Consider the following 288,358-nt stretch of genomic DNA (forward strand, 5'->3'; position numbering starts at 1 on the left):
AGTAAAACCGGACATTATACATAAACCAGCTCGGTGGCCTTGGGGGTATGGCGCCCGCCCCGAGACTGGGAGGTTGTGGTTCAAGCCTCGGCCGAGTCATACCTAAGACTTAAACATTGGTACCCGTTGCCTCCCTGCTTGGCGTTCAGCATTAGGGGTTGGAATTGGGGGGTTTGGTCAACTAATGACTCCCAACACCTCAGTTGGGTTGAGCGAGGGGGCTGGGAATCCCCTCCTGTGAATTAATCTCCCAAAAAGAGTCAGAAATGACTCTAGCCACCTCCCACGAGGGGGATATGGCTGTGGTATATATATATATATAAACCGGGCATTCAGATTTCTGGTGTAGATTTTGGGAAGTGTGTTGTGAGCAGGTTAAATGATGGCTTCATTCCACGTATAGTTCTTAGTTTTTTTGAGAACATCTGTCAAACACCCACTCTGGATGGTGCAGAAACACTGATTAGTACAGGAAACAGTGATCCTTTCTCCGGGCAGTGTTCAGTATGAAGGAGGTGCAACATTCATGGTCCAAGATGCAGGTAATTGATCAATGTTCTAGTAAGAGAGGAGTTATAGATGGGAAACCAGAGTGCAGGATTGTGACAACATCAGATCTTCGTGGCTGCTGTGTGTGGCCTTATTTGACTCAAGTAGAATCTATCTTGAGTTTTAGTATATTGTTCTTCCAGTCACAAAATCAACATGAAAAGTGTGGTAATCAAAACAAACACAACTCTTTATAGACATTTATTTTTGTACCAAAATAGGCAGTTAGTGCAGGGATAAATATCAACATACAGCATATAGATAGATCATTCTGTAAAATAAGTTCTTTGCATACATGCTCAACTCTGACATTGGTGTAAACTCCTGGTTAAAACAAAAAGCCAGAATCAAGAAAAAGGGTACGGTGGTGTAAAGCAATCAACATATTATCTGCATGTAAATCAGCTCCGATTACTGTGAAACATGTCAAACAATTTAGCGATCCAAACTCATGACTTACAGAACCGGCTTCTATGTCAGTCTCTAGACCAGAGGTGGGCAACCAGGTGTTCTGAAATTCCTTTCTATCCGCACAATACTGATTGCGATTTGTGCCTTTGAAAGCGGCCGGCTGTACAGACTACAGACTATTACAGACTACAGGCTATTGTTACACCATCCTCTGATCTCAAACGTACATGTGGCAAGGAAAAACTGAAAACTTCAGCATGAGGAAATTAAGAAACCTTGAGAAGGGATCGCATATGAGGTACCGCTTCTGTTTAAGATCCCTATGGCGTCTGTGCCTCTTCAGTGACTGTTACTTCAGAAGAAGCAAAAAGTAACCATCCAAATAATTGGTCAAGTTAACTCATGTTAACATGTATATATCTTAATCACAAGAAGTATCAAAGGGCTGTACAGACTATTACAGACTACAGGCTATTGTTACACCATCCTCTGATCTCAAACGTACATGTGGGCAAGGAAAAACTGAATGAGTTTACCCTTCCTGCCTCCTGCTTCCGATCTGGTCCGGTCCCGTGACAAGTCGGAGGAGTTGTTTACCGGTTTTTGTTTTCATTTAGTCGTATTTGACTCTTTAACTTCTTCAAACTACAGTTTTTTGACGCACCTTTTAGGCCTAGCGTGTTTTTCTGTGGTAGCTTTCCAACACATGTTTGGTGACTATTGTAATCATGCATTGTACGTATGCGTGCCAACCCTTGTTTGATTTCATCAGTAAAAGCAACTATTCTGAGTTAGTGTTTACTATTCTGAGTACAGTAATGCTAATTGTGATTCACCCTGGTCAATCCTGGAAGGGGGATTACCACATGTGAGGTCCTTTCTCAAGGTTTCTCTTTTTTCCTCACACCAAGGTTTTTGAGTTGTTCCTTGCCCGCATGCTGGTTTAAGATCAGGTAATTGTGTCATTGTAATCCTGTGCAGTCCTTTGAGACATTTTCGTATATAAATAAATGTGACTTGACTTGAGTTTCAGTGTTGCTGGTTTATTTGATTATTAAGAAAACAAAATTGCCGCTGTCAGGTCAGCCTATGCTAGGGCGCCTCCAAAGGGTGGGGCAACTCGGCAGGACACCAGGTTACCAATCTCTGCTCTAGGCTCTGTTCAGCTTCGGGGTGGAAAGGTTTGAGGGTAGGTGCATATGAACAGTCGACGAGTTCCGTTGGGGGCTTTTTTTTCTAGAAACATCTCGTTCTTTCGACTCTTGAACGTGATATAAGACAGTCGCGATATTAGTTTCCCTTCATTTGCGACGGTTAGCGCTCCTACCACTAAAGTACAAAGAAACAATATGAAGGAGCTACAACGTTATCTTGCTAGTTCAGCATGTTAGATCCCCTGAGAATTCCTCTTGTAAACAAATAATAAAACGACATCAACTTTGAAAGGAATTAGCTCTTTGTGACACCATCATGGTGTATGCCACCATTTCTTGGAGGATTGATATGCATCAATATTACTTGGAAGGACACTGTCAGGTTATATTACTTATAGGGAGAGTGGTTTAAGACCAAGTACAAAGACATTTAATGTACCAAGGGGACAGTCATTTAAGCTAAGTTTCAGGTGCTCTTTCATTTAACGTATTTTTCGGACTATAAGTTGCCTTTTTTTAATATTTCGGCCAAGGCTGCGACTTAATACAGTAGACACATTAAAACATTATTATGTCATTGAGTTTTCCGGTACTGTATATGACTTCACATGTTATTTTCACACTAAAACACAAGAGGGCGCTCTAGGCCTGTGGTGATCATTCCAACCTTACCCTGTTATCTTGATTGACATTTTTCGAAAAAAGCCGTCTTATTGTCTACCTCCCCAGTCAAAGGAGTTGTTTACCGGTAAAAGTAACACCGAGGATGCATTTTTCATTGGTTTTTGTAATCTGGAGTAAAGCTGATAGTTCGGTAAGCGTGTTCTTTATGCAGGAGTTTTATCTTAATATGTTACGTCGTTACTGAGGTAGATATGCTAGTACAGGGATGGCGAACACGTGGCTCTAGGGCCGCATGCGGCTCTTGGCCAATAAGAATGCGGCTCTTTGCCTCATCATATTTTCTATGTACAGTGGAACCTCAGTTTTCGGACGCCTCTCAGTTCGAACAAATCAGTTCTCGACCAAAAATTTCGAGAAATTTTTGCTTCGCTTTTCGTTCAAAAAATTGGAGTTCGAACGCCGGTACGCTAGGGGCGATGCTGAGCGGCGTACGGGTGTAGATTGCCCCCACCCCTCGTGAAGAACTGTTGTCACGTGAGCGCGCACTTCTTTTTGCTTTCGTTTTTAATATCGGTGAACGGAGTGTTTTAACCCCTAATTATGCCTCGGAAGAAGGTCGGTGCAAGCAGCAAAGTTGCTACAGGTGAAAAAAGAAAAGTAGTGCGTACAACTATTGCATTTAAGAAAGAAATAATAGAAAAATATGAAGAAAATGTGCGAGTTTCCCCTCTTTCGAGGGAATAGAGCATGGCTTCTGCAGACCACCACAAAGGTAAGAAATCCTATTCATAAATCTTTTCTTTATCCTTTAACCGCTCACCACTTGTTGTGGAGACCCGGGTGCTAAATGACGTGTAAACGACCTGATTTTTTTATTTTTACACGTTCATGTTAGCGTAATCTTTCGTACGGAAGATTACGCTAACGCGAACGTACGAATAGCCTGGGTTAGCTTCATGTGGTTCGCGCCCCGGCCGAGTCATTCCTAAGACTTAAAAAGTGGTCGGCGGCGCCCTCTGTTGGCTGCGGCTGCATCGGCTCGCTACAACGGGTCAGGTGCAATCGACATTTCGTTCTGTGTACATTGTTACACAGAATGACAATACAAGGAAATTATTATTATTATTATTATTATGTTTACGTTCGTGGTAAACATTCAGGTTGTTGGAACGGATTAAAACGATTTTACATTACTTTTAATGGGAAAAACGATTTTCGGTGATCGACCAAATCGGTTTTCGAACAGGGTTCTGGAACGGATTATGGTCGAGAACCGAGGTTCCACTGTACTGCGGCTCTTTGCCTTGTTTCATGTTTAATTTTTTTGTGTGTATTGAGGCTGGACACTTTCCTTAAAATCAACACAAGAACAATACTTGTTGTATTGTAAGGAGAGGAGTGTATTATGGGAAATAGAGTTTTTAATTGTGTGTGTTTGTGTGTGTCTGTCTGTCATGGCAGGTCAGTGCGTGGTGTGGCTCTTTGATTCTCACAGTTAAAAATTTCGTCTCTTTGTGTCAAACTTGTTCGCCACTCCTGTGCTTGTACATTCTCTCTATTTGATTTTAATTTTCAAATGCCCTTTAAGATGACATGTAGGTTTTTAGTGTTGGATTTTGGAAAAATGCGACTTAATACTCCCGTTGCGACTTATGAATGTGATTCCCTTCTTAATTATGCATTTTTTTGGCTGGTGCGACTTATACCCCAGAGCAACTTATAGTCCGGAAAATACGGTAGTTTTTGAAGTCTGGAAACTTGCGTTTTAGCCAGATAAAATTGCGCATAAGCTAAAAAATAAAATGGACCCGAGTAACCCTTTAGAGCAGGGGTGGGCAAAAATTTTGAGTGGCTGGTTAAAAAATTCAGCAAAAGGGCTAAGAGGGAAAAAATTATCTATATATTTTTGTATCTACCGATAGTCTTAAATCTGATACCGCAACAATAAATAAAGGAAAAAATAATACAGGCCTATCCAATTTTTCTCATCTGCATTTATGAATAAATCTCCATGAAGACATGCACACGTTAAATTGAGTCTTCTATGGGTTTATGAATAGACCATGTTATCAAATTGTTTTTGAAATTCTCAGACTTGCAAATTATCATAATTTATGTCTTTCTAGGCACTAAATTCTAAATTACGCATTAACAAACTCAAAAAACCAAAGGGTCGTTCGTCGCCACCATTTCAAAAAGACACGTTATCATTTATTTTTGGTCGTCTATTAATTAACAATTTTAGGGTACATTGTGTATTATTTAGCGCCTCTTAGTGGTAAAAATCATAAACATGCATTTTTAAGTTACTCGTAGGTCAAAAAATGTGTATTCATTTGACATCACATGAGGCTCTATGCCATTTTTTCTGTAATTTTGGTAGTTTACCTTTTCTATTAAGACGATAATAGTAGAAAGAGGTTGATTTTTATCAGTTATTCTTCTGTCGATCTCTCAATGTCTCCCTATTCCTCTATTCATATGAATTCCTTATCTGTCTCTGCACTTAAAGGGACAGAGTTGATGAAAAAAAACTTATTTTGAGACCAATTTGTGACATTTTTACAAAAGAACTTTGCTTGCACCTTGTTATGAAACCATTATTTTGGACAAAAATGATGGTCAAAATGAACCTTAACACTCTTAAGTAACTTCGGGAGGGAGACACATTTCAAGTGGTCTATTTCTTTTAATACATTATTAATATATTATTTTTATTTAAATAGATTTTATCGAACCATCTAACGTCACACAGTGAAATAAAATGTGTAGAATTATTTTTTGTCTGGAGAGCAGGTCTAGCTCTCTCTAAAAAAACTATAAATATATTACTTTTATGGCTCCTTGAGTCAAAAAGGTTCCTGACCCCTGATTTAGGGGATGGCTTTTAGAGCAGCATTGTGAGGGGGGTTTTGTAGAGTCCTTTACTGTTCTTCTTGCAAGTATAAAATGTATTGATCTCTTCTCTCCTTATTTTGACTGTTTACTAAACAATCAATTAGTAGGGCTTAGGGAAGGGCCTTAAAACAGGTTGAAATTTGGAATTGTCCTCTAAAGTTGATATCTTCTCTCCTTATTTTGATTGTCATTTATAAACTTTTCGATTAGTATGTTTTCTACCATGGCCTTTCTATCCAACATGCCAGGGAACATTTAAACCCACAATTCCTATTTCAATTAGAGGCAATCTGGTAGGAAAGTAAAGGGATGAGAGTGAAAGGTAGAATAGTCAGAGATTGTTACAAAGACAGCAATTCAAATCTAAAGTGGAGCCAAGCCGTGAAACAGGACAGAGACAATGGAAAAGAGGATAGGTTTTGTTCCCATAAACATGCTCTTAAAGCTACAGCGTGCAAAGTCCGCATCTCAGTTACAGTATGACGACAAACCCATTTGTGAATGCATTAACCTCTGTTAATATGAAAACAACAACAACAATACCGACAAGAATTGAACAATATTTAAAATCAATAAATCGGCTGACGGGTGCATTGATTTGGACTACGTCTTCAAACATTAAGGAACTTGGGTGTAGGAAGATCCACTCACTAATGGGCTGCTGGAAACACTGTTAACTTGATCCCAGAGCAGTCTCAGCCTCACCCAGTATTTAGAAAGCTTATTTAGGTGTATGTATGTGTAAGGGAAACATGGAAAATCTGCACGTGTGGAGAAGAGTGAGGAAAACAAGCCTTATTGTGCTGCTGAGTTGGTGTATAAAAACGTGTAGAGTGAACCACATTTGCTCAAAGGCGATCCTTGGTCGGTATCCAGATATAAGGACCTGACTGCTCTTCGATGATCTGTTTCACTTGCGAATACACTTCCTCTAGAGTTGTGCCGTGGACGAAAGCTGTTGTGGAAAACAAACATCAACGGTTATTATCTAGGTAGCCTAAAAACATGCGATTGTCACCATTTACTTTGTACATTCCTCAAAGAAATGGGATTTTAGGACTGCGAACATGCAACGGCTCACACCGTCCTACCTGCCACATCAGCTCACAGTATTTGAAATTTTAGTTACATGAGCGTTATCGTTAAGCTCATTACCGTGCAGTGTCACAGTAATGCAGATAACTAAGTGTGCTATACACGTGTTACGCAGGCTGCTAGTGACTCACTTAAAAATTTAGGTGTCACATTTGACCCCGATCTGTCCTTTCAAACACATGTGAAGAAAATTACTAGAACCGCTTTCTTCCATCTTCGTAACATTGCTAAAATTCGTCCTATACTGTCTCAGTCGGATGCAGAGATTATAATTCACGCGTTTGTTACCTCCCGTCTCGATTACTGTAATGCACTACTCTCTGGTCTCCCGAAGTCCAGAATCAAGAGTCTTCAGCTGGTACAAAATGCCGCAGCGAGGCTTTTAACTAGGACAAAAAAGTCCGATCACATCACCCCAATTTTGGCTAACCTGCATTGGCTCCCTGTTAGCCTAAGATGTGATTTCAAGGTTCTCTTATTATTAAACAAAATCATACATGGACTTTCCCCCTCATATCTTTCAGATCTGATTTCCCCCTATGTTCCGGCCCGAAGCCTTCGTTCTGAGAGCGCCGGTCTTCTGGTGATCCCAAGAGCCAAGAAGTGTTCCGCTGGTTCGAGAGCGTTCTCCATCCGGGCACCGGTACTGTGGAATGCTCTTCCCCCTGAGATCCGATCTGCAACCTCAGTGGAAATGTTTAAATCTAAGCTTAAAACTCACTTCTACTCTATAGCATATAAATAACCTAAACTGCTCTTGTGTAATAACCTGTGAAGCCCTTTGAGACTCTTTGTGATTAAGGGCTATACAAATAAAAATGACTTGACTTGACACCGTATTTATTTGTGTATGGGGGTTTTGGGGTTTTTAAGGGTTATTGTTCTATCTTCGTTATTCATTATCCATTATCCGTTATCGGTCAGTTCATAATACGCTACAAAGCCTAGGAGCCGGGACACTTACTCTCAGCCAAAAGGCCAAGCTAAGGTCCTAGCCCTAAAGCCTTGCTGCGATCATTGCGAATGCACCGGGCCGATGCGTGGCCAGAATTTTCTGGCCGTGAAGCAGATGTTATGGCAAAGCTCCTAGACGAGGCCACCAAAGCACCTACAAGCCGTACTGATGCCCAAAACACGTGTGATGGTCCAGCAAAAACGCCAGACTGGGTGCGACTCATTTTATGACAGCCCATTTGTACAGAAAAACTAAAATGTAACTTTTTTTAATTGTATGAGTTGCTTTTTCTTTCTAGGTTTTTTTTTCCCCCAGCATTTTTTTCATCCCAGCATTTCCAGTCATGGGAAATGTAATTTCACTGTACTTTTTGGTACCTGTTTTGATTCTAATGTTATTGTAAGGGTATTTTACATGTCAGCTGGCTTTACAGATTTTTTTTTTTTTTTTTTTTTTTTTTTAATGCAATGATTAATCAGTCGAAAAATATTGCTGACCACAATCGCAAAACTTTGAATGCAATGGAAATCGACCTGGGTCGAGGCGCGCACCTGATCCTAAAAATAGACCCACAGATATACTGTCGATAACATAAGAAAAGGCATTAAATCAAATTAAAAAACAAGTTCATTTGTAAAGCACTTTTTAGGCTAAAAAATGCCCCTCAAAGTGCTGTATAACATGTAACATGTAAACATTTAGCATACAAGAAGACAGGTTTGATCTCATTATCACGGTATTTCTAGTCACAGTACTAGAGATGAATGTTAGAGAATAGTGAAAACAGAAAGTCATCCTGACGTATATAGGGACAACTAGAGAAACAACTCTTTGGTGTATCTGACGAGGAATCAGATTTTGAAGGACATTAAATACACTATAAAAATTTTGCTGGTATTGTGTAGTCAACGTTTGTCACTTACAATGCTTAGTTTGAGCTGAGTAAAAGTAAATAAAAAAAAATTGTCCTGATTTTAAATTAAAAAATAGGTGTGCGCTTTATACATGAGTGTGCATTAGACATGAATACATTCAGTACTGAAAGCCACAATTCATTGAAATGCAACTGATTTTTTTGTTTATCAGGGTGTAACGGACATTTATTAATTGTGCTTTCGTTTAGGGGGGTGATGGCCCTTGGGAGGAAGCTGTCTCTGCGGCTGTTTGTCCTAGTTTTGAGGGACCTTTAGCGCCTACCAGAGGAAAAAAGGTCAAAGAGATGGTGGCCTGGGATGGAAATGGTCTTTTGTGTCCAGTTCCAAACCCGGTTGGCGCCTTCTGGGGAAGGTGACGTACCAGATCGTGACACATCAATGCTTCTTACTCAAAGAAGTGTGATTTTACAATTCCAACTGATTTTTTATCCGTCAGGTTGTAAAAGATATCTTGTAAAATTGGTTTTTAATCCCCTCATAGGAACCAATTTACGAGGTCGAAATGTGGCTGACTTGTACACTGTGTGCTTCTCATTTAAGAGGTCCACAGTTCAATCTGCAGCATATGTTTTTCCATCACATGACCACTTACAAATATAAATGGGCATGATGTGCCATAGTTCGTTTTACGAGCGCTGACTGGACCATTGAGTTCACGAAGTTTATTTGTGACGCCCTTAATCACAAAGAGTCTCAAAGGGCTGCACAGACCACAGATTATTGCAAACCACAGACTATTATTGCACCATCCCCTGATCTAAAACCTACATGAGGCCAAGGAAAAACTCAAAAACCTCAACATTAGGAAAATGAAGAAACCTTGAGAAGGGACATTCATTTTGTTTCTTAAGATTTTGCCTCAAATTGAATTACAGTAGTTCGGGGTTTGTACACTGACTTTTTAAGGACTTTCAAAGCCAATTTTTTCTGTACCATTAGTGCGAATCAATCAATAGCCCAGTTCAGGGTTCATACACCTTTTTCATGGCCAAATCCAAGCACTTTTTAAAGACTTTCAAAGCCAAATTTTCAATTTCTCCAGTCCCTAGTGTTTGCGTGAGCATTTATCAAAACGTATGATTTTTAGATCTTGAGTAAATCGCAAATATATTTGTGGATCTGAACTATTAGTGTGTAAAATAGTTTTGAGACGTATCTCTTCCCATATACAGTAGCTGCAGGGTAAAAATGAGGGTAATATGTATCTTACATTTTCAGTTGCAGGAAGTTCTTCCCATTAACTTACCACGATTAAGTTTAATTTTGCATGGCCCATGATAAATGCCCATTATTGATACATAATCCTTACACCAATACATATTTCCATAGTGCCCTGTTTAAGGTGTATCATAAAGCTATCCTCTTGGGTGCGACAAGTAGTTGGCGATGACGCTTTACAGGACAATGCCGTATATATAAACTTATGCCAGATGCCGTTCACCACAAAGGAAGGAAGAATTGCAATAGCAAAGCAAAAGCCACCAGGGAAAAAAGTCGGCCTCATTTTAAGCAGACTTGTTAAAAAACATGGCAACAGTTTCAAGCATTTATAATCACTTCACCCAAAATTCAATCACTTTTTAATCCTTGAAAATACAACCTTGAAAGTTCAAGCCTTTTCGAGGATTTCATACACTCGTAGGAACCCTACCTGTTATTTGATGTCACTGAATATATTGCCAATATATTTGTGGATATGAACAATACGTGTGTACATTTTTTTGAGGCAAATCTCTCTCCATCTCGGTGTTGGGTAAAATTGGGTAGTTGCAGAAAGATACAATTAACCACTGGAAATGGCTACCTTAACTCTTAGGCATGATGCATAGAGGGCAATGACGCTTCATAGGACAAACCCAAATAACTAATGCCAAATTCTGTTAATCACGGGTAAGACGAAACGGAATGGCATAGCGGAGCCACAAGAGTGCAGTGTCAGTGCCATTTTCAAGCAGACTCATTTTATGTTTCTTCAATTTATGCTTGGTCTATTGTTATCGGGTTAGTGTTTGGGTACTTGTGGCCGACACTAGTGGCTGAAAACCGGGCTTGTGTTGGGGGACTTGTGGGCATAAAACCGGGCTAGTGTTTGGGGACTTAGAGGAAAAAAAAACGGGCTAGTGTTTGGGGACTTGTGGCCGACACTAGTGGCTGAAAACCGGGCTTGTGTTTGGGGACTTGTGGGCATAAAACCGGGCTAGTGTTTGGGGACTTGTGGTCCCCAAAATGCAATTTAGTCCGTTACCACAGCAACCACCAGTGGCAGCGACAGCAAAAGACGACTTTTCACATCTGTGTTGCAATCTGGCATGATTCTCCACAATATGGTTTTGCTGTCATCTAGAAATAAATATAGGTCTCACATTTTACGTGATGGGCCTTCATTCGCATTTTCTTTTGGCGCTGTAGAAAATATGTGCTCGTCTTTGTCAACGCTATGTGACTCAGTGGTAAAATCAAGTGATGTAAACAACTTGTAGTAAAGCTGAAACCAGTGCAGCTGAGAACGGCTTCAGGTATGCGAGCGGACGGTGCCATTAATGTTCTGTGGCCAAAGGTGACGATGCCAAATTCAAATACATAAACAATGCTTTCTATATACACAAGGGCACTTTGCTCGCAAAATAACATTTCATTGCAAGAACGTTGAATTTATGCATGAACAATCCATGAACTTTGCAAGAGCTTTTCAGCCCCCCATGTTTCCGGTAATGTGATCAGATGATTCGGGTTGTTATCCTGGTCGCGCACGTGCACAAAACGTCTTCCCTCTTTGCCCCATTAATGACAAAGGAAATCGAGCTTTGAATCGTTAAACTGTCTGTACTTATATCTTGCACGGCATATGGGCCGCCGATACACTGCCATACCATGTCACATCGTGGACATAAGAAACAAAACTAGGCATGAGGTGTGTTGACAAAGATCTGATCAAAGCCACCCCTGCTATCTAGTGGTGATTTATAATACTGAAATACTTTGCAGGGGCTTGATGCTTACTGATCAGCAGCGTCTAGAATAGTTTAAAAAAAGAAAAATATGTATTATTTTATGTTTTGTTAATACTTCTAAGAAACTTATTTATATCTTTTGGCACTGAATTTCCCAAAGACAGAATTTTTTCCTGCCATATTAATGACTTGGACCACTGAAGCCACTGGGACCCAAACCAGGATTCCTTCAGTGTTCATTTTACCTCTGAAAAGTGATGAGTCCCGGGGACTCGCATGCTCAAAAATCCATGGGTCCCAACAGAGATCTATGGGTCCCCAAAATTTAGTGTGCTCCATGCCCTTACAAACTGTCGTATTTTCCCTTACAAAATACAAAATAATCTTTTGTTTATTTATGTAGTTTAACATGTTATATTGTACATGTGTTTCCTTATATCATATATATTGTTAATGAGCATTTTGTTGTGAGACACTGAGTTGCTCGACATGAATGAGGTTTATTATAAAAACAGTTTAAAAATGAAGTAGCTTGGACATTCACCATAGAAGGAAAAAATACATGCAAATATAATTAACTAGAATAATACATTTTCTGCATTAAATTATTGTTGGTAATATACCGATTAAAGGGATAACCACAAACCTGTCTTTTTTTCATTTTCTCCTTTTATAATTCCCTTTTTTCTTCACTTCTTTATACAACATAATAATTCGCATTATAAAGCAAGTGAGCCGTTTGAGAGCCGGCTCTCTTTAATGAGTTGAGCCGAAAAAGCCGGTTCTCTAAAAAGAAACGGATTTTCACTACACAACTCGAGATCGGCGTGCAGACGAAAACTCGAACCGCGAGACCAAAACAACAATGGCAGATCTGCTTCACGAAAAGTTTGGAGTGTGGTAAATCTTTGTTTAAAAAAAAGTAATCGGGTAATAATGACAAGTTTGTGTCCAAAAAGTTACGTCCCGGGGACGCACGTTGATTTGACACGATGCGTCCCCAGCAAAAATAATGCGTCTAGGACGCAGGGACGCGGGCAAACGAGAACACTGTTCCTTGGACCCATCATCAGCTGCGCACTAAGGTTGTGATAGGAATTTGATTACAACACATTGTTATTTTATCGTACAGTGTATTAGATTTGGTAAACCACTTTAAGGGATTGTATTTGATTGAGTGTATGGCCTTACCGGTAAAATATTCGCTGTATTCCTGCTCCAGTTTGACAGCTCTGTCATAGAACTTTCTTGCCTGTTCTTCAGTAAAACGCCTATTCATCTCTCTGGAGAAAAACACACAAGTCAACACCAATTCTTAAGGTAGAGCATGCTTATTTTTTCCGTGTATAACACATTGAAAATCTTTGAAACTTACAGGATATTGTGAGGATTACGTGGCCGGATGAGGATGGCAATGGGGTAGAGGCCTGCCAGTTGCAGACGCTTTATAGCATTTCCTGATACATCAAGTATACAGTGTTTACCCTGAAAGGCACAAGTTGGAAAGATAATGAGTCACCTGCAACCAATGTTCCCTCTAATTTTCCACAGGTCTGAGCGTTCACACAAAGTCGGTGAGCAACGCTTGAAACAACAGTGAGCCACCATAATCCCAAGGGTGGCAAGATAATTAATTATTAAACATGTCCAAAACTTGACATTGTGCCGAGTTTCCGGCAATGCAAAATTAATTTTCTCTTTTGAATGAATCGACTCATGTACTATTGCAAAGGTTGTACGGCCTACAAACGTCGTTTGTTCTTACAATTCTTTCACAAGATATCCATTTCTTTTTATTTCCTGATATATTTTGTCGCATAATATTAACATTTTGGGGGGCTTATTGAGTCGGTTGTAAGATACAGAACAGTACTTAATCACATTTTTCAGTGGAAGTACAATGTTAGCAACAAGATTCACTTGATAGAATTGGAAATTATTTGAATGCAACACAAACTTTTTCTTCTTTTTCCCTGTTTTTTTTTTTAATTCCTTTAAAAAAATCTCATCGTGTTTATTTTTTCCGAGCTGTTACTTTTTTCTTTTTGTTCTCTATTTACTTTTTGCAGACATTTCTTTCTTTTCTTTTTTTCTGGCTTTTTTTCAAAATTTTTCCTTCTTTTTTTCTCTTCCTTTTATTTCTTTTTTTCTCAGCTTTTCACTACTTTTTCATTTTGGTATTTTTTTTTTTTGTTCTATTCCCCCCTTCCCCTTGGGGCGGCAGTAGCTCAGGAGGTAGAGCGATCGTTTTAGGATTAAGGGATCCCAGTTCGAATCCCGGCTTGTCCGTGTTACATGTCGAAGTGTCCTTGGGTAAGACACTGAACCCCTAATACCCCCAAAAAGCAGGTTAGCGCCTTACATGGCTGCACAGATCACAGCCGCTATTGGGAAATGTGAAGCACAATGTAAAGCGCTTTGGGAAGTCATTGACTTGAAAAGCGCTATATAAATGCAGATCATTTCATTTCATTTAAGTCATAATAATAATTTTACATAATATTTGGTCATGTTGGGATTAAAGAAGCAAAAACAACCTGAAGAGCCGTTTAGGACCCGAAAGAGCCGGTTCCTTTTAGTGAGCCGAGCCGAAGAAGCCGGTTTTCTACTAACTTTCCTCAACTTCGTTCTTCTTCGACTCGACTTCAAAATACCGCATTTAGGACACGACGTCAGGGGAACCCGTGTATTTTTACCTTCATGCACTGTAACTTTGACTTAAATTTTGAGCCCTGATTTTTGTGCGCTGGCTAGATTTTCTTGTGCGCTGAAAATGTGCGAGCAGTGCGCAATTGTGCCTGCAACCAACATTCCCTCTAAGCTAGTTTTTCTCAGAGTTCGGGTTGCGACCCAAAAAGTGGGTCACAGACCAGTTTTCAGTGGGTTGCGGGACTTGGCCTTTGCAAAACAATACTAAGAAAGACAATCTGAAGGTCATGTACACTCCTTAACAGTGGATACTGATAATGCCCTGAAATGTGAATTGACATCCGCCATTTACACCCCAGAAAAAGAACGTTTAAGTTTGTTTACAAATGGATGATGTGAATGTGTGGTTGAGTGTGTTCAGGTGGGAAATGTCATACTAACCGTAAAATCCGGACTATAGAGCGCACCTGATTATAAGCCGCACCCACCACATTTTAAGAGGATGACCGCTTTTGTACTTACACAAGCCGCACCTGTATATAAGCCGCATGCGGCCACATTAAAACATGTAACACTATCACAATATTAACCCTAAGCCTACTTTGAGTCCCGCGATTTTAACTGAACATAAAGTACACAGTTTAAAAACCACAGCCGGCAAAATGAACGGAAAATGACACCGGTGGTTATGATTTGATGCAGACCTTGCACAGTCCGGGTCCCGTTAAAAGTAATCCAAGGAAAAAAAGTGTATATTTCCAAAGTTAAGGGTTGGAAAAATATATATCCACCTTTGTCTGCCGTGTCCACAAACAGTCACCTTTACCGGTCCCCACTTCCCGTCATCCCCCGCGTCTGTTACGCCCCTCCTTTTTAATTGGTCAGTGCAAGACTTATCAGAATAAGTGTCCAAAATAAATACAAATAAATACATGACAAAAATATACAGTTGCAAATACATATTATACATGGTTACACATATTTACAAAGAAAGACGGTACACCGAGAGAGTTTTCAAAGCTTTAATAATAATATTATAACTTTCATCCCAAACTGTGCCTGTGAAGGGTAGCAAAACGCTACTATGAACACGCTCGCAATACGGTTAAAGTGTCTGTTAAAAAAAACATACTGTACATATAGAAATCATGGTAAAAGGTTCTCATCTTTCTCCATATAACTGTCATCATCAAAATTGCCCTCCTTTAGTATGGGAAAGAAACTTTGTCATATAAACGTCGTCCCACGCTCCCTTATTCTAAAACACGCTAGCAACACGCTCGCAAGGTAAAGTTTGCGTGAAGTAGCTCTGTTTCCTTCTTTATCGGACTGTTCGATTGCGTTTAGCATCACTGAATAAGCCGCAGGGTTGAACGTTTGGGAAAAAAGTAGCGGCTTATAGTCCGGAATTTACGGTAGATTGTTTTTCAATAGAGACCCCTGTTTTACTGTCTCCTGTAAAAAGGGAAATGTAACTCAATATTTGAAAACAAAACAAACAAAAACAAAACAGTAGATGCACTTTGCCCACAACTCTCATTGTCTGAACATAACTCTTTTATCCCTGTCTGTGCTGTGTTGCTTCTCTGATAAAATGGTTTCCTTCTTTCTCGTTTCTTACCTTTTCAGCGACTTCCCTGACAGACTGTATACTGGTTCCGTAAAGGTGGTTGTTATATTGTCCCGCCTCAATAAACTTGTGCTCTTGGATTTCTTGTTCCATGAGCTCCCTGGAGGGCATGAAGTGATAATCTCTGCCATCGGATTCGTAGTCCCGTCGTGGTCTGGTTGTGTCTAGGGAGGACGAGACAAATTCAACAAAGGGTGATTGCAGAATGAGCTACCGTTAAAGGCATTCCCAAACAGAATATTTGTTTTTGCAATTGGCAAGTGTCCCTCTCCAATATGTTGCAAAATATTCCACGTGCCGTTGTTTGCTGTGAAGCCAGCTACAAAACAGAGAGCGATTGTAATGAACAGCGATTGCATACTGTTCAGTTATGGCTGGAGGTAGGCAATTGTGGCTTTTTCTTTGTCTTTTTTTGCTGCGTGTGTCGCGGTTGGTATAATTTTGTCCGGCTACGTCGCTGAGGCTGCCGAGGGCTTTCCTGTTTTGTTTGCTCCTGGTTGGCACTCATTGTCTGTCCATCCTGTGTTGTTTGGCCAGCTAGCCTGGCGCTGATTTTGCCGTGTCACCTGATGTGTTTTGTTGCTATAGTATTTGACGCTCTTTGTTGTTGTTTCTCTGTTAGCCTGGCTGCTCACTGTGTGTTTTTGAACAGCTAGCCTGGCGTTGGCACGGGTTTTAGCGTGTCCTTTGGTTTGTTTATTCCTGTGGAGGGCATGGGGGGGTGGTGTATACTAGTAAACAGGGTTGGGTAGGGTTACTTTAACTGGATTACTTTCAATTACTTTTGGATTACTCCAATACCAAATATGCTAATAAAAGACAAAAGGAACTAAATATGAATAAAATGACTAAATTTTGTGCAGGCTTGGGGAGTAACGGAATACATGGAACGGCAAAAATGATGTTGGCAAGCTGTTTGGATTTATTTTCATTTTGTTTCTGTCGCATTTTATGTTAGTTTTGCCAGAGATCAAAGAGATCAAAGTCAGGAGAGAAAGCTTACCACATGTAGTGAGTCATAATTTTATTCATATTTAGTTTCTTTGGTCTTTTATTAGCATATTTGGTATTGGAGTCATCCAAAAGTAATTGAAAGTAATCAAGTTAAAGTAACCATCCATAAATGCTTAGCACAGTCGTTTTTACATGGTTCTGTTCCGCTGTATAACATTAATGATCATGATTTGCATGTTGTTACTGAACATAAGATCTGGGTGTCACTCTTACTTCAAACTTAAAGTTTATCACGCATATCGCCAAAATTACCAACAAAGCCAATAACATAGCATCAAACATTTACAGAAACTTTTCCAACAAGAACCCAGCACGCTTAGTTCGAATGTTTTGCGTTTATGTTAGACCCGGGTTAGAATATAACAGCGTAGTGTGGAACCCTTACTTACTCAAGGACATTAACCTACTGGAAGGAGTTCAACGACGGTATACGAAGCGGTTACCTGGGATGCACAGCTTGTCATATCCGGAAAGACTACAAAGACTGAAATTGGACTTTTTGGAGCTCCGTAGAATTCGATTTGATTTAATTTTTCTGTTCAAAGTACTGCGTGGAATGATGGATGTGCCTTTTGATCAATTTTTTGAGTTCTGTCGTGTTGATGGTTTACGTGGTCACAGATATAAGTTGTGCCTAGACCTACCAGCAACTTGCATGGAAACTTTATTTCTTTGAGGATACCAAAAATTTGGAATTTTTTGCCTGACAGGGTTATTAGTGCAAATACGGTGCAAACCTTTAAGCAAAGGTTGGCAGAAACAGATTTGTCAAATTTCCTTAGGGGAGGGGGCGTAAGGTGACCATATTTGGCCATGCTCACTCTCAGCGTTAGTTTTTCTTTTTGTGTCATGTTTTGATTAATGTATCCAACAATACCTTCAATAAACATTTCAAACATAACCCTACCCAACCCTGCTAGTAAAATAATAGCATAAAATTGTGGCTCAGCTATAGGGCTGGGGACCTTTTGGAGGCTCACAATTAAATTTAGGATATCAATACAATCGTTGTCACTCTTTTCACAGTGTCCCCTCATGTCCTTTCTATAAATATGCTGTATATCTTGTTAAACAACATATTAGCTGCACAATTAATGTGTACTGTGCCCAATGCCAACAATCATATTGTTCATGTAATAAATATTTTTTTCTGTTTTATCTTGTATTTTATTGATCTTGCATTTGTTTTATTATTATTCGTTTTTATTGTTTGCTCCTATTGTAGTCTTTTTAGTGTAAATTATCACTTTTTTCTAAGAAAGAGAGACATGAGATATTACATAGTGAGTGTTTCAAAACCAATTTAATGAAATGGTCTATAAAGCATGTCTATTTACCGATCCATCCATCCATTTTCTGCATTTATTTTCAGTAGGATCTCAGGGGTGCTGGAGCCTATCCCAGCTATCTACGGGCAGTGGGCAGGGGACACCCTGAAATGGTTGCCAGCCAGTCGCAGCGCACACAGAGACAGACGACCATTCACATTTATACTTGGGGGACGATTTAGAGTCACCAATTACCCTGCCAAGCATGTTCTTGGAATGTGGCAGGAAACGCACGCAGGCACGGGGAGAACATGCAAACTCTGCACAGGAAGGCTGGTAGCTGGATTGTAACCCATGACCTCAGACCTTTCAAGCTAATATAAAAATAAATCTAATTTTCGATGAAGTTAGATATTCATGTAAGGTTATTAAGAAATATATTGTAGGAAAATTGGATAGGCCACCAATCTTTTTCCTCATGCCTTGCTTTTAAGTTTTTAATATTGGACTCTTGCAAAGGATTGCATTGAATGCCATTTTGTTTCTTTAACTATTATTTTGCACTGTTATTTTGATTATTATGAACTGTTCACTTCATTGTCACTTTCGGCCAAATGAACTGGCTGTTCTTTGATAAACACACCATTTATGATGGATCTGCTTTTGTAAAGTTTGAGATCTAATAAAAAGGGCTCAGGGGAGAGCATTTAGAACAGGTTGGAATTTCTTGAGGTTTGGTCTACCCTGTTTTCCTTTCAATTTCAAAATACATTGATATCTTCTCTCCTTAATTTAAGTCTCTGTTGATCTTTAAACTAATTGCAAAGATGGAAACTAAGCAGATAACTAAAATCAATCAATCGATTTTTTTCCTAACCTGGTCTCCTAAAAATAATTAGTTTGCCCACCATTGATATAGATTAATGGCAGAATTAAAGTAGAATTACTGTGGGTTAAAATGTCTTCACTAATTTCCTTACATATCTAAAAATATTTGTAGCTAGATCCATGACATATGTGCACATTTTCTACAGGTTTATAACATTTAGCAACTCACGTGGAACACAGGAGCCAAATTTGTCAGGAAACTCAGAAATGAGATCATCATTGACTCGATCTTTCAGCGGTCCAAGCACAATCACGGGTCTTGTGTAATTCACTGAAAGATAGAAATGGATTACATTAGCATAAAATAATTTTAAGGACAAAAGAAAAACTTAATGAGACAGGTTCTTATTAAAATGAAACATGACCATACAGAGAGTGATCAACACAGCCCAGGAAATCATTGGCTGCTCTCTAACACGTCTGGAAGACATTGTCGGCTTTCGATAAAGCAACACTCTAGGAATCTCACTACGGCCACACCCTCTTTGATCAGTTGCCCTCTTGTAGGCGCTACAGTTCCCTCAAAACGCGGAGTAACAGGCTCAGAGAAAGCTACTTCCATTGTCGCCCTAAACAAGCACCTAAGACTGAAAATTATGTATCCTGCTAGTATTGAAAAAGTGAGGGAAAGTTGTTGGAAGCATTGAAGAGTTTTTATATGAACAGCAGAGCAGGTATAAGAGTAGGGAACAAAGTATGTGAAAAAAACAGTGTTGTGGAAAAGAGCATCTCACGGTTTTCCTCGGTGCCGCTACGAAAAAAGAAGACACGTCGCACTGAATTTAAAGCCTCAGTGTTTAAAATGTAGCAAACACGCTTGTAGTCGGGAATTTTCGGTACTAATTACTTCTACATTATATAAATTATAACCCATTATGACAAAATCCAAGTTGAAAAATGAAGAGTATAGAATTGGATTATTTTTCAAGGGTGTCTTGAGGGTGTGCCTTGAGCTTTTCCAATGGGAGGAGCTTTGCAAAGAACAATGGAAAAAGTTTCAGAAACACCGGAAGATATCATGACCAAAAAACTCTGACCCCCCCTCCTGCCAAAACACACTCATGCACATTTCGATATCCCTAAAATCTGTTACTGACCTTCCTGTTGTATTACTACTTGATAGGTTAACAAGGTCTCCTCCTGGTCAGCTAAATAGGTACAGAAAAATGAAGAGATGAGAACACAAAAATGAATATACACTTTCCACACTTTTGACTTAATAGTTTGGCACTTAAAAGTTAAGTCTTGCAGATATACATCACATGTATACACATTGAGCTGAGCCAAGTTACTCTAAAGGAACTAAAAGCGAAAGACAAGATGCATGACCACAATGAAAATATTGCAGTCGTATAATCTAAACTCTTTCTGGATCACCTTTTGAATCGACTGACACAAGAAGTCTAAAGTGTGATTAATGTTGTTGATTAGGGCTACACAAATTACCGTATTTTCCGCACTATAAGGCGCACCTAAAAGGTTTTATTTTTTTCAAAAGCTGACCATGCGCCTTATAATACAGTGGATCAATATATGGATCAATATTAAGTCGCAAAGTCTTGCAACTAAGGCAAGCAGCCGCCGACTAGATTTTCCCCCGAAGGCGAAGTAGTCCGCGGTGTATGCTGGGATTTATATACCGGCGTTTCATTTCCTAACCAATGTGTCAAACATTATTTGAATCAGTCACTATTGGCTAAAGTTATTCGGAGGTAAAGGGGGTGGATCCTTTTTATCATTTACAGGCTTGCATAGGCTAAAGGGGCGAAACAAAGCCTGCAATTGGCCGAAAAAGATGAACATGAATCACACATTGGGTTGCACTACGGCATAGAGAAAACATTTTTTACTATTCTGTATTTGTACTCTCCTGGATTTACTACACTCGCGGTTGTAAGAAGACCATGATTACGTATCATTATTGAACGTGATGGCTGCAAGAGAACTTAGGTGAGCTATGCGGCTTTATATTTTCCCGGTATCTTGTTTTAGAACGATCTTGATGTTTCTGTGATGAGTCTATTTTTAAACTAAATTCAATTCAAAGTGTTTATTGTTATATGCACAGTAAAGAACCCCGTTTCGCTGCACAATAAAATTCTTATTTTGCTGTCCACACAGTTGCCAGCAAAAAGTAAAATGGAAACTAAGAAATGGTTGGCATTTCTTGAATCCCAAGACTTTAACCTTCCGAATGATATTTGGAACGGTGCATTTGAGTGATTGGTGACATCGTACAGACACTGTTTCAGTACATGTCTGAGACACGTATTTGCTTCTTTGCAAGCTTTCGGAATTTAAGGGGGTAATAAGTTTGACTGAACTATCTGACTGTTTTGTGGACGTTCCCATAGCGCCTTATAATCCGGTGCGCCTTATGTATGGAAAATTTAGCACCAAAAACCATTTTTTGGGGGTGCGCCCTATAACCCAGTGCGCCTTATAGTGCGGAAAATACGGTAACTGAAGTCTAATCGATATCGCGATGTGACATAGAGCAATTGTGTCATCGCAAGACCCTGCGTTTTTTTTTTAAAGAATATATAGTTCCAGTTTGTTATTTAAGTGACAGAGGGTTTAGCCAACAAGAATTGTCACACTTCGGGTTTAACAGCGCGAGCCCATCAGAGGCACGTTTTAATGGTACTAGCCAATAAAAGCAAGGCAATGATTGCAAGACTGACATGTGTGCGCGACTTTGATAGGCTGGTGTAAACTGTCAGTTAAACAGCCCTTCCACAACTGGCCACCTAAACAAACGTGACAGCTTTAGCGGCTTGTTGCATTGAAAATAAATTCATTGATTGAATCGGACTCTGAGGAAAGTCAGAAGAAGGAAAATACTGAAAGAAATACTGATCACCAGCTGGTGCTCCAGGGATTGTTATCGTGTTCGAGAATCAACTGAGGCGAAGTTGGAAGAAAAAGCAGCTAGGCTAACAACTCTTGAGCCACCACCGCGGAATGTGGCTAGTCATCAACGGTGGAGCCATTACCCACGAAATGGATGACCTGGAGCAAAAATTCGTAGGAAAAAGCCAAACTCGTGACTCTTGTATTTTATATCATCGCAAAGAGCGCCAGGGACCTTGCTTGATTAAGGGCTATACAAATAAACATGACTTGACTTGAGTCACGGTTACCTGATGCTAGCATGTAGCTAGCCACTTGCTCTATAAATCGCTGTCTAACACTAAAATAATCTCTCCAATTTCAAAATACTTTTGTGAAATGACAATAAAGATAATTTATTCAACGGCAATTCAGTTGTTATTTGTAGATATATAGGCATTTTGTTGTATACTCTCAGTGGGTAATAATGTCATCTTGAGGTAAGTTTGCATGTCACTGATTAAATTCTCCTAAAAAACCAAACTAAAACAGAAAATGCGCTTTCATTTTAAAATCGAAATTTGCATCGAAATTGCAATACAGGTCTGAAAAATCATTTTGAAAAAACTGTCATGAAATGCCTAAAAATGTTAACAAGAACTTCAATTCTAAATTGAGAAATGTACATTGAGAATGTTTGGTGTGCTTTTGCTTGAATAGTCTTAAGTTCTATGAAAGTATGTACACGCAAACTCCCACTTACTAACTGGCTGATTTCTCCAAGACATTTCCGTCTATTTTCCTTCATAATGGCAAAAATGCTACCATTCATTTATAGTGGATGCCACATTTGTATCCATCAATATATAGTGTCTTTGTTTCTGGCAAGCCATTTCACTTTTTAAACACACTGGACACAGCAACGAAGCAAAGAGGAAAGAGGGAAATTACATTGCTCTTGCTTCATTTTTGTAATGGGAATACTTGCAAGCGCCATATGTACGGGGTTATTTGTTGTTGCTGTAAACGATTCATTTGGATTTCTTCAAAAGTACAACTTCTGATCAAGTCAAACTATTCACTGCCAATGATGACTTCATCTTATCATGCTTTGTAGCTGGTTGAAGGTAGAATGAAATGAAATGAAATGATCTGCCAGCTCAGTAGCCTAGATGGTAAGGCGCCCGCTTTGAGACTGGGAGGTCGCTGGTTCGCGCCTCGGCCGAGTCATACCTAAGACTTCTAACATTGGTAAAATGGCGGCGCCCTCTGTTGGCTGCGGCTGCATCGGCTCGCTACAACGGGTCAGGTGTATCGACATTTCGTTCTGTGTACATTGTTACAAAGAATGACAATACAAAGGAAATTATTATTATTATTATTATTTATATAGCGCTTTTCAAGTCAATGACTTCCCAAAGTGCTTTACAATGTTGCCCACATTTCCCAATAGCGGCCTTGCAGCCATTTAAGGCGCTAACCTGCTTATTGGGGGTGTTAGGGGTTCAGTGTCTTACCCAAGGACACTTCGACATGTAACACGGACGAGCCGGGATTCGAACTGGGATCCCTTGACCCCAAGACGAGCGCTCTACCTCCTGAGATACTTTAGCGTGATTGTCTATAATCGATGTGCATATTTCGGTTAGGAATACTAAAAGCAAAGGTATTACAGTTTTTTAAGTTAAAAAAATAATAATAATTACAACACTGTGACCGAGTTTGGTGTTGTAATCAATGACCATGCTCTTTCAAATACTGTCCTTCAGTCACTTTGATAATTGCACATTGCTGCATTAAGCAGGAACCTCATGAAGGTCAGACACTTATATAACTGGTAACACATCACTAGCCCAAAATACTAACTTAAACCAGACTACTAAATATTGTGAAGTAACGCATCACTGTGATAGTCAAAAGGTTATCAAATCTTAGTAACACATTTTTATGCGAATAAGAATTAAATAGAATACAATATATTGTTATGGCAATAAAGGTATATTGTATTCTATTTTGGGATATATTGTGACAATGAAATTGGACGTGGCACTCCAGTTCCACATTTTACAGTGAGGATATAAGGAAAACAAAGAGATAAAGAAGATGTTTGTCCTGTCCTTGTTGTATAGGCTTTGTTTTCCTCCGGAGGGGGGGGTGTATGAATGGGGTGAGGGACAGACAGATGGGCAGATCCAACTAGATGTTTGATCTTACTGTACACACGGTCCAGTGTTTTTTTCCCTAATTGCTCAGTCCACGTATTGAATGGATTTGGGAAGTACAGTCCATAAACATGTCCGATTAAAGTCGCCGGCGACGATAAAAGCTCCGTTGGAAGGATTCAATGTATTGTCAATGAGTTACAGGGAAAATTGCTCATAACCCAAATTTAGTCACTTGTGACCCAACTGTTTTCACAAGTGGTTTCATATAAATTGACAAGTGGGGTTCCACTGAAATAAGATTTACTTACCCCTTTCGTCTTGATCCTGCAGAGAAGCAGAGAAAACAGCAGACTTAATGATTGATCACAACCAAGGTTGGGAAGTAACGGAATACATTGAAAGATTTTATACATTTGACTATAAAGGATTTTATACGATTGAATACAAGTTACATTTATTGAGTTTAATGCAAGATATTCACTGACTGGGCTTTAGTTCAATGACAGGGCAGGCTGTTCCAAATGCAGAATATTTTGTCTAGGGAATTTTGATAACAGGACTCTGACAGAGGACGGCAGGCGTTGTTTTGAGAAATCTGCCCCAGTGTGAAAATGTCGGTTTTCCTGTTCCTTTTTCCCTCAAGAAACGAGCGCGCATAAATTGTTGGGTGAATGTAGGTTGTCTTTGGTCAATGGAGTCAGAAAACTAATTTGAACAATTTGGTTAATGGTACATTTCGATAATTAATTCCCAACAACATGAAAGGGCGATACGTAATCGGGACACACATTTTAAAAAAATGGTTTCCGATACAGTTACAGTAAAAAAGTACATTGAATTAAAATAAGGATTACATTTCCGGATTACAATTTTATTTCAAACTATATTTTGTATACATGAAGCCCCGATAGATGAATTGTGTGATAAATTCACTCACTGACATGAGAAAGACAGAGGGAGATTAGGTTTACACACACGCAGGGGCTATGTGCGTGAGCCAAATCTGTTGCGTGAATTTTACAGAAATCCTCCAATGCATGTTTGTTAGAGTGTGTTACAGGTTAAAGCACTTTTTTTGTCTTTATTTTATTTCTTATTCAATGTAGCCCTCATTTTTATTTAATTTGCGTGAGCCTGCAGTTTGATGAGGCTGCTAACGTGAGTATTGGGCATTTGGCAGGAAAGTTGCTTGCTGTTGATGCATTCTGGGACATTTAGTAAATTTGATAGATTATCTTCTTTTTGCAGTTAATAGTTGTCCAAATTGCGATTGGTTGGCAAACAATTCAGGTTGTCCTCTGCCCATGTCCTAGTATAAGCGGTGCGGATAATAGATGGATTGTTCAAAATCCACTATTTGATCACTTTACTAACTTAGCTTAGTAAATACTGTACTTTCAAGAAGTTTGTTATCCCCACTTCAAACAAGGAAAAGTTTGTTGGAAATTCAGAAAGTGAACAATTGGGGTGCTTAAAACAACATTGGGTTCTTAATATCCTCTAATGTAAACTAAAACAGAGCATATCTTGTCTGACATGTGAAAGAGAAAAAAATATTTTTGTTTAAAGTAATATATTATATATACCAGAGCCATATCCCCCTAGTGGGAGGTGGCTAGAGTCAAGAACACGTTCATATTTCTGACTCTTTCTGGGAGATTGGTACAGAGGAGGGGATTCCCAGCCCCCTCACTCAACCCAACTGATGTGTTGGGAGTCATTAGGTGACCAAACCCCCCAATTCCAACCCCTAATGCTGAGCGCCAAGCAGGGAGGCAATGAGTACCAATGTTGTAAGTCGGCCGAGGTTTGAACCAGCGACCTCCCAGTCTCGGGGCGGGTGCCCTACCCCCAAGGCCACCGAGCTGGTTAACTAACTATACTACGAGTTTGAAATTCGAGCACTTTTTGTAGGACTACAAGCTACTACCCAACTTTGGTTTCCTCTGATTCTTTTTTCAAGGTTACATTGCTCCTCTATGTTTAACACAAATTATTATTTCTATTTCTATAGGAATAATCCAGAATAATACCAACGTAATCCAGTTACATTACTTTAATGTTTCAGTATTCCGAATACTGATTCAATTTTTCAACAGGTAACAAGTGACTGTGTCGGATAACATTTTTAAAGTAACCCTCCAAATTCTGATCAGATGACCAAACTTTGGTAATAGTGGAATTCCCTCACAGCTCATGTATTCTTTTTTTCTAAAAAAATACATTGTGCTTCTAAAGTGTGAGGAAAACAAGCAGATGGTGTGAAAAACTGCTGTGGCCAGCGTTATTATTAGCTGGCACAAGTCTTGGTAGGAAGCAGGGGCATGCATTATCATCATATCACTCTCTTCTTTTAAAAACAGAATTAAATTAATGGAGGAGTTAGTCAGCCTTACCATTGTCATTTAAGTTTACCTCTTTGATGAATTGGTACTCACTTTTCTATCCTGAGTCTTGATTACACAAGCTGTCTTTAACCTCGATCTTTCCTTTTTCTCTGCCCTGTGAAAAAAAACAGGCGATGATGCATCAATTTTTACCAAGAACAGACTTACGACCTAACAACTTTGCATATCCTGCGGTAGAACATAACCGTACATTCTAGATGACGAGACTATTTTTCTGCTACATTTTAAACACTGCAGCTATAAATATGGTGCGGCTTATTCTTTATTTTTGTGTGGAGGCACTGAGGAAAACAGCGAGCTGCTCTTTTCTACAACATGCTCTAAAAACAAAACCCTGCGCTGCTGTCTAGAAACATTTATGACGCCCTTTTGAGGAAATTGAGTCGATGTTTTTTGCCCAAATATTTTATATGATTGTTAGAATTATATACATATATTTATCCTACAGTTGACATTAATATGTTATAAGTGTTCTCAGCCCTTTATGTATAGTTTTCAGCCGTAACTGTTCTTCAAGGCCATGAGTTGTTTTTTGTTCAGTCTGTCTCACATTCCAGTGGGTGCACCCTGACCTGGAATATGCAAAAACTCAAGTTGTTTTTAATAAGAAAGGAGGACAGAGGCCACCTGTGATCATCGGGTGGAAAGCAGGCCGTGCGAAAGAAGATTAATTAACTCCGCGTAGCAACAGTCAGAATGAAGTCTCCACCAGTAAGATAGAGCCCTTCCTTTGGAGGCGGAAACTTATGGACAATACAATAAAAGTAGGATACAGAACCGAGACGGGCTTCGCGACGGGGCCACAGAGAAGAGTGAGGAGGAGATTTGTAACAGCCCGGTCTCCGCCGCTCTCATTATAATGATTAATAAAATAACCAATTCTCAATGACCGATTCTCTACGTCTTCTTGTTTTATTAAAAATGTTGGAGACTTAAACCTAACATTTAATAGATAACAGGAGCACACTGGGAGGATTGGCAGTAATTTATTCAATATTTTCAACATACTCAAGATACTTTTTCACACACAAATCCAGTCCTCAATTTATATTTGCGAATTGAACAGCGGTGGAAGTTATCGGTCAAAAAGGCTACACCTTACGTTTCCTTTAATCCTTGAGGAAAGACACACCGCACTTGTAAGATACTGGCGAGAAGCGCGAATGACCTTTGACGTAAGTTAGGTACAGACAGAAAGAGGAAGCGGCGCATTGCTATTATGACACAAACAATAAAAATGTCTTTGGTATTAGTGATTTAGGGTTAAACTAATGGTTTGGTAAGCATGATCTCTATACTAGAGCAGGGGTCAGGAACCTTTTTGGCCCATGAGGCCATAAAAGAGAGAGAGACAAACCATACATTTAAAGACAAAATTCAACAAAAGTGCCAGGCCTGCTTTCCAGACAAAAGCTAATTGTTCAGCACATTTTATTTGACTGTGTGTCGTTAGATGATTTGATCTGATCTATAATATAATAGCCCTGCGACTGGCTGGCATCCAGTTCAGGGTGTCCCCTGCCCACTGCCAGAAGATACCTAGGATGGGCTCCAGCACTCCTGCGACCCTACTGAGGATAAGCAGTGCATATAATGGTGGATGGATGGATATAATATAATAAGAATGCCAGAGCCTCATATTTATCTTATGTGCAGAGTACACTGAGCAAGTGAGGGAGGGAGTGCAGGGTGCAAAGATCCGCCCACCTCTACCCCTCACCCAATCAAATTGCTCTGAGTGGTTTGCTGGCGTTTGTATTCATTTACAGTTTGATCAGTGGGTTTTCATCTTATGGTGTCTCAACAGTGAACATACATAGTTTATTGAAACCTACATAGTTTAGAGTCGCTTCAGCTTTGCATGTACCAAAATCGGAATGAAGTCACTTGATTACGGAACGCCAGATAGAAATGTGCAATGTTAAATTTGATCTTCGAGCCATATATACTCATGAAAAGAGCCATCTATGGCTCGCGAGCCAACCATACTCATGAAAAGAGCCATCTATGGCTCGCGAGCCAACCATACTCATGAAAAGAGCCATGTATGGCTCGCGAGCCAACCATACTCATGAAAAGAGCCATGTATGGCTCGCGAGCCAACCATACTCATCAAAAGAGCCATCTATGGCTCGCGAGCCAACCATACTCATGAAAAAAGCCATCTATGGCTCGCGAGCTTGCCTAATAGTAAAAAGAGTCATCTATGGCCTTGAGAGCCAAACATACTCATGAAAAGAGCCATATATGGTTCGCGAGCTATACATACACATGAAAAGAGCCATCTATGGCTCGCGAGCCATACATACACATGAAAAGAGCCATCTATGGCTCGCAAGCCATACATACTCATGAAAAGAGCTATATATGGCTCGAGAGGCATACACCCTCTTGAAAAGAACCATCTATGGCTCGTGAGCCATACATACTCATGAAAAGAGCTATCATTTGCTCGCGAGCCATACATACTTATGAAAAGAGCCATATATGGATCGCGAGCTATACCTAATCATGACAAGAGTCATCTATGGCCTTGAGAGCCAAACATACTCATGAAAAGAGTCATCTATGGCCTTGAGAGCCAAACATACTCATGAAAAGAGCCATTTATGGCTCGCGAGCCATACATACTCATGAAAAGAGCCATCTATGGCTCGGGAGCTATTATTACAAATGAAAAGAGCCATCTATGGCTCAGGAGCTATACATACTCATGAAAAGAGCCATATATGGCTCTAGAGCCATACATACTCATGAAAAGAGCCATATATGGGTTGCGAGCTATACACACTCATGAAAAGAGTCATCTATGGCTCGAGAGCCATACACCCTCTTGAAAAGAGCCATACATACTCATGAAAAGAGACATCTATGGCTCGCGAGCCATACATACTCATAAAAAGAGCCATCTATCCAAGAATCCATGTTATGTCATAAAGAACATAAATTTTGTCACCAAGTTACCGACAAGCGATCTTTGGGCAAGTATGACTCTTCAAAACTAACCTTCTTCGGCTGGGGATGACTCCAACCTCTGGGCAGTTTGGGGGTTGTGGGCTGAGATGGCGCGCAGGCCACCACTCTTCTTCGAGCACGCCGCTTACATGAAGAATGTCTCCGAACCGGAAAAGTAGGGCCTGATTTGCGGTGCTCAAGTCTGGCGCGCTTCCGTCATAATCGAACAGCGCTCTGAAAGCAGATGGAAGAAGATGATTACAGAGACGTATTCAGTGAAAATTTATTACAGTAATCCCATGCTGTATCACGGTTTTGATACTTTTGGGGATTTCCATCGTGTATTGTGTTCAGCTGCAGACAACACACAGCGAATGCTATCACGATGGCAGGTTGCAGAGGGCTGTGTGTTACAGTGATAGGCTGGTGTATGCTGTCAGTCACAACAGATTGCAATGCATGGTGACAGCTAATATTTTAGCGGCCCATTACATCAAAAAGAAAATTATGCATTAAATCTGACTCTGAGGAAAAACAGAGGAGCATGTATTGGAAAATTAGTATGAACTAAACACATTAATCATGATTCTGCTCACTCAGACCTTAAGTTTAAGCTTAAGTCAAAATCAGTAAAGCGAAATAATTAAAACTAGATAGTCGGCGTTTCGAGGACGTCTCAGTTCAATGAAAACTCCAGGTCATTCTGGACTTGTTTTAAATAGTTTCTGAGAATTGTTTTGCAAGAGTCTGGAACTGTATGTCAAATTGTCTCACGTGTCCACTGAAGGAATGACCAAACAAGGACATTTAGAGTCAGCCCGGAGGCTGTATAATCTCAGTCAAATAAATAAGCTCGTCCCGTCCCGCAATTTCTTTCGGGTTTTTCTTCAACAAAGGCTAAGAAATGCTGATCACCACTGGGTGCTTTGTGGATTGTTATCGGGTCCAAGGAGAGATTGAGGTGACGTTATGGGAAGCAATAGTGAAAAAAAATACATTTTTTGGAATGCAAACCTAACGATAAACAAGGGGATTACTGTATATGTAATTTTTTTATAAGCTAATGTTATATACATCATTCATTGTACCACACCAACAATGACAACAGCTGTAAAATCAAATAATACCGTGTGTAAATGCAACTGGTTTGATCTAACGATGGAATTTGGTAAATGAATCAGCTGGAGAATTTATTGTTCATATTTTTTGGTGTGTGACGATTCGATAAGTCTGTGTACATGGCCGAAAGGTGATCTGTCTTTTTGCCCCGCCATGGAATTCTAAACTTGTCCATAGGGAGAATAACTTGGGAAAAATAGGGCAGTGGCGTTCGTGTGAGTGCAAAGTAGAGCTGAAATAACAGGCATCCCCTAAAGTCCCCACTGCCTTCATCAATAAAACACAGAAGAGAAGGGGAGAGAGGAAAGAGCGCGGTAGACATAGTCTGCAAATATTTGAAAATATCAATATATTTGGAAGATTTTTGATAAAATGTTTAACAGAGATAGGATGAAACAATGGAAAATGGGCTTCATACATGGTCATCGATTTAATACAGAGTTAAACCACCAAAGAAGGACTGTCACCAAAGGGGATGTGTTTTTGAGGCTTTAATTCCTTCTCCGGATGGTGAAAACTGCAACAATACAACACAGTGCATTGAGACCATGTGCCGATTCGAAAATAAAGTACATCAACTTTGCATCTGTCGGAACTATTACAAAATATATTTGCTTTATAAACTTACTGTATTGCTTTGTTAATCCTTTTACATGGATGGAGATCATTTGGACATGCATAGTGTCAGTTCAGAGTTTACGACAAGATGGCGGAAACAGAAATGACGCAGGAAACCCGGTTGTATTATTTCACTATTATTTTCAACTTAAAGCTCAACAAAAGAGAAAAACATGCTAAAACCAAAATGCAAGCATGTGACTGTTACTCAACAAAAACAATTGACACTCTATTCGCATTATTGACTTGATTTTCGACATTATGAGAGATTAAAGGTATTCTATATGACATTCTTACACAGTATTTGTATTTTTGATACATTATTGCTTTTTTGCTTTGACTCTTTGACACTGTTAATAATAAAATGCAGTGTTCATTTTACCTCTGAAAAGTGATGGGTCCCAGGGACTCGCATGCTCAAAAATGTATGGGTCCCAACAGAGATCTATGGGTCCCCAAAATTTAGTGTTATCGAGGTTGAAATCGTAAATCGGCAACGAATATATAATATAAATCTATATATTCATTCAGTTTTAATCGTCACAGTTTATTGGTCATACAAATCAGTTATCACTTCAAGATTTTTCAGTTCACAACAATATTGTACATTATACAAAATAATATTGCTGAAATAATTCTATTAATCTATATTTTCATTCAGTTTTAATCATCACAGTTAATTGGTAATACAAAGCAAGTTATCACTTCAGATTTTTCAGTTCATAAATTCTTTGTGGTTTGCTGTCCCGCCACAGTTGTAATGCCTTCTCAAGGTCCAATCCATTATCATCCTCCTCATAGCGTAACCAGGAATACAATTTAGTCCATTTTGGCAGAAAAGTCCTTTTCTTAATAGGAGTATTCTTTTGTTTATTTTCTTTCGTCGAATCGTTCGCCTCAACACACGTGTTTTCCTTGCCTCCGCGATCTTCCGAAGAATTTCTCCGCCGTTTTTTCGTGCCGGAATTATAGCCGTTGTTATCACTTTCTGCATTATGTTTCGACTTATAACTTACCAATTTTGTGTTGATTTTTACCTAATACTAACTGTTTTTTCGGAGGCATACTTAACATTCACCTTTCCTCAACGACAACCACCACAACAATGACGTATTCTCGAAGCACAAGATCTCGTTTGCCGAGATCGGCGTGCAGACGAAAACTCGAACCGCGAGACCAAAACAGCGATGGGGGATCTGCCTGAAGAAAAGTTTGGAGTGCGGTAAATCTTTGTTAAAAAAAATAATAATCGGGTAATAATGACAATTTTGTGTCAAAAAAGTTGTGTCCCGGGGACGCACGTTGATTTGACACTATGCGTCCCCAGCAAAAATGATGCGTCTAGGCAAACAAGAACACTGAAAGGAAAACATCTTCAGTGCCTAAAATGCTGTGTTTTGTTGTAATTCTAATCTAACTCTAGGTATTATTCAATGTGATCAATGGTTATACAAATACCTGTGACCTGACTTGATCTATATATGTCATACTGTGAGCGTGATCCGACCGTGTTGTGCCTTACCTGATGTAAAATGTTCTTTTTTGAGTCGATCGGAGTGACGTGGAGCTGGAACTGACACTGCTGGTCATCATCTGCTCCCTCAGGTCATGAATCTTCGCTTCAAAACGACTGTACTCTGCACACAAACAGAAACGGAACAAATATGTGTAAGATACAGGCAGACTTAATATAATTGGCATTCTGTTAAAAAGATGTAGTAAACTTCTCTCAGAATGTCCTTTGTGTACTGTAATTTCTGGACTATATGGCAAACTGGATTATAAGGCACTCTTTTGAATTTCGTGCAAATTGTTGTTTTTGTGTGTGCAGAAAATACATGACATATCTTCCAAGGATCTGAGTGAAATAGAGACAACGTGACTGGAAAATGAGGGATGAGCTTATCACTTCTGCAAAGAAGAGATTTTTACGCCGTTCTTGAAATTTGCAAGGTGTTGTTGAGTGCTTTTGCCTTTCCAACTTTGACTTTATTTTCAAATAAAATTCAAACCTACAGGACTGTTAAATGCACTGCAATGTATTACAAAGACATTTCAGACATATATGCCTTTTACTAAGAGGCATTTACACTGAATTCACCAGTCATGATTCAGTAATATTACGGCTTACATTTCCCTGCAGCCTAGAACTAAACAAACTAAAGGCACTGGAATATGTTTGTATTCAATAGAACAGCCCATCACCAAAAATAATGTAGCCTATCCTTTTTGTAGTTCTCCAAGGAAATGCGTAATAAACTACGAGAGATTCTTAGCATTTGGTAAAAAACAATTGTGCTTCTTGTTTATACAGTGAAGGATTATTCGCAAGTACATTATCAGTTTTCACTGCTACGCAGACGACACTCAACTCTATCTTCCGTTGGAGGAATCTGCCACACTAAACTGTGGATATTTGGAGGCTTGCCTCACTGAGATAAAAGAGTGGATGTCACTCAATTTCTTGCGTCTTAACTCTGAAAAGACCGAAATGTTAGTCATCGGTCCATCTAAATGCCGTGACTTATTCTCAAAAACTGCTGTGAACATTGACAAATATCACATCGCACAGAGTGACTCAGTTAAAAATGTAGGTGTCATATTTCACCCTATCCATCATTTGAAACGCATGTAAAGAAAATTACTAGAACCGCTTTCTCCCATCTTCGTAACATTGCTAAAATTCGTCCTATACTGTCTCAGTCGGATGCGGAAATTATAATTCATGCGTTTGTTACCTCCCGTCTCGATTACTGTAATGCACCACTCTCCGGTCTCCCGAAGTCCAGAATCAAGTCTCTTCAGCTGGTACAAAATGCCGCAGCGAGGCTTTTAACTCGGACAAAAAAGTACGATCACATCACACCGATTTTGGCTAACCTGCATTGGCTCCCAGTTAGCCTTAGATGTGATTTCAAGGTTCTCTTAGTATTATATAAAATCATACATGGACTTGCTCCCTCTTATCTTTCAGATCTGATTTCCGCCTATGTCCCGGGCCGTAGCCTACGTTCTGAGAGTGCCAGTCTTCTGGTAATCCCAAGAGCAAAGAAGTGTTCTGCTGGTTCGAGAGCGTTCTCCATCTGGGCACCGGTGCTGTGGAATGCTCTTCCCCCTGAGATCCGATCTGCAACCTCAGTGGAAATGTTTAAATCTAAGCTTAAAACTCACTTCTACTGTATAGCATATGAATAACCTACTCTTCTCGCTGGCTCCAGAGCAGGGGAATGTATAATAATAATCTGAAAAATAGTCTGTGTAATATAGTGTAATAACCTGTGAAGCCCTTTGAGACTCTTTGTGATTTAGGGCTATACAAAAATAAATGACTTGACTTGACTATACGTTGGACTATAAAAGATTTTAGACTATTGAACACAAGTTACATTTATTGAGTGCAATGAAGATTTTCACCAAGTAGGCTTAAGTTCAATGACAGGTCACGCTGATCCAAATGCGGAATGTTTTGTCTAGTTCTGTTGATAAAAGGACTCGGCGGTGGCGATGTTTTGAGAGCAAGGCCCTGATGACGTAGAAATGCTCGGTGTTGTTTTTGAGGTTTTCAGACATCTTCTTCGAGATGGAGGAGCTCACGTGGGGGATTTAATGGCACGCCCATGGGAGGAGCCGGCACACCAGCTTCCGGAAAAACATGGGCCGAGAAGAGAAGCGAGAAAAAGATCGAGAGAGGAGGCTTGACAGAGACTCGAGCTACACTAATTTGGTTAATTCAGCCATATTCGATGGAGTTCACTTAGTTAAATTGTTTAAGAAATTAAATCTGCCCCCGTGTGGAAATGCCGGTCTCTTGTCCATCTTTTCCATCAAGAAACGAGCGTGCATTGTTAGGTGAATGTAGTTTGTGTTTGGTTAATGGAGTCAGATAACTACTTCTAACAATTTAGTAAACGGTACATTTTAATATTTAATTCAGAAAAATATTTTTTAAATGAAGGTATAATACTCACTCACTCAAAGTTGCGGTCTGAGTGAGGTTGGGCCATAACAGCCTTTTCCACAAGAAATGGTTCAATAAAGACATTCCATTTTCCTCAAAAGATCTTTTACACAAAATAATAAGATCTAAAAAACAAAAAAAACACATCCGTTGGTCGTCCAGTTGGCGTTGCTCTGGACCCCAGAGCCGGTTTTCCGGCGGGTGCTGCTGCCGGGGGTGGGATTGGCGTGCTCAAGGGCTACTGGTGCCTCAGGGAGTTGGTTGGACGCCCTTTTTTATTACGATGCATGTTCTGCTCCACCACCACACACGCACCTACCATGATTTGGGATAATAATCCCCCTTGGGACCCTTTAGTTGATAGATACTGGTGTTTATGGCTAACAGTGTGCCTATGCTCATTTCCTTCCTTATCCTCTTTGTTTCCTTCGTAGGATGGGGACTGGCCTCGGTGAAACTACACTTGGTGAAGGAAAATGAGCGGGCAAATCGGGGCAAGATCAGATCCTTGTCAGACCCAACACCTTTTCCCCCGGGGCTCTCCACCATTCTTTTGCGTTTTCACTTTCAGAATGCTGAAGTCAGGTATCACACTGCTACATCTGCTATTCACCTCTGTGATTTGCGTCTGCTTGAATCAGCTAGGACTCAAAGACGCACGGGAACGGCCGGAGTATTGAGAAGAGATATACTGAAGAGCACAAATACACGCACACACATATAAAAAAAAGGAGCAATGATGCTGTGATGCATGATCTCCGATCAGATACACTGACCTCCCAGAAATAAATTCAAAGAAAAATTCAATAAAGCACAGGTTAATGTCGGGAGTAACTATGACTCCCTTTGGTAGCTAAATGCCTTGTCACCCAAATAGTGACATTTATTATGAAACAATGGGATTCTCAAGGTCTGTACCCACCATCTAGCGAAACTACAACCAAGGCAACGGGTTAAGAAGAATCAGCGGGGAAATGTCTAGTACAGAAAAGTAACACATTATGCTGCAAAGAAGAGACTTGTTAGCGCAGACTTGCTAGCGCAGGAGCCAACATTAATTATATATATCTCATCTCATCAGCTGCACCGCTTATCCTCAGTAGGGTCGCGGGGATGCTGGAGCCCATCCCAGCAATCATCGGGCAGTGGGCAGGGGACACCCTGGACTGGTTGCCAGCCAATCGCAGGGCACACGGGGACAGACAACTCACTCGCTCAGTCACACCTAGGGACAATTTGGACCGGCCAATTCACCTGAAATGCATGTTTTTGGAATATGGGAGGAAACCGGAGTTCCCGGAGGAAACCCACGCAAGCACGGGGAGAACATACAGACTCCGCACAGTAAGGCCGCAGTGTTTTAAATGTAGACAAAAAGTAGCGGCTTGTAGTGTGAAATTTACAGTAGTCCAGGGTAGGTTAATTCAGTAAAGGTAACACGTGATTGAAAGCAAGATGGTCAAAAATTAGCCCCAGGACAAGAAACACAAATAATTTTTTACGCCTTAACCCAGAAAAAACTGAAATGTTGATTATTGGTCCAGCTCACTGTCGTCAGTTGTTTTCAAACACTACCCTGAACCTAGACAAATGTAATATCACCCATAGTGACTCGGTCAAAAATCTAGGTGTTATATTTGATCCTAATCTGTCGTTTCAGTTACACGTGAAAAATATTACTAGAATAGCTTTCTACCACCTCCGTAATATTGCGAAGATTCGTTCGATGCTGTCCCAATCAGATGCAGAGATTTTAATTCATGCGTTTATTACTTCTCGGCTTGATTACTGTAATGTATTGCTTTCTGGTCTCCCGATGTCTAGCATTAAAAGTTTGCAGCTGGTTCAGAATGCGGCAGCTAGACTTTTGACTAAGACCAAAAAGTTTGAGCATATTACTCCTGTATTGGCCAACTTGCAATGGCTCCCAGTCCACTTAAGATGTGACTTTAAGGTTCTCTTATTAACATATAAATGTTTGCATGGGCTTGCACCCTCTTATCTCTCCGATTTGATTTCCCCCTATGTTCCTGCACGGAGTCTGCGCTCGGAAAATGCCGGTCTACTTGTGACTCCGAGAGCCAAGAAGTCTGCGGGCTCGAGAGCGTTCTCCATCCGGGCCCCGGTGTTATGGAACGCCCTGCCTCTGGAGATAAGATCTGCAACCTCAACGGAAGTTTTTAAATCGAGGCTTAAGACACACTTCTATTCCAAAGCATATGATTGATGCCCACCTCATATTCTGTTTTGTCCTGTCTTGCCTGGCTGATACGAAGGAGAAGGATGATTTGGGATGGGTCAGCGGACCGGCGTCTGACCTGCGGCATGTCAACCCCTGCATTTACCAGCTGGCAGAGACGGGAGGCAGCGTCGTGGCCGTCATAGACTTTCTGGACTGGTTTGCAGGCTGGGGGCGTCGTTGATGTCATGCACTTTCCGGACATTTTCAACATCTTACCTTATGTTTACTATTATGTGTACAGTAATGCTAATTGTAATTCACCCTGGTCAATCCTGGAAGGGGGATTACCACATGTGAGGTCCTTTCTCAAGGTTTCTCTTTTCTCCTCACACTGAGGTTTTTGAGTTTTCCTTGCCCGCATGTTGGTTTAAGATCAGGTAATTGTGTAATTTTGTAACTGTAATCCTGTGCAGTCCTTTGAGACATTTTTGTGATTAAGGGCTATATAAATAAATTTGACTTGACTTGACAAAATATATTATAATAACACACAATACTTACTGTATTTGTCACTTTAAGACCTTTAAACCAACACGCATTGTTGTGCAGCAGATAAAAGTATATGGACAATTGTTGCTCTATTTATATTTTCTCAAAACAAAGACAGTGAAGATAAAACCCCGAATAATGCAAAGGGAAAAAGTGTTTTCACATATGCATGAGTGTGGCAGTAATGGGCCAGTGGAGCATAGAAAATCAGTAATCCAAAATGTGACTAAACCACCAATGTTTTCACATCAATGGCAATGTTTTGCCATTGGACCTTAGTAACAGAAGTGTTTCCAATGGCTTTTACAAAAGAGATGAAGTGGAAGGGTGGTCAGATTGATCCATATATCGATATTATCGACTAAGCAAGTACTTGGTTCCGAATGATACTACTGTCCTGGGATCGATACTTCACCTCACTTTTCTACTAATTCCCTCAATGCGCTTCCAAGCATGTTCCTGACCAACGCCAGATCCATCGTCCACAAAATGAGTGAATTTGAGCTGCGACTCGCCACCAACAGCTTCGTCCGAAATTGCAGTATTTTTGTCATCACGGAGTCTTGGCTTCCCGACGCAGCAGTCCAACTAGCAGGACGCACGCTTCACCGGCACGAACGAGACAGAGACTCCGGTAAAAACAGGGGTGGGGGACTATGCGCTGCAATAACAGCCGAATCATTGTCACTCACTGCTCACTCGATATAGTTTCTAGCAGTATCGTGTAGACCCTTCTATCTACCGAGAGAGGTAACTGTGGTGATTGTGGTTGCTTTTTACGTTCCACCGGATGCTAACGTTCCACCAGATGCTAACGTTAGCATAGCGCTAAATCTCCTGCCCACTGCTATCAATAAACAGCAGCTTGCACACCCCGACGGCGCTTTTATCGTCGCCGGCGACTTTTATCAGGCATGCTTATGGACTGTACTTCCCAAATCAATTCAATACGTGGACTGAGCAATTAGGGAAAAACACTGGACCATGTGTACAGTAAGATCAAACATCTAGTTGGATCTGGCCATCTCTGTCTGTCCCTCACCCCCTCATACACCCCCCTCCGGAGGTAAACAAAGCCTATGCAACAAGGACAGTACAAACATTTTCTTTGTTCCTTTATCTCTTTGTTTTCTTTATCTTCACTGTAAAATGTGGAACTGGAGTGCCATGTCCAATTTTGTTGTCACAATATATTCAACCCATGTTGTAACAATGACAATAAAGGTATATTCTATTCTATTTTATCCTATATCTAGGTATCTCAGCTCTTCTCCTACCAAGTTTTGATAGTTTTGTGATTAACTGGCACACTTTTAGCACTCGTCCCTACCTGGCCTCCAGCTACAATTTACCGTTTGGGCTTTTTCTCCAACAACAGAAAAGGACAATGACAGGTGTCATTCGTGTGGCAAAACGGTCGACATACGGTTGCAAATGTGCATTATCTAATGAAAAAAGTTCACCCTACCGAGAGCAACCTGATGCAACAAAAATGTAAACATGTTACAGTTTCTGGACAAAAATTGTCTGTTGGTTGCTATGGGCGTGCTTGTCTATTATTTTCTGTCACACGCCCCCTCGGAAGAAGAAATCCTCTTGCGTGCTATATTTTGTATGTTTAAGACATGTATAAGTAGCCTGTATTGTTTTGTACTGAAAAATAAACGTATAATAAAAATAATATGCTCTATAAGGATAGATAAAGTTGAGTTTAACTTACTTCTGGAAGATCGGCTTCAAGAGTTAGGCGACTTCCTCCTCCATGTTAGAAAAAGGACAAAAAAAGCGAACCAACCATTTTCTCAACCGCATTAAGCTTTCTTATTCCACTTTTCATTTCAAAAGAAACGGCTCGCCTCTTCTTTACACCAACCATATTGAATGGAATTTACAGCAATGTCCGGATATTTTTCGACATCCCGAAATTTTCTTTTGTATGTACTGTTTTTCGTAAGTCGAATGGTCGTAAGTAGGGGAGCATCTGTATTTACTTGGACCTAATTGATACTACAAGTCCCAGTATCGCCCACCCCTAATGACTTGATGGTTTGTAATGACATTAACATTAAGTGTAAATGGTTTGTATTTATATAGCGCTTTTCAAGTCAATGAAGACCTCCCAAAGCGCTTTACAATGTGCTTCACACTTACCCATTCACACACACACTCATACACCAATAGCGGCCATGCAGCCATGCAAGGCAACTACCTGCTTGTTGGAGGCATTAGGGATTCAGTGTCTTGCCCAAGGACATTTTACCATATAACACAGAGGAGCGGGGAATCGAACCTGCGACCTCTTGATCATAAGACGGATGCTTTACCCGTTAATTCTGTAAAAGTCATTGCAACAAAGTTTTCAATTTCTACATATGGAATAAAGCCATGGAATAGGTTGGGACCCGAGCTCAAGCAATGTCCAGGCATTACCCAGTTCAAAAAAGTGGTACAAAAGCATGCTATTCTCAGGGTACGGGGAAAATGAAGGTCTTTGAGGATCACTGGGTGTTTTTTCACAGATCATTTATACAATTGTTATCATCATATGGTTGATTATTTTTATTATTATTATTAAAATTATTTCCCTGTTGCCTTGTAATATCATACCTGTCGCGCTCCAGGGCTCCATGCCCTTACAAAATGTCGTATTTTCCCTTACAAAATACAAAAAAATCTTACACCATATATATATTTTTTTCAATCAAATGCGTTTATTTATGTAGTTTAACATGTTATATTGTACATGTGTTTCGTTATATCATATATAGTTAATTCATATTTTGTTGTGAGATCCTGAGTTGCTCGACATGAACGAGGTTTATTATAAAAAAAGTTCAAAAATGAAGTAGCTTGGACGTTCACTAGAGAAAGAAAAAATACATGCAAATATAATTAAGTAGAATAATACATTTTCTTATTCAAATTATGAATTCATTTGCATTAAATTATTGTTGGTAATATACTGATGATTAAAGGGATAACCACAAACCTGTCTTTTTTAATTTTCTCATTTTATACTTTTTTTTCTCAACTCTTTTATACAACATCATAATTCGTAATATAATGCATCAAAGCAAGTGAGCCGTTTGAGAGCCGGCTCTCTTTAATGAGTTGAGCCGAAAAAGCCGTTTCTCCAAAAAGTGACGGACTTCTTTTCACTACATCAAACCGCTCGCTTCGTTTGTAACGAAAAAAACGATACCGAGATAGAGGCTACCGCGGCGAACTGGTTTGACTTGATTGATTTGCCGTTTCGTGATAGTCGGTGTATACCGGATGGTACCCATCATTGACAAATTCGATTTTCTCGTTCGTCGTACACGTCTTAAAATGCAAAAACGTACAGGTTGACAGGTATGTAATATGAACCTATGTAAATATGAATATTCATGAGGTCGTTGGTCTATGTAAATACACAGGATATCTTGCTGTGAGACACAATGAGTAGGTCGAAAAGGCTTGATAAAATTATTTTATGCTTCATCCTTTTCCTTTTTAGACATTAACATTGTTTTTGTTTTTTGACTTCTTGTTATTTTCTCATGATCAAAGTCAAGTCAAGTCATTTTTATTTGTACACCCCTTAATCACAAAGAGTCTTAAAGAGCTGCACAGGTTATTGCAAACCACAGACAATTATTACAGACTATTACTACACCATCCCCTGATCTAAAACCTACATGAGGGCAAGGAAAAACTCAAAAACCTCAACATGGGGAAAATGAAGAAACCTTGAGAAGGGACCGCACATGAGGTAATCCCCCTTCCAGGATGACCAGGCTGCAATGGATGTCGCAATAACAAATAATACACAGAAAGCGTTTTTAAATCATTCCTTCATTCAAACGCACAGAACGTAAACGCAAGAACGCGATCTTCTTTTCAACGTTGGCACTAATTGCAGTCAGCAAGTCAGCTTTTGTCTCTTTTAACTTTGCTCCTGCTGTACTCACATGCTGAAGAAAGGCTTGGCTTCAGTGTTTCATGATGCAGATGAGATCAGTGTCAGCACATGGAACAGTTCTAGAGTCCAAAGGATGTAAAAGGAAGGAAAACCCAGACGCAAAACTAGCCCAGAGCGCATCAATCTTCAAGCGCGTGCAAGTGGAAAGTCATGGAAACATTAGTAGATACAGTACGCAAGACAAGAGGACGTGAAAGAACTACGCCGCGATGGAAACAACAGATGCTAACGTTGTCTTTTCACCGTGCTCCTCTTTTCTTGACTGGGGTTGCTCCTCCCACAATGACAGCAGTGGCTTTATGGCGCACACACCAAAAGCAAGCATGCGCCGTTTCCTCAGGTCAGTCATGCAGCAGGAAAGCGAGGTGATGCCAGGATCTCCTGCCCTACTTTGGCACAGGGGATCAGTCACCCACCACACAGATTCAAGACGATTTTGAAGGGGCGTTCTGATTTACTTCTCATTACTACTTTCTTGGAAAACTAGCCTAAATAGTTGAGTGTTTTATCTTCCCGGTAATTAGGAATGACGTGTAGACATGGGGAGAAAAAAGGGATACCCGCATGTAAATCCTAATATGAAAATTATAAACAGTGGAACCTCGGTTTTCGAACTCCTCTCAGTTCGAACAAATCGGTGTCCGACCAAAAATGTCGAGAAATTCTTGCTTCGCTGTTCGGTCAAAAAATCGGAGTTCGAACGCCGGTAATGCGTGAGTGCGTACGCTAGGGTGCCATGCTGAGCGGCGTACGGGTGTTTTAGCCCCTTATTATGCCTCCGAAGAAAGTCAGTGCAAGCAGCAAAGTTGCTACGGGTGAAAAAAGAAAAGTAGTGCGTACAACTATTGCATTTAAGAAAGAAATAATGACCAAATATGAGTGCGAGCGCCTTCTGCTGACCACCACAAAGGTAAGAAATCCTATTCATAAGATTACGATAACGCAAACGTACGATTAGCCTGGGTTAGCTTTATTTTTACGTTAAACATTCAAGGTAAACATTCAGGATATTGGAACGGATTAAAACGATTTACATTATTTTTAATGGGAAAAATGATTTCGGTGATCGAACAAATCGGTTTTCGAACAGGGTTCTGGAACGGATTATGGTCGAGAACCGAGGTTCCACTGTATTATAGGTATTGAAGGATTTTATGCATTTAACTAAAAATGATTTTATACGATTAAATACAAGTTACATTTATCAAGTGCTATGAAGATTATCACTGAGTGGGCTTCATGTCACGCTGTTCCAAATTCGGAATGTTTTGGCTGAGGAATTTTGATAACAGGACTCTGACGGGGGGACGGCAGGCGATGTTTGGAGAACAAGGCCCTGATGACGTAGAAACGCTCTCCAGAGGCGAGGGGTTGGAACCCACGTGGGGGGCTTTCATTAGCATGCCCATTGGAGGAGCTGGCACACCAGCTTGCGGGAAAAAAACGTGGGCAGAGGAAGAAAGGAAGAAGATCGAGAGAGGAGGCTTGACAGAGACGTGAGCGACACTAATTCGGCAAATTCGATGGAGTTCGCTTAGCTAAATTATTCAAGAAATTAAATCTACCCCCGTGTGGAAATGCCGGTCTCTTGTTCATTTTTCCATCAAAAAACGAGCGCGCATTGTTAGGAGAATGCAGGTTGTGTTTGGTTAATGGAGTCAGATAACTAATTCGAACAATTTGGTAAACGGTACATTCTAATATTTAATTCCTAACAGTATACAAACACGATCAATATTAGACAACAACGTACAATTTTCAAATAATACTATCTTCACTGCTCAACAGTTTAAAAACATTTTGTTGTGTCTATACCATGTTACTAAAATACTTTTTCACAAAATGGATATAGCATTTAAAAAAAACTTTGTATTTTGCCAATTGCAGCAACTGAATTTTCATAGCTAATTTGTGGTTTTCATGTCCTTGTGCCGATCCAATGTGCTTTTCTGAAAGTTCGTATTGCGAAATGATTTATGCAATCCAGTTTTTTTTTGTCACGCTGGGTGCACGCATCACAGAACATGTAGCCTCCATTATCATCCTCATAGCGTAACCAGGAATATAATAGAGTCCATTTTGGCAGAAAAGTCCTTTTCTTGTTAGGAGTAATCCTTTCTTTGTCATCTTTCGTTGAATCGTTTGCTTCAAAACACGTGTTTTCCTTGCCTTCGCGGTCTTCTGAAGAATTTCTCCGCCATTTTTTCGTGCCTGAATTATTGCCGTTGTTATCACTTTCTGTTTCGACTTATTACCGACACTGAATAAATTACCGTATTTTCCGCACTATAAGGCGCACCTAAAAGCCTTTATTTTTTTCAAAAGCTGACAATGCGCCTTATATATGGATCAATATTAAGTCGCAAAGTTTTGCAACTAAGGCAAGCAGTCGCCGACTAGATTTTCCCCCGAAGGTGAAGTAGTCCGCGGTGTATGCTGGGATTTATATACCGGCGTTTCATTTCCTAACCAATGTGTCGATCATCATTTGAATCGGTCACTATTGGCTAAAGTTATTTGGAGGTAAAGGGGGCGGATCCTTTTTATCATTTACAGGCTCGCATAGGCTAAAGGGGCGGAACAAAGCCTGCAATTGGCCGAAAAAGATGAATGTGAATCACACGTTGGGTTGCACTACGGCATAGAGAAAACATTTTTCACTATTCTGTATTTGTAAATATTTTACTCTCCTGGATTTACTACACTCACGGTTGTAAGAAGACCATGGTTACGTATCATTATTGAACGTGACGTCTGCAAGAGAACTTAGGTGAGCTATGCGATTTCATATTTTCCCGGTATCTTGTTTTAGAACGATCTTGATGTTTCTGTGATGAGTCTATTTTTAAACTAAATTCAATTCAAAGTGTTTATTGTCATATGCACAGTAAAGAACCCCGTTTCCTTGCACAATAAAATTCTTACTTTGCTGTCCACACAGTTGCCAGCAAAAAATAAAATGGAAACTAAGAAATGTTTAGCATTTCTTGAATCCCAAGACTTTAACCTTCCGAATGATATTTGGAACGATGCATTTGAGTGACATCGTACGGACACCGCATCCGCACATGTCTACGACACGTATTTGCTTTTTTGCAAGCTTTGGGAATGTTAAGGGGGTAATAAGTTGGACTGAACTATCTGACTGTTTTGTCGACGTTCCCATTGTAGCGCCTTATAATCCGGTGCGCCTTATGTATGGAAAATATAGCACCAAAAACCATTTTTTGGGGGTGCGCCCTATAATTCGGTGCGCCTTATAGTGCGGAAAATACGGTACCAATACGGTAAATCTTTGTCAAAAAAAAAAAAGTAATCGGGTAATAATGACAATTTGGTGTCAAAAAAGTTGCGTCCCGGGGACGCACGTTGATTCGACACAATGCGTCCCCAGCCAAAATGATGCGTCTAAGACGCAGGGACGCGGGCAAACGAGAACACTGAATCACTCTTTTTATAATACCAAAACCTGTACGCCTATTGATAAATCATGCTGTCAAGATGCAAAAAAATGGTGCCCAAGTTTGTGTTGTGCGGCCAGCTAAAAAAAAACAGACTCCTACCGCTGCTATGAGTGGAAAAGTTGGTGTAGAACCTTGCATGAGATCCGTAGCATGCTGTTCTCCGTCTGACGACAGTAGGTACTGTTCCTAATATAAACTACAGGATGATTCCTGGACAAACAAGTCATCACGCAGGGTGACACTGTTCCACTCACGGAGGAGGTCAGAAGAGGCACATATGTATGTGGGTGTGTATGTGGTGGAAACAGAGGGCGCACCCCGGGCCACTGGCCTTTACGGTCACAGGAAGCGGACAAATATGGTTCTAAAAATGATGCATAAGCATGCCCACGCAAGAATTGTACAGACCATACACAGCATGGACAGAAGGCTTGAATTGAGCTCATTCATGAGAGTCACGACATATTAAAGAATTAAAAAGACTGATTTAAATCACTTGGAAATAAAACAATTAGCGGAAATTCCGGACTATAAGCTGCTACGTTTTCTTTTTTTGGGGGTGGCAGTAGCTCAGGAGGTAGAGCGCTCGTCTCGGGATCAAGAGATCGCAGTTCGAATCCCGGCTCCTCTGTGTTACATGTCGAAGTGTCCTTGGGTAAGACACTGAACCCCGGCACCGAGGAAAACGGCGAGCTGTTGTCTTCCACAATGTACTCCAGATACAAAACACTGCAGTCACCTCTGAAAACATTTAAGGCGCCCTTCTAGAGAGACATTATTGTAAAAGGCCACACTTCCTGGGTGCAGCTCTCCCCTCAAGCAGCAGGTCCAAAGATACAAACACACACCACAATACTATCAGTTGTCACCATGACCACCAATGAGAATTATTGTTATTAAAGTAGATATTATGATGCGCTTAATCAATGCTTTTATTAATCATTATAATTCTATACTTATATATATATATATATATATATATATATATATATATTTGTTTATTATTATTATTATGGAGTATATTTTTTACTGTACAGTATATTCTAATACTATTATATAATATGCTGAAAATGTATGGAGACAGCAATGATGATGGTGGTAAAAATAATGATAGTGGTGATGACAGAAGATAAAAAACGGTGGCAACAAATAAGCATGTCTTCTACCCACTTCCCTTTCATACTTTCTTTTGTTACATTCTTTTACATTCCGGTTTCCTCCCACATTTCAAAAACATGCATGTCTGGTTAATTGGCCGGTCCAAATTGTCCCTAGGTGTGAATGAGCGAGTGAGTTGTCCGTACCTGTGTGTCCTGCAACTCGCTGGCAACCAGTTCAGGGTGTCCCCTGCCCAATGCCTGTTATCGCGTGCGGACGTGCTTTGTTTTGCTTTCGCTTTTAATATAGGTGTACCAAGTGTTTTAGCCCCTAATTATGCCTCCGAAGAAAGTCAGTGCAAGCAGCAAAGTTGCTATAGGTGAAAAAAGAAAAGTAGTGTGTACAACTATTGCATTTAAGAAAGAAATAATAGCAAAATATGAAAGAGGTGTGCGAGCCTCTGATCTTGCTAGGGAATACAGCATGGCTAAATCTAGGATCAGGTAAGAAATCCTATTCATAATTCTTTTCTTTATTCTTTTTTTTAATTTTTACACATTCATGTTAGCGTAATCTTTTGTACTGAAGATTTCGATAACGTGAACGTACGATTAGCCTGCGTTAGCTTTGTTTATGTTGAACATTCGAGGTAAACATTCAGGGTGTTGGAACGGAGCCCAACTTTCAGGGTGTTGGAACAGAGCCCCCTTTCCAATGAACCGCTCACCACTTGTTGTGGAGACCCGGGTGCTAAATGACTTGTAAACGACCTGATTTTTTTATTTTTACACGTTCATGTTAGCGTAATCTTTCGTACGGAAGATTACGATAACGCGAACGTACGATTAGCCTGGGTTAGCTTCATGTTTACGTTAAACATTCAAGGTAAACATTCAGGGTGTTTTAACGGATTAAAACGATTTACATTATTTTTAATGGGAAAAATGATTTCCGTGATCGAACAAATCGGTTTTCGAACAGGGTTCTGGAACGGATTATGGTCGAGAACCGAGGTTCCACTGTAATAAATAAGGTAGCAGGTCCAAAGATACTTGTATGATGGAAAACAAACACCACGCTATTTAATCATAATACAGACGCTCCCCTACTCATGACCATCCTACTTACGACAAACGGTAAATACGAACATTTTTTTCTCGGGATGTCGAAAAATATCCAGACATTATTTTTTTAAAGTCCGAATACTCGGTCTGTTCCAGGAAAATAACATGCGGCGAGACATCAGAAAAATCCTTTTGCCTTCACTATCAAGCTACCTTTTTAGCTATTTAACAAGCCATCTAGGTAAGTTGCTATTTTAGCAGGGTTGGGTAGGGTTACTTTAACTGGATTACTTTCGATTACTTTTGGATTACTCCAATACCAAATATGCTAATAAAAGACAAAAGAAACTAAATATGAATAAAATGACTACATTTTGTGCAGGCTCGGGGAGTAACGGAACACATGGAACGGCAAAAATGATGTTGGCAAGCTGTTTGGATTTATTTTCATTTTGTTTCTGTCGCATTTTATGTTAGTTTTGCCGGAGATCAAAGAGATCAAAGCCAGGAGAGAAAGCTTACCACGTGTTGTGAGTCATCATTTTATTCATATTTAGTTTATTTGGTCTTTTATTAGCATATTTGGTATTGGAGTCATCCAAAAGTAATTGAAAGTAATCCAGTTAAAGTAACCCTACCCAACCCTGTATTTTAGAAATTCATATCAAACTGGTTGCCCTTTGTGCTAATTAGGAACAAAAAGAAGCCCTCTGTTTGAAAATGGTTTGGAGACCCCTGGTTTGTTTCAAAGATTTAAGAGAAAACTACTTTAAATGCTTGCGTGTGTGTACAGTACATGTAAGTGGTAATCCTCCACATGCCGCACACCCCCTCCCCTCACGCCAGCCTCCGTAGTAGCATCCCATGAGCGGAGGCTCATTTATCAGTTATGAACTGGTTTCCTAGGTTACAGCCCTGAAGGTCACTCCCACAAGACAGGCATAGAGTACACCAAGGATAATTCAGCTCATATACTGTCCAACTAAATGTTTCTAATCTTATTTAAAAGGACGGTGTGCATTATTTGACCACTAGATGCCACTGTATGACGTAGTGCAGGGATCAGGAACCTTTTCGACCCAAAGAGCCATAAAAGCAAAAAATGTTTTAAAAAGAAATTGAGAGAGCCACATCATATATTTTCAGACAAAATTGAAAAAAACTGCCAAACACGCTCTCTAGACAAAAGCTAATTCTTCAGCACATTTTATTTCACTGTGTGTCATTTGACTATTTAATCTAACGTATAAAATGATAATAATGCCAAATCCTTTGTCCCAAATCAATGTAAATATAACATTTACAATTTGTCTTCCACCTTCAGTTAAGAGTGTTAAGGAATTTTTTTCCATGAAATCTGTCCTTAATAACGGTTTCAAAACAATGTGCATGCAAAGTTCTTTTGTAAAAATGTCACAAATTACTGCAAACGATAAGCATATTGTCATATGCACTTTCGGTGTAGACTGCACTGAGCGAGAAGGAGAGAAGGAAGTGCCTTGCGCTGTGTGCAGGGATCCTCCCACCTGTACTGCTCACCCAATCAAAGTCAGCGTTTTTATTTATCAGTTGAAATGGTTGCATATCGAACTTCTGCATTAAGTTGCTTCTGCTTTATATGGACCAAAATCGGGATGAAATCACTTGACTTTGGAACGCCACAGAGAGATGTGCAATAGTTACATTTTATTTCGGAGCCATACGTACTCATGAAAAGAGCCATATATGGCTCCCGAGCCATAGGTTGCCTACCCCTGATGTAGTGCAACGGAAAACTAGTGCCAAAAAGGAATCTAAACTAGGAAGATACAAAGTGACAAACTCGCACCATTTGGGGGGGTACGCTTACATGAAAGTCATGTAAAGTACACACAATTTTCTCGATCAACAAGTGTTTGAAAAATAATTACTCTTCTGTGCCATTTCAGCATAGTAACCTTAGTTAAAAAAACATACAATGTTTATCTGAAAGACGGACTTTCATACCTGTCAACCTGTACGTTTTTTCCGTGCAAAGTACGTTTATTATGCATTTGAAGACGTGTACGACGTACGAGGAAATCTGTACGGAAAAACGCAAATTCTTCAATTATGGGTACCATTCGGTATACACTGACTATCACGAAACGGCAAATCAATCAAGTCGAACCAGTTCGCCGCAGTAGCCTCTATCTCGGTATCGTTTTTTTTCGTTGCAAACGAAGCGAGCGGTTCGATGCTACTGTGTGCATGCGTCTACAGCCTCATATTTTATGTGGTAGTTTTGTAGTGAAAGGAAGTCCGTCTCTTTTTAGAGAACCGGCTTTTTCGGCTCAACTCGTTAAAGAGAGACGGCTCTCAAGCGACTCACTTGCCTTGATGCATTATACTACGAATTATTATGTTGTATAAAAGAAGTTCAGAAAAAAAGGAAGAATAAAAGGAGAAAATGAAAAAAGACAGGTGTGTGGTTATCCCTTTAATCAGTATATTACCAACAATAATTGAATGCAGAAAATGAATTCATAATTTGAATAAGAAAATGTATTATTCTACTTAATTCTATTTGCATGTAGTTTTTCCTTCTACAGTGAACGTCCAAGCGACTTCATTTTTTAACTTTTTATATAATAAACCTCATTCATGTCGAGCAGCTTAGTTATCTCACAACAAAATGTTAATTAACAATATACCGTATTTTCCGCACTATAAGGCGCACCTAAAAGCCTTTATTTTTTTCAAAAGCTAACCATGCGCCTTATAATACAGTGCGCCTTATTTATGGATCAATATTAAGTCGCAAAGTCTTGCAACTAATGCAGCAGCCGCCTACTAGATTTTCCCCAGAACGCAAATTAGTCTGCGGTGTATGCTGGGATTTATATACCGGCGTTTCATTGGCTAACCAATGTGTCAATCATCATTTGAATCGATCACTATTGGCTAAAGTTATTCAGAGGTAAAGGGGGCGGATCCTTTTTATCATTTACAGGCTCGCATAGGCTAAAGGGGCAAAACAAAGCCTGCAATTGGCCGAAAAAGATGTGTCAATCATCAGTTGAATCGATCACTATTGGCTAAAGTTATTCGGAGGTAAAGGGGGCGGATCCTTTTTATCATTTACAGGCTCTCATAGGCTAAAGGGGTGAAACAAAGCCTGCAATTGGCCGGAAAAGATGAATGTAAATAGCATGTTGGGTTGACGGCATAGAGAAAACAGTATTTTACTATTCTGTACTGTATTTGTAAATATTTTACTCTCCTGGATTTACTACACTCACGGATATATGAGTACCATGGTTGCACATCAACGACTTCAGTGAGCTACTCCGGCTATATTATTTCCCTGTATCTTGTTTCAACTCGACGTTTCTGTGATAAGCGGTGCAGATAATGGATGGAATGGAGTGTCTATTTTTAAATTAAACTCAATTCCAAGTGTTTATTGTCATATGCACAGTAAAGTTGCGAGCGAAAAAGAAAATAGAAACTAAGGAATGGTTGGCATTTCTTGAATCCCAAGACTTTAACCTTCCGAATGATATTTGGAACGATGCATTTGAGTGACATCGTACGGACACCGCATCCGCACGTGTCTATGGCACGTATTTGCGTCTTTGCAAGCTTTGGGAATGTTAAGGGGGTAATCAGTTTGACTGAACTATCTGACTGTTTTGTCCACGTTCCCATTGTAGCGCCTTATAATCCGGTGCGTCTTATGCATGTCAAAAATAGGACCAAAAACTGTTTTTTCGGGGTGCGCCCTATAACCCGGTGCGCCTTATAGTGCGGAAAATACGGTATATGAAATAACAAAACACATGTACAATATAACATGTTAAACTACATAAATAAACACGTTTGATAAAAAATTATGGTGTATGATTTTTTTAAATTTTGTAAGGGAAAACACAACATTTTGTAAGGGCATGGAGCCCTGGAGCGCGACAGGTATGCAAGTCAAGACTAAAATGATATCCAGCATGTTTTCTATAGAACTCTTATCAGAGTAACGGGAGGACAGTTCACACTAAGACTCAAACTATTTGAGAAATTCATGCATGAAAAAAATGCACTCATTACTGATATTGACACGGGTGAGGAATATTGTCACTAATAGAATACAGATATGATAAAAACTCGTGAATAATACAAACTGTCCCTTTAGCCTGAAATTCAGGAAAATGTCTTTGAATATCCTCCTGACTAATAAACCTCTCATCTCAGCCGTACCGCTTATCCTCATTAGGGTCGCGGGGCGGCTGGAGCCCATCCCAGCCATCTCCGGGCAGTGGGCAGGGGACACCCTGAACTGGTTGCCAGCCAATAGCAGGGCACACAGGGACAGACAACTCATTCGCTCATTCACACCTAGGGACAATTTGGACCGGCCAATTCACCTAATATGCATGTTTTTTTTTGGAACGTGGGAGGAAACCGGAGTGCCCGGACGAAACCCACGCAAGCATGGGGAGAACATACAAACTCCGCACAGGAAGTCTGGAGCTGGATTTGAACCCACGACAGGTTCCCATGACATGAACTGTGCCGCACAAGCGCTAACCACTGCTAACCATTGAGCATTTGTTGATACATTTTATGAATTAACAGCCTTACTCACCTTCTGGTCGGTACTGTGCAACAATGGTGACATTTTGTCCTGCGTTCTTCAGAGCTGCAGCTGCCTGTTCATGCGTGGCAGCAGAAAGATCTACACCGTTTACCTAGATCAACCAAAACGGCATTACATACATTAATTATCCAAATCCTAAGAAGGACCAATTGCTATAAAAATGAAATGTATTGACGAAATACAGTTTGTAACTCATACCGAGAGGATCCGGTCACCCTTATGAAGTTCTCCACATAGATCCGCTGGACCACCAGCAAGAATGAAGGAGATAAAGATTCCCTCACCATCTTCTCCTCCAACAATGTTGAAACCAAGGCCTGTGGACCCTCGCTGCAGAAGGACACGTCTTGGCTCTCTGGTAAAACATGTTTGAAGATGAAAATGTTACCCTGACAAACGGTTTGGTCCTGCTGCATACTGAAGCATCTCCTTTTCGAAATACACTAGTCAAATATGCAAGTGCTGCTCAAAAATATCCAGCATTGGACAAGTTTCTTGACTGTCCCTTCACTTGTAGTAAAGGATTTTATACATTTGACTGTAAAGGATTTTATACGATCGAATACAAATTACATTTAATGCAAAAGATATTCACTGGCTGGGCTGTGGTGCGATGTCAGGGCACCCTGGTGGAAAATGTTGTTTACAGGAACGACGGGAACGGGGCGTAAGGCGGATAAGATAATCAGCACATCCAGACGCAGAAAGGCCCTGATGACGTAGAAACGCTCAGTGTTTTTTTGAGTATTCCAGACATCGCAACGCTCTTTGACGAGATGGTGAAGCCCAGGGGGGCTTTCTTAGCACGCCCATGGGAGGAGCCGGCGCGCCATTATGCGAGGAGATGGCCAATAGGAGAGAGCCAAAGGATTTGAGAAAAAGGCTTCCCACAGACGCCAACGACACTAATTCGGCCGTTTTCGATGGAGTACACTTAGTTAAATTGTTAATGAAATTAATTCTGCCGCCGTGTGAAAATGTCTTGTTCATTTTTTCCCTCAAGAAACGAGCGCGCATAAATTGTTGGGTGAACGTAGGTTGTGTTTGATTAATGGAGTCAGATAACTAATTCGAACAATTTGGTAAACGATATATTTTGATATTAATTCCCAACTGTAGGCAGCCTGTCGTTTATTTATGGACAGATACTCGACCTGACTAAAACCTCGCTGTCCGACACTAAAACAATATGGGAGCAGGAAATTGATCTAAATTGGGAGGCTATACTCAAAAGAAGACATACATCATTCAAACCAAAATTATTCACAGAGCTCATTGGATCAGACAAAGAATATCCCACATTTTGGAGAATTATATTTCAAACTGCGCACGCTGGCAACAATCCCCAGCCAATCACACCCACATGTTCTGGTCATGTTCTTCTCTGCATAACTTCTTGAAGGAGATTTTTCCAAACCATATCAAAAATATGGAGTCCTCCTATCAAACCGGATAATATGATAGCTTCATTTCGAACATAAAAGTGACTGGCAAAGATGGCCTTCATCACATTACTAGCACGACGCTTGATCCTAATAAAATAGAATAGAATAGAATAGAATAGGATATGCCTTTATTGTCATTGTTACAACATGGGATATGCTTTGACAACGAAATTGGACAACTCCAGGTCCACATTTACAGTGCAGAAAAGGAAACAAAGAGATAAAGGAACAAAGAAGTAACTGTCTTTGTTGTAAGTAGGCTTTGTTTTCCTTCGGAGGGGAAAGGGGGGGGGGGTGATGAGGGGGTGAGGGACAAACAGAGTTGGTGGATACAACCAGAATGTTTGATGTTTGCTCTTACATTACACATAGTCCAGTGTTTTTCCCGAATTGCTCAGTCCACATATTGAAGTGATTTGGGAGTACAGTCCATAAACATGCCCGATTAAAGTCGCCGTCGACGATAAAGCTCCGTTGGGGTGTGCAAGCTGCTGTTTATTGATAGCAGCGGGCAGGAGATTTAGCGCTATGCTAACGTTAGCATCCGGTGAAACGGTTAGCGGTGGAAAGTAAACAGCAAAAATGGAAATCATCTTTATCTCACGCTATGTGGATCCAACTACCTTACAGTACTTACATTTAGAAAAAGTTAGATATTCACGTAAAGGCTCCGTTAATACAGTAGCTTGCGAAACTATTTGGCCCCCCCCTCGAACTTTGTGACCTTTTGCCACAGATCAGACTTTGAACATAAAGATATAAAACTGTTATTTATTGTGAAGCATCAACAATAAGTGGGACACAATCATGAAGTGGAACACACTTTATTTTAAAGTTTTTCAACAAATTAAAAAATGAAAAAGTGGGTGTGCTAAATTATTATTATTATTAATATTCTCAGTATCGTTATTTTTCATTGCAAACGCAGCGAGTGGTTTGATGCTACTGTGCGCATGCGTCTGCCGCCTCGGATTTCATGTTGTAGTTATGTAGTGAAAGGAAGTCCGTCTCTTTTTAGAGAACCGGCTTTTTCGGCTCAACTCATCAAACGGCTCACTTGCTTTGATGCATTGTATTACGAATCATTATCGTTGAATAAAAAAGTTAAGGAAAAGAGGTAGTATAAAAGGAGAAAATGAAAAAAGACAGGTTATTGTCCCTAATTATAATTGCATGTATTTTTTCCTTCAACAGTGAACGTCCAAGCTCTTCATTTTTGAACTTTTTTATAATAAACCTCATTCATGTCGAGCAACTCAGGATCTCACAACAAAATGTTAATGAACAATATATAGGATATAACGAAACACATGCACGTTATAACATGTTCAACTACATAAATAAACACGCTTGAAAAAACAAATATGGTGTAAGATTATTTTGTATTTTGTATGGGAAAATACGACAGTTTGTAAGGGCATGGAGCCCTGGAGCGCGACAGGTATGAGTTATTGAATTTAGGTAAGTGGAAAATATGTTGTCCCCTAACTTAAAGGTCCTGGGTTTAATCCCCAGCTGTTCTAACCAGCTTGCATTACTCTTATACCAGATAATAAACTCTTGAGTTGCAATCGATCAAACCTGTGTAAAATGTTTATCTGTCAGTCTATACATATTTCTACATTTTCTTTATATATATGACTCCTTTTAGGTAAAATATCACACTTTGTTTTAACTGGAAAAGAAGATTTCTCTTCTAAAGCTTATTGAAAGAATTTAAATAGTGCTGCATGGAATGCACGGACAGTAAATTCTAGTTTTGTCCAGTAGATGTCAGTATCATGCTTCACGCCAAGCAAGTTTGTTCCTTAGTACGTTACACATGCATGTGGATGTAAGTGCTTCACAGCCATTTTTAATTATTATTTATTATTATTTTTAGTGATATGACTCTAAAACAGGGGGGGGGGGTCAAACTTGTTTTAGCTGGGGGCCACAAATGCTATTAAAAAAATCTCACGGGGGCCGGACTAGTAAGTTAAAGAGAAAGAGAGGGAGAAAAAGACAGAAAAAGAGAGGGAGGGAAAAAGAGAGCGATAAACAGATAGGGAGACAGAGTAACAGTGAAAGAAAAAGAGAGCAGAATAGAGATGAATGGAGAAGGGGGAAATGAATATAGAGAGAAAAAGAAAGTGAAAAAAGAGAAAAATAAAAAGAATAAGAGAAGTGAAACGACGGAAAGAGAAAGAGGCAGCAGGAGAAAAAAAGAGTGAGGTGAGGGAGAGAGAGAGAGAGAGAGAGGGGAGTTGAAAAAGGGAAAGAAAGAGGGTGAGAAAGAAAGAGAATTAAAGTGTAAATTAGAGAGAGAAAATAGAAAGAGAGCAAGACAGAGGAAAAGAAAGAGTTAGAGAGTGAGAGAGAAATAGAGAAAAGAGAAAAATAGAGATGAAGAGCGAGTGAACAGGAGAAAAAGAGGGAGAAATAAATAAAAAAGAAGTGAGTCAGAGAGAAATGGAGAAATACTACCACAATTGTTTTGCAAGTGTTAACTGGCTTTTGTGACATTTGGTGGAAATATTTAAAACTACAGCTCATTTTCCTCTTGCGCTTCTCTCACTGTTGTCTCGCGGGCCAGATTTAAACCATTGGTGGGCCTGATCTGGCCCACGGGCCGTCTGTTTTGACGCAAAGTGCTAAAGCAGACCTTACGGATCATTGCATTGACCCACGAGCATTTAAAAAGCACAGTTGTACAAAACAGAGTCTGCCTCGCCTCGGTAAGAGTCAAGTAACGTTAGAGACAATACAGTTTTGATGACATTTTATTAGCGCATATTTCGCGATAAAAAAGAGCTTTATTTAAATTTTGGACGAATCTGCAATAAGATGCATTTTTCATTGTACCATATTCTTGAGTTTTTCTTTATGAGGAAAAACAAAGTATCTGATTGTTTCAAGACTGTTAAAATAATTGTTAGTTGCAGTCCTAAAATAGTCTCCCTGTAAAATTTAGTTTTAAAAACCTTAGTCTGAGACAATATTGAATGAATGAATGAAAAATTGATTTTGAATGAATGAATGAATGATCTGCATTTATATAGCGCTTTTCAAGTCAATGACTTCCCAAAGCGCTTTACAATGTGCTCCACATTTCCCAATAGCGGCCTTGCAGCCATGTAAGGCGCTAACCTGCTTATTGGGGGTATTAGGGGTTCAGTGTCTTACCCAAGGACACTTCGACATGTAACACGGACGAGCCGGGATTCGAACTGGGATCCCTTGATCCCAAGACGAGCGCTCTACCTCCTGAGCTACTGCCGCCCCAGTTTGAACATTATAAAATAAAAACGGGACAAAAACAATGACTCAACAACAAAAATAATGTTAACATGTTCAAAAAGGGGGAGTAAGAAGCAGATGCTTATTTTCTCTACCCCTTCATCTTCCCTATTAATTACATTTTACAGGTAGATCCTCTTTTGTGTCTAATATAACAAAATCTTACAGATATACATAATACTTAGGTTGGATATCAATAATTATAATGATAACAAAAGTCACATATTCAGTGTTCTCGTTTGCCCACGTCCCTGGGTCCTAAACGCATCATTTTTGCTGGGGACGCATAGTGTCAAGGCAACGTGCGTCCCCGGGACGCAACTTTTTTGACACAAAATTGTCATTTTTTAACCAATGACATTTTTTTTTTAAACAAAGATTTGCCGCACTCCAAACTTTTCGTCAGGCAGATCCGCCATCGTTGTTTTGGTCTCGCGGTTCGAGTTTTCGTCTGCACGCCGATCTCGGCAAACAGGATCTCGTCGTTTCGAGATGACGTCATTGTTGTGGTGCTTGTCGTCGAGGGAAGGTGAAGGCTAAGTATGCCTCCGAAAAAAGTTAGTATTATGTGAAAAGCAACACAAAATTGGTCATTTCTTCAGTGTCAGTAATAAGTTGAAACTTAATGCAAAAAGTAATAACAACGGCAATAATTCCGGCAAGAAAAAACGTCGGAGAAATTCTTCGGAAGATCGCGAAGGCAAGGAAAACACGCGTGTTGAAGCGAACGATTCGACGAAAGAAAACAAACAAAAGAATACTCCTAGCAAGGACTTTCCTGCCAAAATTGACTCAATTATATTCCTGGTTACGCTATGAGGAGGATGATAATGGATTGGACCTTGAGAAGGCATTACAACTGTGGCGGGACAGCAAACCACGAAGAACATATGAACTGAAAAATTTGAAGTGATAACTGCTTTGTGTTACCAATTAACTGTGATGATTAAAACTGCAAGAATATTTAAATATTTCAGCAATATTATTTTGTATAATGTACAATATTTTTGTGAACTGAAAAATCTGAAGTGATAACTGATTTGTGTTACCAATAAACTGTGATGATTAAAACTGAATGAATATATAGAATTATTTATTTGTCGCTAAATTACAATGTCAACCTCGATAACACTAAATTTTGGGGACCCATAGATCTCTGTTGGGACCCATAGATTTTTGAGCATGCGAGTCCCCGGGACCCATTACTTTTCACAGGTAAAATGAACACTGCATCTTTCATACTCTAATCATCGTAGTACCCATTTATTAACGTAACAATCCTACTTGTCACTCAATATCATTTTGACACCAATGATAATAACAACAATAACAATAATAACAGTTATGATATAATAATATAAACAATAACAACAAGGTTAACTATAGTCGTAAACGCAGTATTTCCAATCTCTAGTATCACTCATATGATATTTTCTTAATCTCTGTATTCCGCCAATAATGTTTATTTGTATTTAAATTTAGATGGACATTGTTTGATCTCGTCTTGTCAATTGTTCCAAAGTTTGACTCCACACACAGACACACACATACTTTTCCTGGTGGTTCTCACCTTTGGGATTATCAATTTACTACAGCCCCTCAAATTATAATTTCCCTCTGTCCGAATGAATAATTGTTGGATGTTTTCTGGCACCATGTTTTTGTTGACCTTAAATAACAGTTGTGAAGTGAAATAATTTACTAAATCATCCAATTTTAATAATTTGGACTGCAGAAATAAAACATGAGTATGATCCCGATATCCTACCCAGTGAATGGTTTTTGAAGGATAAAAAGGGGCTGTAGTGAACTTTTGTAATGATTGCCCCAGACTTCTGCACAATATGTGAAGTATGGCAGAACTAAAGGAGAATATAATAAATACAATGCATTATAGTTTAATTAACGATAAATTTATTAATTATTGAAATGCTTTTAGATACTGTATAAAATAGTATACAACCTTACAAAACCTTAGTTTAATATATTATTATAATATATATTAATGGGCAGCACGGCGGCGCAGTGGTTAGCGCATGTGCAGCACAGTTCATGTCATGGGAACCTCCTGCGTGGGTTCAAATCCAGCTCCAGACTTCCTGTGCGGAGTTTGTATGTTCTCCCCGTGCTTGCGTGGGTTTCCTCCCACATTCCAAAGACATGCATTTCAGGTGGATTGGCCGGTCCAAATTGTCCCTAGGTGTGAATGAGCGAGTGAGTTGTCTGTCCCTGCGTGGCCTGCGATTGGCTGGCAACCAGTTCAGGGTGTCCCCTGCCCACTGCCTGATGATTGCTGGGACAGGCTCCAGCACCCCCCGCGACCCTACTGAGGATAAGCGGTGTAGCTAATGAGATGAGAATATATATTTGGGGTAAAACCTATAACTTGTCGTACATTGAGAGCAGCATATTATAGTCTTTTAAATTAAAATGAGCATGCATTAGAACTCGTCTTGGGTAAAAATAATCAAGTTCATAAAATAGATAATCATAAGCAGGGTATTTTCTGTCTCTAGAACTATATACTTTTTGCGCAAGTTTGTTAAAGATGAGTGTTATAGATTCTCAGCTGCTATGATTATATAAAGTACATGTCGACTTAGATGCATACTAAAAAAAATCAAATCAGAAAGACCACAACACTCAAAATCAGACCTCAAAATGACCATCCTCCAGTGTGTCTGCAGCTTATATGATTATTATGCTAAAAACATTGCGATTGGCCAAAAGGCCCATGACGGAAGAAGTCATACTCTGGTAACCACGGTGACACCAGTTGAGTGACGTGGATTGTAATAGGCTGTAATCCTTCCATTAAAATGGATTAAAGATAGTAGAGCAGACTGACAGTGAATATGCATGTTGGTGACCTCAGTTTACATGCCAAAGAGGAATACTGGTTACAATTTGTGAAATAGAAGAAAGAACACACATGTTCAAACACAGGTTTCACTATTATTATAAATTATTAATATGTTATATTATTATATATTATTAATATCAATTATTCATTCGGAAAGAGGGAAATTATAACTTAAGGGGCTGTAGTGAATTCATGATCCCAAAGGTGAGAACCACCAGGAAAAGTATGTGTGTGTCTGTGTGTGGAGTCAAACTTTGGAATAATTGACATGAAGAGATCAAACAATGTCCAACTATTCATGTGTTCAAATTTAAATACAAAAAAACATTGTTGGCGAAATACAGAGATGAAGAAAATCGGGTATGAGTGATACGGGAGATTGGGAATAGTGCGTTTTGAACACTTGTGTCAAAGACAACACTGAGGGACGTGCAAGAGAAAAACGAGCTGCAGGTTAATATATGTCCACTCGATGTTGCCAAAGCCAGGTGCTTCTCACAAGCGCTGTACTTGTATTTCTTTCTCTCTCTTTCTCTGACTCTCTTTCTCTTCCACCCTTTTTCTCACTCTCTATCTTTGAACTCTCTCTGTCTCTCTTTGTTCCTCTTTGTCTCTTATTCTCTGTGTCTTTTTACCTTCTTTTGCTCTCTCTTCCCTTTTCCTTTTCTCTCTCTTATCTCTCTTTCTCTTCGTTTCCTCTTCTGTCTTTCTATCCTTCTCTCTCTTTCTATTTCTCTTTGGATTTCTTTATTTCTCTCTCTTTCTTTCCCCCTCTCTCACTATTTCTTTTTTTTTCACTTTTGTTTCTCACATTCTTCCTCTCTCTCCCTTTCTTTGTCCTACTCTCTTTTTTTCTTCCTCCTTCTCTCTCTCTCTCTCCTACTCTCTCTCTCTCTTCCACCCTTTTTCTCACTTTCTATCTTTGAGCTCTCTCTGTCTCTCTTTCTTTGTTCCTCTTTGTCTCTTATTCTCTGTGTCTTTTTACCTTCTTTTGCGCTCTCTTCCTTTTTCCTTTTCTCTCTCTTTTCTCTCTTTCTCTTCGTTTCCCCTTCTGTCTTTCTATCCTTCCCCCCCTCTCTTTCTATTTCTCTTCGGATTTCTTTATTTCTCTTTCCTTTCCCCCTTTCTCACTATTTCTCTTTTTCTTCCTCTTTTGTTTCTCACATATTCCCTCTCTCTCTCTCTACCTTTCTTCCCCCCCCCCTCTCTCCCTTTCTATCTTTTTTTGTCCCACCCTCTCTTTCATTCTCTGTGTCTTTTTACCTTCTTTTGTTCTGTCTTTCTTTTTTCCTTTTCTCTCCCTTTTATCTCTTTCTCTTCGTTTCCCCTTCTGTCTTTCTATCCTCCCCCCTCTCTCTTTCTATTTCTCTTCGGATTTCTTTATTTCTCTTTCCTTTCCCCCTTTCTCACTATTTCTCTTTTTTTCTCTTTTGTTTCTCACATATTCCCTCTCTCTCTCTCTCTACCTTTCTTTCCCCCCCCTCTCTCTCTCTCCCTTTCTATCTTTTTTGTCCCACCCTCTCTCTTATTCTCTGTGTCTTTTTACCTTCTTTTGTTCTCTCTTCCTTTTTCCTTTTCTCTCCCTTTTATCTCTTTCTCTTCGTTTCCCCTTCTGTCTTTCTATCCTCCCCCCCTCTCTCTTTCTATTTCTCTTCGGATTTCTTTATTTCTCTTTCCTTTCCCCCTTTCTCACTATTTCTCTTTTTTTTCTCTTTTGTTTCTCACATATTCCCTCTCTCTCCCTCTCCCTTTTTTCCCCCCCCCTCTCTCCCTTTCTATCTTTTTTGTCCCACCCTCTCTCTTTTTCTCTTCCTCCTTTTCTCTCTCTCTCTCTCTTTTTCTCTCTCCGGCCCCCGAAAGAATGTTTGTTAGATCATGCGGCCCCAGAGTTAAAATGAGTTTGAGACCCCTGGTCTAGAACTATGATTAACATTGTGTTATTGTCACTGTTGTTATATCATAACTGTTATTATTAAAAGTATTACAATTGTTGTTATATAATTTATGTGTTTAATCGGGAAGATGAAGGGGAATTTTTTGCTGAATTTTTTTCTGACTGCCCCTTTTAGAACGTCTCATCTCATCTCATCTCATCTCATCAGCCGTACCGCTTATCCTCATTAGGGTCGCGGGGGGGCTGGAGCCCATCCCAGCCATCTCCGGGCAGTGTGCAGGGGACACCCTGAACTGGTTGCCAGCCAATCGCAGGGCACACAGGGACAGACAACGCATTCGCTTATTCACACGTAGGGACAATTTGGACCGGCCAATTCACCTGAAATGCATGTTTTTTGAATGTGGGAGGAAACCGGAGTGCCCGGAGGAAACCCACGCAAGCACGGGGAGAACATACAAACTCCGCACAGGAAGTCTGGAGCTGGATTTGAACCCACGACAGGTTCCCATGACATGAACTGTGCCGCACAAGCGCTAACCACTGCGCCGCCGTGCTGCCCCTTTTAGAACATATTATGTAATATTATTTTGTTGTTGAGTTATTGTTTTTGGTTTGTTTTTATTTTAATGTTCGAATAAAGTTTTCATTCATTCATTCATTATTACAACATAGGCCAGTCTCCGAGCAGTACCTTCCACATATTTTTGACTAAGTTATCCTTTTAGCATATTTCTCTTTTAAGTATATATTATGTGTTTTCCCTGGAGTTTCATGTCTGATAGTGTTGCAAACAATGTTAACTATGTTCCTATAAATGACAATAAAACAAACAAACATAGTGTTCTATATCATCACAGCCTTTTTAGGATGGATGTAAAACGATCTTACAGGGATAACAAACGACCACAGAACGTGTAATGTTCCTCCCCGCGATCATGTAGATATGTTCCATAATACTCTTCCAGCCATGGATCTCGAGAAATTAATTCTCAAAAGAGTTTGACTTCATATCCCTAGAGCTGTGTCGTGACCAGATGAAAACAAAGATTATAAAAATGGCGAAACAGAGACAGCGATTGTAGAAATCAACGAATGCATGTTGTTCATTTCCACTTCGAGTGATTGGAACTTTGCTCACTTTGCTAATTAAGAAGGGAATTAAGTCAAAGTTACAGTGCATGAAGGTAAAAACACACGGGTTCCCCTGACGCTGTGTCCTAAATGCGGTATTTTGAAGTCAATGTCGAGGTAGAACAAAGTTGAGTAAAGTCAGTAGAGTTTTTCGAGAGCCGGCTTCTTCGGCTCGGCTCACTAAAAAGAACCGGCACTTTCGGGTCCCAAACGGCTCTTCAGGTTGTTTTTGCTTCTTTCATCCCTACACGACGAAATATTATCTAAAATTATGCACAAAATGACTTAAAGGGGGGGAGGGGGGGACTACAATAGAACAAAAAATTAAAAAATTCCAAAATGAAAAAGTAGTGAAGAGCTGGGATGAAAAGAGAAAAAAAGAGCAGGAAAAAAATCCGAAAAAAAGGAACAAATAAAAGGAAAAAGGAAATAGAGAACAAAAAAGCAAGAAAAAAGTAACAGCTGGGAAAAAATAAACACGATTAGATTTTTTTTTTTAAAAGGAATTAAAAAAAAGTAGCAAAAACAGGGAAAAAGAAGAAAAAGTTTGTGTTGCATTTAAATAATTTCCAATTATATGAAGTCAATCTTGTTGCCAACATTGTACTTCCACTAAAAAAATGTGATAAAATACAGTTCTGTATCGTGCAACTGACTCAATAAGCCCCCAAAAATGTTAGTATTATGCGACAAAAGATACCAGGAATAAAAGAAATGGAAATCTTGTGAAAAAATTGTAAAAACAAATGACGTTTGTAGGCCGTACAACCTTTGCAATCGTACATGAGTCAATTCATTCAAAAGTGAAAAATAATTTTGCATTGCCGGAAAGTCAGCAAAATGTAAAGTGATGTCAAGTTTTGGACATGTTTGATAATGGATTAGTTGCCACACTTGGGATTGCCGTTGCTCACTGTTGTTTCAAGCCTTGCTCACCGACTTTGTGTGAACGCTCAGACCCGCAAGGAAAATGAGTGGGAACATTGTGTGTGACTAACCTTGAGAAATCATCATCTGCAGTCGTGGATCTCGGCATTGGGGAGTACCGCGGTGTGGTGAGTGGGGCCGGGCTCACAGACTGGCTACTGCTCATGTATGGGCTTATGTGATTGTCCTGATGTGGAGGGTAGGCTAGAAAGAAAAGCAAAACCTATTTTTTCAATCGTATAGTCAGTGTTGAATTTACACAAAAAGGTGTTTTTACCAAACCCTTATAAATAGCGCCAATATGTAACGGCCTTATTTTTTCAGTAACGGGATAGTCGAACAAATTATTTTTTTCCGCCGTTACAACGGTGTTATGGTTACTGACGGTCGAAAGCGGTGCGTTACTATGGATAAACCGAGACGTGGTGTGTCACTCGCAAGAAAACCATATCATACAACTCTAAACATTATGGTATATGCCGCACATGGTCAGTAATGTGGCATTGTGGGTAATGTAGTTTTTAATCCTTTTAACCAAATAACATCACATACAAAGAGGGTTAGATAGTGCCTTTATATTACCGTATTTTCCGCACTATAAGGCGCACCGGGTTATAGGGCGCACCCCCCAAAAAATAGTTTTTGGTCTTATATTTTTCATACATAAGGCGCACCGGATTATAAGGCGCTACGATGGAAACGTCGACAAAACAGTCAGATAGTTCAGTCCAACTTATTACCCCCTTAACATTCCCAAAGCTTGCAAAGAAGCAAATACGTGTCTCAGATAAGTACGGAAACAGTGTCTGTACGATGTCACCAATCAGCATCGTTCCAAATATCATTCGGAAGGTTAAAGTCTTGGGATTCAAGATATGCCAAACATTTCTTAGTTTCCATTTTTTTTTTTTTGCTGGCAACTGTGTGGACAGCAAAGTAAGAATTTTATTGTGCAGGGAAACGGGGGATCTTTACTGTGCATATGACAATAAACACTTTGAATTGAATTTAGTTTAAAAATAGACTCATCACAGAAACATCAAGATCGTTCTAAAACAAGATACCGGGAAAATATAAAGCCGCACCTAAGTTCTCTTGCAGCCATCACGTTCAATAATGATACGTAACCATGGTCTTCTTACAACCGTGAGTGTAGTAAATCCAGGAGAGTAAAATATTTACAAATACAGAATAGTAAAAAATGTTTTCTCTATGCCGTAGTGCAACCCAACGTGTGATTCACGTTCATCTTTTTCGGGCCAATTACAGGCTTTGTTTCGGCCCTTTAGCCTATGCGAGCCTGTAAATGATAAAAAGGATCCGCCCCCTTTAGCCAATAGTGACTGATTCAAATGATGATCGACACATTGGTTAGGAAATGAAACGCCGGTATATAAATCCCAGCATACACCGCGGACGACTTCGCCTTCGGGGAAAAATCTAGTCGGCGGCTGCTTGCTTTAGTTGCAAGACTTTGCGACTTAATATTGATCCATAGATAAGGCACACTGTATTATAAGGCGCATGGTCAGCTTTTGAAAAAAATAAAGGCTTTTAGGTGCGCCTTATAGTGCGGAAAATACGGTAATTTACTGTTGACTTTTGTTGTGTGAAAAATATGTAAAGTGCAGTTGCTTATTCTACTTGACCAGTATTTCAGGTTGTGAGAGTTTGATTTATTTATTTTACATCACACTTTATATTGTTGAACTGTTTACTTTTGTTGTGTGATATTAAAGTATAGTAGCTCATGTCTACTTCAGCAGGTGTCTGACTAGAGATCGTAATGTATTCTAGAGAGTGAAACTCACTTGATATTGTTTTACAATTGACTTTTGTTGTGGACAAATTACTTGGGAATACAGTAGGCTTTGTCTACTTGACCAGTTGTCTCATGTTGTGAGAGTTAAAATTAATTTATTCAACTCGCTTGAAATTGGTACTGCTGATTGTTATCTTATGTTATTGTTTACTGTTTATTTTTTTAGCAATTCAAGTGTAAGATAAGTCTGTTGCTGGCAAAGTGCAATAAATAGAACACAACTACCTGTCTGTTTTTCTTTGTTCAACTGACTCGAATACTGCTCAGAAAATGTGGACATACAAATTTTTGTTTTTAAAGTAACGGAAATAGTTACTTTCCATGGAAACTATTTGATTTTTTTTTCTGTTAAGTAATTCAGTTACCAACTGGAAGAAGTAGTGAGTAACTCACTACTTTTTAAAAGTAACGTGTCTGACACTGGTTCTCATTACACTCAATGATATACAATGTGGATACTTGGAAGTTGCACCTCCCCACTGTGCTTTTGCATGGTCATACTTTTCTTCTGTGCAGGGATCACTTCATATTTGATGAACCACTTTACAATTTACCTCATTAAGTAAAAGGTTTATTCCGTTTTTAATATTTGACATTTGCAAAAGAGATTACATAGGATGGAGTTTGTTGTTTTGACTATTATGAACCATACCTTGTCAACCTGTACGTTTTTGCCGTAAAAAGTACGTTTATTATGCATTTTAAGACGTGTACGACGTACAAGAAAATCTGTACGGAAAATGTGTCAATTATGGGTACCATCCGGTATACACCGACTATCACGAAACGGCAAATCAATCAAGTCAAACCAGTTTGCCGCGGTAGCCTCTATCTCGGTATCGTTTTTTTATTTGCAATCGAAGCGAGCGGTTTGATGCTCCTGTGCATATGCGTCTGCTGCCTGGGGATTTCCCATCATGCATCATTCGGTGGTAGTTGTGTAGTGAAAGGAAGTCCGTCTCTTTTTAGAGGACCGGCTCTCAAACGGCTCACTCGCTTTGATGCATTAAATAACGAATTATTATGTTGAATAGAGAAGAACAAAAGGAAGTATAAAAGGAGAAAATGAAAAAAAGAAAGGTTTGTGGTTATCGCTTCAATCAGTATATTACCAACAATAATTGAATGCAGAAAATGAATTCAGAATTTGAATAAGAAAATGTATTATTCTACTTAATTCTATTTGCAGGCATTTTTTCCTTCTACAGTGAACGTCCAAGCTACTTCATTTTTGAACTTTTTTTATAATAAACCTCATTCCTGTCGAGCAACTCAGTATCTCACGACAAAATGTTAATTCACAATATGTATGATATAACGAAACACATGTACAATATAACATGTTAAACTACATTAATAAACACGTTTGAAAAAAAAAAACATTTTGTATTTTGTAAGGGAAAATACGACAGTTTGTAAGGGCATGGAGCCCTGGAGCGCGACAGGTATGATGAACTATCTACATCAGTCACTATCAGCTAATCAAGCTGCTGTTATTTTCATTCCTACACCCTTTAGGGCGGATCTGCTTTTGTGACCTCTGAGATCTAATACAGAGAAATGGCTCAGATGAAGGCTTTTAGAATAGTTTGTATTTTCTTATCGGAAGACTCGCTCTACGGCTTTTTAATTACGTTTCCATTTATGTATTGTCGAATTGTTTTAAGGGCCTGCTAAATTCAATCTATTTACTTGAGGCTTAACATATTTTTGAAGTAAAAAAAAATAGAATGCTTACTATTCTACTTACAATTCGTGACATCAGGAGGAGGGAAGGTTTCATTGATGAAGGGAGAGGTGTTTTTGATCACACGCAGATATACAACATCTGAGGTCGATTTCAAGGCTGCGACTGCTTCCTCGTGAGAAACGTCCTCTAAAGAAGTGACATTTACCTAGAGATTGATGAACAAACAATATTGATGAGTAAATACTGTTCTGTCTTACACGTTTGATTTCGAGAGCTGCAATAAGTATCAATCACAGTTATCCTATGACCAACGTTCCCTGTAATTTTCCACGGGTCTGAGCGTTCACACAAAGTCGGTGAGCAACGCTTGAAACAACAGTGAGCAACGGCAATCCCAAGTGTGGCAACTAAATCATTATCAAACATGTCCAAAACTTGACATCAAGTTACATTTTGCTAGGTTTCCGGCAATGCAAAAAAAAAAATCACTTTTGAATGAATTGAGTCGTGTACTATTGCAAAGGTTGTACGGCCTACAAACGTCGTTTGTTCTTACAATTCTTTCACAAGATATCCATTTCTTTTTATTTCCTGATATATTTTGTCGCATAATATTAACATTTTTGGGGGCTTATTGAGTCGGTTGTAAGATACAGAACTGTATTTAATCATATTTTTTAGTGGAAGTACGATGTTGGCAACAAGATTCACTTGATATCATTGGAAATTATTTGAATGCAACACAAACTTTTTCTTCTTTTTTCCGTGTTTTTTTCAACTTTTTTAAAAATTCCTTAAAAAAAATGTCATTGTGTTTATTTTTTCCGAGCTGACAATTTTTTCTTTTTGTTCACTGTTTACTTTTTTCCTACATTTCTTTCTTTTCCTTTTTTCTGGCTTTTTTCTAAATTTTTCCTTCTTTTTTTTCTCTTCCTTTTGTTTCTTTTTTTCTCAGCTTTTCACTACTTTTTCATTTTGGTATTTTTTTTCTTTTTTGTTCTATTCCCCCCTTCTTTTAAGTCATTTTGTGCATAGTTTTACATAATATTTGGTCATGTTTGGATTAATGAAGCAAAAACAACATGAAAAGCCGTATAGGACCCGAAAGAGCCGGTTCCTTTTAGTGAGCCGAGCCGAAGAAGCCGGTTCTCGACCGACTCTACTAACTTTACTCAACTTCGTTCTATTGTGACTCGACTTCAAAATACCGCATTTAGGACACAACATCAGGGGAACCCGTGTATTTTTACCTTCATGCACTGTAACTTTGACTTAAGTCGCTTCTTCATTAGTCATTTTAAGCCCTGATTTTTGTGCGCCGGCTAGATTTTCTTGTGCGCCGAGAATGTGCGAGCAGTGCGCAATTACGCACGCGCGCAGCTTAGAGGGAACACTGCCTATGACAGTGGTTCCCAAAGTGGAGTCCACAGATACGTGGGGGGTAAAAAAGGGCTTTTAAGGGGGATGCACAACACGATGTCTGAGACACAGTAATAATAAAATATTCTTATTTTTATTCTTCTGTCTCGCTATGCCACACATCCTATCTATTCTATTTCGAGCCTAGCACAGATTAGTGATTCAGGCAGTGACACACCCCAGTCCTAATGTGCCGGTAGCTTAACGGAGAGAGAGAGAGAGAGAGAGAGAGAGAGAAAGAGAGAAAGAGAGAAAGGAGGGAGAAGACGCGTGGCACAAGAGGCAGGAGTGGACTTCACTTTGATTCTGTTTTGCGCTGCACTTATAAGTTTGAAGTGTCATCTCGAACGTGATTGACGAGGTGACTTAGGTCCGGGCCCAGGTTTACTTTGGGGACCACAGCTTTACGAGGACACATAAGACAGAGAAACATGACAGGATAGCACAAAAAATGGTACTTACAGCGACGAGTTTGTCCCCTATCTGTAGTCGTCCATCTTTTTGGGCAGCACCTCCATCAATGATCTTGGTAACATAAATGCTGTTGTCACCAGGGACATGTTGATTTCCAACTCCTCCAGCTATACTGAATCCTAGACCTGTTAAGAAACAACAAGTTTGTCATAATGAAATGATTTTGTTGTTGTCACTGTGACCAAAGGATATGAATATGGTATAAAATATAATATTGCAGTGAGTAATTATAACATTTTCTCAAATATACGCAAAAAGCAATGCAAAGACAAATACAGTGTTTCCCATTGATTTTTGTGAGACTGCTGGGTGGACAGTCAAAGGGGTCCGAGGCATGTTCACCCGGAAGAAAATTTTGTACATTTAAAATTCAAACATCTTGATGAGGTGCATTTTTAGATTCGATTCAAGAAGCAAGATAGATGTTGAATGTGTGCCCTTCTAAACTTTTTCATCAATTCACCACAATGAAACTCAGTTTGGCTTCCGTTGTATTTTCAAATACACGCACTGGTATACCTGTCTTTCTTATTGTAACACGGCCGCAGCAGAGAGCACCCGCGCCCGATCGTGCGGTGCGCCTCGTGTAGTGTTGAATACAGAAATAGAACCAGCTAGGGAGACTGCGCCCTTTCACACGCTGTGCCCTCTGGTCATAAAAATAAAGTACTCATGGATGCTAACACTGTAGCGTATCTAGCAATCTGAAAGTTATTGTGCTACAGGATGCTGAACAGAGTTGTCTCCCCCCCAAACATTAAACCCCAAACCTCACTTTCCCTCTATAGAATGCTATCCGTGTTTTCGTCCGCCATAGTGTGTTGATTTCTATGCTACGCAGAAGAACATGGAAACCAGCACCCGCGAGAGAATTGAGGATTAATGAATCGGTTGTTCGCAAGTGGAGGAAGCTGAAAAAGGCACATGTTCAAATTTTGTGTAGGGCTTAACTTTAAGACCTCCTTCGTAAAGCCCTCAAGCAACCGCTTTGTATTTTTGTCTGTTGTGTGCATTGGTAGCATTTTTTTACCTTTAGGTCCTTTGACCAGCTTGATATCCAATATTTTATCAGTAAGGCTCTTCTTTCGTCGTACACTCAGTCTGACTAGGTCGCCAGCATCTTTGAGGGCCTCCACTGCCCCACTGTGGGTCACTTCTCTGACATCAGTCTCATTTACTCGGACTATGGCGTCATTCACCCTGCAAGAAAAACCTTATGAATCACATGCAGATAACCTGTACAAAGTGCTCCGACCAAATTCTGGATTATACAAAGAATTTGAATGTGCACAAAAACATCCAGTCTACATAAAATTCCTCCTATTAAAACAATTGTGATTGTATAATCATGGCCATTTTATGCAGGGTTATTGGGGTAAATAGTACAATTGCCAAGTGATTTATGATGTACAGTGGAACCTCGGTTTTCGAACGCCTCTCAGTTCAAACAAATCGGAGTCCGACCAAAAATTTCGAGAAATTCTTGCTTCGCTGTTCGGTCAAAAAATCGGAGTTCGAACGCCGGTAATACGTGAGTGCGTACGCTAGGGTGCGATGTTGAGCGGCGTACGGGTGTTTTAGCCCCTTATTATCCTCCGAAGAAAGTCAGTGCAAGCAGCAAAGTTGCTACAGGTGAAAAAAGAAAAGTAGTGCGTACAACTATTGCATTTAAGTAAGAAATAATAGCAAAATATGAAGGAGGTGTGCGAGTGTCTGATCTTGCTGGGGAATACAGCGTGGCTAAATCTACGATCAGAACGATACTAAAGAATAAGGAGGCTGCGAAATTTAGTGATGTGGCTAAGGGAGTGAGTGCTATAAGCAAGCAACGCAAGTTTTGGAAGAGGTTGAAAAACTTTTGATGATTTTCCTCTCCCCACCGTCCACCTGCGCCTTCTGCTGACCACCTCAAAGGTAAGAAATCCTACTTATAATTATTTTCTTTATCCTTTTTTTTAATTTTTACACGTTCATGTTAGCGTAATCTTTCGTACGGAAGATTACGATAACGCGAACGTACGATTAGCCTGGGTTAGCTTTACGTAAAACATTCAAGGTAAACATTCAGGGTGTTGGAACGGATTAAAACGATTTACATTATTTTTAATAGGAAAAATGATTTCGGTGATCGAACAAATCGGTTCTCGAACAGGGTTCTGGAATGGATTATGGTCGAGAACAGAGGTTCCACTGTACTTGATTACTTGATTGGTGACGCAAATTACAAAATACAGACCCCTCCCGACTTACGTACATTCGACTTACGGATTCCGGTAGATACGAACATTTTTTTCAGGAAAAATATCCGGACATCGCTGTGAGATTTTATGTTGTGTGCACCTTTTTCCGAGTACAGAACGTTACTGTAGTGCTTCTTTCTGCCACTACCGGCGTGTGGCGCTGTGAGAGGTCACCCAGCATCCACACCGAAGAAGAAATCCGGCCTCCTCTTCCCAGTTCGTGTGTTGATATACCATACTGTATCTCCAGCGCGCAAAGAACTTTGACATTTTTATTGTTTAATATCTCGTGCATCCATTCAAGATGGTTGGTGAAAAGTGTAAGGAAGAGGCGAGCCTTTTCTTTTGAAACAAAAGTGGAATATTGAAAGCTCGATGCGGTTGACAAAATGGCCGGAACGCTTTTTTCGTCTTCTTTTTACCACGGAGGAGGAGCTCTTGAAGCTCATCTCCCAAAAGTAGGTTAAAGCTCACTTTATTTATCTTTGTAGAGCATATTATTTTATGAAACATTTATTCTTTAGTACAAAACAATACAGGTTACTTATGCAAACCTTAAACATACAAAATATAGCTCTGAAGCAACTTACAAGCAAAATAAACTTACGAACAATCGTCTGGATTAGGGCAGCGTCAGTACAGTCTACACAACAGTTTCTGAAGATTGCTTACTTGTATCTTATTCATCAACTTATTTTGGACTTTTTATTGGTGCTAAATGTTAATGCTACTACTGTTTATTTCACCATTGTTACGATGCACTATTTTTCATTGCATTGTTGTTACAATTTACACAAGTCTCCAGGCATTACCTTGTTAATATTTTTGCCTATTTTTACTGATATTTTGTCCCTCTTATTTTTCCCTTTAATTATTTTTTACGCCATGTCTCATCTTTTTGCAAACAACGTTCACTACGTTCTTATCTATGACAATAAAGACAATTCATTTCGATTCAAATAACACCAGTGTCATGTCCAGCATGGTCGCCGTGGCGACCGGCTGGCATCGCCCCCTTGGCACCGGCTGTAGCAGATTTTCTAATTTGTGTGTGTGCTTCTTAAGGGCCGGTTTTGGGGATTGCCGGTTGCGGGTTCATTGCATTACTTTGCATTATTCTGCTCTGTTTGACTTGAGGAAACCTGTACTTGCCCGTTCTGAGTAAAAGCCTGCTTTGTGAGTATTCCTAGTTCCTGTTTGCCTGTAAGCCTGTTTTTGTTTTTGTCCCTGAGTGTTGGACGACTTTTATTACCTTAATAAAAGTAACTGATCGTTAACGCGAATGAGTTCACCCTTCCTGCCTCCTGCCTCCGATCTGGTCCGGTCCCGTGACAACCAGTGCATATGTAGTTGTTTAGAAATGATGCATCCCATGATTTGTTTACATATTTCATTATGTTCTCTAATCGGAGTATGGCAAGATTTATACAATTTAAAAACTTCTTTCTTCATGACTACTTTCACAAAATAAATGTCACTTCTCAGAAATTCACTTACCGTGGAACATACCAACCGCAAAACATGTCAGAAAACTGTATATTTACAAAATATAGTGTAGTCACTGTGGATTATATGTATTATATTATGTGTATTAAGAGCAAAGCGGCACCGCCGCGAGCGGCAGCCTTTCCAGCAGCTCCGTGTTATTTCGCACTTTTTGTGATTCATTGTTTTAAGTGTCTATCTTCTGTGTTTTTCGTCCCGTTTGACAACTACACTTTGGATTACTTTCTATCCTATCGTTATGGGTTTTAACGCACAAAAATGCGTTTATTCGAGGAATCAACTCCTTGCCCTGAAGAACTCTCATGCCAGCGTGAAGATGGGGTCCTATCGTGGATGGAGAGCCGGAGCTAGCTAAGTGGCTAGCGGCGTTATAAGTCTTCGGTAACGTCCGTAATCATGGTAAATGTGAACTCTCTACCAAAAAAGACCGACGAACTGGCTGTGCTGGTGAAAAACATCAAAGCGCACAGGGAGCGCAGTTTGCTGTGTTTTACAGAAACGTGGCTCACATCTAGCATCCCGGACGCTAACGTGGAGCTACCCGGAGCTACCCAGCTTCAGCGCTGTTAGACAGAGAAACGGAAGCCTGCGGGAAGCGGACTCGCCAACATGAGGTGGTGTATCCCTGGGCACAAAGATTTCCATTTGCTGCAGGGACGCCGAACTTTTGGACTAGTGTGTGACGTCATCCACTCCGCTGTGGCTAAACTACAACAAAGCACCCCGAGGGCATCCTGTTAATCTGTTAATTAACAAGAAATAGACTGCTGGAAGTGTGAATTTCCCTACGGGGATGAATAAAGTATCTATCTATCTACATCTCCAATACAAGCGTTTCTGTTTGTGTGCTCACTTGAGTCGTCCATTCCGGGCAGCAGCACCTCCAGGTATAATCTTGGTGATGAAGATGGACGGATCTTCTCCAATATGTGGATTATCGGATCCTCCTGCAATACTGAAGCCTAAACCGGAGTTACCCTTCGAGTAAAAATAGAAAGATAATGATTGTCAGAAAGTTTAATTAGACCGCAAACAATACCTGCAATACTGCTCTTTAAATTGTACTAGGCATCCATCCATTATCTGCACCACTTATCCACAGTAGGGTCGCGGGGGTGCTGGAGCCCATTCCAGCTATCTCCGGGCAGTGGGTAGGGGACACCCTCAACTGGTTGCCAGCCAGTCACAGGGCACAAAGAGACAGACAATTCGCTCGCTCATTCACACCTAGGGACAATTTGGACCGACATCCACTCCGGTAAGTGCCTGGAGGAAACTCACTCAAGCACGGGGAGAACATGCAAACTCCACACAGGAGGTTCGATCTCATGATAGATTCAATATCACTTTAGGTGGCGCGGTGGATGACTGGTTAGCCGTGTCTACCACACAGTTCAGAGCTCTTTAATTCCAGCTATCAGCCTCTTTGTGTTGAGTTTGGCCCCACAACCAGTGTGAGGGTAAGTGGTTGGAAAATGAATAAAAGTATGAATAGCACTGCAATTCTGGCATTGAGAGAGAGAAAGACAAAGGGAGAGATCACGAGATAGAGAAGAAGACAGAGCAAGAAAGAGAGAGAGAGAGAGGGTGGGTGAGAGAGAGAGTGTGAGAGATAACGAGAAAAGTGATAAAAAGCGTGAGAGAGTGAGAGAGCGAGCGAGAAGGCGAGAAAGAGAGAGGGAGAGAAATCAGGAGAGAGCAGACGAGAGAGCAAGAAAGAGCAAGGGAGAGACAGAGAGAGATAGCAAGAGAGGGATAGAGAGAAATAAAGAGCGAGAGAGCAAGAAATGGAGGGAGAAGGAGAGTCAGATCACGTATGAGCAAGAAAGAGTGATAAAGAGCAATGGACAGGGATAGAAAAAGCCTCTTTTGACCAATACATTCTTAAACAGTGTTGGAACCAATGTTGGAAACTTTACTAATTACTTCGAAAACGTAATCAGTTACTCACTACTTCTTCCAAAAAGTAACTAATTTAGTGGAAGGGAAATTATAGTTTGAATGTGGCTTTGTATGATTTTATCCTCAAACGTCCCCTAACAAAGACATAGATTATATCCAGATGCTGTTTGTATTTTTTTCAACAATTGTATCATCTTGGGGCCCGCTGTCCTTCACTTTAGTGCCGGGAAGTCTGGTCACAAGCTTGCCTCCCCTGATATACCCCCTTGATTTCACAGTAACTCATTATTCTTTTATGTTACAAAAGTTTTCTTACTGTTCATTTATTGTGCTTGCACACCATCTAGCGACCAGCATTATATCGCTCCATTTAATCTTGTGATTTTGTTTGAGCCAATCAGAGCCTTTTGATGTATTCATGTGATCTTGTTTAAGCCAATCAGGTATGTTGTATTACACCTGTGTTTTGAATAAATGGGCTAGTAGTCATCGGATTGGGGTCTTTTCCCTCTAAGCCGATCTTGGAAGCAGATCAGAGTGTGTTTCTTTCTTTACTTGAATACAATCTCAAGTTTTAACTTTGACAGTAACTGAAATACCCTATAGCCAAAGTAACGACTTATCAGGAAAAGTAACTATTTCCATTACTTTAAAAAGAAGTTATTGTGTGCCAAAGAATTTGAAATGTTCTGAGCAGTAATTGACCTGGTTGTATGGAGAAGAACAGACAGGTAGTTGTGTTATAGAACCTAGTACCGTATTTTCCGCACTATAAGGTGCACCTAAAAGCCTTTATTTTTTTCAAAAGCTGACCATGCGCCTTATAATAGAGTGCGCCTTATATATGGATCAATATTAAGTAGCAAAGTCTTGCAACTAAGGCAAGCAGCCGCCGACTAGATTTCCCCCCGAAGGCGAAGTCGTCCGCGGTGTATGCTGTCAATCATCATTTGAATCAGTCACTATTGGCTAAAGTTATTCGGAGGTAAAGGGGGCGGATCCTTTTTATCATTTACAGGCTCGCATAGGCTAAAGGGGCGAAACAAAGCCTGCAATTGGCCGAAAAAGATGAATGTGAATCACACGTTGGGTTGCACTACGGCGTAGAGAAAACATTTTTTACTATTCTGTATTTGTAAATATTTTACTCTCCTGGATTTACTACCTCACGGTTGTAAGAAGACCATGGTTACGTATCAATATTGAATGTGATGGCTGCAAGAGAACTTTGGTGAGCTGTGCGGCTTCATATTTTCCCGGTATCTTGTTTTAGAACGATCTTGATGTTTCTGTGATGAGTCTCTTTTTAAACTAAATTCAATTCAAAGTGTTTATTGTCATATATACAGTAAAGAACCCCGTTTCCATGCACAATAAAATTCTTACTTTGCTGTCCACACAGGTTCCAGCAAAAAATAAAATGGAAACTAAGCAATGTTTGATTGGTGACATCGTCCGGACACCGCATCCGCACGTGTCTACGACACGTATTTGCTTCTTTGCAAGCTTTCGGTATGTTCAGGGGGTAATAAGTTTGACTGAACTATCTGACTCTTTTGTCGACGTTCCCATTGTAGCGCCTTATAATCCGGTGCGCCTTATGTATGGAAAATAAAGCACCAAAAACCATTTTTTGGGGGTGCGCCCTATAACCCGGTGCGCCTTATAGTGCGGAAAATACGGTAATATGTATTTCACCTCACCAGCAAAAGACATTTGAAGTACTACCAAAAAAACAGTATACAATATAATAAAACAACAATCAGCATGTACTCAAACACACAAAACAAAAACGTACATAAAAACATACAGAAAAGTACGTAAACATGCACAAAAATCATACCTAAGGCACAGCTTTTGTCCGTCAATAAGGGTAACGGCGTTGTAACGGTGGAAAACAATGAGTTAGATTACCCTGTTGCAGTAACAATAATGCAGTTACATAACTGCGCTATTTATAATGGCTTTTATTCCCAACAAGTAACTCATTCCTCGAGCGAAATCACTTCTCGGTAAAGAGTACTGCAAAGCATTATTCATAACATTTTGTAACTACAGTCGTTACTGGGGTCAATAATCTTGGGGGTAACTGAATAAATCTTTAAATAACAGCAGCTGGGCGGTCAGCCCCACGGTGCGCAGGTGCAGGGTTCGATTCCATCTACCATGGCCTCCCTGAGCAGAGTTTGCATGTTCTCCTTGTGCTTGTGTGGGTTTCCTCCGGGCACTATTGGTTTTATCCCACATTCCAAAAACATGCATGTCACGTTAACTGACTGCTCTAAAACTGTCTCTAGGTGTGAATGAGCAAGTGAGTTGTCCGTATAATATAATATATAATAACAAAAATAATAATAACAGCGTTAATATCAATCAACATTAACAATAACAATATAAAATATCAAGAGGGCTGCACGGCAGCACAGTGGTTAGCGCGTGTGCGGCACAGTTCTGAGGTTATGGGATCAAACCTTCCTGTGTGGAGTTTGCATGTTCTCCCCGTGCTTGCTTGGGTTTCCTTTGGGCACCCCGGTTTCCTCACTTACTTTCCAGCGAAATAATTGTCTGTGCCCTGAGACTGGCTGGCATCCAGTTCAGGGTGTCCCCTGCCCACTGCCCGAAGATAGCTGGGATGGGCTCCAGCACCCCCGCGACCCTACTGAGGATAAGCAGTGCAGAAAATGGATGGATGAACTAATTAATAACTGTAAGTAATTGTCGTTCTTATTTGGAAAATCTGTCAATGGTTTTTTTGTGTTTTTATTATTATTTATTTTTTCAATTTTCCAACATTGCTAAGAACCTCAGTCATTTCTGATCTCAGTTTTGTTGTATATCTTTAGCATCTTTCAAGTAGAGCCAGTCAAGCAGACAGATCCAGGTCACATGAGAATAGACCAAGAGAGAGGGATGGCAAAAATGCCGCAGGGAAATACAAAGGAAAGTATTCTTGAGAAAGGGACAAGACATATAATGAAAACAGGAGAACAGACAAGAAGTAATAAACTGGGGCTTATGCTGAAGAAGGTAATGGGAAAATAATATATGGGTGACTAAGGCTAAGACCGCAAAAGACTGCTCCTGGGATCATTGACAGTGGGGCAAATAAGTATTTAGTCAACCACTTAATGTGCAAGTTCACCCACTTGAATATATTAGAGAGGTCACTAATTGTCAACATGGGTAAACCTCAACCAAGAGAGGAACAATGTGGAAAAAATACAGAAAATCATATCGCTTGATTTTTAAAGAATTTGTTTGCAAATCATAGAATTGGTCAATACCAAAAGCTCATCATTACTTTATGTACCATTTGTGGGCAATAACGTCGGCCAAACGTTTTCTGTAACTCTTCACAATATTTTCATACACTGTTTCTGGTATTTTGGCCCATTCCTCCATGCAGATAACCTCTAAAACGTTGATGTTTTGGGCTGTTGATGGACAACATGGACTTTCAAATCCCTTCACAGATTTTCTATGGGATGGAGATCTGGAGTACTGGCTATGCCACTCCGGGACCTTGAAATGCCACTCCTTTGTTGCTCTGGGTGTGAATATGGGATTATTGTCATGCTGAAAAACCCAGCCATGCTCATATTCTATGTTCTTGCTAATAAGAGATTTTTATTCAAAATCTCTCCATACATGGCCCTCTTTCATTCGTAGTGTTTATCCAATAACGTCACAGCGCAGGATCACAAAGAGAAGCTGTCTTTAAAATCTTTGAAAATAATTGGAATATACCGATGAAATATCGATTTTTGCAAAGCCCAGGGACTGTATTTTCTTGACTATAAGTGGTAGGTTTGTTTCCACTAATACTACGGTGAGACTTTTATGTGAAATTATAAGCACATTATTATATTACTGAGTTTTACATTTCTATTACCGGTATAGTATATAATTTCACATGTCATCTTTACACTAAAGCACCAGAGGGTGCTCTAGGCCTGTTTTGATAATCTCAACCTTGCCCTGTTGTGTGAGGGACATTTTTCGAAGTGGAGTGAGGAAACGGTTCATTGTCTTCCTCCAGAGTTGGAGGAGTTGTTTACCGGGAAAAATGTCACATGTATGCATGTTTAAGAATTTGGGAATACAGTGGAACCTCGGTTTTCGAACGCCTCTCAGTCCGAACAAATCGGTTCTCGACCAAAAATTTCGAGAAATTCTTGCTTCACTTTTCGTTCAAAAAATCGGAGTTCGAACGCCGGTACGCTAGGGTGCGATGCTGAGCTGCATACGGGTGTAGATTGTGTAGATTGCCCCCACCCCTCGTGAAGAACTGTTATGACGTGCGCGCGCACTTCTTTTCGCTTTTAATATCAGTGAACGGAGTGTTTTAGCCCCTAATTATGCCTTCGAAGAAGGTCGGTGCAAGCAGCAAAGTTGCTACGGGTGAAAAAAGAAGAGTAGTGCGTACAACTATTGCATTTAAGAAAGAAATAATAGCAAAATGAAGAAGGTGTGCGAGTTTCCCTTCTTTCGAGGGAATAGAGCATGGCTTCTGCAGACCACCACAAAGGTAAGAAATCCTATTCATAATTCTTTTCTTTATCCTTTAACCGCTCACCACTTTTTGTGGAGACCCGGGTGCTAAATGACATGTAAACGACCTGATTTTTTAATTTTTACACGTTCATGTTAGCGTAATCTTTCGTACGGAAGATTACGCTAACGCGAACGTACGATTAGCCTGGGTTAGCTTCATGTTTACGTTCATGGTAAACATTCAGGGTGTTGGAACGGATAAAAACAATTTTACATTACTTTTAATGGGAAATACGATTTCGGTGATCGAACAAATCGGTTTTCAAACAGGGTTCTGGAACGTATTATGGTCGAGAACCGAGGTTCCACTGTACTTTTAAAATACCTTGTAAAGAAATGTGAGGATTGGTCCTCAAAGGCGGGTTGTTGGAATGAGCTAGGAGAAAACCTGACCAAGTGACCTAGCATCCAGTCCAGTGTTTCCGCAGGTAAAAATGACTTAAGACTTAAATTATGTTAACTAATAATAGCTATTGCACCCAGAGGTCTACAATGTCCTCACAAATAGCAAATGTTGGTTCCATTGGAGACCATTCAAAATAGTCACAGGTTAAAATGTCTAAGGTGGAGACATTTAACCTTGGGTCATGACTTGCAAATTTTATTTTGGGAATGTACTGCGTATTTTATTATCAATATCATATATTTCTGGAAATATTGGATTTGGAGCCAAGTGTGATACATTTGCAGAGTTGTAGACCTATTTTACATTGGTAGATAGGAATCTTGGGCGCAGTGGTTAGCGCGTGTGTGGCACAGTTCTAAGGTCTTGGGAACCTGTGTTCAAATCCAGCTACCGGACTTCCTGTGCGGAGTTTGTATGTTCTCCCCGTGCTTGCGTGGGTTTCCTCCGGGCACTCCGGTTTCTTCCCACATTCCAAAAACATGCAAATCAGGTGGATTGGCCGGTCCAAATTGTCCCTAGGTGTTAATGAGCGAGTTGTCTGTCCCTGTGTGCCCTGCGATTGGCTGGCAACCAGTTCAGGGTGTCCCCTGCCCACTGCCCGATGATTGCTGGGATGGGCTCCAGCACCCCCGCGGCCCTACTGAGGATAAGCGGTGCAGCTAATGAGATGAGGTGAGATAGGAATCTTATTGACGTCTTGTTATATTTACCCGCTCCAATGTGATTTCTTCACATTCATAGTCTGCTTCTGTTCCATTGACCTGTTTGAGACATAGAGAAAAAGAAAACAACATTTTTAAGTATAAGGACCCAAAAATCAGTTCAGTGTAAACTTGATTATAGAACTTGGGGGATGAAAAGCTGCAGTTTTGACGATGACTGCTGTTATGTCACCTGCTTTCAAAAATCTGAAACTATGGAAACATTCAAATTCTACTTTTTTATAACACGTTTGGGCGAACGTTGGGTTTAGAAAATTTGGCCAAGGCCCTGGAGACCCATATCATTTTTCACATTTTCATGAATGAAATAACATAATAATAACAATATACCGTATTTTCCGCACTATAAGGCGCACCGGGTTATAGGGCGCACCCCGAAAAAAAAGTTTTTGGTCCTATATTTGACATACATAAGACGCACCGGATTATAAGGCGCTACAATGGGAACGTCGACAAGACAGTCAGATAGTTCAGTCAAACTTATTACCCCGTTAACATTCCCAAAGCTTGCAAAGAAGCAAATACGTGTCGAGAACACGTGCGGATGCGGTGTCCGTACGATGTCACTCAAATGCATCGTTCCAAATATCATTCGGAAGGTTAAAGTCTTGGGATTCAAGAAATGCCAACCATTCCTTAGTTTCTATTTTCTTTTTCGCTCACAACTTTACTGTGCATATGACAATAAACACTTGGAATTGAGTTTAATTTAAAAATAGACACTCCATTCCATCCATTATCTGCACCGCTTATCACAGAAACATCGAGTTCAGTCTGAAACAAGATACAGGGAAAATATATAGCCTGAGTAGCTCACCGAAGTCGTTGCGTTCAATAATAAGGTGCAGCCGTGGTCCTCTTATATCCATGAGTGTAGTAAATCCAGGAGAATAAAATATTTACAAATATAGAATAGTGAAAAATGCTTTCTGTATGCCGACAACCACGTGCTATACACATTCATCTTTTTCGGCCAATTGCAGGCTTTGTTTTGCCGTTTGAGCCTATGCCAGCCTGTAAATGATAAAAAGGATCCGCCCCTTGACGTCCGAAAAACTTTAGCCAATAGTGATCGATTCAAATGATGATTGACACATTGGTTAGCCAATGAAACCCCGGTAAATAAATCCCAGCATACACCGCGGACTACTTGGCGTTCGGGGGAAAATCTAGTCGGCGGCGGCAAGTTAGTTGCAAGACTTTGCGACTTAATATTGATCCATAAATAAGACGCACTGTATAATAATGCGCATGGTCAGCTTTTGAAAAAAATAAAGGCTTTTAGGTGCGCCTTATAGTGCGGAAAATACGGTAATAAAATAGCAGACATGTACACCTTATATCATTTTCAATATTTGTTTTCAAATAGATTAGTTTCATCAAATGGTTTTATAAATTCTTACAATTAAAGCAAAATCATTTATTGGATCCCTGTTTTAAGTACTTCATTTGATATTTAGTTTGTATTATTTTTGTAGTATTACTGTACTATTATCGTAGTATTTCATAGCAGTTCTTCTGTATTAGTATTTTTGTAGTATTTGTGTGGTATTTTTTTTACTATCACTGTAGTGGTATTTCTATTGTATTATCCCTTAGTATTGTAGTATTTCTATATTAATTTGTAATATAACTGTTGTTGATTTTTTGCATGATTTACGTGGTAATGTTTGTGTAGTAGTATTTTTGTAATATAGTTTTATTGTAGTAGTATTCATGTAGGATTTCTGTAGCACTTCTATTTATTTTTAGAATGAGAGCAAAATAATATATTACAGGGTTCCTACAGCTTAAGGCAAGTTAAATTCAAGTATTTTTAAGTCTTTTCAAATTAAATTTAAGACTACGTCAAAAAATATATGTATATATTACTTACACACAATAAATCTTGCCTAATTACCCGGCAGAGCTTTTAGACATGGCGAAAAATTTGTGTATTATGGGTAGATGGAAGACATGTATCTGCTCTGAAAGGCCTGACTGAAACCACATCACCGTTTTGCTAGTTCCATTATTGTGGTCAAGCCATGTTGCCACCAAAGTAAATCAGTAAATTATTAAAAAAGAAAATAAATAAATGTTACAAAATCTTTTCAGTAAAAAAAATAGAAATGTGATTAATGAGTTTTTTTAAGACTTTCGAAAATTGACATTTTAATGCCGATTTATTTTTAGAATAATGGATTCAAGACTTTTTAGGATCAGCGAGAACCCAATATTAGGTCAATTTTTTAGGCAGTAATTTTCAACATTTAATTTTGGAGCATTTCTGTAGAAGTATTTTTGTAATAGACACACAACGGGACAATGGGGACAACTGGCCTCATTAAAAAACATATTTATAAGTAGTACTTTAATTGGTATTGCAATTAAATATTGCCATTTTTTTTTTACAATTTGTATTTAACGGGGCGCATGTGGCTGGCGGGTTGTAGTTTGCACACATTTGCACGACAACAAAGTGTTGAGCAGGGCCCCAAGAGACCAGGTAAAAGTCAAACTCTATCTGCCATTTGATCAGATAACATTATTTAATTTTACCACATATTATTGAAGTACTGTCTGTGATCTATGTCTCGTGAAATTAGATTCCATCTTTACACCAAATTTAATTAGTGTCAAAATTACCTGAATATAAATTTAACCTATATTATTTATGGTTGAAAAATAATAATTAAGTGCAAAGTGCTGTATAAGTATTAAAATCAGTTCAAACCAAAGGAAAAAAACACAAATTAATCAGGGCCACAATTATTCAAATTTTATACCACACTGCAACATTCTGTGAAATCTAACTAGAGAAGCTCTTGGGCACTGTTTCTTTGCATCATTTTATATTGTATTTCAGGATGGTCCGCGTCTTGGACCTGCAGTAAATCTCTAAGTATATAAAAAAAACACAAGTGAGTCTCTAGGTCATCTCAATCAAAAGTTATGATATTTAAAATAAATGTGAAACAAGGGCTCTGACTGACCGCTAGAGGCCAGAAAGGATATACAGACGCTCCCCTACTTACGACCACTCGACTTATGAAAAACAGTAGATACGATATTTTTTTTCAGGATGTCGAAAAACATCTGGACATTCTTGTAAGTTATATTTTGTATTGTGTGCACCTTTTTCCGAGTACAGGACATTACTGTAGTTCTTCTTTCGGCCGCTACCGGCCTGTGGCGCTGTGGGAGGTCACCCAGCATCCACTCCAAAGAAGAAATCCGCTTCCTCTTCCTAGTTCATGTGTAAACATTCTATACTGTATCTCCAGCACGCTAAGAACTTTGATATATTGTTTAATATCTTGTGTATCCATTCTATAAGGTTGGTGTAAAGTGTAAAGAAGAGGCGAGACGTTTTTTTTTTTTAAATAAATGTGGAGTAGGAAAGCTTGATGCGGTTGAGAAAATGGTTAGATCGCTTTTTTTCGGCCACTTTCTACCATGGATGATGAAGTAACCTAACTCTTGAAGCCCATCTTCCATAAGTAAGTTAAACTTAACTTAATTTATGTTTATAGAACATATTTTATGAAATGTTTAGTTTTTAGTACAAAACAATATAGGTTACTTATACAAAGCTTAAACATACTTATATAAACCTGAAACATACAAAATATAGCACTGAAGCAACTTACAAACTAATTAAACTTACGAACGATCGTCCGGAACCTACCTCGTTCGTAAGTAGGGCAGCGTCTGTACTCGCAGCTTTAGAGGGCCCAGCATAGTAGTTTGATCAGTTGTAATCTATCATTATTGGCCATGCACAGCTAAAACATTTTTGTGTACCGGTAAAACAAATGAGGCAAACACTTTATCTTTTTCATAGCGCCTACTTGTGTTAGTATAACATGGTGAGTTGGTTCTGGTGTGAAAGGCCATTCACACTAATGCGTTATGCTTAAAAAAGATCCCTTGTCATCCATGATTATAAGATGTAGGGTGGGCTACTAAGGTATGCAGAATGATAAAGCATTATACTGATAAACTACGGTAAGCTAAAGTTTATATTCTTAAACTGATCCAGCCCGCCTGAGAACAGAAAGTCTGGAGACCAAAACTGAGTTTGACATCCTCGTTCTAGTTATTTGAAAAAGTGTCAAGTGAAATTGGATTGTAACTGCTAAGTGAAATGTCGTGAAAAAATGGTTATCCCTTTGGATTTCCAGGCAGTCAATCAGGGATTACTATCGGAGTAATTAAATAACAATGACACAGATTTTCTGTGGCAGGTGGCTTTGAGTAAAATCACATCTGGGTTTATATCACTCTGGATTAAGCGTATAACAATCGTTTCCCTTCTGTAAAAAATAAACTTGAACAGTTAATCAAAATCAAATAAATGTCATATGTCATTTTCAAATCACAATCGTTGCAATTCTGGCTTGATGCACATGATGATCGACAGACTGTCATAAAACCGTTAGCACGTAATAATCATGGCTGCAAAATGGTGTATGTAATTGAGTCCTGGACAACTAAGCAGCCCTTATTAAGCCGAGTGAGGGTGGTCCACTTCTCACCAGTATACAGCAGAGATCTCAAACTCATGGCCCGAGGTCCAATCGCGGCATGCGTGACGATGGTTTGAGCCCCCCCGCCTTAATATAAATGAAATGAACTGATCTGCATTTATATAGCGCTTTTCAAGTCAATGACTTCCCAAAGCACTTTACATTGTGCTTCACATTTCCCAATAGCGGCCGTGATCTGTGCAGCCATTTAAGGCGCTAACCTGCTTATTGGGGGTATTGGGGGTTCAGTGTCTTACCCAAGGACACTTCGACATGTAACACGGACAAGCCGGGATTCGAACTGGGATCCCTTAATCCTAAAACGATCGCTCTACCTCCTGAGCTACTGCCGCCCCAATATAAAGGTTATAACGTCCGGGCAGCTCATGCAAGCTTGATATGAATAATACCTCCATGCTAACTACTTAGGCAGTGCTCGAGATTAAAAACAATTAACTTGCAAATGGAGCCAAAATCACAATGCGTGCAGGATTAAACACACATAAATATCTATCTATCTGTCTACCCTGGTCATATCTCTCAAAAACAAAAACATAGAAAATAAAAAAAGGGAAAAAGTAGCAAAAACACAAAATATCTTTGGACCATGGAGCATATAGATGTATATAAAATATATATTATCTGGCAAAACATGAGGTTCATCAGAAGTGTGTTCTAAATGCGGTATTTGAAAGTCAGTGTACTTGTCTGGCCGCTCCAATTGAATGTATGGACCGAGACAGACAGACAGAGAAAGTGAAAGACAGATATGGACAGAGAGACATGTATGGAAAGAGACAGAGAGGAAGAGGCAATGAGAAACAAACACGAGGAGAGAGAGAGAGAGAGAAAGCGAGGGATGGAAAAACAGAGTAAGGGAGGAACGGAGAAAGATGAGACAGATAAAGAGTGAGAACGTGAGAGTGAGAGAGAAATACAGAGGAAAGCAGCAAGATACAGAGAGAAGGGGAGACAACGAGAGACAAGCACAGGGAGAGAGTTAGAAAGAAAGAGGAGGAGAGCAGATGGAAAGACAGGGAGGGACAGAGAAAGAGAGACAGAAAAATGGAGAGAATGAGTGAGAGGGAGCGACAGAGAAATAGGGAGAGCACAAGGCATAGACACAGAGGAGAGAGCAAGAGATGGACATAAGGAGAGAAAGTGATAGAGGGAGGGAGGGAGAGACGGAGACAAGGAGGAACAGGGAAAGAGAATGAGGGAAAGAGAGAAAATTGAGAGAATTAGAAAGAAAGACAAAAAAAAGTGGGAGAGAATAAGACATAGCCAGGAAGAGAGAGTGAGGGACAGACATGAGAGCTAGAGATAGAGAGAAGCAGAGGCATGAACAGATACAGAGAATGAGGCCGAGACAATGGCCAATAAGTTACTGTTCTTTAATTTCCAAACCCTATAGGGCAGGTCTGATTTTGTAACCTCGTGGATTTAATAAAAAGGGCTCAGGGTAGGACTTTTTGAACATACAGTATTTGGAATTTGGCAAAGTGAGGATTACTTGTGCAGTCCTCTTCTGCTCTCCTTGCAAGTATAAAATTAATTGTTGTATCCTCTCCTCATTTTGGGGGTCTACTTTTCAAAACTACACTTATTCATTCCAGTGGAAGTGTTCATACCTATTTCTGTCTGACTGATCACATGTTAAAAATGTCGACAAAAATTGTTCAAAGCTCATATCGTTAGAAAATGATATAATGAAATTGTGAATATGTTTAATTGCTGTTAAAAGTGTCAATAAAAATTGTTCAAACTAAAAAAAAATATGACTCCATACTCACATACGGGGTTGCGTCCGCACTTTCTGTGTTGACCAGTAATGGAGGCGGGTTGGCCTGCAAACAGAACAAAGGTAATGATGCACTTCGGAAATATCATACAAATATTCCGTTTACAGAAAAGACAACAACAGTAAGAGTAAAATTTCCTTTCACTCAATGCAAACACTCATAAAGCTGTAATAAGAACTTACACGTCTCATGTTTTGGTACAGCATGCCGAGTACATCTGCTACAGATTACCACAATGAAGCGACTGCATGCACAACATGACATACTGCACATCCCCTACAATACACAAAACTAATGTCCTTCTAAAATACAAAACATCATTTAGGAAGACTACTCCACCATCAAATAATGACCATTCAAATGATTATAATTTACAGGCACCTTTACAATATCGCTCTCCACTTCATTCTTTGCAGACTGACATAGTGCATAGTAGGCTGGTACAAACAACATCAGGGAGTCAATAAGTTGCCTATCCTCTGGTAGATGTCCCCTACAAATATTTATCAGGAAAAAAACACTATCATATAGACACAAGCTTTCCTTTGTATTCACTAAGACTTATCTAATCTATCATTTTTCATGTCTTAGACACACAATTTCACAACCAAATTTTGCCTCTCCCGTTTTCCATAATTCCAATCTTATACAGACAATATTCATTAAAGCAGGTGTAGAAGTCCTCTTCAAGAAAACCCACTTCCACTAGCAATGCTGAGGTCCTCTGCCAGAAAACACACCTCCACTAGCCAGCAAATGAAAAATCAAACACAAAAATGTGAAGCTAAGTACTTCTCCAGCATCCCAACAATGCTCGAAACCTAATGAACTGTCCACCCGGCTTCTATGCAGACCCAAGCAGGAATAGCATCTACAGTATCCCTCAATCTCAATTTTGATCAACCATCACATCACTTGATCTTCTTTCTCATTCGCTTTTCTGTATCATCACTCCATCCCCCCATCCTTAAACCACGTGTCCATTTTTCACCCATGCTGAATGGATGCTTGATCCCACATGGGAACCAAAAAAAAAGAGGATCAGAGAGATTAGTCGCATGGTGGGAGGAGTCAACTCAATAACAGCAATGAGGAGCAGAAGGTCTAGATGTACATGACAACAGGATGCATAAAATCACAAAAAGATTATGGGAATGATATACATACATGTAAATTATATATATTGTACACGCACACACATATATTTTGGGTACCGTATTTTGCGCACTGTAAGGCGCACCCCGAAAAAATAGTTTTTGGTCCTATTTTTGACATACATAAGACGCACCGGATTATAAGGCGCTACAATGGGAACGTCGACAAAACAGTCAGATAGTTCAGTCCAACTTTTTACCCCCTTAACATTCCCAAAGCTTGCAAAGACGCAAATACGTGTCGAGAACACGTGCGGATGCGGTGTCCGTACGATGTCACTCAAATGCATCGTTCCATCATTCGGAAGGTTAAAGTCTTGGGATTCAAGAAATGCCAACCATTCCTTAGTTTCTATTTTCTTTTTCGCTCGCAACTTTACTGTGCATATGACAATAAACACTTGGAATTGAGTTTAATTTAAAAATAGACACTCCATTCCATCCATTATCTGCACCGCTTATCACAGAAACATCGAGTTCAGTCTGAAACAAGATACAGGGACAATATAAAACCCGGAGTAGCTCACCGAAGTCGTTGTGTTCATAATAATGTGCAGCCAATGTCCTCTTATATCCGTGAGTTTAGTAAATCCAGGAGAATACAATATTTACAGACACAGAATAGAAAAAAATGCTTTCTCTATGCCGTCAGCCACGTGCTATACACATTCATCTTTTTGGGCCAATTGCAGGCTTTGTTTCGCCGTTTAAGCCAATGCCAGCCTGTAAATGATAAAAAGAATCCGCCCCTTGACCTCCGAATAACTTTAGCCAATAGTGATCGATTCAAATAATGATTGACACATTGGTTAGCCAATGAAACGCCGGTAAATAAATCCCAGCATACACCGCGTACTACTTGGCGTTCGGGGGAAAATCTAGTCGGCGGCTGCAAGTTAGTTGGAAAACTTTGCAATTTTAAAATTGATCCATACATGTAAATTATATATATTGTAAAAACACAGACAATATATTTAAATAAGATATTCCAATAAATAGTGCGGAAAATACGGTAAATTTGTTGGTGAATAAAGCGCTCGTCTGGGGATCAAGAGATCGCAGGTTCGAATCCGGGCTCCTCCATGTTACATGTCGAAGCGTCCTTGGGAAAGAAACTGAACCCCTAATGCCCCCAATAAGCAGGTTAGCGCCTTACATGGCTGCACGACCGCTATTGGGAAATGTGAAGCACATTGTAAAACGCTTTGGGAAGTCTTCATTGACTTAAAAAGCGCTACATAAATGCAGATCATTTCATTGGGTGGCAGTGGTTTAGGAGGTAGAGCGCTTGTCTTGGGATCAAGAGATCAGAGTTTGAATCCCTACTGATCTGCCACTGAAAGCTTGGCCTCCTCGTTGGATTTTCCCTCCTCCAAGCTCGGCCCGAAACCTGCTGTGAAATTTCCAAGTCCAACTTTGGACTCTTTATGATTTGCACAGATGTAACTTCCTTCCTCATGAAGCCATGCACGTGATTCCGCTCAAGTCAGGCGAACGCCACGGCTTTAATTGAAGAAATAACCATAGTAACTGTGCCGACATGTGGGGGTTCGAACTTGTCGAAGTGTCCTTGGGTAAGACACTGAACCCCTAACACCCCCAATAAGCAGGTTAGTGCCTTACATGGCTGCAAGGCCGCTATTGGGAAATGTGAAGCACAATGTAAAGCGCTTTGGGAAGTCTTGACTTGAAAAGCGCTATATAAATGCAGATCATTTCATTTTCATTTCATGATGGTGTACAACAGTAAATTTGACCATCAGACGCTAATTTTAGTAACAGCTTCTAAACTGAACATTTGCGTTAACTTACTGTCTAAGTACAAGTCTTTAATCCCTAGCTGATTTTGTTGGTTTCCCCACTAACGAAGACATGGTCATTCTAATCTTTTAACGATAGATGCATTGCAGCATGGAGAGACAAAACAACAAAAAAGAAAACACAGACAATATATTTAAATAAGATATTCCAATTAACTGGTACATTACTGAGGAAATAAGTATTTGATCCCACTAGCAGTTAATACTTGGTGACAGAGCCTTTGTTTACAAGCACGGAGGTTGGACATTTGTGGTTAGCACACAAGCCAGGGGATACTTTGGTCCACTCTTCTTTGCAGTTCCTCTCTGAATCATTAATGTTGGTGGGCTGTCACTTTCCAACTCAGACCTTCATCTCCCTCCATAGATCTTCAATTGAATCAAGGCCTGGAGATTGGCTGGGCCACTCTGTGACCTTAATATGCTTCTTCTTGGTTGCCTTTGCTGTATGCGTGTGGTCATTGTCATGTTGGAAGACCCAACCTTGGCCTATTTTCAGCCTTCTGGCAGAGGGGAGGTGATTGTCCCTCAGAACTGCACAGTAGATGGCTCCATCTATCTTCCTACTGAGAAGATGAAGTAGTCCTCTTACGTTGGCAGAGAAACTCCCCCAAAACATCAGGTCTCTAGATCCTTGCTTGACGGTGGGCACAGTATTCTTGGGGTCAAAGGCAGCATTTTTCTTCCTCCACACATGATGGTTTGAGTTTGGACCAAATAGTTGAATTTTGGTCTCGTCTAATCACAGAACCATCTTCCTATCACTCTGTGCAAATTTTAGTGATTATTGGCATACTTTAGGCGGGCTGCCACATGTGCCTTCTTAAGCAGGGGTACCTTTCCATTGCGGGGCAATTTTTCACCAATTCCTGTTGAGAGGTTGCAGGACCATTTCTCACAGTTCTCATGATCATTGCCACCCCACCAGGAGAAATGTTGTTTGGAGCACCGGGCTGAGGTGTATTGATGGTCATTTGATACTTTTTACAACAATGGTTGTGAATTTAATTCGTAATATCTAGCTCTGTTTTTGTAGCCCATTGCAGATTTGTGCATTTAAGGAATCCTTTCTCTGAGGTCTTGAGAGAACTCTTTGGTCTTACGCATGTTGAAGAGTTTGGAATTTGTCCGATGTTTTTCATATGAAATGAAATGATCTGCATTTATACTGTATAGCGCTTCTCAAGTCAAGACTTCCCAAAGCGCTTTACAATGTGCTTCACATTTCCCAATAGCGGCCGTGCAGCCATGTAAGGCGCTAACCTGCTTATTGGGGGCATTAGTGGTTCAGTGTCTTACCCAAGGACACTTCGACATGTAACACGGAGGAGCCGGGATTCATAAAGAAGATTGGTAGGTACCGGTGTTTAGAATTCAGTTGACCAGGAGTGTCTAACTGGTCTCTGGAAGCTAGATTCCCAATACATACAAGAGCAAGGTTAGGAAACCTTTTTGACCGAAAGAAATGCAAAAATATTATGATTTTTTTGGAGAGAGAGAGCCATACTACATATTTTAAGACAAAATTCTACAAAACTGCCAAACCCGCTCTCCAGATAAAAGCTAATTAGTCAGCACATTTTATTTCACTCCGTGGTGTTAGTTGACAAAATCAATGAAATAAGAATAATGCCAGAGTCTGTGTCCCATATCAATATAAACATATCAATGACGTGTCCAGCATGGTCGCCGTGGCGACCGGCTGGCCCCGCCCCCTGGGCACCGGCTGTTGTAAATCAGCTAATTTGCGTGTGTGCTACTTAAGGGTGGGTTGTGGGTATTGCGGGGGCTGGTTCATTGCATTTTCTGTCTGCATTTTCCGTTCTGTTTTGCTCTGTCCTGTTTTGTTTGATTCGGAGGAAACCTGTGTTTTCACGTTTTGAGTAAAAGCCTGTTTTTGTTCTGTTTTGTCCCTGAGTTTTGGACGACTTTTATTTTGCAAAATAAAAGTTTTGATCGTCAACGCAGATGAGTTCTCCCTTCCTGCCTCCTGCCTCCGTTCTGGTCCGGTCTCCTCGTGACAATCACTTAAAATTGGTCTGCCAAGAGAAAATATTTTGCAGATGACACATCTTTCAAGCTCAAAGTTGCCCATCGTGCTACAATTGACGGAAATTGAGCTGTTAGCCGAACATTCAGTGTACCAGAGACGAATGTTAGAGAATGGATGAAACAGAAAGTCGTCCTGAAAGATATAAATACAACCCTTTGGTGTGTCTTAAGATGAATCAGACTTTGAAGAACGTTAAATAAATATTGTAGCTGTTATTTTGGTAAAGTGTTCATAGTCCACGTTGTCAATGAATGGGGTTTTTAAGGGTTATTGTTCTATCTTCGTTATTCATTATCCATTATCCGTTATCGGTCAGTTCATAATACGCTACAAAGCCTAGGAGCCGGGACACTTACTCTCAGCCAAAAGGCCAAGCTAAGGTCCTAGCTCTAAAGCCTTGCTGCGATCATTGCGAATGCACCGTTCCCGGAGGTACTGCAATACCGGGCCGATGCGTGGAGTGGACAGAGCAAGCTCTTATTCCATCTCCGGATTGCAAAAATCAAAGATCATGGAAGGCCAAGCGCACCAAATCCTCTCTATTAAACTTCTAGGATGATTTAAATCATGGCTGCCTGTATTCAACAATGTTTGTCACTTACAATGCTTAGATAGGATGGTTAAGACTGCCAACACAAGTTATTTTAGTCAAAGGTCAAGAGTGTATTAAGATAATTCAAGTTATTACAGTAATAAAAATGCATCGTAAACCTTAGATGAAAACAAATCTGAATGTATGTGACGACAAAGAGCGTGTGTACAACACTTGAAGAATGCACACCTTTAAATACATTCATTCGTTCATTCATAACATTTTGCATGTCATTTTTATGCATTCATATTAATTACTGCAGTCAAATTTCACAGAAATATGTGTGTTAAAAGTAATACGAACATGGACTTTCATGTACAGTGGAACCTCGGTTTTCGAACGCCTCTCAGTTCGAACAAATCGGAGTCCGACCAAAAATTTCGAGATAGTCTTGCTTCGCTGTTCGGTCAAAAAAATCGGAGTTTGAACGCCGGTAATGCGTGAGTGCGTACGCTAGGGTGCCATGCTGAGCGGCGTACGGGTGTAGATCGCTCTTTTTGTGACCAACTCTTATCGCATGCGGACGTGCTTCGTTTTGCTTTCGCTTTTAATATAGGTGTACCAAGTGTTTTAGCCCCCAATTATGCCTCAGAAGAAAGTCAGTGCAAGCAGCAAAGTTGCTACAGGTGAAAAAGGAAAGTAGTGCGTACAAGTAATGCATTTAAGAAAGAAATAATAGCAAAATATGAAGGAGGTGTGCGAGAGTCTGATCTTGCCTGCGCCTTCTGCTGACCACCACAACGGTAAGAAATCCTATTCATGATTCTTTTCTTTATTCTTTTTTTTATTTTTACACGTTCATTTTAGCGTAATCTTTCGTACAGAAGATTACGATAACGCAAACGTACGATTAGCCTGGGTTAGCTTTATGTTTATGTTAAACATTCAAGGTAAACATTCAGGGTGTTGGAACGGAGCCCAACATTCAGGGTGTTGGAACGGAGCCCCCTTTCCAATGAACCACTCACCACTTGTTGTGGAGACCCGGGTGCTAAATGACTTGTAAACGACCTGATTTTTTTTATTTTTACACGTTCACGTTAGCGTAATCTTTCGTACGGAAGATTACGATAACGCGAACGTACGATTAGCCTGGGTTAGCTTTATATTTACGTTAAACATTCAAGGTAAACATTCAGGGTGTTGGAACGGATTAAAACGATTTACATTATTTTTAATGGGAAAAATGATTTCGGTGATCGAACAAATCGGTTTTCGAGAACCGAGGTTCCACTGTATACTGTATCCTCTTGGATAACTGTGCTTCCTCAAACCTAATTTGCCTTCCAAGTTAATCAGGTAGAGTTTGACAGTAATAAAATTATAACTGCTGAGCTAATCACATTATTGAAGACTCAGGCCCGTCCCATCTGAGGTCTTAGCAACAGAAAAGTGTTTGTGATTTAGTAAATACTACCTTGTTAACTTATCTTTGGTATTCCCTCGGGAGAAAACATGTCACTGCATCAATCACTGCGGGCTCAACTGCATTACAGTACAAAGTACTGTACTCGCTCTGGCTCCTAAATGCCGCTTTTGCCTACTCTACTTGCAAAGAACATGATCTTTATCAAACCCAATCCCCAGAATGCAATTTGGATGTTTTTAGAATAAGGGAGGAAAACAGAGAGCCCGGAGCAAACCCACACAGGCACAGGGAGAAAATGCAAACCCCGCACAGGGAGGCTGGTAGGAGGAAATGACCCCGTGTCCGGTGAACTGTAGGGATGGCATGCTAACCACTCAACCACTGTCCACCACAAAATAGCCCAAAATGATAATAATACAAGTTTCGAAGATACATTTTCACTTGTTAAGATGAATACTTCTCAACCTACCTGCACATGAGCTTGAATTTGTGGAAACTGGTGTAAGTGAGAGGGCGCCTCCAAAGGGCAGAAATTCCACATGTAGGAATCATTGGGCCATGGTGTATTTGCAGCCTTTGTGTTTGTTTTGCTCTTTGAGGGACTCTTTGTCACAGTGTCGCAGAAGTTTGGGAAATTTCCTCTGGAAGTCCTGTTGGCCAAATGTGTGGGCAAAGTGCTCCACCCACAACTGGGCAGGACTGAACATAACGGTATTTGTGGCGAGTGAAATGGATGGATAGAAAGTGACTGTGAGCAGTGCGGCAGAGGGGGAGGATATTGATGCTGGTACTCTTGGAACAATGCATTTTTTGAATGCGTCTCGGCTAGCTGCTGCTGATGGTAGTGGTAGAGCTGATGCGATGATGGGGAGGAAACGGGTCGACCTGGTGAGGTTGGTTGGTGCAACTGTTGCTGGCTTGGAGAACAATGCTTCAGTTGGCGATAGCTTGGCGAGAGGCAGATTTGATTGTGGCTTGTCGAGTGGAGCAAATGATTTGGTGACGGTGGCAGCAAATGATAGTTTTGTAATGGTTGAGCTAGCTGATGACATGGAGATGGTGGAGCGATGTGGTAATAGCTAGGTGAAGGTGAAGGAAGAAGTTTGGGTGAGCGGCATCCTTGTTTTGGCGAATGACTAGAGCGGTTTGTTAAGTGTTGGGGAGAACGCTGTATATGAGTTGTCTGCAGTAATTTCTGGTTATGCTTCGAGTGACTGTGGTTTTTGCTGGACTTGACCTTCCCTTTGCCAGATTTGCCCTTAGAAGAGCCGCTGGGCTTTTTGGGGCTACAACAGAATTCATGGCTATGGAAGTAAGTAGTCATATCTGAGCAGTGGTTGGAATAACGTGTTACAAAGGAAAGAGTACTGTAAGGCGCTCACCTGTCGTTACGGCATGATACGTTACTCCACAAATTTTTAAAAGCAGGTTCTGGATTATAGTATTTTGTAGTTATTGACTGTGTTTACTCGCTAAAGAAGCAACAAACAACCCTTAATCCGCCAGCAACAGTGTAGGTTGGAGGGGGTGGGCGTGTTATACTCTATCTACCCTCAAAAGACAACTGAACAATTACGTCTCAAGCACGAGAATGTGTAATTTCTCCCTGCTGATATTCTCCCTACCGTATATTATCACATCTGAGCAGTGTTTAAAACTATAAAATAAGATGCTGAAATCAAGGGGTGAGTTTATATGCACATATTTGGTTGTATCTCACCAGTAACGAATCGTAGGCAGTAAGTAGCGAGGGGTGTGGCTTTTACAGGAACAACAAAATCAATGGGGCAATTGAGCGCATAGCTTACAGTAAAAGAGCTAAATTTTAGTCTTTTTGTTTGTAAAAGTTTTTTCCCTAGAGAAAACAACAAAACATTATAGACATCACCCAGAAATGGAGGTAATCTCTGTGGCTTGAGACAAATTGGATATGGAGTGTCAGGGCTGTGTTAATTTGGAAGCGCTCAAGAATATGAAGGGTTCAACACTTCCACAGGTTGGTCTACATGTTTTCTTATATTTGTTTTATTATGAGGCTATTTCTAAACAGTTTTAGGGGGTGGGCTTCAATGTGAATATCTATGGTAATTTGTAACTACTACTTTCAGAGTAACACGCAACTTTTGGGTTTCAGTAATGAGCAATTTTTTTAAGTGAAGGAACAAGTAACTGTAACCAACTACTTTTTCTCAGTATCTGAGATGTTTGTAAACACCTCAAACAGTCTTCTGTCACTCGTCTTCCCTTTTCCTCTTTAAACGCATCATCGCCTTTGCTGCAATGACAATACAGCAGCTCTCCAGAATCACTTGTGTCCACATCATCTAGGTCAAGCCATCAAAGAACAACCCAAATCTCCGTGCATTGCACGACTGAACTTTTACTTGTCCTCCTCACGTGTCTAATTACATCAAGATAAAGCAAATCTATATTTAAAGGGACCTTTTTCAAGCATGTTCCTTTGACTAGTTTTAAGAAATGATGTGTTTAAGAGGGATATTAGAACACAAAACCATCTCAACTTTGATGTCGGTTACAATGTCATAAGATCAAAAATACTATAAAAAGAAAACGAGGAAAGACCTTGACAGAGTGAAGCTTCCTTTGAGTCTCTACACCTGAACAGACCAGAAAGAAACAATTAAAATCTTCTAGATTCCAAAGGACGGCATTTCTTTGAATTTCCACAAATAGATTGTGCTCCAGTTTTAAATCTCTCAGGTAATGGAATTGCTCAGTAGGAGGTTGAAATGTACTCCGGCTTTGTTTCCCAAATCTTCCTTGCTCCACTTCCGTTGTGATCAATTTATATTCCAGAAGGGAACCACAACCACTTGCTAAAAACACATATCTTGCAGCGAGGAAAATTATAAAAAGAAAACACTTTTTTTTTTTAGCTTGAAGTATATCCTTGACGTTAAAAACTTGACATTAGATCACATCCATGGTCAGTTAATTCTCTTTCTTAGCTTCTCTAATGTCTGCAAGCTCTGTCTTTTGCTCTGAGCCTGTTCCTCTCTCTACTACTTCAATGGGCTGTCTTACTTCCCGGACTGGCCAATTAGGGGCTTCCCTGGTCCTGTGCGCATGACAGTGACCAGGCATAGCTAATATATACTGTAGGTAACCGAGAAATATGATTCTCAGCCAATGTGAAAGAATCATAAAGAGTCCAGTGCTGTTCTTGTTAGATAAACTCTAGACCAGTTTTTTTCTGTCCACACCACATCCTCCTCAGCAAAGCACAGTCTAGCTTTTTGAGTTTTTTTTGCTAATGAGAGGTTTGGTCAGTGCAGTGTGGTCTTTCAGTCCAAATGCTCTTAAACGGCAAGACACTGTACGGCGAGACAGATCCTTACCATGTTCACTACTGAACTAGCGAGCAATTCCAGTTGCAGTGTAGAAACGATTACCCATTGACCTCCTCTGCCGTGATCTGTCTTCTTTTGCATTTGTCTTCCGTGGACAGCCAGCTTACTTGGGTGACTTGTATGACTTTGTGGTTTTGTAAGGATTTAATGTTTTTGAAATCACAGATATGGAATTATCAACTTGTCTTGCTATGGCTAATCCCTTTGGTTTTCATCTGGAGAACCTGCTGCTGGGGTCTTTCAGTCACTTTACAACGGCCCAGCATCTAGCAGTTGGAATCCCAGTTAAATAGGCGTTGACAGATAATTTTGATCTCTAGTGTATAAATCCCACACGAAAATCTATGTCACATTTTTTGGGCACATTTATTTGATAATCCCCAACACCAAAACCAAACATGTCATCTTGAAAGGAAATTTAAAATAAGGGTCTGCATAAATGTAAGGTATACCAACAATAATCGCACATACATATCTTGGTGACATATTCAAGCGTGTCTAACGACGTAACAGTTTAAGAGTTATTAAGACAACTCTAGTATAAATAACAATTACCAAACTCTCAGCTTCACTCCATAACACTATATCAAAAGAAATACTCATCCTCTGTCTCAAATTTGCCGTTAAACCACTCCTCCAAGACGATAAGCCGCTTTCCTTCCTCTTTCCGCGTCGAAAAATGTCCACCCACAACAGGGCAAGGTTGAAACTTCAACACAGGCCTAGAGCGCCCTCTTGCGGAAATAACATGTGAAATGATATACAGTACCGGTAATTAAAATGTAAAATGTAATGATATCATTTGTTTATAATTTCACATATATCCAAGGCTGTCCGACTAAAAAACACAGTGATTAGCCAAGCTAACCAGGAACCAACAGCTAAAAGCGGTAACGGTGAGGGCAATAAACGCAAAGCCTGCCAGGATTAAACCAAGGGACACGGCAAAACCGGCGCCAACGCCAGGCTAGCAGGCCAAACATCACACAGTGGGCAGCCGATGAACGTCAACTGGGGACAAACGAAACAGGAAAGCCCTCGGCAGTCACGGCGCTAACGGGGAGCTACCCGGATAAAATATACCACAGCACCACGCATGGTGAGTAATGCACACTTTCTTATCTTGCTTTGGTCCCTCTCAGAAGATCTCAGGCCCACAAACATTGGTGGCTATTTGAATGTTATTGATAAATTGCTTTCATGGTGGCGTTTAAGAACAATTGACATTGATTTTCTCAAGTGTTTCTGAGACGGTGAAACGGCGGGCTATAGTTGTATCTTTTTATTGTCATGTTGACAGTTTTGACAGTTGTTACACTGCACTATTTTTTCATTTTAAAACTAATATAACAACTTAAGACTGTTTTCTAAGCACTACGTTGTAAATATTGTTTGCCTATCTATCCCGTAAGTCTTTTATTTTTCTCTTTATTGTCTTTATTACGTGATTACCCTTTAATACCATGTTCAATGGCAGCACGGCGGCGCAGTGGTTAGCGCATGTGCGGCACAGTTCATGTCATGGGAACCTCCTGCGTGTGTATAAATCCAGCTCCAGACTTTCTGTGCGGAGTTTGTATGTTCTCCCCGTGCTTGCGTGTGTTTCCTCCGGGCACTCCGGTTTCCTCCCACATTCCAAAACATGCATTTCAGGTAAATTGGCCGGTCCAAATTGTCCCTAGGTGTTAATGAGCGAATGAGTTGTCTGTCCCCGTGTGCCCTGCGATTGGCTGGCAACCAGTTCAGGGTGTCCCCTGCCCACTGCCCGATGATTGCTGGGATGGGCTCCAGCAGCCCCGCGACCCTACTGAGGATAAGCGGTGCAGCTAAAGAGATGAGACCATGTTCAATTTAATTGCATACAATGTTTCAGTTGTTATCAATGGCAATAAAGACAATTTAATTCAATTATGTCTGCTGAATTTTTCCGTTGTTTTCTTTGTAATTTGAGTTTATGAGGTTATGTTTTTGACACAGGTTTTTTTTTCATGTCTTTCTTTTTGCTCCCAGTGGTTCATAATTACATTTTTTAGAGTATTTCCATAATTTAGCTATTTGGTATTTAAAAATCATCATTCCTTACTCATTTACATATATTATTCACATATAGTAATGGCTTTAAGGTCCAAATCTATAATGTCAATTAATATATGTCAGTGGTTATTTCAAGACAAAGGCCATAGATAAACAGAGACAAGGGATATTCTAAAGAAGCATCCATGTAGAGAAAACACAACTGAGTGAAAGGTTCGTATAGTGTGGCAGTGAATGTAGGGTTTCACCATGTAAAGTGCTGCCGATGCTGCAGGCTAGCTGCTCGGTCAGGAAGGGAAGATGAGCAGGAAGAATAGGGAAATCATACGGCATTGCTAAATGAAGCTAACACAGAAATACTGCCTGAGATAAGGTAAGTTGCCATGAAATAAGGATGCAAAATAGGAGACATTCATGATACTGTAGACCTATTTCTTTTACTCCCACAACTTTCAAGAATCCGCAAAAAAACAGGCTAGACAACTTCATATTAAAAAATGTAAACTGCTTGATGATAGTTAATTCTATCTATCTTTATCTACATATATTGAAGCCATATCCTCCTAGTGGGAGGAACCTAGAGTCAAGAACACATTCACCAAACATCCACTTAGCTCCCAACCAGTATTCCCTCTAAGCTTCTTCCGCAATTGTGCACTGCTCGCACATTCTCAGCACACAAGAAAATATAGCCAGCGCACAAAAATGAGGGCTCAAAATTACTCATTAAGAAGCGACTTAAGTCAAAGTTACAGTGCATGAAGGTAAAAATACACGGGTTCCCCAGACATTGTGTCCTAAATGCGGTATTTTGAAGTCGAGTCGAAGTAGAACGAAGTTGAGTAAAGTTAGTAGAGTTTGTCGAGAACCGGCTTCTTCGGCTCGGCTCGCTAAAAAGGACCGGCTCTTTCGGGTCCCAAATGGCTCTTCAGGTTGTTTTTGCTTCTTTAATCCCTACACGACCAGATATGTTCTAAAATTGTGCACAAAATGACTAAAAGGAAGGGGGGGAAATAGAACAAAAAAGAAAATAATACCAAAATGAAAAGTAGTGAAAAGCTGAGAAAAAAAGAAACAAAAGGAAGAGAAAAAAAAGGAGGAAAAATTTAGAAAAAAAGACAGAAAAAAGAAACGTAGGAAAAAAAAGTAAATAGAGAACAAAAACAAAAAAGTAACAGCTCGGAAAAAATAAACACAATGAGACTTTTTTTAAAGGAATTTTTTAAAAAGTAGAAAAAAAACACGGAAAAAAGAAGAAAAAGTTTGTGTTGCATTCAAATAATTTCCAATGACATCAAGTCAATCTTGTTGCCAACATTGTACTTCCACTAAAAAATATGATTATGTACAGTTCTGTATCTTGCAACCGACTAAATAAGCCCCCAAAAATGTTAATATTATGCGACAAAATATATCAGGAAATAAAAAGAAATGGATATCTTGTGAAAGATTTGTAAGAACAACCTTTGCAATAGTACATGAGTCAATTCATTCAAAAGAGAAAAATAATTTTGCATTCCCGGAAACTCAGCAAGTTTTGGACATGTTTGATAATGGCTTAGTTGCCACACTTGGGATTGCCGTTGCTCACTGTTGTTTCGAGCGTTGCTCACCGACTTTGTGTGAACGCTCAGACCCCTGGAAAATGACAGGGAACATTGCTCCCAACCTTTAATGAATTTTGAGCCCAGTAAACTGCAATTCTCGAAAACTCATAAAAATTGTACAATACAAATTGGACATGGTATGGTCAGAATTTGGCGTCAACAACATGAACGATGGATCGATCCTGCCTTTTATCAAAGGATCAGGCTGGTGTTGTAATACTGCGGGGAATATTTTCTTAGCACTCTTAAGAATATTACGCCACTGCCTACCAAAATACTGTGGCTGACCATGCCCATCCCGTTATATCCAAAATGGACCCAACGTCTAATGGCTACTCTCAGCAGGATAATGCGTCATGTCATAAAGCTGGAATCATCTCAGACTGGTTTCTTTAACGTGACAATGAGTTTACTGTACTCATATGATCTCCACAGTCACCAGATCTCAATCCAATAGAGCATCTTTGGGTTGTGATGGAAAGGGACATTCACATAATGGATGAGCAGCGGACAAATCTGCGCCGACTGTGTGATGCCATCGTGTCAATATGAACCAAACTCTCTGAGGAATGCTTCCAGCACCTTGTTGAATCTATGCCATGAAGATTTGAGGCAATTCTGTAGGCAAAGGGGGGTCTAACCCGTTACTAACATGGTGTACCTAATAAAGTGGTCTGGGAGTGTGTGTATTTATATATATATACACATTATATTTATATACAGAATAAGGTTTCCTACAGCTTAAGGCAAGTTAAATTCAAAACTTTTCTAGACTTTTAATGCATTTAGAAATGAAATTTAAGACCAATTTGACAAAAAACAACAAACAAAAACTTAAAACAAGCAAAACAAAAAACAAACAAATATTTTTTCCACACAACATTCGTCGGACAGCCACTTCTCATTAAACTTTCCCGTGGTCCGAAGTAAATGTATTTGTCCGAAGTTGCCATGTGTATCGTGGGTATACATAAGAAATGCATCTAATCTGAAAGGCCCGACTGAAACCACATCACCCTTTTGATTGTTCTGTGTTTGTGGTCGCGCCATGTTGCCACAAAGTAAATCAGTGAGTAATTAAGAAAGACAATTGTCATGAAGGAGTGGAAGAGCATTCCACTGGCAATTTGTGAGACTCTGGTGAAATCCATGACCAGGGGGATTAAAGTGGTTCTGCAGAATGATGGTAGCCACTCAAAACATTGAACATTAGGAACTTTTACTTAAGGGTGTACTCACTTTTTTCTTGCCAAGGGTTTAGCTACTAATTGCTATTTTTGGAGTATTTTTACACACACTGCCATATATTTAGTCAAAGCAATGTTTTTTCATTGTTGTTCAAACATAATGATGACATCTCACGAATGGCAGCCACTCCAGCAGCTCCCGTGTTATTTTCGATTGTTCTCGATTGTTCTCAGCTCAGGGATGCTGCTGGAAATGTGAATTTCCCTTCGGGGATGAACAAAGTATCTATCTATCTATCTATCTATCTATCTATCTATCTGAAAATGTAAGGGATGTACTCACTTTTGTGACATACTGTGCGAGTATACATATATGTGTACAAATTATAAAAGACTTGTGTGTTGAAAAAAATAAAATAATAGTGAGCAATGAAATCTAGCTTTCACAGATACATGGTATGAATGCAATAAGCAAAAATGAGGTGGAATCTGTTATTATTAAAGGTTGATTAAAGACCCACTTCTCCAAATGTCTGGAGGAGGGAGGGGCCACAATCCAAGAGGCCAACTGAAAGTATCTTCAGTCCCATTAGTTTCACTAAATATATTGGGCAGTGACACAATCAATCATTCCCCCATCCATGAACCACTTATCCTTGATCGCATTTATCTAAGTAGCACTTTTCATGCATTAAAAATGCAACAGTGCTTTCCTAAGGATAAAACCAGTCAATGGAAAGTATCAAATCAATAACTGAAGGTTTTAGTCGGTATAGCAGTATTTCTCTTTACTCAAGTAATACTGCTTTTAAAAACTCATATAGCCTCTGAGAAAGCTTTTTACAATAAGTAATACATGTAAACTTTTACATAACACTTTCAGGAAACCTACCGTAAATTCCGGACTATAAGCCGCTACTTTTTTCCCAAACTTTCAACCCCGCGGCTTATTCAGTGATGCGGCCAATTTATGTCATTTTTCTAACGGCCGCCAGCGGCGCTTGAGTACAAAAGATAAGATTTAAACTGCAAATTCTTAGCTTGTGCACAAATTAAATTAGCGTAGACATATCCTCATCATGCAAATTGCAAAAAGAAACGCACATGACGCAACATTCTAGCGAAACGCAGTCGAGCAGTCCGATATAGGACTTACTTGGCGAGCGTGATGCTAGCGTGTATTTAAATGAGGGAACGTGGGACCACGTGTATATGACAAAGTCTCTTTCCCACATCGAAGGAAGACGCCTTTGATGACGTCAGTTATAAGGAGGAAGATGAGGGCGGTTTACCGTGCTTACTACAAGTACGGTATGTTTTTTTAACAGAGCTGTTAACTGTGTTGCGAACGTGTTTCTAGTAGCGTTTTGCTACCGTTCACAGGCACGGTTTGGGATGAAAGTTATAATATTATTATTAAAGCTTTGAAAACTCTCTCGGTGTACCGTCTTTCTTTGTAAATATGTGTAACCATGTATAATATGTATTTGCAACTGTAGATTTTTGTAATGTTGTTATTTTAGAAACTTATTCTGATATGTTTTGTACGAGAAAATGAGAAAGAAGGGGCGGGGCAAACGCGGGCTGACGGGAAGTGGAGTAAAGGTGAGACGTGTTTGTGGACACGGCCGACAATAGTGGATGTATATTTTTCCCACCCTTACCTTTGGAAGTATACACTTTTTTCCTTGGATTACTTTCAACGGGCACCTGGACTCTGCAGGTCTGCATTAAATGTTAAGTACCGGTATCATTTTCAGTTCATTATGCCGGCTGTGTTTTTTAGACTGTATCGGGTAAGGGTTTATTTCGTGATTGTATTGCGTTTTTTCAATGTGGGCGCCTGCGGCTAATATACAGGTGCGGCTTGTGTATGTACTAAATCGGTTTTCCTGCCGAAATGTAGTGGGTGCGGCTTATAATCAGGTGCGCTCTATAGTCCGGAATTTACGGTATATATTTTTACTCATTTCTACATGTGTCTAATATGTCAAGCATTTATAGCGAGGGTCTCAAATTTGCGGCCTGACTGACGATAGTTTGAGGCCCCCATCTTAATATACTGGTGTAACATCAGCGAGGGCCGCGGAAGTTTGATATGAATGCTACATCCATGATTATAAGTTAGGTAGGGCTCGAAATCAGGAACAATCCACTCACAAATGCAGCCATAATTACATCTTGTCTGAAATTTAAAAAACAAAAAACAAAACGCAGGCAAACTGCAAGATTAGGGTGTTTTTTAACGCGGTATTTGAAAGTCGGTATACTTGGCTATTTGCTATCGTTTAAAGAATCAGACGGAGCAAAATAGAAGACAGACAGGAAGAGTTAAAGATGGAGATAGACAGACTGAGAGACAGAAAGAGACAGAGACGGTGACAGTAAAAAAGAAGGAGAGAGAGAAGGAGAGACAAAAATAAATAAAGAGACTGAAAGAAAGAAATAGAGACAGAAAGGGAAACACAGACACGGTGAGAGAGCCAGAGAGAGGGAAAGAGAGAGACAGAGTAAAAGGGAGAAAGTGAGAGAGACAGGCATGGAGAGAGACAGAGACAGCGAGACACGGAGAGAGAATTATTCACTCAGACTTCTGAGTAATTCTGGTCTTTTATGTTTCTTTTTTTTTTTTTTAAGTCAAGTCATGTTTATTTGTACAGTTCTTAATCACAAGGAGTCTCAATGGGCTGCACAGACCACAGATTACTGCAAACCACAGACTACTGTATTATGACACCATCCCCTGATCTAAAACCTACATGAGGGCAAGGGAAAACTTAAAAAACCTCAACATGAGGAAAATGAGGAAACCTTGAGAAGGGACTGCACATGAGGTAATCCCCCTTTCAGGATGACCAGGCAGCAATTGATCTTGCAATAACAATTAATACACAGATATCGTCAACAGGAAATATAGGTTATTCATATGCTATAGAATAGAAGTGTGAATTTTAATCCTAGAATTAAACAGTTCCACTGAGGTCGCAGATCGAATCTCTGGGGGCAGAGCATTCCACAACATGGGGGCCCAAACAGAGAATGCTCTTCAATCTGCAGCTCTCTTCTTGGCTCTTGGGATCACTAGTACACCTGCATTTTCAGAGAGAATGCTATTACTGTTTCATATAGTTTCTTTTTCATCTTTTGATTTAATTTCATGTAATATCTCATCTCATCTCCTTAGCTGCACCGCTTATCCTCAGTAGGGTCGCGGGGATGCTGGAGCCCATCCCAGCAATCATCGGGCAGTGGGCAGGGGACACCCTGAACTGGTTGCCAGCCAATCGCAGGGCACACAGGGACAGACAACTCGCTCGCTTATTCACACCTAGGGACAATTTGGACCGGCCAATCCACCTGAAATGCATGTCTTTGGAATGTGGGAGGAAACCCACGCAAGCACGGGGAGAACATGCAAACTCCGCACAGGAAGTTTGGTAGCTGGATTGGAACCCACACAGGATGTTTCCAAGACCTTAGAACTGTGCCGCACACGCACTAACTCGTATAAAATATATTTGAGAACAGTAGAATGTTTGATGCAATATGATCTCACTTCGCTTGGAATTATAGAATAGATCAGACCTGGTCACTCAAGTCCTCAATAGTCGCATGTCCTACCAGATATTTGAGGTTTCTCTTTTCCAATACAGGTGATTCCAAGCTCCTTCCCAAAGATACAGCATGTACAGAAGACTAGAATAGATCACGCCCCTTTGACTAGCGTGCCTACTGCGAACCTAAGGTAGTCGGTTCAAACTATCAGACTCCTGCAGTACATGAGGACACAGCGCGAAAAATCAAAAAGAACATGCCGTCTCATTGGGCTTCCAAGGATGCGACCAACGCCGTTCCATAGTCCCGGAAAGCTGGAATAATGTTTTTGGCTCGATTTTTGATTTAATCTTGTTGAGAGCTTCAGTGGCTACGGTTCATTGGTGACTTACATTATTACAATGTTTTATCAAAATAAGGCTGGTCACATTGCCAGCCTCCCTTCCCTTGATTTACAAGGTGGAAGTACAAGAAAAAAAACGCTTCTCTCTCAGGGTTTCTAGAACTGTTTTAACCCTTCATGTGGCAAGTGACCATACTGTATATTAGGGTGGTCCTTAATGGGGGTCGAATTTTTTTTTTTTGAAATATTGGGCTCTGACCCCCCGCATATGTTCTTATATCGATAAAAACACACTGTGTGCAATTTTGAACAATTTGGATAATATTTAGAGGTAGCTCAACGACTTTGAAATTTCCCAAAATGGTAAAATTTTGGCAATTTTCGAGAAAAAACGGAAATCTTAACCCTATGTGTACGGCGTTTTAGAACATCCAATTTCAGTCCATTGCTTATAATTGTAACACAAGAAAAGTTACAAGTAACTTTGTACACTAGGTCTGATATAATGTGCGAAAAATCCTTATTTTTCATACCAAAATTTCAGAGGCCTTGAGCGACCTCTAAATATCCTTTGATTTTGATGAAACTTTGCCTAATTACGTTTTGTATATATTGGAACATATTCAAGGGGTCAGAGCATGAAATTTTAAAAGTCGAAAAATAAGGACCACCCTACTGTATATGGTCACTTCAGTAAATGAAATGAAATGATCTCCATTTCTATAGCGCTTTTCAAGTCAATGACTTCCCAAAGCGCTTTACAATGTGCTCTACATTTCCCAATAGCGGCCTTGCAGCCATGTAAGGCGCTAATCTGCTTATTGAGGGTATTAGGGGTTCAGTGTCTTACCCAAGGACACTTCGACATGTAACACGGACGAGCCGGGATTCGAACTGGGATCCCTTGACCCATAGACATCAGAATAAAAATGAATACCTTTCTTTAACTTTGTGTTTTTTCTTTTTTAAATACTTTTATACATACATCATTTTTATTGTCTTTTTAGCCTAGACTGGCGGGTCACTATATTCGGTTATGTGGACATATTTAAAGTATTTCATTTACCTTGCTTTGCAAAATAAAAATAAAAAAATGTGAAAAAAGTTACACAAGTTTGAAAAAAAGGCTTAAAATATCCTCTCAAACTGATTTTGAATTGTGAATACAGTGGAACCTCGGTTTTCGAACGCCTCTCAGTTCGGACAAATCGGTGTCCGGCCAAAAATTTCGAGAAATTGTTGCTTCGCTGTTCGGTCAAAAAATCGGAGTTCGAACGCCCGTACGCTAGGGTGCGATGCTGAGCGGCGTACGGGTGTTTTAGCCCCTAGTTATGCCTCCGAAGAAGGTCGGTGCAAGCAGGACAGGTGAAAAAAAAAAACAAGTTCAGCTATGACACAATAGCTAAATATGAAAGAGGTGTACGAATTTCCGATCTTACTAGTGAATACAGCATGGCTAAATCTACTATCAGTACGATAGTAAAGAATAAGGAGGCTGTGAAATCGAGTGATGCGGCTAAGGAAGTTAGCGCTATAAGCAAGCAACTGCCGCAAGTTTTGGAGGAGGTTGAAAAACTTTTGAGGATTTTTCTCTCCCCACCGTCCACCACAAAGGTAAGAAATCCTATTCATAATCCTTTTTTTATTTTTACACGTTCGTGTTAGCGTAATCTTTCGTACGGAACGCGAACGTACGATTAGCCTGGGTTAGCTTCATGTTTAACATTCAGGGTGTTGGAACGGATTAAAACGATTTTACATTACTTTTAATGGCAAAAATTTTCGGTGATCGGCCAAATCGGTTTTCGAACAGGGTTCTGGAACGGATTATGGTCGAGAACCGAGGTTCCACTGTAGTTTTTTTCAATGAGTTTCATGTACAATGGACTTGCTCCCTCATATCTTTCAGATATAATTTCCCCCTATGTTCCGGTCGGTAGCCTTCGCTCTGAAAATGCTGGTCTACTAGTGATCCCAAGAGCCAAGAAGAAATCCGCAGTTTCGAGAGGGTTCTCCATTCGGGCCCCGGTGCTGTGAAAATGCTCTTCCCCCTGAGATTCGATCTTCAACCTCAGTGGAAATGTTTAAATCTAAGCTTAAAACACACTTCTACTCTATAGCATATGAATAATCTATTGTTTAAGTTGATAATATGTGTATCATTTGCCCTCATGTAGGTTTTAGATAAGGGGATGGTGTCATAATAGTCTGTAACAATAGTTTGCAATAGTCTTTGATCTGAGCAGCCCTTTGAGACTCTGTGATTAAACATGACTTGACTACAATGTTAAAATGTAAAAGCATTTTTTTGTCCTTTCTATAATTGTTTATAAATTGTAGGTTTTTGATTAAAAAAAGCCTTTTTCAGTTTTTATATTTTTTTAAATTAGTTTTCTGTAATAAAAGCACAAGTTGATGTTGACAAAACAGTTACCTGCATGAAAATCGTTTGCAAAATGAGCAAGTTACGATTTTTTTTTTCATTGTACATACATTGCCTTAAAGCACAGGTGTCAAACAGGCGGCCCGCGGGCCAGATAAGGCCCGCTGAGGGATTTCCGGCCCGCAAGACAACACTCAGAGAAGCGCAAGAGCAAAACAAGCTGCAGGTTGAAATATGTCAACTTGATGTCATGTGCCTCTCACAAAGACACTGTACTTGTATGTATTTCTCTCTCTCTCTCTCTCTTTCTTTTCCACCCATTTTCTCCCACTCTGTCTCTGTCTCTTTCACTCTCTGTGTCTCTTTTTTTCTTCCTTTGTTGCTCTTTGTCTCTTTCTCTCTTTGTGTCTGTTAACCTCTTTTGCTCTAACTTCCTTTTTTCCTTTTCTCTATTTTCTTTTTCTCTCTTCATACCCTTTGCGCTTTCTTTTCTCTTTTCTCTCCTTCTGTCTTTCTATTTCTCTTTGTATTTCTTTCTTCCTCTCCCTTTCTTTTCCCCCTCTTTCACGAATTTTTATCTTTTGTTTCAGATGCTCTCTCCCTCCCTCTCTTTTTCTTTCTTTGTCCCGCCCTCTCTCCTTTTGCCTTCCTCTTTCTCTTATTTCTTTATCTCTCTTTTCTTTCTCTTTAATCTACTAGTCCGACAGAATGTTTGTTCAATCGTGTGGCCCCTGAGTTAAAATGAGTTTGACACCCCTGCCTTGAAGGGTATGTTTACCCGGCCATTGTGGCCGCCACGTAGACATGCTAGTAGGCGGGCTGCTACAGCGCGCTGACATATCTAGTCTTCTACATATAATATATCGGTGGCTCCTGCTAGCTTGCTAACAAACTGATCATTTGTATCACCGGAGTTGAAGAAAAAAGCTTCAAAAATCATGCAGGACATGTTGCCCTTGATGACCGACGCGCACAGGTCTGGAATAGATGATAAAGAGATTCAGTCTCATTGTTGATCAGGGACATCACGGTGACAACATCCATCCACAACATCACACACGTCTGCTTCAAGGTAAGGTTTTAACCCCTTAATGTTCCGATGAACCGCCAGCTGGCCGGCAGACTGTTGACAAGCGAAGATCTCACAATGTCACCAGTCACTTAAAAAACATCACGTTTGATTGGAAAGCTTAATCCCATGGGATTCAAGACTGTTTCAAAACCTACCCCCATGGAAACATCAGGATCAGTCTGAAACAAGATACCCGAAATCGATAAAGCCGGCATAGCTCAGCAACTATGTCCACTGTTATCAGCCTATGAGATGATTGTCTGCAAATATGGACTCGTCACATCCAGAGAACCCATCCGTGTAATATATTGACTCCCAAACACACAATAATGCCAACAGCTACTAAAAAAACAGTCTGAAAGCATGTCTTCATTTGTTGCAATCAGACTCCTCAGATGATTTCCAATATGGCCGTTAGCCTCTGATCTTTTTATCGACACCGCTCTCAGCTAATAGGAGGCTTCTTTCATGGTCGACAGCCCACATTAGCCCATAAGATGATAGATACATTGGTTTGCTAATGAAATTCTGGAAAGAATGATATGCACTATGTATTCAATTACCGTATTTTTCGCACTATAAGGGGCACATAAAATCTGATTTTTTTTTAAAAAAGCTGACTATGCGCCTTATAATCCGGTGCGCTTTATATATGGATCAATATTGAATTACAAGGTCTCGCAACTAAGAGAAGCAGCCACCGACTCCATTTTTCGCGTAGAAGAAGAAGTGCGCTGTGCATACTGGGAAATATTAAACAACGATTCTCTTTTATTTGTGCGTTTGTATAAAGAACCTGAAATGGTTCCTATCAAGAGACACGCTTACGACGCAGAGTTTAAACTCAAGGCGATCAGTCACGCAGTAGAACACGGAAATAGAGCAGCAGCGAGAGAGTTCAACATTAATGAATCGATGGCCAAGTAATGAAGACTAACAAAGTTTCCGTGGCAATAAAGCGAGATGGCCACAGTTAGAGGACACACTTGAACAGTGGGTTGTTGAACAAAGAGCAGCAAGCAGAAGTGTCAGTACAATAACTATTCGAATGAAGGCAACAGTGCTGGCACGGGAACTTAACATTAAAGAATTCAGAGGTGGTCCTTCGTGGTGTGTGTTTACGTTTTGCATTTTACAGTTATTATGTTATTGCTTTATTGTTATTGTTTTGCACTTGTTGTTTTTGCACATTACGAGCGTCACTATATTGCGATTGCACTAACGTTTAATTTACCATAACAATATCAGACGTTTTTTTGCGTGTTGACTAAATGGAGGAAAAGTAAAATGTTATGCCTTGCTGTTGTTCAAAGATGTTAAAGATGTGTCACGAAAATGCTTTACCTCAGAGAAAATAATAAAACAACTGTTTATTCATTTTGGGAGTGAATGAAGATTGTGGAAAGCTTGTTTGTTATCTATTAATAAAGTTTGACTGACCTATCTGACTGTTTTGTTGACATTCCCTTTAGCACGGCACCATCTAACGGTTGCATAACGTAACTACGTTCTCTACTGTAGCCAAGTCAAGTTAAGTCACATTTATTTATATAGCCCTTAATCACAAAAATGTCTCGGACTGCACAGGATTTCAATTACAAAATTACCTGATCTTAAACCAGCATGCACTTATAGTGCCCTATAATGGGCTGCGCCTTATGTATGGAAAAAGTTTAAAAATATATCATTCATTGAAGGTGCGCCTTATAACAAAATACGGTAAACCCCAAAATAAACGTGCGTAACACCACAAGTGATTCATTTTTACACACTTATAATGCACACGTGTGCACAATCATTGATTGACTTCTGGAAAGTGAAGCCAAACACACAACACTTTCAAAATGTCTAAAAAATTGGCCAAATAAAATAAACAGTTGCAAAAGTTTTAGTGCTGTAAACTGCTATTATCCAAATGGCCACTATTGGAAATGCCTAAACCTACCCTTAGAAAATGTGCAAAATACAATATTTAATTTTTCGGATTGCAATCAACTTTGACCTAGGACCATGTTAGGGTTTATGCTATTGTCCCAGAAGGTGTCCAGTTAAGATGCCCATGCTACACTCATCTGTAGGCATTTGATTGCAACAACAGAAAATGCAGGTGAGGACAAGAACCTTCTATTTCTGTGTGTTCCAACCCAAATTACTCAATGTCAGTTGCACTTGCAGTGATTATTGCATTTTGGGAGGAAACTCAGTGTGTTACCTTTCAAAAGAGACTAAAACTGTCCATGTTCTCCAAATGCTTCAAGGACAGTATTCAATGGACTTTACAGGAACGTTAAATGGTTCAAGTAAACAAACATCTGCAACCATCCATCATATCTTGCATACAAATTCACATTTTGGGTATGCAATTAATTCAGCATACCAGCATAGACAATTCAACAGAGCCAGGAAAAACGGGGGCAGTAATAACTGTTGCATATTTTCTGGTTCAAACAAACAAACACCTAATGACCGTGCAGTGCCTCACAGTCATACAATGTAGTGCAAGCCATGGAACTCATAATATAATGACACTAATTCGCCATTCTCAGAAGTGTTCCGGTGAGTCAACGTACTTCAAAGGAAGCAGGAACGTCTTTGTAAAATTCAGACATCGGCACAGTGAAAGGAGTGGGAAAGGGGTAAATGGCACAATATCGGAACCACATGGGACTTCAATAACCCATCTTGTATAGAGAAACAGGAGGTGTAAAAAGAAGTAATGTAAGGTTTAAAAAATAAGATATTTTTTTCTATAGTAACCTACGCGGATGGAGATTTTATCTGCCCGTTTCAGTCTCTGTCAATGACAAGATTTATGTCTGGTAGGCACTCAAAATAATGAGAAAAGACCTCAATGAATCTTGGACAGTCGAGCAAGCCCGAACTTCCAATAAGAAAATTTAACTTGTTCTCAGGGTTGGGTAGGGTTACTCTAACTGGATTACTTTTGGATTACTCCAATACCAAATATGCAAATAAAAGACAAAAGAAACTAAATATGAATAAAATGACTACATTTTGTGCAGGCTTGGGGAGTAACGGAATACATGGAACGGCAAAAATGTTCGTTTTGCCGGAGATCAAAGAGAGCAAAGCCAGGAGAGAAAGCTTACCACGTGTTGTGAGTCATCATTTTATTCATATTTAGTTTCTTTTGTCTTTTATTAGCATATTTGGTATTGGAGTAATCCAAAAGTACTTGAAAGTAATCCAGTTAAAGTAACCCTAACCAACAAATTTGTTCTAAAAGCTGTCCCACAAGCATTTTCTTTTTATTGAATCTCAAGTTTATTTGTAGAGCCCTTAATCACAAAGAGTCTCAAAGGGCTGCACAGACCACAGACTATTGCAAACCGCAGACTATTATGACACCATCCCCTGATCTAAAACCTACATGAGGGCAAGGAAAAACTCCAAACCTCAACATGAGGTAAATGAAGAAACCTTGAGAAGGGACTGCACATGAGGTAATCCCCTTGACTTGACTATGTGACAAAAACAAATCCGCCCAGGGATGCTGCTGGAAATGTGAATTTCCCTTCGGGGATGAATAAAGTATCTATCTATCTATCTATCTAAAGGGTGTGGAAATCAAAGGACAGATACATAATTGGCCGATTGTGACAATGATGTAAACGATTCATAAAAGTCAATACAAACAAAAGTGCACGATAACAGTCCACATTACAAACTAGAATCCTATGCAAACTCTTTTGCATGTGTCCAATATTAAAAACTAAAGGTTAAAATTTTTGAGTTTCAGTAACATTTTAGACAGGATTAACAAACATTTTAAACCTAGAGCTAGAATATTGTATTCTGCACGTTTACTGTGATAATGGCACGGCTTCCAAAACAATTAAATTGTAGTTATTTTAATTGTAATGTCTTAGTCATTTTGGAAAATAATGTATTGATGCTGCTGTAGACTGATCTCCAGGGTTTGGGTAGGGTTACTTTAACTTGATTACTTTCAATTACTTTTGGATTACTCCAATACCAAATATGCTAATAAAAGACAAAATAAACTAAATATGAATAAAATGATGACTCACAACACGTGGTAAGCTTTCTCTCCTGGCTTTGATCTCTTTGATCTCCGGCAAAACTAACATCAAATGCAACAGAAACAAAATAAAAATCAATCCAAACAGCTTGCCAACATCATTTTTGCCGTTCCATGTGTTCCGTTACTCCCCAAGCCTGCACAAAAGTGAGTCATTTTATTCATATTTAGTTTCTTTTGTCTTTTATTAGCATATTTGGTATTGGAGTCATCCAAAAGTAATTGAAAGTAATCCAGTTAAAGTAACCCTACCCAACCCTGCTGATCTCTAGAACCAGATACTGTACCTCACCAATTTAATATTTGGAAACAAACTGCACATTATTCATATAACACATAACAGGAGCAAAACAGGAGGTATGAGAGTATTTTACTACATGTTTACAAAGTACTCACGATATTTCCCCTTTTTCACCCACAAATCCAGTCCTCAATTCATACATCCGAATTCAACATCAGTGGAAGTTATTGATCAAAAATGCTACACTTCCCTTTCCCTATCATCGGCGTCAATGACAGGTCTTTTTAGTTACCTTTAATCCTCGTGGGGCGGTTAAAAGCAAACGCAATTCAGTCCATTGCCACAAAAAACACTAATAAAAACAACACAAAAGACCCTTCTGTGTTGCAATCTGGCACTTTTCTCCTCATTATGGTTGCCCTGGCGCTGTCCTCTAGAAAGATGGGCTCACATTCTACGTGACACACTTCTCAATCGTGTTTTCTTTCGTCACAGTAGTCGATATGTGCTCGTCTTTGTAATTGGCATCTTGAACGGTCACATGATCCCAAAGCACACATAGCCGACGTAAACGACTCTGAGCATAACTGAAAACAACGCAGCTCCGGGAGCATGGCGGCCTTGGCATTCAGCAGCCATAGGCGTGGACCCCAGGATTGCCAATGCAGTTGGCACCAGGATTAAAATGCATGAAAGGGACTTGAATTACCGTAAATTCCGGACTATAAGCCGCTACTTTTTTCCCAAACGTTCAACCCTGCGGCTTATTCAGTGATGCGGCCAATTTATGTAATTTTTCTAACGAACGGCCGAGTACAAAAGGTAAGATTTAGACCGGTGGATATATGCACCGAGGAAGACTGCAATTTCTTAGCTTGTGCACAAATTAAATGAGCTTAAACATATCGTCATCATGCAAATTGCAAAAAGAAAGGCACATGACGCGGCTTTCAAGCTAAAAGCAATCGAGCAGTCCGATAAAGAAGGAAACAGAGCTACTGCACGTAAACTTTACCTTGCGCGCGTGTTGCTAGCGCGTTTTGGAATTAGGGAGCGTGGGACTATTGACAAAGTGTCTTTCTGATATTGAGGAAGACGACTTTGATGGCGTCAATTATAAGGAGAAAGATGAGGAGGGTTTACCGTGGTTTTTACAAATACGGTATGTTTTTTTAACAGACTCGTCTACTGTGTTGCGAGCGTGTTGTTAGTAGCGTGTTGCTATCTGTCACAGGCACGGTTTGGGAGAAAAGTTATATCATTGTTATTAAAGCTTTGAAAACTCTCTCGGTGTACCGTCTTTCTTTGTAAATATGTGTAACCATGTATAATATGTATTTGCAACTGTATATTTTTGTAATGTATTTATTTGAGAGACTAATTCTGGTTTGTGTTCCACGGGCGAATCAAAAAAAAGAGGTTAAAACAACGGGGGCTGACAGGAAGTGGAGTAAAGGTGAGACGTGTTTGTGAACGCAGCGGACAATAGTGGATATATATTTTTCCCACCCTTACCTTTGGAAATATACATTTTTTTCCTTGGATTACTTTCAACAGGACTCTGCAGGTCTGCATCAAACCTTAAGTACCGGTATCATTTTCCGTTCATTTTGCCGGCTGTGGTGTTTGAACTGTGTACTTTATATTCAGTTACAATCGCGGGATTTAAACATGGGTTTGGGTTAATTTGTGATTGTGTTAATGTAGGCGCATGCGGCTTAAATACAGGTGCGGCTTGTGTAAGTACAAAAGCGGTTATCCTCTTAACATGTGGTGGGTGCGGCTTATAATCAGGTGCGCTCTATAGTCCGAAAGTTACGGTACTTCATTTTTATCTTTGTTTAAACCTGCAGCTTAAAATCCGCTGTGTTGAAAAAGAAGGAAAATGGGTCTCTTTTATAAATTCAAGCATGCAGCTCTTAATCCTTAGTCCAGAATTCACGCTATTCTGAACCTGACTTTGATCCATATCTACTGCTTCAACGACAGACCAAAACAAAAGCCTATCTAAGATGACAGACTTTGCATCCTGATCCCTACCATTCCTGAACACAATCCGCACTCACAAAGGGTATGTCAAATACACGATTATGTTACCTGGCTAGAGGTAATACAGTCAGGAAAGGCACTCCTCTTGGCGAAGAACTTAAGGAGCTGCTGCCAGCGAGAGGTGGACTTGGAAGGAGAAGAGGAGGCATGTGAGGAGGTGGACGGAGAGGAGTTGTGTGGCGGTGCCAGTTCCTCCGAGGAGCCACGTTTGGTTCCCAGCTTTTGTTTGATTCCTATCCCCGTACCTTGACCACCAGAACTTCCACCTACCCTCCCGCTGCGAGGGTAGAGAGTATTGTTGCCAAAAATATAGTTCATTATTTCTATTTATGTCGGTTCCTTTTTGTTAGAGTTTACATAGAAACCTCTTTTCATTGATTGGCCGTCCGATGATTCCGGATTTGCCATCAAACATATCGTACGACTTTGGCATCACCTCCGAGCGACTCGAAAGGAACAGTTAATTATAATTTCTTGTCCTCGATGTTTCATGAAAGCCCCTATAAGATTAGGAAAATACTCAGAGTAAGAACCTATGAGGAAAACAGTCCTTTTTTACAACAGCAAAAACATCCTCTCTTTGCAGGCGGTCCATTTTAAAATCCACTTTTTGTCCATCGTCCAAGTCTGGAAACAGAGAACAGGTTCCGAGAGTCAAAAAATAGTGAACAGCTCGAGATGGAGAAGGGTGCGGATATCGATGATTCAAAGGGAAATCACTCTTTATCCCTGCGTTCTTTGAACATCAGCTCCTCTCCACTACTTTAAAATTGTGTTCCAGAGAAATGACCTCTCAATCTGCTCTGTTTGTCTGTTCCTATTAAAAAAGAGAGGATCCTATATGGGACAGATGCCTGGCAGGGCAAATGCAAAAAAGCAGGTGGAAGGAGTCAAGCACTCGAAGTGGGAGGACAGTTTGCAGAATCATGATTGAAATCGTCTTCTCCTCCACGACGTCCCTTCCGACACCTTTCCTCACTTTCCAAGTCTCACTGCCAGTTTGTTAGTCTGTTTTCCTACCTCACCTGCTCTCACTCTCTCTCTCTCTCTCTCCCTCCAAGTGAATTGTCTTGTAATCATTTGAAGCTGAAATTTGACACCTCACTCCCTTTCTCGCTGTCAGATAGCAAAGTAGTTCAAGCCACGCCTCAAGATACCAAACCACTAATATGACAAACACAAAAACATATGCAGGGACGCCTTTTACTGGTAAAGGTAACCCTAACCCCCCAAAAATGTAACGCTTTTGCTATGACTTTTAAGATACCTCAAATAAAAAATGCACTAAATACACAAAACAAGCACCGAGCAAGGATAGTTTGGTTGTTTGTATATTTTCACGCTTACTCATTTTTCGAGAACAAGCTAAATTTCCTCAGGCTTTCCAACAGATACTGCATCACGGATCTCTCCCACACACTTTTCTCTCACATGAACAAGGAGTCACAGGTACAGACATAACATGCAAAAGACACCTACACAAAAACAACAGGCTGTTACTGGGCACTGACTCAAATGATGGAACTTTTAAGGTTTTCACGGGTACATTAGAGAAGTGTCCTTCATTAGATCCATTCCCTTAAAACATCCGCAAGAAAATTGAGCATCATTAAAAACCTGGGGAAAAAAATTGGCTAAACAGATCAACAGCTTTTGTATCTTCCCTAAGGATTAACCTCAGGTGGAGCAGAACCCCTGTTACAGCTTCTTACTGTGTTTCCTTGGGAACGGTAGCTATGGAAACAGCTTCCTGGATCCCGAAATACACCTCGTACTTTGAGATAAATGTAAGATTTAAAGAGATGTTTGATCAACTTTGAGATGTTAGATGTTCAATGTCAAGTTAAGTGAGGTGTGTGCATGTGCGATCGCGGTTAGTTTTAAACGTGCACGTGATTCCGACTTGTGTCTGTGTTTATTTTAAAATCATCGACCGATAAAACGGTACAACGTACTGAAGGGTTTTATACATTTGACTATAAGGGATTTTATACGATTGAATACAAGTTACATTTATTGAGTGCAAGATTTTCACTGAGTGGGCTTCAGGTCACGCTGTTACGAATGCGGAATGTTTTGGCTGGGGAATTTTGATAACAGGACTCTGACGGGGGACGGCAGGCGATGTTTGGAGAACAAGGCCCTGATGACGTAGAAACGCTCGGTGTTGTTTTGGTTAATTCCAGACATCGCAACGCTCTCCTCAAAGATGGTGGGGCCCACATGGGGGCATGCCTGGCACCCCCATGGGAGGAGCCGGCACACCAGCTTGCGGAAAAAAAAACCCGTGGGCCGAGAGAAGGAAGTAGGAGATCGAGAGAGGAGGCTTTACAGAGACTTGAGCGACACTAATTCGGCCATATTGGATGGAGTTCACTTAGTTAATTTGTTTAAGAAATTAAATCTGCCCCCGTGTGGAAATGCCGGTCTCTTGTCCATCTTTTCCATCAAGAAACGAGCGCGCATGCATTCTTGGGTGAATGTAGGTTGAGTTTGGTTAATAGAGTCAGATAATTAATTCGAACGATTTGGTAAACGGTACATTTTAATATTTAATTCCTAACAGTAATCACCTAAATTGACATGTACCCACTTTAAGGTGAATGACTCATTGCAAGGTTTTTCAGCCATTTTCCTGATACAACTAAAAGTGGTGCTTCGTAAGCCAGGACAAATCTAATAGAAATACTTAACGCACATCTTTAGATTAAATTTCGGACTACAGAGCTGAAGGATTTTATACGTTTGAATACAAATTACATTTAATGCAAAAGATATTCACTGGCTGGGCTGTGGTGTGAAGTCAGGGCACCCTGGTGGAAAATGTTGTTTACAGGAACGGTGGGAACGGGACGTAAGGCTGATAAGATCATCAGCACATCCAGACGCAGAGGGGCCCTGATGACATAGAAACGCTTGGTGTTGTTTTGAACATTCCAGACATTGCGGGGAGGTGGTGGAGCCCACGTGGTTGTTCCTTGGCACGCCCATGGGAGGAGCCAGCACACCATCTTTTGGGGAGACGTGGGCCAATAAGGAGAGAGCTAAAGGACTTCAGAAGAGGGCTTCCCAGAGACTCCAAGGACAATAATTCGGCCGTTTTCGATGGGAATACACTTAGTTAAATTGTTAATGAAAATAAATCTGCCCCCGTGTGGAAATGCTTTCCTGTTCATCTTTTCCATCAAGAAACGAGCGCGCATAACTTGTTGGGTGAATGTGGGTTGTGTTTGGTTAATGGGGTCAGATAACTAATTCGAAGAATTTGGTAATCTGTACATTTTGATATTTAATTCCCAACAGAGCGCACCTGATGAACACCTGATTAAAGGCTGCATGCTCAAATTCAAGAATTAAACTCAATTTGGTCTTTGTACGAGCCACATCAGATTTAAAGCCGCAGACTTAAACAGCCATGAAAATGAATAAAGTCACATACATTTTTTTAAATTTTAAACACACCTGGTGCCCTTGCACTCCTGAAGACCTTTACAGCCGTGTCATTTTTCAGTTCCGCTCAGAGTTGTTTACGCATTTTCAGATTACGTGTTCATTCAAGATGACGATTACAAAGATGAACAGATACAGACACTCCCCCACTTACGACCATTGAACTTACGAAAAACAGTTGATACGAACATTTTTTTTCGGGATGTCGAAAAATATCCTGTTTGCAAGTGCTTCTTTCTGCCGCGTGGTGCTGTGAGAGGTCACCCAGTTTCCACCCGGAAAAGGAAATCCGCTTCCTCTTCCTAGTTCGTGTGTAAACATTCGATACCGTATCTCCAGTTTGCTAAGAACTTTGACATTTTTATTGTTTAATATCTCGTGCATCCATTCAATATGGTTAGTGTAAAGTGTAAGGAAGAGGCGAGCCGTTTTTTTTTTTAAATAAATGTGCAATAGGAAAGCTTGATGCGGTTGAGAAAATGGTTGGATCGCTTTTTTCGGCCACTTTCTACCATGGATGATGAAGTAGCCTAAATCTTGAAGCCCATCTTCCACAAGTAAGTTAAACTTAACTTTCTTTATGATTATAGAACATATTTTATGAAATATTTATTTTCTAGTATAAACAATACAATTTACTTATGCGAGCCTTAAACATACTTATATAAACCTTAAACATGCATTCCATAAAAAAATATAGCACGGAAGCAACTTACGAGCAAATTCAACTTACGAATATTCTTTTTCTAGATGAGAACGCCAGGGCAACAATAGCGTGAAGAATAGTGCCAGACTGCAACAAAGACTTGTCTTTTGGTATAGTTGCAATTGATGGTTGCCGTCACAATTGACCAAATTGCATTTGCTTGTTACCGTTCCTTCAAAAATATAATGAAATTCAAGCGAGCTGACATTGACGCCGATCATAGGGAAATAGAAGTGTAGCATTTTTGATAGATAGCTTTCACTACTGTTCATTTCTGATGTATAAACTGAAGACTTGATTTGTGGGTGATAAAGTTGAAACATTGTGAGTACATTGTAAGTAGCCTACACAAAGTAGGCGTTTACGAATTAAAACAGCTTAACTTTAGTCAGTTTTGTAGTCTTAGCATACAAACATTAGTCAGCTATCGCTGATAAAAAAAAGTGAGAGAAGATCGAGGCACACACTTTGAGAAAAGGTCTTGTTGGTAAAAGCTTGGCAAAGCTCTATTTTGACACTGTCCTCACTTTTCTTCCTTTTCATGTTCAAAATGAAAAATAAGGAGTTTTTTGCAAACTCGGGAGTGAAAGCGTGGCCTCACCTCAATTTGGACATCACATTATGATAAGTTTATAGCTTAGTAAATGCATTTTGAACTTGCAAGGAGAACAGGAGATGACTGTAAAAGAAATCCTCAAAATGGCGAATTGAAAATCTGTAGAGGAGGGCAAAAGCGGTCATGTGATCAATTTAAACTTAAACGGACACTCAAAATAAGGAAAAAGGACATCCGTGGATTTTAAACTTGCAACGAGAACAGGGGAGAGAGCCTAAACCTCGGATATGAAATCCCCAAAAATGTTCAAGCACTTTCTTCTAATTAAATCTCCGAGCAGATCTTCCCTCAAGATTATGGAAATCAAAGAGCAGCAACATAACTGGCCTTTACTTAAAATGATGTAAACCTCAACCCTATCATTTGTTTATGTCACGGATCAGGACTGGAAACAGGAATGGAGAACCCAATCGCGTAACGTACTCACAGTTTATTAGGGAGAGGAAGAATGCGCGCATGCTCGATCCTGGGATGGATAGATTGAAATCTGAACAATGGAGTTGTCAAAATCAAACAGATCAGGCCAAAAATAAAACAGGATCAAACACAGGCAAATTCACAGAACTAGGCATTTCACACGGAGTTTAACAGGAGTCTTGCAGAAGTTTCACAGACGCTCTGACACCAGGCACTCCGCAAGACCGCGTTTAAGTAGTCTGGCAGCAATCTGTCAACGCGTTTCAGCTGGTGACAATTGGGCGCCGTGGCAACCGTGACAGAACCAGGCGCCACACGGCTGGGACCAATTGGGCGCCATGGCAACCGTGACAGTCTACTACTGTGTAAGCAGTGCATACTCGTCTAACTAACAGAGAGGTATAATAATATATCAATAACAATGGCATACGGTCTCCTTTGCAGTATAAACTTTTCATGTTATTGCAAAATTGTGACTGAAGCCTATTTCTGATTTAATTTTTATTTTTTGTAAAAATTTAACTGTGCATTTGGTCAGTTTTCGCTGAAAACGCTTCTGTGTCAAAAATTCCGTGCGCGCCTAGTCAAAACAAAGTGTCATGATTACTGATTTGGGGCACCGTTGGCGCCAAAAGCCCTCGTCACTGATTGGCTCCTTGCCACTTTTTAAACCCCCCGGCTCACTGTTACCGGGTTCAGATCGTTGCGAACCTATGCTCCCAGCTAGGCAAGCTCATACCTTCCGACATTTTCCTGCCCTGTTTTCGTCTGCCTGATACCTGTTGCCGACCTGTTTCTGGACCCGTTTCTGCCCTGTTTCCTGCCTGATATATCTTCTGGACTCCATACCACCCTTGCTCTCCCGTCCTGGCTAGTGACCTGTATCCCTGCTGCCTACGATTATCCTCGCTCGACACGGAAGTGCTACTTCCGCGTTCCAGCCACCTGCTACCCGTGTCCATCGATCGTCGGATTGTCGAAGCAAGCACTGCTCCCTCTCTTTATCAATAAAAGTGAGTAAACGAACGCTATTGGGTCCTGTCTCCATTTCGGGTTTGTGACATAAAGTTTGGCTGACTGAAGTAGTCACCACATTTTCTAATCGGCTTAACAAATGATCCGACTTTTCATAGCAAACTTCATCGATGGGATACCGTATCCCTATTGTGAAGAGCTTCCCTGAGTGAAGCGCAATATGATCTGACTATTACTGGGTTACAGTTTATTCTAAACCAGGGTTTGGGAACCTATGGCTCGGGAGCCATATATGGCTCTTTTCATGAGTACATATGGCTCCGAAATAAAATGTAACTATTGCACATCTCTCTGTAGCGTTCCAAAGTCAAGTGATTTCATCCCGATTTTGGTCTATATAAAGCCCAAGCAACTTAATGCAGAAGTTTGATAAGAAACCATTTCAACTGATAAATAAAAACGCTGACTTTGATTGGGTGAGCAGTACAGGTGGGCGGATCCCTGCACACAGCGCAAGGCACTTCCTTCTCTCTCTCGCTCAGTGCAGTCTACACCCAAAGTGAATATGACGATATGCTTATCGTTTGCTGTAATTTGTGACATTTTTTACAAAAGAACTTTGCATGCACATTGTTTTGAAACCGTTATTAAGGACAAATTTCATGGAAAAAAAATGGCCTCAACACTCTTAACTTCAGGTAGAAGACAAATTGCAAATGACATTGATTTGGGACACAGGTTTTGGCATTATTATCATTTCATACATGTGATGAAATCATCAAATGACACACAGTGAAATAAAATATGCTGAAGAATTAGCTTTTGTCTAGAGAGCGTGTTTGGCAGTTTTTTCAATTTATTTTGAAAATATATGATATGGCTCTCTCAATTTCTTTTTAAAACATGTTTTGCTTTTATGGCTCTTTGGGTCAAAGTGGTTCCTGACCCCTGTTCTAAACAGTAATCAACAGGCTGGCTTTTAAAATAGAATAGAATAGAATAGAATGTGCCTTTATTGTCATTGTTACAACATGGGATATGCTGGGACAACGAAATTGGACGACTCCAGTTCCACATTTACAGTGAGGATAAGGAAACAAAGAGATAAAGGAACAAAAAACTAACTGACTTTGTTGTAAGTAGGCTTTGTTTTCCCCCGGGGGGGTTGATGAGTGGGGTGAGGGTCAAACAGAGTTGCTGGATACAGCCGCCATCTTGACTTTTAGGTAATTTTAAGGGCAAAACAACATACAAGTTCCGACAGTCAATACATAGATTTTTGCACGTCTTAAGTAAGGTACAGTAAGACATATTTTGCTGGGAAACACAGTCCACAGAGTATTGACAAGCAGGAAAATAAACCATCACTTTCCCCCTGACTTGTCAAATGTCAGTGGGTGAATGCCAACCTCATTCATATTTAATGACCAATTAAATAAAAGCACACATCATGCATGTTTAATATCTTAATACTGAGCTTCATCCTTACATCCTCTTAAGCCTGGTAATGGCTTGTAATATGATATCAAGCTTGCCATGCACCTTTTAACTGAGTTCATAAAAACTTTCTCAATATGATTATCGAAATGTTGAAAAATGTCTGAATCTAAATGTACCGTCTTTACTTTTTATCTTCATCTCTGTGTTTTACTTTTACAGGTGGTCTTGGACATAGATACATATTCCATGAGTTTTTTTCCATCAGACCAGAGGTGGGTAGTAACAATTTTTATTTACTCCATTACATTTACTTGAGTAAGTTTTGAGACATTTTGTACTCCTAGGAGTATTTTTAAATCACTAGACTTTTTACTTTAACTTGAGTAGATTTGTGAAAAAGAAACTGTACTCTTATTCCGCTGCATAAGGCTACCATGAACCAGTTACTTAAATCCCATTTTTTTGTCAGAGACCTTTCTTTTATTTAGATTTGACCAGTGACCCACACAAACTGTCACGAACCAGGACAGGAAACAGGAATTGAGAACCCAATCGCGTAACGTACTCACAGTTTATTAGGGAGAGGAGGAATGCGCGCACACTCGATCCGAGGATCGATGGTCACGGGAGTGGATTGAAATCCAAACAAAAGAGTTGTCAAAATCAAACAGATCAGGCCAAAAATAAAACGGGATCAAACACAGGCAAGTTCACAGAACTAGGCATTTCACACAGAGTTTAACAGGAGTCTTGCAGAATTTTCACCGACGCTCTGACAACTAACGGCTCAAAGGACCGTGTTTAAGTACTCCCAAGGAGCAATTCGTCAAAGCGATTCAGCCGGTGTCCATGGGCGGAGCCAATTGGGCACCATGGCAATTGGGCGCTTTGGGGAAACTGTATTATATGTGCAGTGTATATAGCTGTACCCCCACATATATATATATATTTTTTACTCTACATAGGGTTCACCCAAACAAACTGGGTAAACAGACTTGTAATTTATTGTTGATTCAATGGATTTTAATGATCTGATTGAATGGTTGTCTCATCTCATTAGCCGTACCGCTTATCCTCATTAGGGTCGCGGGGAGGCTGGAGCCCATCCCAGCCATCTCCAGGCAGTGGGCAGGGGACACCCTGAACTGGTTGCCAGCCAATCGAAGGGCACACAGGGACAGACAACTCATTCGCTCATTCACACCTATGGACAATTTGGACCGGCCAATTCACCTGAAATGCATGTTTTTGGAACGTGGGAGGAAACCGGAGTGCCCGGAGGAAACCCACGCAAGCACGGGGAGAACATACAAACTCCGCACAGAAAGTCTGGAGCTGGATTTGAACCCACGACAGGTTCCCATGACATGAACTGTGCCGCACAAGCGCTAACCACTGCGCCGCCGTGCTGCCCTGAATGGTTGTTTAAAAAATAAAAATTAAAAAAATAAATTGTGACTATGTTGCTACAGTTACTCAGTACTTGAGTAGTTTTTTTTCTTAACTAAGTACTTTTTTACTTTAATTCAATTAATTGTTTGGATGACTACTTTTACATCTACTTGAGTCATGTGGGCAGGTTCCATCCATCCATCCATTATCTGCACCACTTATCCTCAGTAGGGTCGCGGGGGTGCTGGAGCCCATCCCATCTATCTTCGGGCAGTGGACACCCCGAACTGGTTGCCAGCCAGTCGCAGGGCACACAGGGACACACATTTCACTCACTCATTCACATCTAGGGACAATTTGGACCGGCCAATTAACCTGAAATACGTGTTTTTGGAATGTGGGAGGAAACCGGAGTGCCCGGAGAAAACCCACACAAGCACGGGGAGAACATGCAAACTCCACACAGGAGGTTCGATCTCATGACCTCAGAACTGTGCTGCACATGCGCTAACCACTGCGCCGTCGTGCTTCCCTATGGGCAGGTTATATATCTCAAAGTCTCCCATGAAGAGTGAATAATAGGGGTGGGAGGATCGAACCAAAAATCGATATCGGTATCAAGCAAGTATTTGGATCTGATCGATACTATTGTCCTGGGATCGATACTAAATCCTTCAACAAATATCCTCAAAGCGTCGCTTCCATATGTAGGTAGCTTAGTCCTCTCAATCACTCAGTGACTTTAGTCACTCTGTATGTTTATAATTGTTTTTGTCACAGGCACCTCTCCCTACCTAGCCTGCTGCTGCATCTTGCCTGCCAGGCAGAAGAGACAGCAAATTCTATGCGCGAAATTTGACGGAGCCAAACAAAAAGCAAAGCACGGAGTGAAATATTTTCTACAACAACAGAAAAGGACGATGGCAGGTGTTATTTGCGTTATACAGTAGTCCACTCCTGTGTCAAATTTACATAAACACATGAAAAAAAATTTACCCTACAAAGAGCAACGTGCTGTAACCAGAAATGTTCATATTTTACTATTCCTGAACAGGGTTGGGTAGGGTTACTTTAACTGGATTACTTTCAATTACTTTTGGATTACTCCAATACCAAATATGCGAATAAAAGACAAAATAAACTAAATGTGAATAAAATTATTCAATTTTGTGCAGGCTTGGGGAGTAACGGAATACATGGAACGGCAAAAATGATGTTGGCAAGATGTTTGGATTTATTTTTATTTTGTTTCTGTCGCATTGTTAGTTTTGCCGGAGATCAAAGAGATCAAAGCCAGGAGTGAAAGCTTACCACGTGTTGTGAGTCATCATTATATTTATATTTAGTTTCTTTTGTCATTTATTAGCATATTTGGTATTGGAGTAATCCAAAAGTAATTGAAAGTAATCCAGTTAAAGTAACCCTACCCAATCCTGTTCCTAAAAAAAAATCAGGTGAATCCGTTGGCACATGTGGCAACAGAGCCAAAAGAGCTTGTTCCATAAATTGCTGGCTTTTTCCTTTGTAACGCCAGATCCTTAAACAAGGCTCACGTGGATTAGTTGACTTTTCTTTGATTTTTTCCCCTTTTTTGTCAGGATGGAGTCAAGTCAAGTTTCTTTGTGACCCCCTTAATCACAAGGGGTCTCATAGGGCTGGCTTTTTTTCTAAATTTTTCCTTCTTTTTTTTCTCTTCCTTTTGTTTCTTTTTTTCTCAGCTTTTCACTACTTTTTCATTTTGGTATTTTTTTCTTTTTGTTCTATTCCCCCCTTCCTTTAAGTCATGTTGTGCATAATTTTACATGATATTTGGTCATGTTGGGATTAAAGAAGCAAAAACAACCTGAAGAGCCATTTAGGACCCAAAAGAGCCGGTTTCTTTTAGTGACCAAGCCGAAGAAGCCGGTTCTCTACTAACTTTACTCAACATCGTTCTACTTCGACTCGACTTTAAAATACCGCATTTAGGACACAACGTCAGGGGAACCCGTGTATTTTTACCTTGATGCACTGTAACTTTGACTTAAGTCGCTTCTTAATTAGTCATTTTGAGCCCTCGTTTTTGTGCGCTGGCTAGATTTTCTTGTGCGCTGAGAATGCTTAGAGGGAACACTGCTTACAGCCTTTTCTTTTCATATACGGAGGGATGAGTGAGCATCGACGTTAACTACTTTCCGAGTGCGTTGTAGGTACTTTATAGTGCTTTGTATTTTTGCTGACTCGACATTCAGACATTCCTACATGATGGGTTGCTACCTAAGTAGCGCACTATGTAGGAAGTGATGCCAAGAACCCACATGTTTTTTTCTTGTCCTTGAGGAGCGGTCGACAACCCAAAATGCTGTAAGAGCCATATTAGACCAAAAAATAAAAATTGTTCGGGGCCTCAAAAATTTAAAAGTTTTATATAATCCTCATAATGAAAGCAACACATGCTGCGTGTATCTATATAAGCTATATTAGCCTACTATCAAAATGACTAAGTTTGCATGTCACTATGTTTATGTTCTCCCCAGGGAAAAAAAACTAGCACAGAAAATGCACTTTTTTTTTCAAATCGAAAATTGAATCGAAATTGCAATTAAGTTTTTTCCAAAATCGTGCAGCCCTAGGTCATAGTTCCCTTTTCTCAAATGTTAATAATGATAGAAGTGGACATGGAGCAGCGGTCAAATGTGCCGGTGGAATCAATACCATTCATATCAGTAGTGATGTGGAAGAAGTTAAAACTCCAGAATGAATGGATTAAGGTAACTATTAAACAGGGTTAGGTAGGGTTACTTTAACTTGATTACTTTCAATTACTTTTGGATGACTCCAATACCAAATATGCTAATAAAAGACAAAAGAAACTAAATATGAATAAAAATACTAAATTTTGGGGAGTAACGAAATACATGGAACGGCAAAAATGATGTTGGCAAGCTGTTTGGATTTATTTTCATTTTGTTTCTGTCACATTTGATGTTAGTTTTCCCAGAAATCAAAGCCAGGAGAGAAAGCTTACCACGTGTTGTGAGTCATCATTTTATTCATATTTAGTTTCGTTTGTCTTTTATTAGCTTATTTGGTATTGGAGTCATCCAAAAGTAATTGAAAGTAATCCAGTTAAAGTAACCCTACCCAACCCTGTTTGCATGTCACTATGTTTATGTTCTCCCCAGGGAAAAAAAACTAGCACAGAAAAATCAAATCAAAAATTTAATCGAAATTGCAATTTAGGGCTGAAAAATCGCAATTAGGGTTTTTTTCCAAAATCGTGCAGCCGTAGTTCATAGTTCCCTTTTCTCAAATGTTAATAATGGTGGACATGGAGCAGCTGTCTTGTCCAAATGTGCCGGTGGAATCGTTACCTTTCATATAAGTAGTGATGTGGAAGAAGTTAAAACTCCAGAATGAATGGATTAAGGGAACTATTAAAACATGGTCAACAACACACACAAAAAAAAATATCAAGGTCTGTGAATAGGACTACAAAAACAGCGAAAACCCAGATTTTAAACCTGGGGTAATGGATGTAGGATTTGAAAAATAGGATTGATGTTGATTACCCAAGTGTTAGAAGGACAGGAAATGAAATCTTTTGAACAACTTCAACAAGAGTTTGACATACCTAGAAATTATTTTTATAAATATTTGCAACTCAGGCATTTCCGCCAGAAACATGATGAATGGGGGAAAATATGTAAGGAGCCAACTAAAGTTGAGGAATTATTGATATCATACTCAAAAGGACAATTAATAAACGGGGTTCCTCAAAATTGGATAAAACGTGGGTCAAGATTTTGAGGCATGGAGCTTGCCGTAGCTGTTAATTGGACTTTTTGCATGATTTGTGACATCACTAATTTAATGTTGATGTTTTACTGTGTATAGATAGATAGATAGATAGATAGATAGATAGATAGATAGATAGATAGATAGATAGATAGGTAGGTAGATAGATAGGTAGAGGGGTAGATAGATCGAGCGATAGATAGATAGATAGATAGATAGATAGATAGATAGATAGATAGAAAGGTAGATAGATAGGTAGGTAGAAAGGTAGATAGATGGATAGATAGGTAGGTAGAGGGGTAGATAGATGGATAGATAGATAGGTAGGTACAGGGGTAGATAGATAGATTTGTAGATAGGTAGGTAGAAGGGTAGATAGATCGATAGATAGGTAGGTAGAGAGGTAGATATATAGTTGGATAGATAGGTTGGTAGGTAGAGAGGTAGATAGATGGATAGATAGGTAGGTAGAGAGGTAGATAGATGGATAGATAGGTAGGTAGAGAGGTAGATAGATGGATAGATAGGTAGGTAGAGAGGTAGATAGATGGATGGATAGGTAGGTAGAGGGGTAGATAGATCGATCGATAGATAGGTAGGTAGGTAGAGGGGTAGATAGATAGATAGATAGATGGATAGAAAGGTAGATAGATAGGTAGGTAGAAAGGTAGATAGATGGATAGATAGATAGGTAGGTACAGGGGTAGATAGATAGGTAGATAGGTAGGTAGAAGGGTAGATAGATCGATAGATAGGTAGATATATAGATAGATAGATAGATAGATAGGTTGGTAGGTAGAGAGGTAGATAGATGGATAGATAGGTAGGTAGAGAGGTAGATAGATGGATAGATAGGTAGGTAGAGAGGTAGATAGATGGATAGATAGGTAGGTAGAGAGGTAGATAGATGGATGGATAGGTAGGTAGAGGGGTAGATAGATCGATCGATAGATAGGTAGGTAGGTAGAGGGGTAGATAGATAGATAGATAGATGGATAGAAAGGTAGATAGATAGGTAGGTAGAAAGGTAGATAGATGGATAGATAGATAGGTAGGTACAGGGGTAGATAGATAGGTAGATAGGTAGGTAGAAGGGTAGATAGATCGATAGATAGGTAGATATATAGATAGATAGATAGATAGATAGGTTGGTAGGTAGAGAGGTAGATAGATGGATAGATAGGTAGGTAGGGAGGTAGATAGATGGATAGATAGGTAGGTAGAGAGGTAGATAGATGGATAGATAGGTAGGTAGAGAGGTAGATAGATGGATGGATAGGTAGGTAGAGGGGTAGATAGATCGATCGATAGATAGGTAGGTAGGTAGAGGGGTAGATAGATAGATAGATAGATGGATAGAAAGGTAGATAGATAGGTAGGTAGAAAGGTAGATAGATGGATAGATAGATAGGTAGGTACAGGGGTAGATAGATAGGTAGATAGGTAGGTAGAAGGGTAGATAGATCGATAGATAGGTAGATATATAGATAGATAGATAGATAGATAGATAGATAGGTTGGTAGGTAGAGAGGTAGATAGATGGATAGATAGGTAGGTAGATGGGTAGATCGATCGATCGATCGATAGATAGATAGAATGAGGAAATCTGAGTTTTTTTTTAGTTTGCCCTCGTGTGAATTTCAGATTAGGGGTTGTTTTAATGGTGGTCTGTGCATCCCTGACTATGCAAAAACTGCAACTTGTGTTCCTCAATTGCAAGCATGCAAAATAAACAGATAAGTTTGAAATTCTCCTTTAATGCACCACGATTCAGAATAAATATTTCCCCAAATTTAAGGCGAAGACGCTGCTTTCTTAAAGGTGGTGTCCTCGATTTGAAACTCTGCCGCCATCTCCTGGCTTAAAGTCACGCTCGCACCGCATTCATCAATAGACTCTTCCTTTGTCATTTCTTGGGGGTTTGGGTTGGCGTTTGAAGTGTATTTGAAACAGTCCTTTTCTTACTGTCTCTATTTTTAGGCTACATTAACAGAAAACCGCGCGAATGATCGTGAAATCACTTTCACCCTACCTCGCCTTCACTAATGTGTTGCCAGTCAAGTCAAGTCAAGTCACATTAATTTATATCCCCCTTAATCACAAAAATGTCTCAGAGGACTGCACAGGATTACAATTACACCATTACCTGATCTTAAACCAACATGCGGGCAAGGAAAAACTCAAAACCTCAGAGTCCTGAACATTTTTGTAAGATAAAGATAAAAAAATGTTAAAACATACTTAATAGAGAAAACATATTTTTTAAGGGGACAGAGTGTAATATTAGGTCCCCCTAGTCGTACAAAAAAAAATTATTTCATTCGGTAAAAAAAGAACATTAATTCGAATACTAGGCAAAAATACATGGACCATCATCTATCCATTATCTGCACCGCTTATCCTCAGTAGGGTCGCGGGGGTTGCTGGAGCCCATCCCAGGTAATTTCTGGCAGTGGGCAGGGGACACCCTGAACTGGTTGCCAGCCAGAGCGGACAACTCACTCATTCACACCTAGGACCGGTTAATTCACAGGGCGGCATTAGTTCAGGAGGTAGAGCACTCGTCTTGGGATCAAGAGATCGCAGGTTCGAATCCCAGCTCCCAGCAGTTATATGTCAAAGTGTCCATGGACAAGACACTGACTGCCGAATGCACCCAATAATAGTATGGCTGCATGGCCGCTATTGGTGTGTGAGTGTGTGTGTGAATGGGTAAGTGTGAAGCACATTGTAAAGCGCTTTGGGAGGTCTTCATTGACTTGAAAAGCGCTATATAAATGCAGACCATTTACCATGCATGTTTTTGGAATGAGGAAGGAAACCAGTAGGAAACCCATGCAAGCACGGAGAGAACATGCAAACTCCACACAGGAGGTTCGATCTTATGACCTCAGAACTGTGCCGCACAGGCGCTAACCACTGTGCTGCCGTGCTGCCCATGGACCATCAAAACAATGGTAATTTGATATATATAATATACATATATATCGTAGGATGAGAAATTTGTATTTCTTTTACACTGTGGAATCCTCATCCCCACCATGTTTGTCTGGCGGGATGCCGCCACGCTGTGCCATGCATCACTCACCCTCGTTTGTACCAGACAACACAGTGCCACCTAGTGGTCAAATATTACAAAATGGGGCTTTAAGGACACCTCAAACGACCCAGCCCTTCTTTAACTATGCCTCTAATGACATGATAGCCTTTTATAGTTGAATTGTATGGTACTTGGTCTCCATCTGCAGGGAGTTTCGAGTTATTTTTTTCAAATTAGTAGAAATTTGAAACTGTCACTTACTATTAAATGTCTGATGACATAACATAAATTATAATATTGTTAAAGCCATGTTAAAGCCCAGTCTTGTTTGTTACATGTCTGAAGGATTTTATACATTTGACTATAAAGGATTTTATACGATTGAATACAAGTTACATTTATTGAGTGCAATGAAGATTTTCACAGAGTAGGCTTAAGTTCAATGAGCAGTGAAAGTTCAGGCCACCCTGGTAGAAAATATTGTTTACAGGAATGGCGGGAACGGGACGTAAGGCTGATAAGATAATCAGCACATCGGACGACGCAGAAAGGCCCTGATGACAGAGAATGGCAGGCATTGTTTGAGAAACGCTCTCCGCTGTTTTGAGTTTTCCAGACATCGCGGCGAGGTGGTGAAACTCATGTTGGTTGGGCTTCATTGGCACGCCCATGGGAGGAGCCGACACACCATCTTGCGGAAAGATGTGGGCCAAGGGAAAAAGCTCAAGTACTTCAGAGAAGACTCGCCAGTAATGCCAACGACACTAATTCGACTAATTCGGCCATTTTTGATGGAGTACAGTTGAATTGTTAAAGAAATAAAATCTGCCCCCGTGTGAAAATCTCCGCTTTTCTTGTTCATCTTTTCCATCAAGAAACGAGCGCGCATAAATTGTTGGGTGAATGTAGGTTGTGTAACTAATTCAAACAATTTGGTAAACGATACATTTTAATATTTAATTCCCAACATTTCAAATAGATATTTTTGTAAACTTCTCTTGTGGATGGCTGCAGCATTACAGTAAAGCGCAAATCCTTTTGAATCTAAAACTGAGAGAGTTAAATATTCATAGACAGGCTTTTATTGGGCAGGCGTCGGTTCAAGGTTTCATACAGAGAAGGGATGATTCAGGGCCAATTTTAGGTTCAGAGCTTTAGGGGGACTGAGCACCCAGAGTGTCTTAGATTTCTCCCTTTCCACCAACAACCACATAAAAACATCTTGACGTCATTTAAATAAGTAATAAATAATAAATAGATCATCTACCTTCCGGTGCTAAGAATCAAATGGACTGGACCATTTCAAGGCAGTGGAGTATTTCTAAAGCTACATTTTTTTTTCGTTTTACTGGTGTTTGTATTTGAGTAAGCGTTTTTTAGTATATTTAGCTTATTCTGTCCTTTCTTAAGAAAAACAGTTTTAAAAAGTGTCATAATTTTTGGGGGGGTGCTTTAATTAAGTTTGGGGGTGCTTGAGCACCCCAAAAAACGGGTTGGTTACGCCCATGGGATAAATAAAGCAGCTTTTTGTGCACATCACAGAACAATCTGCAGGAGCAATAGAAACACTGAGACTATTAAATGATAGTTAAAAATACACAAATATAAAATCAATTTATTATACAGTAGAATTAAACTGATTAAGTTATTTATAGAATTCTATGTTCTTATTGTAAATGTGTGCACTGTGCATGTGAAGCACACTACTGCACCCAAAAGGCCAAAACGTGTATTACAATTTGTAGTTTTTCATTTCATACTTTCTACTCGTTCTTACTCAATTATAATTTATTTTCTTACTTATTTCTCACAATTATTTTTGTTAATTTTTCAGGGGTGGAAAATTATTCAGATTTAGTGTTCTAAGACATGTTTCTCTTTGTATTATTTCCGAGTTATGCATATGGATGTTTTGATACCTAGTATCGCTATGATGTATATATTCTGAAATCAATAAAGAAACAAAATAAAAATAAATGTGGTTAGCATATGAGGTTAACTCACAGAAATTCTTCTTGTAAATAAATGCATGATTGTGTTAAAAAATATGAACTCAAGTTTATTCATTTGTATTGCCATTAATCCCAGAGCATCTCAAAGGGCTGCACAGACCACAAATTATGGCAGGGGTGTCAAAGCTACGTTGCGAGCTTGGTAGGAAAAAAAACCTCACAGCGACTAGCAAATCAAAGGGAGAGAGAGAAAGATAAGAAAGGTAAAAGAGTGAGAGAGAGAGAGAGAGAGAGAGAGAGAAGGTGAGAGGGAAATGCAGAGAGAGAAAAAGAAAGGCAAAAAGAGAGAGAGTGCAGAGAAATATAGAAGGATAGAAAGAAAGAGACGAAAGTAAGAGAGTGAAAAGAGAGAATGAGAAGAGAAAGAGAGTGAGGAAAAAGAAAGAGAATGAGAGAGAGTGAAGGTGAGAGAAAGATAAGAAAAAGAGTCAGGAGAAAGAGAGTGAAGGAGAGAGAGTGAAGAAGGAGAGAGAGAGAGAGAGAAAGAAAGAGAGAGAGCGAGAAGGAAAAGGGAGTGAGACAAAACAAGTAGAGACAGAGTTGTAGAAAGGAAAGAAGATATAGAGCTAGAGACAGAGACACACAGAGAGAGAGAGAGAGAGAGAGAGAGAGAGAGAGAGAGAGAGAGAGAGAGAGAGAGAGAGAGAGAGAGAGAGAGAGACAGAGACAGAGACAGAGAGAGGAAAAGCAAAAAAAGCAAAAGCAAAAGTGAAAAGAGGAAAATAAAGAGAAATAGGAAGAGAAAGATGGGGAGAAAAGGGTAAAGAAAGCACGAGAGGTAGAGAGAAATAGAGAAAGTGAGAGGGAAAAGCAGAGAGAGAGAAAAAAAAAGAAAGACAAAAAGAGAGAAAGAGTGTAAGAGAAATAGAGGGTTGGAGAGAAAGAGAGACAAAAGTAAGAGAGTGAAAAGAAAGAATGAGAAGAGAAAGAGACTGAGGAGAAAGAGAGAGAGAGAGAGAAGGTGAGAGAAAGATAAGAAAAAGAGTCAGGAGAAAGAGAGAGAGTGAAGGAGAGAGAGTGAAGGAGAGAGAGAGAGAGAGAAAGAAAGAGAGAGAGAGAGAGAAAGAGAGCGAGAGAGAGAAGGAAAAGGGAGTGAGACAAAACAAGTAGAGACAGAGTGGTAGAAAGAAAAGAAGATATAGAGCTAGAGACAGAGACAGAGAGAGAGAGAGAGAGAGATAGAGGAAAAGAAAAAAAAGAAAAAGAAAAAGTGAAAAGAGGAAAATAAAGAGAAATAGGAAGAGAAAGATGGGGAGAAAAAGGTAAAGAAAGCATGAGAGGTAGAGAGAAATAGAGAAAGTGAGAGGGAAAAGCAGAGAGAGAGAGAGAAAAAAGAAAGACAAAAAGAGAGAAAGAGTGTAAGAGAAATAGAGGGATGGAGAGAAAGAGAGACAAAAGTAATAGAGTGAAAAGAGAGAAAGAGAGAGAGTGAGGAGAAAGCGAGAGAGTGAAGGAGAGAGAGAGAGATATAAAGAAAAGGGAGTGAGACAAAACAAGTAGAGACAGAGTGGTAGAAAGAAAAGAAGATATAGAGCTAGAGACAGAGAAAGAGAGGGGAAAAGAAAAAAAGCAAGAGCAAAAGTGAAAAGAAGAAAATAAAGACAGATAGGAAAAGAAAGATGGGGAGAAAAGGGTAAAGAAAGAACAAGAAATAGGAAGAAAGAAATACTGCCCCAGTTGCTTTCTTGAGTGGCTCCTGGCTTCAGCGATATTTAGTGGACATATTGAAACTGCAAGTCATTTTTGCTTCTCACAAAGTTGTCTGGTGGGCCGGACTACAACTCTTGTCAGGCCTCATCTGGCCCATGTGCGGCATGTTTGGCACCCCTAAATTAAGGTAATAACAACTGATCTCAAACCTGAGGAACCTTGAGACGGCACCCCCTATGACACGGGTGTCGAACAGGCGGCCCGTGGGCCAGATCAGGCCCGCTAAAGGATTGAATCCGGCCTGCGAGACAACAATCAGAGAAGCACTAGAGAAAAACAAGCTGCAGGTTGAAATATGTCAACTTGATGTTGCCAGAGCCAGTTGCCTCTCACAAAAACATTGTACTTGTATTTATTTCTCTCTCTCTTTCTTTTCCACCCCTTTTCTCCCACTCTGTCTTTGTCACTCTCTGTGTCTCTTTTTCTCTTCCTTCGTTGCTCTTTGTCTCTTTCGCTCTCTGTGTCTTTTAAGCTCTTTTGCTCTAACTTCCTTTTTTCTCTTTTCTCTTTCTCTCGTCCTAACCTTCGCGCTTTCTTTTCTCTTTTCTCTCCTGTCTTTCTATTTCTCTTTGGATTTCTTTCTTCCTCTCCCTTTCTTTTCCCCCTTTCTCACGACTTTTTATCTTTTGTTTCTCACGCTCTCTCAGTCCATCTCTTTTTCTTTCGTTGTCCCGCCCTCTCTCTTCTTTTCCCTCCCTCATTCTCTTATTTCTTTTATTTCTTTCATTTCTTTCTCTTTTTCTTTCTCTTTAATCCACTAGTCCGGCCCCCGACAGAATGTTTGTTCTATCGTGTGGCCCCCGAGTTAAAATGGTTCAGTCCGTCCCAGTAAAATCCCCCTCTAGGATAACCGGGCTGAAATGGGTGCCGCATAGGCAGAAATGGACAAAACATAGCCAACACCAATATTGGGAGGACTGTATCTGCCAAAATAGGGGACAGGACGATATTAATGTCACAATGATATACAGCATTTAGAGCGACGGGCCACATTGGGTTAAAAATTGTGGCCGGAGGGCCAGCCAGTCCCGGACACCTATCCAATTTTTCTCATCTATGAATAAAAATACACACAGACATCTATCTGCATGTCACATTTCTTTTAATAACTTTTTTAATAAGATTGATCACAACAGATAAAATAAAGCAAAATATTATACCCGATCCCTGTTTTAAGCACTAATATCAATATTTTGTTTTGTAGTTATTTTCATAGCAGTATTTTTAGAATAGAATAGAATATACTTTTATTGTCATTGTTACAAAATGGGTTGAACATATTGTGAAAACGAAATTGGACGTGGCACTCCAGATTCACATTTAACAGTGAGGATAAAAGAAAACAAAGAAGATAAAGAAACAAAGAAAATAAAGGTTATAATTTACACCATTACACATTTTATTAGTATTTTGTAGTATTAATCTAGATGTATTATTTAAGTATTTCTAAGTAGTATATCTTTGTTATATTTTTGATTTAATTATATTTTAGTCTCCAGAAAAATGAATAAAACTGTAGTAAAATGAGATAAATAAGTGAAATTAGCACACACAAAAATCGGCTCGAATAAAAAACATTAAGGATTTTTCTTTAGATGCAAATTTAGAAAAGTAAAAGAGAGATAATAATTTCTATCTATCTATCTTGGTCATATCCCTCAAGAGGGGTGACCGACAGCAAGACAAACACATACAATAACAAAGAAAATAGCAAAAAGCACACACACAATTTTTTTTAGGGTGACACAACACACTCTTTTGTTTAACAGCAGGCCCCGACAGCTTTCACTGGTTTACCCCTACCGCATCATACAGGTTCCCTGCCCATCCCTTAGAACGTGCCCAAACACTCCACTATCCTTTCCAAAACCGGAATAATAATTAAAATGAGCAAAATAGTCTGAGTGGAACAAGATATCGACTCAGAAAAACACCCCCTCATTCAAAAATAATAGAACAGCCTTCAACATAAAATGACATTTTATGTCTGCTTTAAATAAAGAAAATAACAGCCTGGCTTGAAGGAATATGACAAAATAAACATAAGGACATGTTTATATTATAGAATACTATTAAAAGACCTTTACAAAAGGTCCTTTAAATTTGTCTCCCTCCCATATTTATTTAAAAGTGTTGAGGCCCATTTTGACATTTTGGTCCTAAAAATGGTTTCAAAACAAGGTGCGAGCAAAGTTCTTTTGTAAAAACGTCACGAGGATACTAACTTAATTAACTTCAGTGCCTCAGACGAAAATTTAGTTAATTTTTCAGCTGGTACAAAATGCTGCAGCGAGAAAGTTTGATCACATTTCCCTGATTTTAGCTAACCTGCATTGGCTTCCTGTTAGCTTAAGATGTGATTTTTAAGGTTCTGTTGGTAGTTTACAAAATCATGCATGGACTTGCTCCTTCATATCTTTCAGATTTAATTTCCCCCTATGTTCCGGTCCGGAGCCTTCGCTCTGAAAACGCTGGTCTACTCGTGATCCCAAGAGCCAAGAAGAGATCCGCAGGTTCGAGAGCGTTCTCTATCTGGGCACCGGCGCTGTGGAATGCTGTGCCCTCTGAGAACCGAGATTCTACTTCTTAGTTAGTGTGTAAACATACTACGTGTACTGAACTTTGACGTTTTTATCGTTTAATATCTCGTGTATCCATTCAATATGGTTGGTGTAAAGTGTAAAAAAAAAAAACCGAGCCATTTCTTTTGAAACGAAAGTGGAATAAGAAAGCTTGATGCGGTTGAGAAAACGCTTTTTTGGGCCATTTTTTACCTTGGAAGAGGACCTCTTGACGCGCATCTTTCAAAAGTAAGTTAAACTTAACTTTAATGATCTTTATAAAGCATATTATTTGATGAAATTTTTATTATTTTAGTACAAAACAATACAGGTTACTTATACAAGCTTTAATGCTGTGGAGTGCTCTTCCCCCTGAGATTCGATCTGCAACCTCAGTGCAAATGTTTAAATTTAAGCTTAAAACACACTTGTACTCTATAGCATATGAATAACCTATACTTTATGTTGATAATATGTGTATCATTGGCCCTCATGTAGGTTAATAGTCTGTAATAATAGTTTGCAATACTCTTTGATCTGTGCAGCCCTTTGAGACTCTTTGTGATTAAGGGCTATACAAATAAACATGACTTGACTTTACAAAAGGTCCTTTACACTCATGCCAACTGCCGTTCATCACAATGAGAAAAATGCAAAGTCAAACCAAAGGTACCAGGGATTGTTGTGAAGCATGACAACAATTTCAAGAATTTACAAGCACTTCACCAACATGCAAGCTCTTTTCAAGCGCCCTCTTCTATGCGGCAGCGTGTTGGGGAGGCAGCGTCATGAAGAAGGATGCCTCTCGTCTCAATAAACTGGCGAGGAAAGCGAGCTCTGTTGTGGGCACAGAGCTCAACAGCCTGACAACAGTAGCCGAGAGACGGGCACTGAAAAAGCTGCGGTCAATCATGGACAATTCATCACATCCACTACACAGCATTATATCCAGACAGAAGAGCAGCTTCAGCGACAGACTGCTGTGACTGTCTTGTACCACGGACAGACTGAAGAGATCTTTTCTTCCTCATGCCATGAGGCTCTTTAACTCCACCCGGCGGAGTAAAGGCCCGCATTAAACCACACCCCCTACATTGCATATTACCGTACTTATATTGCAGTGTGTATTTTATGTAGCACTATTTAAATACTCTATACAACACGCTACAGTGGGTATTAGCACGTCACATTGGGTATTTGTATATTGTATTCCTTTTGCTTTATTATTGTATTGTTCTCAGCTCAGGGATGCTGCTGGAAATGTGAATTTCCCTGCGGGGATGAATAAAGTATCTATCCATCCGTCCATCCAATCTTTGAATACACAACATTAAAACTCAAGTATTCTCAAGGATTTCAAGCACCCGTACGAACCCTGTTAACTACTGTTGAGGTGAGAAAAAAACAGGTAAGCCCTTTACCTGAGCAGGTGTCATGTGCACGTGAGTAACATAACCGTGGACGTGCTGAATCTGAGAGAGTTGTCGCTCCGCCACCTGAACCAGCTCCGCTCCCCGAAGATCGCCGTGACGACCGAGAGATCCACCCCTCTTCAGCGAGCACTCCCTGTTCCTTCCCATGTCCCGCTCCAAAGTTCCCCTGCGCCCGCGCTCTCTTCTCCAGGTCCCCTGGTCCAAGACGTCCCTCCTGAGAGTACTCGCATCGGTCATCTGTTTGCTAACAGCCGATGGGTGCTGATGGCAGGTATGGTGGTGGAGGTTTAGTGGCCCCAAAGACGGCCTTTCTTCATCTGGGTAATGGTACTTCTAGTGGAGGATGAGTTGGGTACCACAGAGATATGCAAGTCAAAGAAGTAGAGGTGAAAAAATGGCAGGATGAGGGTGATGAAAATTGGTGAAGAGGAGGGACATGTGTCGAGGAAGAAGAGGAAAAAATAGAAAGAATTAGGTAAGCAGTTAGAATTGGAAATACCATATATTCCACACCATAAGGCGCACCAGATTATAAATCGCAACCCCCAAATTACCGTATTTTCCGCACTATAAGGCGCACCTACAAGCCTTTATTATTTTCAAAAGCTGACCATGCGCCTTATAATACAGTGCGCCTTATATATAGATCAATATTAAGTCGCAACTAATGCAGCAGCCGCCGACTAGATTTCCCCCCCGAACGCCAAGTAGTCCGCGGTGTATGCTGGGATTTATATACTGGCGTGTCATTTCCTAACCAATGTGTCAATCATCATTTGAATCAGTCACTATTGGCTAAAGTTATTCGGAGGTAAAGGGGGCGGATCCTTTTTATCATTTACAGGCTGGCATAGGCTAAAGCGGCATAACAAAGCCTGCAATTGGCCGAAAAAGATGTGTCAATCATCAGTTGAATCGATCACTATTGGCTAAAGTTATTCGGAGGTAAAGTGGGCGGATCCTTTTTATCATTTACGGGCTTGCATAGGCTAAAGGGACAAAACAAAGCCTGCAATTGGCCGAAAAAGATGAATGTGAATAGCAGTTTGGTAGGTTGTCTACGGCATAGAGAAAGCATGTTTTACTATTCTGTATTTGTAAATATTTTATTCTCCTGGATTTACTACACTCACGGATATAAGAGGACCATGGTTGCACATTATTATTAAACACAACGACTTTGGTGAGCTACTCCGGCTATATATTTTCCCTGTATCTTGTTTCAACTCGATGTTTCTGTGATAAGCGGTGCAGATAATGGATGGAATGGAGTGTCTATTTTTAAATTAAACTCAATTCCAAGTGTTTATTGTCATATGCACAGTAAAGTTGCGAGCGAAAAAGAAAATAGAAACTAAGAAATGGTTGGCATTTCTTGAATCCCAAGACTTTAACCTTCCGAATGATATTTGGAACGATGCATTTGAGTGACATCGTACGGACACCGCATCCGCTTGTGTCTACGACACGTATTTGCTTCTTTGCAAGCTTTGGGAATGTTAAGGGGGTAAGAAGTTGGACTGAACTATCTGACTGTTTTGTCGACGTTCCCATTGTAGCGCCTTATAATCCGGTGCGTCTTATGTATGTCAAATATAGGACCAAAAACGATTTTTTCGGGGTGCGCCCTATAACCCGGTGCGCCTTATAGTGCGGAAAATACAGTAGTCTTTTGTGTTATCGTTTTCATTCGGAAAGCGCAACGGACAATAAGGCGTATATACTATTAAAAAAACTGGAAAGATATGGCATCAGGGGAGTGGCTTTGCAATGGATTCAAAGTTATTTGACGGGGAGGAAGCAATATGTAAAAATGGGAGAGTTTTTGTGGAGTACCACAGGGTTCTATCCTGGGACCAAAGTTATTTAATTTATATATTAACGATATTTTTAATGTTTCAAAACTATTGAAAATAGTAATATTTGCAGACGACACTAACATTTTCTATTCAAATGATAACTATATTGATTTGGTAACCTGTAATAATCGTGAACTAATTAACCTAAAAGTATGGATGGATATAAAACAATTATCTTTGAATTGAAATAAAACCAAAGTAATATTCTTTGGTCATCGCAAGGCAAATCAAGATTTAGAAGTAAAAATGGATGGTGCTGTGTCAGGTTTTCAATGTAAATCTCTTGAATTTCTGTCTCAAGGTAATTAGCTTGTTTTTATATTACTAAATATAAAAACAATGTTTCTCATACACACACACACACATGAAGTAACGTTTCAATCAGTCTAATTGCATCTCTTGTACGTTTTTCAATCTTATATTCTTTTATTGTGAAATGCTCATGTGAACTTTCTCCCTGAAGTATAATAAATTACGCCCACGTTGTGGGCGGGGTCTCTTTCCCTTCTTCAAGATCATGGAGGACGTTAGTGAAAATCTGCTCTTGGGTATGATTCGATTTTAACTATATATATGTATTTTATTTGGGGAAATATGGCCACGAAATAGTCATAATAATGATTGACTTTAACATGCTGCAATAAACGCTGTATCAGAAATTAAGTTTGTAGGGCTCATAATAGACAATAAATAAAGTTGGAAAACACACATCAGACACATACAAACTAAGGTATCTAAAAGCATTTCAATAATTAATAAAGCCAAATTCCTTTTAAATTATAATGCATTGTATTTATTATACAGTGATCCCTCGGTTATCGCGGTTAATGGGGACCAAAACCACCAGCGAAAAGTGAAAATCCGCGAAGCAGCGACGCCCCTTCAAAAATGCTTAAAAATATATATATATATATATATAAATAAATAAATAGATTTATTATTATTATTTTTTTAAATTATTTTATTTTATTATTATTATTTTTTAGACCCGGTTAATGGGGACCAAAACCACCCGCAAAAAGTGAAAATCCGCGACGTAGCGACGCCCCTTCAAAAATGCTTAAAAATATATATATAAATAAATAAATAAATAAATGTATTATTATTATTTTTTTTAATTATTTTATTATTATTTTTTTTAGACCCGGTTAATGGGGACCAAAACCACACGCAAAATGTGAAAATCTGCGAAGTAGCGACGCCCCTTCAAAAATGTTTAAAAAATATAAAAATATATATTTTTTTTTTTTCAATTTTATTTTATCATTATTTTTTTTTAGACCCGCAAAGCTATGAACCCGCTAACGTGGAACCGCGAAGTAGCGAGGTCCCACTGTATTGTTCTCTAGTTCTGCCATACTTAACATATTGTGCAGAAGTCTGGGGCAATAATTACAAAAGTTGACTCCAGCCCCTTTTTATCCTTCAAAAACGTGCAATTAGAACCATACACAGGGTAGGATATCGGGATCATACTAATATTTTATTCCTGCAATCCAAATGATTAAAATTAGATGAGTTAGTAAACATTTTTACTGCAAAACTGCTATTTAAGGTCAACAAAAACATAGTGCCAGAAAACATCCGTAAATTATTCATTCGGAAAAGTATATTTTAAGGGGCTGTAGTGAATTCATAATCCCAAAGGTGAGAACCACCAGGAAAATTATGTGTGTGTCTGTGTGTGGAGTCAAGCTTTGGAACAGATTGCAAGACGAGATCGAACGGTGTCCAACTATTCACTTGTTCAGGTTTAGATCCAAAGAGACATTCCTGGCGGAGTTTTCATTCATTCATTCTTCACAAAGTATACGTTAAAGAGGATACATTGACATTGAAAACTTTGTTTCTGATATTTGATACAACTTCTCTAAACAATCCACTTTTTTTTTTTTTATTGCAAGATTTGGCGAGCTCGTCTTTGGATTGCCTGCCACGGGGTTCAACGTGACAATGTTGCGTTAAACTTTCCGATAGCGACTAGAGCACAGGTGTCAAACTCACGGCCCGCGGGCCACATCTATAATGGCCTGGGTCCATGAAACCCTGATAACTTTCAAATTATACTCGGATACTAAAAACCACAATGGCTGAGAAAATGAAGTTAACTGACATTGCCGGTAAACCCGTGTGTCTTATTTGTGGAGATTTTGTGGCCGTCATTAAGGAATTTAATGAAAAACGGCACTACAAGACAAAACTTCAGAGTAAGCTGAAAAACCTTGAATCCAGAGAAAAGATACAGAAAGTTGAAGAGTTACAGAAGAATATGAAGATGTTTTTCACTAAAGCAAATTCCCAAAGTGAAAAGCATAAATTGTATTTATATGTTCATTTTTATAGTTTTGACAGGAGATAATTTCATAGAGAGCAACGATTTTTAATTCATTTAATGCTTAAATTTGTTTATTCTGGAATAATATTCCTGACGGGGCAGCACGGCGGCGCAGTGGTAAGCGGTTTCCCCTGCCCACTGCCCGATGATTGCTGGGATGGGCTCCAGCAACCCCGCGACCCTACTGAGGATAAGCGGTGCAGCTAATGAGATGAGATGAGTTGAGAATATTCCTGACTGTTTTAAATTTGTATTTATTTATTTATTTTTTTTAAAAAGGAAATTGTATTCAATAAATATTTATCCTGTTCGGCCCGCGGCCAAAGGTGTGGTTTGAGTCCGGGCCCTCTGTATAATTGAGTTTGGCCCCCCCTGGACTAGAGTGTGTTGCAGTGAGCTGGCTTTGAATGGCCCGTGTCATGTTTATGTGGGTGCGTTTTACCAGGTCACCCAAATTTTGCACATTATTACACAGTGTATTTACAGTTTCAGTTACTGGTATTATTAATATTTTTGTCGTATTGGCCAGGCCGCGAAAATATTGTCAGACCTAAAAACAATCCGGTACAGAAAAGGTTGGGGACCACTGGGCTAGACAGATGGCCAAGATGGAATCCGCAGCTTTGGAGCAGAGCCTCCGCTGTGCGATCCAACACTGTGTTTTTCTCATCCCCCATCAGCCATCCCGGCTGTGTTTTTGGGACTGTATCAGGTATGGGTTAATTTTTGAACTGTGAACCTGTTCAGTTGATTTTTGCAATCGGGAGATGGAATAAGAGCTTGCTCTGTCCACTCCACGCATCGGCCCGGTATTGCAGTACCTCCGGGAACGGTGCATTCGCACTGATCGCTGCTTGGCCCTGTGGCTAGGACCTTGACTCAGCCTCTTGGCTGGGAGCAAGTGTCTCGGCCTCTTGGCTTTATAGTGTATTATGATTTGACCGATAACGGATAATTGATAAAGAATATAGAACAATAAACCTCTACAAAATCCCCCCCCCCCATCTATTTCACCTGCCAATTTATCATTAGAATCATTGGGTAAACATCTTCTCAATGTCAAGAGGTGCCTTTCGTTTTCTTAGATTCTCGTACTTGCTTACGTTTGATCAATTTTGCTAAATACCCAAGAAATGAGCTCCATGGTGAGTCATTTAGCAAGTTGACCTCATATGAGTCACAATGGGTCTCATATCGATGTCTGTGTGAAGTAGAAGGAATAATATCTCAATCATGAAGGATTTTATACATTTTACTATAACGGATTTTGTACGATCAAATACAAATTAGATTTAATGCAAAAGATATTCACTGACTGTTTTTCTTCAAGGTACATTAGAAGGTTAGGCTGTGTGGAATGCATCAGACGTATTTCTGATAACAGAATTCCTGTGAGTGCTGACGAAGAAGGCCAGACGCACAAGGACAGACATCGCGACGCCCTTCGACGGGGAGTTGGAGGAGCCCACGTGGGGGCTTTCCTGGCACGCCCATGGGAGGAGCCGGATCACACCAACTTGAGGAAAAAAGTGGGCCGAGAGAAGGAAGCGGGAGATCGAGAGAGGAGGCTTGACAGAGACTCGAGCGACACTAATTCGGCCATATTCGATGGAGTTCACTTAATTAAATTGTTTAAGAAATTAAATCTGGCCCCGTATGGAAATGCCGGCCTCTTGTCTATCTTTTCCATCAAGAAACAAGCGCGCATTGTTAGGTGAATGTAGGTTGTGTTTGGTTAATGGAGTCAGATAACGAATTCGAACAATTTGGTAAACGCTACATTGTAATATTTAAAACCTAACAATCACAATACCTTCCTTCCCCTCGATTTTACTTCTTATTCTAGCAAAGCATATTCACGGTAGGCCGAAGAAAGTTCCGACCCTCTGCGACGTGTAAGTTGCGGTAGAAGAGTGAGGGACGCAAGGCTCTTTACACCAAATTAGGTCAGGAGTGACCTGTAGCTTCTGCCTGAACAGGCCCCCGAGCATTACCGATTAGCTTGCAGCAATCATGGAACAGAATGAACTCCTTACCAGTGGTCCCTCTAAGATGCGCGCGTGCGCAATTGCGCACTGCTTGCAAATTCTCAGCGCACAAGAAAATCTTGCCAGCGCGCAAAAATGAGGGCTCAAAATTACTAATTAAGAAGCGACTTAAGTCAAAGTTACAGTGCATCAAGGTAAAAATACACGGGTTCCCCTGACGTTGTGTCCTAAATGCGGCATTTTGAAGTCGAGTAAAGTTGAGTAAAGTTAGTAGAGTTTGTCGAGCACCGGCTTCTTCGGCTCGGCTCACTAAAAGGAACCGGCTCTTTCGGGTCCTAAACGGCTCTTCAGGTTGTTTTTGCTTCTTTCATCCCAACAGGACCAAATATTATGTAAAATTATGCAAAAAAAGACTCTCTTTGTTCCTCTTTGTCTCTTATTCTCTCTGTCTTTTTACCTTCTTTTGCTCTCTTCCTTTTTTTCCTTTCTTTATTTCTTTCTCTTTCTTTCCCCCTCTCTCAATAATTCTCTTTTTTTCTTTTGTTTCTCTCTCTCTCTCTCTCTCTCTCTCTCTCTCTCTCTCTCACTTTTTATCTTTCTTTGTCCCACTTTCTCTTTTTCTCTTCCTTCCTTTCTCTCTCTCTCTATTTCTCATTGTTCTTTTTGTTATTTCTCTCTTTCTTTCCTCCTCTCTCACTATTTTTCTTTTTTTTCCTCTTTTGTTTCTCACATTCTCTGTCTCTCTCCCTCTCTATCTTTTTTGTCCCTCTCTCTCTCGTTTTTTCTTACTCCCTTTCTCTCTCTCTCTCTCTCTCTTTCTATGTCTATTTGGATTTCTTTATTTCTCTCTCTTTTCTCCTCTCTCACTATTTTTCTTTTTTCTCTCTTTTGTTTCTCACATTCTCTCTCTCTTTCCCTCTCTTTTTCTTTCTTCGTCCCACTCTCTCTCTCTTTTTCTCTTCCTCCCTTCTCTATCTCTCTTTTCCTATTTCTTTTTGGATTTCTTTATTTCTCTCTCTTTCTTTCCACCTCTCTCACTAATTTTCATTTTTTTTTCTTTTGTTTCTCACATTCTCTCTTTCTCTCTCTCTCTGTCTCTCTCTCTCTCTCTCCCTTTCTATATTTCTTTGTCCCACTCTCTCTTTCTGTTTCTCTTCCTTCCTTCTCTCTCTCTCTCTTTCTATTTCTCTTTGGATTTCTTTATTTCTCTCTCTTTCCTCCTCTCTCACTAATTTTCTTTTTTTTCTCTTTTGTTTGTCACATTCTCTCTTTCTCTCTCTCTCTGTCTCTCTCTCTCTCTCTCTCCCTTTCTATATTTCTTTGTCCCACTCTCTCTTTCTGTTTCTCTTCCTTCCTTCTCTCTCTCTCTCTTTCTATTTCTCTTTGGATTTCTTTATTTCTCTCTCTTTCCTCCTCTCTCACTAATTTTCTTTTTTTTCTCTTTTGTTTGTCCCACCCTCTCTCTTTTTCTTTTCCTCCTTTTCTCTTTCTCTCTCTCACTTTTTTCTCATCTACTAATCCGGCCCCCGAGAGAATGTTTGTTCGATCATGTGACCCCGGAGTTAAAATGAGTTTGACACCCCTGGTATAAATCTAAACAGTTAGGTTGGCGTGGAGAGGGATGAGCGCCACCAGGCTGTACTTGCTCAAGGCATACCACAGGAAATGGTGGCCCTACTGGTTCAAGGATCCAACCAAACAAACTAATATAATGGTAAATACATCTCACAATGTATTTACAGTCATTGGTTCATATCTGCGTCTATCTGTGTCAGCATAGGAAGCAGTGTTAGTCACGCTTGATAAGATAAGAAAGCGCAGAGGATCCCCTGCCGTAAGGGACTTTTCACACACGCACAAATGTGCCTTCATCGCTACATAGTTCTTGCATTTTCCAGCCAGCCCATCACATCACATTCAATCCTTTTTAAATGTCTATCCATCCTTTTATATTGATCTTTTACAGCAACGCGCCAACAAAATGCAAACAATACATGAACCCTGTTGTCACGGTCAGTTGTTCCAGTACCGTTACTGGGGCATTAATCCCGCACATGAAGCTAATGTATGCAGAAGCCGTGACTGGGAGAAAAGGGAGTATACAAGTAGGGCAGGAAGAAAAAACTTGATGTATACATCGAATTTTTTTTCATTTGAGGAATCGATTCCTACAAGAGTGTAAGGAAATGAATATATTAAAATGTATTGTTTACCAAATTGTTCGAATGAGTTATCTGACTCCATTAACCAAACACAACCTATATTCGCCTAACAATGCGCGCTCCTTTCTTGATGGAAAATATGGACAAGAGACCGGTATTTACACACAGGGCCAGATTTAATTTCTTAAACAAATTAACTAAGTGAACTCCATCGAATACGGCCGAATTAGCCTAATTTGTGTCGCTCGAGTCTTTGTCAAGCCTCCTCTCTCGATCTTCTGCCTTTCTTCTCTCGGCCCACGTCTTTTCCGCAAGCTGGTGTGCCGGCTCCTCCCATGGGCGTGCCAAGGATCAAATACGGGCAGATTCACAGAAATAGGCATTTAACGGAAGTCTCACGGAGTTTAACCAGGTTTAACAAACGTTCCAGCAACGCACAGTACAAAGAAGCGCGCTGAAGTACTCCAAGAGCAATCAGTCCAATGCGTCTCAGCCGGTGTCAAGGGGCGGGGCCAGCTGGGCGCCATGACAACCGTGCAGGACATGACAGGGCAACGTTTCAACTGCGGTTTGTACTTAAGGTGTTACACCAACAGACCACATTTTGGTTCTATGTCTCCAAGGAATCCTTTATATGGAAGCCCATTAATTGCCCAATTTCGTTGTCACAATATGTTAACCCATTTTGTAACAATGACAATAAAGGTATATTCTATTCTATTCTATTCTATTAAACATTCTATGTTTATTGTTGAGACATTTAATACAATATAAACTCTAGTAAAAGATGTGTGCGCTACTAGATGAGTACTGCGTTTCACTGTTTATTCTTCCTCATCTGCTGCTATCACCTGCGCCTCCGTGCTTTTCCAGGTTTCTCAGTATCCTCTGTAGGATTCCACATTCCATAACCCAACACAACCTTAACATATATAATTGGTTCAGTCCGTCCCAGATTGCTTACGGCTGGTCGGCAATGCCAAAGGAGTGTGGCTATCGAGAAGCTAGGGCAATCCCTGCCTCAACCGGTGAAAAGGGGCTTGTATCCTACACTCTACCACCTTGCCCAACACCAGGGGTAGGGAACCTATGGCTCGGGAGCCATATATGGCTCTTTTCATGAGTACGTATGGCTCTGAAACAAAATGTAACTATTGCACATCTCTGAGTGGCGTTACAAAGTCAAGTGATTTCATCCCGATTTTGGTCCATATAAAGCCGAAGCAACTTAATGCAGAAGTTCGATAAGAAACCATTTCAACTGATAAATAAAAACGCTGGCAAATTACTCTGATTGGGTGAGCAGTACAGGTGGGCGGATCCCTGCACACAGCGCGAGGGACTGCCTTCTCTCTCTCTCGCTTAATATGACGATAGGCTTATCGTTTGCAGTGATTTGTGACATTTTTACAAAAGAACTTTGCATGCACATTGTTTTGAAACCGTTATTAAGGACAAATTTCATGGGAAAAAAATTGCCTCAACGCTCTTAACTCAAGCTGGGAGACAAATTGTAAATGGCATATTTACATTGATTTGGGACACAGGATTTGGCATTATTATCATTTCATACATTTGATGAAATCATCAAATGACACACAGTACATACACAAGCCGCACCTGAATATAAGCCGCATGCGCCCACATTTAAACATGTAACACAAACACAAAATTAACCCAAACCCGACTTCAAGTCCCGCGATTGAAACTAAATGTCCTTCATTAAAGTCCACAGTTCAAAAATCACAGCCGGCAAAATGAACGGAAAATGATACCGGTACTTAAGGTTTGATGCAGACCTGCAGAGTCCAGGTCCCGTTTAAAGTAATCCAAGGAAAAAAGGTAAGGGTGGGAAAAATATATCAGATGAACACATTTACTCACGCAACTCCTTTTTCTTTAACCAACTTTTTACCCCCTCTTCTTTCCTTGTCTGTCTCTCACCTTTAGCGGTCCCCACTTAAACTCGGCACCCCGCGTTTGTTCCGCCCCTCATTTTTCGTTCACCCGTGCAAAACATATCAGAATAAGTGTCTAAAATAAATACAAATAAATACATTACAAAAATATACAGTTGCAAATACATACATATTACACATGGGTTACACATATTTACAAAAAGAGACGGTACACCGAGAGAGTTTTCAAAGCTTTAATAATAATAATATAGCTTTGACAGGGCAGTTAATGGTAGCAACACTCGAGCGCCGCTAGCGGCAGTTATAAAAATTACATAAATTGGCCGCACGGTTGAAAGTTAGGGAAAAAAGTAGCGGCTTATAGTCCGGAATTCACGGTATTCTAAACTTAGCATTTTGATAAATCTTATGTCTAACATATAAGTAGCAAAGAAAAATGCACTTGTTTTATCCATATCTAGGTGGCAGCAAGTATTTTTGTCGAGTAAAAATGGATTTGAAGTCCCACAGGGCATGGACAACAACCAATCGTGGTTCATTTGCTATCTTAAGCAGCCAGTAGTCTTCATTAGATGAATTTAAGCAAATGTGAGCTCATCTTCACTCGACAGCAAGTCTCAAAATGGCCTCACCTGCTTCTTAACCCTTAAACGTTCCTGTAAAATTCCCAATTCAAGATGTACTGAAAGTAAATTGAATGCTGTTCTTTAACTGTATGGAGAATATGAACCGTTATGGTCTCTTTTGTAAGGCAACACAATGGAAATCACTGCAAATGCTACTAAAGAGTAATTCGAGTTAGAACAAACGGAAATAGAAGCTTTTTATTCCCGCATTAAATTTTTCAAATATCCGCAGATAAGTGTAGCATGGACCCTTAGCTGGAACACAGGAGAGACAATAGTTGGAAGCCTTTCCTGTTTCCTTGTCAAATTTGATCACAATCTGAAAAACATTACTCTAATGCAGGGGTGTCAAACTCATTTTAGCTCAGGGGCCACACCATAGAACAAACATTCTGTCGGGGGCCAGACTAGTAGACTAGAGCGAAAGAAAAAGAGAGATCAAGAAATGAGAGAAAGAGGAAGGGAAAAAGAGCGAGGGCGGGACAAAAAAAGAAAAAGAGAGAGGAGAGAGAAAGATAGAGAAAAAGGCAGGAAAAGAGTGAGAGAAAGAGAGAAAGGGAAAGGGAGGAAAAGAGAGAGAGAGAGAGAGAGAGAAAGGGAAGAAAAGAGAGAGAGAGAGAGAAAAAGGGAGGAAAAGAGAGAGAGAGAAACAGGAAACGAGAGAGCGGGCGAGATAGAGAGAGGAAAAGGGAAAGTGAGAGAGCGAGAGTGCGAGAGAGACAAGAACAGGGAGGAAAAGGGAAAGAGAGAGAGAGAGACAGAGAGAGGAAAAGGGAGAAAAAAAAGAGAGAGAGAGAGAGAGAGAGAGAGAGAGAGAGAGAGAGAGAGAAAAAGGCAGGAAAAGAGTGAGAGAAAGAAAGAGAGGGAAAGGGAGGAAAAGAGAGAGAGAGAGAGAGAAAGGGAAGAAAAGAGAGAGAGAGAGAGAGAGAGAGAGAAAGGGAGGTAAAGAGAGAGAGAGAGAGAAACAGGAAACGAGAGAGCGAGAGAGCGGGCGAGATAGAGAGAGGAAAAGGGAAAGTGAGAGAGCGAGAGTGCGAGAGAGACAAGAACAGGGAGGAAAAGGGAAAGAGAGAGAGAGAGACAGAGAGAGGAAAAGGGAGAAAAAAAGAGAGAGAGAGAGAGAGAGAGAGAGAGGAAAAGGGAGGAAAAGAGAGAGAGAGAGAGAGAGACACATACAAGTAGAGTGTCTTTGTTGGAGGCACCTGGCCTTGGCAACATCAAGTGGACCTATTTCAACCTGCAGCTCGTTTTTCTCTTGCGCTTCTCTGAGTGTTGTCTGATGAGCCAGATTCTATCCCTGAGCGGGCCTGATCCGGCCCGCGGGCCGCATGTTTGACACCCCTGCTCTAATGGTCGATCAAGGCGTTTCCAAAAGTGGCCATTTGGAGACGACCAGTTAACAACACTAAAACCTTAGCAAATGTGTATTTTACAATTTTTTAGACATTGTGAAAGAGTTTCAAATGTTTGACTTATCTCCGGAAATCATTCAATGACCGTGCACACTTGTGCGTAATAATGGTGCATAAAAATGTGTCCTGAATTGCATTTAAGCATGTTTAGTTTCTGCTCTGACTTGAATACACCTAACTAAAAACATACATTTATGTTGGGAATATCATTGGCTAACCGATGTGTCCATTTTTTGAATCGGTTACTACTGGCTAAAAATATTTGGAGCTAAAAAAGACGATCTTGGTTTTATCAATACAGGTCCTTATAAGCTAATGCTGAAATTATGTGGCAAGACGGACGTATTACAACAAGGAACACCCAACAATGCAGAAATGCTTTTAGGTGTTTTTTTTAATCGGTCGGCATATCGTGTTTTTTTTGAGTAAATATTTTACACAGTTGGATTCACTGCACGGTTCTGGATTTAACGGACTCCATGTTTGCGGACATTCAACTCTTTTGATGACTGCTAGGGGGACGTAACTGGTGAGCTTCGCCGGCTTTATAGTTTTAAGGTATCCTGTTTCTGTAATGAGTATATTTTGAAATCCCTTGAATTTAAGCATTCCAGTTTTACAGTATGTGCCATGGTGTATTATTGTACAGACATGCATTTGTTTAACAACAGTACAGTGGATGGGTTGAGAACACAGAATCAAAACCACTGAGCACTAGTTATATAAATGATGTACACCAACACTATATTTTTTCATTATCACATGGTTTTATTCATGGTACCAGAGACTAATGTTAGAGAATAGAGAAAAAGGAAAGTCGCCCTGAAAGCTATAAATACTGTAGATATAAAAAGATAAATTAACTCAAAAAAGCATGACGAGGGGAACGGCTCTTTGGTGTGTCTGTTGATGGATCTGACTTTGAAGGACGTTATTATTGTATGTTTCATTTTTTCTTTTATATTACACTTTGATTATTCTAAAGAATCTTATTCTCTGTTATTGCAACATCCACTACAGCCTAGGCATCCTGGAAGGGGGATTACCTCATGTGCGGGCCCTTCTCAAGGGTTTTTATTTTCCTCATGCTGAGGTTTTTGAGGTTTTCCTTGCTCTCATGTAGGTTTTAGATCAGGGGATGGTGTAATAACAGTCTGCGGTTTGCAATATCTGTGGTCTGTGGTCTGGAGGGACGAAAGCATGACCAACTTGGGTGCCAAGGTGCCTAACTTGTTTGGGTTGGCCATGGTTCAAAAATGTTTGTGTGTGTTTTTGCTTCCCCCCCCCCTTTTTTATTTTCCTTGTTATTGTATGTGTTTGTCTCGCTGTCGGTCACCCCTCTTGAGGGATATGACCAAGGTAAGTAGCTAGGTAGGTAGGTCGGTAGGCAGGGTTGGGTAGGGTTACTTTAACTTGATTACTTTCAATTACTTTTAGATGACTCCAATACCAAATATGCTAATAAAAGACAAAAACTAAATATGAATAAAATTATGTCTCACAACACGTGGTAAGCTTTCTCTCCTGGCTTTGACCTCTTTGATCTCCGGCAAAACTAACATCAAATGCGACAGAAACAAAATGAAAATAAATCCAAACATCTTGCCAACATCATATTTGCCGTTCCATGTGTTCCGTTACTCCCCAAGCCTGCACAAAATTTAGTCATTTTATTCATATTTAGTTTCTTTTGTCTTTTATTAGCATATTTGGTATTGGAGTCATCCAAAAGTAATTGAAAGTAATCAAGTTAAAGTAACCCTACCCAACCCTGGAGGTAGGTTAGGTAAGTAGGTAGATAGTTTGCAATAATCTGTGGTCAGCCTTTGCTTAATACTTTGTTGATCCACCTTTGGCAGCAAATACAGCCTCAAGTCTGATATGATCCCACAAGTATAGCACACCTGTCTTTAGGCAGTTTTGCCCATTCTTCTTTGCAATAAGTCTCAAGCTCAATCAGGTTGGATGGGAGACGTTTGTGCACAGCCATTTTCAGATCTTTCCAGAGATGTTCGATCGGATTCAAGTCTGGACTCTGGCTGGGCCACTCCAGGACATTCACGGAGTGCTTCTGAAGCCAATCTTTTGAGATCTTGGCTGTGTGCTTTGGGTCGTTGTCCTGCTGAAAAATGAACCTTCCCGCCAGCTTGAGGTCAAGAGCGCTCTGGAGGAGGTTTTCATCCAGGATATCTCTATATATTGCTGCATTCTTCTTTCCTTCTATCCTGACTCGTCTGCCAGTTCCTGCTGCTGAAAAACATCCCCACAGCATGATGCTGCCATCACCATGCTTCACTGTAGGGATGGTATTGGCCTGGTGATGCATGGCGCCTGGCATTCACACCAAAGAGGTTAATCTTTGTCTCATCAGACCAGAGAATTTTGTTTCTCATGGTCTGAGAGTCATTCAGGTGCTTTTTGGTAAATTCCAGACGGGCTTCCATGTTCCTTTTATGAAGGAGTGGCTTTCGTCAGGCCACTCTACCATACAGGCCTGATTGGTGGATTGCTGCAGAGATGGTTGTCCTTCTGGAAGGCTCTCCTCTTTCCACAGAGGAACGCTGGAGCTCTGACAGAGTGACCATCGGGTTCTTGGTCACCTCCCTGACTAAGGCCCTTCTTCCCCGATCGCTCAGTTTAGAAGGCCGGCCAGCTCTAGGAAGAGTCCTGGTGGTTCCAAATGTCTTCCATTTACGAATAATGGAGGTCACTGTGCTCATTGGGACCTTCAAAGCAGCAGAAATTTTTCTGTATCCTTCCCCAGATTTGTGCCTCAAGACAATCCTGTCTCGCAGGTCTACAGACAGTTCTTTTGACTTCATGCTTGGTGTTTGTGCTCTGACATGCACACTCAACTGTGGGCCTTTCCAAATCATGTCCAATGAACTGAATTTACTGCAGGTGGACTCCAATTAAGCTGTAGAAAGATCTCAAGGATGATCAGTGGAAAAAGATGCACCTGAGCTCAATTTTGAGCTTCATGGCAAAGGCTGTGAATACTTATATAAATGTGATTTCTTAGTTTTCTATTTTTAATAAATTCAAAAAAAGTAAAAAAAAAAACGTTTTCACATTGTTATAATGGAGTATTTTGTTTAGAATTTTGAGATAAGAGATCAAATTAATACAATTTGGAATGAGGCTGTAACATAACAAAATGTGGAAAAAGTGAAGCGCTGTGAATACTTTCCGTATGCACTGTATGTCGGTATTGTGTTCATAGTTTACGATACCAGTAAATGATTTTAATCATTGCCTCATGTATTTTCAAGTTTTCTACATACAATGCTTAGCTTGATCTGAAAAAAGTGAAACAATTATCAACATATTTATAATCAACAATCAGGGGTGTGTGTACAGCGGTGCTAGTACACAAATCAATACAGTAATCGACCAAGAAATAGTCAACAAATAAAGTGAGTACCGTATTTTCCGCACTATAAGGCGCACCTAAAAGCCTTTATTTTTTTCAAAAGCTGACCATGCGCCTTATAATACAGTGCGCCTTATTTATGGATCAATATTAAATCGCCAAGTTTTCCAACTAACTTGCAGCCGCTGACTAGATTTTCCCCCGAACGCCAAATAGTACGCGGTGTATGCTGGGATTTATTTACCGGCGTTTCATTGGCTAACCAATGTGTCAATCATCATTTGAATCGATCACTATTGGCTAAAGTTATTCAGAGGTCAAGGGGCGGATCCTTTTTATCATTTACAGGCTGGCATTGGCTTAAACGGCAAAACAAAGCCTGCAATTGGCCGAAAAAGATGAATGTGTATAGCACGTGGCTGACGGCATAGAGAAAGCATTTTTTTCTATTCTGTATTTGTAAATATTTTATTGTCCTGGATTTACTACCCTCACGGATATAAGAGGACATTGGCTGCACATTATTATTAACACAACGACTTCGGTGAGCTACTCCGGGTTTTATATTGTCCCTGTATCTTGTTTCAGACTGAACTCGATGTTTCTGTGATAAGCGGTGCAGATAATGGATGGAATGGAGTGTCTATTTTTAAATTCAACTCAATTCCAAGTGTTTATCGTCATATGCACAGTAAAGTTGCGAGCGAAAAAGAAAATAGAAACTAAGGAATGGTTGGCATTTCTTGAATCCCAAGACTTTAACCTTCCGAATGATGGAACGATGCATTTGAGTGACATCGTACGGACACCGCATCCGCACGTGTTCTCAACACGTATTTGCGTCTTTGCAAGCTTTCGGAATGTTAAGGGGGTAAGAAGTTGGACTGAACTATCTGACTGTTTTGTCGACGTTCCCATTGTAGCGCCTTATAATCCGGTGCGTCCTATGTATGTCAAAAATAGGACCAAAAACTATTTTTTCAGGGTGCGCCCTATAACCCTTTGCGCCTTATAGTGCGGAAAATACGGTACTATGCATCTAATTTCAACTTCCAACAACAGCAGGACAAAACTTTGGCTTGTGTGTGTGTGTGTTTTCCCCATTGTGGTTACCTAATCGCGATCCTTTTAAATGTCAGACACACACATTGTAACCTATTACACAGGAACTGTCAACTTACCTTGCATCCCAACATCAGAGATATGGTGTTGTCGGTGCATGCTACTTTGCAGTGGCACAACATGTGGCGAACGTTAGCTAGCTTTTCCTGCGTTGGGGGGACATCATCGCCTTCACTGCTTATTCAACACGGATGCACGCCAACCCTCACGCACACAAACACGCAAACATGCATGACTTCTTTAACCGTGCTCCATCCTGCAGTTCTCCACCCTGCCCCCCCGAACGCCTAGCTGTGGTCCTCAGCTTTGGCAGGTCAGCGTCCTCTCTCTCTCGCTCTTCGGACGTCTCATCTTCACAATCACGCTCATCAGCATAGTCCTCGTATAAATTTGGGAAGCAGAGAGAGCAATGTCCGAGCTACTTAAAATATGTCAGCGTGTGTGTGTGTGTTGTGGTCAGCATTTGTGTGCATGTGTGTATAAGAAGCTTAATGAATGTCTATGTGAGTGCGAATAAGTCTCTGTATGCAAGTGTCAGTAATGATTTGATCTCTGGCGTCCCTCTTTGCGGCAGCTGTCCCATGCTTCTGTCCCTTCTCACTATCTGAATGTTTTGCCTCAGTTCTATGGCTATCCTCATCTCTCTCTATTTTCTCTTTCTCTCTGCCTCACTCCCCTACCTCTCCCCTCCCTTTGCTCCAACTGCCTCTCTTGTCCCGCCTTTTAAAAGCAAAATCAAAGAGTGACAGTAAGAATTTGTACTGGCCAAAGCGATACAAACTCGACAAAGTGAGGATTAATTGTTGCCTCCTCTTCTTTCATTTTAACAGCTAGAGTATTGTATTTTCCGCACTATACGGCGCACCTAAAAGCCTTGATTTTTTTCAAAAGCTGACCATGCGCCTTATAATACAGTGCGCCTTATATATGGATCAATATTAAGTCGCAAAGTCTTGCAACTAAGGTAGGCAGCCGCCGACTAGTTAAATCAAATCTGCCTCCGTGTGAAAATGTCGGCTATTCTTGTCCATCTTTTCCCAAAAAGGCGAAGTAGTCCGAGATTTATATACCGGCGTTTCATTTCCTTACCAATGTGTCAATCATCATTTGAATCAGTCACTATTGGCTAAAGTTATTCGGAGGTAAAGGGGGCGGATCCTTTTCATCATTTACAGGCTCGCATAGGCTAAAGGGGCGAAACAAAGCCTGCAATTGGCCGAAAAAGATGAATGTGAATCACAGGTTGGGTTGCACTACGGCATAGTGAAAACATTTTTTACTATTCTGTATTTGTAAATATTTTACTCTCCTGGATTTACTACACTCACGGTTGTAAGAAGACCAAGGTTACGTATCATTATTGAACGTGATGGCTGCAAGAGAACTTAGGTGAGCTATGTGGCTTTATATTTTCACGGTATCTTGTTTTAGAACGATCTTGATGTTTCTGTGATGAGTCTCTTTTTAAACTAAATTCAATTCAAAGTGTTTATTGTCATATGCACAGTAAAGAACCCCTTTTCCCTGCACAATAAAATTCTTTTTTTGCTGTCCACACAGTTGCCAGCAAAAAAGAAAATGGAAACTAAGAAATGTTTGGCATTTCTTGAATCCCAAGACTTTAACCTTCCGAATGATATTTGGAACGATGCATTTGAGTGATTGGTGACATCGTACAGACACTGTTTCCGTACATGTCTGAGACACGTATTTGCTTCTTTGCAAGCTTTGGGAATGTTAAGGGGTAATAAGTTTGACTGAACTATTTGACTGTTTTGTCGACGTTCCCATTGTAGCGCCTTATAATCCGGTGCGCCTTATGTATGAAAAATATAGGACCAAAAACTATTTTTTGGGGGTGCGCCCTATAACCCGGTGCGCCTTATAGTGCGGAAAATACGGTAATTATGTCTCATGTTGTATAGTGAAGGATTTTATGCATTTTACTATAAAGGATTTTATACAAGTTACTTTTATTAAATGCAATGAAGATTTTTCACAGAGAAGGCTTAAGTTCAATGAAAGGTCACGCCGTTCCGAATGCGAATGTTCTGTTTAGTTCTGTTGATAACAGGACTTAGACGGAGAAGGCCAGGCACTGATTTGATAATCGCTCGGGGTCCAGATATCGAGGAGACGAGGTGGAGTCCACGTGGGGAGTTCCTGGCCTGCCCATGGGAGGAGCCGACACGCCAGCTTGGGAGAGAGACGTGGGTCGAGAGAAAAACTTCAGAAGATCGAGAGAAAATGCTCGACAAAGACTAATTCGATGGAGTACACTGAGTTAAATACTTTAAGAAATTAAATCTGCCCCCGTGAGAAAATGTCTGCTATTCTTGTCCATCTTTTCCCAAAAAGACGGGCATGCATTGTTAGGAGGTGTTTGGTTAATGGAGTCAGATAACTAATTCGAACAATTTGGCAAACGATACATTTTTAATATTTTATTTTCTAACAATAGTCTAACATAAATCCATCCATCCATTGTCTGCACTGCTTATCCTCAGTAGGATCACGGGGGAGTTGGAGTCCTAATTCGAACAATTTGGCAAACAATATATTTTATTTTCTAACAATAGTAGAACATAAATGTCCCACGGAAATCAACCATACATAGACCGACATGTTATTTTCAGGGCCAAAACCAATAATTAGTGTTAAGAGGGAGAGAGCTCTCGTTTTTTTTTTAAATAAATAAAAATGTCATTACAACCAAAATATTACCTTAAAACTAAAAGTGCATCCAAATTTCATCGATGAATTGAAAAGTGTGAGCACTCCTCTTAAGGTAAGATCAAATAAATCAGTCTCCACCTGAATGTGCTTACCTAAAACAATGTAACTCTCTTAATCACACACAAAGCTTATCTAAAATCTCAATATTATCAGCGGTCTTGAATCAAAGGTGTGTTTATCGCGCTCAATGTTATTCTTCCTGCTTCGAGAGGCTCTCGCCCGATCGATTATCTAATCAGATGGCATGATGTGGGTAGCGTATGGGACAGAAGGCAGAATAGAGGGAGAGAGAAGCTTGGCTATATCTGAGCCTTAATAATCGGCCTGTCGAATAAATAAAAATGCCGATACTGATATCCGTAAATTCTAAAACATCGTTGTCGATAATCGGTCGACCTCTTATACAAACATGTACGTACTGTATATATATATATATATATATATATATATATATACATACACACACATATATACTTTTTGACTTTTCAGTGGATTTGTAATGGACCCAAAATGCAGGAAATTTTTGTTTTTTAATTGTATTATGAAAAAATAAAAAGACATTATCACAATATTCTAGTTTTCTGAAGCAGTACTGTATATCATAAACTGCTCTTTAAAGGATGATTCTTTTTATCATGAAGAAGTTGTGAACCAGCTGCAGTCATGGCAATGAACCGCCAAAGGCAGTGTGTAATTTTTGTTATGGTCTTAAAAAAGATCTGCTTTCAGATTAGCACAACACAGCTCGAGTTCATCCTCTGGATGCACATGCATCGAAACACATATTGTAGACTAAATCTACGTTTGCATGGCCGTGGCAGTTTGTGAGAACCACGTGAATCTTGAACATAGCTACAGTGTTAAAAGGTTAGGAAAGACCAGAGAAACAGAGAGAACGCAACCTCATATGACTTCAAGGCATTCACTACATGTTAGCATTTGTAGGTCAGCCAGCACGGAAATAACTGCAGTGTGTGGGTGTGGGTGTGTGCACGCATGTAAGATGCACCATTCATGATTCATCACAAATGTTATAAAAAAAAAAATGTATCAATAAATACGTTGTATCCTTCTTTTTATGATCATCAATTGCTGCATGTGACTCTTTGCAAGGAACTGCCAAGAATATGAAAAAAGCTCATCTCATCTCATTAGCTGCACCACTTATCCACAGTAGGGTCGCGGGGGTGCTGGAGCCCATCCCAGCAATCATCGGGCAGTGGGCAGGGGACACCCTGAACTGGTTGCCAGCCAATCGCAGGGCACACGGGGACAGACAACTCGCTCGCTCATTCACACCTAGGGACAATTTGGACCGGCCAATCCACCTGAAATGCATGTCTTTGGAATGTGGCAGAAAACCGGAGTGCCCGGAGGAAACCCACACAAGCACGGGGAGAACATACAAACTCCACACAGGAAGTCCGGTAGCTGGATTTGAACCCACACAGGAAGTTCCCAAGACCTTAGAACTGTGCCGCACACGCGCTAACCACTGCGCCGCCGTGCTGCCCATGAAAAAAGCTGTCTTGATAAATTTAAAACAGTGTGTGCTTAATTGCAGTGAGCAGAAATAGTGCGCCATCATTCACCAAAGAGCTGTCCAAAGACACCAGAGACAAAAATTGGGGCGGCAGTAGCTCAAGAGGTAGAGCGCTCGTCTTGGGATCAAGGGATTCCAGTTCGAATCCCGGCTCATCCTCGTTAGATGTCGAAGTGTCCTTGGGTAAGACACTGAACCCCTAATACCCCCAATAAGCAGGTTAGCATCTTACATGGCCGCTATTGGGAAATGTGAAGCACACTGTAAAGCGCTTTGGGAAGTCTTGACTTGAAAAGCGCTATATAAATGCAGATCATTTCATCATTTCATTTCATTACACCTCCACAAGGCTGGAAAGGGCTCCAGAACAATTTGGTGAATAAAGGTCTACCGTTGGAGCAATCATCATAAAATGGAAGAAGCTTATCATGTCGCTCAATCTCAATCAGAGTGGAGTCTGTAAAGTTAGCTATTTTTAGTTGTGTATTTCTCAGACTCCCATGCTACGAAATTAAACTGTTTTTATATTCCTAATATACAAGTACCGTAAATTCCGGACTATAAGCCGCTACTTTTTTCCCAAACGTTCAACCCTGCGGCTTATTCAGTGATGCGGCCAATTTATGTCATTTTTCTAACAGCCGCCAGCGGCGCTCGAGTACAAAAGGTAAGATTTAGACCGGTGGAATATATGCGCCGAGGAAGACGGCAACTTCTTAGCTTGTGCACAAATTAAATTAGCGTAGAAATATCCTCACCAAGCAAATTGCAAAAAGAAAGGCACATGACGCAGCTTTCAAGCTAAATGCAATCGAGCAGTCCGATAAAGAAGGAAACAGAGCTACTGCACGTAAACTTTACTTTGCGAGCAAGTTGCTAGCGTGGTTTTGAATAAGGGATCGTGGGATGACATCTATATGACATAGTCTCTTTCCCATACTGGGGAAGACGACTTTGATGACGTCAGTTATAAGGAGGAAGATGAGGACGGGTTACCGTGATTACTACAAGCACGGTATGTTTTTTTTAACAGAGCCGTTTACTATGTTGCGAGCGTGTTGCTAGTAGCGTTTTGCTACACTTCACAGGCACGGTTTGGGATGAAAGTTATAATATTATTATTAAAGCTTTGAAAACTCTCTCGGTGTACCGTCTTTCTTTGTAAATATGTGTAACCATGTATAATATGTATTTGCAACTGTATATTTTTGTAATGTATTTATTTTAGAAAATTATTCTGATATGTTTTCCACGGGCGAATCAAAAAGAAGGGGCGAAAACAACGGGGGCTGACGGGAAGTAGAGTAAAGGTGAGACGTATTTGTGGACGCAGCGGACAATAGTGGATATATATTTTTCCCATCCTTACCTTTGGAAATATAGATTTTTTTCCTTGGATTATTTTCAACGGGACCCGGACTCTGCAGGTCTGCATCAAACCTTAAGTACCGGTATCATTTTCCGTTCATTTTGCCGGCTGTGGTTTTTGGACTGTATACTTTATATTCAGTTACAATCGCGGGACTCAAAGTCGGGTTTGGGTTAAATTTGTTACTGTGTTACATGTTTTAATGTGGGCGCATGCGGCTTATATACAGGTGTGCCTTGTGTAAGTACAAAAGCGGTAATCCCCTTAGAATGTGGTGGGTGCGGCTTATAATCAGGTGCGCTCTATAGTCCGGAATTTACGGTAATCATCACACACACACACAGTCACGTTTCAAAGATCAGTCTATTTCTACGTTTTCAGTCTAATTTCATTGTAATGTAATATGACACTCATGTGTGACTCCATTTCCTGTTTATGTGTGACTTCTCAATAAACCACGCCTACTGACCGGATGTTGTCAGTACGGCCCGGGCAACCTGGCAAGATGGCGACCGGGCCGTGCTCGCATCATTCACGGAGTAGATTAAAACTCAATAAGTGTTTTTATCTGAATAATTCCGCCAGCAAAAAGTTTATATCTTTATAAACTCTGACAAGTCCCATGCAAGATATCACCTCGTGGGGTCTCAATGAATCTAATGAAGGTGAGGAATCAGCCCGAAACTAGACGACCTGAAATGTTACTGCAGGTAATACACTAAGACGTCATGATTTGAAATTATGCGTGAAAGGTTCCCCTTTTTAAACCAGCACATATCAAGGCCCGTCTTTAATTTGCATATGACCATTTGGATAATACAGAAGAGTCATGTGAGAAAGCTTTGTGGTCAGATGAGACCAAAATAGAACTTTGTAGTCATAATTCCAATAAGCGTGTTTGGAGGAAGAAGAATGAAGTGTACAATCCGAAGAACACCATCCCTACTGTGAAGCATGGGGGTGGTAGCATCATGCTTTGGGGGTGTTTTTTGCACATGGGACAGGACAAGTGCACTGCATTAAAAAGAGGATGACTGGGGCTGTGTATTGTGAGATTTTGGGGAACAACCTCCTTCCCTCAGTCAGAGCATTGAAGATGGGTCATGGCTGGGTCTTCCAACACGACAACGAACCGAAGCACACAGCCAGGAAAACCAAGGAGAGGCTCCGTAAGAAGCACATCAAGGTTCTAGCATGGCTCAGGCCGTTTCCAGACTTAAACCCAATCGAAAATCTTTGGAGGGAGCTCAAACTCAGTATTTCTCTGCAACAGCTCAGAAACCTGACTGATCTAGAGAAGATCTGCGTGGAGGAGTGTGCAAACCTAGTGAACAACTAGAGGGAACGTTTGACTTCTGTAGTCGCAAACAATGACTACTGTACCAAATATTAACAATTATTTTCTCAGGTGTTCAAATACTTTTTTGCAGCTGTATCACACAAATAAATCGTTAAAAATTGTGATTTCTGGATTTTTCTTTTTAGTTTATCTCTCTCGCAGTGGACATGCACTCACCATGGAAAATTCAGAACCCTCCATGATTTTTTGAGCGGGAGAAATAGCAAGGTGTTCAAATACTTAGTTTCCTTACTGATATATATATATATATATATATATATATATATATATATATATATAATTAGTAATTAGCATTTTCATGTATCATTGATGCATTTAGAATGTAAGCAATTGAAGACTGTAAGTAGAAACATTTGTTAGAATGGGTGCCACCAGGCTGTACTTGCCCGAGAAACACCACAGGAAATTGTGCCCCTCTGAACCGTGTGGCTAAGAGATACATATATGAGAAAAATCGTGCAAATGCAGGGAGAATAAAATGAATTGCATGATTGATGAATACACACTACACATTAATGCTTTGTGAAAAATATATATTTATGGAGTAATAATGGTCTGCAATAATCTATGGTCTGTGCAGTCCTTTGGAGACTCCATTTGATTAAGAGCGTCACAAATACACACTACAAAAATACAAAGTATCATGTAAAAAAAAATACAGTATCGCAAGTGCACCTGCAGAGGGAGCCAAAGCAACATAAACAATGGGTTCATGTACGTGGAGGCAAGAACTCAATTGGTAATTGAAAATGGGCAGTATTCAAATTATGTAAAGCAGATGCGTTACCAGTGCCAACCCAACTAATCATTCATTCATTCATTATCTGCACCGCTTATCTTCAGTAGGGTCGCGGGGGTCCTGGAGCCCACTCCAGCTATCTCCGCGCAGTGGGCAGGGGACACCATCAACTGGTTGCCAGCCAGCCGCAGGGCACAAAGAGACAGACAATCCGCTCGCTCATTCACACCTAGGGACAATTTGGACAGACATGCATGTTTTTGGAATGTGGGAGGAAACCGGAGTGCCCGGAGGAAACCCACGCAAGCACGTGGAGAACATGCAAACTTCACACAGGAAGGTTCGATCTCATGAACAGTGCCGCACACGCGCTAACCGCTGCTCCACTGTGCTGCCCTCTGCAAACCCAATGAAAAGTAAATGTAGGAAAAAAAATCACAAGAAAATGGGAAAATTAAGAAAAAAAAAAGAAAAATAATGAGTAAAAAGCAGAAAAAAAAACAGTAAAAACTAAAACAAAACAAAAAGAAAAGCAGGAAAAAAAAATAAAAAAACGGGAAAAAGGGGAAAAAAGGAAATAAAAACAGATTTGGGGGGATCGATTGATCAGTATTTTACCAATAATGATGAAATATTATGGACAAAACTAAAAAATAAAAAATAAAAAAAGATTATATTATTCTACGAAATTATAATAGCATGAATCTTTTTCAGAATTCCGTGAACTTTTAACCCATTTAAACTTGGTAAAATGTAATGGTAAAACACATTCCTGAAAAATTACATATCTAAAAATAAAAAAAAAAATACATAAAGTTTTTATTTTTGTACTATTTCTGCAGGCAGATTTTAGTATTTCTCTCGTATTTTTGCAATGTTACAGTAGTTGTATTTTGATGTATTTTCATAGTATATCTGCAGTGTATTTTTTTTTTATATTTCTGTATTATTTGCATGGTATAATTTAGTACAGTATATCTGTTGTATTTTTGGAGTGTTACTTTACTTGTATTTTGTAGAATTTCTTCCAAAATATTTCTGTCGTATTTTTTTTTCCCATAGTAATACTGTAGTGGTATTTTTGTAGTATTTCTGCAGTAGTATTTCTATAGTAATTTTGCAACATATCTATTGTATTTTTTTCAAAGTAGGAATTTTGTAGTATATCTTTAGTATTTCTGTAATATTACAATTGAAATATTTGTATCGTATTTCTGTCATTTTATATACATATATACACATATACGTATATATATATATATATATATATATATGCATGTATTATATATAAATTGTAGTAGTATTATTATATTGTACTGAAGTATTTCAACGTTTTTCCATAGTAGTAATTCTGTAGAATTCTGTAGTATACTATTTTTTAGGGATTTAGAATATTACTGTGGTTGTATTTTTGTATTATTTCTGTTGTATTATTTCCGAAGCAGTATTTTTGTATCATAGAAATACTGTAGTAAACTTCTATAGTATTTTTTTACTTTCAAATGTAAGCAAAACTAATATATTCGGTCACTAAATTTGATATTTAGTTTTATAGTAATTTTGTAGTATTTTGCAGTATTTATGTGTAATATCTTTGTCAGACACACAGAGGGTCAATGGGGACAAAGTTGGCACACAAAAATACATTATTAGAGAACTATTTTTACTATTATATATATTATTTCTTTATGTTATATATGTATATGTTATTTTTGGCAGGCCGGATGAAAAAGCCTGTCGGGCCGTTTTTGCCCACCCATTGGTAAGAACTTTCATTTTCAGGATCGGTCGTGATGAGTGAGCATCCGGATAATCCGATTGCTTGTGTGCATGCGATACCCTCATCCCGGATATTTATATGACTCAAAGCATTGTGGGATGTGTAGTACCAATTTGCGTATCGTGCTGATAGAAGTGTAGATGATGCCATTTCAATTTGTATTCATGAGATTCTAAGTCATCTTGAGCATAGGAATTCATACGTTAAGGTTTTATTCATAGATTTTAGTTCGGCTTTTAACACTATCAAACCTTCTAAATTGCATTTTAAACTTCTTCATGACCTCAATTTTCCCGTTTTATCATCCAAATTGGATTTTGGATTTCCTTCTCAATAGAGAACTGTCCGTTCGCATTGGTGAGAAATATTCATGTTCTATTGTCCTCAACACTGATTCGCTGTCCATTGTCTCTAACTTTGTTCTCCCTATTCACTCATGATTGTCAACCTAATTCTGACCATTCACGATTCGCTAAATACGCAGACGACACCACGGTTTCTGACTTTATTTCAAATGGAGACGAAACTGAATACCGAGCAGAAATTGATTCACTTTCCACCTGGTGTCATGAGAGTAATCTGTTATTGAATGTAGGTAAAACTAAGGAGATGATAATAGATTTCTGTCCCAAGCCCCCCCCCGCTTGTGCCACTGTCAATTAATGGAAGTGAGGTCGAACTGGTCCATTCATTCAAGTTTCTAGGTACTTGCTTGTCAGCTGACCTCACATGGACTGTAAATTCTATTGATATTCTAAAGTCAGCCAGACAAAGGCTCTACTTCCTTCGTCAACTCAAATCATTCGGAGTCCGTCAATTCATTCTAGTCAATTTTTATCGTGCTATCATTGAATCCGTTTTAACTTGGTCAATCACAGTTTGGTTTGGTCGCGTCAATCAGAAAGAATTGTCAAAGATGGAATCAGTAGTGAGGACGGCAGAGGAAATAATAGGTACTGGCCTCCCGTCCCTACAAAGTATCTACATCAAACTAGAAAACGCATACTAAAAAATTATAGTACCTCGCAGGTACTTTGATTACCTGCCGTCAGGTCGCCGTCTTCGCTCCATTGTGAGCAAGACTACACGTCATAAAGAGGGTTTTTACCATTCCGCTATTTGCATGTTCAACGGGAATTGATTAGGTTATTATGTATAGTATTATCATGCCAACAACGTTCCTCCGACTTATTCTACTCCAGTCTTGTTGTTTACATCTTCTTTCTTTTTAAACTCTTCTATATAATTACTTTGTATTTTACACTACAGTATTTTTATTACTCTAATCTGATAATCTATTGTATTATCATTATTGTGAGTTCGCGTGTCAAATGATTTCTTGTATACATCATGTTTTTGGTTTATACTGGCGGAATACAAATAAATACAGATACAAAAAGTACAGAGATGAATTACACACTAAAACTCAAGTTTACTTGTTAAAAAGTCTAATACACGGTGTTCATTGGTTGATTAGCGAGTCATTATGACAGCAAATCTCCTCACCCTTGCTTTTGGATTTATTTAAACTCGTTTTTGAGGTCAATGAGACTCTTGATCCTTAGATAAATGTATCTAACAGGCAGAGGTCCAGGAATGCAAACGTGTTAAAAAGGTTTATCCAAAAGCAGTAGCTCAAATATTATGTATGACCTACAAGATTTGTTTTTAGTTATTGTGTCTTCCATTTTTATTTGTAAGTAAGTACCGTAAATTCCGGACTATAAGCCGCTACTTTTTTCCCAAACTTTTAACCCTGTGGCTTATTCAGTGTTGCGGCCAATTTATGTAATTTTTCTAACGGCCGCCGGCGGCGCTCGAGTACAAAAGGTAAGATTTAGACTGCAGCTTCTTAGCTTGTGCACAAATTAAATTAGCGTAGACATATCCTCATCATGCAAGTTGCAAAAAGAAAGGCACATGACGCAACTTTCAAGCTGAACGCAATCGAGCAGTCCGATATAGGAGAAACAGAGCTACGGCACATAAACTTGACTTTGCCAGTGTTATGCTAGCGTGCTTTTGAATAAGGGAGCGTGGAACGACGTCTATATGACAAATTCTCTTTCCCATACTGAAGGAAGACGATTTTGATGACGTCAGTTATAAGGAGGAAGATGAGGAGGTTTACCGTGCTCACTACAAGTAGGGTATGTTTTTTTAACAGGGCTGTTTACTGAGTTGCGAGCGTGTTGCTAGTAGCGTTTTGCTTGCCTTCACAGGCACGGTTTGGGATGAAAGTTATAATATTATTATTAAAGCTATGAAAACTCTCTCGGTCTACCGTCTTTCTTTGTAAATATGTGTAACCATGTATGATATGTATTTGCAACTGTATATTTTTGTAATAAACTATTGTACTTGTTTTTCCTCTGTATTTTAGACACTTATTCTCATATGTTCTGCACGAGCAAATGAGAAAGAAGGGGCGGGGCAAACGCGGGCTGACGGGAAGTGGAGTAAAGGTGAGACGTGTTTGTGGACGCGGCCGACAATAGTGGATATATATTTTTCCCACCTTTACCTTTGGAAATATACACTTTTTTCCTTGGATTACTTTCAACGGGCACCCGGACTCTGCAGGTCTGCATTAAATCTTAAGTACCGGTATCATTTTCTGTTCATTTTGCCGGCTGTGTTTTAGGACTGTATTGGGTATGGGTCAATTGTTAAAACTTCATATTGTCAGATATAACAATATTGTAAATAACATGCTTAATTGCTGTAAAGATTGTCGAGAAAATTTGTTCAAGCCTCAAATTGTTTATTTGCTGTTACTAGTGTCAATAAAATTATTCAAACCCCTCAAAAAACTTCGTGTTTGTATTGCATTTTTTCAATGTGGGCGCATGCGGCTAATATACAGGTGCGGCTAGTGTATGTACAAAATCGGTTTTCCTCCTGAAATGTGGTGGCTGCGGCTTATAATCAGGTGCGCTCTATAGTCCGGAATTTACGGTATAACTTGCTAAATGCCTCTTGGGCAACAGGTAGTAAATACACAGCTCTTCTACACTTAATGCTCTTATGGCACCATGTATCACTAAAATACAAAAGAGGAAAAGGAATGATCTATTGTTCAAGTCACAAACACAGTCCCCCATGTACATATAAAATAATTGCACTCTACATGTCAAAATTAGAGCTGTAGTTTAAGCACTACTGGTTAAATTATGTCGGGAAGACCTCACCAAACTATTGTACTTGTTTTTGTCTCTGTAATGTATGCATACCTGTCGACCTGTACGTTTTTGCCGTACAAAGTATGTGTATTATGCATTTTAAGACGTGTACGACATACAAGGAAATCTGTACGGAAAAACCCAAATTTGTCAATGATGAGTACCATCCGGTATACACCGACTATCACTAAACAGTAAATCAATCAAGTCAAACCAGTTCGCCGCGGTAGCCTCTATCTCGGTATCGTTTTTTTCGTTGCAAACGAAGCCAGTGGTTTGATGCTACTCTGCGCATGTGTCTGCCGCCTGGGGATTTCCCATCATTCATCATTCCGATCAGGGGTTGATTGAGTAAATTTGAAATACATGTGGTCTTAAAAAGCATCGGATTTCATGTGGTAGTTGTGTAGTGAAAGGAAGTCCGTCTCTTTTTAGAGAACCGGCTTTTTCGGCTCAACTCATTAAAGAGAGCCGGCTCTCAAAGGGCTCACTTGCTTTGATGCATTATATTACGAATTATTATGTTGTATAAAGAAGTTCGGGAAAAAAGGAAGTATAAAAGGAGAAAATGAAAAAAAGACAGGTTTGTGGTTATCCCTTTAATCGGTATAGTACCAACAATAATTTAATGCAGAAAAGGAATTCATAATTTGATTAAGAAAATGTATTATTCGACTTAATTATATTTGCATGTATATTTTCCTTCTACAGTGAACGTCCAAGCCACTTCATTTTTGAACTTTTTTATAATAAACTTCATTCATGTCGAGCAACTCAGTATCTTACAACAAAATGTTAATTAACAATATATTTGATATAACGAAACACATGTACAATATAACATGTTAAACTACATAAATAAACACGTTTGAAAAAAATATGGTGTATTTTGTAAGGGAAAATACGACAGTTTGTAAGAGCATGGAGCCCTGGAGCGCGACAGGTATGTGTATGCATGTACATCGTCCAAATACTAATACATGGCAATTTAGTTTTGCTGTTTTTGACTGTAAACAATAAAGACACTAATTTATTATTTTAAAAAAAAAAAGCTTAATACCCAATTGATATCAATAATACTGTTTGTAGAATCAAATTCAGGGTACATTACATTGACTGAAGATGTGGAGTTTTGATGGTCCATCTTCACTTGTAGCCCTATAGCCGTCAGCTGTACAACATCCCACTATATGGCGTCCAGGTCCAGTTCTTCACAAGGAGCCAAAGTCATGAAGACTGTAATAATCCTGCTGCAGATACGCTCTACAATCTGATTAAGAGCTTGTCGTATACCATTTCTCTTTCAGGGTGCCTCATCTTTCCACTTACAATACACGAGAGCGCCTCGGTAGCTTAGAAAATGTGTCAATAGAACCATCCTTTGTCAAACCCCACTCTCATTTTTTTCCCTTCTCTGTCCTGAAATAGCTCCAACTCGCTAAAGTCTCTTTAAGCAGCCTATGCTAAGCTTCTTATGAGAGATTCTTGCTCTCTTGGAGCACGGGAGGCCAGCAATACACCTCAAAGACTATACAATTATATTTGGATTAAAAAAGGAGAATTTACTATACTAAATAACCAGGGTTGGGTAGGGTTACTTTAACTGGATTACTTTCAATTACTTTTGGATGACTCCAATACCAAATATGCTAATAAAAGACAAAAGAAACTAAATATGAACAATCCTTCTCTCTCGATCTTCCCTCGATCTTCCGAAGTTCTTTTCTCGACCCACGTCACTCCGCCAGCTGGTGTACCGGCTCCTCCCATCGGCGTGCCAGGAAAGCCCCCTCGCCTTGATGTCTGGACCCCGAGCGTCTCCAGGCCCCCTCTTGCGTGGGAAAGTGCTGATTATCATATCAGCCCTTTTCCCAGTTGTGAGTCATAATAAAATGGTGACTCACAACACGTGGTAAGCTTTCTCTCCTGGCTTTGATCTCTTTGATCCCCGGCAAAACGAACATAAAATGCGACAGAAACAAAATGAAAATAAATCCAAACAGCTTGCCGACATCATTTTTGCCGTTCCATGTATTCCGTTACTCCCTGAGCCTGCACAAAACTGAGTCATTTTGTTCATATTTAGTTTCTTTTGTCTTTTATTAGCATATTTGGTATTGGAGTAATCCAAAAGTAATTGAAAGTAATCCAGTTAAAGTAACCCTACCCAACCCTGTAAATAACACAAACGGAAAAGCTACCTTCATTTTTTTGCATGGCCCACAATAAATATCCATAATCTATGCATAACCCTTGCACTAATATACATTCATAGTGCCCTGTTTAAATGTTCAATGATGAACAATGCCATAAAAACTAATGCCAGCTGCAGTTAATGACTTGGGCAGAAGAAAAGCAATAGCAGAGCAAAGCCACCAGAGAGCAGTGTTGGTGTAATTTGTACGTAGTCTCGTTGAGAAACACCGCAACAATTTCAGGCATTTGCACTCCAAGCAAAATGCAAATACTTTTCAATCCTTGAGACCAAAATGTTTTAATTCAAGCATTTTCAATGATTTCAAGCACCCGTACGAACGCTCTCACTAACAACCAGCTATCTGTTGTATTTTTGTAGTGTTACTTTACTTGTATTTTGTAGAATTTCTTCCATAATATTTCTGTCGTATTTTTATTTCAAAGTAATACTGTAGTGGTATTTTTGTAGTATTCCTGCAGTAGTATTTCTATAATAATATTGCAATATATCTATTGTACTTTTTTCAAAGTAGGAATTTTATAGTATATCTTTAGTATTTCTGTAATATTACAATAGTAATGTTTTTATCGTATTTCTTTCATTTATATATACATATATATATATTATATATATAGACATGTATATATTATATATAATATGTAGTACTATTATATTGTACTGAAGTATTATAAAGTGTTTCCATAGTAGTAATTCTGTAGAATTCTGTAGTATATCCCAAGTACTATTTTTTAGGGATTTAGAATATTACTGTGGTTGTATTTTTGTAGTATTTCTGTCATATTATTTCTGAAGCAGTATTTTTGTATCCTAGAAATACTGTAGTAGTATTTCTATAGTGTTTTCTTATTTTAAAATGTAAGCAAAAATAATATATTCGGTCACTGAATTTGATATTTAGTTTTATAGTAATTTTGTAGTATTTTGCAGTATTTATGTGTAGTATCTTTGTCTTAGACACACGAACGGTCAATGCGGCAGTAGCTCAGGAGGTAGAGCGCTCGTCTTGGGATCAAGGGATCCCAGTTCGAATCCCGGCTCGTCCGTGTTACATGTCGAAGTGTCCTTGGGTAAGACACTGAACCCCTAATACCCCCAATAAGCAGGTTAGCGCCTTACATGGCTGCAATACAAGGCCGCTATTGGGAAATGTGGAGCACATTGTAAAGCGCTTTGGGAAGTCATTGACCTGAAAAGCACTATATAACTGCAGATCATTTTCATTTCATTTCAATGGCAGAGCAAAGCCACCAGAGAGCAGTGTCGGTGTCATTTGTACGTAGTCTTGTTGAGAAACACCGCAACAATTTCAGGCATTTGCACTCCAAGCAAAATGCAAATACTTTTCAATCCTTGAGACCAAAACGTTATAATTCAAGCATTTTCAAGGATTTCAAGCACCCGTACGAACACTGTCACTAACAACCAGCAATATTTTATACTGTCCATTGCATGACACAAACCAACAACCAAGAGCTTAGAATTGATCCGGTGTCTCTTTATGATCAGCCAAAACAAAACGCCGAGCTTACCTTTAACACCGGGCTTGCAGTCTTAGGGCTACTTGGACCAGGACTAGAGGGAGAGGAGACCTTCTGTAGATCGGGGCTCTTTCTATTATGGAGAGAGTTCCAAAGAAGGTAGGAAGGTGGCAATAGACAAACCACAGTCATTGAGTTATAACATAACCTTAAAAAAAAGAAATGCAATTTAAAATACTTGAATACCTTGTGTGGAGCACTTTGCTTCTCAATTCTGACGGACTGGCGGGATTTTCACTAGTAAATGTAAAATGTGGATGGCTGGGAGAGTGTTTGTCCAAGCCCAGATCTTCCACAGCTGTAATAGTTGAAGTCCGGATGCTAGCATCTGTGATTGTGTCGGTAGTTGGGCTGATGGGAGGACTGGTTAAGGGTAGTGTAGGTTTGTTTGGCATGGAATGAGACACTAAGCCTTGGATGGTTCCCAAGACGAGGCTTGAAACAGCCACAGGGTCAGTTGGACTGGCTTGAATTGTTTGTTGTTCAAAAGTAGTGGAGGAGCATTCTGAAGGTAAGTATGATTTGGTGGCATCCAGAGAAGTGTTAGTACCATTTGGAGTTACTTGATTCGGTGTTGTGGATTGATCTGTTCTGGATATCACAGTTGTGGTTGCAAAGGGGGGTGAGGGATTTGAAATATCCATCTTAGAGAACGTGGAAGCTCCATCCTGGATTGGAGGAAGTGGGGCAGGGTGTTTGATCTTGTCTGTATTTGGGTGCGATGCAGGAGAAGTTGATGGTTTGGTGGATGTCGGACATGGGATTGGTGGAGCCGGAGACTTGATTGACTTGGGTTTTGGAGGTATGTACTCTGGTTTGCATTTTCCCAATGAAGTTGTCTCTCCCGTCGCCGTTATTTCTGCTTCAGGAGGGTCAGAGCAAGGAGGTGTGACTTTGTCAGCTATTAACTTGTTTGAACTTTGGTCGTCAGCGAGGATCGTTAATTCGTAGTACTGCTGAATGTCTGAAAGAAATTAAGGACAAGTTCAAATCAAAAACAGTTTCTTACAAGTGTAAGTCAGACAGTCAAACTATGGCCCAGGCCAATAGGTTTCTTAACCTGGACTACTAAACTTCTCGGACTACAAAACTTCTCCCAAAAGTGAAAAAAAACAACAACTCATAAAACAGTGGATTAAGGGTGTGGATTACAAAGGTCACGATTCCATTCCACCCAGATTGATCACGATACATGTCTTTTAGATGATTTTGAGATATTTTGACTGAAATGAGGACAGCACTAAACTTTCATCATGCACGTTTTAAGATATGGATGCAAGTAAAGTGAATTCATGTAACATCTGCCTGGTAACTGTCACCCACTGTGTTTTCTGGAATGTGTTATGTTTGAAAGTCGTTGGAATAAAAGACTCAGGCTCTATGTCCATAATAAATGATTCATCCATGATAAAAGCCCTTGACAGAAGACAAAACACTGACCTAGCAGAGCACCAAAGAGCTTGCTTTGGAAGACATTGATGACTCTGTCCAGAGACTGTTGCAGTTGGTGATCCTCTTCAACGGGACCCTGGTTTATCTGGCTGCGCTGCTTCTGATCCAATTTGGCCCGGTATTGCTGAAGAAGCTCCAGGGCTCGATGAGCATCTGAATAAAACACAAATAAAATAAATCATATCAATGAATCCTTTTATAATTCAATGATGAAGCATAGAATAGTAAGATGTCTTATACTGGTTAGTAGTCTAGGCGCATTCAAAAGTTGCCTTTTGAAGATGAGCAGTTGACAGCCCTAAAAACTTGATTAGACATTGTGAAAGAGTTGTAAATGTTTGACTTCTGTTTTTAGAAGTCAATCCATGATTATGCACAGTTGCGTGTAACACTCGCGCCTAAATATCGATCTCAGGTTGCATATGCGCACGTTTACTTTTGGCTCTAATTTCAATGCAGATTGTAAAATTACATAGGGAATTTCACTGGCTAACCAGTGTATCAATCCACCTGAACGTGGGTCCCTAAATCAAATTAAGTACACTTTTTACCTTGTCTCTTAATCACACATATACTTTTTAGAATCTCAATATTATCATCGGTCTTGATTCACGAGGTTGTCAATACTCAGGAGTTAGCAGAGCTGCTGCTGTTTGCTCGGCTCTAATGTCAATATCCCTGCTTCAGTGGCTCGGCCCGCGGTCGCTTATACAATCAGAGTACTTCACTCAAAATTTGAGCACATTTCAAACCTTGAAAAGGCAACATTAAAATTTAAGAATCTTCAAGGATTTCAAGCCCCCTTACAAACCCATCAGTGTTTTCGGCTTAGCTTTCAAACTAGAGTTTTAAAGAGTTTCTGTTCCTGTTGGGAACCCAGGTTTTGGCCACAGACTAAGGTTCGACAGCCTTTTTTGGGTTTCTGGTAAGGGTTTGGAACGACGGTTTCAGAGTTTTAAAGCCTTTCAATGGCTGGAAACATGGCAACAATTTCAAGCACCCAAAATTCAAGCACGTTTTAAACCTTGAAAAGGCAACATTGAAAATCAAGCATTATGGGGGTTTTCAAGCACCCTTTTAATGAGTTTGGTCAGTGTACTGAAGGATTTTATACATTTGACTATAAAGGATTTTATACGATCGAATACAAATGACATTTAATGCAAAAGATATTCACTGGCTGAGCTGTGTGGCCAAATTAGCCGAATTAGTGTCGCTCGAGTCTCCGTCAAGCCTTCTCTTTCGATCTTCCCTCGATCTCCCGAAGTTCTTTTCTCGACCCACGTCTCTCCGCCAGCTGGTGTGCCGGCTCCTCCCATGGGCTTGCCAGGAAAGCGTCTCTGCGTCACCGGGGCCCCTCTTGCGTGGGAAAGTGCTGATTATCATATCAGCCCTTTTCCCAGTTCCCGTTGTTTCTGTAAACATCAATCTTCACAAGGTTGCATTGACCTCACCCCACAGCTCAGCCAGTGAATATCTTTTGCATTTAAATGTAATTTGTATTTGATCGTACAAAATCCTTTATAGTCAAATGTATAAAATCCTTGACGTAGAAACGCTCAGTGTTGTTTTGAGTGTTCCAGACATCGCGACGCTCTTCGACGAGATGGTGAAGCCCAGGGGGGGGCTTCCTTGGCACGCCCATGGGAGGAGCCGGCACACCATTATGCGGGGAGAAGATGGCCAATAAGAGAAAGCTAAAGGTAATTGCAGACACACATAGCAAATTGGAAAAGAGTGGGATGTCTTTTGAGATGTTTGTTGATATATATAAATGATCCTGGAAAAATCGGGGTGAAGTAGTTGTGTCCGGAGGGCACACTTACATGTGCTGTTGTGAATAAACCTGCCCCCGTGCGGAATTCCAGACTGTTTTATTATTAGTTGTGATGGCCAGCCACTCACAACACACAGTACCAACTGAGCTGTAAGCCAGCCCAAGTATTAGCCACGAGACGCTGATGCTATGCTTATTCAAGCTAGCTGTAAACACTGTTCGTAATATTAGCGCAATCTAGCTGTAAACACTGTTGCTGATAAATGCTAACTGCTTCATGCTAAATAATTATGCCAATCGCTACTTACCAACGACTTCATGTTTACAATTTAAGCTAATGGGTACATGTAATGAGTTATGCTAATGGCTACATGCTAAAAACTGATGCTAACGGCTAAATGCTAACTGTTTTATTCTTATTATGCTAATGGGTACATGCTAACGACTTCATCTTTACAAATTATGCTAATGGTTACATGTAATGAGTTATGCTAATGGCTACATGCAGAAAACTGATGCTAATGGCTAAATGCTAACTCCTTCAAGCAAAAAAAATATGCTAAGGGCTATATGCTGAAAACTTTATATATACAAATTACGCCAATGGGTACATGTTAATGAGTTATGCTAAAGGATACATGCTAAAAAGTGATGCTAACGGATAAATGCTTAGTGCTTCATGCTAAAGAATTATGCTAATGGGTACTTACCAACGACTTCATGTTTACAAATTATGCTAATGAGTACATGTAATGAGGTATGCTAAAGGGTACATGCTAAAAAGTGATGCTAACGGCTAAATGCTAAGTGCTTCATGCTAAAAAATTATGCTAATGGTTACTTACCAACGACTTCATGTTTACAAATTATGCTAATGGGTACATGTAATGAGTTATGCTAATGGCTACATGTTAAAAACTGATGCTAACGGCTAAATGCTAACTGCTTTATGCTTACAAATTATGCTAATGGGTACATGCTAACGACTTCATCTTTACAAATTATGTTAATGGGTACATGTTAATGAGTTATGCTAATGGATATATGCTGAATAAAGTACAATATATGAATAAAATGAATATAGAATATAGACATATATCAATATAGAATTGTAAGTACTATATATTGTATTTATTTCTCTCTCTTTTTCTCTCTCTCTCTCTCTCTATTTCTTTTCCACCCCTTGTCTCACACTCTGTCTCTTTTTCTCTTCCTTTGTTGCTCTTTGTCTCTTTCTCTTTGTCTTTTAATCTCTTTTTCTCTAACTTCCTTTTTTCCTTTTCTCTCTTTTCTCTTTCTCTCTTCCTACTTTTCACGCTTTCTTTTCTCTTTTCTCTCCTTCCGTCTTTCTATTTCTCTTTGGATTTCTTTCTTCCTCTCCCTTTCTTTTACCCCTCTCTCACAACTTTTTATCTTTTGTTTTTCACGCTCTCTCCCTCTCTCTCTCTCTTTCTTTTCCACCCCTTTTCTAACACTCTGTCTCTGTCACTCTCTGTCTCTTTTTCTCTTCCTTTGTTTTGCTTTTTGTCTCTTTCTCTCTCTCTCTCTTTATTTCTTTTCCACCCCTTTTCTCACACTCTGTCTCTTTCACTCTCTATCTCTTTTTCTCTTCCTTTGTTGCTCTTTGTCTCTTTCTCTCTCTCTCTTTATTTCTTTTCCACCCCTTTTCTCACACTCTGTCTCTTTCACTCTCTATCTCTTTTTCTCTATTTTTGTTGCTCTTTGTCTCTTTCTCTCTCTCTGTCTCGCTCTCTCTCTTTGTTTCTTTTCCACCCCTTTTCTCCCACTCTGTCCCTTTCACTCTCTGTGTCTCTCTTTTTCTATTCCTTTGTTGCACGTTGTCTCTTTCTTTCTCTCTGTACTTTAACCTCTTTTGCTCTAACTTCCTTTTTTTCCTTTTCTCTCTTTTCTCTTTCTCTCTTCCTACCCTCCGCACTTTCTTTTCTCTTTTTCTGTCTATTTCTCTTTGGATTTCTTGCTTCCTCTCCCTTTCTTTTACCCCTCTCTCACAACTTTTTATTTTTTGTTTTTCAAGCTCTCTCCCTCTCTCTCTCTCTTTATTTCTTTTCCACCCCTTTTCTCACACTTTGTCTCTTTCACTCTCTGTCTTTTAACCTCTTTTGCTCTAACTTCCCTTTTTCCTTTTCTCTCTTTATCTCTTCATACCCTTCACGCTTTCTTTTCTCTTCTTCTGTCTTTTTATTTCTCTTTGGATTTCTTTCTTCCTCTCCCTTTCTTTTCCTCCCTCTCTCTCGACTTTTTATCTTTTTTTTCTCACGTCTCTCCCTCATTCTGTTTTTCTTTCTTTCTTTGTCCTGTCCTCTCTCCTTTTCCCTCCCTCTTTTTCTTGTTTCTTTATCCCTCTTTTTCTTTTTCTTTAATCTACTAATCCGGCCCCAGACAGAATGTTTGTACTATCGTGTGGCCCCCGACTTAAAATGAGTTTGACACCCCGGCTCTAATTCGAACATTTTGGTAAAACGTTTGGTCCATTTTTAGAGTTAGGAATACTTTTTGGAAGCGAACTTAAGTTAACTGGAATCAAGCAAGAAAAACTCGGAGTTTGTTTACCTTTTTGTCGCACAGGCATGACGGCGTTCGGAGCAGCTCGATGTGGCCGCCGAAAGACGCCAATTGGTTTCCCAAACGCCAAGAAATGGCCGAAAAGTTCACTGGGGTATTACGCTGACACTCTAAAGTTTCGAGGCGAATGTTGACATCAAACAGGGGGACTTTGAGCGGTAGCTGTAAACTGATATGCACTTCTTCGACCGCGTCCGCACGCTTCTCATTTCCACGAGTAGAACTGCTGGACTTCTCTTTTAGTCGTGTGTCGTTTGTGAGTCAAGCGGCTATTTGAGACGACTCCCCGTCAATAAGGAGTCAGCTCCCTTTTAAATGCGCTCTCTTTCTCTCTCTCTCTCTCTCTCCCTCTTCGTCTCTCTCTATCCCACTTTCTCTCTCTCTATGTCCCACTTTCTCTCTCTCTCTCCCACTCTCTAACTCTCTCTATCCCACTTTCTCCCTCTCTCTCTGTCCCACTTTCTCTCTCTCCCCCACTTTCTCTCTATCTCTATCTATCACACTTTCTCTCTCTTTTTCTCTCTCTATTCCACTTTCTTTCGCTCTCTCTCTCTCTATCCCACTTTCTCTCTCTTTCCCTCTTTCTCTCTCTATCCCACTTTCTCTCTCTCTCTCCCTCTCTATCCCACTTTTTCTCCCTTTCTCTCTTTCTCTCTCTCTATCCCACTTTCCCTCTCCCTCTCTGTCTATCCCACTTTCGCTCTCTCTCTCTCTCTCCCTCTCTCTCTCTCTCTCTCTCTCTCTCTCTCTCTCTCTCTCTCTCTCTTTGTGTCTCTCTATCCCACTTTCTCTATATATCTATCCCACTTTCTCTCTCTCTCTCCCACTCTCTAACTCTGTACATCCCACTTTCTCTCTCTCGATCCCACTTTCTCCCTCTCTCTCTCTCTCACTTTCTCTCTATCCCACTTTCTCTCTCTCTATCCCACTTTCTCTCTCTCTCTCTCTCTCACTTTCTCTCTATCCCACTTTCTCTCTCTCGATCCCACTTTCTCCCTCTCTCTCTCTCTCACTTTCTCTCTATCCCACTTTCTCTCTCTCTATCCCACTTTCTCTCTCTCTATCCCACTTTCTCTCTCTCTATCCCACTTTCTCTCTGTCTCTCTCTATCCAACTTTTTCTCCCTCTCTCTCTTTTTCTCTCTCTCTATCCCACTTTCTCTCTCCCTCTCTCTCTATCCCACTTTCTCTCTCTTTATCTATCCCACTTTCTCTCTCTCTTGATCTATTTATCCCACTTTCTACTCTCTCTCTCTCTCTCTCTCTCTCTCCCTCTCCCTCCCTCTTTTTTTTCCTCTATCTCTATCTAGCTATCCCACTCTCTCTCTCTCTCTCTCTCTCTCTCTCTCTCTCTCTCTCTCTCTCTCTCTCTCTCTCTGTCTATCCCACACTCTCTCTCTCTCTCTCTCTCTCTCTCTCTCTCTCTATTCATCCCACCTTCTCTCCCTCTCTCTTTCTTTCTCTCTCTCACTCTATCTATCAATCCCACTTTCTCTCTTTCTTTTTCTCTATATATTTTCTCCCTCTATCCCTCTTTCTCACTTGTTCTACCCTTTTCCTTCCCTCTCTCTAACACACACTTTCTTTCTCTTTCTTTCCCTTTCTCTTGCTTTCCGTTTATTTCTCTCATTCTTTCTCCCTCTCTCATTCTTTCTTTCTCTCTTACTTTCTCTCACTTTATCTCTTTTTCTCCATCCCTCTCTTTCTCTCTTCCTCTCTATTTCCTTCTCGCTCTGCCTCGCTTTTCTATCTTAAACTCACTTTATATATGTCCCTTTCTCTCTTTCTCCCTTTCACTCTCTCTTTACTCTCTTTCTCTCTCTCACTTTATCTCTCTTTCTCTGTCCCTCTCTTTTTCTTTATTTCTCTCTATTTCGTTCTCGCTCTGCCTTGCTTCTTTATCCTTAACTCTCTTTGTAGTTCTTTCTTTCTCCTTTTTTCTCTCTCTCTCTCCCTCTCTCTTTCTCACTATGTTTCTTTATTTCACTTTCTCACTTGTTGTACATATTTGTTTCCCTTTTTCTTTCTTTGTTCTTTTTAGTGCTCTTATTTTCCTTTATTCTTTTCCTTTTTCTCCTTATGTTTCTTTTCTCCCTAGCCTTTTACTTCTTTCTTCTTGCTTTTTTTTCTTTAACTGTTTTGCTTTTATCGTTTCTTTCTTTCTCCATTTTCCCAGCTTTTTATTTTTCCTTCCTCTCGTTATTTCTTCATTCTTCTTTTTTTCTTCTTCTTCTTCTTCTTCTCTTCTTTTTCCTTATTTCATGTAATTGTATTAATTTGTTTCTCTTTTTTCTGCCTTTGACGTCATTTTGTGCATAATGTTACATACCTATTTGTCATATGTTGATAAAACAATGACTAGCCGCTTGGGAGCCAAGAGAGCCGGCACTTTTTAGTGATCTGAGCAAAAAGTGCCGGTTCTCTTAAAAGAGCCGGAACTCCCATGACTAATTTTAACGAGTTTAACCACTTCTCTTTTTCTCTTCTCAGGTGCTCGTGATGGGAATTCCGCCTTTTTTCAGAGAACCGTCTTTTCCGGCTTGACTCACTGAATGTAGACGACTCTCTCGCTCCAAAATGTATTTTTTTTAGATTTTTTTTTTTTAGTTTTTCACCACGTATTACTAGAAATGATGAAACACTATGCACTAAATGATTCATTTAGAAAATGTTTTATGCTACTATGTTTTAATAGGCGTTATTGTATCGATATACTGTGAACTTTTACCTCGTTTGAACTTTCATCAACAACACAGCGATAATGCCACTCATATTTACCAATTGCGAGAGAGAGAGAGAGAGAGGGGGGGGGGAGAGAGAAAAGAAAGAGTAGGATAAAGAAAATAAGAGAGAGGGGAAGAGAAAGAAAGAGAAAGAAAGAGAAAGAAAGAGAGAGGGAGAAAGAGAGAGAGAGAGAGAGAGAGGGAGAGGGAGGGGGGAGAGAGAAAAGAAAGAGTAGGATAAAGAAAATAAGAGAGAGGGGGAGAGAAATAAAGAGAAAGAAAGAGAAACAAAGAGAGAGGGAGAAAGAGAGAGAGAGAGAGAGAGAGAGAGAGAGAGAGAGAGAGGAAGACCGTGAGAAAAGAAAGAGCAGGATAAGAAAATAAGAGAGAGGGGAGAGAGAAAGAAAGAGAAAGAAAGAGAAAGAAATAAAGAAAGACAGAAACAAACAAAGAAAGAAAAAAGAAACAAACAAAGAAAGAAAAAAATACATAAACAAAGAAAGAAAGAAAAAGAAACAAAGAAAGACAGAGGGTGTGAAGGAGATAAAGGGAGAATGTTTGAGAAAGAGAAAGAAAAAAAGAAAAGACATATAAATAAAGAAAGTTAAAGAGAGAGAAAAAGAAAAAGCGAAAAAAGAAAAGAGAAATTAAAAAAGAAAAAGAGAAAGTGAGAATGAGAATGAAAGAGCAGAATAACTATACAGAAAAAGTGTTTGAGAGAGAAAGAAAGAAAAAGGAAGAAAAAGAAAGTGTGTGTGTGTGTGTGTTTGTGTGTGTGTGTGTGTGTGTGTGTGTGTTTGAGAGAGAGAGAGAAAGAGAGAGTTAAAGAGGGGGAAAAAGTGAGGAAAAGAAAGTGAAAGAGAAAATAGAAAAAGAGAGAGAAAAAGACATTGAAATAAAGTGTGTTAATGCGAGAGAAAGATAAGTAAGATAAGTGAGGGTGAAAAAGAAAAGAAAACAAGTGAGAGAGAGAGAGAGAGAAAGAAAAAAAAGAAAAAGTGAACGTGAGAACGAGAGAACGGGATAGCTATACAGAAAAAGTGTTTGAGAGAAAAAGGGAAAAAGAGAGACAGAGAAAGAAAGTGTGTGTGTTTGAGAAAGAGAGAGCGAGAGAGCTAAGGAGGAAGAAAAAGTGAGGTAAAGAAAGTGAAAGAGAAAAGAGAGAGAGAGAAAGAGAGAAAGAAAGAGAGAGAGAAAGAAAGAGAGAAAAAGAGAGAGAGAGAGAAAAAAAGAGAGTGGTTCAAAGGGAGCCGGCTCCTTCCAAATGAAAGCCGTCGCTAACTCCCAAAAGCCAGCCCATAAAGCCATTTCGTTTGTGAGCCACGCATCACCCTAAGGTGACTCCACACTGGCGGATGGACCGGTTTTGAAGTTGGTTAAGATGGCCGCTTTTATTCGCTCCCACGCTTCATTAACACTCCTAACGACACAAACCTCCCACATTCGGATACAAAAGCTCTTTCAAGCTGTTTTTTATTGACATTTTAGGGACTTTTCATAGAATGTGCTTGAGAAAGAATCTTAACTTCACTGATCGATCTTCATATTGAAGGATTTTATACATTGGACTATAAAGGATTTTGTACGATGGAATACAAATTACATTGAATGCAAAAGATATTCACTGGCGGGGCTGTGGTGCGTGTCATGTCCTGCACGGTTGTCATGGCGCCCAGCTGGCCTCGCCCCTTGACACCGGCTGACCCGCATTTCCTGATTACTCCTATGGGTACTTTTTGGAACTGCCCTTTGCCAGATCGTTGTTTACCCTTGTTGAAAACTTGTTGATACCTGTTTATTCTTGTTTTGCTTGTTGGACTTTGTTGCACTCCGGTGTAACATTCTGAGAGATTCCTGCACGTTCTGTTTGGTTCTGAGAAATACCTGGATTGTAATTTTGCCTGCATTTGAGCCTGCTTTGTTTTGTTTTCGGTCCGACAACTTTTTTTTCTCAATTAAAGTGACGGATCGTCTACGCAATTGAGTTCCTACTTCCCGCTTCCCGACCCGTTTCAGGACAGTCCCGTTCCGTCTCGTGACAGTGCGAGGTCAGTGCAACCTAGTGGAGAATATTGTTTACAGGAACGTCGGGAACGGGACGTGAGGCTGATAAGATAATCGGCACATCCGACGACGCAGAAAGGCCCTGATGACGGAGGACGGCAGGCATTGTTTTGAGAAACGCTCTGCTGTTTCGAGTTTTCCAGACAGCAAGGCGAGGTGGTGGAGCCCACGTGGGGCTTCCCTGGCACGCCCATGGGAGGAGCCGGCACACCATCTTGTGGAAAGAGGGTGAATGTAGGTCGTGTTTGGTTAATGGAGTCTGATGACTCATTCGAACAATTTGGTAAACGATATATTTTGATATTTAATTCCTAACAATATCAATATTATCGATACTAAGCAAGTACTTGGATGCTGGATCGTTCGATACTATTGTCCTGGGATTAAAACTTCACCCTTCCATCAATGTCCTTCACTTCTATATGTCGACACAGCAGTCCTTTTCTCTCTCACCCAGCACCCTTGGCCACCATCAAAGTTTAAGGCCAATTTGTGACTGACAGGCATACTCTTAACACCTCTCCCTACCAAGCCTGTTGATGCATCCCACCTTCCAGGAAAAAGAGTGGGTCAAATTTATGCACAGACCCCACCAGCAGGGTTGGGTAGGGTTACTTTAACTGGATTACTTTCAATTACTTTTGGATTACTCCAATACCAATTATGCTAATAAAAGACAAAAGAAACTAAATATGAATAAAATGATGACTCCCAACACGTGGTAAGCTTTCTCTCCTGGCTTTGATCTCTTTGATCTCCGGCAAAACTAACATCAAATGCGACAAAAAAAATAATATATATAAAAATAAATCCAAACAGCTTGCCAACATTATTTTTGCCGTTCCATGTATTCATATTTAGTTTATTTTGTCTTTTATTAGCATATTTGGTATTGGAGTAATCCAAAAGTAATTGAAAGTAATCCAGTTAAAGTAACCCTACCCAACCCTGTATACCAGAAGCTTAAAATGATAGAAGCAAAAAAGTGTGGACTTTTTTTCCAGCTACAAAAAAAAGAACCATGCAAGGTGTATTTTTTTGTGGTCAAGTGATCTACTGTGGCAACACGGCGAATTTACATAAAACTACGAAAAAAGCTCTCCCTGCAGAGAGCCGCAACCAAAATGTAAACGTGTTACTGTTCCTGAACAAAAACCTGTGATTCCGTTGTCGCTATGGCAACCGAGCCAATGAGAGACAATTGACAATTTATTTGCATCACTGACTTTATTCAAAAAATATTGTGCAACGGAAGTTATTTTAGTTGTGTAGATGAAATTGTAATGGGGTGTTTGTATTTTTGTTACATTAGCTTGACTTTTGATCCGAAACAGTTGTCAAATAAATATTTATCTCAATTTTATATTTATTTTTGTAATGTTTGCAATGTAGTTATTTCATAAAAACTGAAATAGTTTCAGTGTTAAAATCTTTGAACTGTGTTTATCGTATTTATCTCAAGGGAGAAAGGGTTCAATTATTCGATGATTTTGATATTTCCAATAAAGGATTTTATACATTTTACTATAAAGGATTTTATACGATTAAATACAAGTTACATTTATCGAGTGCAGTGAAGATTTTCACTGAGTGAGCTTCAGGTCAAGCCGTTCCAAATGCGGAATGTTTTGGCTGGGGAATTTTGATAACAGGACTCCGACGGAGAAGGCCAGACGCACAAGGACAGACATCGCGACGCTCTTCTCCAAGATGATGGAGGCCACGTGGGGGGCTTTCCGGGCACGCCCATGGGAGGAGCCGGCACACCAGCTTGTGGAGGGACGTGTGTCGAGGAGGGAAAAAAAAAGAAGATTGGAGAAGATAGAGAGAGGAGGCTTGACGGAGACTCGAGCGACACTAATTCGGCTAATTCGATGGAGTTCACTTAGTTAAATTGTTTAAGAAATGTAATCTGCCCCCGTGTGGAAATGCCGGTCCCTTGTCCATATTTTCCCCTCAAGAAATGAGCACGCATTGTCAGGAGAATGCAGGTTGTGTTTGGTTGATGGAGTCAGATAACTAATTTGAACAATTTGGAAAACGATACATTTTAACATTAAATTCTTAAAACATGCATGACAGGTCCAAATTGTCCCTAGTTATAAATGAGCAGAGTGAGCTGTATGTCACTCTGCCCTGGCAACCAGTTCAGGGTGTCCCCTGCCCACTGCCGTATTTTCCACACTAGAGGCGCACCTCCAAAATTCATTTTTCATTTATAATGTGCATGGATTCAAAACTACAGTAAGAGCTACTGTAATTATTCGTGTATGACAGTTGCGCATTTTTTATAATTATTCAGTACGACCTGTATTGCAAAACATTGCGTGCAACAGGACTTGAACCCGGGTTGCGGCTGTGAGAGGGTAGAAACCTGACCGTTAGATGACCAGTATTAAAAACTCCAAGGCATTAGACCGGGGGCGTCAAAGAGACGGCCCGTGGGCTGAATCAGGCCCGCTAAGGGTTCTAATCCGGCCCTTAGCAGTGAGGGAAGCGCAAGAGAAAAACGAGCTGCTGGTTGAGATATGTCCACTGCATGTCAGGTTGATTGGCGTGTAGAAATTGTCCCTAGGTGTGAATGAGCGAGTGAGTTGTCTGTCTCTGAGTGCCCTGCGACTGGCTGGCAACCAGTTCAGGGTGTCCCCTTGCCCACTGCCCAAAGATAGCTGCGATGGGCTCCAGCACCCCCGTGACCCTACTGAGGATAAGCGGTGCAGATAATGGATGGATGAAGGATTATTCACCATAGGAAAAAACAATTTTTTTAGTCAGTAAAGGTAGTTTCAGGGCTTTTAATGTATTTTTTGGGATGTAATTGTGTTCCTTGCAGAGATATCATGTCTAGTCTTCTTTGTATTATCTTTTTTTTCTTTTATCCTCACTGTAAAATGTGAAACTGGAGTGCCATGTCCAATTTGGTTGTCACAATATGTTCAACCCATTTTGTAACATTGACAATAAAGGTATATTCTATTCTATAAATGATTAAATGAAACGATCTGCAGTTATATAGCGCTTTTCAATTCAATGACTTCCCAAAGCGCTTTACAATGTGCTTCACATTTCCCAAAAGCGGCCGTGCAGCCATGTAAGGCGCTAACCTGCTTATTGGGGGTATTAGGGGTTCAGTGTCTTACCCAAGGACACTTCGACATGTAACACGGACGAGCCGGGATTCGAACTGCGATCTTTTGATCCCAGGACGAGCGCTCTACCTCCTGAGCTACTGCCGCCCCATTCTATTCTATTCTATTCTATTCTAGTCTGGCTGTGTGCTGGAGGACTGACCACAGAAAACAAAGCCAGTCACTGATTTGCCACCCCCCCCCACATGCGCAGCAGCAGAATGCAGGTCATGTCCATAGGCGTCTCCATTGGAATTGATCAGGTCACCCGAGCGTATTGAACGCCACTGTCGGATTTGGTAGTTTACACCATTAGTGTGCTAATAAATGTATGCAGGATTGTTAAAGTAGGATGAATCAAGGAACAAAAGGAAAGTATTAACACTATGTTCCCGGTTCCTTCATCCTGTAAGGACTGAGGTTGCTACTTTCACCCACACTTGCGAGAGGCAGAAAAGAGAGAGAGGGTGGGGAGATAAAAAGAGATAAAAAGAGAAATAGTGAGAGAGGGGGGGGAAGAGAGAGAAAGAAATCCAAAGACAAATAGAAAGAGAGAAAGAGATAAGAGAAAGAGAGGGGAAGAAAAAGAGAGAGGGTGGGACAAATAAAAAGAAAGAGAGAGAAACAGAGAGAAAGAGAGAGAAAGAGAGAGAAAGAGAGCAACAGAGCGAGAAAAAAGAGAAAGAGAGAGAGAGAGAGAGAGAGAGAGAGAGAATGTATGAAACAAGAGATAAAAAGAGAAATAGAGAGTAAGGGGGAAGAAAGAAAGAGAAAGAAATCCAAAGACAAATAGAAAGAGAGAAAGGGATAAAAGAAAGAGAGGGGAAGAAAAAGAGAGAGTGTGGGACAAATAAAGAGAAAGAGAGAGAAAGAGGGAGAAAGAGAGGGACAGAGCGAGAAAAGAGAGAGAGAGAGAGAGAGAGAGATAGAGAGAGAGAGAGAAAGAAGAGAGAATGTGTGAAACAAGAGATAAAAAGAGAAATAGAGAGTGAGGGGGAAGAAAGAAAGAGAAAGAAATCCAAAGACAAAAAGAAAGAGAGGAAGAGATAAGAGAAAGAGAGGGCAAGAAAAAGAGATAGGGTGGGCCAAATAAAGAGAAAGAAAGAGAAAGAGAGAGAAAGAGAGTGACAGAGCGAGAAAAGAGAGCGAGAGAGAAAGAGAGAGAGAAAGGAGAGAGAATGTGTAAAACAAAAGAGATAAAAAGAGAAACAGAGAGTGAGGGGGAAGAAAGAAAGAGAAAGAAATCCCAAAACAAATAGAAAGAGAGAAAGAGAGAAGTAGAGAAAAGAGAAGGAGATAAAGAGAGACGGGGAGAGAGAGAGAAGGGGAAAGCAAGAGAAACGGGACATATTTCAACCCGCAGCAATTTTTTCTCTTGCACTTGTATTTCTATAGTATTTCTGAAGTAGTGTTTTAGTATTGCTGTAGTATTTTGTTGTATTTCGATAGTACTTTTGGATGTATATATCTATATGTACTATTTTTCCCAGTACTTTTGTAGTAATCCAGTAATCCAGCTTTATAATATTAGTATATTAGTCTTTTGTATTTTGTACTATTTGCATTGAGATTTTTTGTTGTATTCTGTATCTGTAATATTCTTGTAGTATTTTTGTAGTACGGTATTACTGTAGTTTTATTTCTGTACTATTCTTGTTGTATTTCCATAGTCGAGTTTTTGTCTATCCATCTATCTATCTATCCATCTGTCTATCTATCCATCTATGTCAGGGGTGTCAAACGGGCGGCCCGCGGGCCGGATCAGGCCCGCTAAGGGACTAAATCCGGCCCGCGAGTCAACGCTCGGAGAAGTGCAAGAGAAAAATGAGCCGCAGGTTGAAATATATCCACTTAATGTTGCCAAAGCCAGGTGCCTCTCACAAACGCTGTACTTGTATCTCTCTTTCTCTCTCTCTCTCTCTCAATCTTCCTTCCACTCTTTATCTCTCTCTCTTTCACTAGCCCCGTCTCTTTTTCTCTTTCTTTGTTCCTCTTTGTCTCTGTATTTTTACCTTATTTCACTCTAACTTCCTTTTCTCTCTCTCTATCTCTCTCTTGCTTTCCCCTTCTCTCTTTCTCTCCTTCTCTTTTCTCTCATTGTCTCTTTCTATTTCTCTTTAGATTTTGTTCTCTCTCTCTCTTTCTTACCCCTCTCTCACTATTTCTCTTTTAATCTATTTTGTTTCTCACGCTCGCTCTCTCTTTCTTTTCTCTCTCTTTCTCCCTTTCTCTCCTTCTTTGCCCCACCCTTTCTACTATTCTCTCCCTCTCTTTCTCTTATTTCTTTTTCTCCTTTTTCGTTCTCTCTAATCTACTATTCCGGCCCCCGAGAGAATGTTTGTTCTCTCGTGTGGCCCCCGCGTTAAATTGAGTTTGACACCCCTGATCTATGTATATATATATATATATATATATATATATATATATATATATATAGTGGAAAAGTTGGAACTCATCCATTCTTTAAAGTCAACCTCTCCTCCACCCGAGTCCTCACGATAAAAACAGGAAATTTCCTTTCCAAAAAGCTCATCGAGCCGGTTCGTTTGTGAACGACACGACTAATTCAGACTGAGGCTGAAGGCCCAGGTGTAAAATGCACATCCCGCCGCTTCCTGTTTTTTGTGCTGTTCCTAAAAAAAAAAATACCACAAACAAAAGAAGCAAGATTACCAATAGTGACATATTTTTAATTTGATTTGTACAATAGACTTTAGTACATTATTCAAAACCCTTCTTATATATTGAAAAAAAATACACTCCAAAGCCCCAAAAAATAGCTTTAGAATTGTCGCCTCACAGCATGGTTTCGATTTTATACATTTATTATTTTTTTGTAGAAACTGTATCTTAAATAGTATGTACAGATAGAATTTGTAAAATGCATTTTAAACACATGTTTTACATACATATACATATATATATATATATATATATATATATATATATATATATATACGAAATACACATCAAGAGTTCTCTAAATACATATTTTAAATGAAATATGGAAGGATTTCAACTTGCATTTGAAAAAAAAAAGCAATAAATACATTCAAAATAAATACATAAATAAAGAAATTAAGAAAGTATTCTGTAAACCGTCACACACACACTGTTCAAATTCTCATAAGCAGTTCAAAGTACTTTTTTTGGCACGCGGCAGAAAAAGTAGTATTCGTGTCCGGTTATGGTATACTGTAGAAAACAATACTCCGTGGAGTACTTTTCAATTTCACAGCTATTTTTATGTACAGTGATACATAAGTATGTAGAACACGTCAGGGTTAGAATAGGAATACACTTTTGGATACTTCGTGTATAAATGTACAAGTCATTCTGTGCGTACGCTATTATATTATGAAAGTAATTACCTGAAACATGTAGTAAAAATAATTTAAATATCAAATATTTGCTTCCTTCACATTATATTCTTATACTGCTTAGAATTGTGTGGTGTTGCTAGCTGTCGCTACAGTCAAATCAATCAAAATGGGGGTCTTAAACTTATTCAATTGTGGTAGTGAAAGGCAACACGTACTGAATAAATACTGCAATTTGAACCTAAATACAGCAAGAAGAAGTATTTTTTGAAAAAAACAAACAAAAAAAAAACACTATAAAGGATTTTATACGATTAAATACAAGTTACACTGAGTTAGCTTCAGGTCAAGCCGTCCCAGCAGCCCCAACTTTCAATTGATTTCCAAGTGCATTCTAATATATGTGCAAAACTTAAAGGGACAGTGTGTATTATTTGAACCAAAACTTCATTCTTTGAACAACAAAAAAAAAAACAATGTTGATATAAACAAGAGCAAACATACATGAAATATCATTGAAACATGAATTTTCTCACGTTTGAGAGGTGGACCCAAATGCAGGGAGGCCGGAATGGAGGCAGGTGTAAATGTAGGTCTCTATTGTTTCCCGCTCAGGTTTGAACATGTTATTCATATGCTGGGGGCCACTTCCGTGACACTTCCATCTGGTTCTCTGTTATCATGTCAGTTTTTTTGTTGTTGTTGTTGTTTGTGGATTGGGCATTTTTCTAATTAATACCTGTTTTTTTGTTGTTGTTGTTCTGGTTTTGGTCAATAGGGGCAGCACGGTGGTTAGCGCGTGTGCGGCACAGTTCTGAGGTCATGGGTTCAAATCCAGCTACCAACCTGTCCTCAAGATTCTGTAATACTGGTGTGCTCGTTATGTAGATCGTGATCTACCAGTAGATCGTGGAAGTAACACTGATTAATCATGGTAAAGTGTGTTTGGTGCTTGGTATTTGATGGAACATGCTGCCATTTAGGCAGCACGGCGACGCAGTGGTTAGCGCGTGGGCGCCACAGTTCTGAGGTCATGGGTTCAAATCCAGCTACCAACCTGTCCTCAAGATTCTGTAATACTGGTGTGCTCCTTATGTAGATCGTGATCTACCAGTAGATCGTAGAAGTAACACTGATTAATCATGGTGAAGTGTATTCGGTAATTGGTATTTGATGGAACATGCTGTCAACGAGGCAGCACGGCGGCGCAGTGGTTAGCGCGTGTGCGGCACAGTTCTGAGGTCATGGGTTCAAATCCAGCTACCAACCTGTCCTCAAGATTCTGTAATACTGGTGTGCTCGTTATGTAGATCGTGATCTACCAGTAGATCGTGGAAGTAACACTGATTAATCATGGTAAAGTATGTTCGGTGCTTGGCATTTGATGGAACACGGCGGCGCAGTGGTTAGCGCGTGTGCGGCATAGTTCTGAGGTCATGAAATCGAACCTTCCTGTGTGGAGTTTGCATGTTCTCCCCGTGTTTGCATGGGTTTCCTCCGGGCTCTCCCACATTCCAAAAAACATGCATGTCAGGTTAATTGGCCGGTCCAAATTGTCCTTAGGTGTGAATGACCGAGCAAATTGTCTGTCCCTGGCTGGCAACCATTTCAGGGTGTCCCCTGCCCACTGCCCGAAGATGGCTGGGACGGGCTCCAGCACCCCCGCGACCCTACTGAGGATAAGCGGGGCAGCTAATGGATGGATGGGTTTTGGTCAATGAATATAATCCTTAATCGAGAACACCTGCGTCCTTTCCGGATTCCCTGCGTTTGGGTCCACTCACAAAACATTTTTTTAAATACTCGTAGGACTCCAGACTCATCTGAAGGAAGCTGACATAATTGTCCGACATCTTGCTGCTACGAGTACCGAAAAAACTCAATAGGGCCGGTCAAAAGTATAAATAAAAAGGTGTGTTTTGGTCAATTTGAATGTCCGTTGTTTGTATTCTCCCTTGAGCTTTTCAGCAGTTTTTTTTTGTAACAAAACGCAATATAGCTCCACCTAGTGTTTAAATAATGCACACTGTACTTTTAAAACGCAGAAGGACGCCAACATGAACCTCTAATAGTTATGGCGTGGTAAATATTTAAAAAAACTTTCAGAATTTAGTTGATTAGGTCCCTGTTTTAAGCACTATATTTGATATTTAGGCCTGTAGTATTTTTTTGAGTATTACTGTGGTATTTTGTCATATTTCTTCACCAGTGTATGGTAGAATTTTTGTATTATTTTGGTAGTATTATGGTAGATGTATTTTTCACTGTAGGATGCTTGTAGTTTTTCCACAGCCGAATTTTTCTGTTTCTATAGTCTTACTTTAATAGTATTTTTGTAGTATTTGTGCAGTTGATTTTTTTTTTTAGTATTTTGTAGTATTAGAATAGTTAAATTTTTGTAGAAGTTCTGTAGTAGTGTTTCTGTAATTTTACTGTGGTAGTATGTTTGTAGCGTTTCCGTAGTAGTACGTAATATATTTTCAAACACTCAATTTGATAGTTCTTTTGTAGTATTTTGTAGTACGGTATATATGTACTGTTTCTGTACTCTTACTTTAATAGTATTTTTCTAGTATTTCTGTAGTTTTATTTTTTTAGTATTTCAATGGTAGTATTTTGTAATTCTTCCATAGTAGATTTTTTGTAGTAGAAGGTCTGTAGTAGTGTCTCTGTCATATTACTGTAGTAGTATTTTTGTAGTATTTCCGTAGTAGTACGTGATATGTTTTCAAACACTCAATTTTACTTTTTTTTGTAGTAATTTTGTAGTACTATATATTTGTAGTGTTTGTGTAGTTTTTGTATTTCCATAGTTTTTTTTTTATAGTATTTCTGTAGTTGTATTTTTGAAGTATTTATGTCGTAGTATTTTTGTATTATAGTATTTCTGTACTATAGTATTACCGTAATAATATTTTTGTAGTATTCCAGTTATACTTTTTTCTTTTCAGGAAGAATATTGAATTGGTTCCCTTTTTTTAAGAACAAAACTTTATATTTCGTTTCGTAGTATTTTTGTAGTATTATTCTTACGCACAAGGGAAAAACGTGTAGACAACTGGCGGCCAAAACAAAAACATTTTTGTATTAGTAGTACCTTGTTTAGTATGATATAAATTGTCATGTTATTTTTAGCATTTTTATGTGACGGGCCGGATTAAAATGCCTGCTGGGGCCGCGTGTGATCCATGGGCCGTAGTTTGATTCAGGGCTACCTAGCAATTGTTACATTTTCATTCATATTCTTGACATTTTTTCAGAGGGATTTTTATGAAATGTTACTATTCTCTCTAGTAGTCTTTACATAACTCGTTAAACATTTCGAAAAATGAATATTGTATCAGGTATTGTAGTATACAGGGTTACTTTAACTGGATTACTTTCAATTACTTTTGGATTACTCCAATACCAAATATGCTAATACAAGACAAAAGAAACTACATATGAATAAAATGACTCAATTTTGTGCAGGTTTGAGGAGTAACGGAATACATGGAACGGCAAAAATGTTCGTTTTGCCGGAGATCAACGAGATCAAAGCCAGGAGAGAAAGCTTACCACGTGTTGTGAGTCATCATTTTATTCATATTTAGTTTCTTTTGTCTTTTATTAGCATATTTGGTATTGGAGTCATCCAAAAGTAATTGAAAGTAATCCAGTTAAAGTAACCCTACTCAACCCATACTGAAATACTGCACAGCAATAGACCTTTTGTGGAATATGCATGGAGACAGTTGCCCCGCCCACTGTGGCCACATAGCCTCTGGCATTCTGGGTAAACCCGATGTGGGCCACATAATTGTTGGTTGGAGTATTTTAAGCCTGTGTAAGCATCAGTTGGGAGGATAAAAGGCTTCCTATTGGACCAAAAACAGAATGTAATTCCCTGCAATTCAAAGCTGAGATCATACATTGGAAATTGGCCCGGAAAACAATAAGTACCGTAGTTTCCACACTAGAGGCGCACCTACAAAATTCATTTTTCATTTATAATGTGCATGGATTCAAAACTACAGTAAGAGCTACCGTAATTATTCGTCTATGACAGTTGCACATTTTTTACAATTATTCAGTACGACCTGTATTGCAAAACATTGCGTGCAACAGGAATCGAACCCGGGTTGCGGCTGTGAGAGGGTAGAAACCTGACCGTTAGATGGCCAGTGTTACAAACTCCAGGCATTAGACCGGGGGTGTCAAACAGGCGGCCCGCCTGCTGAATCAGGCCCGCTAAGGGTTCGCTGTGAGGGGAGCGCAAGAGAGAAACGAGCTGCTGGTTGAGATGTGTCCATTTTATGTGGCCAAAGCAAGGTGCCTCTTACAAAGATGCTGAAGTTGTATTTCTTTTCCTCACTCCCTTTTTTTCTCTCTATTGCTCTCTCTCTCTCTCTCCTCTGTCTTGCTCTCTCTCTCTTGCAATTTCTCTCTCTCTCTTTTTGCTTTTCATTTTCTCTCTCGCTTTTTGCTTTATCTCTCTCTCTTTCTCTCTCGCTCGCTTTCTTTTCTCTCTCCCTCTCTCGCTTAGTGCTTTCTCTCCCTCTCTTGCTTTTTGCTTTCTCTCTCTCCCTCTCTCGCTTACTTTTTGCTTTCTTTTTCTCCCGCTTGCCTTTCTGTAGTATTTCTGTGGTTTTAATTTTTAGTATTTTTGTAGATTTTTCGATAGTAATATGTAGTGGTATTTTGTCACATTATTTTAGTGGTATTGTTGCAGTATTTCTGTAGTTTTTCTTTTCCAAATCAGGGCGAAAAAATGGATTAAGTCCCTGTTTTACACATTTAATTTGATTATTAGTTTTTTTTTATAATTTTGTAGTATTTTTAGACAAATGCTGCAGTAGTATTCTTGTAGTAAACTTACAAAAGGGCAACGGTGAAGTATGGCACCAAAATGTGTTATTAGTCATACATGATCTACTATTATATATGTAGCCTGTTATATTTTGGTGATTTTTGTTCGACGGGTTGGATTAAAAAGAATACCGTGTCGAATGTGGCCTGCGAGCCATAGTTTGCCCACCCTTGCTCTATACTCAAAGACAAAACCAAAATGGAGGTTTTAAAAACAATATGAACATCTTGCTCTCAGGAAACACTCCAGACTGCAGCGACTCAAATGGTGTACAATTGGTCATTTCTGTTCACTAGAGACAGAAATCTGTAAAGGACAAAAGCAGAATCCAATAGAAGGGCGGGAAATACAAAAATATACAGTGCCTTGCAAAAGTATTGCCCTTCTCCCGATAAATATTGATCAGATTGCCACTGAAGGATTTTATTTTTTTATTTATTTGACTATAAAGGATTTTATACAATTTTATACAAGTTACATTTATTGAATGCAAAGAAGATTTTTCACAGAGAAGGCTTAAGGTCAATGACAGGTCGCGCCGTTCCGAATGCGAATGTTTTGTTTGGTTCTGTTGATAACGGGAATCTGACGGAGAAAGCCAGACTCACAAGGACGTCAGGCATTGTTTTGAGAAGCGCTTTGCTGATATGAGTTGTCTTTAGACATGGCGACGCCTTTCGGCGAGGAGGTGGTGAAGCTGGCACCTGACCCGCCCCATGGGAGGAGTCGGCACGTCCAGGTGAGGAGTCAGCACGCCCCATGGGAGGAGTAATGGTAAATATTTTGGACCTGAGAATAGGGCGCAGATTTACCTTCCAACAGTACGATGACTCTAAACCTGAAGTAAAATCTACAATACAATGATTTAAAACTAACATTATCAAGCCAAAGTCCAGATCTTAATCCTATAGAAAGTGAGTGAAAGTATGTAACATCCTACAACACCACACTTTCTTGTGTAAATATTGTGTAAATTATAACCTTTATCTTCTTTGTTTTCTTTTATCCTCACTGTTAAATGTGAACCTGGAGTGCCACATCCAATTTCGTTGTCACAATATGTTCAACCCATTTTGTAACAATGACAATAGAGGTATAATCTATTCTATTCTATTCTATTCTATTTTATTCTGTAGACTACTTGAGGAAACATCTGAACAATACTGTGGACAAAGAATCACCATCAAACCTTAAGGAACTTAAGCGTTTTCGCAAAGAAGAATGGGCAAATATTTCTCTTTTAAGATGTGCAAAACTCAAAAGACGTTTAGCTGTTATCAGGGCAAAAGGAGGTTTGATAGGTTGGTCGTTTTGGTTGTAATATTTCTCAGAATTCACTGTGTGAATATAACTTGTTTTTATATTCCAAAATATAAAAACAATCTTTCACACACACACACACACACACACACACACACACACACACACACACACACACACACACACACACACGCACACACGCACACACACACATGAAGTAACATTTCAATAATCAGTCTAATTGCATCTCTTGTACGTTTATCAATCTTATATTCTTTTATTTTGAAGTCGTGTTCATGTGTTTAATGTTTTCCCTTCCTATCAACATCACATGGAGGACGTGAGTAAAATCTGCTCTTGGTATAACGATTCGATTTTAACATTATATGTATTTTATTTGTGTAAATATGGCCACAAAATAGTCTTAATAATGATTGACTTTAACAGGTTGTAGAAGGTATTAACTCCAAGGAGGCCAATATTTTTGCTGCCTCTACTTTTCATTTTTTTTAGTTGTTAAAACGTCGAATACATTTGGTTTCTCCCATAATCTTGAGTTTTTAATCTCTAAATTTGAAGTTTGAAATAGGTCAATATGTCAAAACCTTCTTGGAGGCCGGAAATGGTCGAGGGGGCGAAATTCTGCAAGGCACTGTACCTAAAAGGAAAAAAAAACTATAAAATGAGGTGTACGGAGTTTTTGTTTATATTTTAAAGAAATATCTCACATTTTAAAGCACCAACCCAAAAAAAGTGACACTAAAAACGCAAACAGGAAAACCAAATAGAAGCAGCCCTGTTGTGACTCAAAGATAAATGTCCTTTTGGGGGCCCCCTCGGAGCTTAACCAGGTCCCCTCATCTTCTGGATATGCTTATGCGATTTGGCACGCGAACCGTACTTGCCTATAGTCCAGCAATAGGCCGACAAAGTCTCCCAGAAAAAGAAGTCCCGTGTTGCTCGTTTTATTTTGAAAGTATTTTTAGGGGGTTGCTGCTGTCTCTCAGTACCACCAAGTCCACCGTCCTTTGGCAACTCTTCAGCAGAGAGACGGCTGTCCCGTGTTCCATGCGTAAAAAACTATGTCCGTTAGCCTGCAAGGCAAACACGCAGCACTCGTAAGCAGCATGTGTGCGCGCATGCATGGGTAGGTCATGTTTTTTTTGCTTATGTTTATTTGTGAGTTTGTGGAAGGATGGAGGGTCACTGCCAGCATTAGCTCAGTAAACATCACTGTTGGGGAAAAGAGAGAAAAGTGGAGGGTCTACGCGCATGCTGTAGAGAGACAAGTAGTAAAGACAAAAGAAAAACATTTGAGATGATATCAGCAATTGGGAAGGAGAGTGGGGAAGGAGCAGAGGTGGGTAGTAACCAGTTATATCTTAAAGTTGACTTTTAAAAACCTATAATTTCACTCGAGTAGATTTGTCAAAAAGAAACGGTACTCTTACTCTGCTTTATTGGGCTACATCGAAGCCGTTACAAAGTCACTGAAATCCCCTTCACGTAAGTACACGAATTCCTCCAAGTCCTTCGCTTTTTAGGACAACGCTGGGACACGATGGTTTACAATCTTTGCCTTTCTTTTTATATAGTATACTTGAGTTATTCTAAATAACTATACTTTCACTTAAGTAGATTTGTCAAGAAGAAACGGTACTCTTACTCAGCTACATTAGGCTACCTCGAAGCCGTTACAAAGTCACTGAAATCCCCTTCTTGAAGTACACGAATTCCTCCAAGTCCTTCGCTTTTTAGGACAACGCTGGGACACGATGGTTTACAATCTTTGCCTTTCTTTTATATATTATACTTGAGTTATTTTAAAAACCCATCATTTCACTCGAGTAGATTTGTCAAGAAGAAACAGTACTCTTACTCAGCTACATTAGGCTACCTCGAAGCCGTTACAAAGTCACTGAAATCCCCTTCACGTAAGTAGACGAATTCCTCCAAGTCCTTTGCTTTTTTAGGACAACGCAGGGACACGATGGTTTACAATCTTTGCCTTTCTTTTTATACATTATACTTGAGTTATCTTTAAAACCTATAATTTCACTCGAGTAGATTTGTCAAAAAAAAACGGTACTCTTACTCTGCTGCATTAGGCTACATCGAAGCCGTTACAAAGTCACTGAAATCCCCTTCACGTAAGTACACGAATTCCTCCAAGTCCTTCGCTTTTTAGGACAACGCAGGGACACGATGGTTTACAATCTTTGCCTTTCTTTTTATACATTATACTTGAGTTATTTTTAAAACCTATAATTTCACTCGAGTAGATTTGTCAAAAAGAAACGGTACTCTTACTCTGCTGCATTAGGCTACCTCGAAGCCGTTACAAAGTCACCGAAATCCCCTTCACGTAAGTACACGAATTTCTCCAAATACTTCGCTTTTTTAGGACAAGACAGGGACACGATGGTTTACAATTTTTGCCTTTCTTTTTATATAGTATTCTTGAGTCATTTTAAATCGTTATACTTTCACTTGAGTAGATTTGTCAAGAAGAAATGGTACTCTGACTCAGCTACATTAGGCTACATTGAAGCCGTTACAAAGTTACTGAAATCCCCTTCACGTAAGTACACAAATTTCTCCAAGTCCTTCGCTTTTTTAGGACAAGGCAGGGACACGATGGTTTACAATCTTTGCCTTTCTTTTTATATAGTATACTTGAGTTATTTTAAATCACTATACTTTCACTTGAGTAGATTTGTCAAGAAGAAACGGTTTATTTATTCTGCTACATTAGGCTACATCGAAGCCGTTACAAAGTCACTGAAATGCCCTTCACGTAAGTACACGAATTCCTCCAAGTCCTTCGCTTTTTAGGACAACGCAGGGACACGATGGTTTACAATTTTTGCCTTTCTTTTTATGCATTATACTTGAGTTATTTTTAAAACCTATAATTTCACTCGAGTAGATTTGTCAAAAAGAAACGGTACTCTTACTCTGCTGCATTAGGCTACATCGAAGCCGTTACAAAGTCACTGAAATCCCCTTCACGTAAGTACACGAATTCCTCCAAGTCCTTTGCTTTTTAGGACAACGCAGGGACACGATGGTTTACAATCTTTGCCTTTCTTTTTATACATTATACTTGAGTTATTTTTAAAACCTATAATTTCACTCGAGTAGATTTGTCAAAAAGAAACGGTACTCTTACTCTGCTGCATTAGGCTACCTCGAAGCCGTTACAAAGTCACCGAAATCCCCTTCACGTAAGTACACGAATTTCTCCAAATACTTCGCTTTTTTAGGACAAGACAGGGACACGATGGTTTACAATTTTTGCCTTTCTTTTTATATAGTATTCTTGAGTCATTTTAAATCGTTATACTTTCACTTGAGTAGATTTGTCAAGAAGAAATGGTACTCTGACTCAGCTACATTAGGCTACATTGAAGCCGTTACAAAGTTACTGAAATCCCCTTCACGTAAGTACACAAATTTCTCCAAGTCCTTCGCTTTTTTAGGACAAGGCAGGGACACGATGGTTTACAATCTTTGCCTTTCTTTTTATATAGTATACTTGAGTTATTTTAAATCACTATACTTTCACTTGAGTAGATTTGTCAAGAAGAAACGGTTTATTTATTCTGCTACATTAGGCTACATCGAAGCCGTTACAAAGTCACTGAAATGCCCTTCACGTAAGTACACGAATTCCTCCAAGTCCTTCGCTTTTTAGGACAACGCAGGGACACGATGGTTTACAATCTTTGCCTTTCTTTTTATACATTATACTTGAGTTATTTTTAAAACCTATAATTTCACTCGAGTAGATTTGTCAAAAAGAAACGGTACTCTTACTCTGCTGCATTAGGCTACATCGAAGCCGTTACAAAGTCACTGAAATCCCCTTCACGTAAGTACACGAATTCCTCCAAGTCCTTCGCTTTTTAGGACAACGCAGGGACACGATGGTTTACAATCTTTGCCTTTCTTTTTATACATTATACTTGAGTTATTTTTAAAACCTATAATTTCACTCGAGTAGATTTGTCAAAAAGAAACGGTACTCTTACTCTGCTGCATTAGGCTACCTCGAAGCCGTTACAAAGTTACTGAAATCCCCTTCACGTAAGTACACAAATTTCTCCAAGTCCTTCGCATTTTTAGGAAAAGGCAGGGACACGATGGTTTCCAATCTTTGCCTTTCTTTTTATATAGTATACTTGAGTTATTTTTAATCACTACACTTTCACTTGAGTAGATTTGTCAAGAAGAAACGGTTTACTTATTCTGCTACATTAGGCTACATCGAAGCCGTTACAAAGTCACTGAAATCCCCTTCACGTAAGTAGACGAATTCCTCCAAGTCCTTCGCTTTTTTAGGACAACGCTGGGACACGAAGGTTTACAAACTTTGCCTTTATTTTTATATATTATAATTAAACCCAACTTTCCTTATACAAAACCTGCCCGAATAAAATTCCACTGCACTAATCTATGTTTCCACCCTATGCTACACCATCCTGAGTGGGTTCTTGACGGTTAAAATAAGAAGAATTATACATTTGATTAGCACGTTTGTCTGCTAATGGGGTGTCATTACCAGTGTTCCCTGTAATTTTCCACGGGTCTGAGCGTTCACACAAAGTCGGTGAGCAACGCTTGAAACAACAGTGAGCAACCATAATCCCAAGTGTGGCAACTAAATCATTATCAAACATGTCCAAAACCTGATATCACGTTACATTTTGCTGAGTCTCCGGCAATGCAAAACATTTTTTCACTTTTGAATGAATTGACTCATGTATTATTGCAAAGGTTGTACGGCCTACAAACGTCATTTGTTTTTACAATTCTTTCACAAGATTTCCATTTCTTTTTTTTTCCAGGTATCTTTTGTCGCATAATACTTAACATTTTTGGGGGCTTATTTAGTCGGTTGCACGATACACAACTGTATTTAATCACATTTTTTAGTGGAAGTTCAATGTTGGCAACAACATTCACTTGATATCATTGGAAATTATTTGAATGTAACACAAACTTTTACTTCTTTTTTTCGTGGTTTTTTTTTCTACTTTTTTTTTTTTAATTCCTTTAAAAAAAATCTCATTGTGTTACTTTTTTCTTTTTGTTCTCTGTTTACTTTTTTCCTACATTCTTTCTTTTCTTTTTTTCTGGCTTTTTTTCTAAAATGTTCCTTCTTTTTTTCTCTTCCTTTTGTTTCTTTTTTCTCCTCAGCTTTTCACTACTTTTTCATTTTGGTATTTTTTTCTTTTTTCTTCTATTTTCCCCCCTTCCTTTAAGTCAGTTTGTGCATAATTTTACATAATATTTGGTCATGTTGGGATTAAAGAAGCAAAAACAACCCGAAGAGCCGTTTAGGACCCGAAAGAGTCGGTTCCTTTCAGTGAGCCGAGCCGAAGAAGCCGGTTCTCGACAAACTCTACTAACTTTACTCAACTTCGTTCTACTTCGACTCGACTTCAAAATACCGCATTTAGGACACAACGTCAGGGGAACCCGTGTATTTTTACCTTCATGCACTGTGACTTTGACTTAAGTCGCTTCTTAATGAGTCATTTTGAGCCCTGATTTTTGTGCGCTGGCTAGATTTTCAGAACACTATCTTTCAGTGTAGTACCTGGACACTAAATGCAAGTTGTATTTTAAAGAAAAGGAAAATAATTTGATGGTGGTTGGGGGTAGGGAAAAGAGGGAAGGAAGACATTGTTCTTCCTACTCTATCTGTTGGTGAATGTGTAGTATTACCTGTAATATCTTGTCTCCGGGCTGCAGGGAGTTTGCAGCGGGTCCGTCATGCTGTACCCTAGTAACAAATATACCCAATAAGTCAAAACGATACAACGTTAGGACAACACAGGGACACGATGGTTTACAATCTTTGCCTTTCTTTTTATTTTAAAAGACACGTCCTCACTCAAGACAAAGACGCGTCTTCCCGAAAATACAAAATGCATTCCCTTCATCTTGATTCTTGAGGTACATGCAAGTGCATGCATGCAAACTGAGGAGCTAATCACTTCGATTGTGAAATGTTCTTAACTTGAAAAGGAGAAATATCCTTTTATTCCTGATAAAACAAGAAAACATACTTGGGAGGAGTTGTAAAGGTAAACAATGCGTCTTTTAATCCAGGGGTGCTCAAAAACTAGACTGCGATCTACCGGTAGATCGCTAAAGTAGTACTGGTAGATCACGGGAAACTGGACATGGTGGGTATACTTTATGACAGGGGTGTCAAACTCATTTTAACTCGGGGGTCCACACGATAGAACAAACATTCTGTCGGGGGGCCGGACTAGTAGATTAAAGAGAAAGAAAAAGAGAGAGAAAGAAATGAGAGAAAGAGAGGGAGAGAAAAAGAGAGTGTGGGACAAGAAAAAAGAGGAAGGGAGAGAGAGAACGAGAGAGAGAGAAAAGAAAAGAGAGAGATATAAAGTGAGAAACAAAAGAGATAAAAAGAGAAATAGTGAGAGGGGGAAAAAGAGAGAGAAAGAAAGAAATCCAAAGAGAAATAAAAAGAAAGAAGGAGAGGAAAGAGGAGAGAAAGAGAGAAGGGTAAAACAAAAGAAAGGGGAAAAAGAAGAGAGAGGAAGAGAGAGAAGGAAAAGGCGAAGAGAGAGGAAAATAAGGTAAAAAGACACACAGAGATAAAGAGACAGAGGAAGAAAGAATAAGAAAAAGAGAGAGCGTATGAAGGAGAGAGATAGTCAGAGAGAGAGAGAGAGCGAGAGAGAGAGAGAGAGAGAGAGAGAAGAAAAAGAGAGAGATATAAGGTGAGAATCAAAAGAGATAAAAAGAGAAAGAAGAAATCCAAAGAGAAATAAAAAGAAAGAAGGAGAGGAAAGAGGAGAGAAAGAAGGGAGTGTAAAACAAGAGAGAAGGGAAAAAGAGAGAGGGAGAGAGAAAAGGAAAAAGGGAAGAGAGAGGAGAATAAGGTAAAAAGACACACAGAGATAAAGAGACAGCGGAACAAAGAAAGAGAAAAAGAGAGAGCGTATGAAAGAGAGAGAGACAGTGAGAGAAAAAGGGAGGAAGAAAGAGATAGAGAGAAAGAAATACAACTACAGCAGTCTTTGTGAGAGACACCTGGCTTTGGCAACATCAAGTAGACATAGTTCAACCTGCAGCTCATTTTTCTCTTGAGCTTTCCTCAGCCTTGTCTCGCGGGCCGGTTTCAATCCCTTGGCGGGCCTGATCCGGCCCACAGGCCGCCTCTTTGACACCTCTGCTTTATGACTTTCATATGGGCAGTAATCCCTCGCTATAACGCGGTTTACTTTACCTCACGGATTTGCTTCGTTCATTGCGTTCTGAATTCTGACTGGCTAAACAGTCTTCTCGCTTATTAAGAAATGACAGTACCGCAGTTATTCGAAAGATAACTTAAAAAAAATAGTTTCTGCAATACTTACATGTTAATGGAATGTTGGAGCCTTTAAAGAAGGGTTTGTTCTTTGGTTTTTGTGTATAATAGGGTCTTAATTGTATAACAATCGTAAAAAAAAAAAAAGGGGGGGCGCTTAGAAATTTCCATTCTTTGACGAATAAAACGAAATTGTCATGATTGCCGATTTAGCGCAGCTGCAGCGACTTAATTGGCGCCAACAGCCGGCCAGCTGATTGGCTGTCACTCTCTTTTTAAACCCCCGGCTTCCTCTTGGAAGCCGTCAGATCGTTATGCGAACTGTTGCCTTTAGCTCAGTAAGCCTTTTTGTCCGACTCCGTTTCTGCCTTGTTTTTTTTCTGCCTGATCTTTGTTGTTTATTTGTGTCGCCTTTGATCACAAGGAGTCTCAAAGGGCTGCACAGACCACAGATAATTGCAAACTACAGACTATTATTACACCATCCCCTGATTTAAAACCCACATGAGGGCAAGGAAAAACTCAAAAACCTGACATGAGGAAAATGAAGAAACCTTGAGAAGGTAATCCCCCTTCCAGGAGGACCAGGCTGCAATACCATACCGTTAATTGAGTCGTGTTACTTATAATTTCTTGTAATTCTTTGCAACAACATTATTAAGCCAACACATTGGCAATGAAAAATAGGATGATTACAATTTCCATTTATAATACCTTCATTTTGATTCAAAGAGTTACTCGTGCATGCATGTATAAACATCATCTGCATTCAATTACATGAATTGGAAAGGGTTTATTTGAATGCTTGATGTGCGAGAAAGTCGATTATTTTGACTTGATCAGTAGCTACTGAAGGATTTTTATACATTTTACTATCAAGGATTTTATACAAGTTACATTTATTGAACGCAATGAAGAATTTTCACAGAGAAGGCTTAAGTTCAATGACAGGTCACGCCGTTCCGAATGCGAACGTTTCGTTTAGTTCTGTTGATAACAGAATTCTGACGCAGATGGTAGGCGATGTTTGGAGAACAAAGCCCTGATGACATGGAAACGCGCTGGGATGTTTTGACGCGGTGGCGACGAGGTGGAGTCCACGTCGGGAGTCGGCACGCCCATGGGAGGAGCCGGCATGCCAGCTTGTGAAAAGACGTGGGAAGATCGAGGGAGAACGAGAGAAAAGGCTCGACGAAGACTAATTCGGCTAATTCGATGGAATTCACTTAGTTAATTTGTATAAGGACTTAAATCTGCCCCCGTGTGGAAATGACGGTCTCTTGTTCATTTTTCCATAAAGAAATGAGCATGCATTGTTAGGCGAATGTAAGTTGTGTTTGGTTAATGGAGTCAGATAACTCATTCGAACAGTTTGGTAAACGATAGATTTTAATAGTTTAATTCCTACTGGCATGCTAGTAAAATTGTGAGCACCCCTGATATATACCGTCAAATGAGGAGAGAACGCTAAGTGTGAAATGGACGCTCTATCTGGAAAGTATAAGGTAAAGTGGGAGGGCAGAAGATAAACATTTGATTTAGCTATCCCAAAGGCAGAGATTATAAAAACACCAACATCTTTTCACATCTCAGCAGAAGATGTTTTTGAAGACAGTGCGGGACAATGTGGCTTGAATCGGCTCAATGTGTTTCAACCGGTTGTGCGTTTGTTGAAGGTACCATTGAGAGATGACCACATGGGGGCGATGAAGGGCTAACAGATGACAATGAACTAGAGAGACACCACGATACTTCGGTTATCGCTGGCTCACTGGGGATTTTCATCATGCATTTTGATTGCTAAACAGAGGAAGACGCTTTCTATGGCCAACAAATGTGGACCTCCCCACCTGTCTTCATGTTACAAGTTCAAATCTTACTGATTATATGGGGTGGACAGGTGTCTCTATACAGCTAAGGACCTCAAATAGGTGCATCTGATTCTGGATGATACAGGGAGTGCAGGTGGACCTCTAATGGGCCGACTAGCAGGTCTTTCAAGGTCAGAATTCTAGATGATACACAGGTGTTCAAATACTGACTTCCAGCTGTATCACACAAATAAATTGTTAAAAAATCATGCATTGTCATTTCTGGATTTTTCTTTTTAGTTTATCTCTCACACAGTGGTACGATAAAAATTTTAGACCTTCTCCACAATTTTGAGGGTTTTCAAATACCTATTTTCTTTACTGCACAATGTTTTTGGGGGATAATAAATTAGAAAAAAATGAAAAATTAGAACTGAATGAATACTTCGCTAATTGTATATATATATATATATATATATATATATATATATATATATATATATATATATATATATATATATATATATATATATATATATAAATACATTTGTTTGTCTATTTGTTTGTGTGTCTGTCCACCCCACCCCTGATCACCATCTTTCACAGGCATTCAGCTAGGTTACCCTAGATGTGAAAAATGCGCCAAAAAGGCTAACTGAGGACTTTTGGTTTTGTTGACTCAGCATTTTTCCCAGAAAGACATTCCACTCTACCAGGCCAGAATGACATTGACTATAAACCCCATCTTTTACAGGCAGGCAGGTAGGTTACCCCAGGTGTGAACGCTGCCAAAAAAGCTGACTCAGCAGCTTTTCCAGAAAGACATTCTACACTATAAGGCTAAAACAAATTTGGCCAGGATAACAATTTTAGAGAGGGCAAAAAGCATATCTATTTGGCAAAATACTCAATTTCTAAGGAGGACCAATACTTTAAAAATAAATATATAAGTACATACTGTATATACCACATAAATAAATGAACACAGACATCAATCAAGCAATACCTTTATATATGGCATAAATTAAATTCATTCCTATATTTATAAATTTTGTCATTAATTTTGTCATTTATTTATTTAGCTATTTGATTTGTTATGTATTTTGTTGTGTACAAGCATGATACCAGAGGTTTATCAATTTTATTGGTATTTATTGGAAGCGCCTTAAAACACCAAACATAGCTATAGACACTCCCAGAGGCCTAAAGGACTACTGTGTAAAGGTTGATAAAAATCAGTTCAGCCGCTTCGGAGCCTATAAGCCACATACGAACACACACACACGCAAATCGGGATTTATAAACATTTCGGTGTGCGTTTTGTCGAGGGTTTCGTTGTATATTTTGTCGTTTTTTTTGTCGTATAATTTGTTGTGCATTTGTCTGTTTTTTTTGCTGTATTTGTACATGTATTTTGTCATGAATCTCTTCATGTACTTTGTTACCTATTTTGTGATTTATTTCTTCATGTATTATGTCGTGGAATTTGTATGTGTTTTGTTTTGTTTTGCTTGTGTATTTTGTGGTGTATTTTATCACGTATTATGTCATTTATTTGATCTAAAAAGAGCTAGAATTCCCATCATTATCAGTGTGTCTCATGATTGTTTATGTCTATTATATTTTGGAATGGTGTCAGTTGTAGAAATTTTGTCATTTAGGTATTTGAGTATTTATTTTTTTGAGTCCTGTATGTTGTTGCATATTTTGGCATGCGTTTTGTCTTTTGTTTAGTAGAGTATTTTCTACGTGTATTTTGTCGTGCATTTTGTCATGTGTTTCGAATTGTATTTTGTTGTGTATTTTTTGTTTTGTGTTGTAGTGTATTTCTCCTTGTATTTCTAGGTTTATTTTGTCGTGTATTTCTACATGTATTCTGTCGTGTATTTTGTCACCTATTTTTTGTTTTGTTTTGTAGTGTATTTCTTTGTGTATTTCTAAGTGTATTTGGACATATATTTTGTTGTGTATTTTTTGTTTTGTGTTGTAGTGTGTTTCTTGGTGTATTTTGTCGTGTATTTGGAATTGTATTTTGTTGTGGATTTTGTTTTGTACTTTTTTTGCGTATTTTGTTGTGGATTTTTTCATTTATTTTGTTGTGTATTTTTTGTTTTGTGTTGTGTTTCTTGGTGTATTTTGTCGTGTATTTGGAATTGTATTTTGTTGTGGATTTTGTTTTGTACTTTTTTGCGTATTTTGTTGTGGATTTTTTCATTTATTTTGTTGTGGATTTTTTGTTTTGTGTTGTAATGTGTTTCTTCGTGTATTTTGTCATGTATTTGGAATTGTATTTTGTTGTGGATTTTGTTTTGTTCTTTTTTGCGTATTTTGTTGTGGATTTTTTCATTTATTTTGTTGTGTATTTTTTGTTTTGTGTTGTAATGTGTTTCTTGGTGTATTTTGTCGTGTATTTGGAATTGTATTTTGTTGTGGATTTTGTTTTGTACATTTTTGCGTAATTTGTTGTGTATTTTTTCATTTATTTTGTTGTGTATTTTTTGTTTTGTGTTGTGTTTCTTCGTGTATTTTGTCATGTATTTGGAATTGTATTTTGTTGTGGATTTTGTTTTGTACTTTTTTTGCGTATTTTGTTGTGGATTTTTTCATTTATTTTGTTGTGTATTTTTTGTTTTGTGTTGTGTTTCTTCGTGTATTTTGTCATGTATTTGGAATTGTATTTTGTTGTGGATTTTGTTTTGTACTTTTTTGCGTATTTTGTTGTGGATTTTTTCATTTATTTTGTTGTGTATTTTTTGTTTTGTGTTGTAATGTGTTTCTTGGTGTATTTTGTCGTGTATTTGGAATTGTATTTTGTTGTGGATTTTGTTTTGTACTTTTTTGCGTATTTTGTTGTGGATTTTTTCATTTATTTTGTTGTGTATTTTTTGTTTTGTGTTGTAATGTGTTTCTTGGTGTATTTTGTCGTGTATTTGGAATTGTATTTTGTTGTGGATTTTGTTTTGTACTTTTTTGCGTATTTTGTTGTGGATTTTGTCATTTATTTTGTTGTGTATTTTTTGTTTTGTGTTGTAGTGTATTTCTCCTTGTATTTCTAGGTTTATTTCGTCGTGTATTTCTACATGTATTTTGTCGTGTATTTTGTCACCTATCTTTTGTTTTGTAGTGTATTTCTTTGTGTATTTCTAAGAGTATTTTGACATGTATTCTGTTGTGTATTTTTTGTTTTGTGTTGTAGTGTATTTCTCCGTGTATTTCCAAGTGTATTTTGTCTTTTGTTTTCTAGTTTATTTCGACGCAGATTTCTACATGTATTTTGTTATGTATTTTGTTGTGTATTTTTTTGTTTTGTGTTGTAGTGTGTTTCTTTGTGTATTTTGTCGTGTATTTCTATATGTATTTTGTCGTGTATTTTGTCATCTATATTTTTTGTTTCGTGTTGTCGTGTATTTCTACGTGTTTTTGTCATGTATTTTGTGTATTTTGTCTTCTGTTTTCTAATGTGTTCCGTCACGGATTTCTACCTGTATTTCGACATGTATTTTGTCGGGTATTTTGTCTTTTGTTTTGTTGTGTATTTCTATGTGTTTTTGTCGTGTATTTTGTTGTGTATTTTGTCTTTTGTTTTCTTGTGTATTTTATCAAGTATTTTGATGTGTATTTTGTTTTGTGCTTTATTTTGTCATCTATTCCTACGTGTTTTTGTTGTTTATTTCGTGTATTTGGTCTTTTGTTTTGTAGTGTATTTCTATGTGTATTTCTACCCGTGTTTTGTAGTGTATTTTGGAGTGTATTTTGTTGTGTATTTTGCCTTTTGTTATCTAATGAATTTTGTCACAGATTTCTAAATCTATTTTGTAATGTATTTTGTCGGGTATTTTGTGTATTTTGTCTTTTGTTTTCTAGTGTATTTCATCACGGATTTCTACATCTATTTTGGAATGCACTTTATCGGGTATTTTGCCTTTTGTTTTGTAGTATATTTCGTTATGTATTTCTACGCGTTTTTTCGTGTATTTTGTAGTGTATTTTGTCTTTTGTTTTCTAGTGTATTTAGTCACGCATTTTTACATGTATTTTGTTGTCTATTTCTACGTGTTTTTGTCGTGTATTTTGTTTTTTGTTTTGTTGTGTATTTTTTTCGTATATCTAAGTTTATTTTGTTATGTATTTTGTCTTTTGTTTTAGTGTATTTCGTCGCGTATTTCTACATCTATTTTGGAATGTATATGGTGCTTTTTTGTGTATTTTGTATTGTACAGTATATTGTCTTTTGTTCTCAAGTATATTTAGTCACGGATTTTTACATGTATTTTGTCGACTATTCCTACGTGTTTTTGTCGTATATTTTGTTTTTGTTGTGTATTTTTTTGTGTATATCTAAGTTTATTTTGTCAAGTATTTTGTCTTTTGTTTTCTAGTTTATTTTGTCACGGCTTTTTACATGTATTTCGCCGTGTATTTTGTTTTTTTGTTTTGTAGTATATTTCTTCGGGTATATCTACGTTCATTTTGTCGTGTATTTTGATGTGCGTTTTGTTTTCTAATGTATTTAGTAGTGTTTTTATTCGTGTAAAGTCAGTTTCAATTAACATCTTGTGCCAAAATAGACGACAAAATATACGACACGATAAATGACAAAATGGAAAAAGAAATGAATACAATGCATTTATATCATATATTTAGGTATATAGTCATAATTCAAATATAATTATGACACATTGAGAGTTATGATTATGTAAGGAAACATGCACTTTCAGCATGCATATTGGTTTGAATTGCAACTCCTTGGCAAAATCTGGGAAGGTTGTGACTGCCTGATAGACCGGTGATCTGAAATTCCTTCCTACCCAATGAGACGTCCGACCAATGCCCAGCCATAGTAATTTCCTGGGAAATGCATACCTGTCAACCTGTACGTTTTTGCCATACAAAGTACGTTTAATATGCATTTTAAGACGTGTACCACGTACAAGAAAATCTGTACGGGAAAACGCAAATTTGTCAATGATGGGTACCATCCGGTTTACACCGACTATCACCAAACGGCAAATCAATCAAGTCAAACGGGTTCGCCGCGGTAGCCTCTATCTCGGTATCGTTTTTTCGTTGCAAACGAAGCCAGCGGTTTGATGCTACTGTGGGCATGCGTCTACAGCCTCGGATTTCATGTGGTAGTTATGTAGTGAAAGGAAGTCCGTCTCTTTTTAGAGAACCGGCTTTTTCGGCTCAACTCATTAAAGAGAGCCGGCTCTTAAACGGCTCACTTGCTTTGATGCATTATATTACCAATTATTATGTTGTATAAAGAAAAAAATAAGTATAAAAGGAGGAAATGAAAAAAGACAGGTTTGTGGTTATCCCTTTAATCAGTATATTACCAACAACAAATTAATGCAGAAAATGAATTCATAATTTGAATAAGAAAATGTAGTATTCTACTTAATTATATTTGTATGTATTTTTCCTTCTACGGTGAACGTCCAAGCGACTTAATTTACAAACCTTTTTTATAATAAACCTCATTCATGTCGAGCAACTCAGTCTCTCACTACAAAATGTTAATTAAAAGTACATATGATATAACGAAACACATGTACAATATAACATGTTAAACGACATAAATTAACACGTTTAAAAAAAAATATGGTGTAAGATTATTTTGTATTTTGTAAGGGAAAATACGACAGTTTGTAAGGGCATGGAGCCCTGGAGCGCGACAGGTATGCATATATGCCTTTAAAAGCAGCGAAACATTCAGTTCAAAGCGGTGAGTTATGATGATGGTTATTACTTAGTGTCCTTTGCCTCTTTTTCTGTTTTAAAATAGGTTTCTGCAGATTCGGCTGCCAGATCAGCCAACGGTAGGACGTCTCGAGAGGGTTGGAAGTGACAGTTTTGTGTCATACCATGTCGGAGGGTTTGAAGGGATTCCCCTGACCGCTGACGCCACCAGAGATACTAAAACCAAGACCAGGATTCTTCTCTATTCTCACACATAACTGGAAAAAAGAGAGACACACATACTTGAAAGTAAAACACAATAACAACATTCGTATAGGAAATTCGTATGTTGAACTATAACACGAGGGGGCGCTCATACTTCTTGAGCAGGCGATATCCTTACAGAATGACCAATCTGCCCACCACCAGGGTTGGGTAGGGTTACTCTAACTGGATTACTTTTAATTACTTTTGGATTACTCCAATACCAAATATGCTAATAAAAGACAAAAGAAACTAAATATGAATAAAATGACTTAATTTTGTGCAGGCTTGGGGAGTAACGGAATACACGGAACGGCAAAAATGATGTTGGCAAGCTGTTTGGGTTTATTTTCATTTTGTTTCTGTCGCATTTTATGTTAGTTTTGTCGGAAATCAAAGAGATCAAAGCCAGGAGAGAAAGTTTACCACGTGTTGTGAGTCATCATTATTTTATACATTATTTATCACACCAAATCGAATAGGTTTGATCAAAAGTATGGAATACAGAGCCGGCCCAAGGCAAAAGGAAGCTTAGCCCCTGCTTAGGGCCCTGCGACCACTAGGGGGCCCCCAAGAGCGGTTAACTTTTTTGGTGCCACTATTGTCATTTTGTGCGTCCACTTCAAAATATTTCTACAGAAATACAACAAGAATATTACTCAATAACCACAAATATAAATATAAAATTTAAGAACAGGGATCTCATATTATTTGTCTTTCATTCTGAAAATAAAAAATTTGAATAGAAACACTAAAAAAACCGCACTACTACAGTAATACTATAATACAAAATACTACAACAGAAATACTACGCCAGAAATGCTAAACAAATACAACTACAGCAATATTACAAAAATACTAAAGAAATACAAAAAATACTACTATGGAATACGACAAAAATTCAACAAAAATACCACCAAAATACTGCTTTGGAAACACACGAAAAACTACAGAAATATTACAAATATACCACTTCATAATGTTATAATACAACACTACTACAAAACCATTGCGACAGAAATACTACTCCAGAAGTTCTGCAAAAATACAATTACAGCAACACAAAAAAAATGTTACTACAGAAATACGACAAAAATACCACAAAAATTAAAACTAAAGGAATATTGTACTCTAGGAACACCACAGAAAGACGACAGATACACACAAAAAAATCCACTATGGAAATACTACAAAAATACAACATAAATAGGACAAAAATACTAAAAAAATAATACTGCACTAATATTACAAAATTACTAGAATCCTATAAAAACTACTGCAATATTACAAAAATACCACAGAGATAAAACAAAAAAATCTATCAAAACACAAAAAAAATACTACAGATATACTAAGAAAATACTACTATGGAAATTACAAAATACTACAGCAGAACTACTACTGAAATACGCCAAATAAAAAACTATAGCAATACTACAAAAAAACTACAGAACTCACAACAAAATGTTAATTAACAATACCGTAAATTCCGGACTATAAGCCGCTACTTTTTTCCCTAACTTTCAACCCTGCGGCTTATTCAGTGATGCGGCCAATTTATGTCATTTTTCTAATGGCCGCCAGCGGCGCTCGAGTGTTGCTACCGTTAACTGCCCTGTCAAAGCTATATTATTATTATCAAAGCTTTGAAAACTCTCTCGGTGTACCGTCTTTCTTTGTAAATATGTGTAACCCATGTATAATATGTGTTTGCAACTGTATATTTTTGTCATGTATTTATTTGTATTTATTTTAGACACTTATTCTGATATGTTTTGCACGGGTGAACGAAAAATGAGGGGCGGAACAAACGCGGGGTGCCGAGTTTAAGTGGGGACCGCTAAAGGTGAGGGACAGACAAGGAAAGAAGAAGGGGTAAAAAGTTGGTTAAAGAAAAAGGAGTTGCGTGAGTAAATGTGTTCATCTGATATATTTTTCCCACCCTTACCTTTGGAAATATACACTTTTTTCCTTGGATTACTTTCAACGGGACCCGGACTCTGCAGGTCTGCATCAAACCTTAAGTACCGGTATCATTTTCCGTTCATTTTGCCGGCTGTGATTTTTGGACTGTGGACTTTAATGAGAGGACGTTTAGTTTCAATCGGGGGACTTGAAGTCGGGTTTGGGTTAATTTTGTGTTTGTGTTACATGTTTAAATGTGGGCGCATGCGGCTTATATACAGGTGCGGCTTGTGTGTGTACAAAATCGGTTTTCCTCTTAAAATGTGGTGGGTGCGGCTTATAATCAGGTAAGATTATTTTGTATTTTGTAAGGGAAAATTCAACATTTTGTAAGGGCATGGAGCCCTGGAGCTAGACAGGTATGGATGAGACAATTCCAGATGGAAAAGTGAGAAGAAGTGGGAACTATACCTGTTCCTGGAAACCATCTGTGCTCTTCTGGCCTTTAGTTTGCAGAAGAGAGCGAGCGCTCTGAGGCCGCGGGTTGGTGTGAGTCGTTACAACAACTTGGTTGCTATGGACCATTCCCTGGTTGCTATGGACCATTCCCTGGTTGCTATGGACCATTCCCTGGTTGCTGTGGTACTGTGCGTTATTTGCGGGGTGAGAAGGCTGATGTGATACATGGGAGCTATGAAGATTGTATTGGGCCTGGTTTCCAGATGAGGAGAGGACCATTGGAAGACCAGCGCTTGAGTAGACATGGCTTTGACTGTTAAGTGCTTGATGGGAGAAACAAATAATCATCGCATTAAAATTTGAATCTGGTTTGAATCAGAATCTGACTCAGTTTTTTCGTGTAAAAAGAAAAATCTGTCATGTCCTGCACGGTTGTCATGGCATCCAGCTGGCCACGCCCCTTGACACCGGCTGAGACGCATTGAACTGATTGTTTGTGGAGTACTTAAACTGCCCGTTGCCAGACCATTGCTTAACCTTGTTGAAGACCTGTTCATGCCTGTTTGATCTGAGTAATACCTAGTTTGTAATTTTGATTGCCTTTAAACCTGCTTTGTTTTGTCTTTGGTCCGTTTGTGTGTTGGACAACTTTTATTTCTTAATTAAAGTGACAGATCGTCTACGCATATGAGTTCCGACTTCCTGCTTCCTGGTTCGTTTCCTGACAAAATCCGTGCATGGAATTTGTCTTGAAAGTTACAATGTGTCCAAGAAACACTGACCAATAAAGGAAACAGAAAATATGTTTATTCTAAGATCTGGAATAAGGCCGATACGCGCGAAACCAAAATAAGGGATTAAGCCAGGATGTGTTAATTAACTAGAGTGAGTTTAGCCTCAAGTTGGTTGCACAAAGCAGGTTATATTTAGCTGAGTTTAGTTATAATGGTTATTTACTCTTTATAGCGGAGGTCTCAAACATTTTTCAAGCCCAGAGCTTATTTCTGTTACTAGCACAAAGAGCACACATGCATTTCTATAATAAGAACAGATCATGTCATTACTATGTTGTAACGATGTTATTACCAGGTCAATTATTGGAAATAGAATTATATAGACTCAGTTAACCACAAAAAAATATATTCTTATAGAAAATAACAATGACCCAGCACGAGTGAGCTATTTTCAGAACGTGTCTGCTGGCACCTTACCTGTCCTAGACCTCTGCTCTAGAACTAGTTTGCTCCAATCCAGGTGGATATTGCACAAAACCAAGATAAGGGATTAAGCCGGGATGTGTTAATCAACTTGAGTGAGTTTAGCCTCAAGTTGGTTGCACAAAGCAGGTTATATTTAGCTGAGTTTAGTTATAATGGTGATGGCATGGTGACGTGCATTTCTATGATAAAAACAGATCATAAAATCATTATATGAATAAGAATTAAACTCGAAATGGTCCTTAATACCATTGATAACATTGTAGTGAACATTGTTTATGATGAGATTATACGTGACACTCTAAGATAAACATGCAATAATACTACAATAATACTGAATGCACTGAATACACTTTCACTAAGCCGGTGCGCAATTATCTACCAGGCTTTCTCTCTTTACTTAATAACAGTGCTCTTTTTTTATTGAAAAAATGTCTTTCTTGATAAAACTCCACGAGGAGCTGCAGTTCAGCGACCGTAATGAACCAGGAGACACTATTCCGTTTTCTGATCAGTGATTCTCACATGGATCCTTGGGGTCTAATGAAGTCAAGATGGCGGCACGCGCGAGTGCAGCGGCTTCAGGCTCTCCAGTTCGTCTTTTTGTTTTCAGTGTTCTTTTATCCCTCATATTTTCCCTTCGAATCCTTCACGACTACAATAACATCCACAACATCCCGAGGGATATACGGAGACCACGGGATCTACCTGGGTGATCTGCCTGCCGACAACGACGGAGACAGTGGAGGGAGCAAAAGTAAAAGCGAAGCTGCCGGTCGGGCCTAGGCTAAGAAGGTTACCACACAGACCAGCGCTTCTGAGCATGTTCCTGACCAATGCCAGATCCATCGTCCACAAAATGAGTGAATTTGAGCTGCGGATCGCCATCAACAGCTTCGTCCGAAATTGCAGTATTTTTGTCATCAGGGACTCTTGGCTTCCCAACGCCACAGTCCAACTAGCAGGACACACGCTACACCGGCACGACCAAGACAGACTCCGGTAAAAACAGGGGTGGGGGACTATGCGCTGCAATAACGGCCGAATCATTGACACACACTGCTCACTCGATATAGTTTCTAGCAGTATCGTGTAGACCATCCTATCTACCGAGAGAGCTAACTGTGGTCATTGTGATTGCTTTTTACGTTCCACCGGATGCTAACGTTAGCATAGCGCTAAATCTGCTGCCCACTGCTATCAATAAACAGCAGCTTGCACACCCCGACGGAGCTTTTATCGTCGCCGGCGACTTTAATCAGGCATGCTTAAGGACTGTACTTCCCAAATTCATTCAATACGTGGACTGAGCAACCAGGGGGAAAAACACTGGACTGTGTGTACAGTAACATCAAACATGCGTACAGGGCTTCCCCCCTCCCCCCACCTAGTTGGATCCGGCCATCTCTGTCTGTCCCTCACCCCCCTCATACACCCCCCTCCGGAGAAAAACAAAGCCTGCAACAAGGACGATACAAACATCTTCTTTGTTCCTTTATCTTCTTTGTTTTCTTTTATCCTCACTGTAAAATGTGAAACTGGAGTGCCACGTCCAATTTCGTTGTCACAATATGTTCAACCCATTTTGTAACAATGACAATAAAGGTATATTCTGTTCTATTCTAAAATGAACATTCACCCCAAATATCACCACAGCTCTTCATCCTGGTTTGGCATTCGTGCAATCAATTTAACCTAAATGCCTGACTGTTAGCCTGGATTTCTTTATCCCACTTTCATGCAAAATACCCCCCAGAACGTCTTTGTTTTCATTTTTCCCCACTATCTTTTTCTTCATAAAGTCCTGGGCGTGTGTCACCAATTACCTTGAGGAATGTTTCCTTGATACTGCCCTGCGGATGGAATGACTGATAAAGGCATGCCTGGCTGATACTGGATAGGTTTACTCATCATTCCACCGTCATAGCCCTGTTGGCCACCCATACGATGAGTTGTTGCTGCCAATGAAGATGACGATGAAGTGACGATCATCGTGTTGTGCGTCTGGTCTCCCTGTGGCAAAAGGAAAAGCATTTTATAGAAACTGTCATGGTTGCCATGGCGCCCAATTGGTTATATTTGTTAAGCAAACTCTTGAGCCAGGTTTGGGGAGTAACGGAACACATGGAACGGCAAAAAAAACTGTTTGGATTTCTTTTCATTTTGTTTCTGTCGCATTTGATGTCAGTTTTGCCGGGGATCCAAGAGATCAAAGCCAGGAGAGAAAGCTTACCACGTGTTGTGAGTCATCGTTTTATTCATATTTAGTTTCTTTTGTCTTTTATTAGCATATTTGGTATTGGAGTCATCCAAAAGTAATTGAAAGTATTCCAGTTAAAGTAACCCTACCCAACCCTGATTACAGTAACGCTTTCTATATATGAGCCATACCTTTTTCATGAGGTTATCAGGTGGAACGTCTCTCCTGCCAAGTGAATACGGTGCCCATTGAGTGCTTCCTGTTACACCCTCTTGGTCGTTATCCAAAATGGCAGCTTGCTGAGATGAGTTCTAGAAGACAAGAATGAGTGCACCCCAAGTCTTTATTTGAGGCTTGACTAACTGAGATGACATTTTTTATCACTTTAGCATTTCACACCTAGGCCTTCAGTGATGGCCTTTATTGATGTGTCGTTGGCGAACAAATGTAAAGTTTATTCTTGTATTTCATAGTTTATTTCTTGTTGCACTGAGAAGTCTCATCTCATCTCATTAGCTGCGTTTATCCTCAGTAGGGTCGCGGGGGAGCTGGAGCCCATCCCAGCAATCATCGGGCAATGGGCAGGGGACACCCTGAACTGGTTGCCAGCCAATCGCAGGGCACACAGGGACAGACAACTCGCCCGCTTATTCACACCTAGGGACAATTTGGACCGGCCAATCCACCTGAAATGCATGTCTTTGGAATGTGGGAGGAAACCGGAGTGCCCGGGGGAAACCCACGCAAGCACGGGGAGAACATACAAACTCCGCACAGGAAGTCCGGTATAGCTGGATTTGAACCCACACAGGAGGTTCCCAAGACCTTAGAACTGTGCTGCACACACGCTAACCACTGCGCTGCCGTGCTGCCCTTGTATTATAATAATTATCATAATTATTATGATAAAGGCAACCTGAACGGTTTTGCCGTACAAAGTACGTTTTTTATGCATTTTAAGCAAGTACGACGTACAAGGAAATCTGTACGAAAAACGCAAATTTGTCAATTATGGATACCATCCGGTATACACCGACTATTACGAAACGGCAAATCAATCAAGTCAAACGAGTTCGCCGCGGAAGCCTCTATCTCGGTATCGTTTTTTTCGTTGCAGACGAAGCGAGCGGTTTGATGCTAATGTGCGCATGTGTCTGCCGCCTAGGGATTTCCCATCATGCATCATTCCGAAAAGAAAAAATATATATGGTGTACGATTATTCTGTACGGGAAAATACGACAGTTTGTACGGGCATGGAGCCCTGGAGGTTGACAAGTATGCAAACATCTTCTTTGTTCCCTTATCTTCTTTGTTTTATTTTATCCTCACTGTAAAATGTGATACTGGAGAGCCACGTCCAATTTCATTGTCACAATATGTTCAACCCATTTTGTAACGATGACAATAAAAGTATATTCTATTCTATTCTATTATAATTTAGTAGAATAATAGATTTGAGACGTTCCTTCGCGGACTTTTCGTTACGTCTGCTAGAAGGCCGTGGCGTCGCCAACTCAAAATCTGATTGGCTAAACCAACAGCTTTATTGAACACCGATGTCATGTTTCAAGGTCTGCAAATCTCATTCTGAAGTCCCCCGAGCAGATTTTAGCCTGGCAACAAGTAATGCTGAAATGTGATCAGTTAAATGTTAAAATATGAAAGCAGTGCAACAAAGGGAAAAGCAATGGAAGGAAGCTGACAGACAGTTTTGAATTATTTATCAAGCATTCATAGGAAAAAGATGATTGCACCACATGATTTAAACATTTTCAGGCCAGCAGAGAAGGCTTTGCAGGCCCCTATAGCCTACCCCTGGGTTACACTAGTGGGCAGGCATAGTATGGAACCAAGAGTCCCAAAATTTAAAGTTTTTACAAGATTAAATTTTACTTCCTTTTTGAAACAATATTATCTTCATATTAGCCGTTATTCTATTCAAAATAAGCTGTTTTTGTCGTTTGCCCTTTTATATTTCTGAATGCATCGTCTTGGGACCGAAAGGTCACAGGTTCGATTCCCAACTCCTCCAGTTTAAAACGTCCAAGCGTCCATGGTAAAGATGCTGAAACCCTCATTCCCCCGATAAACAGGTAGGCATCCTGCATGGCTGTTGCCGCTATTGGTGTGTTAGCATGTGTGTGAAAGGGTACGTGTGAAGCATATTGTAAAGGTACTTTGGGATGTCTTTAGAGACTATAAATGCAAATAATTAACCATGTGTCATTGTTTATGCACAGTGTGAATCTGGGGGCAAGACAGGTTATTTATTTTGGTTCGTTATTTTACTGTTATTTGGATTTTACTGTACCTTTTATTTCAAGTCTTACGACATTTTTGTCTTCTTTTTCTAGAAAAATAATAACAAAATGGGCAAAAAGTTCTGCCATTAGAACAAAATTCTATTTTACTCCATAATTTTTTTTTGCTTTTTATTAAATAAGAATATATTACTAAAAATGAGTAAAATCATGAGCGAGGTTTGTACTTTTTTTGATTAATGTTATTTTTTTGAATAATAAGTAACATTGGTAAGGTACTTCATGTATTTTTGCCTAGTATTCAAATCAATGTTTTTTTTTACTAAATGAAAGTTTTCTTGTACGCACTATTATACACTGTCCTTTTAAACAGCTCCATTAAACAAAATAAAAAACATTTCCCTGTACAACCTCATGAGCAGATAATATATAGAGAGTAAAAAATTAGCAATGTGTTACCACGTTGATGAATGTTACAGTTACTTGGCTGACCACTGGAAAAAAAGATAGACGATTTGAGTAGAAGACTTATACAGTCAATAGAAGGGCCAAGCTCATGATAATCACAGTTCAAAGTTCACGTATTCCTGAGTGATGATGGTGAAAACTAAACAAAAACAAAATGAATGGAGATTCGATCCAATAGAGATAACTTTTAATAAGAACACAAAATAGACCTGCCTGCACAACTCGTAGTTAGGGCAGACAAGAGGGAGTTTTGATGCTGTAAGCATCTGCATCAAGCTCCCGTGTCTTGTGCTTTTCATCCACAGATCGGGACAAATAGCAATGGATGGTCCTGCTGCCTAGGAGCCTGCTTTTATGTCGTTGTACATAGTGTTTTTCTGACTTTTCATAGATCACATTTCAGCAGAAGGTAATCAACATACATTTTTTTTATACATGATCTGGTCGACAAAATAGAGACCCACAAACATGACTAAGCTTTTAGTCTTTATCCTCTCCGCTATTCTTTTGTAGTGTTAAAAGGGGAAAAGTGCATTTCAAAGTTTTTCAGATTCGGGCAGATAAAGTTAATACAGCTTACATTTTAATTTTCAAAATACCGTAAATTCCAGACTACAGAGCACACCCAATTAAAATCCGCATGCAGGAATTTAAGGAAGAAATTCAATCGCGACGGATTTTAAGCTCTCAAATCCAGCTACCAACGTTCCTGTGCGGAGTTTGCACTCCGGTTTCCTCCCACATACCAAGAAACATGCATTTCAGGTTAATTGGCCGGTCCAAATTGTCCCTAGGTGTGAATGAGCGAGTGAATTGTCCGTCCCTGTGTGCCATGCGAGTGGCTGGCAACCGGTTCAGGGTGTCCCCTGCCCACTGCTGAGGATAAGCGGTGCAGATAATGAAATTGTTTTATTTCATTTTTTTTAGAATTGCAAATATTTTTTTTATGTTTCCAGTGTTTTTCAGGGATTTTTTTTTTTACGAATTAGCTTTTTTAAAAACAATTGAGTTCATTCTTGCATTTCGCGGTTTATTTGTTGCTGTACTGAAAAGTAAATATGTATTTGAAAAGGAAATTTTGTTGTTTCACGCGGGGATTGTTTGACTTTAAGTTGCTTAGTATAGAAAGGTTCCAAGTTTAAATGAGTTAAAAGTTTGCTGAAGAGTGAAAATATAAATACTACCGTATTTTCCCCACTATAGGGCGCACCGGGTTATAGGGTGCACCCCCAAAAGATAGTTTTTGGTCCTATATCTTCCATGGATAAGGCGCACCGGATTATAAGGCGCTACAATGGGAACGTCGACAAAACAGTCAGATAGTTCAGTCCAACTTTTACCCCCTTAACATTCCCAAAGCTTGCAAAGACGGACACCGCATCCGCACGATGTCCCTCAAATGCATCGTTCCAAATAACATTCGGAAGGTTAAAGTCTTGGGATTCAAGAAATGCCAACCATTCCTTAGTTTCTATTTTCTTTTTTGCTCGCAACTTTACTGTGCATATGACAATAAACACTTGAAATTGAGTTTAATTTAAAAAAAGACCCATCACAGAAACATCGCTATCACTCTGAAACAAGATACTGGGAAAATATATAGCCGGAGTAGCTCACCGAAGTCGTTGTGTTCAATAATAATGTGCAACCATGGTGCTCTTATATCCGTGAGTGTAGTAAATCCAGGAGAATAAAATATTTACAAATACAGAATAGTAAAACATGCTTTCTCTATGCCGTAGACAACCAACCAAACTTGCTATTCACATTCATCTTTTTCGGCCAATTGCAGGGTTTGTTTTGCTCCTTTAGCCTATCCGAGCCTGTAAATGATAAAAAGGATCCGCCCCCTTTATCTCCGAATAACTTTAGCCAATAGTGATCGATTCAAATGATGATTGACACATTGGTCAGCCAATGAAATGCCGGTATATAAATCCCATCATACACCGCGGACTATTTCACGTTCGGGGGAAAATCTAGTCAGCGGCTGTTGCATAAGTTCCAAGACTTTGTGACACACCATTGATCCATATATAAGGCGCACTGTATTATAAGGCGCATAGTCAGCTTTTGAAAAAAAAATTAAGACTTTTAGGTGCGGCTTATAGTGCGGAAAATACGGTATTATAAATCAGAAGAATAATAGATGATTTTTAAGGGGTTTTGAATTCATATTGACAGCTGCAATAGTTGATTGAGAATGACTGTAGCGGAGATAGTCTGAAAATGAGTGTCTTAATGGCGGCACGATGTGTTTATTTCCTGTACTAGACATTTCCCCACTGATTTTTCCTGTGTTTTTGCAATAGAATCGGGTTTATCCATTCATGAGCGTCATGAATCAAATATCGGCGGCACAATCGAAAAAGCCGTATCGCATTGTAAGCAGCAGTGTTTAAAATCTAGAAAAAAAGTAGCGGCTCGCAGACGGAAATTTACGGTACATACAGCAAAATGCAGGGATGGGCAAACTACGGCCCGCAGGCCAAATCCGGGCCGCATGCTTTTCAATCTGGCCTGCCGAATGTAAATGGTCAAAATATAATGATTAAACATAAAATAGTAAATAAAGTACTATAAAAAAATGTAGGGATTTTTTTTTTATGCCAGTTTTGTCCCGTCGTGTGTGTACTACAAACAATTACGACATAAAATACGAGAAAATATTACAACGAAAAAACTACCAAAATACTACAAAACAGGGATCCAAAATATGATTTTGCTTTCATTCAGAAAAGAAATAAAATACAGCTATACTACGAAAATACTACTACAGTTATACTATAATACAGAAATACTACTACAGAAATACCTCAAAAATAATATGCTAGATATACAACAAAAAGTACCACTGAAGAAATACTACATAAATACTACAAGAATGCTATTATGGTATTTCTTTAATGTATAAAAACTAAAACAGAAATACAAATACAGAAGTTCTACCAAAAATACTGGGAAAAATTACTACTGCGGCAATATTAAAAAATACTGCTGAAATACAACGAAAATGCTACTACGGAAATACTACAAAAATACAATGGAAGTACTACAAAAATACGACTACAGCAATACTATAATAAAGAAGTATTACTCCACAAAAACTACTAAAGTACGACGACAGAAACACAGTAAAACTACAAAACTGAATATCAAATGTAACGCTTAAACTGGGGACCCAATATATTACTTTAATTGTAAGTGTTTCAAAACTCATTTGATGAGACTAATCTTATCAAAGTATAATCAGGGTTGGGTAGGGTTACTTTAACTGGATTACTTTCAATTACTTTTGGATTACCAAAATACGCTAATAAAAGACAAAAGAAACAAAATATGAATACAATGATGACTCACAACACGCGGTAAGCTTTCTCTCCTGGCTTTGATCTCTTTGATCTCCGGCAAAACGAACATAAAATGCGACAGAAACGAAATGAAAATAAATCCAAACAGCTTGCCGACATCATTTTTGCCGTTCCATGTATTCCGTTACTTTATATTTAGTTTATTTTGTCTTTTATTAGCACATTTGGTATTGGAGTAATCCAAAAGTAATTGAAAGTAATCCAGTTTAAGTAACCCTACCCAACCCCGAGTATAATATAAAAAGAAATATAACATGTAGGTGTCTGCATGAATATTTATTTCTAAACGAGAGAAAACTGGATAGGCCGAAATTTTGGACCCAATGGGGTTTGCCCAGCCCTGTTGTAATACCCCAGGCTTACTCTTCTTACTGGGATACTCACAGCAACAGCAGGAGGAGGAGGAAGTGGCAGCCAGCGGCCAGCAGGGGGCTCATGCTTAGAGTTATTGTAAACGTTAATGTTCAAAGTTCTGCTGCGCCCCAGGCCGTGACCCCCGCCCTGACAGAGCATGCCCAGTGCGAGCATATTGTGCTTTAGGACACCACTCTGATTGGAGAAGACAACATCACATGACATGGGTGAATGGAAGAGAGATGGAGGCAAAGCAAACACATTGAGATGCTCCAATATTTAGAAGACACTCAACACGACAAAGATATCGAAACAGCAACACAAAAACAGTGCAGGATTGCTGAAAGCACAGAAAAATGTTAGCTACACTGGGGATATTGTGTCATACAAGCAACAATTGGTGGACAATGCACTTCTAACATCGGGAATCTAGTTTGTTTAGGATATGAAACTTTTGTAGCATGGAACATTAATTCTGCTGGATTTTACACATTTGACTATAAAGGATTTTATACAATTGAATACAAATTACATTTAATGCAAAAGATATTCACTGGCTGGGCTGTGGTGGGAGGTCAGGGCACCCTGGTAGAAAATGTTGTTTACAGGAACGGTGGGAACGGGACGTAAGCAGGGTTAGGTAGGGTTGCTTTAACATGATTACTTTCAATTACTTGTTAGCAAGCTGTTTGGATTGATTTTCATTTTGTTTCCGTCGCATTTTATGTTAGTTTTGCCGGAGATCAAAGAGATCAAAGCCAGGAGAGAAAGCTTACCACGTGTTGTGAGTCATCATTTTATTCATATTTAGTTTCTTTTGTCTTTTATTAGCATATTTGGTATTGGAGTAATCCAAAAGTAATTGAAAGTAATCAAGTTAAAGTAACCCTACCCAACCTGGACGTAAGGCTGATAAGATGATCAGCACATACAGACGCAGAAAGGCCCCGATGACGTAGAAACGTTCGGTGTTGTTTTGAGTATTCCAGACATCGCGAAGCTCTTAAACGAGATGGTGAAGCCAAGGGGGAGCTTCCTTGGCACGCCCATGGGAGGAGTCCACACGCCATTATGCGGGGAGAAGATGGCCAATAGGAGAAAGGTAAAGGACTTGAGAAAAAGGCTTCCCAGAGACTCAAACGTCGCTAATTCAGCCATTTTCGATGGAGTACACTTAGTTAAATTGTTAATGAAATTAAATCTGCGCCCGTGTGAAAATGTCGGCTTTCTTGTTCATCTTTTCCCTCAAGAAACGAGCGCGCATAAATTCTTGGGTGAATGTAGGTTGTGTTTGGTTAATGGATTCAGATAACTAATTCAAACAATTTGGTAAACGTTACATTCTGATATTTAATTCCCAACAATTCCTTTCATTTCTTTTTGAAAAATTACAGTATTTTTTGCACTATAAGGCACACCAAAATATAAAACGCACCCCCAACAAAACGGCTTTTGTCATACATTTTTCATTAACAAGGCACGCCGGACTATAAGTCATATGAAATTGAGACTACAGTAAGAGATTCCATGTGTATAAATTATTGCAATACTTTGATATAGGTGCTGACCAAAATTGTAAAAAGCTGTATGGGAATCAATTTTGTGTAGTGGAGGTGGTGAAAGCACCAACATATTACCTCTAGACTAATGTAATGGTTGCCAAAGATGTGGGCTGTTCACAGTCAGCTTTATCGAAGATTTGGACGAAGGACAAACAGCATTAGAAGGCATCAATTACCCCTGCATCAATAATCTCTCAGTTTAATATTTATGCATACGTAAAAGAGCTTGTATAGTATTTTATTGAAAGGCAATAGTATTCGCTGGTAAAGAAGTATAGATACAGTTTAACATATCCGCATGCACTTTGCAAATCATTGTTCCTGGCACTGTGAGTAAAATACTGTGAGATCAGGTTTAATGCCTTGTCCTAGGTCATTTGTACCATTGGTGGTCGAAGCGAAAAATGTTAGCACTTTTAGCGATGATACTCTAATTTGATTACCTTTTTTTTATTGTTATTGTATATATTTATTCAGCTAGTATAAACCATAAACATGATACATACAAGAAATCATTTGACACGCTAACACTCAATAATGATGAAATAATAGTTTTAAAAGAATAAAAATAATAGAGTGAAAAATATATTGTAGTGTATAATACAAGGTTTATATAGAATAGTTTAAAAAGAAAGAATATGTAAATAACAAGACTAGAGTAGAATAGGTCGGAGGAAAGTCGTTGGCATAATAATACTATACATAATAACCTAAATCAATTCCTGTTGAACAATGGCGAAGACGGCGACCTGACGGCAGGTAATCAAAGTACCTGCGAGGTACTATAATTTTTAGTATGCGTTTTCTAGTTTGTTCGATGTAGATACTTTGCAGGGACGGGAGGCCAGTACCTATTATTTTCTCTGCCGTCCTCACTACTGACAATTCTCTTTGACTCTTTGACAATTCTTTCTGATTGACGCGACCAAACCAAACTGTGATTGACCTAGTTAAAACGGATTCAATGATAAGAATTGACTAGAATGAATTGACGGACTCCGAATGATTTGAGTTGACGAAGGAAGTAGAGCCTTTGTCTGGCTGACATTAGAATACAAGTAGCATCGACAGTCCATGTGAGGTCAGCCGACAAGTAAGTACCCAGAAACTTGAATGAATGGACCAGTTCCACCTCACTACCATTAATTGACAGTGTCACATGCGGGGGAGGCTTAGTACGGAAATCTATTATCATCTCCTTAGTTTTACCTACATTCAATAACAGATTACTCTCATGACACCAGGTGGAAAGTGAATCAATTTCTCCTCGGTATTCAGTGCATACAGTGTCTACCAATATAGGTCAGCTATGTTTATCAATATGCCATATCAATTTCCGAATGAATCCACCAATATATTGAGATATGTAAGGCGCACCAGGTTAAAAGGCGCACTTTCAAGTCTCTGGCCAAATTTGGATTTATGGTGCGCCTTATAGTCCAGAAATTACGGTACACAGTGGAGTCGGAAAAAAAAAATCTTGTGTGAAAGGAGTTTGCTTTCGATCTTTTATATTATTATTGTCGCTCCCGACAGCCTTTGAGGACCAGGTTGGCCACCTCTGATTTAAAGCAACCCAAAAAATTGGGTTATCCATCTGGCAGTGTAAAGCGAAACGCGTATTGGGCGGTAGGAGGTGAAAATGTGGAGAACACAGGCACATGCAGCCAGACGGAGATCTGGTAAACATGAATAAAGACAGGGTGGGTTTCTGTATGCTCTATGCCAGGGGTGTCAAACGGGTGGCCCGCGGGCTGGATCAGGCCTGCTAAGGGATTGAATCCGGCCCGCGAGACAACGCTGAGAGAAGCGCAAGAGAAAAACGAGCTGCAGGTTGAAATACGCCCACTTGATGTTGCCAAAGCCAGGTGCCACTCACAAAGATGCTGTATTTCTTTCTCTCCCTCTCTTCCTCCCTTTTTCGTTCTATCTCTCTTTCACTCTTTTCTCTTTGTTCTTCTGTCTTTTTACCTTCTTTTACTCTCTTCCTTTTCCTTTTCTCTCTTTTCTCTTCCTCTCCTGCTTTCCACTTCCCTCTCTCCTTCTTGCTTTCAATTTCTCTTTGGGTTTCTTTCTTTTTCTTTCCCCCTCTCTTACAATTTCTCTTTTTGTCTCTTCATTTTCTCTCGTTGTCTCTCTTTCGCTCTCGTTTTTCCCTTTCTCTTGTTCCTTGTCCCACTCTTTCTCTCCCTCTTTTTCTTATTTCTTTCTCTTTTCTTCTAAATCGACTAGTCCGGCCCCTGAGAGAATGTTTGTTTTATCGTGTGGCCCCCGGGTAAGAATGAGTTTGACACCCCTGCTCTATGCAGAAGGTGGGCCGCATGAGTGTGAACACCCTCCTTTTAACGTACCCTGTCCATGCGTTTAGCCTCAATGTGCCTCAGCAACTGTTGCCTCCAATCGGCGGGCATCTTGGAAGTGATGTCCTCGGGCTTCTGAGGGACCACAGGTCGCACCTTGATGGTGTCTTCGGAAGTCTTTTCTGGACAGATTGCCAGAGTGTAGTCAGGAGGCATCTTCTCCAGGAGAGCGGCCATGGTGGGACGAGCAGACACCGGACGTGCCTGATGGTCATGTACATTTCAATTAGACTGTTATTTTTTGCAATACAGTGGAACCTCGGTTTTCGAACGCCTCTCAGTTCGAACAAATCGGAGTCCGACCAAAAATTCTGAGAAATTCCTGCCTCGCTGTTCGGTCAAAAAAATCGGAGTTCGAACGCTGGTAATGCGTGAGTGCGTACGCTAGGGTGCCATGCTGAGCGGCGTACGGGTGTAGATTGCTCTGTTATCGCATGCAGATGTGCTTTGTTTTGCTTTCGCTTTTAATATAGGTGTACAAAGTGTTTTAGACCCTAATTATGCAACCGAAGAAAATCAGTGCAAGCAGCAAAGTTGCTACAGGTGAAAAAAGAAAAGTAGTGCGTACAACTATTGCATTTAAGAAATAAATAATAGCAAAATATGAAGGAGGTGTGCGAGTGTCTAATCTTGCTAAAGAATACCCCACTGTCCGCCTGCGCCTTCTGCTGACCACCACAAAGGTAAGAAATCCTATTCATTATTCTTTTCTTTATCCTTTTTTTTTATTTTTACACGTTCACGTTAGCGTAATCTTTCGTACGGAAGATTACGATAACGCGAACGTACGATTTGCCTGGGTTAGCTTCATGTTTACGTTAAACGTTCTTGGTAAACATTCAGGGTGTTGGAACGGAGCCCAACTTTCAGGGTGTTGGAACGGAGCCCCCTGTCCAATGAACCGCTCACCACTTGTTGCGGAGACCCGGGTGCGAAATGACTTGTAAACGACCTGATTTTTTTATTTTTCCACGTTCATGTTAGCGTCATCTTTCGTACGGAAGATTACGATAACGCAGTTAAACATTCAGGGTCTTGGAACGAATTAAAACGATGTACATTATTTGTAATGGGAAAAATGATTTCGGTGATTGAACAAATCGGTTTTCGAACAGGGTTCTGGAACGGATTATGGCTGAGAACCGAGGTTCAACTGTATTACACATCATGCTCCATGTCTGCTCCATGTTCCAGGTGGCTGACTTGGAAGAAGTCACACACAGGAAAGCAATACGATAAGTTAGGTGAAAAAACAGAGCAGACAAGTTGAAATTGGAACTAAGCTCGACACTATCTGCAGGGTTTAAAATCTTTTCTTATGAACAAGCTCCTGACCACGCGGTGCAGAGACATTAACCTCCTGCTAAATGTCAGCAAGACCAAGTCAACTTCGAAAGAAGCCAAACCTTCCATCCCTTACTGACCATCAGCAGAGCTGCTGTAGAGAGTGAGCAGCACCAAGTTCAGTGAAGACCTTTCCTGGACCACCAACACCAATAAAGCACAACAGCGCCTCTACTTCCTGTACAAACTCAAGTGCTCCATCTACGTTCCCGACTACATTCTATCGAGGAACCATCGTAAGCGTCATTTCCAGCTGCGTTACTGTGTGGGGCGGTAGATGCACCGACTACAACAGGAAAGCCCTAGAACACATTCTGAGAACAGCCGAGAAGATAATTTGGGTGAAACTTTGCTCCCTGCAAGACATCTACAACACCAACAAAACCATCTCTATTGCCAACGACTCAACTCATCTGCACACTGTCTCTTCAGCCTCTTACCCTCGGGAAATGATACAGAAGCCTTTGCTCCCGCACTTCTAGACTCACTAACAGTTTCATCCACCAGGCAGTGAGACAATTGAACTTTCCACACCCGGTAATCAAAAAAAAAAGTTTACTCAGTACTGCATAGCGACTTGCATGTCCTGTTTCATCTGAATGGACAAAAGCATGACCAACTTGGGTGCCGAGGTGGTTAACTTGGTTGGGTGTTTGGACATTTGGGTTGGCAAGGGTCTTCATTGGCTCTGTAATGAATTTGTTCTCTGAACTTGGTGTTTTGTCCTGAATGTTGTTAGTGTAAAATGTGTTTAAATTGTAGGTTCAAGATGTCAGTTATGCGTTTTTCCAAGTTATTCTTGTGGGGAATGATATTGTGTTATCGATTTTGTATCCCCTGCAAGAAAAATTGGAACAGGGGTTGGCCCCTCAAAGCTTCGGCTTCAGCCTATTCCCTTTGGACACATGTTTATGTATGATATTATTGTATTGTTCATCTCTAGAGTGAATCAAGGAAGCAAGGTTTTGGGTGCTCTGAGGAGAGTGATAAGCAACAAGAGTATGAGTATGGATGTTAAGAGGGGACTGTATGAGAGTGTGATTGTGCCGACTGTGTTGTATGGTGAAGAGACTTGGAGCCTGAACGCAGATTTGAGAAGGAAATTAAATGTCTTTGGGATGAAGTGTTTGAGGAGTCGGTTAGAAATGACAAGATTGGATGGATTGAGAAATGAAATTGTGAGAGACAGAACTGGAGTAGTAGTGGAACTGAGCAAGCGTGTGGATAAGAGAGTACTCAGTTGGTTTGGACACATGGAGAGGATGGATAAGGAGCGAATGTTGAAGAGGATCTACAGAGCAGAAGTCAATGGAAGGAGACCAAGAGGAAGGCCGCCATTGACGTGGATGGGTAGTGTGATGAGTGCACTGCAGGAAAGAGGTCGAAATATAGTCGAAGCTAGAGCTCTTGTTGGTGATAGGAATGAGTGGAGAGGGTTTGTGAAAGGATTGTGGGATGTTTGAACGCGTTCTAAGGGATAGGCAGGACACCTGTATGATGCGGCAGGGGTAAACCAGTGAAAACTGTCGAGCCCTGCTGTTGAACAGAAGAGTGTGTCGAGTCACCCTGACTCGAGAGACATGTTTTTTGCTCCTTTTTCCCTTTTTTATTTTCTTGTTTTTGTAGGTGTTTGTCTTGCTGTCGGTAACCCCTCTTGAGGGATATGACCAAGATAGATAGATAGAATAGACATCTGTTTTCTGTGGTTTCGGTTTGGCGTCGTATTGATTTAGTTTTTACTGTGCCTAAATAAAGCATCGATCAATCAATCAATTAGTTTTGAACTGAATTGAGAGACCTGAGATGCTCCGTAGGTCTCAGTGCTGTAACTGCGAGCCGAGAGGGGGCGACGTTGAGTCAAGCTCTTGGTTGGATAACCGATCATGGTTTTTTTCTGTTCTTGGTAGTTGTGATGGTCATCATCGTAACGTCCGTTTCTCTTGTTTTGCACCATTTGATTCTGGTTGTCTACCGTGTTGGCAGAATGGTCCATCGGACTGGAATAAGCCAGCGCCCGACTGTAAAGCGGAGGGTCTCCTTGATGCTGCAAAAACATACGCGTTTAAAATAAATACATCTGTGTTTCAATGATTAAAAAAATAGGTTTTGATCTCATACTTGCTGTCGGTACTGAGCTTCCTGCAGGGCCTCCTGCTGGGCTTCGTGGACTCTCCGAAACAAAGCCAGCTCTGTAGAGCTTACCAGTGAGTCCGCTCTCCTCAAAAAACCTGGTCTGGAACGTTGCGATGGGACGGGTGGCTGCTGCTGACTCGACGAAGCATCCGGACTGATCGGTGATTGAGGGAAAGAAAACATCTCCAGTGGTGGGTACGCTCGGTACCGAGGGCTCGTCAACTCCTTAGGTAACGTCTTTCCAGGTTGATTGATGTATTCCAATGCTTTTGATGTGTGGTTGGCATAATCAGGTGTGTTAGGAAATGGAGGAGGAGCCCGTCGATCCATGGTTACCTGTTTTGGTGGGAATTGATTACAGTGATTAACTTGTTCAGCTCGGTGGCCTTGGGGGTATGACGCCCGCCCCGAGACTGGGAGGTTGTGGTTCAAGCCTCGGCCGAGTCATACCTAAGACTTAAACATTGGTACCCGCTGCCTCCCTGCTTGGCGTTCAGCATTAGGGGTTGGAATTGGGGGGTTTGGTCACCTAATGACTCCCAACACCTCAGTTGGGTTGAGCGAGGGGGCTGGGAATCCCCTCCTCTGAATCAATCTCCCAAAAAGAGTGAGAAATGACTCCAGCCACCTCCCACTAGGGGGATATGGCTGTGGTATATAATATATATGATAACTTGTTCATACAGTGGTTCTCAATTAGTAACCATGCACACAGAACGAAATGTCGATACACCTTACCCTTAAAGTTAAATTGTAGAGAGCCGATGCAGCCGCAGCCAAACAGGGCGCAGCCATTTTAGTCGTTAGGTGACCAAACCGCCCAATTTCAACCCTTAATGCTGAGTGCCAAGCAGGGAGGCAATGAGTACCAATGTTGTAAGTCTAGGTATGACTCGGCCAAGACTCGAACCAGCGACCTCCCAGTCTCGGAGCGGGCGCCCTATAATCTAGGCTACTGAGCTGGTTTTAAAAAAAAATGATCTGCATTTCTATAGCGCTTTTCAAGTCAAGACTTCCCAAAGCGCTTTACAGTGTGCTTCACATTTCCCAATAGCGGCCGTGCAGCCATGTAAGGCGCTAACCTGCTTATTGGGGGCATTAGGGGTTCAGTGTCTTACCCAAGGACACTTCGACATGTAACACGGAGGAGCCGGGATTCGAACTGCGATCTCTTGATCCCAAGACGAGCGCTCTACCTCCTGACCCACTGCCGCCCCTAAATTAAGATGCTGATGACAATGAGATGTGGTTTAACGTGTTTACATTGAGACCTGTACATTTTTTTTCGAGGTGGAAAATTTTTAGAAACCTTCTAAACTATGAATTCATGATATAATGCTCTAATGCACAGGTGTCAAACAGGCGGCCCGCGGGCCAGATCAGGCCCGCTAAGGGATTGAATCCGGCACGGGAGACAACACTCAGAGAAGCGCGAGAGAAAAACAAACTGCAGGTTGAAATATGTTAACTTGATGTTGCCAAAGCCGGGTGCCTCTCACAAAGACACTGTACTTGTATTTATTTCTCTCTCTCTCTCTCTCTCTCTCTCTCTCTAATTTCCATCCCTTTTCTCCCACTCTCTGTTTCTCTCTTTCACTCTGTGTCTCTCTTTTTCTCTTCCTTTGATGCTCTTTGTCTCTTTCTCTCTCTCTGTCTTTTAAAATTATTTTGCTCTAACTTCTTTTTTTCCTTTTTCTCTCTTTTCTCTTTCTCTCTTCCTACCCTTTGCGCTTTCTTTTCTCTTTTTCTCTCCTTCTGTATTCTCTTTGGATTTCTTTTTTCCTCTCATTTCTTTTTCCTCTCTCTCACGACTTTTTATCTTTATTTTGCGGTAGGTGGTAAAGCATTCACGCTTTACACCAGGGGTGTCAAACTGATTTTAACTCGGGGGCCACACGATAGAACAAACATTCTGTCGGGGGCCGGACGAGTAGATTAAACAGAAACAAAAAGAGAGATAAAGAAATAAGAGAAAGAGGGAGGGAAAAGGACAGAGGGCGGGACAAAGAAAGAGAGAGAGGGAGAGAGCGTGAGAAACAAAAGAGATAAAAAGAGAAGTTGTGAGAGAGGGGGAAATAAAGGGAGAGGAAGAAAGAAATCCAAAGAAAAATATAAATACAGAAGGAGAAAAAAGAGAAAAGAAAGCGCGAAGGGTAGGAAGAGAGAAAGAGAAAAGAGAGAAAAAGGAAAAACAGAAGTTAGAGCAAAAGAAGTTAAAAAGACACAGAGAGAGAGAGAGAGAGACAAAGAGTAACAAAGGAAGAGAAAATGAGAGACACAAAGAGTGAAAGAGACAGAGAGAGAGAGTGGGAGAAAAGGGATGGAAAAGAGAGAGAGAGAGACACACACACAGAGAGAGAGAGGCAAAGAGTAACAAAGGAAGAGAAAATGAGAGACACAGAGAGTGAAAGAGACAGAGACAGAGAGTGGGAGAAAAGGGATGGAAAAGAGAGAGAGAGAGAGAGAGAGAGGCAAAGAGTAACAAAGGAAGAGAAATGAGAGACACAGAGAGTGAAAGAGACAGAGACAGAGAGTGGGAGAAAAGGATGGAAAAGAGAGAGAGAGAGAGAGAGAGAGAGACAGAGAGAAGAGGACAGAGAGAAAGAGAGGCAAAGAGTAACAAAGGAAGAGAAAATGAGAGACACAGAGAGTGATAAGAGACAGAGACAGAGAGTGGGAGAAAAAGGAGGAAAAGAGAGAGAGAGAGAGAGACGAGAGAGAGAGAGAGAGAGAGAAGAGAGAGAGAGAGAGAGGAGAGAAGAGAGAGAGAGAGAGAGAGAGAGAGAGAGAGAGAGAGAGAGAGAGAGAGAGAGAGAGAGAGAGAGAGAGAGAGAGAGAAGAGAGAGAGAGAGAGAGAGAGAGAGAGAGAGAGAGAGAGAGAGAGAGAGAGAGAGAGAGAGAGAGAGAGAGAGAGAGAGAGAGAGAGAGAGAGAGAGAGAGAGAGAGAGAGAGAGAGAGAAATAAATACAAGTACAGTGTCTTTGTGAGAGGCACCTGGCTTTGGCAACATCAAGTTAACATATTTAAACCTGCAGCTTGTTTTTCTCTTGCGCTTCTCTAAGTGTTGTCTCGCGGGCCGGATTCAATCCCTTAGCTGGCCTGATCCGGCCAGCCTGTGCTTTACACGAACAGTACATAGCCAAGAATATGAATATGAAGTGCATACACAAAATTTTGCCAAACCTCCACTAAATCCATGAAAAAAATATATATCGAGAATGATAAGACAGGTTGAAAGAGATGGTAATATAGAAGGAACTGAAAATCTCCTAAAAGCTAAGATGAGAAGGTTTAGGAAAGCATATGTCAGCTTCACAATAATCGAGAAGCACTGTGATAATACATCATTAAAGGGACAGTGTATAATATTTACTGTTGGGTACCTTACTTTAAAGAAGTAATTAGTTATAGTTACTCATTACTTTTTCCAAAAAACATCAAAGTTAGTGCAGCACGGCGGCGCAGTGGTTAGCGCTTGTGCGGCACAGTTCATGTCATGGGAACCTGTCGTGGGTTCAAATCCAGCTCCAGACTTCCTGTGCGGAGTTTGTATGTTCTCCCCGTGCTTGCGTGGGTTTCCTCCGGGCACTCCGGTTTCCTTCCACGTTCCAAAAACATGCATTTCGGGTGAATTGGCCGGTCCAAACAGAGCTACTGCACGTCAACTTTACTTTGCGAGCATGTTGCTAGCGTGTCTTTGAATGAGGGAGCGTGGGACAATGTCTGTATGACAAAGTCTCTTTCCCATACCGGTGAAGATTGCTTTGATGACATCAGTTATAAAGAAGAAATGAGGACGGTTTACTGAGGTTCCTGCATGTTTTATATATGTTTTTATTAACAGTCTCGTCAACTGTGTTGCGAGCGTGTTCCTAGTAGCGTTTTGCTACCCTTCACAGGCACGGTTTGGGATGAAAAGTTATAATATTATCATTAAAGCTTTGAAAACTCTCTCGGTGTACCGTCTTTCTTTGTAAATATGTGTAACCATGTATAATATGTATTTACAACTGTATATTTTTGTAATTTATTTATTTTAGAAACTTATTCTAAAATGTTTTGCACGAGCAAATGAGAAAGAAGGGGCGGGGCAAACGCGGGCTGACGGGAAGTGGAGTAAAGGTGAGACGTGTTTGTGGACGCGGCCGACAATAGTGGATATATATTTTTCCCACCCTTACCTTTGGGAATATACACTTTTTTCCTTGGATTACTTTCAACGGGCACCCGGGCTCTGCAGGTCTGCATCAAATTTTAAGTACCGGTATCATTTTCCATTAATTTTGCCGGCTGTGTTTTTTAGACTGGGTCGGGTATAGATTAAATTTGTGTTTGTATTGCATTTTTTCAAAGTGGGCGCATGCGGCTAATATACAGGTGCGGCTTGTGTATGTACAAAATCGGTTTTCCTCCTGAAATGTGGTGGCTGCGGCTTATAATCAGGTGCGCTCTATAGTCTGGAATTTATGGTAATTGTATTGGTTTATAGTAAAAGTAACCAGTTCAAGGAAAATTAAGTATTTCCGTTAATTTAAAAAAAATCTATCAATCTTTCTACTTCTCTATCTATCTATCTATCTATCTATCTATCTATCTATCTATCTATCTATCTATCTATCTATCTATCTATCTATCTATCTATCTATCTATCTATCTATCTATCTATCTATCTATCTATCTACTAGATGTTGAGCATCACAAAAACTAGAGATTGTTCCTTGGTCTACTCCAGCTTCGGTCAAAATAAGCCTGTGAAGGATTTTTATACATTTTAGTATAAAGGATTTTATACAAGTTACATTTATTGAATGCAAGGAAGATTTGTCACAGAGAAGGCTTAAGTTCAATGACAGGCCACAACGTTCCGAATGCAAATGTTTTGTTTAGTATTTCCCTGCGGGGATGAATAAAGTATCTATCTATCTATCTATCTTTCTACTTCTCTATCCATCTATCTATCTTTCTACTTCTCTATCTATCTATCTATCTATCTATCTTTCTACTTCTCTATCTATCCATCTATCTTTCTACTTCTCTATCCATCTATCTATCTACTTCTCTATCTATCTATCTATCTATCTATCTATCTATCTATCTATCTACCTCTATCTATCTATCTATCTATCTACCTTTCTACCTCTATCTATCTATCTATCTATCTATCTATCTATCTATCTATCTATCTATCTATCTATCTATCTATCTATCTATCTATCTATCTATCTATCTATCTATCTATCTATCTATCTATCCATCTATCCATCTATCTAGCTATCTAGCTAGCTATCTAGCTAGCTATCTACTGAGTTGTGTTGTTCGCATCAGAGTTTTGCTTCATTTGCAGATCAATAGTGAAACTAATCCAGTCAGTCAAAGTCCTTTGGGCATTCTGTGTAGGAAAGTCAATGGCTGTGCTACCTAATGCAGAGTTTCCAGTAATTGGGAACCAAAAAGTTATAAACAATTGCATTTTCTCAACAAATCAATGAAGTCATACGTTACTGACCTGGGGATTATAGTTGTGGTCAAAGTGATAAGCTTTATGTGGAACTGCAGGTTTTTGGTTGTGCCCCTGCTGGTTCTGGTTGCCATGTGCTGAGAACCCAAGTTCCTCATCTAACATGGGTGCGGACTGGGACCGAGACATGTTGGTCTGCTCCATCGAACCCGGCAACTCTTGACGGTCCAAACTACTCTGTTGCTCGATGGAGGAGCTGTAGCTGTCCACGGGAATACTGCGGATGAAGAACGCGCATTAGACCCAAAAAACTGCCCGACAAATGGCATACCTGTCGACCTCCAGGGCTCCATGCCCTTACAAAATGTTGTATATTCCCTTACAAAATACAAAATACACCATTTTTTTTACAAACGCGTTTATTTATGTAGTTTAAGTTTATGTTCTACATGTGTTTCGTTATATCATATATATTGTTAATTAACATTTTGTTGTGAGATCCTGAGTTTCTCGACATGAATGAGGTTTATTGTAAAAAAAGGTAAAAAATTAAGAGCTTGGACATTCACTGTAGAAGGAAAAAATACATGCAAATAGAATTAAGTCGAATAATACATTTTCTTATTCAAATTATGAATTCATTTTCTGCATTAAATTATTGTAGGTAATATACTAATTCTTAATTTCTTTATACAACATCATAATTCGTAATATAATGCATAAAAGCAAGTGAGCCGATTGAGAGCCGGCTCTCTTTAATGAGTGGAGCCGAAAAAGCCGGTTCTCTAAAAAGAGACGGACTTTTCACCACACAACTCGAGATCGGCGTGCAGACGATAACTCGAACCGCGAGACCAAAACAACATCTGCCGGATCTGCCTGACGAAAAGTTTGGAGTGCGGTAAATCTTTGTTTAAAAAATGTAATCGGGTAATAATGACAATTTTGTGTCAAAAAAGTTGCGTCCCGGGGACGCACGTTGATTTGAGACGATGCGTCCAGAGCAAAAATGATGCGTCTAGGACGCAGGGACGCGGGCAAACGAGAACACTGCAGATCCGAACCTTAGTCCGGAATTTCCAGTAAATCTGACTTCCTTTCACTACATAACTACCACATGAAATCCGAGGCGGCAGACGCATGCGCACAGTAGCATCAAACCGATCGCTTCGTTCGCAATGAAAAAAAACCATACCGAGATAGAGGCTTCCGCGGCGAACTCGTTTGACTTGATTGATTTGCCGTTTCGTGATAGTCGGCGTATACCGGATGGTACCCATCATTGACAAATTTGCATTTTTCCGTAATGATTTCCTTGTACGTCGTACACGTCTTAAAATTCATAATGGGGCGGCAGTGGCTCAGGAGGTAGAGCGCTCGTCTTGGGATCAAGAGATCTCAATTCGCATCCGGCTCCTCCGTGTTACATGTCGAAGTGTCCTTGGGCAAGACACTGAACCCCCTAATGCCCCCAACAAGCAGGTTAGCGCCTCACATGGCTGCACGGCCGCTATTGGGAAATGTGAAGCACAATGTAAAGCGCTTTGGGAAGTCTTGACTTGAAAAGCGCTATATAAATGTAGATCATTTCATTTCATTTCATAATAAACATACTTTGTACGGCAAAAACGTACAGGTTGACAGGTACGAAATGGTATCAAAATATCTACCTGTATACTTTATAGGAGCCGATATCCATCTCATCGATGCTCTGGGACTTCTTAAACTTTGACCTTGTTTCTTTCATCATTGGAGACAGGCGATCAGAACTTCGACTCATAACCACGGTGACTTTGTTACCTCCGGAGACAGCAAGATGGTCCTTTCTGTTTTGCTCCCCCTGACTGCTGTGGTAGGACCAGCTACTGGGAAGAGGCCCTGATGATTGGTCCCGCCTTTGAACAAAGCAAAAAGAGTCTAAAGATTCATGCAACGAATGGTCAGGAAAAGGCAGAGGTGGGCAAACTACCGCCCGCGGGCCACATCCGACTCGCCGAACGAAAATGGGCAAAATAGAATGACAATTTATATAAGAGTAATAAAAAAATGTTATTTTACTGCCAATTTTGTTCCCGTTATCCCTTTGTGTGTCTACAACAAATACTACTGCAGAAATATGACAAAATCACTATGAAGACTAATATCAAATGTATTGCTTGAAATTAGAGACCGGGTATACAGTGGAATCTCGCTAGTTCGCGGTTCCACTTTTGCGGGTTCAGAGCTTCGCGGGTCTAAAAAATATACCTTACCTTCTCAATAAAAGCATTTATTGACTTGACGCCATTTAGCGCGAGCTTATGTCAACTGAGGCCACGGTGTGGACACTCTTGTTGTGAAGGGGAGGGGGAGGCCCTGAAACAATGCTTAGTCATGGAGAGTTACCGCTTCGCTCACCTCCCCCTCCTTCAACTCCTCCCACCTCACCCCCTTCTTATGTGGCGCTCAGTTTATCAAGGAGGAACTCGGCAACGCGACGTAAGTATATTCTCTTCTGTGGTACAAAAAAACTTCATTCTGTTAAAAAAATGTATTGGAACACTATGCAAAAATACATAAACTATCATACCTGTGTCAATTTGTATAAATATCTGTAAGTCGAGGAATTTGTAGTTCTTTAACACTGGTTCAGAGCTTTGCGGGTCTAAAAAATATACCTTACCCTCTCAATAAAAGCATTTATCGACTTGACGCCATTGAGCGCGAGCTTATGTCAACTGAGGACACGGTGTGGACACTCTTGTGAAGGGGAGGGGGAGGCCCTGAAACAATGCTTAGTCATGGTGAGTTACCGCTTTGCTCACCCCCCCTCCTTCAACTCCTCCCACTTCACCCCCTTCTTATGTGGCGCTCAGTTTATCAAGGAGGAACTCGGCGACGCGACGTAAGTATATTCTCTTTTGTCACATTTCATCTCAAGTTTGACTTAATTATACCAAAAGCGAGCAGTTGTTTGTACTCCCTAAACACGGCTAATTGTGTGTGGTTTCGTGGATTTGTTGTAAAAGCCGTTCGATGCCGCTAGCTAAAGTATGTTGTTATTGTCAGAAGGTAGCTCTTTCACTTTCATTAAAATGAACACAGACCATTTTTTAAACTGTTGTTTCCCAAAACGCTTCACAAACACTCATCAAATACCACATTTTCACAGTTTTTATTTTCAATATGTAACCGGTAGTGTTAACAAGCGAAATAAAGCGAAATAGCTGCATGTGGTTGAGAGCGGTTAATACAATCATACTGAATGGTTCGTAGTGGTTTCGCCGCAGTCCTATTCCGTGTACATACAACATATTTTACAGTTGTTTTTTTTTTTGTTATAACATGAATTTCACTCTCTCTCTCTCTCTCAACCCGTATTCTATATGGTGTACTGTATACAGGGGGGGTATACTGTATACCTGTATACGTTTTTTAAAGCATTTTTGAAGGGGCGCCGCTACTTCGCGGATTTTCAGTTTTCGCGGGTGGTCTTGGTCCCCATTAACCGCGAAAATCGAGGGATTACTGTACTACATTCCTTTCATTCTGAAAAGAAATATTGTAGAAATACTACAAAATTAGGGCAGCACGGCGGCGCAGTGGTTAGCGCTTGTGCGGCACAGTTCATGTCATGGGAACCTGTCGTGGGTTCAAATCCAGCTCCAGACTTCCTGTGCGGAGTTTGTATGTTCTCCCCGTGCTTGCGTGGGTTTCTTCCGGGCACTCCGGTTTCCTCCCACATTCCAAAAACATGCATTTCAGGTGAATTGGCCGGTCCAAATTGTCCCTAGGTGTGAATGAGCGAATGAGTTGTCTGTCCCTGTGTGCCCTGCGATTGGTTGGCAACCAGTTTAGGGTGTCCCCTGCCCACTGCCTGGAGATGGCTGGGATGGGCTCCAGCCCCCCCGCGACCCTAATGAGGATAAGCGGTGCGGCTAATGAGATGAGATGAGACTACAAAATCACTACAATAGGATAGAATAGGATAAAAAACAACAACATTTCTTTACATTTTGACACTCAGGGACAATGCTTCTGAAAATGCATTTATAGGTTATAGCACTGAATAAAGTAAAAACATAAAAATGCGTGACATACTGCCACAGATGGGAAACCTCAAAGGTCTGCTGCTTGACTTACCTTTGGTCTGCAATCTTGCGGTCCGGGTGGGGGCTTGACATCGGTGTCAGGTCTAATTTGGAGGGAAAAGCTGTCCTGTCTTCTAATGGACTTGGAGTGCGGGTCCAGTTCTGCCAGGGATTCTGGGAAGCTTGTGCTGAAGTCTGGGCTTCATTGTCTTGTGCGGATTGTTTGTTGCCGTGATAAGGAAGCGTCTGTGTGTCCAGCTCTAACGGGACACCCACAATTCGTTCTTGTCTTAAGAGAGGACGGCGGCCATGTGTGGACTGGCTCCGTGGTTTGGAACCCAAAGGTGGATTACCCTGGCTCGTGTTACACGATGAAGGATCTAAGGAAGACTCCTCAGCGTCAAATCCAGTGTTGTCATAGTGAGGGGCCTCAACCCAGTCGAAAGGCTCGCTCAGTGGACGCCTGTCTCCACGTTGCTGATTGCTCACAGAGGGGGGAGTTTCTCTTTGGGACAACAGGGGCTTCGATTCGATCGGTTTGGGAAAAGACTGTGCCAACCTGAATGAACACATGCATAAAAAAACAGATTTACTGGAAATTCCGGACTAAAGTTCAGATCTGCAGTGTTCTCGTTTGCCTGCGTCCCTGCGTCCTAGACGCATCATTTTTGCTGGGGACGCATAGTCTCAAATTAAAGTGCGTCCCTTTTTTGACACAAAATTGTCATTATTACCCGATTACATTTTTTTAAACAAAGAATTACCGCACTCCAAACTTTTCATCAGGCAGATCCGGCAGATGTTGTTTTGGTCTCGCGGTTCGAGTTTTTGTCTGCACGCCGATCTCGAGTTGTGTGGTGAAAAGTCCGTCTCTTTTTAGAAAACCGGCTTTTTCGGCTCAACTCATTCAAGAGAGCCGGCTCTGAAATGGCTCACTTGCTTTGATGCATTATATTACTAATTATGATGTTGTATAAAGAAGTTCAGAAAAAAAGGAAGTATAAAAGGAGAAAATTAAAAAAAGACAGGTTTGTGGTGATCCCTTTAATCGGTATATTACCAACAATAATTTGATGCAGTAAATGAATTAATAATTTGATGATTAAAACTGAATGAATGTGTAGATTTATATGATATATTTGTCACCGATTTACAAATTCAACCTCAATAACACTAAATTTTGGGGACCCATAGATCTCTGTTGGGACCCATAGATTTTTGAGCATGCGAGTCCCCGGGACTCATCACTTTTCAGAGGTAAAATGAACACTGGTAGATAAAATAAAGCTCTGGACTAGTTCATTAAAGAGTGAGAGAAAGAAAGAGATAGAGACAGAAACAGAGAGAACAATTGAAAGAACAATAGAGACAGAGAGAGAGAAAGAGAGAGAGAGAGAGAGAGAGAGAGAGAGACTACACATGTAATCACAACAAGCCAAGAGAGGATCTGTATATTTATATTTCTGCGCTTCCTCATTTGGGGGGCCCACACTTATAGGATGTGGTTCAATGGCTAAAATCCTGAGCCCATCTGCTGCCATCTCTTTGAATATGCCTACCTCGGGTCCCTTTCCTCAAATGGTTGGTCTATGCCAGGGGTCAGGAACCTTTTTGACCCAAAGAGCAAAAAAAACAAAAAATGCTTTAAAAAGAAATTGAGAGATCTTCAAAACAATGTGCGTGCAAAGTTAACTTAACTTCTTTATACAACATCATAATTCGTAATATAATGCATCAAAGCAATTGAGCTGTTTGAGAGCCGGCTCTTTTTAATGAGTTGAGCCGAAAAAGCCGGTTCCCTAAAAAGAGACGGACTTCCTTTCACTACACAACTACCACATGAAATCCGAGGCCGCTGACGCAAGCGCACAGTAGCATCAAACCGCTCGCTTCGTTTGCAACGGGGAAAAAAACAGAGATAGAGGCTACCGCGGCGAACTCGTTTGACTTGATTGATTTGCCGTTTCGTGATAGTCGGTGTGTACCCATAATTGACAAATTTGCGTTTTTCCGTAGATTTTCTTGTACGTCGTACACATCTTAAAATGCATAATAAACGTACTTTGTACGGCAAAAACGTACAGGTTGACAGGTATGCAATCCCCATCAGTTTTTTTTATGTATGAATCAAATTTTTTACCACTAGGCTAAATCATTCTCAATGTCCTCTTAAGGTGGTGGATAAAAGAGATGAGAGAGAAACAGTGATCACACTGCAGCATCCTAATAAGCTTCTCTGACCTTGACAAAGCAAGGACGGAGCGGCCTACACGCCTGGAGAGAATGGATGGAGCCAAGTGATGAGATGGAAGATTGATGCGGGTGACGGATGAAAGATGAAATAAAAAGCAAAATGGACGGCTGCGGGGAAGAGAGAGATGTTACATGTTTGTTTCTACCTGTTGGTCCAATGTATTTGAGGAGCTTGTTCCTTGCCGTGCGCCGCCAAGGAAGCGTTGTGTTGGTGAGCGTGAGAGTGAGGATGCGAGTGAGGGTTAGCGGGTGGGTTGGAGGAACCGGAGGACCCCACCGAGGGAGAATAATCCGAGTAGGTGGCCGAAGAGCCGCTGTGGTTCAGACAGTGGAGTTTATCCACCTCCTCGTCTGTCGATTCTTAAGAAGAGACACAAGACGTGCTTTCAAACATTTACTAGATGTTGAGCATCACAAAAACTAGAGATTGTTCCTTGGTCTACTCCAGCTTCGGTCAAAATAAGCCTGTGAAGGATTTTTATACATTTTAGTATAAAGGATTTTATACAAGTTACATTTATTGAATGCAAGGAAGATTTGTCACAGAGAAGGCTTAAGTTCAATGACAGGCCACGACGTTCCGAATGCAAATGTTTTGTTTAGTATTTCCCTCCGGGGATGAATAAAGTATCTATCCATCTATCTATCTATCTATCTATCTATCTATCTATCTATCTATCTATCTATCTATCTATCTATCTATCTATCTATCTATCTATCTATCTATCTATCTATCTATCTATCCATCCATCCATCCATCCATCCATCCATCCATCTATCTATCTATCTATCTATAACAGGACTCTGACGGAGAAGGCCAAGACGCAGAGGGCCAGGCGCTGATTTGATAATCGCTCGGGGTCTGGATATTGAGGCGACCAGGCGGCGACGAGGTGGAGTCCACGTAGGGAATCTCTGGCCCGCCCATGGGAGGAGTCGGCACGCCCATGGGAGGAGCCGACCAGTCAGCTTGGGAAAAAAGCGTGGGCCGGAAGAAAGGAAGAAGATCGATCGAGAGGGACAATCAAGAGAGGCTCGACGAAGAGCGACACTAATTCGGCTAATTCAATGGAATTCACTTAGTTTATTATTTAAGAAATTAAATCTGCCCCCGTGTGGAAATGCCGGTCTCTTGTTCATTTTTCCATAAAGAAACTAGCATATATTGATTTTTCGATTTGAATAATAGGCTTTATATACATGAACTAATATAACAATGTTATTTATTTATAAAAGAAATCATAGGTTAAGAAATGCGTGGCTGCCATGTTTGTCTGCCGGGGGGTTGCATACTGTGGCTCTGGTTTCGTTCACAAGACACAACGGTGCCATCTTGTGGTCAGATATTACACACCAGGGCTTTAAAACAAACATTTAATTATAAAAACAGGCTTAAAACGAACATTCAATTGATAAAGAAAAAGAAAAGCCTCTTATAAAATATTTACATTAAAATATTATCGTTGAATTTCACATGCTATATCACTTTAAGTGAAATGAAAACAATGTTTTTAACCAGCCAGACACCGTGGGTGCTCAGCACCCCCAAAGCTCTGAACCTAAAATTGCCCCTGACCCAGCAATGATTAGCTATTGTCAGAACAGTTCGGCGGGCACCTCATCCGTCCTCAGGGGGGCCCCCTAGTGCCCACGTAGTAGACTCCTGCTCTACACGATAGCAATCCGACTGCAATTTTGCACTAGAATTAAGCAGGGCATCAAAAATGTGCCCCAAGTGTTCAGTGCTGAAATAAATCGAGGTGTCATTCTAATTAATTCATGAACTTTATGACAAGAAAGAGTAATGGATCACCTTTCTTATCCTTTCCGAGCAGCACCACCTTTGGTTTGTACATGGGGGGTTCCACGAGGGTGGGTCTCATGTCGGAGATCCGGATGTCGTTCGGTGAGCCTCCCATGGAGTCCTGTTGGAAGGCAGTCATTGGTTGAGCGACATGAACTAAATCAGGGGTGTCAAAAAGGCGGCCCGCGGGCCGGATCACGCCCACCTAGGGATAGAATCTGGCCCGGGAGACAACTCTCAGAGAAGCGCAAGAGAAAAACGAGATGCAGGGTGAAATATACTCTCTCTCTCCCTTTTTCTCTCACTCTTTATCTCACTCTCTTTCACTCTCTCTGTCCCTCTTTTTCTCTTTGTTCTCTTTGTCTCAGTGTCTTTTTACCGTCTTTTGCACCTTCTCTCTTTCTTTCCCTCTCTTGTTTTCCCCTTCTCTCTTTCTCTTTTCTTTTCTCTCATTCTCTTTTTCTATTTCTCTATAGATTTCTTTCCCCTTCACTTACTATTTCTCTTTTTGTCTCTTTTGTTTCTCTCTCTCGCTCATTCTCTCTCCGTCTCTCTTGTTTTCCCTTTCTCTTGTTCTCCCCTTCTCTCTTTTTCTCTCTCTCTTTCACTCTCTCTGTCCCTCTTTTTCTCTTTCTTTGTTCTCTTTGTCTCGGTGTCTTTTTACCTTCTTTTGCACCTTCTCTCTTTCTTTCTCTCTCTTGTTTTCCCCTTCTCTTGTTCTCCCCTTCTTTCTTTCTCTTCTCTTTTCTCTCATTCTATTATTATTATTATTATTATTAATTATTATTCTCTTTTTCTATTTCTCTAGAGATTTCTTTCCCCTTCTCTCACTATTTCTCTTTTTGTCTCTTTTGTTTCTCTCTCTCTCTCTCTCTCTCATTCTCTCTCCGTCTCTCTTGTTTTCCCTTTCTCTCGTTCTCCCCTTCTCTCTTTATCTCTCTCTTTCACTCTCTCTGTCCCTCTTTTTCTCTTTCTTTGTTCTTTGTCTCGGTGTCTTTTTACACCTTCTCTCTTTCTTTCCCTCTCTTGTTTTCCCCTTCTCTTGGTCTCCCCTTCTCTCTTTCTCTTCTTTTTTCTCTCATTCTCTTTTTCTATTTCTCTATAAATTTCTTTCCCCTTCACTTACTATTTCTCTTTTTTTTTCTCTTTTGTTTCACTCTCTCTCTTATTCCCTCTCCGTCTCTCTTGTTTTCCCTTTCTCTCGTTCTCCCCTTCTCTCTTTATCTCTCTCTTTCACTCTCTCTGTCCCTCTTTTTCTCTTTCTTTGTTCTCTTTGTCTCGGTGTATTTTTACCTTTTTTTGCACCTTCTCCCTTTCTTTCTCTCTCTTGTTTTTCCCTTCTCTTGTTCTCCCCTTCTCTCTTTCTCTTCTCTTTTCTCTCATTCTCTTTTTCTATTTCTCTATAGATTTCTTTCTCCTTCACTTACTATTTTTCTTTTTGTCTCTTTTGTTTCTCTCTCTCTCTCATTCCCTCTCCGTCTCTCTTGTTTTCCCCTTCTCTCGTTCTCCCCTTCTCTCTTTCTTTGGTTCTCTCTTCTCTTCACTCTCCTTTTCTTTTTCTATTTCTCTTTGGATTTCTTCCCCCCTCTATCACTATTTCTCTTTTCATCTCTTTTGTCTCTCTAATATTGAAATGATCTGCATTTATATAGCGTTTTTCAAGTCAAGACTTCCCAAAGCGCTTTACAGTGTGCTTCACATTTCTCAATAGCGGCCGTGCAGCCATGTAAGGCGCTAACCTGCTTATTGGGGGTATTAGGGGTTCAGTGTCTTACCCAAGGACACTTCGACATGTAACACAGACCGGGATTCGAACTGGGATCCCTTGATCCCAAGACGAGCGCTCTACCTCCTGAGAGCTACTGCTGCCCCAATATTTCTTCCTCTTTTTTTTTCTTTCCCTGTAATCTACTAGTCCGGCCCCCGAGAGAATGTTTGTTCTGTCTTGTGGCCCCCGAGTTAAAATGAGTTCGACACCCCTGAACTAAATCATTTATAATTCAATGTCAAAGGTTTAATGAGGAAACAGTGTCTATATAAGTAATGACGTTGCTCCTGCTTCGCTATTGTAATGGGAATACTTGCAAAAAGTACCGTATTTTTTTTTTTGACAGATCCGTTTACTGTGTTGCGAGCGTGTTGCTAGTAGCGTTTTGCTACCCTTCACAGGCACGGTTTGGGATGAAAGTTATAATATTAATATTAAAGCTTTGAAAACTCTCTCGGTGTACCTTCTTTCTTTGTAAATATGTGTAACCATGTATAATATGTATTTGCAACTGTATATTTTTGTAATGTATTTATTTTAGAGACTTATTCTGATATGTTTTCCACGGGCAAATCAAAAAGAAGGGGCGAAAACAACGGGGGCTGACGGGAAGTCGAGTAAAGGTGAGACGTGTTTGTGGACGCAGCGGACAATAGTGGATATATATTTTTCCCACCCTTACTTTTGGAAATATAATTTTTTTTCCTTGGATTATTTTCAACGGGACCCGGACTCTGCAGGTCCGCATCAAACTTTAAGTACTGGTATCATTATCCATTTATTTTGCCGGCTGTAATTTTTGGACTGTGTATTTTATATTCAGTTACATTCGCGGGACTCAAAGTCGTGTTTGGGTTAATATTGTGATTGTGTTACATGTTTTAACGTGGGCGCATGCGGCTTATGTACAGGTGCGGCTTGTGTAAGTACAAAAGCGGTTTTCCTCTTAAAATGTGGTGGGTGCGGCTTATAATACGGTGAGGTTAAAATCACTTGTGAAGGAGGGTGAATTTATCAAAGACTGTTCAAGAATGCTAGACTGAATATTTTCACTCCCAAATCTGGACCCCCGCTTTGTCAAAAGCTTGGACACCCCTTCGTTAGACGTACCTCAGAGCTCTCCGTCAGATCCTCTTTGTCCTTCCTGTTTGGGATGTCAATGCCAGAGTTATGCATGGATCCCTGATCCATAAGCTGCGTTTGAGAGAAGTCCTGCATCTCTCTGTCCGTGACCTGGCGAGCACAACGAAACCCGACAAAACAGTACTTCCCGTTTTTAGGATGCAGTGTGTTTTTTTTACCTCTTTGGGGGGGAGGGGCCACGGCGGTTCGTACGGCTCTTTACTGCGGTGTGTTAGTTCTAGGTTGGTTCCTGCTGAGGTGGCAGTGCCCGTGCTGAGATGGTGCTGGTGGCCATGGCCGGCATGAACGTTTTTCCCTACCAGGCTTTGCACTGACTTGACCATGTTTTTCAGGTCTTCTGGGTAAGGTGTTGGATAGCGTTTGAGGTTTATCTCCACCTGGTAAGAAATGAAATATTCTTTGGAAATTAAACTACAAATTATGCTCAGAAGAAGACTATTTTCCTGGCTAAAATCATGACATAAAAGCCACAGAATTAAGATTGCTGGCTAGAAGACATCTTGGACGATTGCATCAGTCTAGTTTGTTGAAAACGTATCCATAGGATCAGCAACTGTTTCTGGCTGTCTTTAAGGCCATTTTAGAGTACCTATTAACTCCTTATCGTGTCTGTAAATTTGGTCTATAATCCCAATCCAAGGCGTACCCAAAGTCCATTGAATGCTGTTCTTGAACCCTTTGGAGAATATGGACGATTTTTGTGTCTCTTTGAAAGTTACTAAAGATTTGTCCTAAATTGAAATATTCACTCACGTGCTACTAACACTGAGTAATCTTAAATTGAAACACACAGAAATAGAAGGTATTTTTTTCTCTACTGAATTTTGTTTTGCAATCGAATGCCTGCAGATGACTTTAGCTTGGGCATCTTAGCTGGAAAACAGCTGGGACGATAGCTAAAGACTAACATGGTGTCACAAGCCAGAAACGGAGACAGGACCCAATAGCGTTTTATGTAATAGCAGTGCTTCTTCCACGATCCGATGATCGTCGGACACGGGGAGCTGATGTCGAGCGGGGATAGTCGTGGGCGGCGGGAAAGCTGGTCGATAGCCGGGACGGGGGAGCCAGGGCGGTAACGAGTCCAGAAAAAAGGTCGGCAACAAGTATCAGGCAGGACACAGGGCAAAACAGGTCAGTGGTCAGGATGGCAGAGCAGGGCGGAAACGGGTCCAGAAACAGGCCGGCAACAGGTAACAGGCAGGAGAAAACAGGGCAGGAGATTGTCGGAAAGTACAGCGCTTGCCTAGCTGAAAGCGTAGGTTCGCAGGACAGTCTGACAGCTTCCTTTTGGAAGCCGGGGGTTTAAAAAGAGTCAGGGAGCCAATCAGCGACCAGGGCATTCGCAGGTGCCCCGAATCAGCAATCATGACACATGGTCCCAGGTCAAAGTTGATTGCAATCTCAAAAACTAAACATCATTGTTTTTATACATTTTTCTTATTACAAGAATGTAGTGTGTTCTTGACTCTAGCAACCTCCCACTAGGAGGATATGGCTCCGGTACATACATACGTTACATATACATACATTGACTGTTGACTTCATACAAACTTGTCTTAAGGCGTTAAAAGTGTATGAAAACCTGTTTAAAGTCCAACCTTCGTGCAGCCCGAAGAAAGCTACGTTAGGCTATGGCTCCAAATGGGCGATATATTAACGTAACATGAATGCCATTTTCAAAAAGGGAAAGATCATTAGATCCCCTTCTATTCAATCTGGAGATTCCAGCCTTGACGCGGCACATTTTTTCTTTATTTAAATCCCCCCTTGAATCTCCATCAGCACAAAAGAAGCTGAGCTAGCAGCGCAGACAGTAGGAGCTAAGCAGGCAGTCCAAGCTAGCAGTGCGAGCTGTATGAGTTAGACTAGCCGCCCGGGCAATGATAAAAGAGCTAGCAGCTTAACCTGAGCTAGCAGGCGAGCCGAGCTAGGAGGTGATCCGAGCTACAAGAACAGGTCGAGCCTGGGGTACAAGTAATGCTCGCAATGCCAGCAGCGATAGTCAAGCTAGCAGGTGAGCTGGGCAAGCAACATGATTTACAAGTACCTTTAACCCTGAGTCTGTACGATATCACCAGTCGCTGAAATGTGTCATGCCGCATATCATTGAAAAGCCAAAACTCCTGGGATTCAAGATATGATGACCATTTCAAAATATACAAAAACATTATTATCAGTCTGAAACAAGATACCTGAAAACTATAAAGCCAATGTAATTCACCAATTAGGCCCCCGGGCCGTCATAAACTTCGTTGAGTGCCTGCAAAAATGGCTTTGTTATATCCAGGACAATTCAGAGATTTTAATCGTGTAAAGTATTTACTCTAAAACACACAATAATGCTAACAACAAAATATACAGCCTAAAAGTATATGTGCTTGGTTGGACCTTTCTAGGAGTAATCCGTTCATTTTGCTCTAAAATTCCCCTTTAGAAATAAACAGACTCAGAAAATTATTCCCATTACGGTTGTTAGCCTCTGACCTTTTGAATAATACCACTCTCGGCCAAGAGCAGGCTTTTTTCCACGATCCACAGCCTATACGAGCCTGTTTGATAAAGGGAGATCGCCTCCTGTAGTTCTGAATATCTATCTTCAGCCAGTAATAACTGGTTTGGATGATAATTGACAAATTGGTTAGCTAACGAAATACCCAAAATAATTTTAGGCCATTTTCCGGTTGTGTATCCAAAGTAATTTGTGATTCATCTTTACGCGGAAGTGCGCACACTCATCGATTTGACCTCTGCAAAGAGGAGTCAAACATTTACAACTCTTTCAGAATGTCTAAAAAATGTCCAAAGTAAAATACACGTTTGGAAAAGTTTTAGTGTTGTAAACTGGTAGTCTCCAAATTGCCACTTTGGGCAAATGCCTAAACCGACTGGACGTAAAAAGAAAAGGCAGACCTTGACCTTCCCGGAGTTGTCCTCCTCTTCCTTCTTCTCCTCGAAGTCAAAAGCCACAGTCATCCTCTGCTGTCTTTGTTCCTCCCACAAAGTTGGATTAAAGCTGTCACTGTCCGATTGATAATCTGTGCACAGAATACCAACCAGGTCAAAAACGACGCCACGTTTATAAAAAAAGATGAGTGCCAATGACTCCTAATGAAATTCGAAAGGAAATCATTTGGCAGCTCAGCTGTGGATTTAATGCTATTCGAAGCCACCATTTAAAGTGAAAGGGGAAATATCATTTAAATTGAATTGCATGAATTTATTTTGTTTTCGACCATGTATAAAAAGAAAAGAAAGTAAAATACATGAGAGGAAAAAAAAGAATTAAACACATACTCACACATAAGTACTAAGAAATAGCAACTTTTTAACTCTTACCCCTTATTACCCAATGTCAAGTCCAGTATTTTCCAACCTTTTTGGGGCCAAGGCACAACTTTTGAACTATTGAAAATCTTTAAACAATTATTCTTATTACGAGTTTCCTTAAATTGACAGTACAACGTTTTTCTTATCATTTAATCATTTTGGTGAATAATTTGAATTTGATTTCATGTTTTGAATGACTCTAAATCAGGGGTGTCAAACTCATTTTAACTCGGAGGGGCCACACGATAGAACAAACATTCTGTTGGGGGCCGGACTAGTAGATTAAAGAGAAAGAAAAAGAGAGATAAAGAAATAAGAGAAAGAGGAAGGGGAAAGGAGAGTGGGCGGGACAAAGAAAGAGAGACGGAGAGAGCGTGAGAAACAAAAGAGATAGAAAGAGAAGTCGCGAGAGAGGGGGAAAAGAAAGGGAGAGGAAGAAAGTAAGCCAAAGAGAAATAGAAAGACAGAAAGATAGAAAAGAGAAAAGAAAGCGTGAAGGGTATGAAGAGAGAAAGAGAAAAGAGAGAAAAGGAAAAAAGGAAGTTAGAGCAAATGAGGTTAAAAGACACAGAGAATGAAAGAGACAGAGACAGGGGGTGGGAAAGAAAGTACAGTGTCTTTGTGAGAGACACCTGGCTTTGGCAACATCAAGTTAACATATTTCAACCTGCAGCTTGTTTTTCTCTTGCGCTTCTCTGTGTGTTGTCTCCCGGGCCGGATTCAATCCCTTAGCAGGCCTGATCTGGCCCGCGGGCTGCCTGTTTGACACTTGTGCTCTAAATTGATGTGCTGAGCTTTGTATTTTGAATTGGGTGGCATAATATTTGAGCTAAACCTCTGAAACCTCAATGAGGGTTGTAAAGAGCCGCCCAGTTTTTACTGCACTTGATTTTTCAAAGCTTATTTTGGACCTAAGAAAGGAAGAGATGAACATTGAAAAAAAATCTTTGTGGACCCACCTAAACACAGATCTACTGCAGGCCTGAGAAATCGCTCTCACACGCTCAATGTCTCTTAGTTTTCCTCATGCTGGGGTTTTTGGGGTTAGGGTTAGGGTTATGGTTAGGGTCAGGGTTGCTCCAATGTAGGTTTAAAATATGGAGATGTTGTGATGGTGGTCCATGCAGCCCCCTTGAGACTCTTTATTGTGTTTAAGGGCTACACTAATTAATGTGACTTGACAATTGTAACAAACGATTAACACAAATACATACGTATTATCAATAAATGCACCCAAAGCTTGTCCTTTATCGATTGCTGTGGCTACATTTTCAAAAAAAGTCACTGCTATTCTTTGTGAACACTTATTTCTGAATCCATACTGATGATTTTTCAATATAGGATTATCATCTTTTGACAAGTTTTATAAGTATTTCGAAGAACTGGTGTATAAATAAAACAGGTGTATAATTTGACAGAATCTCATACCTGTCGCGCTCCAGGGCTCCATGCCCTTACAAAATGTTGTATTTTCTCTTACAAAATACAAAATAATCTTACAACATATTTTTTTTCCAAACGTGTTTATTTATGTAGTTTAACATGTTATATTGTATATGTGTTTCGTTGTACAGTGGAACCTCGGTTTTCGAATGCCTCTCAGTCCGACCAAAAATTTGGAGAAATTCTTGCTTCGCTGTTCGGTCAAAAAATCGGAGTTCAAACGCCGGTAATGCGTGAGTGCGTACGGTAGGGTGCCATGCTGAGCGGCGTACGGGTGTAGATCGCTCTTTTCCTGACCGACTGTTATCGCGTGCGGACGTGCTTCGTTTTGCTTTCGCTTTTAATATAGGTGTACCAAGTGTTTTAGCCCCAAATTAAGCCTCCGAAGAAAGTCAGTGCAAGCAGCAAAGTTGCTACAGGTGAAAAAAGAAAAGTAGTGCGTACAACTATTGCATTTAAGAAAGAAATAATAGCACCACCGTCCACCTGCGCCTTCTGCTGACCACCACAAAGGTAAGAAATCCTATTCATAATTCTTTTCTTTATCCTTTTTTTTATTTTTACACGATCATGTTAGCAAAATCTTTCGTGCGAAAGATTATGATAACGCAAACGTACAATTAGCCTGGGTTAGCTTTATGTACGTTAAACATTCAAGGTAAACATTCAAGGTTTTGGAATGGATTATAACGATTTACATTATTTTTAACGGGAAAAATGATTTCGGTAATCGAACAAATCGATTTTCGAACAGGGTTCTGGAACGGATTATAGTCGAGAACCAAGGTTCCACTGTATCATATGTACTGTTAACTAACATTTTGTTGCGAGATACTGAGTTGCTCGATACGATTGAGGTTTATTGTAAAAAAGGTTCAAAAATGAAGTAGCTTGGACGTTCACCGTAGAAGGAAAAAATACATACAAATATAATTAAGTAGAATAATACATTTTCTTATTCAAATTATGAGTTCATTCTCCGCATTCAATTATTGTTGGTAATATCTTGATTAAAGGGATAACCATAAACCTGCCTTTTTTCATTTTCTCCTTTTATACTTCCTTTTTTTCTTAACTTCTTTATACAACATCATAATTCGGAAATATAATGCATCACAGCAAGTGAGCCGTTTGAGAGCCGGTTTTCTTTAAAGAGTTGAGCCGAAAAAATCGGTTCTCTAAAAAGAGACGGACTTCCTTTCACTACACAACTACCGCATTAAATCCGATGTTGAATGATGCATGATGGGAAAACCCCAGGCAGTAGACGCATGCGAAAAAAACGATACCGAGATAGAGGCTACCGCGGCAAACTCGTTTGACTTGATTGATTTGCGTTTTTCCGTACAGATTTTCTTGTACGTCGTAGACGTCTTAAAATGCATAATAAACGTACTTTGTACGGCAAAAACGTACAGGGTGACAGGTATGGAATCTGCTTATCTATTTTGGTGAACCGGTATCACTTTTGCTGTTTTCATTTTATCAGGAAAAATATCGATTTGATTAGTATGATCGTCATTTTTATGAATAACCCCCAAGATAAATAGTCTGTGGAATAATTCCAATTTGGCAAAGGTCATGAAATGGTTGTTTCACAAATTCTGAAACACACAATTAACGCTTTCATTGTTTCCTTCGTACACGAATACTTGTTCGCACACAAATACACACGCATGCATACAAACACATAGCTTGTACCCTCATCATGACGAGGTTGTTGAGGAAACATGTAGTTGGTCAAAACCTTCTGTTTGGTGTCGGGGTGGGCTTCGGTCTGTAAGGGGATCAGAGCCTTGGACTGCAAAACAGACAGATACGTATTAGGAATAAAGCAATATGCCATTGCTAATAGGGGAGGATAGTTTTTAGCATCTTTTTTGTTCACTAAATTACTACTAGTAAGCATAATGCTTATTTTAACCACACGTGAATCTACATGTTGAAAATGTAAAAAATACACAATTTTACAGTACATCATTAAAAAAAAAAAAATACCTGAGAACAGGAAAGAAATTCAGAACAAAATAAAGTTAAATATTGAAGAACGGGAATTTATTTTCATATTAAAGTATTTAAGAAATGGAAAATGCAATCAAGCTTCCTAATTACGTTTTGTGGATGTACCCAATTGCAGGGAAGAGATAACAGCTGTGCTAAAAAAAAAGATGATGTTTAATGATGAAAAAGAAACCGAAAATAGAATTCATTTCTTCCTCATGCCATGAGGCTCTTTAACTCCCCCCGGGGGAGTAAAAGCCCACATTAAACCCCACCCCCACAAAAAAATATTACCATATTTTTATTACAGTGCGTATTTTGTGTAGCACTATTTAATATTCTATATCAATACGTTATAATGGGTATTTCTGTATTCTATTTCTTTCATTTTATTATAATTTATTTTTCAACAAGAGGATACTGCTGGAAGTGTGAATTTCCCTATGGAGATGAAGAGTATCCATCCATCCATCCATCCATCCATCTATCTATCTATCTATCCATCTATCTATCTATCCATCTATCCATCTATCTATCCATCTATCTATCCATCTATCCATCCATCTATCCATCTATCCATCCATCTAGACATCTATCTATCTATCTATCTATCTATCTATCTATCTATCTATCTGTCCATCTATCTACCTATCTATCTAAAAACACACAGTTGGTATTTTTCAGTTTTTTATTTTTTGAATGGCCTTAAACAGTGCGCCGGTGGCTTTTATTTTTGTCAAATAAGATCGGAATGGGTGTCATCAATGGTTGATTAATGGTAGTCAGTAAATACAACTACAGTGGGTGCTTTGCAAGTGTTGTTTGGATCTGGCAACCTCCAGTGGACATGTTGAAAACTGCATTTCATTTTTCGAAGTGATGCAGCTCATTTTTCTTAGCACTGTCTCAAATAAATGAGGTAAGCCTCATGTTAGGTAAAAGAAATACACATTTCTTGATTATTAAAAAAAATGCACATTTATATGATACTTCGGGTATTTTTTGTTTATTATTCACATCACTATTGTTTTATCCTATGTTTATTTTTTAAATAATACACAATGTCCCTTTAACGTGGTGTTAACGTCTTTTCAAACGTTTTATTTTGATAGGTGGAGGATTTGTGCGATAGACGGGAGGGTTACCTGATTGTCAGAGAGCCAGAGAGCTGCCAGGTCCTTCAGTTTAGTAAAGGTGAACGGAAGATTCTTTAACCTGAGGATGAATGCAGCAGAGAGGGAGAGAGGAGGGCACAAAAGGCAGTGGAGAATGAGAAAAAGATGTTTCCTCTGCCCACGTAGTATAAAGCCCGCAGAGCATGAAGTCATAGCAACACATCCACCAGTTGCCATGGCAACTGTAGTCTGCAAGAGCATCTTCAAAATCACTGCTGAAGAGATTTTTTAACAGTGCATGTGTGTTTGTGTGTATATACCTATTGTCACTAAGGTTCAGGACTCTTAGTTTGGTCATCTGTCCTATCTCATCGGGGAGGAACTCAAGTTTATTGGACCGCAATGACATCACTGTCACATTCTTGCAGTTCCCAATCTGAACACAGAAGAATCGTGGGGTCAGGTAAGGCAAAAAACTGCCTTCGTGATGTATTTGCCGCAACCGGTCAGGAACAAAAATGTCCTTCACCTCTCGGGGAAGTTGGATGAGGAAATTCTCATCAGCAGCAAAGGTCCGAAGACTGTGCAAGTAGCCTACGGTTGGGGGCAGTGACTCCAACTCATTACAGCTGCAGTCCAGTTCCTCCAATAGACAAAGGCTAAGTGGAACAGACATTGAGACATGTGATGAGCAAGAGAAAATAGCCAGGAAATTCATCAAAAAGACATTCTACAAAAGGTTCTACTTAAAATTAAATTCTTAAACATGCAAAATGTGAAGAAACAGTCAATTTTTTGAAAACCTATAAATATTCAACCGCCATATTCCAATTATTTACAGAGTGGAGGATTTTATACCTTTGACGATAAAGGATTTTATACAATTGAATACAAGTTACATTTATTGTGGAAGCAAGCGCTGCTCTCTTTTTCAATAAAACTGAGTCAAACGAACGCTATTGGGTCCTGTGTCCGTTTCTGGCTCGTGACAGAGTGTAATGAAAAATATAGTTTTTTTCATGTCGGCACACGAAGGAACATTGCGGATAATTCACCAAAACTACACGTTTTTATCAGTAACACTTTAGCACGTATTTACGTTAGGATTAGATTCTTACAATTTTCGTTTGACGGGTTAGGGTTAACCCATTTTGCCCATCCTTGTTATTAGTGGCCAATCATGTTGCTGTTCTTTGATAGCACACCCTTCAGAGGGAGTCTACTTAGGTATCGTAAATTCCGGACTATAAGCCGCTACTTTTTTCCCAAACTTTCAACCCTGCTGCTTATTCAGTGATGCGGCCAATTTATGTAATTTTTCTAACGTACAAAAGGTAAGATTTAGACCGGTGGAATATATGCGCCGAGGAAGACTGCAACTTCTTAGCTTGTGCACAAAATAAATTAGTGTAAACTTACACTCATCATGCAAATTGCAATAAGAAACGCACATGACGCAGCTTTCAAGCTAAAAGCAATCGAGCAATGCGATAAAGAAGGAAACAGAGCTATTGCACGTAGACTTTACTTTGCGAGCGTGTTGCTAGTAGCGTTTTGCTACCTGTCACAGTCACGGTTTTGGAATAAGGGAGCGTGGGACGACGTCTGTATGACAAAGTTTCTTTGATGGCGTCAGTTCTAAGGAAGAAGATGAGGATGGTTTACCTTGATTTTTACAGGTACGGTATATTTTTTTAACAGACCCGTTTACTGTTTTGCGGGCGTGTTGCTAGTAGCGTTTTGCTACCTGTCACAGTCACGGTTTGGGATGAAAGTTATATTATTATTATTAAAGCTTTGCAAACTCTCTCGGTGTACCGTCTTTCTTTGTAAATATGTGTAACCATGTATAATATGTATTTGCAACTGTATATTTTTGTAATTTTTTAGAGACTTATTCTGATATGTTTTCCACGGGCAAATCAAAAAGAAGGGGCGAAAACAACAGGGGCTGACGGGAAGTGGAGTAAAGGTGAGACGTCTTTTTGGACGCAGCGGACAATAGTGGATATATATTTTCCCCACCCTCACCTTTGGAAATATAGACTTTTTTTCCTTGGATTACTTTCAACGGGACCCGGACTCTGCAGGTCTGCATCAAACCTTAACTACGGGTATCATTTTCCGTTCATTTTGCCGGCTGTGGTTTTTGGACTGTGTACTCTATATTCAGTTACAATCGAGGGACTTAAAGTCGGGTTTGGGTTACTTTTGTGATTGTGTTACATGCTTTAATGTGGGCGCATGCGGCTTATATACAGGTGCGGCTTGTGTAAGTACAAAAGCGGTTATCCCATTAAAATGTGGTGGGTGCGTCTTATAATCAGGTGCGCTCTATAGTCCGGAATTTACGGTAATCTAGATGATTTATTAAAAAGAAAAGGCTCAGGCAAGGGCCTTTAAAATTGATTTTTTTCTGAGCTTTGGCTTCTCTTCCGGTTCTTTTCTTCAATTTTAAAATCAGTAAATGTCTTCTCTCCTTATTTTGAGTTTATACTAAAGATTAAACTTATCAGGAACCAACAATATCCTTACACCTTATGTTATGGAAATACAGTGGAACCTCGGTTTTCGCCTCTCAGTTCGAACAAATCGGAGTCCGACCAAAATGTTAGAGAAATTCTTGCTTCGCTGTTCGGTCAAAAAATCGGAGTTCGAACGCCGGTAATGCGTGAGTGTGTACGCTAGGGTGCCATGCTGAGCGGCGTACGGGTGTTTTAGCCCCTTATTATGCCTCCGAAGAAAATCAGTGCAAGCAGCAAAGTTGCTACAGGTGAAAAAAGAAAAGTAGAGCGTACAACTATTGCATTTAAGAAAGAAATAATAGCCAAATATGAAGGAGGTGTGCAAGCGCCTTCTGCTGACCACCACAAAGGAAAGAAATCCTATTCATAAGATTACGATAACGCGAACGTACGATTAGCCTGGGTTAGCTTCATGTGGCTGTTGGAACGGAGCCCAACTTTCAGGGTGTTGGAACGGAGCCCCCTTTCCAATGAACCGCTCACCACTTGTTGTGGAGACCCGGGTGCTAAATGACTTGTAAACGACCTGATTTTTCAATTTTTACACGTTCATGTTAGCGTAATCTTTCGTACGGAAGATTACGATAACGCAAACGTGCGATTAGCCTGAGTTAGCTCTATGTTTCCGTTAAACATTCATGGTAAACATTCAGGGCGTTGGAACGGATTAAAACGATTTACATTATTCTTAATGGGAAAAATGATTTCGGTGATCGAACAAATCGGTTTTCGAACAGGGTTCTGGAACGGATTATGGTCGAGAACCGAGGTTCCACTGTACAATGGAACGTATATATGCAAAGATAAGGAAACTTTTAATGATGTAAAAAGACAAGACACAAGAAATGCTTTGTTTCATTATCTATGCATGCAAAGTCAAAGAAAAAAGAAGGAAAACTGTATTCAGAAGGGTTCTATGGTGCATCAAACAGAAGTTAGACATGTTCAAAGTAATATCCCTGGGCCTTAACAAGGCCCCTTTGACTCCCTTGTCTTTGACCATCACAAGCTTGGCTTTCAGCAGATGAATACTAATGAGCCAGTTTTACATTCATGTACTGTTATTAGTAGTTTGCATGAGCCTGTTACACTTATTTCCAACAGCCTGGACCATCTGGGCCACGACACGGTCAGAGAAACAAAGTGATAAAAGGAGGGTAGTTTCTTGTCCTTTATTCGGGTATCTTATTAGCACCGGGATTAAGTCCCAGGTGCCACATTAAAGCAAAAAGGGAAACATGATTTCCCCCTTATGGTTCTAGAAGAAATCACTGTTGTATACCTCCTCGGGCTGAGAGGGTCAACAAGTATATGCTACATTAGGGGTCAGGAGCCTATGGCTCGCGAGCCATATACGGCTCTTTCTATGAGTACCGGTGACTCAGAGACAAATTTGATTGCGTGCAAATTTTCTCCATCTCGTTCAAAACTTAAGCCATTAATCCTGTTCAGATACACGTAAAGCCAAACCAAAGCTGAATTCCAATGCAGTACTTCACTGAATATACAGGGCACGTTTTTCACTACAATTTACAGTCAAGGTGTCACACCAAAAAAAAAACAAAAAAAAAAAACTCTTCTGACTGTACAACACTAAAGAATCCTTTATATAAAAGCTCACTATATAATCTGTGTTCAGTGTTCAGATACCTTATGATGAATCCACAGAACAAACTGTAAATATGCCAAAACACCGATTTCAAAATCACTGATGATTCAGGGCACCTGTGACTGCCCAATTGACGCCAACAGCCCTGAGCGCTGATTGGTTCAAAGGCTCTTTTTAAAACCCCGGCTTCCAAGAGGAAGCCGTCAGACCGTTTGTGAACCTATGCTCCCAGCTCGGCAAGCTCTGTACCTTCCGACATTTTCCTGCCCTGTTTTCTCCTGCCTGATACCTGTTGCCGACCCGTTTCTGGACCCGTTCCTGCCCTGTTCTGCCATCCCGACCACCGATCTGTTTTGCCCTGTTTCCTGCCTGATACCCGTTGCCGACCTCTTTTCTGAACTCGATACCGCCCTTGCTCTCCTGTCCCGGCTGGTGACAAGTACCTCTGCAGTCTACGGTTATCCTCGCTCGACATGGAAGTGCCACTCCCGCATTCCCGCCACCTGCTACACTTGTCTGTCGATCACCGGATCGTGGAAGCAAGCCCTGCTCTCCCTCTTTATCAATAAAACTGAGTAAGCAAACGCTACTGGGTTCTGTCTCTGATTCTGGTACGTGACAAAGTGCATGCATTTGATTCGGCTGTCTAGGTTCTTAGGGCACCGATGTGGACGCAACTCTAGACAGCTCTCTCCTTTGTTGACCGTTTTTTTGGTGACAAAGTTGGCACGGGTTTAATCCTTGATGTTGTCAGCCCAGTTCTTCTTTTATTACTGAACATACACAGCTCCACACATTCACATGAGTAAAAAGGGGGGTGGGAAACACCAGCGGGATGTTTTGTTGTTGCAGGGTATACTACACGCATGCTTAAAAGAACTACATTTTTTTTCCCGCTTGGTGTAAGTTGAGAGGTGTAGCGTAAACACCAACCAGATATGGTCTGCCCAGATTTTTACACACAAAACATTTAAAAGTGGGTGACGGCCAACTACTCGCTCTCGTGCATCTCTCAAGCTCTGCATAATAAACACGCTTGGCGTAAACTCCAAAAAGTATGCCCCAACGAGATTACGTTTTCATTGTTTTGACTACTGTTTCTACATTTTTCGTTATTTTACCTGCTAAATACGATCCCAAAACTGTATGTAACATCCTACATGCCCACACTTTCTTGTGTATATCTCATCTCATCTCATTAGCTGCACCGCGTATCCTCAGTAGGGTCGCGGGGGTGCTGGAGCCCATCCCAGCAATCATCGGGCAGTGGGCAGGGGACACCCTGAACCGGTTGCCAGCCAATTACAGGGCACACGGGGACAGACAACTCACTCGCTCATTCACACCTAGGGACAATTCGGACCAGCCAATCTACCTGAAATGCATGTTTTTGGAACGTGGGAGGAAACCGGAGTGCCCGGAGGAAACCCACGCAAGCACGGGGAGAGCATACAAACTCTGCACAGGAAGTCCAGTAGCTGGGTTTGAACCCACACAGGAGGTTCCCAAGACGTTAGAACTGTGCCGCACACGCGCTAACCACTGCGCCACCGTGCTGCCCTCTTGTGTATGTATTTTGTAAATTATAACCTTTATCTTCTTTGTTCCTTTATCTTCTTTGTTTTCTTTTATCCTCACTGTTAAATGTGAAACTGGAGTGCCACGTCCAATTTCGTTGTCACAATATGTTCAACCCATTTTGTAACAATGAAGGTATATTCTATTCTATTCTATTCTAAATACCCGGAGTCCCCAGTTTGTCAAAGCGTCCGGACAGAGCCTTAGCCAGTCCAGACAAGTAATCTCCACTTTTGGACGGTCAAGGTCAGCTTGGTCAGAGACACTGCACCCTTTAATTACTTAGTTTGCTACGCCCACAGAGACCACGCATCAACAAGTCCAATTTTTGTTTTGGAGAAAAACTATCATGATCCAGCACAGCGCTGTTCTCCCAGATAAATTTGGAGAATCCTCATACCTGCCTCCAGTCATCCATACCTGATGCTCATCAATGACCCAGTATAAAATGACTGCACTGGCAGTTCCTCAGTCAGATCATTCATTTACATACTGATGTTATTCTCCCTTGTCTGTGACTGACTTTGGACTCTTTGACGCCCATACAGTGCCACTAAAAATGTCCTTTACTCTAACACTCGTAAGTTTTGGACTTTTTTGCGTTGCTCATTTATTTCCTTTCTCCATATGCGGAGCACTTTTTGTTAAATCCTTTTACCTCTGATAAAGTTGTTATGTGTCCAAACCAACACCACACTAACTGTTCTTTTATTCCTGTTGTTTTAAACGGTAGACTTGGGCCAACCCCGTTTCATCTTTTTGGTTCAAAAGTCTATAACAGGGGTGGCGAACACGCGGCATGTTGCTCTTGGCCAATAAGAATGCGGCTCTTTGCCTCATCATATTTTCTATATACTGTGGCTCTTTACCTCATTTCATGTTTAGTTTCCCCCCCCCCCTCTTAAAACACACTTGAATCCATCAGAGTTAATAACAAATAATAAATAATATTTTGAGAATATTTTGAGATTAATTGTCCTGTGACTGGCTGGCAAGCGGTTCAGGGTGTCCCCTGCCCACTGCCCGAAGATAGCTGGGATGGGCTCCAGCACCCCCGCGACCCTACTGAGGATAAGCGGTGCAGATGATGGATGGATGGAGATTAATTTGGCAGATTTGTTGTTTTTATGCTGCTCCGGACACGTAACTGACTGCCAATCATCTGCGTAGGTTACGTCTAATGCGGGTCAGTGTGTGGTGTGGCTCTTTGACTCCCGCTGTTAAAAACTTCGGCTCTTTGTGTCAAACTTGTTCGCCACCCCTGCTCTATAACAACACCTTCACACGTTACATTTAATCCCAGTTTCTCTCCCTAATCTCCTTCTTTCCATTTTCTTTAGCAGTAGATATTATAGAACAGATTCCTTGTTTGCAATGCCATTTAAATTGAACACCGTTTTTTTGTTCCGACTAATCAGAAAAATGTGTCTTTGAATGAGTAATTCAGTCTACCATCAAAAAGATGAACCACCAATTTAATAAAGCCATATTGAATATGATTTTCCATTGACTTTTACTGCTTTTATATCATAAAAAAAAAACTAAATTGGTTTGTTGCCCTCCTTTAGGTCACCGGGGTAATTACATTTGGATACCCTGTAACTTCACATTTTCTCTCATTTAGAAACGAGACCAAAATCCATTACAATAAGTAGGGCTCGGAACATTGCCCGAGGGGGAAAAAATTGTATTCGTATTGATGTTAATCCCACAAACTTGTTTAGAAATAACATCGTTATGATATGAAGGATCGTAGAAACGTAGAAATAATCTCACCAGAATATATTGTTGTCACACTGCCGCTAGATCGGTATTACAATCAACATTAACCATAACAAAAGATTTTAATTATTGTCCTGCATTCTGATCAATTCACACAAGAAAATGTATACCGTAAATTCCAGACTACAGAGTGCACTTGAAAAATGAAACTCAATATTTGTTCATGCAGCACCAGAATTTAAGACGCCTTTTTTGTTCTGCTGCGAGTTGTTTATGTCATTTGCAGGGTTGGGTAGGGTTACTTTAACTGGATTACTTTCAATGACTTTTGGATTACTCTAATAACAAATATGCTGGTCATTTGTTTTTGGATCATGTAATCATTCAAGACGGCGATTACAAAGATGAGCACATTTTTACTCCTGGACCCAAAACAAACATTGATGACGGCTCCACCCTGTAAACTGTGAGCCCTATATTTCTTGGCGACAGCGCCAGTCAACCATACTGTGCAGAACAAAGCCAGATTGCAACGCGGATTTGGTGCTGTTGCCATTGGTGGTTGCTGCAGTGACGGACAAAATTGCATTTGTTTGTTACCGTTCCTCGAGGATTAAAGGAAACTTTAGCAAAGTCTAGAATCAAGTCTCTTCAGCTGGTACAAAATGCCGCAGCGAGGCTTTTAACTAGGACAAAAAAGTACGATCACATAACACCGATTTTGGCTAACCTGCATTGGCTCCCAGTTAGCCTTAGATGTGATTTCAAGGTTCTCTTAGTATTATACAAAATCATACATGGACTTGCTCCCTCATATCTTTCAGATCTGATTTCCCCCTACTTTCCGGTCCGAAGCCTACGATCTGAGAGTGCCGGTCTCCTGGTGATCCCAAGAGCAAAGAAGTGTTCTGCTGGTTCGAGAGCATTCTCCATCCGTGCACCGGTGCTGTGGAATGCTCTTCCCCCTGAGATCCGATCTGCAACCTCAGTGGAAATGTTTAAATCTAAACTTAAAACTCACTTCTACTCCATAGCATATGAATAACCTACTCTTCTCGTCGGCTGAAAAATAGTCTGTGTAATATAGTGTAATCATCTGTGAAGCCCTTTGAGACTCTTCGTGATTTAGGGCTATACAAATAAAAATGACTTGACTTGACTTGACTCAAACTAACATTACAGTGATGATATGAAAAGATGTGCAGCGTTTAACTACTGTTCAATTCAGATGTATAAATTGAGGACTTGATTTGTGGGTGAAAACGTTTACCGTAAATTCTGGACTATAAGCCGCTACTTTTTCCCCAAACTTTCAACCCTGCGGCTTATTCAGTGATGCGGCCAATTTATGTAATTTTTTTAACGGCCGCCAGCGGCGCTCGAGTACAAAAGGTAAGATTTAGACCGGTGGAATAAACGCGCAGAGGAAGACAGCAACTTTACTAAAACTGGCCGCATGCGAAAGACAACTTTTTCGCTAGTCTGCCAGTGGATCCTGGCAGCGTGGGGCAGCATAAAAAAATCCACCATCACCAACGGGTTCCGAAAAGCCGGTCTGTTGCGTGACGGAGAGGAGGGCACAGAATCAGGAGTGGATGAAAGTTCCAGCGACAGTGACAGCGCGAGTCCGGCTGCGGCAGCGTGGGACGACGTCTATATGACAAAGTTTCTTTCCGACACTGAGGAAGATGACTTTGATGGGTTCAGTTCTAAGGGGGAAGATGAGGACGGTTTACCGTGATTTTTACAAGTACGGTATGTTTTTTGAACAGACCCGTTTACTGTGTTGCGAGCGTGTTGCTAGCGTGTTGCTACCATTAACTGCCCTGTCACAGGCACCGTTTGGGATGAAAGTTATATTATTATTATTAAAGCTTTGAAAACAATAGTGGATGTATATTTTTCCCACCCCTTACATTTGGAAATATACACTTTTTTCCTTGGATTACTTTTAACGGGACCTGGACTCTGCACGTCTGCATCAAACCTTAAGTACCGGTATCATTTTTTGTTCATCTTGCCGGCTGTGAATTTTGGACTGTGTACTTTAATGAAGGACAATCGGTTTCAATCGCGGGACTTAAAGTCGGGTCTGGGGTTAATTTTGTGCTACATTCTATTAATGTGGGCGCATGCGGCTTATATACAGGTGCGGCTTGTGTAAGTACAAAATTGGTTTTCCTCTTAAAATGTGGTGGGTGCGGCTTATAATCAGGTGCGCTCTATAGTCCGGAATTTACGGTAAATATTGTGAGTATGTTGTAAATATTAAACAAAGTACTGTCAAGCCTCCTGTTTTACTCCCGTTGTGTATTCTAAAAATAATGTTGGCAAAAACATTGACAAACTTAATTTGAGGGGCGTTGTAAAGGTTTCCAGACTTCAACTACGATGTTATGTATTTAGAACACATACGCTGCGGAAAAGAGCAGCTCTCTGTTTTCCTTGGTACCTCCACATCATATTTAAAATTTAGCAAGTACCGCCATGTAGTCTGGATTTTACAGTATTCATCATCATAAAAACGTAAATGAGTGCAAATAAAATAATTTCATATTTGTTGAGTTGTCTAAGATTGCCGGTCATCGTCTTCAATTACAGTCTGTTGAGGACTTGAAGCCACTTACAGCCAGGGTTGGGTAGGGTTATTTAAACTGGATTACTTTCAATTACTTTTGGATGACTCCAATACCAAATATGCTAATAAAAGACAAAATAAACTAAATATGAATAAAATGACCAAATTTTGTGCAGGCTTGGGGAGTAACGGAACACATGGAACGGCAAAAAGGATGTTGGCGAGCAGTTAGGATTTATTTTCATTTTGTTTCTGTCGCATTTGATGTTAGTTTTGCCGGAGATCAAAGAGATCAAAGCCCGGAGAGAAAGCTTACCACGTGTTGTGAGTCATCTTTTTATTCATATTTAGTTTCTTTTGTCTTTTATTAGTATATTTGGTATTGGAGTCGTCCAAAAGTAATTGAAAGTAATCCAGTTAAAGTAACCCTACCCATCCCTGCTTACAGCATACAGTTGAAGAAGAAAACCAGGAGAAAATATTGGTGCAAAGTAAAGAATAGATAGAATAGAATAGAATTGAAAATATACCTTTATTGTCATTGTTACAAATGGGCTAACATATTGTGACAACGAAATTGGGCATGACACTCCAGTTTTACACATTCATAGTGAGGTATGAGCAAGAAGATAAAGGAACAGAGAAGATAATGTTATAAGACAAGGGGGATAAGGCTATAGTTATAATTTACATGGTATTTACACAAGAAATGTCGGCATGTGGGATGTTACATACAGGGTTGTCGTGATAACGTTGGTATCGTAACGGTTGTGCAATATTGCATTTGGTGCAAAGTCCATCCAAAACAAAATATTGACAAAGCTTCTTTTTTATCTCATAGTGTTTTTCAATCGGTGACACAAACGAAAAGCTCTCATTTGTTTCCCAACTCACCCTTGTAGAAATAAACTACGTGGGAAAGTTACTCACCCTTGCTTGGGCTTCACACTTACGTCACAGCAACGCAGCAAGCAACAAACAGAATCCCCCAAGTTATCAGTAAAGACAATAAAACAGTGCAGTGAGCAAAGAAATTAAATATAACCCTCCAAATAATAACACCTAGTGATGAACTACCAGGAAAAAAAAGATCTACAGTACATGGCTAGAATTAGGTTCCATTACTTGCACAATCCTGGATGTTTCTTACCTCCCGATTGTTCCCGGCAGTGAGGTCAACTGGTTGTCGTCCACTTTTAACGTTGTCAGCTTCTTCAACATTCCTGTTGGACGGACCAAAGTATAGCCGTTGATCGATGCAATGTCACTTTTTAAAAGCTTATATTAGGGGTGTTCAAAAAATTCAGGTTGCGGGCCACATTGTAGATCAGTGTCCCTGCGTCCTAGACGCATCATTTTTGCTGGGGACGCAAAGTCTCAAATCAACGTGCGTCCCCGGGACGCAACTTTCTTGACACAAAATTGTCATTATTACCCGAATATATTTTTTTCAAACAAAGATTTACCGCACTCCAAACTTTTCGTCAGGCAGATCCGGCAGATGTTGTTTTGGTCTCGCGGTTCGAGTTTTCGTCTGCACGCTGAGTTGTGTGGTGTAAAGTCCGTCTCTTTTTAGAGAACCGGCTTTTTCGGCTCAACTCATTCAAGACAGCTCTCAAACGGCTCACTTGCTTTAATGCATTATATTACGAATTATGATGTTGTATAAAGAAGTTAAGAAAAAAAGGAAGTATAAAAGGATAAAATGAAAAAAAGACAGGTTTGTGGTGATCCCTTTAATCGGTATATTACCAAAAATAATTTGATGCAGAAAATGAATTAATAAATTGATGATTAAAACTGAATGAATATATAGATTTTTATTATATATTTGTCACCGATTTACAATTTCAACCTCGATAACACTACATTTTGGGGACCCATAGATCTCTGTTGGGACCCATAGATTTTTGAGCATGCGAGTCCCCGGGACTCATCACTTTTCAGAGGTAGAATGAACACTGGTCGATAAAAAAAAAGCTCCGGACTAGTTCATTAAAGAGTGAGAGAAAGAAAGAGGTAGACAGAACAACAGAGAGAACAACAGAGAGAACAATAGAGACAGAGAGAGAGAAAGAGAGAGCGAGAGAGAGAGACTGAACATGTAATCACAACAAGCCAAGAGAGGATCACATTTCCACCATAAACCATTGCTAGGCACAGAAATCTACCCGGAAGCCTTCAGAAAAAATTCTGAAGGCCGTGTAACCTATAATAAGTCTTTGAGAGAGCTGTTGGTTTAGCCAATCAGATTTAGAGATGATGTTTGAAAGCTTTCTTGAAATCCATGAGAAACGTCACCGGTTTCACAAACTATGATTGGCTAGGGCGGCAGTAAACCACCAAAGCGATTGTGCTTACAGCCGTTAAACAAGGAAATAACACTATTGTGTTGCTTTTAGAGCGAAAGCTCAGACATTCCCAAGGCAAGAAAGCTTTTTGCAAGCGGTAAAAGGTTTTGTCCGCCACTTTTAGCCTAAGGGTAAGATCTTAAGCCCGAACCCAAGCCTGACCCAAACTGATTTTCAGGCCCATCCGGCCTAAGATGTCAATCATGTTGAAGCTTCTCTCTTGCTTAATTTATTTAAATCATTATCCACCTGTTATTGTTCTTCTGTTTATACAGACCCTTTTAAGCCCTGACAGGTCCTGTAAAATTTGCTTGAAATCAAAGACATACCTAAAGTAAATTGAATGCTGTTTTTGAACCATTTGGAGAACGGTTTTAGTCTCTTTTGAAACGTAGTACTCTGGGGTTTTGTCTCACACCAAAATAATCACTGCAAGTGCTACTAACATTGAGTAATCTGAGATAGAACACACAGAAATAGGTGGTTTTTATTTTCACCCGCATTTTTTTGCAATCAAAGGCCTGCAGATGAGTGTAACATGGGCATCTTGGCTGGAAAACAGGTGAGACAATAGCTTGATGCTCTACCTAGTACTTTGTCAAATTTGATCACAATCTGGAAATCTAAACATTGTATTTTACACATTTTTCTAATGGTAGGTCCAGGCGTTACCAAAAGTGGCCATTTCACATCCCTAAAAACTTTGTTTTTTGGTATTTTACTTTGGATCATTTTTAGACATTGCAAAATGTTTGACTTCTAAATCCTGATTGATTTGATTTGAATACACACTGCAAAGATGTATACATATTTACATGAGGAATTTCATTGGCTAACCGATGTGTCAATCCACATTTGAATTTCAACCCAAAATGGTCATATCTAGAATCCCAAGAGTTTGCACTTTCCAATGATACGTGACATGACATATTTCAGTGACTTTTTCATCAACGTTTTGGACGGCCCGTCCACATTAAGGGGTTAAGACAGGCTCTACGTGTCCCCCCTGCCCCTCTGGCACAGATCATGTTGCGTTATCAGAGCTTACCTATAGAATCAGGGAGGTGCTGAAGCATGTTGGAGGAAAGCAAAAGATCTTCTAAGGCCTCACAACCCGAAATATCCGAGTCCAAATTCTCGATACGGTTCTTAGCTAAGTCTAAGTAGCGCAGCTGGCGAAGTTTTCCTAGTGACTGCAAAAGTAAAGAAGGCAAAAATCATTAATAGACCAGATCTGTAAAACTGCAGAAAGACCACATTAGATACGATGTATGCATACCCCTGGTATTGACTGTAGAGAGTTGTTATCCATCCACAGTTCTTTTAGATGGTGGATCTGCTCCAACACCTCAGGCTAACATGAAAATATACCACAAATGTCAACAAAGAAGAAAAAAGCAGAGATAATATCTTAATAATGTCATACAAATTGAACAAACTAATTTATTTAATTCTGAACTTCAAGCCGCTATTTTTGGCTACATTTTAAACACTTCAGCCCTAACTACAGTAGGACTTATTCTCTTTTTTTTGTAGCGGGAATTTTATTTTGCCCAGCAACAGTAGACCAATAAAATGAATGAGTAGTTTACAGATGTCCAACACAAATTCCGTTATTGTAAATCAGTTACTTGTACTAACACCCATCAACCTGGAGAATACTACTAGAGAAATATTTGAAATTGAACTGCCACCTTCAAATTTGGCTTAAATGAATCAATGGTGAAAAAGTTGAGGCTCTTGAAGGAAGAACTATGTATTTTATAGAATAGAATAGAATAGAATAGAATAGAATAGAATAGAATAGACCTTTATTGTCATTGTTACAAAATGGGTTAACATATTGTGACAACGAAATTGGGCATGACACTCCAGTTTCACACATTCACAGTGAGGTAAAAAGCCAAGAAGATAAAGGAACAGAGAAGATAAGGTTATAAAACAAGGAGGATAAGGCTATAGTTATAATTTACATGATATTTACATATCAAGAGCAAAATATTTTAATGGTAGGTACGTACTCAAGATATTTAAACTTTTTCACTCACAAGTTTTCAATTATACATCAAAATCAAATGGCAGTGGGACATTTGTATGAAAAAAAAAAATACCTTTTTCCTTCTGTATTATCTGAGACATTGTCACATTATTACCTTTAATCTTCGAGAAACAATTATGAGCAAATGCAATTTGGTCCGCTACCACGGCAACCACCATTGGGAACAGCACAAAAAGCACATCTGTTTTGCAATCTGGCACTATTCTCCACAGTATGGTAACTCTTTTCTGCAACTCCTTTCGATGCAGTAGTATATATGTGCTGCGACTTAAAATCCACCGCACCTTGCTCAAAGAAAAAATTGAGTTTTGTTCCTATATTTGAGCATGGAGATTTGACCAGGTATGCTCCGTAGTGCGGAATTTAGTAGTAGTCCTATCGTGGCACTACTGCTGTGGGCACTAAATAACGCAAGCTAGTTTTAATAATATTATAGTATTTGAACACCCTGCTATTTTGTTATTTCTTCTTGGAAGGGTCTGAAATTTTCATCTTAGGTGCATGTGCACTGTGAGAGGGATAAACTAAAAAGAAAAATCCAAAAATCACAATGCATGATTTTTTAACAGTTTATTTGTGTGATACAGCTGCAAATAAGTATTTGAACACCTGTGTATCATCTAGAATTCTGAACCTGAAAGACCTGTTAGTTCGCTTATTAGAAGTCCTTCGCACTCTATGTATCATACTGAATTGGTTGCACCTGTTTGAGGTGGTTAACTGCATAAAGACATCTGTCGACCCCATACAATCAGCAAGACTTTAACTTCTAACATGGCGAAGACCAAAGAGCTGTCCAAAGACACCAGAGACAGAATTGTACACCTCCACAAGGCTGGAAAGGGCAATGGAGCAATTGCCAAGCAGCTTGGTGAAAAAAGGTCCACTGTTGGAGAAATCATTAGAAATTTGGAGTGGAGCCCCATGCAAGATACATGTCGTGGGGTCTCAAAGATTCTAAGAAAGGCGAGTAATCAGCCCGGAACTACACGACAGGAGTTGGTCAATGACCTGAAATGAGCTGGGAACACCATTTCTAAGGTTACTGTGGGTAATACACTAAGACATCAAGATTCCCCTGCTTTTACCAGCACATGTCAAGGCCCGTCTTAAGTTTGCAAATGACCATTTGGATGATACAAAGTCATGGGAGAAAGTTTTGTGGTCAGATGAGACCAAAATAGAACATTTTTGTCATAACTCCACTAAGCGTGTTTGGAGGAAGAAGAATGAAGAGTACAATCCAAAGAACACCATCCATACTGTGAAGCACAGGGGTAGTAGCATCATGCTTTGGGGGTGTTTTTCTACACATGGTACAGGACGAGTGTACTGCAATAAAGAAAGGATAACTGGGGCCCATTATTGTGAGATTTTGGGGAAAAAAACTCCTTCCCTCAGTCAGAGCATTGAAGATGGGTCGTGGCTGGGTCTTCCAAAAACGACAAAGACCCGAAGCACACAGCCAGGAAAACCAAAGAGTGGCTCTGTAAGAAGCTTATGAAGGTTTAACATAGCCCGGCCAGTCTCCAGACCTGAACCCAATCGAAAATCTTAAAAAAATATGCATTGTGATTTATGGATTTTTTTTAGTTTATCTTTTTCATGGTGGACATGCACTTATTATGAAAATTTCTGACACCTCCATGTTTTCTAAGTGGGAGATATAGCAAAATAGCAGGGTGTTCAAATACCTATTTTCTTCACTATAACCGAGCCTGCCCATATGTGGTCTTCATGATTCTCTTTCCCATCCTGTATGTACATATTTTTTCAAATTACATGCTTAATTTAGCTTAACTTGCTCAATATAACAGTAATTATTCTCACCACTTCTGAGAATTCATTGCTACCCAGGTCCAACCTCTCCAACTGTGTCAGTCGATGAATAGACCTGTAATGAGGGAAGGCAGTCACCTTTCGTTTAAAAAAAAATACTTTTGTTGCAAGTAAATTCTGTTTCCAGTGGTTAGATTCAAGCAATCCCCTTCAGAAACTTAGTTTTGGCCCAAGCAGTAAACTCACTGCGAAGACCTATTCGTTTTCAAGGGATTATTACTGACTTTTGCTTATAGTTTGTATTTTATTTGTCATACTTAACATACTAACCATACTACAGAATTATACAGACATAAAATGGATTCCCAGTATATCTGACCGAGGGCTATGAAAAATGTAAAGAGATGTGTTGGGCCCTGATACGCACAAATAACTCCATCATGGCCATATCCTAAAATGTAGTGGAAATGAGCAATGAATTAATTAATGCATATCTGTCAACCTGTATGTTTTTGCCGTACAAAGTACGTTTATCATGCATTTTAAGACGTGTACGACGAGAAAATCTGTACGGAAAAACGCAAATTTGTCAATTATGAGTACCATCCGGTATACACCGATTATCACGAAACGGCAAATCAATCAAGTCAAACAAGTTCGCCGCGGTAGCCTCTATCTCGATATTGTTTTTTTTCGTTGCAAACGAAGCGAGCGGTTTGATGCTACTGTGCGCATGCGTCTGCCGCCTTGTATTTCATGTGGTAGTTGTGTAGTGAAAGGAAGTCCGTCTCTTTTTAGAGAACTGGCTTTTTCGGCTCAACTCATTAAAGAGAGCTGGCTCTCAAACGGCTCACTTGCTTTGATGCATCATATTACGTTGTATAAAGAAGAATAAAAGGAGAAAATGAAAAAGACAGGTTTGAGGTTATCCCTTTAATCATTATATTACCAACAATAATTGAATGCAGAAAATGAATTCATAATTTGAATAAGAAAATGTATAATTCTACTTAATTATATTTGCATGTATTTTTCCTTCTACAGTGAACTTAATTTTTGAACCTTTTTTATAATAAACCTCATTCATGTCGAGCAACTCAGTATCTCACAACAAAAGGTTCATTAACAATATATATATGATATAACGAAACACATGTACAATATGACATGTTAAACAACATAAATAAACACGTTTGAAAAAAATATGGTGTATTTTGTAAGGGAAAATACAACATTTTGTAAGGGCACGGAGCCCTGGAGCGCGACAGGTATGTGAATGTCTAACTTTTTGTAATAGTTACACAAGTAGCAAGATCACACTTTGCCTGAAACTCTATTTAATAATTGAATTTCGAACATTATGCCTTATAAAGTTGAAGGAATTATCCAGTTTTAATTTGAAAAGTTATCATTAAATAGAGAGACACACGTAAACTAAACATGTACTTCCTATATGAGTTTTATATGTTCCAGGTGCTCGTTGTTTCGTAAAATCATTCCAAAGTCTACTAGAAAAATATTCTGAGCTATGCTATACTCTCTCTTCATTGTGCGATTATAATAATTTTAGCTAACTTGCTATTTTGGATATGTAAAAAACTGGCTGATTTTCTTAGAGTAAAGTTATAGTAGATTTTTTTTTATCTGTTCACGTGTTGACTGCCAGTGACAGCTGTTGACATTAAGGATGCCTTTTTACAGGTGGAATTTTGGAACTACCGTAAATTCCGGACTATAAGCCGCTACTTTTTTCCCAAATGTTCAGCCCTGCGGCTTATTTAGTGATGCAGCCAATTTATGGAATTTTTCTAACGGCCACCAGCGGCGCTGGAGAATAAAAGGTAAGATTAGGACCAGTAGAATATGTGCGCCAAGAAAGACAGCAACCTCTAATTTTAAGCATACATTGTCTGCAAAGTTAAGGTGCGTTACGGTAATGGGGAAGACGCCCTTGATGGCGATAGTTATGAGGAGGAAGTTGAAGACGATCTACCGTGAATTCACAATTACGGGATGCTTTTTCTTAACAGGCACGTTTGATACATTGCGAGCGTGATCCTACTAGCGTGTTGGTACCTTTCAAAGGCACAGTTTGGAATGAAAGTTATATTATTATTATTAAAGCTTTGAAAACTCTCTCGGTGTACCGTCTTTCTTCGTAAATATGTGTAACCATGTTTAATATGTATTTGCAACTGTATATTTTTGTAATGTATTTGTTTTAGAGATTATTCTGTTATGTGTTCTACGGCGGATCAAAAAGAAGGGGCGGAGCAAACGCGGGCTGATGGAAAGTGGGGTAAAGCTGAGTTACCGGTAGATCTGTCTGTTGTCGCAGCGGACAATAGTGGATATCTATTTTTCCCACCCTTAACTTTGGAAATATACATTTTGTTTCCTTGGATTACTTTCAGCGAGACCCGGACTTTACAAGTCTGCATCATACGTTAATTACGGGTATCATTTTCCATTTATAATGCCAACTGTGGTTCTAGGATTGTTTACTATCTATGTAGTTTGTTTGCTGTTATTAGTGTCAATAAATTTGTTCAAACCCCCCAAAAAAAGTTACATTTGTGGAACTTAAAGCCTGGTATGGGTTGAACTTGTGATTGTGTCGCAAGCTTTAATGCGGGTGCACGCGGCTTATACATGGGTGTGGCTTGTGTAAGTAAAAAAGTGGCAAATCACCTAAAAAGTGGTGGGTGCGGCTTATAATCAGGTGCGCTCTATAGTCCGGAATTTACGGTAACCCTGAAATCTCGGACTAGAAACCACATCAATAAATATATACATGCATACCTTCAATTGACAATGTAATACAATAATTACCTATTTCAGAAGCACTAATGTTTGGAATAAAATACATTCTTTCTGGACCAATTAACCACTTATTGGAATCAAAAGATTCTAAAAAGGAGCTGGACCACTTCCACAAAGAGGCAACAAGTCTTACTTTGGCAAGGTTTTCAGGTGGTTCTCTCTCAGCTCCAGGATCCTAAGTTTGGAGAGTCTATCACAAAAAAACAAGAAAAGACGTGATCTTCATTTCCTTCACTCTCTTTGACATGTAGAATAAGACAAAATTAATTGAGAATAAGGCAAATGGAATGTATTATATTGAAAATACGGGTATATTCTACTTAGACTAACACAATAAATCAAATATTACAATTGCCACTTATGATAGGTTGGCTTGAGGCAGAAACGTCAGCAGGTAATCCCAGACGTCCATCTTCCCAGTAACTTCATGTACCTCTTCTGGTGGGATTCAGATACATTTCCAGGCCAGCGGAGAGGCATGATCTCACTGGTCCAGGTTATATTTCTGGGGGAACATGTCTGAAAAAACTCGAGGAGATCTCCAAGAGGCATCAGGATCAGATGGCCGAGCCATCTCCTTTGCCTCTACTCAGTAGGTGATTGTTCTTGAAGATGAACAAGGTCCTTACAGCCCTTGGTTGCAGCTTCAAATCCTGAAGTCCACCGGTTTGATGCGGAGTGGCCGTACAGTCCTGGCTAAGCAATGACGGCAACCTTGCTTTGTTTTCAAGTCTTGCAATGTACTGGGAGTGTTTTAGGCCAGTAGCGATAGGTATTGGTGAGATATTGGGGGATTATGAGAAGCACACACGTTTTGGAGTGTTCAGTTTAAGCTAAACCTTGACCAGCAAGGACCTCGGCCGATTGACTTGAACATGTGGTTAGTCAGTAGCTGGGGCGGCAGTAGCTCAGGAGGTAGAGCGCTCGTCTTGGGGTCAAGGGATCCCAGTTCGAATCCCGGCTCATCCGTGTTACATGTCGAAGTGTCCTTGGGTAAGACACTGAACCCCTAATACCCCCAATAAGCAGGTTAGCGCCTTACATGGCTGCAAGGCCGCTGTTGGGAAATGTGGAGCACATTGTAAAGCGCTTTGGGAAGTCATTGACTTGAAAAGCGCTATATAATAATAAAATGCAAAATGCAGTCAGACAATGCCTTCTCACCTCTAGGTGTGACAAAACCTTTGTTAAAGACTTTCAGTTATCTAACTGAATATCCCAAATTGAATATCTGTAATGTCATCCTACATTCAAATAATAAAACACATTGGCAAAGGTCAGGGATTTGAAACATTTAGAAAAACAGACAATTGCATTGTCCTGTTTCGAATGTAGGCCTTTTGGTGTATTTTTTTAATCAACTTTAATGTTAAAAGTGCATTTGGATCTAACATCCATCCCTTTTTCGTACCTCTGATCATTACTGGGGTCCAGTGTTCCCTCTAAGCTGCGCACTGCTCGCACATTCTCGGCGCACAAGAAAATCTAGCCGGCGCACAAAAATGAGGGCTCAAAATTACTAATTAAGAAGCGACTTAAGTCAAAGTTACAGTGCATGAAGGTAAAAATACACGGGTTCCCCCGACGTTGTGTCCTAAATGCGGTATTTTGAAGTCGAGTCGAAGTAGAACGAAGTTGAGTAAAGTTAGTAGAGTTTGTCGAGAACCGGCTTCTTCGGCTCGGCTCACTAAAAGGAACCGGCTCTTTCGGGTCCTAGTTAGTTAGTTTATTCAACCAATAATCTTCACATAAAAATCCTCGGAAATTGTCTCGTTGTCTCGGCTCAGTGAGAATTTTAAAATTTAACAACATTCAACATTCCGAATATAAAACGAAAAACAGAAATTACAATTTACAAATATTAAAAATTCGGACAGCACTCGGGTAAAAACTGTTTGTAAACCTTTTAGTACCCTTGAATGACTTCAAGCGTCTACCGCTCCGTAACAGATGAAAATGATCATTACCAGGATGACTCTCATCCTTAAGAATATTGAGGTACGTTTCAAAACTCTATCATTATATATAGATTCCAGGGATGGCAGACCGGTGCCCACAATCTTTTCCGCTGTGCGGATTACAGAATTGAACTTCGACAGATCTTTCTTTGTGATTCGACCAAACCAAACAATAATAGAATTTGCTAAAACACTTTCAATAATCGCACGATAAAAATTGACTAGTACTTCCTGATGAACATTGTAGGAGTTCAACTTTCTTAGGAAGAAAGTTCTTTGGCGTGCCTTCTTTAGAATTTTCTCCGAGTTCAGTGACCAGCTTAGATTTTCTGAAATAAAAGTCCCGAGAAGTTTGAAATGTTCCACCTGCTCGACTCTTTTGCCATTGATAAGTAAAGATTCCTTCTGGTTTTTGTTTTTCGTCCGAAAGTCAATAATCATTTCTTTGGTTTTGTCCAAATTCAATGTCAAATCATTTCCATTGCACGGCCCTTCAGGTTGTTTTTGCTTCTTTAATCCCAACATGACCAAATATTATGTAAAATTATGCACGAAATGACTTAAAGGAATGGAGGAATAGAACAAAAAAGAAAAAAATACCAAAATGAAAAAGTAGTGAAAAGCTGAGAAAAAAAAGGAAGATAAAAAAGGAAGGAAACATTTAGAAAAAAGCCAGAAAAAAAGAAAAGAAAGAAATGTAGGAAAAAAGTAAATAGAGAACAAAAAAAAGTAACGGCTCGGAAAAAAGAAACACAATAAGATCTTTTTTAAAGGAATTTTTAAAAAAGGAGAAAAAAAAACACGGAAAAAAGAAGAAAAAGTTTGTGTTGCATTCAAATCATTTCCAATGATATCAAGTGAATCTTGTTGCCAACATTGTACTTCCACTAAAAGATGTGATTAAGTACAGTTCTGTATCTTGCAACCGACTCAATAAGCCCCCAAAAATGTAAATATTATGCGACAAAATATATCAGGAAATAAAAAGAAATGGATATCTTGTGAAAGAATTGTAAGAACAAACGACGTTTGTAGGCCGTACAACCTTTGCAATAGTACATGAGTCGATTCATTCAAAAGACAAAAATCATTTTGCATTGCCGGAAACTCAAAATGTAACTTGATGTCAAGTTTTGGACTTGTTTGATAATGATTTAGTTGCCACACTTGGGATTATGGTTGCTCACTGTTGTTTCAAGCGTTGCTCACCGACTTTGTGTGAACACTCAGACCCGTGGAAAATTAGAGGGAAAATTGCTGGGGTCCCGAAGATGCTGGATCCCATCCCACCCAACTTCGGGCAGTGGGCAGGGCACACCCTGAACTAGTTGCCAACAGAGACACAACCAGTCACACGCTCACTCGTACCTTGGGACAATTTGGTCCCACCAATTAGCTTTTTGGAATGTGTCAAAAAAACAGAATTCCCTGAAAAGAAAACACGCAGGCAAAGGGAGAACATGCAAACTCCACACAGGGAGGCTGGTAGCTGGAATTGACCCCCTGAACTGTGAGGCGGACGTGCTAACAAGTCCTGCATTTGGCCACCCAATGGATTTTACATGATGAATTATAATGTCCTCCCAAAACTTATACAAAACTAGCCATACTTGGTATGTTAATTTCCATAATATTCACAGCATTTCAAGCGGATGCACAGTTCGGAAAAGACTGAAAAAAAAAATAAAAATCCTACATGTAAGACCGCACAGGTAGCATTCAAGAAATTACCTGCCAAAGTTTGCTGGCAAGTACTCCAGGAAGGCATCGTTTAAGAAAAGCTGAGTCAGATTCAGGAGCTGTGTGAAACCATCTGGGAGCCTGGAAGGCAAGAAAAAGATTGAGAACCGTACATCGAAAGGGGTGGGAAATAAAACACGGCGTTTAAAGCTGAACAGAGAAAGGATCGCGCACTCGATCGCGGGGAGTAGATTGCTCGGAACGCGGAAGTGGTCGAAATCAAACGGATCGTGGCGAGGGCAAAACAAGAGCAAAAACGCAGGAAAAACGGAGATTCTCAGGGCTTGAAGTGTCAAAACAGAGTGCTCCGACAAACAACGACTCACAAGACAGCGTTTAAGTAGTGACAGGGAGCAATTTGTCAACAAGTTCCAGCTGGTGTCCATGGGCGGGGCCGATTGGGCGCCATGGCAACCGTGACAGTTTATGACTTTGTGCCTCATAGTGGGGAAAATGCTTCATTCCAAAAAACAACAAAATTGATTTGAACAATAACGATAATAATACATGAACTATCGTGTATACATGCATTTTTTTATGTACAGGGTTGGGTAGGGTTACTTTAACTTGATTACTTTCAATTACTTTTGGATTATTTCAATACCAAATATGCTAATAAAAGACATAAGAAACTAAATATGAATAAAATGAGTAAATTTTGTGCAGGCTTGGGGAGTAACGGAATACACGGAACGGCAAAAATGATGTTTGGATTTATTTTCATTTTGTTTCTGTCGCATTTGATGTTCGTTTTGCCGGAGATCAAAGAGATCAAAGCCAGGAGAGAAAGCTTACCACGTGTTGTGAGTCATCATTTTATTCATATTTAGTTTCTTTTGTCTTTTATTAGCATATTTGGTATTGGAGTAATCCAAAAGTAATTAAAAGTAATCAAATGAAAGTAACCCTACCCAACCCTGACATAGCAACATTGTCCAGTTGAAAAAGTTGAATTTGATCATTTCTTGTACAATTTCTCTTACTTGGTGATGGGGTTGACACTGGCCTCAACCACGGATAGGCCTTTACAGCATTTAATATTATCTGGAAACTCCTGGATGCCTGTAAGAAAAGGTAAATGTTGGAATTCACGACAAAGCAGCTGAGATATGAGAACTTAGAACACAGTAAGGAATCTGGAAAATTCCTTGCCAACATTCCATCCATCCATCCATCATTTGCACCGCTTTATCCTCAGTAGGGTCGCGGGGGTGCTGGAGCCCATCCCAGCTATCCTCGGGCAGTGGGTAGGGGACACCCTGAACTGGTTGCCAGCCAGTCGCAGGGCACACAGGGACAGACAATTCACTCGCTCATTCACACCTAGGAGGTTCGATCTCATGACCTCAGAACTGTGCCGGACACGCGGTGCCAACCTTCCTGTGCGGAGTTTGCATGTTCGCCCGGTCTTTGCTAGGGTTTCCTCCGGGCACTCCGTTTTCCTCCCACATTCCAAAAACATGCATGTTAAGTTAATTGGCCGGTCCAAATTGTCCCTTGGTGTGAATGAGTTCAGGGTGTCCCCTGCCCACTGCCCGAAGATGGCTGGGATGGGCTCCAGCACCCCCGTGACCCTACTGAGGATAAGCGGTGCAGATAATGGATGGATGGATGTTCTTACCATTTTTACTGATGTCAAGCTCTTTGAGGTTAACCAAGCTGGCAATTGTTGTCGGAAGGTTGGAAAGGTCGTTGTCAGGCATGCTGAGCTTCTTTAAGGCCTGGCAGCTGAAGAGTTGCTAAAAAACAATCAACGGAGAAAGACAAAGACATTTAAGACAATTCAGAAAGGTTGCAGACTACTTTTTATCTTAGAGGTAAAAATCCAAATAAGATTGAGGAATTTCTAGAAGTAAACTGTTCGAGTATTTTGCTACATTGTGAACACTGCAGTTTTAAATATGAGTCGGCTTATTCTTGTTTTTTTGGAAAACAGTGAACTCAGACTAGGAATACTCACAAAACGGGCTTTTACTCAGAACGGGCAAACACAGGTTTCCTCAAGTCAAACAGAACAGATAAATGCAGAACAGAAAACGCAACGAACCAGCAACCGGCAATCCCCAAAACCCGCCTTTAAGAAGCACACACGCAAATTAGACGATCTGCTAGAGCCGGTGCCCAGGGGGCGGGGCCAGCCGGTCGCCACGGCGACCATGCTGTACATGACAAAAGCAGAAGTTTGCTGTAACTAAACATTTATAACATACAATTTTTCACATTTTTCCTTCAAAATCGGAATCCTCAATTTAAACATCAGAATTGCACCTCTGCGGAAGTTATCCCTCACTAACTGTACCCTCTTTTTCTGTATCGCCGGCGTCTATGTAAGGTTGTTGACGTTTACTTTTATCTTGGATAAACAATAACAAGCGAATGCAGTCTGAACACCAATGACAACAACACAAAAAGGTGACTTGTCACGACTGTGTTGCAATTTGGCACTATTCTCCACAGTCTGGTTGCCCCGGCACCGTCGTCTAGAAATATAGGGCTCACATTTTACACAGCCATCATTCGCGTTTTTTTTCAACGCAGTAGTTAATATGTGCTTATCTTTGTAATCGTGATCTTGAATCGTCGCATGAATCGAAATATGTGACGTAAACAACTCGGAACAGAGCTAAAAAACAACGCAGCTCAAAACACATCGCCGTTGATTTTGACCACTTCAGCGTTCCGAGCAATGTACTCCCCGCGACCAACAATCTCCGGATCGAGTGTGCGATCCTTTCTCTTCTCCCCAATAAACTGTGAATAACGTTACGCGAGTGGGTTCTGCTTCCTATTTCCTGGTACTTGACATAAACAATGTCCTTTTAATGTGATAACATTTATAACAATCCTTTAGAACACAGCACTCAGCAGGACAAAATCATCCATAAATTATCTGACAGAACAACAACATTTCAGTTGTGAAAAATTCCCAGTTAAGAAAATTCCCATGACTAGATTGATAAACTTCTTGAATGCGATGCTTCACATGACAACTCAATAATGAGGACTGTAGCCACCATCGCCATCATTTTTAAACGCACACTTTTTCATTTTTCGAGTCACACTGCCCTTAGACAGGGCAATGGAAACAATTGCAAGCAAATTCAAGCATTTTCCTGACCTTGAAAACACAACGTGAGAATTCAAGCATTTTCGAGGATTTCAAGCACCCATAAGAACACTTTAATCAGCAGTGAAAACAATAATACAACACAAAATTATCAGCGGGCAGCACGGCGGCGCAGTGGTTAGCGCTTGTGCGGCACAGTTCATGTCATGGGAACCTGTCGTGGGTTCAAATTCAGCTCCAGACTTCCTGTGCGGAGTTTGTATGTTCTCCCCGTGCTTGCGTGGGTTTCCTCCGGGCACTCCGGTTTCCTCCCACGTTCCAAAAACATGCATTTTAGGTGAATTGGCCGGTCCAAATTGTCCCTAGGTGTGAACGAGCGAATGAGTTGTCTGTCCCTGTGTGCCCTGCGATTGGCTGGCAACCAGTTCAGGGTGTCCCCTGCCCACTGCCCGGAGATGGCTGGGATGGGCTCCAGCCCCCCCGCGACCCTAATGAGGATAAGCAGTACGGCTAATGAGATGAGATGAGAAAATTATCAGCCCAAACGGAGTAGGCTGAAACAGAAGCTTATAATTGCCTAGTTTTATTAAAATTTCAAAACAAAACAAGGAAAATAAAAACCCTACCCCAAAAAATGACATTTATGCATGGCAGTGAAAGCCTTAAAACCCCCATTTGTCAGTAATAGGTCTAGTCATGGTATACGGTATGTATATTTTTAGGTTGTATAAAATAGAGACATTTTTTAAGGTCATCAACTAAATCATTCCATAAATGATTATGTATTCTAGTGGGTCTTCAATCTTGTGCCAACATACTTGACTTTGAAATTATGAATTTCTTTTGAGTTTTCCCTTGCCCTCATGTTGGTTTCAGATCAGGGGATGGTGTCATAATAGTCTGAAATAATAGTCTGTGCAATAACCTGTGCAGCCCTTTGAGACTCTTTGTGATTAAGGGCGTCACAAATAAAAATGACTTGCCTTGACTTGACTTAAATTGGGGGTCTCAAATATGCGGTGTAAGGGCCAGTGGCAGCCCACAGCCGTTGAACTGAAGCTTAAAGGATAGTGGATTCACCTTGTAAATAACTTTAGGTGGCCTTCTAGCTTTGAGATAAGTGTCGTAAACAGGTTTTGTCTGCTTGAACATGGTTATAAAACACAAATTGGCTCTATTTGCAGACAGCAGTTAAATCTTACCATGATTATTTTGCAAGAAGCCATGTTAAAAAATAGAGGACATGTATTAGGACATACATATGTGCAGACATACAAAAGTCATACATCTAAATTATCTCATCTCATCTCATTAGCTGCACCGCTTATCCTCAGTAGGGTCGCGGGGGGGCTGGAGCCCAACCCAGCAATCATCGGGCAGTGGGCAGGGGACACCCTGAACTGGTTGCCAGCCAATCGCAGGGCACACAGGGACAGACAACTCGCTCATTAACACCTAGGGACAATTTGGACCGGCCAATCCACCTGAAATGTATGTCTTTGGAATGTGGGAGGAAACCGGAGTGCCCGAAGGAAACCCACGCAAGCACGGGGAGAACATACAAACTCCGCACAGTAAGTCCGGTATAGCTGGATTTGAACCCACACAGGAGGTTCCCAAGACCTTAGAACTGTGCCGCACACGCGCTAACCACTGCGCCGCCGTGCTGCCCCCATCTAAATTATAATAATTTAATTTTGACTTGATTGATTCGTTTATTTTCCTATTAATTCTCAGCCCATTCATTTTCTGCGCCACTTATGCACAGTAGGGTCGCGGGTGTGCTAGAGCCCATCCCAGCTATCTATCGGCAGTGGGCAGAGGATGACCTGAACAGAGACGCACAGAGACCTAGGCACAATTTGGACTGGCCAATTATCCTGAAATGCATGTTTTTGAAATGTGGGACGAAAAAGGAATGCCCGAAGGATACCCACAAAAGCACGGGGAGAACATGCTGCTGCAGCTGGACTCAAACCCTGGACCTCAGCACTGTGGGGCTGCATGCTAACCACGCACTCACCGTGCCGCCCCGATTTACAATATCTGTTTCATTTTTAAACTTTATTTTTATTCTAAAATGTATTTGTCTCTAAGAGCTGCACAGACCACAGATTATTGCAAACCACAGACTATTATGACACCATCCCCTGATCTAAAACCTACATGAGGGCAAGGAAAAACTCCAAACCTCAACATGAGGAAAATGAGGAAACCTTGAGACAGGACAGCACATGAGGTAATCCCCCTTCCGGGATGACCAGGGCCTGAATGAAGAACACTCTCGAACATGCGGTTCTCTTCTTGGCTCTTGGTATCACCAGTAGACCAGCATTTGAGAAAATTGGGATTTTTTTCAATCAGGACTCTTGTCGTTGAATGTGAACCCTGCTATGGCAGCTCCCATGAAAATCAGGTTTGAGACCCCTTCCTGTTTGAACTTTTGAATATATTTCGAGATTTGGTGCTTTCTTGCTTAATATTCTAATAATAAAAAATTACGTTTATCTACATCATGTTTTAACCTGTTTGATTTTAAAAACAGTTTGTATGTTATTTGTTCCCGATATTGTGCTAACAGCTTTCTGCTGTAGTCTAATGGGCGTGTTTCTGTATTGCTCCTGTATGTATTGCCCCAAATCTCTCTGTAGTTCTTGTAGATCCGCACCAAAGCCTAGTTTTGTGGTGTCGCCAGCGAATAGAATTCGTTACATAAAAGACATACATTTCAACGATACATTGCAAGATTCAGTTATTTACCGAAAAATAAAGGCCTTAGCACAAGCCCCTGAGGAACTCCACAGCTAAATCTCATAAATTTGGAATTGCTGTTGCCAATCTGTACATATTAAATTCAATATTCTATGAAAACCAGCAGGATAAAGCCTGTTCTCTATTTTAGGTGTTATGTTTTCCACATGAATATTATATTATTTTTTATTATATATGTATATATATAATTAATAATTATCTTTTACTTAAACGTTTTATTATTATTTTACGTGCATTTATGTATGTGGCTGTTTAAAGCAGTTTTGAGGTGACGATTTATATGAAATGTTTGTATGCGTCGTTTTGGTTTTACCGGTCATTTTGTTCTTTGAAAAACGGTGGATATGGTCTACTATCTCTGCTTTAGACTGAACAATCCTTTCATTAAAAAAATTGAGAAAAGGAAATTTGTTCTTGAATTTAGGACGCAGCTTGTCGTAGGGGTGGGACGGTGGGTCCTCAAGTCAGACCAGTTGAGGACCACTAGTCTAGAAGATTTTAAAGTTTATTCTGTTTTTGTTATTGGAAAAACGCAAAGGAGATTTCGTCGGAGGTCAGTTTCTTAGTTTGACTTTATCACAGGATTGAATTCTCTTAGCTAAAAGGTCCTCTCCCGGTCCTCCCTGCACGTTCGAAATCCATTGATGTCTTCTCGCCTTATTTTGAGTTTCTACTAAAGTTAGCAAAGATGGATTACAGTTTCATGGCTCACGTAGTTGAGCTGGTTGTGTGACGATGCTTTACTAAACACATAGAGGGTGCAAGTTTGCAATTCGGGCGAAAAATGTGCTAGGAACCATGATCTAAATTGCACAAATCATAACCTCAATTGAATATCAGTGACCCAATCAATCGTAAATGTTGACAATGTTCCCTCTAACCCAGAGCTTTTCTGCGCATATGAAAATCTAGCCAAGCTCACAAAAATCAGGGCTCGAAATTGCTAATTAAGAAGCAAATTAAGTCAAAGTTACAGTGCACGAAGGCAAAAATACACGGGTTGAGGAGAACGAAGTTGAGTAAAGTCAGTAGAGTTTTTCGAGAACCGGCTTCTTTGGCTCGGCTCACTAAAAAGAACCGGCTCTTTCAGGTCCCAAATGGCTTTTCAGGTTGTTTTTGCTTCTTTAATCCCTACACAACCAAATATTATGTACATTTGTGCACAAAAAAATGACTTAAAGGACAGAACAGAAAAGAAAAAAAATACCAAAATGAAAAAGTAGTGAAAAGCTGAGAAAAAAAAGAATCAAAAGGAAGAGAAAAAAGAAGGAAAAATTCAGAAAAAAAGCCAGAAAAAAAGAAAAGAAAGAATCAAAGGAAAAAAGTAAATAGAGAACAAAAAGAAAAAAGTAACAGCTAGGAAAAATAAACGCAATGAGATTTTTTTAAAGGAATTAAAAAGAAATAGAAAAAAACAGGGAAAAAGAAGAAAAAGTTTGTGTTGCATTCAAATAATTTCCAATTATACCAAATCAATCTTGTTGCCAACATTGTACTTTGACTAAAAAAATGTGATTAAATACAGTTGTGTATCGTGCAACTGACAAGTTGGCCGTTTTGGATGTAAATCTCTCAGAATACAGTCTAATGAAAATAACTTGTTTTTATATTCCTAAATACATAAACAATCTTTCTCACACACACACACACATAAAACAACGTTTCAATAATCAGTCTAATTATATCTCTTGTACGTTTATCAATCTTATATTCTTTTATTGTGAAGTCGTGCTCGTGTGTGTACTGTTTTCACTGACGTATAATAAACCACGCCCACCGTTTGGGCTCCCTCTTTCCTTTTTTCAACCAACATTTTTAGTTTTTAACAATATATGTATTTTATCTGTATAAATACAGCCACCAAAGAGTCTTAATAATGACTATCTTTGACATTACCGAATAAATAAGCTCCCAAAAATGTTAGTATTATGCCACAAAAGAACCTCAGGCCTGTGGAAAATTAGAGGGAACATTGAATGTTGATTTCAGATGTACCTTGGGTAGTTCCTCAATCTGGTTGGCGTCCAGGTAGAGCTCCTCCAGGGTTCTCTCGAAGCTAAATATTTCCTTGGGGACTTGCTGTAGACTGCAGTGAGAGTAGTCCAACACGGAGATTACTTCCTCTTCACCACGGAAACAACGGCATGGCACCAGCCGGCCAATCAGCTTCCTTTTGGTTGTCATTTCCAGACACTGCACTAAAAGAACAATAAGAAAAGAGCAGCTCTGTGAATATCATAATTTTGTACTCCGTGACAGGCTGTCTCTGGATTTGCACTTATTCACTAAACGATGTGCTCAAAAAAGTATGTTATTTAATAACAAAACCAGGCACAAAGTAACAGACAAAAAAACTGGTCACAAACAAGTAACATGACCCAACAAAATCAAACCTGACAAGATCCATACTAAAAACAAAGACCAAAATGGAAATGGGAATACGAGGAACAAAGTAATAAACAAACATGGGGTCACGGAACAAATAACATGTCCAAACAAAATAAAACTTTCAATAAATAACATGACCCAACAAAATCAAACCTGACAAGATCCATAATAAAAAAAAGACCAAAATGGAAATTGAAATGCGAGGAACAAAGTAACAAACAAACAAGGGGTCACGGAACAAACAACATGTCCAAACAAAATAAAACTTTCAACAGATAAGATGACCCAACCAAATCAAACCTGACAAGATCCATACCCAAAAACAAAGACCAAAATGGAAATGGAAATACGAGGAACAAAGTAACAAACAAACAAGGGGTCAAGGAACAAACAACATGTCCAAACAAAATAAAACTTTTAATATCCAAACCTGAAGCAAAAATGGAGCTGTCCAAGCAGTTTTTGGATGATTAGGGACGGGTAAATGGAGACTGGGCTCAGGTATGTCTTGCTCAGGTATCTCTTTTTCTCTGTCTTTTTCTCCATCTCCCTTTCTTGTTCTCTATCATCCTCGTTCTCTTTCTAACTTTTTGTCTGTCTTGTTCTTTATGTCTCTTACTTATTCATTCTGTCTTCTTCACTCTTTTGCACTCTATTTCTCTCTCTCTCTCTCTCTCTCTCTCTCTCTCTCTCTCTCTCTCTCTCTTTTACACTCTCTATCTCTCTCTCTCTCTCTCTCTCTTGCTCCCAATCTCTCCCTTGTTTTCCCCTTTTCTGTCTCGTTCTCTCTCTCTCTAATCCACTAGTCTGGCCTCTGTGACAGTTTCTTTTCTACCATGTAGGCCGCTACCTCAACCATACATTACCACCGCGAGGGTAATGCGACGGAGGTCCGGCTCATTGTTCAGTTGAACCCCCAGCCGATGATGAGAAAGCAGCTAACCCCCTTGAGGGAAGGGCTTGGTCTATTCTTTTACTTCCTCAATCGAGAAAATAAGACGGCCAGCCTAGTGGTGGAGGAGGTTGTTTTGCTAGAGGGCCAATATCTCCACTTATAAGTTACATTCTATTAAATATGTGTGTCAATTTCAATCGCTTATGTAAATATGACATTTGATTTCAAGAAAAGTGCCTGTTTTCCCCCTTGCTCACTTGCAGCCCACCAGGCTTTTTTATACGGCCTCCCAAAACGAAAATAGACAAAATAGAATGACAATATAAAAAAATAGTCCCAAAAAAAGTATTACTCATTAAACAACATGTTTTTCCTAGTGCCTTCTTTGTTCCTCTATATCACAGGTGTCAAACAAGCGGCCCGCGGGCCAGATCAGGCCCGCTAAGGGATTGAATCCGGCCCGCGAGACAGCACTCAGAGAAGCGCAAGAGAAAAACAAGCTGCAGGTTGAAATATGTCAACTTGGTGTTGCCAAAGCCAGGTGCCTCCAACAAATACGCTGTACTTGTATTTCTCTCTCTCTCTCTCTCTCTCTGTCTCTGTGTCTGTCTGTCTCTCTCTCACTCTCTCTCTTTCTCTCTCTCTTTCTCTCTCTCTTTCTCTCTCTCTTTCTCTCTCTCTCTCTTCCACCCCTTTTCTCCCACTCTGTCTCTGTCTCTTTCACTCTCTGTGTCTCTCTTTTTCTCTTCCTTTGTTGCTCTTTGTCTCTTTCTCTCTGTGTGTCTTTTAACCTCTTTTGCTCTAACTTCCTTTTTTCCTTTTCTCTCTTTTCTCTTTCTCTCTTCCTACCCTTCATGCTTTCTTTTCTCATTCTCTCCTTCTGTCTTTCTATTTTTCTTTGGATTTCTTTCTTCCTCTCCCTTTCTTTTCCCCCTCTCTCACGACTTTTTATCTTTTGTTTCTCACGCTCTCTCCCTCTAGTCTGTTTTTCTTTCTTTGTCCCGCCCTCTCTCCTTTTCCTTTCCTCTTTCTCTTATTTCTTTCTCTCTTTTTTCCTTTCTCTCTTACTAGTCCGGCCCCCGACAGAATGTTTGTTCTATTGCGTGGCCCCCCGAGTTAAAATGAGTTTGACACTCCTGCTCTATATACAACAAAAATACTGCTACAGAAATACTACAAAAAATATTACATAATTCCTACAACCCTAAATATCAAATTTAGACGCTTACAACAGTGTCCTAATATATTGTTTTTTTTCATTCTAAAAAGAAAAAAATACGATAGAAATACTATAAATTACTACAACAGTTATACTATAATATGAATAAAACTATATAACTAATGTTAAACAAGAAATACTACTGAACTACAACTACAGTATATTACAAAAATGCCAAGGACATACTAGAAAAATATTGCTATGGAAATACTACTGAAATACTGCTCTTTGTTCTTTGACAATGACAATAAAAATTCTGAATCGACAGAAATGCTACTTCAAAATACTACTTACGGAAATACAAACATACTATAACAGAAATATAATAATAGAAATACTATAAAAATACCACTACATTGCAAAAATAAACAACTACAATAATAGTACAAAAATACTAATTATATACTACAAACGTCTACTGTGGAAATACTTCAAACATACTACAGAAATACTACAAAATACTAATACTGTCATACTTTAATGCAAAAACTCTACTACAGAAATACTTTAAAAATAGAACAACACAAAGCCTACAACAGAAATACTGCAACAACTACAATAATAGTACAAAAATACTAATTATATACTACAAACGTCTACTGTAGAAATACTTCAAACATACTACAGAAATACTACAAAATACGAATACTGTCATACTTTAATGCAAAAACTCTACTACAGAAATACTTCAAAAATAGAACAACACAAAGCCTACAACAGAAATACTGTA

General features: G+C 39.8%; 2 protein-coding genes and 2 pseudogenes across 4 annotated transcripts in view; 1 reads left to right on the top strand and 3 right to left on the bottom strand.

Moving 5' to 3' along the window:
• Positions 1 to 737: 737 nt before the first annotated feature.
• LOC148355402 (disks large homolog 4-like) lies at positions 738 to 178,317 on the bottom strand. Its single transcript, XM_088350535.1, has 23 exons — positions 178,083 to 178,317; positions 173,723 to 173,887; positions 172,469 to 173,246; positions 172,274 to 172,355; positions 86,591 to 86,644; positions 80,275 to 80,325; positions 73,556 to 73,680; positions 69,987 to 70,156; positions 68,945 to 69,081; positions 67,124 to 67,268; positions 63,623 to 63,755; positions 52,208 to 52,364; positions 51,998 to 52,100; positions 32,641 to 32,755; positions 29,433 to 29,615; positions 26,457 to 26,520; positions 24,327 to 24,342; positions 20,119 to 20,169; positions 19,191 to 19,292; positions 15,843 to 16,015; positions 12,948 to 13,057; positions 12,764 to 12,855; positions 738 to 6,591 (listed from the first exon to the last, which is right to left on the bottom strand). The coding sequence occupies exons 1-23, from the start codon at positions 178,099 to 178,101 to the stop codon at positions 6,485 to 6,487; spliced, it is 3,132 nt and encodes a 1,043-aa protein (XP_088206661.1). The 5' UTR covers positions 178,102 to 178,317; the 3' UTR covers positions 738 to 6,484.
• Positions 92,044 to 92,133, bottom strand: LOC148355403 (U2 spliceosomal RNA; annotated as a pseudogene).
• LOC148355404 (U2 spliceosomal RNA) lies at positions 143,938 to 144,058 on the top strand (annotated as a pseudogene).
• Positions 178,318 to 193,571: 15,254 nt separating the features above from the next.
• The window catches only part of lrrc7 (leucine rich repeat containing 7), a 146,938-nt gene continuing 52,151 nt past the window's right edge, over positions 193,572 to 288,358 (bottom strand). Inside the window, exons 2-33 of one of the 3 annotated variants that reach the window (XM_088350531.1) lie at positions 285,122 to 285,324; positions 278,909 to 279,026; positions 278,271 to 278,349; positions 277,279 to 277,368; positions 273,723 to 273,779; positions 270,818 to 270,881; positions 268,208 to 268,282; positions 267,977 to 268,121; positions 265,728 to 265,800; positions 265,508 to 265,525; positions 255,095 to 255,224; positions 254,886 to 255,001; positions 254,596 to 254,665; positions 253,151 to 253,250; positions 249,590 to 249,714; positions 246,835 to 247,053; positions 246,644 to 246,766; positions 243,775 to 243,886; positions 242,108 to 242,321; positions 239,761 to 240,267; positions 237,309 to 237,533; positions 235,687 to 235,915; positions 230,166 to 230,516; positions 229,846 to 230,091; positions 226,695 to 226,907; positions 222,812 to 222,976; positions 216,518 to 216,637; positions 215,953 to 216,139; positions 212,922 to 213,232; positions 210,466 to 210,559; positions 201,171 to 201,244; positions 193,572 to 196,531 (exon numbers count right to left, since the gene is read on the bottom strand). In XM_088350531.1, the coding sequence (XP_088206657.1) occupies positions 196,403 to 196,531; positions 201,171 to 201,244; positions 210,466 to 210,559; positions 212,922 to 213,232; positions 215,953 to 216,139; positions 216,518 to 216,637; positions 222,812 to 222,976; positions 226,695 to 226,907; positions 229,846 to 230,091; positions 230,166 to 230,516; positions 235,687 to 235,915; positions 237,309 to 237,533; positions 239,761 to 240,267; positions 242,108 to 242,321; positions 243,775 to 243,886; positions 246,644 to 246,766; positions 246,835 to 247,053; positions 249,590 to 249,714; positions 253,151 to 253,250; positions 254,596 to 254,665; positions 254,886 to 255,001; positions 255,095 to 255,224; positions 265,508 to 265,525; positions 265,728 to 265,800; positions 267,977 to 268,121; positions 268,208 to 268,282; positions 270,818 to 270,881; positions 273,723 to 273,779; positions 277,279 to 277,368; positions 278,271 to 278,349; positions 278,909 to 279,026; positions 285,122 to 285,324 (4,982 nt within the window). In that variant the 3' untranslated portion in view covers positions 193,572 to 196,402. The remainder of the gene's footprint in view (positions 196,532 to 201,170; positions 201,245 to 210,465; positions 210,560 to 212,921; positions 213,233 to 215,952; positions 216,140 to 216,517; positions 216,638 to 222,811; positions 222,977 to 226,694; positions 226,908 to 229,845; positions 230,092 to 230,165; positions 230,517 to 235,686; positions 235,916 to 237,308; positions 237,534 to 239,760; positions 240,268 to 242,107; positions 242,322 to 243,774; positions 243,887 to 246,643; positions 246,767 to 246,834; positions 247,054 to 249,589; positions 249,715 to 253,150; positions 253,251 to 254,595; positions 254,666 to 254,885; positions 255,002 to 255,094; positions 255,225 to 265,507; positions 265,526 to 265,727; positions 265,801 to 267,976; positions 268,122 to 268,207; positions 268,283 to 270,817; positions 270,882 to 273,722; positions 273,780 to 277,278; positions 277,369 to 278,270; positions 278,350 to 278,908; positions 279,027 to 285,121; positions 285,325 to 288,358) is intronic. The other 2 variants (XM_088350532.1, XM_088350533.1) reach the window with 2 other exon arrangements.

This window comes from Urocampus carinirostris, chromosome 12 (assembly GCF_059441175.1).
Source record: "Urocampus carinirostris isolate Australia breed hairy pipefish chromosome 12, RoL_Ucar_1.0, whole genome shotgun sequence".
Taxonomy (NCBI): Eukaryota; Metazoa; Chordata; class Actinopteri; order Syngnathiformes; family Syngnathidae; genus Urocampus; species Urocampus carinirostris.

Excerpts from the sequence above, each read along its gene's own strand:
- LOC148355402 (XM_088350535.1), bottom strand. Across the intron at positions 80,326-86,590 it reads GTGCGGACGCAACCCCGTAT|GTCAATGGAACAGAAGCAGA; the intron begins GTGAGTATGGAG and ends TGTCTCAAACAG. Across the intron at positions 52,365-63,622 it reads GCAGATGATGATTTCTCAAG|AGAGCCAAGACGTGTCCTTC; the intron begins GTTAGTCACACA and ends ATGTTTTACCAG.